A 288358-nucleotide genomic window follows, 5' to 3' on the forward strand; every position below is an offset into this window, starting at 1 on the left:
TTCTGTCTTAGGTAACATTGCAGACTCTGACTGCTCAGGAAAATGTATTACAGTAACCCACTTTTCCTTTCAGCTGTTGCCACTTGGGCACTGTAAAGCATCCACGGTGGGGAGGAGGAATCTGGTGCTTACTTTGAAAATTCTCAGACAGAAGATGCTCTGGTTTGTGTATGTCTAGAAAACCACATAATTCCCTGAAGTGTTTTCTGTCTCAAACAGAAACATTATTCTTCCTGAGGAGTGGCCTGGTTTTCAGCATGGAAAAGGAAAAAAAAAACCTCAACAGGTTGGCAAGTACTCTGAGACAAAAATAATGACACTCAAAAGCTGTTGATCAGCATTTCCCTGTTTTGGAGGATGCTCCTTCCTCCTTGAAAGGCAGGAGAACCTGCCTAAGCAGTTACATTCTGCTGGAGCCAAACTGTCCCCTCCCTCTGTGCCTTGAAGGAGTTAGGTGCAGATCTAAAATATTGAGCTCTATTGCCTGTGTGTGATGTTAATTTGGAACATCAGCCTGGTAGGTGAGGGTGGCAGTTTGCATCCAGGGATGGCCAGGGCAGCTTGTTCCACCCATGCCCTCCTGGAAGGCGAGGGGCTGGAAGCACAAGGGTCATTGCTGATGACTCCACCAGCTTCATTCCTTTTATTTTGCTCTGGGTTTCTGGACATTCTATGCCATCTACATGATAATGTAATTATTTTTGCAAAAGTGGTAGGAACCTGAAAGGATGTTGTGGCTAGGTGGGGGCTGATCTCTTCTCCAAGGAAACAAGGGACAGGACAAGAGGAAATGCCCTCACATTGTGCCAAAGGAGGTTTAGATTGGATACTAGGGAAAAATTTATTCACTGAAAGGGTGGTCAGGCATTGCTGCCCAGGGGAAAGGTGGAATCACTGTCGTTAGAAGTCTTCAACACCAATGGAGCTGCAATGCCATAGACCTGGTTTAGTGCTGGACCTGGCAGTGTTAGGTCAAAGGTTGGACTCAATGATCTTAGAGGTCTTTTCCAACCTAAATGATTCTATGATTCTAGGAAATACCTGGCTGCAAATTGTCCTTTAACCACTCAACTGAAAAAAAGCATTTCACAAAGTACTTATTTTTCTTTTTTATTTTTTTAAGAGACCTTTAGAAATATGCAAGAAAACCTGAGGTTTGGCCCTTAATATCTTACAGATGTTGTCATTATACTTACTAAACCACATGGTTATTGTTGGAGCTCATGCTAGTGCTGCAGGAGCTGCTAGACCACTTCAGTAAAGCAGGTGGAGAGAAGCTGGAATTAAACCCTCTGTTTCTGCCCACTGGCCTGCAGGCATAACTGCATACCTTCAGTGCACTTGGGGACTAACAATAACAGCCTGCCAGATACACTTTTCATTCCTGGTGACTGAGCAGATAACCTAGGGCCCTTGCACTGATGTTTTCCTGCCATTCCACTTTATATTTTAAGTGATCTGTTTTTCTGTGCAAGCTTTGTGTTTGCATTAGTACTTTTAAAGCCCTGATTACAGACCAGGGTTGAGAAGCAACTCAGTCCTCAAACTGTTTACAGATTGAATTTTTCGTTGTAAGAGGAAGAGTAGGGAGAGAGCAGAAGACAGGCGAACCTGTGGAGTTCCCTGCTTAGCACTGACTTGCAAAGATCAGGTCTGTAGTCAAAATTAAATTCAAATAGTCTCTTTTGCTTTCTTGCAGATCAATAGTCTATTATTAACACCCTATATCTGTGGCTCAATATTAGTTTAATTAGCCTAATCTTAGTAGGATGGCTCTAAGTTTTAATATACATTGTCCAGGGACCACCTGAATTAGATTGATTGGTAACTGCTTGTAAATTGCAAATATGCATTGATCTTTTCTGCTCACCCTTGCTTTTGAGTGGAGTTCATGTTCAGGAAAACTTCTTTACCATAAAGCCAATCCATACCTTAGAACTGCTGCAGTCAATACATTGACAGCACATGGTATATGCAAACAGATGAGGATAACAAACAATTCAGATTTGTTTTCAGGGAAAATACCAACTCTCTTGGTTGATGGACCACCTGTGCTACTCACTTCTCAGGGCCCAGCTCACTTCCTTACAGGTTCAGCTCCTTGTTACCATTAGAATTTATAAGAATTTTAACACTGATATAATCATAATAATATGTAAATGCATTCCTGCTTCCAAATCTACCAATGACAGTGTTTAGACTTCTTTGGACAGGAGTGCAAGGCACTAGAATAAGCCCTATCCCATAAAAATGGATCTTTAATAAACCAGTTCAACACCCACACTGAACACCCCTGTTGGAAACACTCACCACTGAGCTGAGGCTCGTTGTTGTTATGACAGAGCTTGCTAAGATGTGACAGCAGAGGAGGGCTCATTATTAGGGAGAAAACTCGTCAGGCCACCAGAGAAACAGAATGTCTTGAGTCCTGCTGGGCTCTTTGTAAGAGTCAGGCTTCAGCAAATAGCAATATCCTGGGGTCCTGGGGCTGGAGGGATGAGCTCTGGGCTAGCCCCCACAAGGAAAGGAAATTCCAGCTGGCTGGGAAATTGTTGGCATGAGCACAGGGGTGTGGAAGGGAGGCTGTGAGTTTCTTCCCTAGGACACAGTTCCCATTTTCTGTGGTAGAGCTCCATGCACTTTGAGCACTATTAACTCCTTCATGCTGCCAGAAACAATAGCAGGAGTAGTTAATCAACAGTGTGATTACATTACATATACATACACATGTATATGTAATAATAATGCAGCACCAAGACATATAAACAATATTTTCAATACTGAAATAATTCAAATATTTCCATTTCTTATTTATTTTTTCTAGGTAACTATTCCTGCTTTGCCATTCTTGTTGCATATGGAAGATTAGATATTATGTGTTCTTGAATTATCATGGTTGATTTAACCACTTGGAGACATAATGTAAGTGAAATTTCTATTCCTTTCTCAAAGTCTTTAGAAATCTGTGACCTGTTTGTGCCCTGAAAGCAAGCAGGGGACACACAGCTCTCCTTCCAAGGAAGAAGTCAGGTAGGCTTTAGAGAGCTGAATGCAACAGGAAATGTTAGTGAGATTCACTGAAGCATTAGAAGTGTTTTGGCACAATATCCAGGATATTTGTATTGACCTGTATGACACTGCTGCAAAAAACTTCCTGCAGCTCCCACCATCCTCAGAAATACCTGAAAACTCTTTTTGTTCCCCTAAATGCTTTAAGAGATGCTAATTTAGATATTTTGTATCAGGTATTCCTACCATTAAGGAGGCTGTAAATAGATTTCTGAAAACTGTAGCACTTTTTTGATGAATTTTCTCAATTCTTGGCAAAAATAAATAGATTGAAAAGGCACTCAGTAAAGCATTCTAGACTTCCATATTCAGAATTCAACAAAATGCTTCAAACAATAAGAAAATACATCAGATAATAGTAGGCTAATAAAACCAAAAATTAGGGTGGGAGTTCAGTAAAGGAGCACTTCTTTTTCTTTTTCTTTTTTTTTTTTTTTTAATAATTAATCAAAAGTTTCCATGTAAAAAAATGTTTCATAATAGACTTTTATGGCTATAGTGATTTTATCCTTGCTGGGATAACCCTGACTGCTATGCACTGAAGTAGTAATAGGCTGCAGGAATACCCATGCACCCTGCTGTTTATGTATTTATTTCTCATGCATATTCCTATTTAGAGACTGAGGAAAAAAACCATAAGAATTGAAGTATAAATCCTGTCAGAAAAGAGGCTTTGTGAGAGATGCAGAAAACTTAATAAAAATAAAAAAGTCTGCTTACTAGTTTTAAAACCAGATGTGATAGGCCCCTATGAAATCATTTCCTACTGCTATCATGCTGATTAGCTGCACAGACTGTGTTATTGGTCTCTGGAACAGATGGTCTCTACTTCTCTTGCAAACTCCAGAGTTACTGGATGACAGAAGCATTTAATTTTGAAGTCCTTTAAAAAAAAATTGTCCTGTTTTAGATTGACTTCTTGATGAAGATTCACATTTTTTTACTACAGGGTAATATTTCCCCAAAGCTTAAATCCCTACCACTTTATTTCTGGAACGATTCACAGGTTTGGCCTCCAGCTTTTGCTGTGTTATGCTGGTCTGGCTCCCAGCTCCAAAGGCTTTATTTTCTGTCCAGTGCCTGCTACACCCCACCCATCTGCCTGTGTGATGGAAGGAAGGCAGCATTAAGCAATCATTGCTTACAACAGCATCTTCCAGAAGGACTCAGAGACTTTCAAACCCTCTGCGTTTGTTTTCTTGGGTAAGAAAACAACTACTGCTCCAATGGCTGTCTTGAGGACTTCTAGGTAAGTATGAATAGTTGCATGAACCAGCTTTATGACTATGGCCAGTCTTAGTCTGACACAATGCAGCAATCAAACACAGAATACACAGCTCTTTCCCATCTGTCTTTATGTAGCACACAGCTTTGTCTGGCAGGGTCGATTGTGCATATATCTATCTATCTATATACACACACCCATAAGTATGTTTAAATGCTTCCAGTCAATATAAGACAGAACTGTGACTACTATAATGCTGCAAATTGCACTGAACACTTTATGAACTCAGAATTTATGTTACTGTTTAGTTTTGTTTTGCTTTTCTGTCATGTGTTTTCTTAGAAAGACCTCGAGCTGACAATACATCAACTGAGTTCTAAGTTAACAACTTTACTGCCTTATTTTATATTTCTAAAAATTATGTTGGAGGATTTAGTACCTGTGAAATTCTCATAGCTTTAGGGCTAAATTCAATACAAGGATCTATAGAGGCATAACTAGCACACACACCATGACAGATGGATAAAGAAGCTGCAACTCCATTTGTTTGGAAGGAGTTGCATAAGTCAAACCTGAGTACAAAAATTGAATTTCTAGTAAACATCCAGACAGGCACAGCCCCATGAGGACTGCAGGGCTCACCTGAGCACTCTTGCATCTGCTCCACGTGGGGAGGGATGCTTGGTCTCTTCCTCACAGATAAAATTCAGAGGAGCAGCTCTCTAGACACAGGGACCTCAGCTGTCACAAGAAGCTATAACTAATGTCTCTCTCCAAATGGCTGCATAACCCCTGCAGCCTCACCCCAGAGCTCCCTCACCCACCACCTTCACCTCAGCTGGCAGCATCTCTGCTTCTTCTACCCATGTTTGTGGATGACAAAAATAAGTGGCAGATTGGACAGACACATCATCTTCCTGCCTGAGATCACCCACCCTTCTCAGATCTGACATAATGAAACATTAATTTGTACACTATCAATTTTTTCTGCAGTTGACATTAGATTGATCCCAAGTGTCTGTTCACATCTGCTTGAAGGATTTGTATTTTACACTTCTTGCTGAGCACATAATGAAATGTAAATTCCCTGACTCACCATGTACAAAAATGGCTTACAAAAAGGATTTTCTCTCTCTCTGTCATATAATTCAACAAAGCCAGGTCTCTGCTTGCTCTTTCAGCTGATTTAGCACCCTCTCACTCAGGAGAGAAGACCAGGGAATATACTTTTCTTACATAATTTTTATTACCTTCTGAACCAGCCTCTTAGCATCCTCCCTGGGTTTAATTTTTGACTGAGATAAGCCATGTGAGATAGATCTGAAGACAAATTCCTATTGACCCAGAGCCCAGGGAGCCCTTAAGGAACATCTTGATCTCCATGATCTTCACTCTGCTGTCCTGCAGTACTTCCCTCAGAAAGTGATTACAGGAGTTGTAAGTTGTTTCACATATTCTTTCACAGAAAGAAATTACATGGCTCTGTCATATTTCCACTTTGTTGCCAATTTACAACTTTTTCCTATAAATCTGTGAAGTCTTTATTAGGTAAATGGGCATGCCTGTTCTGCAGCAGAGGATCTGTCTGGCTTCTAATCTGTGAGAAATTATATAAACTATTTGGAGGCTAAATTTTTTTATTATTATTATTTAGAGAAGCTCAGGGAATGGATGTTTGTGTTTGTTTTATCTGCAATGGCTCTCATGTGCTCTTTGGCATCAGTGCTGCTCTCTGTTCCTCTCCACAGGGAAAGAATCTCAGTTGTAGAGAGGTGACCTTAGGAATTGCCATTAATTAACACTTCCACATGTAAATTAGCACCTCTATCATAGGCATGCAGGGAAGCTGCTGCTCCATGAGAAATGTGAGAAAAGTTACCAAGAGCTCTGTCCAAATGTGAGCAGCTCCTTCCTACATCTTCTGCCAGGCCGAGCACATGGACATGCACATATCCACCTCTGAGAGAAAGGAAAATATTCCTGAGGATGGTAATGGCAAAGTAAGTTATATTGCCAGAACATGTCATCTTCAACAAAAATCACATTTTCTAGTCCTCTCAAAGTACAAAGAGCTTTCCAACTGTGTGAAACTTATGGTCTGAAAACTCTCCTAGAATGTCTACATACAGAGAAATTAATTTTTTTTTATAACTCTGGGGCATAGAAGTTTTTATTTTCTTTCAAGTATTTCTTTATTTTTTCAGTCAGTCTATGTGGTTATTTCTTAATATTACAAAATTTAGAAAGTGTATGGGGTTGCTCTACAATATTGTTTATGTTGTTCTGGTACATAAATCAGATGCTAGAAGGATCAGGTGTTTTTAAAATTATCTCAAGGCTGTAAGAAAATTAATAGTTATTTTTGAATATAGCTCTTCCTTCTGCTTGATCACAAGATGTGGATTTATAACCTCCTTGATTCTAAACATTTAAACATAAGCATTTTCAATATGGTCTGGAGGAGGGCCATGGATCTGCCTGCTATGAGATTGATGAAATTATCTTTCTGATAAACAGCAGGCAGTTGGACTGCCAATAGTCACAAATAGTACTCAGGGAACAAAGTAATCTGTCTGTAGAAGAAAAATCCTTTATTTTGTAATAATGAGAAAATATTGGTATGGAATATCAACAATTCTGGCAGGAAAGACTTATACAGAAAGAAAAAAAAGTTCTCTGGCATGTAAATTGCACTACCTAAGAAAAATTAAGAAACACATATTCACTGCTTCAAATACTTTTTTTTTTATTTTCCTGGTGTCACTGTGGCATGGCAAGAGGAGTGGCAGAGCTTCTGAAAATGGAGTAACCAGCTGGTACCTGGAATTAGGTTCCTTCTCTCTCTATTAGGGAACCTCTGGAGTGCCTTCACATGTTTTCTTCTGGGCAATTAACTGTCCTCTACCTTGTGTTGCTGTGGGGTCTTTTCTTTTAGGGCCTTGGCTTTGCTGTTTGGAGGGTTTGACACCAAGGCAGTGACTGAGACTCGAGTGCCTGAACCAAAGGGCCAAGAAGGGACTAGTGCTGGTGCAGCCTTTCCTCCAGTGAGTCTGCTGGACCTGCGTGGTCTCCATGTCCCCAGGGTGGCTGTGGGGACACCCTGAAGGAGATGCAGGAGCCCTGAGCTGCAAAGCATCCTTCACCCTGTGGGGGACAGACACTCCTGGCAGAGGAGGTTTTGTCTGTCCCCCTGCAGGGCCTCCCAGGGCTCTGTGTGTTCCAGGCTCAGGGGCTCAACGTTTGCTCACTTAATTCTTGTGAAATTTTAAACTCTGGCTGCAAGAAAGCTTTTTACTTAATGTATATTTACACCAGGATGTAAATTGTAATTTCTCATAGAAACAGTCTTGCTGTATGAGAGGAAATGGCACCTATAAATTTAACCTTCCTAACCTGTAAATCTTATCACAAATGGGCAAAAAAGTTTCCATCTTGCTCCTTTTCAAGTCCTTCAAAGGAGAAATAAATTTGTAGCTAACATATATACAGTCATGAGCCCTGTGAGTTTGGCATTTCCTGGTGTTGTGCCAGGGGCAGAACCACAAATGTACATGTAGCAACTCCTCTTACGGAAATCTCCTCCATCCTCTGAGAGCCAGAAATGTTTCCATTTAGGAAAAACAGACCATCAAGTGGTCTGGTGGCACTTACCACCACAAACAGAGATCTTTGATGAAATCACATGGATGGGTCTGTTCTGACTGTGCAGGATATAATTTGCCTGCTCCACAAATGGCAACAAAAGAAATCAGTGCCTCATGGTCCTTGTGGCCTGGTGTGTCTCACATTGTTTATTGAAATATATCACACTGTTTATTTAAACAGATCAATGAATCTGGGGATCTATTGCACAGCTTAAGTCATACTGGAAATTGAAAATGGAAGATAAATAATTCAGCAGTAGAATAGTAAAAATGTAAATTTTTGCTTTGTTTTGCTTGCTTGAGGGATGTGGTTGTGCATAAACATTTCCACTGGGACCTATGACTGTAGCTGGATGCAGTTTGCTCTGGCAGCACAAGGCCCCATCCAGAACTAATCTGTTTAACAGCTCAGTCTGAAGCCCCTATCAGTAAAACTCATCTAAAAAGATATTTCTCATGCACACTGCTTTTAAAGTGATTATTTAAATTACTATTACTGTTCTGTTTTCCACAGAGCCTGTCAGAAGTCCTGCTTGGCCTCCATTTACTGTCCGGGAATTCAGGATCTCATGGCACGAGAAAAATCTGCAAAATCTTGTAGAATTCCTTGCAGTGTTGTGAGCACTTCTGTGTGGTTTAATCTTACAGGGGTTTCTTGAAACTCATCCTTATAACAACTTCAGCTTCCAGGGTGTAGCTGACCCTCAGAGGTACAGCACTCCAAACAGGTAAGAGTCTTAAACTAATTTTGCCCATCTTAGAAGACACGTAAAAGTTATTAGTTAGAGACTAAATTTTAGGCAGAACAGGTTCTAATGAAATGTGATTAAACCAGAAACATAATTTAGCAACACAAGTTGCTTTTGATGAATAAACATATAAAAAAAATCAAAGAAATCACAGCACTTTTTTTTTAGGTAGCAATGAAAATGTAGCCTGTTTGAGTGAATAATTCATAAATAGTGTTGATGCTGTACAGTGGCTTAAATTCTGTAATTCAGCATGGGAAACACACCACTGGATTTCAATTTTAGTGGAAATTTACGCAGCTGAGAAGAATAAAATCATCATCCCTTTTTAAAGTACCCTTTCTACTTATTTCTTTAAGGTGTAGGTTTTTTCTGTATCAGTAACTAGGCAGAATGGACCAAAAAAAAAAAAAAAACCAAAACAAAAAAAACCCTGAATTTTTCACTAAATTTTTGATGGGTAGTTTTAGAAAGGCTTCAGATGCAATGGCTCCTTACCAGACCTTTGGGGACTGCCTCATGCTAGGAGTGCAGTTGATGGAACTTTTCTACTTTTGGTTTTATTTTGTGAAAATAACAGACACAAAGCATGGGGCACCCAGACAACAGTGTGTTATTCAAATTAGAGACAACTACCAGGCAGTTTTGTAATGCTACCTTGAAATGCTTCCTAAACCTCCATGCAGCTTTGTTAGCAAGTAGTCTCATCAAATAAATATCAAACATCCAATAAACATCAAAACCAGTGCAAGCAAGGCAGTCACAGCTTATGCCCAGTAATGAACTGAATGAGTAGGGAAAATTGGCTGAGGCTGAGCACACTGTCCCACTCCACAGGGAGAACCTGGGAAAGGTTCCTCAGGGCTCCTGCTCACCTGCAGCCTGGCTTCTGGACTGTACTGGAGGAGCTCTGTGTGCTCAGCTCTCTCCTCTGTTAATTGAGTTTGCTCCACAGAGATGCTGAATGGCGAATCTCAACACAGGAATGAACTGCTTCCCTTCCAAGTGGCAATCTGCCATGAGAGGTGTCTGCTGAAAGGGGGTGAGAGCAGCTACCAGGGGACGCATCGTGGAACCACAGCACATCAGAACCACAGGAGACTGGAGGAGAAGAGAAACCCTCTGTGTACACTAAATCAGTTACTTTATTACAAAAACCAGAGCTGCAGCAGAGCTGGGAGTTTGTCAAATAAGGCACACCACAAAGTTCCAGTTTCTCCCCTGCTTTTCAGTGCACTGTTTTGGTTACGCTGGAAGTGACAGCACAGCCTGAGCCATAAGAGCAAGCCAGCACTGAGCCCTGCTGAGCCAGCAGGAGATGAAACCCCCTGAGGGGTCAGAATAGCTGAGGGTGCTGTCTGGAACAAACACCCCACTGAGACTCTGAGCTTCAGCTGCTCTGATGGATGTCTCAGCAAGCTGGCTGCTACAGCCTTGTCAGAGATATTTCTGCACCAACACAGCAGAGCAAAAATAGCTCTCTCACTTCTTGTTAGATGCCCATGGCCAGAATATCCCTGTCCAGATTAATAAGTCATTACTGATTTAGAAAAGCACAGCTCATATAGTCCTTACACACATCCTGCTGTGCAGCGGTGCCAGGCAGCAGGACAGTTCCAAGCACCACCTGCAGGCCTGGCTCACAAGCTGGCAGAGGAACACGGGTGGTCTCCAGACACCAACTGTACTCGTGCTGACACTGCACGTCCAGCTGTACTTAGAGGGACTTGGAAATGTGTAATGCTATGTTAGTAAGGAAAGCCCCTATTTAGGCTAGCTTAAAGCAGCTTTTAATCTTTGCTAATGAAAATCTGCCGTTATGATCCTAAGTCTTTTTCCAAATACTTCTGCAGCTTTGGGTGCAATCCAACACCCACTGACTTAAAAGAAAGAAAAAAATCTGACTGTAGAAGGCCTTTTCTGCTGACACTCCTGTACCAGCTGCAGAGGCTGCCCAAGAGGAGAAGAGTCCAAAATTCAGCAGGGCCTCCCCTGACCAACCTAGTGCTCCCACTGTGCTCACAGAGGCCTCCTGCATGGACCCTGAGCAGGGCAGAGCTGGCACTGTGCACCAAGCTGTGCCAGGGGACGAGGAGTCCACAGCTTTTCTTGAAGCACTGCTGCCACAGCTCAAGTGCTCCACAGGTAGTTCTTTCTCTTCTAATGGAACTTGAGGTTTTGCACAGCCATGGCCTCAGATTCCAGTTCCTATAGTAATATTCCTCCTGTGAGCAGAGGAAAGATTGATCAAATTTGTAGTGTTTTTACTCTTCTGCTTAGAAGAGTAAACTTACTCTTCTTACTCTTACTCTTTTACTCATCTGCTCTTAGCCAGAGCAGATGAGCCTCCAAGCAAAACAATTTGCAGCCTGGAGGGACCACTGGACTTGGCACTTGAGCTTCACTTCATAAGCCTGTCTTTTGCCAGCACGTCTGAGCTAGAAAGAGCAAACCTGGACATGACAGCTGAGGAGAATGAGAGCAGGTCAGGAAGCACTAATGACTGTTGTTCACTCCCAGACTCCCCACAGCTGAGAGAGCTGAGTAATGAGTTTTGACTAGAGCAACATTCATGAATTTCCCTGTTCAGCAGCCCCAAGGGTGCCTCACCTGGAGCAGAGTGTGGCTGGCTCTGCTGCTGCTCAGGTAATTTCCCTGACATTGGGAAGATGACTGGGTGGTTTATTAAATTGAGTTCAAAAATGGCAGCTCTGCAGAGTGGGCTGAGAAGGGCCAGCAGTGCTTGGAAGCTGTCAGTGCAGGGACATGGTGACATGTGGGGGTGACTCCAGAGCAGCCCCAGGCTGGGGCTCAGCTTCTTTGACATGAACATTGACAAGTTCCTGAGGCAAACACTAAAGTGCCATTGAAACTGTATGTCACAATAAGAGAGACAGTGTCAGGGAGGGAGGAAGGAAACCTCACTTCAAACTCTTGAGGAAGAGCCCAGGTGTGCAGGGGACAAGGTCCCTGTTCATGCAGCAGCGCTGCTGCTCCAGCCTCTGCACTCAGGCCTGAGGTGAGGATCCAGCAGGCCAAAAAAAGCCATTTAATGAGCTCCAGGGGGCATTGAGCCTCTTGCCAGCTCCTCATTAGTGAGGGACTGCCCTACAAAGGCAAACCCCATCAGCCTGTGCAGGCAGAGAGTGCTGCTGGGGCTGTTGCTGATTTACCAAGCTCAGATGTTCTGGGTTAAGAAATCACATGTGGGAACTTGTTGGAAGCTTCCTTCAAGTAAGCCCTAAAGTAAGTTACATCTTTATGGGAAAATGTTTAAAAATAAAACCATATGAAGAAGCATGCAGGAGTACAGGCTGGAAGGGGAAGGTCAGCTCTGTTTTTATTTTGCTGTAGCTTACTGTCTGCATCTGGTAAACAAGAAAAAGATTAAGCAACTACTAAAAGTGAAGTTACTATTTCAGGAGTGAAGAAAAATGGAGATTATTCCAAACTTACCTTCAAACAATTTTATTGATCTTAGAGTTTTTCTACTCCTTGTTCCTTATGGGCAACGAAACTATAGTTTTTTTGCCTCTATTTCTGTTTTTTCAATTGTGAGAAATTATTATAGGGACAGACAGTGGAAACTGCATAAGATGGAGTTATCATCACTTTCCTGTGACCATGAGTGTTTCAGTGTTTCATCTCTGCTAGATCAGAGCAGATCCTTTACATGGGATGGTGATTCCAACATGATCATGGCTTTGAAGGAAATGTATCCATGCAAATGTAAATTTTTTAATTACTAGAAAAATATGGCATAGAAATGTGACTTGAGCACAGCTGCACTGCCAGTAGGAGAGAATCTGTGGTGCAGAGCGCATAGTAGAGTCCATCATATGTGAGCTGTATGTGAAGGACATAAATTCATACAGTTTACTCTTATCCTGGTTCTGAGAGAGCAGTGAGTGATTTTTGCTGAGTCTTTAGTTAGGAAATACAGTTAGAGTGTGCAAGGGAGCTGACAGAGGCTTCTCAGGAATGATGGGCTCATGGTTCATGGAAAATTGTTTCATGGTGGCAGACAAGTTGGAAAAGAAATGGCTTCTCCTGGGGAGGCCCAGACCTTCCCTTTACATGGTCTGATTTCCCATATTTCAGACCTTGAGGAAAAGGTCCGTGAATATCAGCTCACAGTGTGAAAAATTACTTATAGCTTCTTTTCCACTGTGTTTTGTCACAAGATTTGGAGTATTTTCACAATCAACAAGGGTAAAGGGAAACATTTTGAGAAGTTGGCAGAAACACGCTAACAGTTTAGCAGGAAGCTGAACACTATATTTCCTTGGAAGTGTATAAACTGAGATCTTATTATAAGTAGGAGGAAATGAAGCTTATGTTTTGTGGGTTTTAAAAATAAGTTACTGTATCTACCACATATTGCATTAAATTAAAAAGTCAAGGAAGCTGAAGTTATTCACATATGCCCAAACTGGCACACTCAATTTCATCCATAAATACCTGGAAATGATACATTCATTGATTGGTAAATGGCATAATGTCCTCTTAGGTTTGTATGGCTTAGTGGTCCCATTTTTAAATTCTAATTTTAATGAAGGTTCAGCCTTCAGAGATCTGTAAATCTGCTGGGAGGGGAAGCAGGGGCTGGGAGGATGTGAGAACAGAGGAACACAAGTGCTTCAGCTGCTTGGCTGGGCTGCTTCTGGGTTCCACAGCATTCTCAGCAGCCTGAATGAATCCTGAAGAATGCAGATTTCTCCACATCTTTGGAAAATAAGGTACAGCAACAAAAAAGTCTTTGCACTTTCATTCAAGAATCAGTTTGGTGACTTTGATGCAACTGTTCTGTTTTACACATTGGAATAAAGACAAATTTTAAACAGCAGAGCTTTCCAAATACAAATATGAAGCTCTTGAAAACAGTCCTCCCAGTCCTCTAATGAGTTAAATTTCTAATTATTCTTGCAAGTGTCTTCTAAAGGATTTTGTGAAAAGTGAAAAGAATTGCTGACACCACACTCAGAAACTGAGAGGTACAAAACAAGTTTAGATAAGCTGATGCTTTGTCAATTTTTTGGGTACTCATTAAAAAAATTATGCATTTTCCTACAAAATATAGCTAGTCTAGATGTATGCATATAAACACCAAGAGGTGATAATTTTCCCCCCTATATGATAAACACTTAGTATAAGAAATACTTATTGTTCTTAAACATAAAACATAAAAAATATTTTATGCTTGAGAAATGGACTCAGCATTTGGGTGCCAAATGACTCACACCAAAATCCTTTCAGCTGCAAAGGTTTTATTCAATTTTATACCTGCGAGAGCCTGAAGAGAGAGGCAAGGTTTGAGGTTAGTGAATTCACTGAGAAGTGAGACAGTTGTAAACAGAGACACCAAAAGTAGTCTCTTTTTACTGAAAATGTGGCTTCCTCTGTGCAGAGTTTGTGTACATCTCCCAGATGTTGTCTGAGGACACGAGTTCTGTCCCTGCATGACCTCTCAAGGGTTCTGCTGGGCCTTAGCAGTGTCCTCCAGACAAAGATGTGCATTCAAGCACTGGACCTTCCCTTTGGCACAGGGAGTTGCCACAATAACTCCATGGAAAGGCAGCTCTTTAGCACCATTCAGGCTTGGGAAGCCTTGCACTCCTCTCACTGTGCCTGGGAGGACTGCCTGCTCCTCACTGAAACACACAGCAGGCAAAGGAAGGAAGGATTTCACACAGAATTATGTGTATGCACGCACACACCTGATGCTCTCCTCAACAGGTTTGTGGTTTATAGCTCTGATGAACTGCTGGGGTAGATGTTAAAATACAAGGGAAAAATCTTTAGAAATAAAATCTCCTAAAACAGGCCCAGTAGAAAAGTCAACAACTCAGATCTAGCTCAAGGCATCTGCCCAAGGTATGGAACAAAAATGGGCAGAGAAGGAAAAATTCTTGTTGAGACAGAGATCTGTGAATTGCTTCTGTCCTTAGAAAGGCTTTTCCCTTCTCACACCATGGCCCATGTCCTCACTCCATGACATTTCTCACACTATACCTGAGGCAATGGGACACTCACCTTGTCTGGGGCCTCTCAGTATTATTCCAGTCTTAATTACTTAATTGGACTTCAGTCTCAATGTTGGCAGTCACTTTCTATGGGCCTGCATAAGGAATTTCTGTGGAGCTGAATCCAAGTTCAGCAAACTGATGGATATTATCTTCACTGGCATCACAGAGAGCTTTTTGCCTTTTTATTTTCATGAAATATTAGACATAGAAATATTGTCATATTTATGCTAGAGTTGTAAGAACTCTGCAGCTCTTTTACTTAATATCACACTGGCAAAGAGCATCCAAGACCATCCATTTCACTGACAGCTTTTTCACTTATACATGAGTCTGCTACCATTTTACTTCAGCATTTATATTCAATATTTGTTATCCAAAGTCTGGTCTGCCAAGTTATTTTCCTTCTTACTTAGATGTTTGTCTCCAATCTGCTGACCTGTACTTCTACACGTGGTTCTTCTACACCATAGAGTGTACTAGACTCAGGAGCCAGTGCATCAGCTTTTACACAAAGATCTTTGTTCACTCCCAGCCCTTTTCTGTTTTGGTATTATCACATTTTTTCTGCTCTGACAGTTATGAAAGGTTAATCGTATCAAGCAGAAATATTAACCAGCCTATTGCCTGCTCATGCATTCACTAATTATACATAACATGGGGACTTTTTACATAACAGCTATACTTCACAAGCCCTATCCAGCATTTCAGGGAGAGTGGAGAGAAAATCCTGTACAGAGCAGTGGATTTCTTAAGGTTTAGGTTTGCATGCACTCAGTCATGGCACCTCAAAGACTTCAGAGTTTGCCCATCTTTTAGAGGTACAGGGACAGAGGTGATGATAAATTTTGAAACTTTAAATATGACTTTTGTCCTTCAAAGCAGCCTGGGAAACATGTGTAGCATGCTGGTGTTATGGAGCACTGCTGGGCTGTGCTGGCAGCCAGTTTGAGTTTGTTACTCCCGTCCAGTGCAGATCCAGGCATCTGCATTGGGAAAAAAATGGCACAAGTGCTTTGTTCAGGTACAGCCAAGGCAACATGTTTATACCTGATGAGATCTAGGGTCTTAAAGATAGATTGGCTTAATCATGAGTTTAATGGCTCAGAGTACCAAGGTGATGGGTAATCCATCTTCCAAGAAGAGTGGTCTGGGAGCACGCTGTAAATCAACCAGGATAAAAATTTAGTTGTGAAACAAGAAAGTAACTATTTTCAGGTGGCACTGTGACATTGATGCCTGGGCCAAGGATGGAGTGCAGAAACAACAAAAACTGCAGCCTGATGATTTCTGTAGAGGTACGTAGGTCTGATCAGTTTTGATCTGTTATGAGAAAAGAAGATCCTTAAGAAGATAGTGTGGATCTGAGTCAGCAGATCAGTAGAAGAAGCTGCAAGCCTAAAGAAAGAGGGACCTATACAAAGAGCATACAAAACCACATGCAGTTATTAAAATAAGGACAGAAATCTGTCTAAAGGGAATTCCTGTCCCTGAGCAGCAAACACAACCATCTTTTTGGAAGGTTTCTTCAGCATAAATATTACATTTAACTGGAGCAGGAATGGCCAAGAAAAGTAAGATACAACAAAAATGTGTGAAAGAGGCATGAGCTGCCCTGTGAAGGAGTGTGGCTCAGGTAGTCTGTGAGTGATTAATGACAGAGATGCTCCTACTCAAAGGAAACCCTGGGAAGCCTGGCACTGGTACCTTCCTGAAAGCTTGTTTGTCCACGTGACAGAGTGTGTGTGTCGTGTGTGTGACACTGGGGATGCCACAGGCAGCTGCAGTGCTGATAGTCCTCCTGGGAATCCCTGCCTGGCCCGGTTCAGATGCCTGAGGGAGCAGTGCACATGTGCAGGCTTGCTGTGCTCTGGCCAAGTACAATAATGTGATGCTCTGAAAGAAAATTCTGCTTGAGAGACAACCTTATGATTAAAATAAGGAATCAGGTTTAAAGCAAAAAGTAGCTATTAAACCTCCATGGGCTATATAAAGATGTCCTGAAGGACAAAGGAAAAGAAAATTTAGTCTTCTGGCATAATATTCTCTAGGCAGGCTATCTTGCTGCAGTTTGCTGATAGTACTATAACTGTATAGTATTATAACTGTGTCTCTGTAGCCATTTTGAGTACCTGGAAGCATAAATAGTAGCAGGAATAAATAACCCACTAACTGATTGGCAAATGCTGGTTTGTTTTTTTTTCCAATAGTTGGCAAGTAGATACAATTCTATTATTATTATTTTGTGATCTTCTAATTTTGATTTAATTTTTGTGCTAAAAGAAATTCTTCCTACACAGAACATTCTAAAAATAGCAGATTATCTGTACTACTTACCCTTTATTTGGTTTATTTGGATTTACTCACTGCACTAATAACATTGCCAATCAGATATGTGTAACAGCACCTTCTAGGCTTAGCTAGCCCAGAACTGCAAACATTTCACATTGAGACAAAAGCAGCCTGCTTTAGGTTAAGATTGCTACAAAATAGATTAAAACCCCCTTCTTTTCTGCCAAAGGTCTGTAATTCTTCTTTGTCACAGCTCTTATCTCCTTTTCCACCTTGTCTTCTCTGTCTTTAAGGGTGCACTTTTCTTTCCTAGAAAACTTTATTGGTTCTTCTGTTTCTTCCAGTTAATTATTATCATGCTGGTTTTCAATAGATTATGTATCTATTAAAACACTTTAAGTCTTGGTCTTTATTAAGAGATTTGGTCTTTCCTACCATGCTTTATCAACTATTTAAACATGCAAACTGAATTTGTTTGAAATTAAATGTCACTGAAATAGCTAAGAATGTATTCTTAATATTTTGTGAGATATCTTGCCACCCTGTCCAGTTGTGAGAGAGTTTAGACCAGTGCAGAGCTATATGAATTATTATTTTTTTTCATCTTTTAGTAACTGTAAAATCTTAAGCTACTCTGAGCTGCCCCTGAAGTAGGCTGACAATAAGATTGGAATGACTGAAGAGATCAAATTCCATGCAGAGAGACCTTGAGAGGCTTGAGAGAAGGGCAAACCTCATGAAGTTCAGTAAGGGGGATTGTCTTTAAACCGAAGGAGGGTGGAGCAAAGGTTTACAATAAATTCAAGGGTACATATTTGATCCTTGCAAACAGCTACAAGTTTCTTCTGTCTGAAGCGTGTTTTGGTAGAACAGGTAATCTGGCCTGCTCTACCCCAGCTCCTCTCTATTGGCTGTTATTTAAACCTATGTTTAGTTAATCAACATATCTAAACCGAATACCAGTGGCTCCACTAAATGATATATTTAGTTCTGAAAACATATTTTCTAGATTAAAACCCCAAACTTACTCCTTGCTCCCATAGTTACTTTCATGCAGTATCTGTGTCCATTTTGAGTTATATTTGGAAGCCCACAAAGTGAACATGTGAACTGGATATCTCACCAAAACTGTGTTCACCATGACTATAATGTTACCATTAAGGCCCAAAATCCTAATATAAGGCCCCCAAATAGTAATATTAGCATTATAATATATTAGTATTACATTAAAATAGTGTATTTATGGTTCCACAGTCCCCATTTTGATATAAGCTAAAACACTCTTGGGCATGGTGGCTTTGATCTATGTCCATGCAGCTTAGCAATTGGATACAGAGTTTTGACCAGTCAAAACACAAGTGCCTTTATTTTAAGGGGAGAGAACAGACTCCAAGTGAGCTCCTTCCAGGGGCAGTTAATGCTAAAGTCATAAAACTGTGTGAGCTTTGCAGCAGAACACACATAAAGGTATGTCAGAGGGTGTTTTACACAAGAAACAAATCATATCACACACAATATATTTTTGAAAGTAGGTTAAATGCTTTATGCATTCACAAAAAAAAAGGACCAAATGTCAAAATAGCATAACTGCAGTGTGTGTGGTGATGATTTTTAACACATAAATGAGATCAGACAAGTAAGTATTTTGGCGAAAATCTGTGAAAGCTTCGAAGTTGAACCAGAAGGACGATTCTGTGCCAGTTTGAAATTGACATATATTTCTACACAGCTATTTCTTTGATGCATATAGAAAGCCATATTTGACACCTTATTTAAAAGATTCCACTCAATATGAAACAATTCTGTACTAAGTGGAAAATGGCTTAAAGTGCACGCTTGACTTTTCTATTGGAACAACGATTTCAGCAGATGGTTGAAATTTTGTCACATGTTCCTGTGATTTCCATAACCCAAAGGCAGCTGAGGAACCATTCCACAGTTCAGCATTCTTTGAAGACATTGTGAGCCCTTCCCCAGATTTGGGATAACAATCAAAATTTTATTTAAATGTGAACTATATTCATATTTCATTGATTTTAGATTCACCCCTGATTTTTTTTTTCCAATACCAATCATACAACTCAAACTATAGAGCAAATTTCCTGTCTTATATCTGACTTCTTCCAGTCAGGTATTGCCATATATTTTTACCTTGCTGTCAATAGTTTCTGAGATGCTTTCAGACACAGTTATAAAGTCCATTGACCTCCTCAGGAAAATGCTGAATTCAGGAGAGCTGTTGTACAAGCAATGTTAACAGAACAGTAACACTTAAATTTGGATGCACCCAGTCTTGGAGTAAATGTTGGGGCTTCTAAGGTCATTAATTTTCTATGTGGAAACCCATGGAATTGAAGGCACCCCTGTCTCCTGTGAAATTTTAAACTGTAAAATACTGTGTAGCAGAACAGCTCTAATAAATTGTGTCCTGTAAAACCTGGGGCCACAATTCTATTTACATAAATCCTGTGAGTTGCTGCAATGTTGATGACCAGTCTCTCTGGTGTGAGGGATCATAATGGAAATCCTCCTTTTCCCACCATGCAGATGAAGAAAAGTCTTTCTTTAAGGCTATTGTGCAGCAGGATATGGAATAGGCCAAGGCAGCATATGCTCTTTCAACTTATCTAGGAATTTTCTGCTGTAAGAATCTCCTCTATTTACAAGAACACAATTTAATTCTTTTTTTTTTTTCAAATTTTTTTTTTCAAATCAGTAAGGAGGCGTGAGTGAAAGAAATGTTTGAACCATCACTCTCCAGGAGGGAAAACATGAAAAGTACCAGAGGGGAAAAAAGTTTGAAAGAGTTGTAGAAGTTTTTTTTTTATTTACACATAATTAAGTTTTTTTAAAGTTTCTTCATTCTTATATTTGTACATGTTCCTGGATTTTGCTTTCTCTCAACAAAAGAAAAACTATGAAAAATTAAAAGTATGACACAAACCCCATTCTTATGATAGGAAGGGTTTCCATTTCTATTTTAATGTTTTTGAAAGTGAGGAAAACAAATGAGCACAGTACCTGGTCATAAAATACTGGCATTATTTGGAATGCTGTCCACTGATGGCAACACACTGCTCATGTACTTCCAGAGAGGTGTTGTCCCCTGATTTCCAATGACAGTTGAACCTTGGCTGCTGCTGAGTTTTTCTGCCTTCTTTAGCCTTGGTCACAACTTGACTTCCATACCAAATCCTTTGAGGGTACTATGGAGAACTTTCTTTCTCATAGTTGAAGAAACATCAAAGGAATGACTGGATTTATTCTGCTGAAATGGTGAAACCTGCCTGAAAATGTCTTGGCACACATAGGAATAATTTATTTTGTTCCAGTTAACATGTGGAGCTATTTGCATTGTGCTGCATATTCATTTAGCTGTCATCACTGTGGGTGGGTTTCCATTTTCCACTCTATGTCTGAGCAGTGATTTGATAGAAAACTGTTCCTACAGGAACGTAGGAAAAACTGATCTATAGCAGCCATAAAAACAGGCAAGGTGGAAAACGGTTTTACCTACAGGTATTGATATTTCATTGCACACTTCAATCCCTGTTGAGCAATTGCTCATAAAAAGAAAATGCTTTGGTTAAGCTGGCAAAGATTAGAAATGCCACATATTACATACCCTGGCCTGGAATGTGAGTGGCCCATAAATGATAAATATGACACAGTAAATAGATGTCAGAAAAATCAGAGATGTGAAGATCCTACATCCTGAAATGGAAATAAAACTGGAATTTCATAGTAAGAGATGGCAATGTGACAACAGAAGCACTGAAATAATACTTTTTTTTCTGAAGGTTCAGAGAGTTTATTACGTATTTTATTTTAGATCTTACATTTTAGAGGTCCAGAAAATTGCAGGAAAAAAGTTTCTAGTTTTCATGTGGGTTTTGTCTTTTGGAATAGGTGTTCCAAATAACATGGAGTATTATTTGCTAAAGATGTATGTGGCCAATAGGGCTCTTCAGGATATTTTCATTCATCCCACAATGACATCACTTCTCTGCAAACCTTCTATATAAACACCTTGCTGTTTGGAAAAAACATTTATTTTTGTATTCTGTATTTTTTGCTTTACGCTACTTGTGTGGCTGAAAATCCTCTCCGAACAAAGCAAATTACAAAGTGTCATTGGAATGGCCAAATTCCATGGAGAAGGGCCCCCAAATCACAGACTTAGAACAACCACAGAACGATGACTAAAAAATTGCAGACAAGTACTCCCTTTTCTATTCTATTCTAGAACAAGCACTACTGTGCTAAGGAAAGGTGGGGAGCAGAGGAATGTGGAAGTTTCATCCTGCCATCAAATAGTTCCAGCCTCAATATTAAACCCTGTTCCACAAACACATTGCTTTGTTAAAAAAGATTCTTCTTCTCTGCTTGAGATTCAGAGTAGGATAAAGTTGAGAAGTTGTCTCGGGGAAAACCAAGTAATTGGGAATAAACAGCTGGGGATGGGCAAGCTCAATTACCTGTGTTTGCTCACGTCCAGTCCTCATAAAGAAAGGCAAGAGGAGCATTTGCAAACACTGCCCTCTCTGCAGCCTAAAGACTTTCTCTCTGGGTGAGTCTGAGCTCTCAGAAAATCTTACCAGTCTAATATTAGTGAATACAGAGAGAGGTATACAAGAACAAAAATATCTCCAAAAATTATCTTATAGAAAAACATTAGGAAACCTAGAATGTATTACAGTCCATTTAAGAAATATGTTAGAACAGTAACCATGAAAGTCAATGCTATATTTGTTTTTTCAGGGAAATACAAGTTTCAAATTCAGCTGTGTAGGTGGTACTGGCCTCTCTTTAGCTCTGTAGGTTTGAAAAATGCAAGCTATGCACTGTGAAGATTTGCCATGTTGAACATTTATTTTGATATCATTTTGTCTTGCAATCCTAAACCAGAATTGCTTCATGCTAGACACCTATGAGCAGTTTCCAGGCATATCATGATTACTTTCAGGTAATTTTGGGATTATTTGTGCAAAACCAGCCCATTGACCCAAGGCAGGAGGCATTGAGAGCCTCTGGAAGCACTGGAAGGGGAGAGCCCAGCATCCTGCAGACATAGCAGCTCCACACATTCACCTCACCCAGCTAAAGGTGGGGAGCCAAAACCTCTGAGGGGGTCTCTGCTTCCTTTGGCAATGCTGAGACTAATTTAACTTACATGATGGATGTTTTTTTTCTATGAGAGAAGAGAAAGAGATCCAAAGAGTAGTCTTGAGTTTGATTCTGAGGGATCAAACAACAAATAAAACAATTTCTTTCTGTGTCTAATTGGAAAGACTATGCCATCAGATCTAGATTAGCCTGAAACAGTGAGGGAGCTTCAGGTGTGTACCCATTTCAGAAGAAACTGTGCACTCATGGACTCCTGAGGCATGGGAGCTCTGACAAGGTAAAACTGATTCATTCAAGAGCAGAGGGAAAGAGGAGAGTTAGAGAAAAGCTCTCTCTCACTGAGAGCAGCATAAGCCCAAAGAAAATAATACATATCAAAAGCCAGGGGAAGATGGAGAATAACTTGGCAAGATCCAAGATAGACCCTGATTTATTATACAGATAATGTTCTTTGGCAGCTTACAGCACAATGATGAAGAAATTTTCCAGACTGGGACATAATTTTATATCAATTTTTCAATTTGTTTAATTTTGAGCTTGGCATAGGAATATCAGGAGGACACTATTTGAAGGAGCTCCATTTTGTGTATGCTTTGCACCTAAAAAAAATGTATTATTTTTTATGAGTTGTTATATGATTGCATGTTTCCCCTGTCAAACTTTATTTTAATTATTTGTCTGTATCAGTAAGCTTTTCTTAGGATATTTGCAAAAGATGTGAGCAATGCATTGTGCTGTGCCAATTTCTTCCAAAGCAGCTGATGAGAAAAACTAAGTTAGCCTAGAAATAATGGGTGTTTCTTTTTACTGCTATTTCAATGGTCCAGTCTTCATTCCAGTCTTATTGTGAAATATATAATCAGGAAGGTGTATTTTGACAGCTCTTCTGAAGCTGAGTAGAGAATAATTAAAGCAAATAGCAATTAACCTGTGTCAGGGAAGGCATCATAATGTAAGTGCTGCTTCAGGGAAATTTCTGTTGTAAAATCAAAAGGATAGACAAGGAAAAAAATAGTATTTGAGGCAAGCTGCCAGTCAAATTATGTTCAGTATGGTTGATTTAATGTTCCTTCATCTTCGTAGTCAGAGTTGTGATCCTGAGGAACATATTAGGAACTTGCAAGGAGCTATAAATAAAGAGGATATAAAATGAAATAAAGACAACATTGAAATTTAGGATTAGAAAAATGAAACATATATATGCTATATATACACACTTACTGAAAATGAAAACAAGACTTATGTAACTAGGCTTAGTTCTGTTATTTATAAAATATGGGTTTTATGCTTTTTAGTGACTAAATTGCTGAATACACTGAGGCATGTCAGTAAAAGCTTTCAAATAGCTATACAGGGTAAAACCAAAGTCCATAGTATGCTGTCTCAAGCAATGAGTAAAAGCAGATGTCTAAGACAGACCAAACATGAAATCAGAAACCACCTCAGTCAGAGAAAGTTTTCTTTTATTTTTTCCCTGTTCTTAATAATTGCTAACATTTGTCTTTATTTTTCTATGCTTTGAGCTGATGTTCTCATGGACTGCATATTACTCTGCAAGATGCAGTCTGCTGTAATTTATAACACATCATGTTATATGTGAAATGATGATTTATCTTTTCCTCATCTATATCATTTCACATTTATTTTTGTTGAATTGTATCTGCCATTTAAATGACCAGCTGCCCATCTCAAATGGGTTTTTTCTTTCTTTAGTGAATCTTCTGCTCTACTCTCTGTTTTTAGCTCTTTTATCCTCCTCATTTGGCAAGGGAGATTTTGAGAGCCTTTTGGAAAGCCAGATATATTATATTAAGTGGATCTTCTTCATCACAGACTTTTTGTCTCCTTCAAAAAACAAAGAATAAAGATTCATTTATGTTTTAGTTTATCTGTTTCAATTTTTCTTGTACTTTCAAATGATTTTTAAAGTATCAATATCAAATTTACTGTCTCATAATTCTATGCCCTTCTCAGGACACACATTTATCATATTTTATGTTTCTCAGCCCTCAAGTATCAAGGTGCTTTTGATCTAGAGCTCATGAAACAGAGACAGGTCAATTATTGCATCACAGATAAACTTTAGAATGGCTGGAGATAGTCCTGGCAGATCTGCCTCTTGCCTAGATTTATTTTCCTGATGTTTATGTTGATATGGTCTCAACTATCTTTAGATATTCTTATCTACTCTATACTCCACAGAATGAAAACCAAACTGTGCTATGAAGTTAGATCCTCTTATACTCTTCAGGGGCTCTCTACCCTCTGCTCATTTGACTGTACATTTTGCTGTTAATGTAAATGGATTTAAGTTGCAAAATTCCAGAATTTAGTTTTCCAACTCAATAGCTAAAGAATAGAAGCAACAGGAAAATCACTTTTACAGACAGAGGAACAGCAATGTCCTGTTTCCATCTGTCTTTCTGCTTGGTATGAAAAAAAATTGCACCCACAAGCACAATATTGCAGAAAGTCTAGTATTGAAAAACCATACAACTTCTCCATATAAGAACATGGACTCTAAAGAAATTCTGGAATAGCTGGCAGGAAGAGTCTCCCTCTATCATTCATCTGCCTTACTTGAGCAGTAACAGAAGGTGCATAAGAGAGATCTGATCCAGCAGAATCTGTCACTGTACTTCCTTTAATCCAGAAAATCCTTCTGTACATCTTAAACACAAAAGTTTTCCAAGAACTCAGAAAATATTCAGAATGCTGCACTGACTGCATGAAGTATTACAAAGGGCTCTAGTTGACATAAAAAATATTATTGTTCAGCAGCAGGGACCATGAGTTACTTAGCTGTAATGTCACACTATTAGGTTTAAGGCAAAAGGAACAACTACAATGTTTGTTTAGTATAAAAAGACAAAAAATCCCTCAGGAGAATAAAACAGTAATTTGAGTTTTTGCTGCAGGATGTCAGACATTGTAGCAGCAGCCAAGCCCCTGCCATGAATGAGCCATGGGCTGGTGGCAGGCACTGCTTGGGAAGCTGGTGGAACCTGGAGGCTGGAGCCAAAGCATGCTGGAGAATTACTGTAGATTAATTTCTGTTGGTGTTGAAGGGTGCATCTGTCCTGAATCCTTTGCTTGTCATGACTCTCCTCTGCTCAAGTGGACTGGAAAGAGATAAAGCTGAAAAGACATTTTACTAGGGAGATAAATACTGCTGGGATCTCTAACACTACAAAATAATATACTTTTCCAAATGCAGACTGGAGAGCAGGAATTGTCAAAATGGTCCAGTTAATACAGCTTATTACAGGTGAAAGACTTCAGCATTTCCAAAGCAAAATGTATTTTCATTCTGCCATGAATTTTGGTGGAGGGATTAATTTGAAACTGATAGGAGCTTACACATTAATTTTGCTTAAATACTAACAAATAGTTGTTGTTTCATTTTCAAAAGGCCAAGCTTTTAGATAGCAACAGTCAATAAAAGAAAGTGGGATGGAGAGGTTAAGTTATTTTTAAAACAAAGGCAAAAATTCTCTGAAAACTGTATCCCAGCAATATGTGAAAATTAGTAGTTGAGAGATTGTTGGACAAATAACCCTCCCTTGTAGAGCTGAAAAGAGCAAGCAGGAAAAACAAGCTGAATCTTGAAGATTCAGGCAAAGCAACAGATGAGGGAGAAGACGTGAGGAAGTGAGTGTTGCCAGACTTTGCAGAGGAAATGAAGAACACACTGCAAACCCTGGATAGCAAAATGAAAGAGCAACAGAAGATGGGAGATTTAAGGCAGTGCAGGATATCCTACAGGATATGGGCACATTGTGCTCCCAGGAGGAACATGAATGTACTTTATGGGTGTGAAGATAGGAGAGCTAATGCAAGAGGGTGCCAGGAGAGCTGGCAGGCAGACACAGGGACCTCCAGACACTCCCACTGAGGGATTTTCATCACTGTTCCACCCCACAGGGATGGACAACCTGGCATGGAATGCTGCAAGGATTTTAACCATTCCTTCAGGTGTGGGTGTAAGGGGCAGAGAACACCTTTCAGCTGTATAACATGATAGTGACTGAAGCATGGCAGGAGGTGGGGAAATGAGGGCAAGACAAAATTCGGTGATGGCTGTGCCAGGCAGGGGCAGGGAAACAAAGGGGGGCAGAGACAGAAATGAAGATCCAGAAGGGAGAGCCTTGAAAAGCAGCACTGAGAATGTGAGAGCAATCCAACAATCTGCTCAGTGTGGTAACTGTGTTGGGTTTTAGGTAAGGCTGAGAAATGAGGCTGTGCTGGTGCTGGGAGCTCAGCAGGGAGGGAGCTGAAATCTCAGTGAGGCCGGGCAGTGACCCTGGAGCTGCTTTGGGACAGCTGTGCTGACACAATTCCTGCACAAGGAGCTGCACACAGCGACCACTCAGGGCAGGAAATTATTCTAGGATGGAGAGTGATCTCTCCTTTTCCACATGTTGAAGAACTGCACCCATCCTCCCACCACACACCACCTTTAAATGTGTATTCCCATGGATGAGATGGTCACAGGCACTCAGGTGGTGACAGGCAGCAGTCAACATGAGATCTAAAAGGTAATGTATAAATTATACATTAAATAGTTATATGCATTATATATAAATGTAAATATGTGTAAAGTATTATCTAAAAGGTAATGAGGAATGTCCAGTGCTGAATCTCATACAAACATTCACCCACTAAGATGGAGAGCTAATGTTTATAGTCACTAATGGTGAAAGTAGGTTTTTTGGTCTAGAGAGACACTCATCTATTACATTTGTTTATTTAATATGGATGTTGTGAGGCAAGAAAGTATGTAAGACTTACAGCAGCAAGTTTAGCAATTATTTTTACAATGATCTGTGGATTTCAATCTATTTCCCATTCTGTAGTCAGCAGAACCCAATCATTTTTATCAGCACTTTAAGTGCTACAATACACCATCAAGACTGGAGAAAAATGGGGATATAAAAGTAATCTCTGCAACAGGTAGGGGTGTTTACATATAGATAGCATGTTTAGGTTGATGAATGCTTCTTCATGTAGTCAGATAGTTTTCTAAATACCTGATATCAAGAAAACACACAGAAGGTGCCAAGTTCCATTTCTGTTTCCTAGATAGAGCAAAATGAAGTGAATTTATAAATGCCACTGGTGTGCCACTCATTTGCTGACATTAAATTCTGAAAATTGTGAAGAAGGACAGCAAAAGAGAGGCTATTTCATTTTAATAGAGAAGTGACAGTTCTGTGAACTTTCTTTGTCATTTCTCATATGAGCTTGCCAAGCAGCATGAGTGAAAATGACACTTGGGAAAAGAGGCCAACATGATGAATTTAGTGACAATTTGTTGTGTTCTGTTTTTCCCAGACACCTTTCTTGGAAAAAAGGAACCTCTGAAAGTCAAAAAAATTTTGAATGCAAAATAGAATTAAGAAAAACCTTATTACAAATTAACTGTATTGGTTCACCCTGCCAAAAAACAAAACAAAATGGGGGTGGGGAGGGGGGGTTAGATTTCTTTGTTCTTTGCTTTCTTTGCACTTTTGCAATAACCTCAATTAAATAGGAAAATATATGTAGGCTATTCTTCTAAAAGAAAACCTATAAATATGCAGATATACATTAGCATGATACCAAACCCCAGACACCTGAATTTACCATTGCATTTTTGTATTTTTTTCTGATATAGTTTAATACTGTTCCAGGTAAGGGGGAAAAAAAAAAAGACAACACCAAATATAATGTAGAACATATAAAAGAGTATTTCAAGATTGTTTTCAAAGCATAGTGTTGAGAATTGGTGGTCAGATACCCCACTGTGTTTGATTCCCTGTAAGTGCCAGCCTGAGGCCTCTCCCCTGGCAGGGATGGGGCAGCAGGAGCACAGGAGGGAGCTCCCCCTTGGCCAGCACAGCACAGGGGAGGGTTCACAGCTCCATCCCTGCATGCCCAGGGGCCAGCCCGAGGGGCACAGGGGACAAAGAGTGAGTGCAGCAGCAGCTCTGCTCTGCTGGGCACCACAGAGCCCAGTGCTGACCCTCACACTGCCCTGGAATGAGAGCTCTCCCTCCAGCTGGGACTGTTCTCCTCATCCTGCTGCCACAACGGTACTAAAACCCAGGAGAAAAACTGGCACTTAAAAAAAAAAATTATTCAATTATTTTTTATTTAATGAATCCCTATAGGTTATTTTCTCAATTTCCAATAATGAATTAATAGAAGTATCCCTTTTAACTGATCGTGGCCTGCCAGTACAGACTACAGCTGAAAAATTGTATTAACAGCCTTCTCAAGCTAAGTCTTATTTTTCATAGCTCATTAACTTAGGTGTAGTCTGCTCCAGGCTGAAATTTTACAAGATTCCAGTTCTAAAGTGTTTTCTTTAAGAACTGATAACTAAAAATGTCTGGCAAGTTCAATGGTATATAAAAATAAATAAGTTGTTAGTGTTAGACACTTCTAATTTACAGGACTTGAAAATGTCAGATAAGGAAAAGGTGGCAGACAGTTATCACTGCTAATTACCTTCCAGCTCTGTTCTGGATATGTTTAATTGCAGTAGCTGGGAATGAAGTGCTGTTCTTCAATGTGCAAGAAATAGACTAGAATTAGTTTGTACACACTTCAATAAGAATGTCTGTCAAAGGTAAAGGGTACTCAGGGAATTCTCTCAGCAGCCTGGAAAATGTCCTTTCCCTGTGCTGTGTGAGGAAAGAAGGGAGAGGAATCTCTGGCAAGGTGGGTCATTCCTTTGCCAGCTCTTTGGAGGCAGCAGGGTGCCCACAGCTCCCCTCCCTGCCCCAAGGAGTGCCAGAGCCCTGCCCTGTCCTTCTCCTCCCTGGGCAGCGTGGCCAGGAAAAGTGTTTGACACCACTTTAATTATTGCCACATACTAAGTGTGACAATCTGCAGAGCTGGGAGGGGCATAGGCATGAAACAAAAGTATGCAAAATTCAACAGGTTTGTTTCTGCCACCTTACTTTGTTTTCTGTTTCTGAGGTACTGAAGGAGCTTGGCCTTATATTTACAGCCAAACATACTAATAGTTAATTTTTTTTTTTTACTCCCTTAAAATAAGAAAAAATTGGAATTTGTCTTCTTGGAGGGGCTGGGGAACTAACTGCCTCACTTAAAGAAAAAAGGACCTTTATTATTACCCAATATGGGTCATGTTTCCATCACCAGGTGCTTTGAAAAAAAGCTTTGAAAAAAATGTTGCCAGTGAATCCAAATCCAAGTCAATGCATTGTTTTATCAACATCAACTCTGCTTTGTAAAGGAAGTATCCATTTCACAGGAATTGAATTTATTGATTAAATAATGGGAGAAAGGATGTTCCAAAAAAATTGACATATTTCAAATGTTTTAGATTTTTTTGTTCTAGGTTTGTATTTTGGAACTTGGCTTTACTTTATACCATATATCATAAGACTGAAACTGCTTCAAAGAAAGAAAAATGGTTTCAATATGTATGAAGAATTTCTTTCCATATGTCATGAAGGAAAAAAAAATGTTTTGACAACTGTTTTCTCAGGAGACAAGATCTGTATGTTCTGAGGAGCAGTAACATGTCACCAGCTAAGCTGGTGAACAGCAGCAGTTTGAAATAGCCAGTGAGGATGGCTGGTCCAAAAGACATTTTTCTAAAAAAACCAAGCTGCAATGCCATTTTTCATTTAGCTGGTGACTGGCAGACAACATTTCTTTTGGATTTGAATAAACACTGTCTATATAATGATTTCTTAGCATTTTAGTGTCCATTCCTCTTTCTTGAGCCGTTCTGGGCTTTGTTATGTCCCTGCCTGTGATGTTTGGGAGGTGGTTTTCTTCCTTTCCATTTTTAAAGATGACCTTGCAGGTAAATCTGCTTTCAAAGGTCCCTTGGCTCCATTTAAAATCCAGACCTTTAAACATGGTCTTTAATAGTTGTAAAATGTTCTCATAAATTCCAAGCTATGTATTTTCTATATTGTTTCTTTATGGTTCATTTAGTGTGACATTATATAAAAATTTTAAAGAGGCATTTCCTTCTCAATCACTTTTGAGGGAAGTGTCTGGAAAAATCACTCTTAAAACTTTCTGTTTGAGCCATTAATTAGCACACTTCTTGTTAACTGCTGCTGTAGCTTTTGATTCACTGGCACCAGCACACTCCTGGTGTGATGGATGAGCTGTAAAGGCTTAGATAGATAGGCTGTTTGCATGTCATAGTAAAATGAGATATGGCATTCACTTTCAAAATGAACTTTATGGGATAATACTTTATAGAAGTGATGATGTCGTCCTGGATACTGCAGCTTTGTAAGTAAATACAAATAATGCTCCATGTGTTTTATTGGCCTTTGTCAGTGTAACCTTTAACAGAAAATTAAGACAAATTCAGAGCAGTATTTTAAGTTGAAAGGGGTATTAACATAATGGCATAAATAACAGCCCAAGAATTTATGTAGGCAGCTATGAATAAAGAAACAAAGGTTTCTTGAACATAAGAAAGAGTCTGCTGTGAGGAAAAATCAAAAAAGTCTCATGGAAATAGAAGGAGCTACTGGAAAACAGAACCCCTTGAGATGGAGATAAATTTAGTGGCTCTGGTTTTATTTGGACTCTTCCTCTATAAAATAAAGTTTTAATGTTGCCTATCAGTTGTCTATTTTGTATAACAAACTGCAGTGTTTTCACCTAAGGGGAATTAATGACCAAGACAAAAACCAAACAGAAAAATAAGAGGGGCATATGTGGAGTTAGCACAGCACTGGTCCCCATCCTCTTTCTTGCCCTTGAAACTGCTGAGGGATTAAAGGCAGTGAGGTGCTCAGGTGTCACTGTAGTGAAAGGGCCAGAACAATTCTTCCTCTGCAGAGAGGAAAAGCACCCAAGAACAGCAGAGGAACCACAGCTGGGTACTGCCCTTGGTTCTGCTGCCACCAGGAGCTCTCACACAGCACTAAAGGGTAGGGAAGGCTTGGACAACATCTGCTGTTTGTGCAGCATGGACGGAGCTGGGAAGCAGTGCTGGAATGAAATCCATCCTGGGGGTTCCGCAGCAGGGCAGGAGGCTGAGCGAGAGCCTGGCTCCCCTGTCCCTGCCAGCAGGGACCCCACCCCTGCCTGCACCACTGGCTCCTGCACTGCCTGCTCAGAGAGCAGCAGGGAGCACAAACTGCACTGCAGGCCTCAAGTGCCTGTGTCAGGGAATTGTCAGGGACATTGATGAATCACACTGACATTTAGACTGTGCTCAATGGGAGTTAAAAAGTGAAAAAGTAATTTCATTCTGTAGTAGATTTTCAAAATACCTGAAGGCAGATATTTCCCTGGGTCATGGCCCAGTCTTGTAACTTTCCTTCTGCAAACTCCTTCCCTTTTTGTTTCTTATATCTGGTGCTATTGTATGTGGCATAATAATAATAATGACATATTTAGGGTAAAGACAGCTGCCAATGACACTAATAGCACCAAGTCTCAGTTATGTACAAATTGAGCAGTATTTTCTTTTGGTCATTACAATAGAATTAATGAAAGGCAAAAATGAAAAATGCTTTTTAAAGGTGGATGAATCAAATAATAGCCAGGAAAAAAAAATCCAAACAGAAAATGTTGTCAATTTACCTTCTACAAAACTTGTCTGGGTTTTGGCAGTAAGCATTAAATGCAACTTTATTCTACTGCTGTGCATCATCTCAGGACAAAAATATTACACAATGCTTGTATTTAATATATTCTACTTATGTCAGTCAGTAAGTGATAGTATGTCCTATCTAATTAAATCCAGATTTCTGTGCATCTCTTCATTTACTTACTGTGCAAATAATGGAATCTAGCATTAAAGTATTAGAATCAGATAAAATTGCATTTCATATTAATGCAGTGTGTGGAAATGTATAATTTAAAATGTATCTTATGAAATGTAATCTCCTTTACATATTGCATAGAGCTCTGATATTGATCAAGCTATTTCTGGGAGTGTATGATGAGAGGAGAAAATGAGTGTGTTATCCTCCCTCTAGGGATAAGCTTGCTTCTTGCTGATCTCTCACACTGCTTCTTTGAATAAAACTAGTTCTGGTTTGATGGTTTCTTTTTTTTCTTGTTTAAGCAAGGTTAGTTTCAAAAAGGAATGTTGGAATGTAGCTGGTCTCTCTCCTGTAGATACTTTGCAGAGCAGTGGGTGAGCAGTCCAGGGCCTCTTCAGCTCTGTCCCTGCTCTGGTCACACTGGGATCAGTTCTAAGACAAACTTGGCTCTGTTTTCCCAGTTTCAGGGCAGCTCAGGCCGAGGGGAGCCAGCAGGGTGTGGCTGACAGAGGCACTGGCACCCAGAGCTGCCCTTGGCAGGGGCAGGGGCAGGCTCTGAAGGGCTGCAGCACACAGCAGTGACTGCAAGGAGTGCCAGCACACCTGGATCCACAGGTCAGCGTGCCTGACTTGGCTGCCAGCTGGAAAATCAGCCTGTTTAGAGACAGAACAGGCTCCCAGTTACCCTTCTGAACACTGCATCCTCCAGGCTGCACCGTGTGTCATTCACACCAGCTGGGCACAATTCCAGTGAGAATGAGGTCCTCAAATAATGTGCAGGATCTTCTCTTTTCCATACCAATGTCACCTATTTGTGACCAAGGATTTGCTTTTGAAATCATAGTTTTGGCTTCTATCAGAAACATTCAAATATTGTCATCCTGCACTACACACACATTTGTAACTGAAAATCTTTAAAATCATCCTCTCTCGTGCCTTATGAAAATATGTTTAATAAATCCTGTAAAAATCTATCTATGCACTCTTGAGACAGGTGCTATTAAAATTAAGAAGGACTTTCAAATTTAGGAGACACTTTAGGATTAGAGCCTTATATTTTAATATCCAACATCAATGCTTCAAAGAAATTTATTCAAACTTGTACACCAGCAATATGGAAGGTGGCAGGTGTCTTCCTGCATTGTTATCTGCTGGCTGGGGACCAAAAAGCAAAAATAAGTGATGCAGAAATCTGAAATTAAAAATGAACTCATAAAAACAGGACATTAATATTTCCTATATCTCTGGAACACTAACTGTTACAGCTAATTTTTTTAGCTTTTTTATTAACGAGGCACTTAAAAATTTTCAAACTAATAAAATTATCTGAGAAAAAAACAAAATTGCAACTATTTTTACTCAGTGTTGTTTACCCTTGGAGAAGCAAAATTGTCTGCCAAATGTGGAATGATTCCTTTCTTTAAATTCTGACTGGCAGGAAAAAAAATCTGGTCTCTGCAAAAATTACCTAATTTTGTAGCTGTCTCAAGGATATGTCTCCTTTTATCAGATGATGCCCTTTCTTCCTTGAGTGGAAAACTCACTGTGCTCCATAAACAGTCACTTTGTATTACGTAGATTATTTCCCAAGAAAAGTAAAGGAGTGGGCTTTTGACAATGATGGAAACAATGAGGCATGAAGAATTCAGAGAAGATCAAAGGTGCTCATTAGTTTAGATGGTAGGAAATAGAGCCATTAACAATAACACAGTATCTTTCTTGTTACTCTTTCATACAGTATGAAATCCCATAATTGTTGCATCAGAAAATGCCTCATTTACTTTTCATGAATCAAATATTTAAAAGAAATTCTTATGCTTCATATCACATGTAGTAGACAGACCCCCTCATTCATTGTGTTACTTTGATGTATTTTTTTATTACTTGAAAGGCTAATTCAGATTGCAGAGGTTTTATGAATATTTTATAGACTCGGTGTTGTGAATGATCAGAAATATCTCTCTCTGATATGCTCTGGGCTTACAATTCAGCAGTGCTCAAATTAAACCCAGCAGAGGAATATATTGTGGAAGCAAAAACCCACTTGAATCATCTTCCGTATTCCTGCATTTCTGCTCAGAGCATTCTTATGACAGCTACAGGTGCCTCCCATATGTCTAGAGCTGAGCACATCAGTGGTGCAAAGTAATTTCTTATTCCTGTCTCTTTGCTGAGACACAACTAAGAGAATCTAATTTAGGCAATTTCATGTTTTAACCACTGACTTAGTTCAACCTAAAACTATTTTTGATCTTATTTATTTTCTTGCTTTAAATTATAAAGGTTGCAAATCTCCTAGTGCATGGTTTAGCAGTTCTAATATTACTCTTTCCCTGCTCCATTTGAGGTTGAAGTATAACAATAATACAACCGGTTTAATTAAATTTTTACTGCTTCTTTATGTCTTCTATGATTACCAGATTGGTGCTGTATTTAGATACTGAATTATTTTTATTTAGTAGCTCATAAATAGTTTTTAAATTCTCCCCACTATGAGCTTTCTGTCTGTATCCTGCAAAAGAAAAAGGGATCTGTGTATTTAAATTTTTGTGATGGAATATTCTGGGCAAAGCAGTGGATACATTAGCAAAGGTCAGATAAAAAACACCATAAACATATATCTTCAGCATCCACAGAAAGCAAGAAATCCTACTGAAAAAACCTGCCAGAACACCTATAATGGATACAGTCACTTTCTTTAATAGTGATAAAAAACTCATCAACCACTTCTGCTTGATACAAGGTCTGTGTCCCCTGCATTGCTCAGAAGGTTTGCTGTGAACCCCTTCAGGTGGAAAGTCTCAACTCTCCTGTAAGAGGCTTGAAAAACCAGCCATTCATCCTGTGCCTCAGCCAGCTGTTCCCCTGCTCACAGCAATTCTGTGTGTGACATCCAACCACTGTGTCAGGATAAATGCTTTTCATCTCTTTTTGTGCTGATTTGAACTACAAACTCACCAATGTTGCTTTTTTCCCCACAGCAGTGAATTCCCACAATTGAACATAAGCAGAGAAGTTGGTGTCCCTGCTTTCAGAAGTCATTGGGTTTTCTCCATGATGAGCAGACTGGAGGTTAGCACTACTCTGAATTAATGGGGAACATCCACAGTAGAGGGATGTGGGAGGGCTTGTGCAGCTCCTCTCCCTCCTGTTCTGCTGTTCCAGAGCCTGCAAACAGCTGCCAATGTGGTTAATCATTAAAAGCAGTGAAATAGCACTGGTGAGTGTATGCAAAATATGGGTGCACTGGGAGAGGGTGGGAGGGTGGGAGAGAAAAAAAGAGATTTTAATGACCTCTGTCTACTCCCAAAGTAAAGTCATACTCAGTGTTATTCAGCAGCATGAAGATATGTTTTAACAATAACCTTTAAAATAATGGTAAGAAGTATAAATTAAATATACTTGCCTGTACTCCAGAGTTTGAAAAGAAAATCAGCTTCTGCTTCATTTGGTAGGAAGCCTTCACTTGCTCCAGAGAACAGGGTGCAAAGCCACAGTTTTGCATTGTTAAACAGATTTGGTATTCCAGCTAGGTACTGAATTTCCTTTAAATAAATATTAATACTTGGAAAAACTCTGAACCGTGTAAAACCCACCGTTTCAAATTCCTTTCCAGCACTTTAGCTTATGCAAGAGTGACATAAAAAGTAACTTCTGAAGCCCATAGAGGCAAGAAGGTTTAACTTCTGTTTTCATTTTTCCTAAAAATATATTAAAGCCATGCTCAAGTAATCATTTTTAATGAAAAAATGTGGCTCTGTGAGGTAAACTCTGATCATAAGCCTGATCTTTTGAAAGAAGTGCATCTCAAGACTATCCTGAGTAATTGCTGTATGTTTTCAAGACATCATTAAGATGATCATTATTAAGATGAGCAGCTTTTAGTGCTGTGACACTGCTGATTTGTAAATGTATGCAACTGTTACATTTTTTGTCATGCTATTTTTCAATAGCTCCTTCTCATTTTGCCTCAGAATGTGGGGCAAGTTTCTATTTTCAGTGGGGTTTATTATCTCCCTTCCTTACAATTCCATTAGCTAATGGAAAGAAATGGTGATGGGCTTGTGTATCATGACTGAGATATGCATACCACAGGCTTTTCTGTGAAGAGTTTTCAATCATTTAACACATATAAAGATCATGCTGAAAGGTGAGATTCCAATACACAAGCCAGCTATGAAATAGCAGACATTGTGGTAGTTTTTATTCTCAAACTATTGGCTCAGATACTGAGGGGACAGGGAGGGAAGGGACATTTGCTGCACAATAAAGAATCTCCTGACAGCCTAAGGGAAGAGATATTTTTCTGGTTCTGTGATCCAGACCACTCAAGGGCAAGACCAGACCAAGGCAGATGGATCAGGCAGATGCAGAGCAAGCCCAGACACAAAAACCTCAAATAAATCTTGCAGTCTATGTCCCAAGCTCTTTAGTATGATGCTTATGGCATCATTACTATGTAAGTTTTATAAAGGAAAGCACAAGAAGCAAAGCAATTTTCCTATCTTTTTACTGAATTCTGCATTATATTTTCTTTCATAAAAAGTGGGCTAAATCTATTAACTGCAGCCTTACAATCTGCAGGCCATTTTCTGCCTGCAAGCTGTGGTCAGTTTATAAAGTACGGAGGGCAAAAGTCAGCCAGAGCAGGATATAAAATCTCCTATAAGATGCCAACCTCAGGCTGGCACCTCAGGTGCTCTCTTTGTGGGCAGCAGCACCTCCACACTCAGTGGCAGGGCTGAGAAAGTAGTTGAAATGAAGTCATCTCTTTAGAGAACAGTAATGTCATCCCTAAAACTTTTCTTCAGTCACTTTTCTCAAGTTCCACTTCACTGATTTCAGGGCACTCAAAATTTACTTACAGAACATCAGAATTTAAATAAGAGACTCAAACTGTGTCACATTTTAAATGATTTCTTGTTCTTCAAGAACCGGCAACTGGATATTCCACATCCCTTTATCTGTCTTAAGAAGAGCTGAGAGACTTGGAAGCAATTTTCCCACTCTATCAAAATTCTACAGGGGACATGAGAAAAGTCAGAAGGAAAGCTCTGGTTTCCCTGATTTTAACCAGAGAGCTCTCCAAAAAGCATATTGAATATCATTACACCCAAACAGAGAAACATCATACCATCACCTTTTAAATCTGTGATGGATGGCATTATATGGCAATAACAGAGCAATACAATGGCAGCCTTGTCTTTTTCGGGTTTCGTGTAAATCGAATCCCCCAAAGGAAGGCAAATTTAAAAATAAAAACAAAGAAAGCTGAACTTTAAATGCTACTATAGTGTAAGTGTGCCAGTTAGAGTCCTCCCGAGGAGTTCCTTTTTATTTGATAGCACATGCAAGCTCAAAATACAAATTGAGATAACCATATAATTTTCCCAGGGTGGTCTCTTTGCTTTGGTGAGTCTCAGGCTTCTAATTATCCAGATCAGGTGTCAGACCAGAGAGATAATGTTGGAGCCCACATGGTCCTGGCTTCATTTCCCCTGGAACCAGTATGCAGGGATCAGAAGGAAAGATCTTAATAGTTTGCACCAGATTTTCATTAAGGGGAGGTGTTAGAACTGAGCCATGGATATTTTATAACTATGCTGGGAAGGCCTTAATGTCTCTACATGGAAAGCACAACGTGGAGGCATGATGAGCTTTAGGAGTGCCATGGAGATGTTTCCGTCCTAAACAATGACAATTCTTTTCAGAAGAAATTATAAATTAAATCAGTTGTTATGTTCTAGGTGTCTTTGTTGTTTTGTGATCTTCAAACAGGTGGAAGCACAACTACATGATGTTTATTAATGGCTTAGCAGGAAGGTGTTACCTGTATGCAAGATGAAGTGTGCCTGGGAGAGGAGGAACTTTCCTGTGAGTCTGCAAGAAAAGATGCGGATGAGCTGTGGGTTAGAGAAAGTCTAGAGTAAGTGATGGTATTAAAAATAAATAAATGTTTAACTCATAAACCATGAGAAAAAGAATGAACAGCATTACTGAGCAGTTTAGAAGGGAAAGAAAAATGAATCCAACTCCTTGGATCAAGGCAGTTAGAAATGGTTTACAGTTTTAATAATCAAGACTGGAAATCACAATAAAATTTTTAAAAAACCCTGGGCACTGTGACCTTTATCATTCTCCCTACTTACAGTCATGGAAGATATTTGTGCCTATTGTGCATTTATCAACACTCAATTTTCTGTAAGATATAAATATTGATAACTAAAATGCTGATGTTAAACCATAAAAAAAACCACAGTTAAGTGAAAAATATTCCTCAAGTTCTCACCTCAGAAAACAAGCATTCCATAGAGATGGCTGCAGCCCTGTCATGGTACTACTGGTGTGGAATTTCTCAGTGTGGTGAAAAGGGACATGTGGATTTTGCAGTTTCCCTGAGGGTGTGTTAAACTTCACAGACACCTCTCCAGAGAATCCAGTGACTCAGATCTTTGTTCCCTGTACCAAGGAAATCGAATGCAGTACATTTAGAAATTGACCTCTTCACATGGCAGGTTCGGTACTGAACAGAAAAACAACTGTGTGCTTGTCTGAAAGTAATCTAAAGTAACCAAAACCTCACAAATCTCTGTGTTAGTACTCAAAGCTTGAAATGCTCGTGTCTAGGTGTAAAACACCCAAAGCCTTGGACTTGTACAGAGTAATCGCTGAGTCCCACGTAGTACTCATTAATTTCTTGGCCATGAACAGTAACACCTGTCAGTTGTGCATTATCACAGTGCTGGAGGCCAAAAGCTCTGTTGTTGCTTTCTTTTGAGGCAATAAATGAAGTGATGCCATTCACATTTTATAGATAAGGATGTTAGCTACAGAGAGTTGAAGTGTCTTGCCTTAGGTCACGGAGGTATTACTTAGTCTGAGTTGGTTATCACTTATTTTAGTCACATAAAAGAATTTAGATCTCAGTTAATATTTATCATTAAATATGTCATTGAGTAAAGAATAAAGAGTCAGCATCACTGTCATCATTCAACAGAAAATCATCTTGTGAGGGTGAGTCATGACAAAGTGGAATTCTGCAACAACACAATGTTTTAACAAGAGCAAGGCTAGAGGCTAAATATTAGAGTTACTGAAAGCATATAATAAATACAAGATTACTGAAAACTCATCTAGTTTGGAAAAGAAGTGGATATGGTGTGAATCACATAACAGGTTTCATATTCTCACAGCTTAGGAAAACAGTTCTGATTTTGGCTTCATGTTTTAACCTTGTGAAACTCCCACTTGCATTTTGAATGGAAAACCAGCCTTACTTTAAATTTTTTGAGGCTTTTAAATTCCCAGACTCAAATAAAATCACAGGACAGCTAAAGCAACAACACCAAAGATCACAGAAAAAATTTACAGGAGACTCCATGTGCCCAAAGACAGTTGAATTTAGCAAATTGCTATGGAATATACAAACTTGAGTTTTTAGTCATAATTTGTTCTATTACATCAAGCAGGCTTGCTCACCCAAGCTGGGCTGCAAATTGACCCAGCACAATTACTTATTGCTTTATTCAGGATTTTTTTGTCATTTGCAAATTTTACTAACAATGATTTTATATCACTTTTCAGATACTTGCTACTTATGTCTCAAGAAGATTAATTACTCTGAATCAAGAATATTTCTGTGAAAGACTTGTTATAAAATCTGCTAGTGGAGATCTCTAATTGAAGATAATTTTTAATCTAATAGTAGATCATAACCCACGTATATTGAGATTATATTAAGTTTTATAGACTTGTTTGAAAAACATTGTTTTCTGTGTCATTAATTTCAAATATTTTTAAATTTTAGATGGTTTGGTCACGCAAAATGGGTGTTTGCTTTGAACTTTATTCTTCTAACTAATGGGTAAGTTTGCAACTTGATGATCAGATGTGCAGAAATAACTCACATTTTTATTATCCCATAAAATTGTAATATGAATGGCAATAAACAACCTAACTAGAAAGACTATTGTTAATTTTAAATTGATTGGTGTCCTTTTAAGGAGTATGGTTTTAGTGTCCTCTTTAATTTTTACAGTTTATGGTGGATTTTGGTAGTAGAGGTTAATTCCTCTGATAAATAAAAAATAGTATGTGCAATAGAATGTATTTACAAAGATTAATTTTATGGCACAAATGATTAATCTCCTAAACTTTAAGATGATAAATATCCAAATAAACTGCAATGAGATACAGACTTTCAGAAACTCCATCAACCATTTAACTATTCATTTTGATTCAGTGCAAGAATTCTGATTTGAGTCAAGAAGTTCTGGTGTGACACCCTGAGTTTTTATCTTCCATCCCTTTCATTGTGCAGATGCATTCAATGCTTCTGAAAATCAGCCTCATAACTCTAAAGAGCACTGAGGGATTCTTGTGGCTTTCATTTGTTTATTTGGTTTTGGTTTTGTTTTGTTTTCCTGTCCATTCTCTCCAGGAAGAAAATTAATTTTGTTAAACCAGTTAATTTAGAAATGGGCTGGGAAGCTACTGAACTGACAGTTATAGTGTATTGTTACATTTTCTTTATTTGAATAACAAACCATTTTTAATTCTTGGTGATGAATAAATGGTCATAGAATATTATTCTAAGCCAATGTCACAACTCAGAGAAAACTACAGAGCTTCCTGAGTACTGACTGACTGAAAATCCCAGTCTATTATCTTCGTGAATTCAGGCTAGTAGTGATTTTTCACTGAATTTTTGATAGGTCAAGCACAGTTCAGGTGTGGAATGGTTTTTATTCACCACTTTATCCCACAGTGTGACATTGTTCAGCTGGTTTTAAGCTAAAAAAAAATAAAATTCTCAATATACCAGAAAAAAATATCTTAAAGTATTCAGAAAATACTTCAGATTATTAATTGTAGCATTTTTTAGATACAGTGAGAGAGCTTGGCCACGGTGAGATGTATTTAGCCTAAGGCTGAACAAGTATTAAGAAGACATGGTGGCTTTACACCAATTGTGTCTTTTATGAGTTCAGGGCTTTAGAAAAGGACAATTTGGCTTCCTCACAACAGGTGTTGTGTAAAAGCAGGTTCAGAGCTGCTCAAATCACATCTGTGGCATTTGAGAAGCTGCACAAGCCAGAGACCAGTAGTGGCACTTGGCTGCTTCCTGCATACCACGGGGTGATTTCTAAAGGAATCTTAGAGGTCATTGGTTTCCAAAAGCTGAACAAAGATGATGGCAAACAGGGGCAGGTGAAGGCAGGTTTTCAACCCATCAGTTTCAACAAAGTCTAATTTTATTACATAAATATATATCTGCTTTAACTAATGACGTGATATAGCACTATTTATTACCCAGACAAATACAAATTGGAAAGTACCACATTCATGATTTCTCTCTGCTGCTTTTTATTAGTAAAAAAGTAAATAAATGAACCCCAAAGAGTCATAGAAGGAAACTTCTGTGCAAGTGACTTGCATTGGTTCATAAAAAAAAATCTCAATGATAATAAAAGCAAGGTACTGTCAAAAATGTCTACCAGCTTTTTGTTTCATTGCCATCTCACTTTTCCAAAAGAACATCCCAAAAAAATTCATTCTAACCAGGGTGCAATGCATGGTGTCATTCACTAGAATGACACAGAGAGGATCATGCTCTTTTATAAGCCAGGCAGCTTACCAAGGACACAGGGATGCACACTGAATCCAGCAAGCTCTTTTTTTGGGGGTGTTTCTGTTGGTTTTATCAAGCAAATGAGAAGAAAGATTAAAAATTCTTTTTTATAATGCTCTAGCTGTGCAGATTCCATACAAGAAAAAGCTCACATTCTTTAATATTTAAAAACTTCTTATAATGCCTTTGCTGTAGCAGACACAAAGATCTCTGTACAGTGAAGGAATTTAGTGCATTCTCTTTTTGCCAGTGGTACATTGCCTGTGGGAGGACCAGGAGGAGGTAATCTGTGTTCAGTCACTCCTTTAACCTAAAAATAATTGAAAATGAAATTAGAAAATACTTTTTCAGCTTCTGCAATGATATGAAGGGGTAGAAAAAGTATACATGGTTTTGTAAATCCTCAACTATTTTGGCGAGCAGGAGTCACAAGTAAACTAGCACATTATTTAAAAAGGTGTTCCTGTAAAAGAGGGACAGCAAGGGAGCAAAATAAAATTGAGTGTAACAATGGGATGGAAGAAGCAGCTTACTGGAACCAATAAATAGTCCATGTAGGATAAATTTAAATGTAGTATATTAATATGAAACATTTTATAACACCATATCTGAATTTCACTTTATTTTTCCTTTAATCCTTTCTTTTAATTTTTTTTTCTTTTTTTTTTCTTTTTTGGTACAGCCTCACTGAAAGGGAATAAAACCCCAAAGTAAATAGTTGAATTATTTCTAAGAAAATAACTTCTTATTAAGACTCAGGTTTCTACCTAAATTATTTCTTCTTCCCCTCTTACTCTAAGTTAGGAGAAAATTTGCTACTTGAGCTTCAATTACAGGCCCCTGCTTAAGAAAGATCTGTATAATTTTTATACTTGCTGAGACAGAACAATATTGCCTTAGTCTCTAAAATGTCTCTGAGCTCAGTTAATTAATTAATATTTTCCAGAATGGTATTGTCAGCGGTGAATAGGGATTCCCAGTGCTGATTTGAAAAGAGACACACCAGGCACTTGGACACTCAGAGAAAGTTACCAGTGCTCAGCAAGGCCCATGGAATCAGAATATTTGCAATAACTGGTGAGATTCATCTTAGATCAGAAGAGTTCCTTCTCCTTCTCACTCACAGCTTCCTGCAAGTGAACCTCAAATTTCAGTCTACAGCAACTCCAAGCTCCTATCTGCTCCTCAGTGACCTTTTATATGATTTAACAGGATGGAATATAAAGAGGTTTTCCCTAAGGATCAGCATAAATTTCCTTCTGCTTGCTTTCATCCTGTTACTTATGCTTAGGTTATCCTAAACATTTCCAGGTTACCTATTGATGACAACACCCCCAGTGAGACTTCTGGCTGGAGTTCACTCAATTTCAGCCATGGTGCAATCAGGGAGGACAATGTGTGTTCTTCAACCCCCACAGCAAGAAGCCAATCTTTACCAAGAAAAATGTGTCAGGAACAATAAAGATTAAAAAAACCAACAAACCAACCAACCATCCAACAAATAAACAAACAAATCCACCACCACCCCCAATAAATCACTTGCAGAATACTTGAGCCTGGAAAAGAAAATTATTGGAGCAGACACGCATTCTTCCAAGTTTTTATGGGGACAATAAACCAAGAACTGGGTAATATGTTCTGATCATCTGTTTTAAGCAGACTCAAAGTACTTGCCTAGTAAAATTATTGCTTTATAGAACAGTTGGTTCTTTTTGTTTTGATTAATGACTCTGTTAGTTTCTAGGCAGCAACACTTCCTACAGCTACATTGGAGAAAGCACATTTTTTGGAACTGCTGTTACCTGCCAGTGAGAAAATGGTTGTCCTGCCAGGGTATTTTACAGAAAGCAATTAAATCTTGTTCTAAAATAGGAAATGTCTAGTGTTGTTTTTACACATGTAAGAATTTTTGAGCATCCTGTTCTTGTTTTTTTTTCTAATTCAATTGCATTACAGACCATGTGAATCTTCAGACAAAATAGATTACCTTTCTTTGAAATAAATTTCCTATATAAACACATATTCTCTCCAAATATCTTTGGAAACACTCATACTTCCTCACAACTCCTCTTGGTAGCTCAGACAGCTTTTACAGCTTGATTTTTTTTTTTTTTTGGTCTCACTGCAGTAGAAGCACATTGTGTACATGTCTTTTAGTGTTTAATCTTTTTCATTTGCAGAGTTTGGTCACAGAACAAGGACTCATGAAAACAGAGCTTCATTTCATAGGCATATAAACCAAAATGGCAGCATTCAGATAAGGAAACTGAAAAGACTTTGACTGTTGCAGAAGCCTGAATATTGTTGTGACTTTTCCTGTCTAAACCAAGCACAGAAAACTGGCACAGCTACTTTTGATTGAGAGGATGAGTTGCTTTGAAATGTGGTGGAAAAACACAACCCACAACCCACTGCTTCCACTTATTCAGCTCTCATGCAGCCTAGCAAACAAGAGTCAGACCAACATCTGCAACCAAGTACGAGCTGCTGATCCAACCTATGTTTCAGAGAAATTGGATTAGGACAAAGGAACATTAGGCTGGAGTTTCAACACCTTTTTAAAGAAATTTCTTCAAATTTTTAGATTGTCTTTGAAAAATAGGAAGGATTAGGAAAACCAAACAGCTAATTTTTAGGTCACTCTGCTTTGAATGCAAAAACTGGGAACCAAGTCTTAAAAAAATTATTTAAGGTATACAGTAGCAAAGAAAGTGCTTTGATTTCCAATTGCCAAAATGCATGGGTAAAAATCTCATTAAAAACTGCATGGGATGAAAAATGCCAAAGTGGTAGTCAGATTTCAAGAGAGCTTCTGCCAGAGATTCATGTTCAATTGTAGAACTGGACATATGGATTCAGTTATATTATGTGAGAGGAGTTTGGAGCACGGAAATAGTACTTCTGTTAAAAGCCAAAAAATGTAATGCAGAGGGAATAGGCAAAAAAAAAATATAAAAATTAAAAAATCTTTCAAACTAAGGCAGAAAGTGAAAGAAAAGATCACAGAGTTGTGGGATCTCCTGTCCTGTAATAAAATGGAAGCAAATTTCTCAGAGCATTCATGAATAAATCCAGAACTTAGTGCCGTATTTCAAAAATAAATGACAACATTCTGTGTACGGAAAAGGTTAACAGCCAGTCTGCTACTATAAATTTACTTGGTTTTGTTTCTAAATCCTGTTATTGTGGGTTTTAGTTGTTGGTTTTGTTGTTTCTTGGTTTTGCATTTTTTTCTTTTTAAGAAGACACTTCCTACTGCACAGACAACCAGGCCAGAGACAACTCTATTAGCACAAAGCACATTCCAGCAAATGCCAAGGGCTTTTCAGTGAATACAGGGTGGAGAGGACACAGCCTTCCCACCAGAAGCCAGCCAACACTTCAAGAGCTTCCACTGCCAGTTCTGTATCAGCCATGGAGTAGCTGAAGTTTATTTTTCACTTTTAACATCTTGCTTGCTGAGTTTGCATTTTGGCTTTTCTGCTTTGTGCCAACTTTTCCCTCAGTGCTGCTGCACCTCGATGGATGTCTCTTTATTCTCTCTGTTTCCCAAACTTTCTGGCTCTGGAGGAAGATGAGAGGTTCTCTCTGCCACTTTTCTCTTCCTCAGAACTTACTAAGAGAGTGATTAGTATTAGGTGATTATTGTTCAAATTGGTGCAGGCCAGAAAATACTTTTCTTGCAGACTTAAATATGCTTAGGTTGTTATACACCCATTATTATTCTAATTCCTTGCAAAAGATTCTGAGCTGTTTGTTTTCAGTCTACATGATCCACAGATGCTACCAGATGAGGTAATCAACTTTCTCCCATATGCTTGGTCTGATCAGAATGAAGAAATCTTTGCTGGTGCCTTTCTTATGTCAATAAACACTCATCCAAATTCTCCTTGCAGTTAGATCTCTGCTGTATTTCAGTATCAATGGAGCTGAAAAGCATAAAGGGCAAGGTAAACACATCTTTAAAAACACATAAAATATTCCTAATGAGAACTTTTCATACTAGCAACCAAATTAGGTCTATGATGCTCCAGTTATACCACCTGTGTCAGCAAATGCAGTTTCTCAATAATTTCATGCTTGCCTTTCTCCCCGAAATCATGGTCAAAGAACTAATTAAAAATTGTAAAAACATCAGGATCCTAAAAATGGCACTGTAAGACAAATATGAGAAAATCTGGAGGTTTTAAGCTCTCAGATTCCTTCAGCCAACCTGAGGTTCAAAAGCAATGTTGTGTTTGATAAGAAATCCTAATGTTTGTCTGTTTATTCTTTCTTCATGCAGCTGTGGGCTCAGGACTTCTAAAAAAAGATGAAGACATGAAGACAATCAAACAAACAGGACTGGCAGTGCCCAGCAAAAGGCTGAGGAGCTATGATGCAGCACAGGAAAACTACAGAGCAAGTTTGAGTGATGACTTTAACCAACTCTATCTTTGACCTTTACTCAGTCTTTCTAATTATTGTGATTTTCTTTCGTTTTATTGTGGTTTTTCAAAATGTGTCTGCACTTTACAAATGCTCTGTTTGCTTCAGTAGAAAGAGTCAAAACAAACAAGCAAAAAAACCAAGCCAAAAGTACATCCCCAAAGCTGGAAACTACACATTAGGAGTAGGAATGGCCAAACTCTTATTCCCAGCCCTGTGTTCAGAAGGGAGAAAGCAAACAAAGGCTGTGCTTCTGTGGCACTGATGTGACCCTGCCAGCACAAGCAGAGCCTGCCAGTGTCCCCACACAGCCCTGCAGCAGCCTGGGCTGCCACTGAGCCCACGTTCCCTGGAGCTGCTGGAAGTGCTGTGCACACCTGGTCTGGACAGCCAGGCTGCCTTACCCCAGGAAAGGGCTCGTGCTGAAGGGAAAGACAAACTTCTTTCAAACCAGCATTTCTGTGTCAACTATTAAAAAAAAAACCATAGAAAGTTTTCACTACTTTGTTCAGAAGAAAAAGGCAGATGGGGACTGGAAAAACTATTTTTGGTTTCTTTGGTGGAACATTGTGATGTTTCACCAAACATGGATCACGTTCCATGATGTGAAAGCAGCAACTGCCAAAGAGGCTATCACTCACAGGTACAAGTGAGCTGTACTGCAAAACTGAAAAATTAATTAAACCATTGTTTATTCAATTACATGCTCTGTCCCAGCTCTATCTAGATAAACAAGCTGAATGAACCTCTGAAAGCTCTCAGCCTGAAAAGCCTAAATCCTATTATCAGCTGTTAAATTAAACATTTAGAAAGCCACATTCTATGAAAAGATATTTCCAATGGTACTTCTAAAACAGCACATTTAAAATATTTTGGCATTTTAAACAAAATTGCCTTGAAATTTTCAAGATCTGAAATGGGCCTACAAATGAACTACTTCTATTTAATTTTTTCCATCAAGTTTTGTCTGGTAGAAAATAGGATTTTTTATATAAACCAAGCGGAAACATCTACTAAAGAGGAGATAGTGTATTTGGCTTAGTAATATTTTCTTACCTGAGATCACAGACCATACCAAAGAGTGTGAAATTCCTCTCTGCCTCTCCACAGGTCACTGTGACTAGGTGTCATTTCAGAGCAGACTACAGAAATTTCACACATTATTCAGTGGTGCCAGTGAGAAGGAGACTCAAGCCCAGGTCCAAGAGCATTTACAATTAGAAGATGTGAGAGGCAAAGCAGATGTGCTTGAGCACAGAAACCACCTGGCAAGTGTCACTTTACAGTCCTGCATGTGCAGAAATGCTTTTCAGAAGTGATGAAGTTCACAGCACCACTGGAATCCAATACTTTCCTACATGAGAAACAGGCAGCAAAAGCAGCTGCAGGACAGAATTCCACGGGCCAACTACACCTTTTTGGAGGGGGCAAAAAGAAGCTCATGTATTCAGAGGTTTAAACAGGAATATGATATGCATGTGTCATTGGGATACCCACAGGTTCAGCAGCTTCAGCCATCAGCACTGAAGCCAATGTTTCAAATTTACACTTGGCTCTTGGACAGAGACTTTATTAAAAAGCCTAGCCAAGAAGAAATAGTGAGAAAAAATGTTTACCACATAAAATTCCATCTTTCTTTAAGAGGCATCAAGCATAAAAGCCTTTGGAAGAGTTCTTACCTTAAAACAACAAAACAAGGAAAAAATATTGTCCCTACAGAGTAAAAAAAAAACCATAAAAGAAATTCAAAATTAGAGAAGACTACCGACTCTTTCTGAGTAAACAAAGAGATTTAGTATGTGAAGTTTTATTCTCATTCCACTGCACCCTTGTGTTATTTCTTTATCTGTAAACAAACTCTATTTTACACAATGCTGAAAGAAGAACAGCAATTTTCCCCATGAGTGGATAAAGGCCTCAGAATCAAAAATCTGACTCCTATGTCAGCCTGTTCCCAGTTTTTCTTCATTACTTCTGTGATTTTTGCTGTGAGAAAAAACATGGCATGCCTCTCTCCCAGAAACAGACTGGAGACTGACATGGGAAGGTTCAAGAAGGTTATTTATGCAAAATAACATTTTTCCAGTATAATGCACCCCTTGATTTAACACTGGATGCAATAATCTTTGCTCAGCAGTGGGAGTGCCAAAGCATCACACAGCTGCTAATGCAGTCTGAAAAATAAGAGCTGATTTTTGCAACAGCAATGACAGTTCAAAGCATGTCAGGACTCTGAGCCCAGAGTGAGTCACAGCGTTTTTCTTCTGTGTCCTGTAAAAAGAGGACAGATCCTGTTCATAGCAGAGGTTGGGTTGTTTAGCAGGGACTTTAGCAGCAGCTTTGGGATGAGGCAGTGCCAGGGGAGCTGTGTCTGGGCGAGCAGAGAGGTGCCCAGAGCCATCACTGTTCCCTGGTCTCATAGGTGGCAGCACCAGAATCTTGCCCTGCACCATGAGGCCCAGGGCCCAAGCTGTATTCAGCACAGGACATCTAACATCTACAGTTATTCTGTGTTTGAGAGTGAGTGTGTCTCTAGCCAGGGTACAGCCACCTGTGACTGGCTGCAGAGACATGTGTGATACCACTGTGCTTTGCAATAAGTCATTCAAAGTTCCTGATCAGTGTGGGAAAGAAAATGGGTTTTGCACTGGAGTGTCAGGAGGAAAAGGATCATGGGTTAAGCTCAAGTGCACAGAGATATTTATTCTGATGCTTGAAACTGAGCACTGTTCAGATTACAGCTCAGACTTCACAGCACCAACACCCTTGAACAGAGCAGGCAGAAATCTGACTTAGGTGATTAACTCATGTTATTAAAGTTTAGAAAAGAAAAGAAGTAAAAGTCAAATGAAAAACCTCTGGCTGTGACTGAAACCAAGAATTCAATTGCCACTGCTCTGCAAACTGAGCAACCGGGGCTGTGCCCCCCTGACCCCTGGGCAGCAGCAATGATCTGCACTGGCACTTGAAGGCACTCTAAATCATCTGCCCAGGGCAATATTGTAGACCTCAATAGGTCGGATTAGCCCTTACTGTCTTCAGAGTAGATTTACTAGAGCACTAATGGGTTTTTAGCCCTTCCATCTCACTCAGTGACACTTCCCCAGGAGGGTTATGCATATTTCTGGATAAATGGCAAAGCATCCCGAGCGGTAACTATTGTGTAGCAGACGTGAACTTGGTTTTCCTTGGTCTCTGCAGGTGCACTGCAGAGTTCAACCAACAGCCATTGACAGCTGTCCTTACCTGGCTAGTGCCTGCCCACAAATCTCAGTCTGATCAGAAGTTGGGCTGCATTTCTGAGAGGCCAAATCTCTTCAGACACGATGCCCTCTAACTTCCCAAGGGAGTACTGAAGGAAACAAAACACAAAACAGTCATGGATTTCTACCTAAGCAGGCTTGCAGCCCAAGTCTATGAATACTGAAATTTCTATAATTCACGTTAAGACAGGCACAGCACATTGTAGGCATGTTCTACAAAAAGCTACTAACTTTAAACAAGACCTGTTTTGGAAGGGGGAAAATGCAGTAAAAGAAATTTCACAGACCACCTGCCCAAAACCAGAGAACCAGCGTTTCTCTGCTCTACTACACGACCAGCCTGCCAACCTCAGCACTCTAGAGACACAGCAACTTCTTAAGAGAATGGATTTTTCCCCTGTTGTTTTATGTAATTTAGAATCTTAACTGTGAATTCCTTGCAGCTGTGCAGGCTGAGAGGGGCAAAAAGCTTTAATCCAAATTAAAAATTGCCCAAGGAAGTTTGTGTGTAAGCAGCAGAGCAGCTGCTGGCAGAGGGGTTTGCCAAGGCTGCAGGACTGGGGCTGCAGCAGGAGGCAGGGGGGAGCTGCCTGCACAGGGCTGCCCAGGCAGCTGTGCCACAGCCATCACAGGTGGCCCTGGGGCCTGCAGGGCCAGCTCTACCCTCAATTCTTTGCAGGTTGATGCTCTCCTCCTTTCCATGCTCCATTATTTTTGAAATAATCTGGTTTCCACACAATGCTGTGGAACAAATATTGATCCAGTGCTGGTGGGTTTTTTTCCAAAGGGGTAACCTTTGGGACTCTTTCTGGGTCTTGAATAACCTTTATCACTACCAGAGCAGCGTAAAGAAGGGTTTACGATTCAGGCTACTGACCTATTTTTGATATTTGTTTCTACAGAATGACCTTTTCTTTTCTTTGAAGTTTTACTCTATTTATTCCAACTATTCTCAAAGCATTGCACTAGAGATGAAAATAAAAATGGGTGATGATAATAATAAAAGAAGATATGGCATCCCTAATTTCCATAAAGTGAAAAGAGTTAATTTTTTTAGTCATTTCCAAAAGAAGAAAATCTCTCCTCTTTTATTCCAACTATGACTGCTCTAAAAGACAGCGGAGAAGGAAGAGAGCAGGCAATGGATATAACCATCTACCTACTCTCTTCAATCTACTGTTCTGGGCATTAATTTAAATGTCAGGCTTGTTCTCTGCAAGAGGTACCAAATTGCTTTTGTTGATTTTATCAGCAGATCTCACAGTGTCTATTTATGAATGTGGTTTTTTTTCCATAACCAATGTTTAAAGAAAGTCCATATGTACACGTTCAGTTTTCTGAAGGTGAAAAATATTACTTTTGTTCTTGAATAGTTTTACCTTACTCTATTTGAGGTCAGTCCAATCCTCTTCTTTATAACTCCACTATAATCTTGGAGAGCTTAAAAGAACTCTTCAACTCTTTTAACTATTCCCTTGTGATTGAACTTTCATATAACCTGTTATTTTCTTGAGTTTGCTTTTTTATTTTCACAAAGGATTCTGAAATAAACCCCTGTCCAAAGCCCCTGCATGAAAATCATTGAAAAGACAACCAAAGTTGACTCCAATAACATTTCCTTCTGTGGTTTGTATGGCCCAAAGAAACCTTACTTGGGAATTAACTTTTCTCTGTTTGATAATAATTGCAGCACATCCAGAGACTACACCTATCTAACAGCCTAAACTGAAAAAGCAATTATAAAACATCAAAATACTTAGCAAAATAATGCATTTATCCAACTTGTCCATTGTTTACAGAACAACATGAGAGAAGCTACAAAATATTTCATTACTTTCTTATCTCTGGTCCTTTAAACTTTTCCTGAGGCACATCTTTGCCCTGGAATGGGAAGCTTCCTTTGGGAGCTAGGTGTGAGCAGGCCTTTTGAATGCTGATGCCAGTCAGGGCTTTCAGGATCAGTCCCTGCTCTGCCCCTGACCACCCACCCAGCACTTTGTGCAGCACAGGAACTCAGAGAGGCTCCCATCATTCCAGCATCTCTTCTGAGAGACCTCTCCAGGGCTGAATGCAGCACACAGCTACAAAGCTACAGAATCATTCCTGGCTCAGTTTAAGGTGCCAGCACTGACTCAATTCAACGGGGAGGGTGTCTTAGTTAAATTGGCATGTCTGGGCATGAATTATGGCTACATTGCTCTGTCTTTGCTGTTCAATTAAAGTGCTTCAGTTTGATGTAAAACAGGGCAGAAGGAGGCAGTGATCCATCAGAGCATTTAAGCACTTCTTCAGTTTACAGTCCCTGCACTCTTCCATTGGAGTTAATGTTACACCTCTCCCTGTTGGAACTTGGGGATGACTTTGTCAGTTGTGCCTTACCTTGGGTTTAAAGAGTTTTGACACCTTCTTCAATGCTCATGGGAATTGACAGAGAATGTTAACACCCAGCCACAAAATCCAGCCTGCTCTGCATGGTAGTTTTGAATAAAAAGATACAGCAAAGAGTTTACAGGGGCCTTGATTTGGGCAGAGTGACTGTATCCTCTCTGAGGGAAATACAAGAGATCAGAGTCCAACAATTTTCACCTACCATATCCATCCTAACTAATTTCACATTGTTTTTGTTTTGCAGTCTAATAAATCACAGTTGGTTCTGTTGGCTGATGTAATGTCACTGTAATGCTCTGAGACAAGTGCTGGTGTGTAAGTTATGGAGATGAGAGTGTGTAGGCAAGCACTCATTAGCCTTAACTAATGATCCTCTAACAAAATCACACACAACTGAGAGGAGCACAAGTTACTGAAGCCTTGAGGCTTATTGCACTGAGTTTTCAGAGAAGGGTTTTTTTTTTTGTTTTGTTCTGATTGAGTGAAACTATTCTCTCCTTCCTTGCTTTGTAAAAGGCCACAGTCCCTGAGCATGTTCCTAAACTGAGCTGTGGTTTCTGGGAGACCTGACTTTTATGTGGAACAAAAGCCAGTTTTGCCTGGGAGTGATGTGAGGCGCAGTCTCACTGTGCTGCAGCAGTAAAGCTGCAATAAAACAAGGTAATCCTGCAGAGATATACAGGTGTTCTCTTCTGAATATATGACTGACAGCCCCCAAAAGCTAAATGAAGTAGGTCTTTGTACTCTGAAAAACAATCAGTCCCCTGAAGACCTCAGGGAAAGCACAGATGAGCTTTGATTTCTGTGGAGGCTGGGAAACACAACAGGTTACCGGGAGGGAGAGCTCTGTGGAAGGCTCGCAGGAGCCACTCTCATCTTATGGAGATTGTTTCCCCTTCATTTCATGCTTAGTTACAGAGATCTCTTCTCAGTGCTGTTTAGGGAGCAGTTTTTTCCGTAGATACAGTGATTTTCTCTACTTTGCCACAGAAGAAATGACCTCTGCAAGGGGAGGATTGTAGCTATTTAATACTTACATTTTCTGATTACATGCTTTTATAAATTTTTTTTTAATTTCTTCCAGAAATCAACGGGTCAGGAAGAAGAGAGGGAGCAGCATCTTCTCTCAAAAGCTGCTGAGCCAGCTCAGGGTAAGAAGCTCCAGGAGATTTCAGGGGCAGGGGAGCCAAGCTGGAAGCTATTTCCATTGTTTCCAGAGTTCATACAGTTTGTCTAAGCAGGTCACCTTCAAAGCTCTGCTTGACTATGTCCAGGGCTGTAAAGACCTGGCCAGGCATGGAAGGCTGCAAAGCATTTCCAGGGAACTCTGTCATGGCAGTGAAAGCACAGAAAAGTTAATGATGGCTCATAAAATCACTATTTTCAAAAGGAGCAAAAGTGAGAGGCCTCATGGAGTAGGATTTGAGTACAAGAGAGCTGGACACAATTTCCAAATGCACCAGGTGGGAATTCACTTAACCCATCTCCCAGTCTGTGCCTCCACCCATACGCTGGGGATGTAAATTCTACTTTCTTGGACTTTTTTGTTACTAGCATGATTAACAATGCTAATTTACTGATTGCTCTTCCTCAGAAACACTGAGAAAGGGATACTGATGCCATCTTTTAAACCCTTCCAGAAATCCCCTCCAGCTTCAGTTTGAAGCCATGGAGTGAGCAGGAGCCCTCTCAGGGCAGTGGTGAATTCTCTCTGCTTTTCTCATCCTCAGCACAGCAGGAGGAAAGAGCGAGTTCCCTGCTGAGCACATGAGGATGTGTGAGGAGAGCATGCATCTTCCTCTTTCTGTCTAATTAGAGTTACACACCCAAAACAATATCTTTTTCCTGCCAAAATAGACTTGCTTTTCTCTAAGTGTGGCAATAACATTCTGACCATGGGGGAGTAAGAACATGGTGGGCTCTGAGGGAACAAGCACAAACATTTCAGAGCATAAGTTTATGCACAAAATGAGCCACCTCCAGAGAGCTGGATGACTTAGCACTAACCAATGGATATATAGAATGATTAGGATAAAACACTGCCAGCACACACAGAGTAACATGTCAAGTAAACCACACACCAGCATCAATAAATGAGACTTCAACATTAATAAAGTACATAAAGAACTGCTAGCATTAGCAGGCAAATGCTGTGCTCAATCTGGATTTCATTGAGGATTCATTTGACCATTTGAGTTAGGAAACTAATCCTGACATCTCATCTTGATTGAATGACATTTTCTTGGTGTGTTCCTTTATGTGACTGGAAAGTTATATATTTTAGTTTAAAATCCTTCCTAATTAAGACAGTTTGTAGTAGAAAAGAAGGGGAATTTAAAATAAAGTTTATTCTTGGAACAGTGGTTCTCACTGAAATATCCTTCAGTGCCCTACACTTTAAACCATTGATGAAACCACAAAGTAGATCATGGGACAGCTGGGGTGACATCCTGCTCTCAAGAATTATTCCTGTAAACATTCATCAGTGGGCAATGAGTCCAGAGTGTGAAAAGTACACAAAAACTGTCCCCTGCATCCCCCATATTCCTGGTATGGCAAACTGCACCATTTTACTAAAATTACTGGAATATATTTCTTACAAAAACATAAACTAAAAATGAGATGCTAAAATTTTCCCTTCCTTTTAAGGGGTGAAAGGAATAAATACAGTATCTGGCTGTCAAATTAAACAGACATAAAATCTCCATGGAAATATAAATTGCCTGGCTTTAGCCATCATCCCCTTGTTTTACAAACCAACAGAAGTGGAATATGATCTGAAAGTTGCAAAAGGGCCAAAGCAAAACTGAATATCAGCTCTCTAGTAGCTTCAGTTTGGGAAGGAGGAAAGCTCCTGGTGAGGACACACCTCCCTAGGCTAGCAAAGAGCTCCCCTTGCTGGCAGATGCAGCCCCTGAGTTATTCCTTCCCACTTAATTAACCACAGCAGAAATAAACAGCCATAAATCAATTGCTCAGCCCATCAAGCCAGAATAAAAGAATTATATTGCTTAAGAGCACCCAGTGACAGCTCACATACTTTCAAATATACTTCTTGGTCTGCAGTGAAACTTTGAACAAGTAGATGGACAAAGTGGAAAGCAGTACTCAGGTGAGGTGGAGAAAAGGCTGAAGAATGATCCCAGACCCACTGGAGTCTTCCCATCAACAGCTCTTGGCTGAGCTCCAGAACAAAAGTGAGGAAAAGAGATTTTGACACTACCAGTTCTTTCTGTGAATCCCAGATCATTCTAGCCTGGTACACTGACATTTTGTGGTGAGAAAATTAACCCAGATTATTCAAAATCTCCCTATGCTTTGCTATATTTTAGTGCTCAATATACACAAGTTACAGGTTTTTTATCTGAAGGAAGCATAATGCTGCATAAAAAGATGGTGCTCTCTATAATTTTTTTTTGTAAATGGCCTTTATGAGTATTCTCCCACATCTTTATAATTCATTATAACATTATTCTTTTCACCTTTACAGCAAAGTTGAATATGGCTGGTAATTTTTGCCCACAGTTCTTTAAAAGCACCTCATCAGCATTCACTCATGTGGATAAAATTACATTTCATGGTGTACAAAAGCATATTTTGCACAAAATGAATTATCAAAAACTATTTTTCTGTATGCCAGAAGTGTGTGTATATATATATAAATACATATACACACACACATACAGGTCTTCATATTAATTTAATAAAAAAAATTAAATTGATTTTCAAATAGGTAGTAGAATGCCATGGAATAACACAGTGACAGGGGACTATAGCACTTTTCTAGAAAGGAGATTAGAATGGAAAATATTCAGGAGAAACACAACAGGGACCAGAGATGAACCAAAAATATTACAAGGAGAATTTTGATTGCAAAGTATTTACATACCATCAACTCAAATTACAAAAAGAAATACAAAAACCTTGGCAACAAGGTTTCTGTGATGGATTTGACAAAGATCACTAGGAAGACATTCTGATTTTTTTTTTTCAGTTAGCCATCTAAATTTTTCACAGTCTGATGTGTCACAGGAACTGCTGATACACCAGTGGAATCTCTATCCTGTAAGCCCATGCACATCTCACCATCATAATGGCCTGTCTTGTCTCAGAGGATTTAGGATTTGACTTTTCACACAAAGGGGCATTCTCACTATGCCTGAGATCAGCATCAATGCACACTGGTGGGAAAGGAGTCCTATCCCTGTTGCTTGGCCCATTTAATTGAACTCCTTGGGAATACTACCACAAATAAAAACCCAACTTTCTGGTGCCTCAACTGGCTTCTAACACAAAACACTTGCTTTCTAAAAATAGTTTTCAAGGAAACATGCCTTTAGGAGCTGATTTAAGACTGAATCAGTGCATGCAGAAACTCCTGCTGCATTGCTCAGTTCTAAGGAAGAACTAGTTTGAAAGAGAGAAAATACAATAATTATGCAGCTTTCACCACAGACAGAAGCATGCTGGCAAGATAATAAGCAACAACATGAAACAGATAAGCTTCCTTTATTTGTAGACAGTGAATTGGGAGACAAGTTCAAATTCTTTTTTCCCTACCAAATATTACACAAATGGCCTCTAGAGGGATCCAGGTTATTGCTTTTCTGTTGAAATCCCATAAGCTTGGTTGTCATTTTTATTGTTGTTTTTTTTTTTTTCCTCTCTGTTACTTTTCAATTAGTGAATCATTCATCTAGAAATAATGATGCAAACAACTTGCATTTAAACCACAGAGTTCATGACGAGGATGAAGGTTTTTGAAAATCAAGAATTAAAAAAAAAACAACTGGAGGGCAAGGTTTACATTCAGTAGAAGGCCAGACTCAAACAAATCAGCTCTCAGCTTATATCACATCCAATAAAAAAATACAATTCCAAAGAAATGCCTGGGCATTCAGCTGCCTATGTGAAATGCAGCTGAACTGGTGAATCTGCAGAGTTAGGTTAGGAACGTGGTAAGAATTGGGCTCAAGTTTCTGCAGTATTTCCCACTTGAGTTCCTAGAGTTCTCATGAAAAGTATAATGCTTCCAAGTTATTGTATCTGGCTGGGGCTTTGTTTGCCTGAATTACATCACCTAGTTAGAATTTTCACAGCTAAGTTTTTAGTAAAGCAGGAGTCCCAAGTTAAACAAAGAGCAAGAATTTAATTCTACAATGTCCATATAGAATCCATTCTATATTCTGGATTCACCAAATAATGGGTATAACAGACAGCTTGAAGCATCAAGCCAGCTTCAAAATTCAGTCTAGCAAGCTTTTTCTACTGAATGTGCACTTCACATGTAACCAAATGCAAATAAAGGAAATATACTGACCATAGGACTGTGGAAAGGACTCTGTGTACAGGTATGAAGGGAAGTCAAAGACATGCTCCCACTCTGTTTGCAGCTTTGTTTTCAAGTTCATATTCTACCAAAAAAAAAAAAAAGCATTTTCAGGGACCGTCGGGCACTCATACAAATATTTGAAGGTCCTCAGCCAGAATCCTATTCTTCTGTTTGGTGGAATTGTTGTTTGGCTTGTGCAAATCTAGGTGGAGAGTACAGGAGAGAAGAGAAAGGTTATGCCAAGGACTCATTGTTTTGGAAAAAACAGGTCATAGTACTGCCATTAAAGATGCTTTGCTGAAACTGCACCCTGAAATCAGACTCCATTACAGTTTTTATAATAGAGCACCACACAAAGGCAGTCTCCCATCTGGTTCACTGAATTTAAAGTTTCATTGTATTCCTTCTGTTGGTGCACTAATAGCACACCAACACAACCCTCTTGTGGCACAGGCATTTGGCTCAGGTACAGGAGGTGTTCATGAACACTGAGCACAGCACCAGATCCACAAAAATATTTGCTGTTTCTGATGTGCCTTGTTCCAGCCTATAAAGTGAAGATAAATCATCCTCTCCCGGACAACAATTTTGTGAAGATTATTCATTAGTAACTGCAGAAATCCAGCTGAATGACTAAACTCAGCTAGAAAACTCAACAAATTAAACCAGGCTTTAGATAAAAGAGAAAGAGATAACCTTGCTTTGGTGACACCAATGAGAGTTTTTGTCTCCAGCTCAAAAGGAATGTTGTGCAGTTAAAATCTCCTGCTGCTGATTTTTGGATTAAATTTTGGTTTGCAATGAAAAGGACAAAACAGTTCATTAAAAACGCCAGTGTGAACTAGGGCAAAGTTGCCTTATGTTTTACTGTAAACTTGTATAAAATTAGAAATGCTACAGAATTAAACATTCAAGCTTCTTCCTGAGGGTAAAACAAGAAAACAAACAACCACAAACTGAAGTCTAAACTAACATTCCTTATTCCACCAGGTCAGCTGCTAGCTAAATCACTTCATTACACCTTCTATCATTTAGTAATCCAGACGCAAAATACCTCTTGAACCAAAGAGCTTGAAAATGATTATTATAATATTCAAAAAAATAAAAAAAACCCCAATATAAAGTGTTTTTTATTAATAGATTAAAAAATCCCTTTCTAAAATGGAATTGTTTCATTCATTTTACAACTTGTTATTCCCATGAATTTTCCCCTCCCTTTAATTTTTTGATATTATCTATAAAAACAAACACAATTAGTTTTTCTCTAGCTGGAAGTCACAGAAATATGGTTAGGTTTCTGTGGCATGGTTTTTGTTGGCTTTTTTACTCTCTGTAACTTGAATCCACATTTCTAATAATTACCTAATGCTTTATTTACAGCCGTATGGTGCTCTTGAATAGTTTGATAAGCAAGTTCTACTTATTCCCATTCCACTGCATTTTCTCTTAAGACCCCAGTAGGAAAATAATGGGTTTTATGTGATTTTTTACTAAAATATTTTTTTACTAAAATATTTTTTACTAAAACTCTGCTTAACGAGGTTCTCCAGTAAGACTTGTCTCACAGGTCGGAGCTACCTAACAAAAAAAAAATTATCAAAAAAACAAACAGAAAACCAAAACAAAGCAACCCAACAAAAAAAAAACAAAAACAACAAAAACAAACAAACCCCCAAACAAAACATAACAACCCCCCCACCAAAAAACCCAAACAAAAATAAACAAAAACCCCAACCAGCTGAAAAACCAAAAATACAAAACACCCCAAATAACAACAACAAAAAAATGCCCCAAAACAAAACAAAAACCAAACCAAAAAACAACAACAACAACAAAAAAAATTTAAAAAAAAAATCAAACAAAAGGGAAGGAATCCTCAGATATTAAAAGGAGGATATCTGCATGGAAAATAACAGCATAGCATTCACGGAAGGCTACCAAGAATATTGCACAGGATTTTTGCTGCTTTAGAGCAGTTAACCTTGCAGTGGGGTTTGGAAATTCCAGTCATGCTGTGCTCAGTTCAGAGCTCCTGAATGCCACTCAAGGCAGTTCTATTTTATCAGCTCCACTGGGCTGTATCCCAGGGGCAGAGCTGCTGGACTTCTGTCATCACAGCCCAGCACAAATCCACCTGGCTGGAAGAAAGAGAGGGTATCAGATCACACCTGTTTAGAGGAAAAAAACCCAAAACCTTAAAGGTATTGTCTATTCTCCAACCTGCAAACATGGAAAGAAAAGTAAAGGAAAAATTGCTGCTGCTATTGATATAATATTTAAATAGTGATGTCATTGAACAGGGAACAGAAGAACCAGATAAGGAATTAATGGCAACAGCAAAACCATTCCTCTCCAAGCTCAGAGTACACCCACTGCAATTTTTAGTAGCACATCTGCTAATGAAACACTAAATGCTTTGAACAGCAAGAACTAGTGGTGCTTGACTTTAATTTTTGGAAAAAACTATTGGCTCATTCATTTTTGGTTCTCTATTTGATACGCACTGTTACACTTTAAAAAAAGAAACAACAACTCCACAATATTGCATGAAAAGAGAAAAACATTTCTGTTAGTGTTCCTTCACTTAGGAGTAGTACTTCTGGTAATTAAAGAGAGTATGTGTTACACTTTTAAAAACTTGAGAAGCCATTTCTACATCTTCGTTACACATGAATATTGTTAGTATCTTTGGTTTTTGGATGAAGCCTCAAGGAAACAGGTGCTCATTTTTTGCAATTTTTCAGCATATTTGATCCTTTATCTAGATTATTTTACCTTTACACTGCCCATTTTGATTCCTTACCTGTTCTTTGTTGCAGATTTTCCATCTCTAGGAAAAAACATGAGGAAAGCAAAAGTGAGTAAAGAAGCTGCAATTTTAAAATGCAATCAAGCCTGAGCACAGAACCTTTCAGCAGAAGTCTAAGGTTGGTTTGTGATAGATGTAAATAATGCACAGAAGATGACCTTTCCCATTTACAGGAACTCTGATCTTACAGGAACTCAGATCTTTAACTAGATTCTGCCATGGAGTATAAAAATATTGATCTGAGAACAAATTCTCTTCCTATTTTTAAATTTTTTCCCCATGATCTTGGACTGACCTTGTGTTGTAACTAATAAATTTCTATTGTCACTTTTTATCTCCACAACAGATGAAGTCAGAATGTGTCAGGGGGTGTAGATGATCAAATTGCTTCTTTTTAATTTGGTGTCAGGCCCTAAAAAACCCACAGCACTTTTTTGATATTTGTGCATATTTTGGATTTCCAAACAAGGAACTGGGTTCAAACTGGAAGTTTGAAGAACAGAGTTTAACTTCTGACATTTAGTTTGATCACAGTAGAAACACAGGAAATTTTTCATTAAGAAGTTGGTACATGTATAATTGCTTAGAGAAAGCTTCAAATGGAGATCTCCGCTGACTATTTTTTATTCCAGTTTCTAACATTTCTTTAAACAGCCTTGTAGCTAATCACAAGGATAATTTTTTCTCCTGCAAAGGGAGCACTAACACACATGACCAGCAACATTTATGGTCAACTTTTAATTTTGTTGTCCACCAGCTCCACCCAGCTTTGGCTTAGCTCAACACTTTCCCAAAAAATATACAAGAGCCTGGAAACAAAACACCCTGAAATCTTTTTGTACTCAAGAATTTGGGTTGAACAAGTACAATTACAATAATATAAATTAATCTCTTTCAATTGCACTAAATTTGTAAGAAGGCTTCCCTATTCATGAAATTGATTTATTCTGATATGACTTTTTCTAGAAAAGTAACTTCAGTTTTACAATGTTGGAAACATAAAATGATTTAGGCCTCCAGCCTCCTGCTAAGGCTTACGTGCCTTCTTGACACCAAAATTCTCACTTCAGTAGAACAGTGGAATTAAAGAGAGAAGAAAAATGTGCAACATAAAGTGATGTAAAACCTCCTTCTCTGTGCAATAAGTTGTTTTAGTCAAGGAGAAACAAGCAAACCCGAAACTATTTCAGGTTGAAATAGTACCTGTCATACACATTTGTGATTTACCATCATGTTGTCCTCTGTTCTCAGGACACTGGGTGATTTCTTGCATAACTCCTTAACTGTGAATGCACTGAAATCTTCATTGCACTACATTTTCCATTTCACCTGCTGACATTTTGTTTTCTTTGGCTTTTGTTTTATCAGGAGAACAAGAGACAGCATCTAGTAGACAAATTTCCACTTATTAGGTAGGAATAGAAAGGTTTTTTCCTTAAGGAGTGTTCATGGAATTTTTCTGGAATATAATGAAGCCCCAGGAAAACATTCTTCTTGATTTAAATAAGTGTTGTGATCAGAGCAGCAGCCTTGGCAATTTCCATTTCATTTTAGCCCCAAGCAGCTGTGATTCAGCTGTGATTCTGGAAAACCGGCAAGGGAAATAAATTCAGAGAATTTACCTGACCCTGTTATTTGGGTCAGATGGACATGACAATGGAACCTGTTATTTTTCCATTGCATAGAAGAAAAAATGACTTTTTCTTCCCTACAAGCACAGCATATGTTTGAGAAGGTACACTGCCGGTCCCTATATTTTCTTAAATTTGTAGAAATAACTTGCCCAAAGATCTGTTAGACTTCAGTTTAAATGAGTCAATTTCTTCAAATGCAGGAGAATATAGACAAGCACACACTGAGACAGAGTGAGGGACAAAAAAGACAGGAATCCCCTTAAAATCAACACTGCTCAACAACTGATGGGCTCAGAACTAAACCAGCCAAATTTTATTGCTTAAATTTCAAGAACCCGATTCAGATATTTTCTGTAGCTGCTAAATGATTGCAAAAGTACTTTTTTACTGGCTTGCCAGCAAGGCATTTCAATTTCTTGTAATCAAGATAGACTGTAAAAAACAATAGACTTGCATCAAGTAACAGGGATTGAGAAACAGGTTTTTCCTAATGACTAAGTCATAAAAAGTGCATGGGAGCATATTAAACCTTCAAGCTAGTCAATATACTTGCTTTCTCAATTAAAAAAAACAAACTAAAAAACCAACCAACCAAAACAACAAAAAATAAGGTGCTTAAAAATACTGTGAAGAAAGGAGAATTTTGATTACCGAATTCAAAATAAAGAGATTTCATTCTTTCCTTCACTGGGACAGCAGACAAATTTCAAGAGTGTTTTCTATGAATTGACTTCATGTTACTGACATGCATTATGATAATAAACCTAGAACAAGTAAAGGAATATTAATTTATTAGGCAAAGCTAAAGCAATATAGCTACCCAAATGCCACATGGCTTTTTGACACATTCCCTGGCATGAACAAGTGCATTGTTTTCTCTTTCTATAATGTAAAATCTACATATGCACACAATATATCTGGCAATTCAGCAAGACATGTTTTCCTAATTAAAAAAGCTCACTTGATTTTTACTCTGTTCATAGACGGTGTAAGGATTCCTACAGCCTGCTTTGTTATATTTGCCTGCCACAACAACAGTTTGACCCTTAATATTACAATGGAAAAGGCTGCTGTAAAATTTTATATGCTCAGGGCTACATCTGCAGCTATACTACTTTATTGTTAATATTATTGCTCACAAGGTAGCATAAAAAGAATTATTCTCAGCAGAAATATTTGCATGTGTTTATTTTTAGCTCCTGAACAGATGAATACATCAGCAGGGATTACTGCTGAGGTTGTTTCACTGACATCAATCAATTCTTGTCAGATGACAAAGCATCATGACCAAATGAAGCACCAGTGCAACCAATGGCTTTGATGGGTAGATGTATATTTAGTAAAAGACATGATGCTGCAGCAAGTGTAAATGCTGCACAGAAAATACTTCAGTTTTTACTCTTGAATAGTGGATAAGAACATTACATGGCTTCTATATCTTTTATTAAGGTTTTAACTGAATCTCTATGGTTTCTACTTTTTCCTAAGTCAGCACTTAATTTAAAGAGGTCATCTGAATTCCTCCCCTAGGTGATATCACTCACCCTCAGGAGTTGTTTGCATTTTTATTATCTTCTAAAATTATACTGAAAAAAAATGAGTCCAACCTGAGTTTGAACCACTGCCTCAAAACTAAACTTAGCCACTTGAACTGACTGTGGCTGGGATTTTAAAATTACCCAGTTCCTCCTGCCATAATAGTACTGCTCACTTGGCTGCACACAAAAATAAACAGAACATTCTTAATTAGCTCATCTGAAAGAAGTGCCTCCTAAGCATGTCTTTCCAAGCTCTGTTTATAATTGTGAAGTTGTCATCCTAAGGGGAAAAAGCGTAAGTCTTTTCATGTTTCTACCGTACAGTCTTAAGCTAATGAGTTTGCTCTTGGATTTATTAATTAACATGTTTTATATTCTTTGTATAAAAAACTTGCCCAAGACTCTGCTAGTCAGAATGTAATATGTGAAGGTTTAATGGTTTTAATTGTCTAAAAGACCACGATGATTATTTGGCTGAGCTACATAGGTCCATATCTTGATGAATATTGGATGCTCCTGCAATTCCCACTGAAAAAGGGTTATTTTAAGCAATCACAGTGATTACCTCTACTTATATATTGAACTTGAGAGAGAAGCCCATAATTCTAAATTTCTCTTCACATTAAGGTAACTCACCATCCAAGTTTTAATTGCATGGTTCTCAAGAACATCTATTTCCCCATTAAAGAACATTCTTTGCTTTTCAAGACAAAAAGAAGGTTTTAAAAATAAGACATTTGAGATGCAGGAAAGAAGGTCATATAGATAAGACCTTCATACCTTTTAAATAAATATAATATTTTTCAAAATGCACCTTCAAAAAATGTGCCATTTTCAAACTGCAACACAAATCATACTGGTTGAAGATCAAATAAATTTTCTGGATGTCAATACACCTTGGCTCATACTGACACAGTAGAAACAATAGCATTAAAAAGGTATGAAATATATATAATCTAATTTACTCGTAGGCTTGATGAGCTGCAAATGGTATATGGAGTTGGAAAATCCCAGAAAACAGTGCTGCACTGGAAATGGACACTGTTGCCAGCTCTGTAACACAGGGAGCTAGAATAAGACAGGTGCACGTGTCTCATTTATAAATATGAGTTTTGGCAGGGTCTAAACACTCTCTTCATTAAAGTGAGTGAGAACCATCTCCACTGGATTTAAAGAACTGAATTTCAGAGATGGATTGTAGTAAATAATTGCATTTAAGACTTCAGCTATTGCCTCTTTTCCAAATGTCTGGTTTAAGTTCTTTGGTAGCATTATAAGTGCATTTAAGAAGATTGCAAATGAAACAAAAAAAAAAGTTCATGGAATGTTTGAAATAACCACATATTTCTTAGCTGTTCTCCAATGTTAAAAATAAAACTCAATACAAATACTTTAGAAGGGAGAAAAAGAAACTAAGCATGATAAATATGCTTTTGCCAGTCTGCTTTCTTTCTCTGTGATGTGATGATTTCTCATAGAAATAATGTGCCTGAAAAGCCATATCTGTGTAGCATTACATCTGATCAGTTTGATTGTTGTAGCATTACACCTGAGGGCTGATCAATATCAAATTACCTTGAACACAGTCAAGTCTACAGCAGTCAGGCCACTGTATTGTATTCAAGGTAAAGACATAATCTGCAAGCACAAATGAATTGCCTTTCTCATCTGCCACCTCATCACTGAACTGGTACTTTATTCTAATATGTGGCTTCAAATTTTGCTCTTTTATTCCAGAAAAAGGAAATACAAATCACAGACCTGCTTCAGCATTGTCCCATAACATTAATGCCATATGTCTGAAGTAGTCTTTTTTTTCAATAAATAATGTTCATACCTGTCTGAGGCATTAGTAAGAGCATTCACCAGCTCACACCTGGGCACTGAAGGCCTCTGGAGCCTGCACGTGGCAGTTGCCTGAAGGTAAGTGGATGTACACCAAATTTTCCTATACTAATTCAGCTGAATATTCCAAACCAAATTTTAACTGAAACTGATCCAAAATTGCAGAACCCTCAGTGTGGGCTTCCCACACAATTCAGGAAGGTTGTTTTAGGCAGTCACTGCTGTCAGCCCCCACAATAACTGTATTTAAGAATATTCCAGATATTAACACAGTCTTAAAAGAAATTTTTCACTGCTTTGCTAGAGTTTGGGTGCTCTGTATTTCACAAGACTAAGGCCATCATAGATATGTTCAATTATCCTGTCTGAGATTCAACTGTGTTATTAAGACAGACCTAGCAAGCTCTTGCTGATAGAAAAATCAATATGGGTGATAGTTCCAGTCACTTGCTTTTTGCATAACTACTTCACGGGAAACAACACTGTCATACTCGAGTTCAACACAGTCATAGCCAAACAGACTTTCTGCTAGAATCCTAGATGATACAAACATGCCTTGAATATAAAAATTGAACTTCTAGTTATTCAAACAAGAGCTCTTCCAAAATGTGAGATTACATCTGGAGTGAAGACTGATTTCTAATTAATTATGATTTAATGATTCATAATCAGTCCTCATCCTATTTAAAACCCTACTAAAAATAGAAATTTACCTAATATTCAGGATTATTATGCACAAATACATTATTCGGTTTCTTATTCTCCTGCCTTCTCACTCCCCCCTTTCTGAGTATGAAAATATTGCACTGCTAGGAATGCATGATGTCAAAGCCTTGGAGCCCAGCACAACCTTGTTACAGACTTCAGCCTTCCAAAACACCTTTCATTTTTCAAGAAAAAAAGTCAGAAATATTCCACTTGTTGGCTGAAGTTTATCCCATCAAGCTGGATGTTCTGGAAGGTGAAGGTTTGGCTTTACTCTTGGTGATTTGAAGTCATTCCTCTTAAGAGAGACACGTGGCATAAGCTGACCTCTGGGAGTGCCTGTGGCTGTTGTGTAGGAGTAGGATGGCCAGCACAGAGAGCAGTACCTTCAGAAGTCATTATTCTCCTGAATGACTGAAGATTCGGATTTCTAGTAAGGTGAGATGACACCTCTCTCCTCCATAACAGCTACTTCCAAACTGGGCTTTCAGATATCAGATTTTTTCCAAAGATTTAGCTTGCCAGCAGTACTTGTTACAGATGTGAATCTCAAAAAGTCTTTGATGAAACAGACTGTCTTCTCTGGATCCACATGAGAAATATTGCACACCTCCAAAGTTACATATTGCCCATTAAAGGCTGGGCAGTGTGCACAGTCCCTGCCAGATACACGGAATATATTTCATGAAATAACACCACCTTTTCCCAATACTCAAGCTTTAAAAATGAGGGTGACCTCTTCCAAACCATCATCTCATTTCTGTGTATCTTTTCCTCTATTTTCATATCACTTTTACTGCTCTGCACTTTGTTAATATGAGGATTTAATGAGGACCCCAGGTGAGGCAGGCCAATGTAGATAGTTCTTATTGTATATTTCATTCCACGGATTAAATAAATAAATGAAACTAGGTCCTGGAGTTGTCAATGAGGTGACTGAAGCCTGCTATTGTGATTAAGGTGTCTTTCTTCCTCAAGCAACCTGGAGTTTGTTATACACAAGTCAAGCTATAAATCAGTAGGTATTGGATGACTGAAATGCTATGGAGAACATAAAATTATGTGGCTTCAGCTTAAAGAATCACAAGCAGGGAGAAATTAGTGATGGAAGGCTTATTAAACTGTCTAGTTCAATCTCTGCCAAGATGGGAATATTCCCTGGAATGTATTTTACAGCACGTTATCAAAAATTGTTTCCATATGAGATTCTGCTCTGGAAAGAGCCTATAAAAGTGGTCTGGTATAGCACCATTCTGACTGAACCCTGATTTCTTTCAGTTCCAGAGAGTTCAAAGAAATATCTTTTTCCTCTCAGCTGAAGACACCCACTCTTTCAATCACAGCCACTATCACTTACAATAGATGTTCTGTGAGGCACCCTTGCCTTTATTTGCATTGTGGAGCTGCACATTATGCCTCACTCACTCCTCTTGCCTTAGGCACACTGTGATGCAGGGCAGAGGATGGAGGTAACAGCAGAGCTAAATGCTTTATCAGAGATAAAGTGATACAGGTTCTTTGTATCCACATGTGCACTGAGACTTGCAGCATTAATACTGGATATTCCACAGCTGTTCCTCTCCTATTTCTGAGCCCACAGTTTCTGAATCCTGACCTAATGAGTTCTTCATCATTCTCATCAACTTCCTTCTGATATTACTATTGAAATCATTCAAATATTACTACCACTCTCCCCAAGACACCTGTCTTTTACAGTGTGAGATGAAGGAATGAGTCAGTTACCTGCATCCTGGAGCTGCTGGGATTATTCTTCTGCCTCATAGTAGGCTGGTTTCCTATTCTTTTAGTGCCCCTTCATCTTCTCTTTGACTTTAAGTGTGACCTTTTCATTTCTGTCTTTGATTTTATTCATAGTTCTTTTCTTTTTCCATTTCACAGTTTTAAACTCCCTTCTAGGACTGGAATGTGATTTTGATTTCCTTGACTAGAGTGACCAAACAGGCCACACTGTTTAACTGGATAAGATTTATCTTTGTCAGTTCTGTAGGACTCCTGCCAGGCTTTATGTAAGTGGTCCTCCTGGCTTTGTTATCAGTGTCCATGCTTTAAGGTCAGATTCAGGCTGGCTGGGGGTGAGTGATGCTTATGCCTGCTGACAGCAGGGAGAGAACCATGCTCCTCTGAGCACTGACTGGAACAGCTCAGTTGGGATCTTCTCAGGGTTTTCAGCCAATTAGCCATTTAAATTTAATCTTTTTACCCATTATTCATCAGATTCCTGTTCTTTGAAAGTTTTGCACATCCTAATTTTTATGCTGATTTCAAAAAAGTCCAAATTCTAATGCCATCAAACTTCTTTTTAATTATTCACGTTCTCACCACTGCCAGAGGATGTCAGCAGTTCTTTCACCATGACTTTAACAAAAATCATGCTTTTTTCCTCACTTTTCTGCTTGCCTGTCAACATCACCCTTGCTGAGCCTCTTCAAAATGTCCTTATGCTGTTTCCACACTGCAGCAGGCAGGCAAGCACAAAGCATAACACAGACATCTTCTGGAAACCTGACTTGCCCTCTCAGCTTGAAGCCTTCCTGCTGACAGCCTGTTCAGGCTCTCTGGTGCAGGGAGATGCTGGCAAATGTTTGATGTTGAGACCTGAGGGCCCTGAGAGATGCACTTCAGCTCCCCTATATTTGTGTTTGCTGGGTCTCTACCACCAGTCAGGCTGAAAGATGCAGTGTAGGTATAATGGTCATTATTTGTAGATTCCCTGTCACCAAAGCAGGGTTCACACCTCTTCAGTTCACTGCAATCATATTTTCTCACAATCACAACAGCATCTGTGGGGTTGGAGCACTTACAATCCCGCTTCACAGAAATCCCGCTTTGCAGAAATTCCACTTCACACTTTCCCACTGTTTTTTAGGCTGAAACTCATCTTGACTACTGCAGCTTCTTCTCTTCCTCTTTTATATTTTACTCTGCCTCATCTTCCATAATTTACAAGAGAAAAATTACCTTTGTCAGTCCTTACTCTCGATGCTGGCTGTAGCACAGCCTGAGGCTTCCAGATGCATTTCAGAGAGAGGGCAGTGTTGGCTGCAGCAGCCACAGCATTAAGCAAGACACCCTGGGAACCCCAGCTTTATTTTTACTTTGTCACAGTCTTGCTGAAGGACTGTGGCTGTTGCCTGGGGCCTCCTTTGGTTTCAACACCTTTCATACAAAGATAGAATCACAAAATTCTGGTTTAGGTTGGAAAAGACCTTTAAGATCATAAAGGCTGTTAACTGCACACTGCCAAATTGACCCCTAAATCATGTCCCTTAAGCACCACATCTACATGTCTTTTAAATACCTCCAGGAATGGTAACGCAACTATTTCCCTGGGCAGCCTGTTCCAGAGCTTGGCAACCCTATTTGGTGAAGAAGGCTTTCCTTATTAGTGATCTAAGCCCATGTGGTAAAACTTGGGTGCAAATTTTCTCTTATCCCACCATTTCTCACCTGTGAGAAGAGGCTGACATCCCCCTCCCCCCACTACACCCTCCTTTCAGGTAGTTGTAAAGAGCAATAATATCTCTGAATCTCCTTCTCAACCATCTCAACTCCCTTCATTGCTCCTCATCAGTCTTGCTCTCCAGACCTTTCACCAGCTTTGTTGTCCTTCTCAGGACACTCTCCAGTGAATTGATGTGATTCTTCAAATCAGGATCCCAAGACTGAGCACAATACTCAAGATGCGCCTTCAGCAGTGCCAAGTATACAGGGGGATGGTCACTCTTCCTAATCCTCCAGGAATCTCTGAGTGTTTCCTCTCTGCTGTGCTGTATTTCCAGCAGATACCAGGTAAGTTGAAGTCCTGCAGGAGCACAAAGGCTAGCAATTGTTAAACTTCTCCCAGCCGCTTAGAGAATTTTTCATCTGCTCCTTGATTCTGGTTGGGTGATCTGAGTCCCACCATGTTATCTGCCTTGCTGGCCTTCCTCCTGCTTCTCACCCATAAACACCAGCCCTGTTGCCACCCTCATCAAGCTCTAGACAATCTAGACACTCTCTAAAATAACAGAGCTACCCAACATCCTTTCCTTCCTTGCCTGTCCCCCTGAGGAGTTCAGTACTCTGGCTGTGGGAACCATTCCACCACATTTCCATAATTGCAACTCTGTCACCGTGTTACTGCTGCACAAGGGCTTCCAGCTCCTCCTGTTTGCTCCCTGAGCTGCTTGCACTGCTGGACATCCACTTCACCTGGGCTGCTGATCCCACCCCTTCCTGAGGGGACAAATCTGAATTCCTGAGTGACCATTCTCAAGTACTTCCATGGTTTCTAACATCAATAACCTCTGTGGTTTTGCTGCTGCATTGATCTCCATCCTGCAGGCTTACAGACCTTGCCACAAAAGCCACCCTTCAATACTGTTGTGCTATGCTCAGGTTTTATCTCTAGGGAGTCTGGCTTTATCTCTTTTTCCCTTCAAATTTATCTTGATCCCTTTCTGTGAGCCCTGCTAACACCTGTGCCAAAGAACCTTTTCCACTTTGAGACAGGTGTACCCTGTCTATTTTGTTGTATAAACTGACCCACAGTCAAAAAACCCCAAAATTCTTCCAGTGACACCAGGTTCATAGCCAGATATTGATCTTAAGGCATTTCATGGTTTTTTTTTCCCCTCATCATGTCCTGCAACCAGAAGGATAGAAGAGAACACTAATTGCTCTCCTCAACCCTGATGATATTGGCTTCCTTTATAAAAAGCTTTCAGGCCTATTAAAGAAAAATAACCTGGAAGAGAAATGCTATTATTGCTTGGCTGATGCAGTCCTTGCTATTTTCTCACCACAATCACCAGGACAGAAGCATTGTACTGCCACAATGCCTGAAAGATCACCAACCTGCAGAGGTGGTTCCTCCTAAGCCCAGGAGTGAAGAGCTTGGAGCCCTCCTAGGCTCTCTGGCATCTCACCAGCATGGCAGTGGGTCTGCCAATACAGAAACTTTTTTGACTTTCTGGTTTCCAAAAGCTTTTTAGTCCAAGCATTTATTTACTTTTTGTCCTGGAAGGGAAAATAATGGTTGGTTAATTTTCCTCTTGTACATACATGATCTTTGTCTCTGATCCAGTTCCAATAGCAAACTCCTCCTGTTGTGCCACCCAAAAGGACTGGAAAATGTCCATTCTAATTGTTTTCCCTAGGCTATGCTGAGTGAATGTTCAGCTCCCCAAGGCTGGAGTGTACTGGTATAAATTTACTGTGATAGAGCCTCACTGCTGCTGATTGTTGCAGAACTACCACTGAGTAGTAAATGCTTCACTGCTCTGTTACCCGGGGGGGCTGAGCATTAACTACACTATTGAACAGCAAATGCTTATCATCCCCTATAATTCAAACTATATAAATCACTGAAGAGAGACAATGTGCCTACAGGGAACTCACATGGTCTATAAAAATGTAAAAATCAGAACTATATTTAGCTGACAGAGCAATACTTAAAAATAATAAAGTATCCCAAATATAATCTCAGACATTAAACTCATCTTCATTTCAATCTGCCCAAGATTTGGTGGAGTTTAATCTCCTCTGCAAACATTTTCATCATTAACAACATTTTAAAAAATAAGATTAAGAAATAAAAGCAATTATACTTCTCTCTCCCCCATCCTCCAACCATTCATGCAGCATATAGAACAACCTTTTTTAAGTCCATCCTTAAAGTAAAGCAAAATGCCAGCATTTTTTATTCACTGAGAAAAGCATTTCTTCTTTGCTTAAAAAAATAACAGGAGGCTTAAGATACATTGCTTGTAAACCATGTAACCACTTCCCCTTTGTCTAAAGACAGTTCTTCAAATGCAGGGCCTGTGCAAGGTTCATTACACTGAGAAGAAAAGCAAGTAAAAACATTCCTGCAAGGAACTGTACTGTGACTGAGGACAAACTTTCACTCCTGTGTAAGCAAACACTTTATGTGAAGTGGACAAAAGGAGTTCCATTACTGTCAATGAATTACTCGTGGCTGTGAAGTTAAATATACATGAGCATTTGAAACACCAGAGAACTTTACAATAAGCTTTACAAATATTCCTTAATGTGTACATAAAATCTGTTTTCTGTTTTAGCCTTAACCATTCAATAACCTCTGGAAAGGGCTCACCATGCAGAGCTAAGGCCTTCAATATATTCTATATTAAAAACCAAAACCATCTATCCATAGAGAAATAAAATGTAGTAACCTTTAAATACACAAATGTAATTACAGAAAAAGACAAGGAGCAAAACCAGATGAGAAAGATCTCGGGGGAGAAGTGGTATGGGACTTTCTGAGTGCTCCATGTAGCATTCAGAGAAATTATGAAAGAGAGGTTTGAGAGCAGAGCTGGAAAATGATCACAAGCAATCAATGTTTCAAAGAGGTCAGAACAAAATCAAATAAGGCTACTAAGCTTTATTCTTAATCCATGGACAGCTTAGCAGCATCCCACTAAGATCTATCCTTCTTGAAGATGTTCTAAGGAAACAAAGAACATTTTGATTTTTTAATCTTATGAAAGGTGATGTCATCAACAACTTGTGTTTGTTCTTTTTTCCCTTTACAGAAAAAATACCTGTACTTGATCAGCATGTGTGTCCTACCACACAGTGTGAGCCTGAACTAACCAAGAGTAATGAGGGATTTTAAACAGAAATATGATTAAACCATGCAAATATATTTGAAACACTACGAGAAATAACATGGGGTATGGCTTAATTAGACATTCAGAAAAGAGTTCTCCCAGCACACCAAACCACATATATACAAGATTTGTAAGAATGAAGCAAATAATGCCAACGTACTTCAGATGTTCTATCAGGGCACTTCATTATGAAAAAGGGAGGCAAGAGCTTTCTGTATGTATTTGTAATGTGGCTTGAAAGTGTTGCTTTCAGTTGTCTTCAGATGAAAAGCTGATAAAAAACGCTCTAAACAAAATGAAAGAAGCTCAGAGAAAACCAATAATAGCTCTAAAATTAGCTCTAAATAAATATAAATATATATTAAATAAATATACATAAAAATAGCTCTAAAGGCTATCTGGTCTTCTAAGGACTATGATTTCATACAGTCCATGGCTTTATCTCCTGTGGGCTATTAAATGTCCATCTGTGGGTCAACACTGAGAAGAGAGCAGAGAAAATAAATTTCACTAAAATAAGAAATTTTAGTGAAAAAAATTCTTAATTTGTGATTAAGGGCAAAAAAAAAAAAATGAATGTGATGCAGCAGTAGTTTAATATGCTGGCAAAAGGAACACTTACAAGTAATCCTCCCAAATGTACACCAGCTGCAGAACGCCAGATGAATTTAAGATGTTCATCCCACAGGACCACTCAATGAAAATGAGCTCATGCTTCAGGATTTTCAGATCAGAGCCATATGCTGTATACTAACACATTTGCAATATTAGTACCTTGAAGTAAATTTCTTAGAGCATTATTGAATCTAATTTCCAATGCCCACGGTCAGCAAACTTCTCTCATCTCCCTATGGAGATAACCCTGTTGGATCAGCCTCGCATGATATTACTCTGGCACTAGGTTGAGAGTATATTCCATGTTTGACTAAACATTAGATATCCATAACTTCAGGTGATGAAGAATTTAATTGATTTTAAATTTTTTCTCCTGATGTTACTCATCAGTTGGTGGAAACTGCTGCAGTGCCAGGGGTGGAAATGGAGGGTGGCATTTCACACCTGTGAGGGTCAGCCTGCAGTGCCCAGCACCTGTGGGAATGATGGCACAAGTGTGGGCCAGTGCACACAGATCCTTCCTCTTCTGGCATGCCAGGAAGTCTCCTGCATTAGAAACAAGCCTTTTATTTTATTTAGTTGATTTTGCTCCTAAACATTTTTAGCTTTCTGTTGACAAAAAAAGTGGAAAAAAAAGGTCTCTTAAAACTTAATCTAATTTACCTTATGCTCAAGACCCACTATTACACTCCTCACACTCATTATGTCTGACCTAAAAAGAATATTAAAAATCTTATTATTTTGTTTCTGGCTTTTCTACTTAATTATTACCACAACAGGCAGGTAATCATTATGATAATTAATCAAGACTGAGATGTAAATAGCTCACATAGGGGTTAATAATCAGATAATAACAGTAAGCACTGTTTCTGTATAATTAAGTCAAATGACATGATTTACACTGGTGCAAACCTACCTTCAAAATGTAACATTTAGGAATTTCACTGTCTTTTCAAACAGCCCTACACTTTTAAGCCTAAAATATCTGAAGGTTGCTTAAACTCTAAACTTTTGACATGGACAAAATTTGAAGGGGATAATTTTTTTTCAAAATTGTAGTAATCTATTTGCCATTGATGTTGGCTACCATTAATTAAAATTTTCCTTTTTAATAGTGCATACATCACAGAATGGCTGAGGGTGGAAGGCATTTATGGAGATCTTGTCCAACCACCCCAGCTCAAGTGAACCCTCTCTAATGGATGCCTCCAGAAACTCCATCACTTGTGCATCATAATATTCCTGTAGGAATGTGTTAAAGTTCTAATGTGGCCAGTGACAAAACTCTCACTCATTTTCTAAAAACAATATATGATTTATAACATAGAGACTTTCTTGTGTCCACTCATAATTGGGAGGGTTAATTGCAATTCTTAATAGAGTAAGCACCAGCAGTGCTATGTGGAAAGCAAAATAAGGCATTCCCAAATCACAAAACAGGAAGGAATGTTCCATAAAAACAATACTTTTCCCAAGCTATTGCCACTCAAGAAACAGCTAAGTATTTTTATATTAGTACTAAAATAACTTCTATTGCTGTCTCCATTAACTCAAATCTCTTTTTCAACTTTGTGGAAGTAATTGGCAGGATGCAAGAAACATTTCCTAGATAGAAATGCTATTTCAAGGATTGCTTGAGAGGAATTCTGGAAGCTACTAACAGATTTGCAATTTTGCTAAGGACCAGATGTGAATCAATATTTCTAAGTTAGAGACAAATCTTACTTGAGTAGTCCTACTGATTGAAACAAATTTTGGGGGAAGGGGTGGGTTTTCATTTACATACCTTCCTAACATGGGAAGATTTTTTAAAATAATTTTTTAGGTTTATTTGTCTTTGTAATTTCTTATCCTTTGCTTATCAATAAGCTTTCCGTAAATTTGCTTTAGCACTGTGATAGGATTGCACAGGCCTGAAAGCACAGGGACAGAGCTGTATGGGTAAGGGAGGAGGGGCCACTTTCTCACAGGGAGGAGTTCTTGCTTATTTAGCCACTCTTGCAACCTCTGTGTGTTGCTATAAAACTCTACCTTAATCTGTTTAATAATCTGCAGGGTTGCAAAATGAGTCAGATGCAGAATTCAGGAAAGACATTTCATGGAAATCCAAGGAGAGGATTAGGGCTTGCTATCCTTACAGCATCAACATGCACAGTTCATTCCACCTGTGTGACTTTTACAGCTCTGGCTGCCAGTGACAGCAGCTTGGGACAATCTCCAGCAGCACAGTTCAGGTGATGAGCTGGAAAGTCTTGAGGAAAGAAAAGCAGAGATCTCCACACACTGTCTCCTCTCCACACATTTTTAGCTAGTTAAGATTGTTTAGAATTTTAAGACCATTAGAATTAATATAAAGAAAATTAAATGAAGTGTCACTTTCAGGGAGGATCTTTCTCCTCATCACAGTGTCCAGGGGAATTCAATGAGGATAATATTTTTCCTTGACACTTGTTGTACTGCCAGGGGACCAAGTATCTATAAGCTGGATGGTCAATATTCCTGGAGATATCTGGTTGAATGAAGTTGTATCCACATTTTAATGCATACTTTAGCTATTAGCGTCAGCCTTCCACCTTGCACTGAGGTAAAATATTCACTTGCATGGCACAGCACCTCAGCAACAAATGCCAGAAATTTTTCATTAGGAGCTATGCCTCATGAGCTAAGGTTTTTAGCACTTTTACAAACTTGTTTCCTTTTTCTACTCTGCATTTTTCACTGTTTCGCCATATTTTATTAATGCCAGTCTGCTTGAAAAGGGCATGGGGAAAAGCAAGCATTCTGCAGGGTAAATGGGAAAAGAAATGGACAGAAGCTTTTCTTAAAAATGTCACTGCTCACAAAGAGCTCGTGGCAGCCCAGTGTTATATAAGGCTGGGTTTTAAAGAGGTGTTGTTAAATATGCCCTGATCTCTCTCATATTTCTAGCTTGCAATTTTAATCCTCTCCACACTGAATTTTAATTTAAAAGTATTTTAATCTGCAACTTCTTACAATCCTTTGTCATGTTTTGTATGCACTTGGAGCAATGCTGTCCTGAATGAAAACAAAGTAGGAACATCATGGTTGTCAAAAAGATGTGTCTGACAGGACCACTTATTGCTTGAACAAAAACCTCAACCTCTGTTCACAGCCTGACCTCTTACAAGAACCTGTTGTGATGGTATTTGGCATGCATGTGTTGTTAGAGTGTCTTTTATTCTATTTGCACATGGAGTGCATTGTCCTTTGGGGTCAGCACTCATGTTCTGAACACAGCTGCAGTTGTCATCAGAGAAATGAAATTTAACATGGATGCAGCCCTGCTTTATTCTAGATTTTATAGAAGAAACTGAATAAACTTAGAGACAGATAAAGTACAAGAAAAAACATACATATGGTGTTTTATATAAAATATATGCTGTTTAGTCTAATAAATATTATATAAGGGATCTACATCACTATGTTTTTGAGTTTGTCTCCTCTCCACACATTTTTAGTGAGTTAAGATTGTTTATACATTTTAAGACAATTAAGAATATAAAAAAGTATATGAAGTCCTATTAATATAACTTATGCCTCACTATAAAATTTCATAAGAAAATACTTTTCAAAGCTTTCCTCCCTAAAATGGACCTAAATTGCAACTAAACCATACAGAAAAGAGTAGATACCAGTATTGGGAGTCTTCCAACTTTAAACAGTTGTCAGAGAAGAGGAGGTGAATATTTTCCAGTAAATTTTTGGTATTTTACAGCCATTTTACACCTTCCTTAACATCAGAGTGCTTTGATAGCCATTTCCAGCAGTCCTGAGGTCTGTGCCCCTCTGGAGTCAACACCTCGGCCTGCTCTGGGTCACTGTGATCTCCTTCAGGACAAATACACAGGCAAATATAAGGAGGGGGTTTCCTTAGGACAGAATCCAAAGGGTGAGAGGAAGAATGGATTCTGGAATGGGGCCATTAAGGGCTCTGTCCATGCCTGCACTGCTGCACTACTGAAGGCTTCTTCCTTCCCTTTAAAACCAGCTAATTCTTGCATTTGGCTTAGGGCTTGAGTCTGTAAGTCAGAGGAAAACATATCCACTGAGGCTTATTCTTTGAATTGTTCCCAGTTTGCAGACTGGGAAATTTAGAGATTGAGACAACTCCAGCAGTAAGGGCTGAAAATGCTCCTGGCTTTTCATTCCTGTGCTTTGTTCATCATTTACCTTCAGCAGTAAAAACCCTGTTCTAATTGTACATCTAAATCAGCTGTGCATCTGTCCCAGGAGGTCTGATTATATTTATCCAAAATAATAGAGAAGCATAGAGAGACTGTAAAGAAAACTCTAAACTTCCCACCTAACAATTTAGATCTGAGATTAATGAGCTCTTAATTAATTGGGTCAGCCATAAATAGGGCTGCTTGCAAAGACAAGAACACATTAATCTGGAAAGGTCATATTGCTCATATCACTGGGAAGTATTAGAGTATTTATAACCCAGTTTTGAGGATCAATTGCTTACAGTCAGATTTCATCTGTTCCCTTTAAATATATTCAAACTAAAGAGTCCTCTGGAGGTTTCTTCCATGTAGTCCACAACACAGAATAAATACTTTGGGTCAAGGCAGAGCAGATTTTGTTTAAGTATCTCCTATGTAGAGTTGCAAAAACCAATATTGATTTCTGCATGTTTACTTCAGGAAAAAAGAATAGGCTTTCCTGGTTTTGGAGCTCTAAGGGATTATTACAAACAAGAGAGAAACTCTCAGGATCTGCTTCTTGAGTAGCTGTCTGATAAGGGATAAAATGTTCTCCACAAACCTGGGTGCACCTTAGGGACATGTAGGGACCTCTGCATTGTATTCCTTGATGTTACACCAGACTTCCTTTTCTCAGCTCTTACAGCAACTCTGTACCATGCTGAGGAATAAATTATTTATTTGGGGACTTCTGCCTTGTCTGACTGAACCTACTATCCCAATGGTCTTTGGGAGGTATAAACTATAGTAACTTAAAATGGATGTGGTTTTACAACTTTCCTTTTCTGAGCTTGTTATGGGGATATAGGAAACATCAGCACTGAAATACTGTGAATTGAATTGTTTTACTGCCTAAAATACTCAGCACATGCTCTACATTCTGTCTTATAGCTTCTTGACCTCCATGACCAGGTTATTAGAGAATGAGAATTGAAGTGGCTTTCTAAGCCATTAAATTAGAAATAAGCTGCATAATATACTGCTGTCTTCATCAGATGTCTGAAGGGTTTAAACCACATTGTTGTAGTCCTTATTTGATTTATGCAAACAAAACTCCTTAGCATAATATGCAATTAAAATAGAATATTTTATTCTATTAATCTTAATCTAAATACAGTCCTGCTCTGTTGTAAAAAATAAAACCAAAAAAATCCCAAAAGCCCAGCTTAAAGCTCCATCTGAAAGTTTCATGTTTTGCACTGGGAGCATAGGGGAAATGGAAACATGAAAACAGTCAAGAAATCCAATTAAGAAGAGAGGTACTAAAACAGGCTAGTCTTAAAAAGTGTCAGAGAAAAGAACGGATAGCTAAATCTGAGAAAACACCACATCAAAAATAGTTTCATTATTTCTATCTAATTTTTGCTATGTATAAAATATGTATGATTTGAATGGGAAATTCTTAAATATAAACCTTATTTAAAATATATATGTGGATAAACTTCTGTCAAGTCCACAGACATTACAAACCACATGTTCACCAGATTACGCTGGGTGAGGCATTTGGACCAAGAGATGACTTTAATCTGGCAAAAAATGTATTATTAGATAATCTAAGTAGTCTTATTAAATTTAAAATACAAGTATTTTAAAATTTTCATTTCAAAATACTTACACTTTTCATGTGGTTTGGAGTACCTGAAATTGAGTTTAAACATTTCTAGTATAATTACAGAACAGAAAGTTTGTAGCAGAAATAGATGAAACAAAGGAAAACATTAAAAACATATTCAAATGCAGAAAATTCAGCCAAATTCAGCCAAAAGAGTAATTAATCACAGAATCAGAGCCTAGTTTGTGTTGGAGAAGACCTTAAAGATCATCACCAGTTCCAACCCCCCTGCCATGGGCAGAGACACCTTCCACTGTCCCAGGCTGCTCAGAACTCCATCCAACCTGGCCTTGAACACTGCCAGGGATGGGGCATCCACAACTTCGCTGGGCAATCCATGCCAGGGTCTCAGCACTCTCACAGGGAAGAATTTTTTCCTTATATCTAATCTAAACGTACTCTATTTCAGTTTGAAACCATTTCCCATTGTCCTGTCGTCACCTGCCCTTGTAAAAAGTCCCTCTCCAGCTTTCTATTGCTCCCTTAGGTATTGGAAGGGACTCCAAGGTCTCCTTGGACATTTCTCTTATCCAAGCTGAACAATTCCAGTTCTTTCAGCCGGTCTTCTCAAAGAGCAGGTGTCTTTAGTCAAATAGTCTCACTTCTGGAAAGTGCAGTTTTGGGTTGACTGAATGTTTTAAGTGTTCAATAGGCTCTGGTATGAGATATTTAAGTGATGAACCTTGATTTTACTTCTCACTTGAGAACCTTCAGTGCTGGAGCCACCCCTGGATTTTGTCACTGTCCTGAATTACTTCATTCTCATTCCAATATTGTCTTCTACAATTTTTCCAATTGTAGAAAGAGGTAGACAAGACACCAAGGATGCCTTGCCAAGAATTCACTGTTTTTGAAGCTATACCTATAATTTTCCCCATCTGTAAATGTGCACATAGTCAGGAGAGTGAGAAAAGCCCAAATTATTCATCATCATGTGATGCTGGCTGCTAGAAACAGAGAAAATGGTGCCTGTAACCTCCAGGGAGTTAGTTCATCATTAGATTAACCACCACTAAGGTAGGGCCATACATCATCAGAGACGACAGGCGCAGTGTTGGCAGTACAAGAATAATAAGCAGAACAACTTGCACTGTCACTGTGCATGGGAATAGAGGAGAAGTCTTACAGATGCTGCTGAGGAAGGGGAGGGTGAAGAGTTAGTCATTACTTCAGGAGAAAAATTGTAAGCTACATTCTTATTCAGCAGACGTGTCTTTGCTTATCAAGTTGATCTGCATTTACAGTATGCTGTGAGAACCAAATACATCAGTTACTCAATGTCTAAACATGCTTTTCCAACATGAAAAATATGTTGCCTATCCTGATAAGAGCTTCAATGCTTTTCATTTAACCTTAGCTTTCTCTGCTTCAGTTTTAATGACAAATTGCTCCTTACTTGAAATGTTTTCCAGCTGAGCTCCCTAGCACCACATTGCTAGGGAATACCACAGCAGGGATCTCCCTGTTCCCCACAGGAGTGCTGGCCTCAGGCACCTGGGGTCCAGTGTGACTAGAAAAGGCAGCCAGCTTTTGCACTCAAAGGAGTTTAGAGTGTTCAGGGATAAAATCCTTCAGAACACTGGATGAGCAGTGGGTCATTTTCTTGGTTTTTTTTAGTTAATAGAAGGGGAAAGTTTCATTTTGAGATCTCCCCAAAGAGAGCTGACATTTATTAACAAGGGATAGTGCAGACTCCCATGGCACACAGTGTTCAGCCTCCTCATTTAGTTTCAGCCTATATCTACCTTTTCAATTTGCTTCAAAGTTTCATGAATTGAAAAAATACATATAGAGAGTCAACAGAGGTCAACTCTTCCTTCTTCAAACTAGCAACCTCTTTACTGTTAACATCTTGGCATCCCTGCCCCCCTCACAAAGCTGACAGCTCTGTTTTGCACACCCAGTTCATGTTGGTCATGGAATGCACCAACAAATAAAGAAATCTTTCTCTGCTTATGCTTTTTACCTGTGTCTGAATCTGAGCTGTCCTCAAGCATCTCTTGTACTCACTGTCTGCTAAACCTGTCTCACTTGGAATGTACCAGAAGCTGTAATGCTGTAGCATGTGAGGTTCTGGGAACATTTCAAAACATTATTTCCTTGGCTCAAGTCAATGCAACCTATAAAACAAATCTAGTTTTAGCAATGCAAATTAGCAATTAAGTGCTTTTTCAGCAGAAGATCAGAACTAGAGATCAGAGTATTATTATTGACTTATGAATGTGAAAAAGTACATAACTTGTATGCACAACAGCAATCCTGTACTTAAAGGTTCATTACCAACTTAATATACCTGATAAACTATTCCACTTCTAACGCCTATAATTGTATGAACTTTTGAAAACAAAGTATGTCTTCCTTACTCTATAATGTCTCATTATTACACTACTTAATCAGTAAACTTTACAGAATGGAGATAAAAATAATCCAGAGAGCCACTAACCTGTTTTACAACCTTTCAAAATTCTGATTTTTGACAGAAAAATAACATTTAGATAGTTAAATCTGTTAGCTAATTTGTGTACTGCATCTAGAAAGTCAATTTTGGTGCACTGGCAAAAACCTTCATCACTTGTCCACTTCATGCTGTTACTGAATTCTCCAGGTTCAGGCTACATAAGAAATGTGATGCTCATGGTCTGTCCTGAATGATGCAGCTGAGCCTAGGGAAGGGTGACAGTGTCACCTGCCACGGTGGCACGCCCCAGGGCACTGAGATAAATCCACAATACTCACACTTCATCTTGCCATAAACTCTGCCCAGACAAGTCCCCCACGCACTGACAAGGCTCTGCAAGGAGTGATATCTGTTCTATTTCCATGTTCCCTCTCTCCTCCTGTGTAGTCTCCAGCACACTTTATTAGACAACTGGTCCTAAAAATGGAGCTCTGAATAAATAAAATACACTGAACTAGTTCAATCACTTATCAATCAAGAAATGATGACTTACTGCTATAAATATTAACCAGCCAAAACAGGTGGAGCATTAATGAAGATAGTGCAGACATACACAATACAAAAAAAAAAGAAAAAAAATGCAGTATGAAAAATAAACAAGAGCATTGGGTAACTGCTGAAGATTTAGTAAAATAAAAAAATTTCTTGTTTATACTTTTGTCAGTGGCCTGTGTTTTTAATTAATCTTAAAAATCAAAATAGGAAAAAAACCCACTTTAGTAAGTGTATTCTGAAGGAAAAAATACCCCTCTTTAATTAGATACATATTATTTATGTATCTAGATTTTAATTGCACTCACTTGATATACTCACAATTATTTTCATTACAATCAAGCTTTTTACTTTTTTCTAACTCCATTAAACTCTACTATTCATAGAATGGAAAAAAAGAGAAAAGGTTCTGAACAAAATTATGGCACCAGGCATCCCCTGAATCTGAATTGAACCCTATTTCTTTTCATATGAATACTAATTTTTAAATGGATATTGCACACTTGCACACATGGACAGGGCCAGCCCAGGGCCATTTCTTCTCTGTGCTCTTTCCCAGTCTGCTGCTGCCCCCCAACAGACCCTGCAGGGCCCCTCAGCTGCTCCACATGGGCTGGGATGGGAATGGCAGTGGCACCCAGGCAGCCCTGGCTCTGAGCTGCAGCAGGGCACAGAGGGATCTTCTCACCTCCTGGACCATCCCTCTGCACATGGGGGGACCTGGCAGCTCCTGCTGCCCCCGGCAGCTCCAGGGGATCTCTGCTCTCCCAGCTGCCTCTGTTTGTCAGCAGCACCCCTGTGCCCACCCCACCTGGGCTCCCACAGGCAAAATCCCACCATGAGACATGTCAGAACATACCCTGGAGCTGGTTCCTCTGCTTTGGGGGTCAGGGTCTCTCCAGGGGCTTCAGAGCCACACATGGCTGAGGATGTGCCAGTCTGGTAGAAAGACAGAAAGATACAAAAGCTTTCCATGAGCTGGTCTGGGAGCTGTAGAAATAATGATAATCAAATGGAAACAATCCACAGGTGGTGCTTTTTAACAAGCTGTTTTCCCATAGGGATGTTTACTAAAAAGGCTGGTTTCTTGATTAGCCAGTGGTGATGGTGTTTTTAGTGAAGGACCAATCCACCTGTAGTGAGCTAAGGTATAAAAGAGGAGAGGCTCAACTAAATGAGGCTTTTACCATTTGCCTTCTGAAACAGCTTTGTGTCATCTCTGACTCACAGTGACACATGTCACACAGAGTCTTTTACAGTATCATAATTCTTATTCTGTTACCTTCAATCATCAAATTAGTAAAGGTATATTTTTTCAGAAATGGTCCCTTGGCCAATGCCATCGCTGTGACTGCTGAGATCAAATGGAGCTTGACAGACCTCAGCATCAGACCTCAGCCAGGCAAGGCAGCTAAAAACCTCAACAGAAGCATGGAATTTCCCCACAACACTTCAATTTTTAGATATGAACAAATGTCAAACTCTTTAGTGTAGCTAGTCCTTTGTAGGTGTACAGTATTTAATAACTGCCTCCTTGAGTCAGTTTGTTAAGCTTCCTGCATTTTTGAAACATCCAACAATCCTCTGAAAATGTGTAAAAAATCCTGAATCACTTTTCTTTTAGAAGTTACAACACAAACTCTCAATTAATTTCATTAACTTAGTATTAGCTTAGTTTCACTTCACTGGAACAAGTCTTTCTTCTCCATTTCTGAAGAAATTTAAAAATAAATAAAGGTGGAAATATAATATGAATTCACCAAATGCAATTACAATAACCTTTGGATCACAAGTCTTTACTGAAATGATTAAAAACATTAAGTATTTTTTTCTAAAAAGTTTGGTTATTTCCAGCATTTTGGGTGTTGAATTGTAAGTAATACATTTGCAATTTGTGCTGTTTTGTCACGTTAACCCATGAGGCCCACTGAAGAAAGTTCACTTTAACTACTCCAAAAATTATTTACTGCTAAGAACTTGAATTAGTATGAAAATGTTTTAGTGCTCATAATTTAAACATCTGGTAGTATAAATAGCACTTTCTTCCTGAGGAAATTATATTCATCCCTCTTTCTTGCCCTTACAATGAAACATGCTATTTTTACATGTTTATTTCTGTTCACTTACAAAGGAAAATACAAAAGAGCAATTTAGGTAATGTCTCTTCCTTTCTCATAAACAGTTTGATTTGATTTTATTTAAACAAAATCTAACAGAGAATATATACTAATCTAAACAAAATCCACACAGAGAATATATACTGTATGAATTTAAACACAAATAACAGTTGAAAGTTTTAACACACATATACACACACAAATATATATATATATATATAGCAGAGCTATAAGATTTTTCTGACAATTAGGGAAATTCAGATCAAGATTGAGATTTTTAACCTCTGAGACTTCCAGGAATCATTCACCATTAGCTATGAGGTTTTGGCATCATAATATTCTTCAGCTATTACAGACACACCACAAATTTCATATATTCTTAATAACCAAGGATACTTCCGATCTGTGCTCACCCTGATGGTCTTTCAGTTTTCACCAAATCACAGGTGTGTTGCTTCTGGGAGATCTTGGTCATAAGAAAATCTGACCCTTGAGATTATTCCATTTCCGAGAGCTTTGCTGCTGGTTGGATAGATATGAGAGATGCATGAGAAGCATACTCACATTTTGTTCTCTATTTTTCTATCAGTTTATGTAGAACACAGCCCATAAAGACAGTCGTAAATTTTGTAAGGTAATTCTCAGCAATGGCAGTTCAGGTGACTAAATCCTTCTTAGCCAGATTTTATTTTCCCTAATTAAAACATATAAAAGTGGTGGTTTTTTTCCAGCCTGGCTTAGCTGCATGTGCTCTGTGTCAAACACACAAATAAAGCTATTGGAGTGTGGCTTGCAAGGTCAAAGCCACTTCTGGCTATGAGAAGTTCTGAGAGGAAACATGGAGGGGAAGTTCCCTGTCATCACAAACTGTGCCTTTGCTATTCTCTTGATTTCTGTGTTAGAGAGCATCAGTCAATGTGTCCTGCCTGTAAGACACAGCAATTATCACTGACTGAAACCTGACTGGCCTGGATGATCGCTGTTGTGAGTGGACACTGAGCAACTCTGTTTTGTCAGGAGGTCAAATAACTCTTTCATGTTACTGATCCAGCAGGATTTAAGGGATTTATTGTCCCTATTGTTTCAAAAAGAAACACAAGTTAATGGGAAGAAAGGGATGTTGACAATTTCCTCAACTTTCACAACCTGTAGAAAACTCTTCACATAAAACACACATAAGCAGTTTTTAACACATTTTAAAGACAGGATATTTTTGAGGCAGAATTTCAGTCAGAGTTACCTTTAATGGCAGTATCTTGAAATCCAGCAGACTTTCTCTTCAGTACAAACCTGCTGAACACAGCAGGGTTGACTTAAGCAAACCACCAAACCCCTTAATGGAGGGGATGTCCTTCACACTCAGTGGAGAAGGTTCTAAAGATGATTCACAACAGCAGCACACTGACATGGTCACTCCCAAGAGAGTTTTGTCTCTGAAATCACCCATCATCTGTGCTGATTAGTGCAGGTTTAGGATCTTTGACAATCTCTTGCATCTCTGGGTAGATGTAAATCAAAAGACCACATTAAGTATAAAAATTACCAAAAGTACAGGATACTGTGCAACATAGTAAATCCAAGAATCCATTTCACTGAATTTATCTCAATGCTACAATTTTCAAACCAAATGCAAAAATCTGTTCCTGTGTATTTATTATAAATATCTGTGAAGCCAGTATCAACATTTTCCTACTACAGATGGCACACTGTGCTTTTCTAGTTTTCTGCATCTACATCTTCCAGGGAAAGATTTGCTCAATAGTTCTCTCACTAAAAATATCTAAGAAACAATATTTTATGATATTATTCATTGTGTATAAATTTTAATTCCTCTGAAATATACTGTCTTAATAAGGGGGAATTATTGCATTTTACAGACAGAAGGGAAAGTGAGATAATTGGGGTTTTCTGTTTGAGTATCCCTGCTCCTTTGTATTAATTCAGTTTGACTGTTGGTGGAGTTAAAATTTCATTATAGAGTGAGTTATTAGTTCTAATAAGATATTACCGAAACATTATTTCTAGTTTGAAATCATGTTTAAATGATGTACTTTGCGAGTTTAACTTTCAAGGGCTAAACCATCAGGGAAAAATGTTAAAAAACGAAGTCGTTGTACTGGGAGGTTAAAACTGGTTCTTGGCACAGCCTGAGCATGGGCTGGTCTGTAGGCTGGTGAGGATGGGAGGCAGACTGACCATGGGGGGTCTGAGTGGCAGCTCCTGCCTCTTGTGAAGGGGCAGAAATGTGCCAGGTGGAAATTCTGACACTGGTCAGCAAACCCTCTCCCTCCTGTGAGCCAGGGCTGGGCACTGCCTGGGGAAAAGTGAAGCGTTTTTCATTTGTTTCACACACAAATGAAAAGATACTTAGCACACAAATATTAATACAAGTGGGTACACTCTCATTTCCTTTCAGTTCCAAGTGTGTGTCTGGTACTATCTGCAGTCTAGTCCATATAATTTAGAGGATCTGACATCTATTGCCCTGATCTCATTTATCACCAGCCCATCTTCATTTTAGAAGCACAGATACTCAGTGTACAATTTTTACTGTAAAATTGAATTTGTTTCTTGTGACAGAGTAGGCTTGCTGAATTTATGATTCAGTATTGAACATCCTTCACCTTGGAAGTAGCTCTCCTGCTGTAAAAACAAGGCATCTCTCTCCTGAGGACAGTATAACACCATGATACAGATGCCCATCCTGTTAGACAAGGTCGTGCCAGGAGAAACTAAACTTAATTTTCTGAGACTTTACAACACTTAGCCCTATATTTCACTTTACAAGGATAAATACTGGGAAATACTTTATCCCAACGTAACAACTCTCCCTTTGATCAGCAGAACAAAAACGTTTGATATTCAGTTCAAAATGGCTGAGAGAAGGAAAATACAAAAGGAATGCTGAAGACATTACTTTTCTATCTGATGGCTGCTGCCTTTGTCTTTATATCACAGAAAATAACCAAAATTATCTCACCTGGATTGTGGACCCAGACTCTTCATTATGTGTGGGTATTTTATTCCCACAAAAGACTCTTTTTTGACTTTCTGAAATGCTTTGTCACTGGGTTCATTGCTTTGCTCTCACCTTATTCTAACCACTGCAATTACTGTCAAGTTCTCAAATAAAACTACCACTAAATTGGTCTTAATTAATTCATGTTACACAGAAGCAGGGACATCTTGCTATTTCCATCTTGTCTTCAGACTTGCACAACCTATTTCAAGTCTGCAAATCATATAATTCCTCTTTTTGCAATACTTCACACACTCCTGAGATAACAAAGTTCTGCACTAACTTGACCCCTTTGTCATGCAGGGGACAGCAGCTGCAGAAGCACTGATGGGTCCATCTGGCTCCATCTCTGAAACACAACCCAAGAGGTTGAAACTCATTTTCCAAGAAGAAAACAAACCTCTGTCTTTCATATCATGCCTTGCCTTGCTCCCCAGTTTCACCTCATCATTATTTGTAGGGTCCCCAACCTGCAGCTCAGCTCCTCCATGCAAGAAAGCAGAAACCACCATCCTGATCTGCTGCACCTTTTGTAGCTCATTTTCCTTCTCTAGAGAAACTGCTGCTGCCAGCTGTTCAAGGTGCTCAGTAATTTTCCAGCCAAAGTAAACACCTACAGGCTGTAATTACAGCCTGTCAAAAACCCTCTCAGCCTTAAGGAACAGAGATGCTGCAGACTAAAGCTCCTCAGATCTGTCTGGGTCCTTGTACAACCCCAAAAAGGAAACCAGTTCACAGCTGGGGAAATATTTTCCCAATTATAATTTAAATTAGAGTCTGTGTGTTCTGCATTTGAATGAACTCTCCTGGGAGAGCAGCTGGATTCTGTTGTACTTGAGAGATTTCATAGAAGAATTAGTTAAATATTAAAAAAAAAATAAGTATATTGAAAAAAAAAAGAAACAAATAACCCCAAACCAACAAAAGAACAAAAAGCCCAAACTAAAACAAAAATATTATCAAAAAACCCCACATTCTTGTGCTTTGTAAATGACAGCTCTTTATCTATTTTGCATTGCTCTAGATCATCATTCATAGCACTTTCCTGGACCACAGCAACAATACTGAGGAAATACTGGTGTTTGATGCCCAGGTTTATTCTCACTTTTAAATTCATTAACTTCCGTGGTTGCAAGGAACATGAGAGGATCATGGACCAAATGTTCCACAGCATAAACTTCTAGAAGATCATCAAAAAACTTTCAAAGGCTTAGACCAAAGTGTAAAGCCTCTTTTCAACAAAGAAATTGACAGCCTGATGTGCTCTTGATGTGTTTCTTCTTCAGCTCTAAGAATGTGCATCCTTGGAGGGACTCTGCTTGATTATGCTATCTTTTCACAAGCAATGAACCTGCATTTATCTGGGAGAATTTAAAGATTATTGTACTAAGGGCTCAACTCTTCTCAGATATTTTGGGTTTTTTTCCAAATTTCTGGGTTTTTTTCAAATTCTGTAGGTCCTAAGCTCTGATTTTGATTCCTTTTCTTCTACTGTGTACTTCCCCTTATTAAGAACAAATCACAAGAAACAGCTATTTTGAAAATGGCCTGGATATGTTTTAGCCAAGTAATCCAGTGTAATCAGCAGGCTTGGATTCCCAAAGTTAAAGGTTTATTTTAGCACAACATGCCACGTTTAATCAGTTTTCCTAATGCTGCACAGTGCTATCTGCTTTGACAAGAATATGTTGATCATATTACAGAATGATTACTGCTAATGGAGATCTTTTAGGCAAGATTAGATTTTGCTTCTGTCCAGATGCCTCAAAGAACATTATTAGTTTTTGGTGTCATATTTTTGTAATATTAATATGATCAGCTTATGGGCTTGCTCATATGTTATAACTGCAGCAATTTATCTGACAGTTAAGCTGTCAGGACCTTGCAGCATTTAACCCAGTGCTGCAATCTGGATCAAATTAGGCACTGCCCACACAATCTTATCATAGCTGTGGGTGACCAAGGAATATATTCTGATGAGCCCCCCCTCTCTGAGGTTCAGAAATTTGCATTGTGCAGCTCAGTAGCTGTTTCCAAGAAAGCTGATTACTTCATGGAAATATCCCTAACAAAAAATCTGCATACCTTTAAAGGAATGTAGGTTGGGGTTTTTTCCACATAAATCAGCAAAATGAGATTCAGAGCTGTGCTGCTTTCACAGCTAATTAATGTGGCACTGTAGCCTATTAGTATAACAGCTGTGGTGATAGTAGGTCTTCTGTATACATACAGATTGAATAAATTACTTGAATATAAGGCACTTTTCTGTCCTTCTTTCAAAGTTACTGAAGATGTACAAGGGCTTTGCATGACCTGTATTTACTGGTTAGACAAAAAAATAATTACAGAAGCTGAAAAGTATAAAGTTTAAATTCATTTTGACTAGAGAGCCTTACAATATCAACTAAGCAATACTATTGCCCTTAAGTTCAATACATACTGATATGCACTCTGATGGCATGCTTCATCCCTTTTGGTAATACGCCTTTAAAAACCATGTCCTTTAGGGTCCAATGGACCATGAAATAGTCTCTACAAAAGTACCAGTGGTGCCAATGCTGAGACAAACATTCATTTTGGCTGTCAGCTTTAAGGACTGCAGAAGAAATGAAGCACATTTATTATATACTGATGTATTCTGACTAGATAATCCTTTTCAGTTGTAGGCACTATAAAGACAAGTGCAGATTACTGTGGGGAACATTTTAAAAAAATTGGGATGTGCTGAAACAGTTGAGCTTCCAATTTCACAGTTGGGTAATTTGCCTTATAAACTTGTATTTAAAGGAAAAGTTTTACTGGCAATGAAGTACGCTAAATAAACAATCTATAATTTGAAAATTAGCAAGCTGGAGATACTTACACAGAAATTCTATCTTCTAATGCTACATTCATTAATTAATGTTGGAACTTGCATTTCTATGCTGCTGACACTGTCAGGTTTTTTTCTTACATAACCATTGCCATTCAATTCTGTAAAGTTTTAGTCCTTTGTCACCATTTTTTGGTATTTTGATTGCATCCTTATTTCTGTACAGACAAAGCAACTCATCCTGGACACCAAGAGGACCTCAGGATTCGGAAAAGGATACTTAAATCATAATATTTTCAGGATTCAGTATTGGGACCAACAGTATTTTAAAAATATATATAATTTAGATTACTAGATTTGGGTTGGGTTTAATCAGATTTCTAGACAAGGGATTCACAAAGAGCATAGGTAGGAGTGGTTCCTTTGAAACCCAGTAGAGGCCTAAGACAATGCATTTTACCTTAAAAAAAAAATGAAGGCAGTTTCTGTAAGCAAAGTCTGGATGCTGGACTACAGGTACAGAAGTCACTATAGTCCTGTAAGGAAGGGTGTTTGTACCATGCGGGGCTTTGTTCTGGAAACTTAATAAACAAGGAAATCAATTACTCTGCCATATTATTCTCCAATGCTTATGATATATTTTGGCAATGTGCAAGAAAAAATGTCCCAAAATATTTTGATCCACATTATTTTAATCTCTATTAAAGCAGATACTATTAGAAAAAAGTCAATATTATGACAGGCAGCTTAAAACTTTTAGACTTTTAACAGAAATATAAATTTTCTGACTGTATACTTGCAGTTTCATAACACCCAGTTGGCAGCAGCAAATATACCTGAGATTGTTACTATGACTGCACTGAAACAAAAATTAACCCTTTCATACTAAAGATACTTTGCTCTAAATGTACTTATTGCATTTACCAAAACTCACTTTGTAATTAGGGGGTGGTATCAAAGAAAACAATGGGAAATTTTAGGCTGAGGTCTGGCTATTCTCTGTAGCACTGGGTAGTGCCCAGTACAAGCATTAGTAAAATGAACTTGTTTCTTACTCGTGTGGCATGAAGAGCAACACACTGAGAGAAAACAATCTGCTTGGAGTACATCTGAACAAAACTGCTACTTTTGTTTCCTACCCAAATGTACTAGCAAAAAAAAAAACCAAAAAAACCACACTGAAAATTGACAAATTATCTTGTTCTGTTAAAATACTTTTTCCAAATTCTGACTCCTTAGGCAACGAATGTAGTTAAATATTATTTTGAAATGTCACAGCAAAATGAAAACTTGAAACATATGGTTTAAGAATGTCAAAACAAAATCTATTTTTTTACTGTTGTCAAAACAAAATCTATATTATTTCCTGTTACTGAACATTATTCTTACTTTGTTAGTATCAGCCTCAAAAGGCATTGAAATTATTTTGGGTATGGAGCTTGAAATGGAGTTTTGTGAAAAACTTTAGCTTCACTAACTGTTTACATAATTCTACTTAGCCAGTCTGTTTTTCTGTATAGCATGTTCTCTCAGCCAGGAAAATCTCCATGATGTTTATTTTCTGTCCCACTCTCTGCATGTCATGAAGCATATGGTGTAGGAGACTGATTGCATCTCAGACTGACAGCTGCTCTGCTCTTCCAGCTCTCTGTCACAAAGGAAGATTGCTGCCATTTAAGCAAAGAAATTCTTCAGTAATATGTTTGGACACTTGCCTTTAGAACTTAACCATTATAAACTCTGGGGTTCCGTTTGCCTGAAATCAGCATTCTGATTTCCTAATAGGCTTCTCTGTCAAAAAATTCTAATCCATATTAATCTCAATTCTTCTGGGAAACTGTATCCTCTGCCACTCAACTTATAAATTAATTCCTTCCACTCATTTTATTTGCAACCCTTCTGGCAAAGCTGGAGCTGCAGAGAGCACACTCTGTTAGAACACACATGAACAGGATCAGATTCTTCACTTGACATCACACACCCTGTTCAGGGGAAACTCTTTATGAACCATTTCCTTCTCACCAGAATTGCAGAATGGGCTTGGAACAGAGCAGGGCATCTTACAGGTGACCTATTGACAGCCCTCTACAGGTTCATATTACTTAATATTTCATATGAACTCTGAATTGCAGGTGTTACGGTGCTGTGATTGCAGCAATTAAAACAATTAGGGTTGGAAGAGGTATCATTAAGTTATTAAAATACACCGTGTTTGTTATTTGCAGAACACATGGCTTTTTGACAAGGTGACAGAAGCAAGAGGGTAACACTGCAAAATATTAAATTGACCAATCAAATCAGAAGTCAGACAGGTGCCTCTTAGGAGAACTGTAAAATTATTACCATATAAATGAGCATAGAAATTTGTGGGGGGTTTTTTGCTTTATTTAATTTACTTTTTTATTATTTTTGTGTGTATTACATTAGAATCACACCCTTTGGTGTTTGTATAGGTCACAACAAACATATTGCTAATGAAAAAAAAAATTCTTTTTAGTAAACCAAGATCTTCATCATGACATTTCCTGGACTGGGAAGGTGACCCAAGGAATTCAAACACAAGTGGTTATCAGAAACCAACAAGTAAAACAAAGTGCTGCAATGTGACTAACTCTTTCTCTGCTATGAGATGACAACAGATATAGCTTCCAATAATCAAGGTACAAAAGAAAAAGCATTTCCTGTTTCACACAGATTGGTAGATACTGGTATCCATATGACAAATGAGGAAGAATATTGCTGCAGAACATCTCAGCAATGACCAGCACATAATTAGTCTAATTAGTGCCAAATTTGTCCAGTAACCTTAAGTTCTCTCCTCTAGAAGCTGTTCAACCTTTAGTTTATAAGACTATAATCCTGCTTTATTATTTTTTAATTATTATTCCCTTTTATTCATGTAGTTGCATTCTCTTAAATGTTTGCCACAGGTTGGAAGTAGCCATTGTCTTTCTGTCCATGCACTGAACATCTGGAAATACATTCTCCATGCTTGTGCTAGGAATGAAAAGTATTGGAAGCAGATATGACATTTCTGTCAAGATTTCTTGAGAAGAGTTATGCAAATATATATGGGTGTCAACAAAAGAAGTTCAGAAAACCTTAATTTGCTCAGCTGCCTAACTGGAAGACAGATTTAGTATTAAACTTTTAAACTTTTTTTTTTTTTAGCCCTGGCCTATTCTGAATGTTCAGTGTATTCAGCCATCTCACTGCATCAACAATGAGCTAAAAACTATGAAATTCTAGACTGTTTATAGAAGGAAATAGAGCAACTTATCAACCTTCTCATTTTGGTTAAAAAAAAAGATAAATATATAGCTGGAATAAAAGCAAAATAAGATAGGTAGTCATAAGATTGTTTAAGTTGTGCTCTATATGCCACAATTCATTGATATTTACTTTCTTCATAAACAGCTATAAAGTACACAGAGGTTTTTTCCAGGCTTCAGACTGATACATAAAACCTGCCTGTCTTTGCACAGACCTAACTCAGATTTTAGGATGCATTAGATGAACTCATGTTTCCCAAAGATTAAGTTAATATTTGTGAAAATTATTTTTAAAGAGAGTAAATTGATCTATAATTTTGTCCCCATTGATACAAGGGATTTTATTAAAATGGTAAGACAATAATAAATGAAGCTTAAAACCTGAAGAAGGAAGCCAGTGATTTGAAAACTAGGAAACAGTTTGGTTTGCAAATCATTTCTACTCCTGCTGAAATAAACAGGGTCCTGTCATTGTATTCACTGAAAATAAGATTCTAGTGCTTATTTGGGAGTAATATTTTGAGATTTCTACAAATTACAGGGCAAGAAAAACTATTTGGAAGACATTAACTTTCATTCATTAATTCAAGATGCTTCATTGTGAAGCACTTATGTCTAATACATACATGTGTGTTTATATATGGAATGAATATGGGGAGAAGATTGATTTACATGATAATATTAAGACATAAACAAATACTTGAATGGACAGAAGCAGAAAGAAACCAATTGGGCCTTGAAATTGATTCTGTTCTGGGTTGGGTTTTTGGCATAGTTACTGACACTGATTATTTCTGACTCCAAAGGTGAGACTTCCACTGTGTCCTTTTCCTGCTGGTCATACTGCATAACAATTGCTCCAATAGTGGTCTGGAAGCTTGTCAATTATATACAGCCATGTTTTCCAAAGGAGTACAGTTTTTATGTTTATAATGCAGATTTCTTTACTTGCTAGTTTCTGGATATAAGTAGTTGCCTTTTAACAGTAATGTCTATCATTTGACATCTTCAAAACCCAACTGTTCATGCAAATAAAGCAAAAAGGTTTTGATTTTGATGTCAAATGATAAAACTGCTCTTATGATTAGCACAGACTTTCAGCCCTGTTGCCTGTCAAAAAGCCAAACCCTTTCCCTTACAGTGCTACATCAAAAGCTCCTCTGTACATTACAATGCAGCCTAAACCCAAGGCAATCAAAAACGTTCACAGTTCAGTGGAAGGATCCGTGTGATCCGGAAAAGAAATTCCATTTTGGAATTTCAACCATTCTTTGACAGGGAAATCTGTAATTCAGTAGTGGTTCAAAAATAATTCCTCCTTCCACATACTTAGAAACACATGAAAATGCTGGAAGAAAATACCATATTGCTTTCTGAGAAGCATCTGATATTTACCTGAATGTCTTGGTGACATTCATGATACTAATGCTGATGTATCTGTGGTGAAAGAGGGACTCTAAATGCCTCTTATGTGTATCAAACATCACAAACTTCCATAGCAAGAGTAAAATAAGGACCTGCTATCTCATAAGCCTCTCAGTCCAGTAAAAAAATTTTGTGTCAGTCCCAAAATTCTTCCATCAGCCAAACACATGGCAAGGGAACATCTGACATCCCAGCTGATAGAATGAAACTGCTCTGAGATGACAGGGAAAAACAGTATTTTACAGCTACTGCCGATGCTCGCACATACTCAGCCAAGCGCATTTTGTGAAACTGGAATGTGGTAATAAAAAAAGTGTTTGCAAACCATAGCAATTTCTGAGGACCTCAAGAACACACTGTCAGGACGGCATGTATTAAGAAATATGACCATGATAATGAAAGATCCAAAGCAGAAAATGACATCCTTTCAATTACTGGAAACTGTTTTCTCCTTTAGAAGATGAATCAATTTTCAATTTAGGTTGTTTTGTTTGTTTTTTTTTTTTTTTCAGTACAGTGTCTGACTATGCAGTACTGAATAATGCTAGAATAAAAAATTGTGTCTGAAAAGAATTAAATGGTCTACCTTTACCTTGAGGTGTAATTTTCCACTGAATTGAGGTTCTTAAGATAAACTTTAATCTCTCACCTCTTTATTTGTCATTGACAAGGAGAAGCAAGGAAAGAACAATAAATCCATCTTTGTAGATGTGAGATAAAATGAAACTACTCGAGTATTTACCTTACATAACCAAAGAGGAACTTCAGCTCCTTAGGACCCATTTGCAGGACCTCTCCCCCTTACTTATTAAGCATTTATCTAAAATTAATTTTTAGGCTAGCTTAAAAAAATGCTTCCTACATGAAAGATTTTAAAAACCTTGTCTAGATGGTACAAGGAACACGAAGAGTCGGGGTTTTTTTCATTATCTGATAGAGTGTTAAAATGAATGAACATGTTTCAGAGATACTTGGGTGGGTATTTACCAAGACAAACCTGCACTGTAACTTGTAAATCCATGTTTGCCTCATGCAGAGGGCAGACATAAGCATCCCCTGTTTGTTAGGCTGTGCATAGGTTTGAGTGTCTGGATACTTACAGCTTCCATTATAAAAATACCTCACAGTCATTACAGTTCTTGCCTGTCAAGCAGAGCAGCACCCTCAGCTTTCAGGCAGGGAAATGGAGCCTGAGATTACATGTGATTTACTCAAGGTCAGAGAGGAAATCTGCATTAATGCTTGAACTCAAGTCTTGAGTCCTAAAATCCAACTAATTCAACCATTATACTATCCTGTAGCTCTGCAGGCTATGAAGTTGAGCACATCCCCGTGGTGTTTTCAGAATTAGAGTGAGAACCCTCAATCTCTTGCATGCACATCTGCTGCAGGAAAAAGCTGTAAAGAAAGTTGTTTGATGAGAATGAAATATTTAAGTGTGGACTCGGGCACATTCAATGTTATTCTTATAAACAAGCCAAAACCACTCCAACAAAACAAACTTAAAAAATAGAATAGATTCTCCATACTCCACAGACTCTTGGGTACAAGACTCCATCAAAATCTGCAGGTTTGGGACAGGGGCTGTCTGGATTCGGTAAGGAGAACCACAGCTCAGCTGACAATTAAAGCTAGGTAATAAGTCGCAGTGTCCTTCTGATCTATCCAATTTTACCAAGCCTATGAATTTCTTTCTTATTTTTTGAGGTGAATCAGGACCTTGAGGAAAACATAGTAGGTTTTTTTACAGTGCATTTAGCTACAACTCTGTCTTCAAGTCTTTCTTGGTTCCCTCAGTTTTCTTTGCAGTTTTAGCAAAAAGGATAATTTTCTTTTCTCAGTGCTTTGCTGGCCAGCCAACCCCTGGATAGTTTCCCTATAAATCTGCCCAAATTCTACGGAGATGTGTTGCTCCCCTTGACTTTGTGGCCAGATTCTTATTTTTACTGATATTTTCCATCACCAGGTATCATGGAAAAGATGTAGGGCCTGGAGAAGGCGTTCACTTCGCCTTTGTGGAAAACCTTAAATATGTCTATAATGCCTCTGGCTTAAACCTCAGAGCTCTGTTGTAGGAGTGGCAATGCTTTTCCCTCCCTTGAAGGAGCTTGATGCGGATTCTTTCCAGCCCAGCACTGCTGCCAGAGCGGGGAGCTGGATGTGACAGCAGACTGTCCTCCAGTGGAGAGGACCAGAACTGACAGTCCTGCATCCAGCACGGAAAAACTTTTCTGACCAATGTACAAACCCCAAGCTTTCAGGGAAGAAAATTGTGCATTTTATTCTGTATCTCATTCTATTCCTCTGCAGACTACCAAACTGAAAGGGCCTGCAGCAGATGGATCACTAACAGAGTTGCAGGGATCATTTAATTAAATGGTGCCCATTAGGGCAGCTTTCAGGAATCCAGAACTTCGCAGCTGGATTTTCATTACACAGAAACATGGAAGATGTCAATGAATTGCCATCTCTATTACCTGTTAATGTAGAATGAATAAATTTAATTAAAAATATATGCATCTTTCAAAGCATATGTTTAAGTCTTCTTTTGTTAATTCTTAAAAAATTCTGTACTAACTTTCAGGCAAGTCCATTTGATCTTAGAAACAGAGGTAATCATGGAGATTTTAACACTGTAATTGGTGTTGCCTTATAGAAACACCTGAGACCTACTCCTTCAACTTAGACATCCTTTCTGCACATTGATAATAATTTCCAATTATCTCATTCCATTAGAAAGAGGTTACTTATTATTTATACACATATTTATTTATACACATGACATAAAAACAGAGGTCTTTCCCAAATTAATTAATATTTCTTATCTTGAATCCCAACAAGTTACCATGAAAGGGCTTCAGTCTGGCTTCTAACAAACACAAAGCCATTGCTACAGGGAAGAAAAGGATACTGTGAGACAGGTGCTCTATAAAGGATGTTAAATGTCTTTATAGAGCACAAAGCCTTCTAATATGTTAAGATCAAGAACACTGCCTTCAAACAATCAGCCAACTCCAAAACTGAAAAGGTCATCAGTTAGAAACATTGCATGTGTTTTATCATCTTTCTGTTATAAAGAAGTGGGAGAGAACTACTTCAGGAACTGTGTTAAAACCATCACTCAATCTATTACAAAACTATTGATGCAGTAATGTGTCATTAGTGGCAATTAGTGAGAGGTTAAATGCTGCATGGTACAGTGATACTGTGCATTAATTGGAAACTACTCACGAGAAAGAAAATTCTTATGAAATTAGGTTAGTATTTCAGAATAACTAGTCTCTCTGTGAAAAGAAGAGGCTCTTGATAGTACTCCTTGAAAATAAGAGGTATATTTTTGGTAAAATCATTTCTTTTTTACCAATCTAATTTTATATATTCCATGTTCAAGCTTGCAGAATAGAGTGGAAGCAGACTTGAAAGAATGAGGCACTCCAGTGATCTAGGAGAGAGAAGGAAGGGCAATTCACTCTGAGACAAGTGGATGGGTGACCAGAGTAAGACTCTGAAATACTCATTGGGATCTGACACATGACAGTCTTCAAGCAGATGCCTTTTATTGCCCTCAAGCAGATGTCTTTTATGGAAGCATTGTGCACCTATAAAGGAGAGTAGGCAGTAAAAAAAATCTGAAAAAATATTATCAGATGCTGAGGACTGTGCACATACCTAAATAGATTTTGCAAGCAGAAAAAGCCTGTAAATGTACTTCAGAGGATCATTCCTTCTGGTCAGAGAACTGTGTGATGAGAGAAGTGAAGCCCTTAGACTGGGGAGAGCTGCAGAGCTTAGCAGACTAAGCCAGTGATGTCCTGCAGCCTGTGCCAGGGCACTGCAGAGCAGAGCAGAGCAGACTGGCACAGCTCAGTCAGTCCCTGCACAAGGACACAAGAACAGTCCTTCTGGGGCTCATAAAGGCTCCTCCAGTCCAGCACTTGGGTCCAAGTGCTGACCAAGGAGTGGATATTTGTGAAACAGATAGACAGCAATATTTTTCACAGAATGCCCTTCCTCAAGGGTGAACTGAAGTCTCCTAAACTGAAAGACGAATCTGAATGATGAGCAAATCACACCTGTTTCAGACCTAACAAGGATGTTGTTACTGTTCCTTACTAAAAATGGACTGCAGGGTTGTTAGTCCAAAATGAGCCTAAAATGGGCCCAACCTTAGCCCAGGATGTTGTCCCAACACCTGGGAAGTTCACCCTAACAGCACCAAGGTCTCACAGAAATAACTCAGCTCTCATGGCAATAATCTCCATCTATCACATCCTAGCTTGTAAAATAGGGACAATACTGATACAATACCCAACTGATATGAGGTACCTCAATGTCAGAAACTACAAAGAAATTAGAGAAATTGGATTTTTTTTTTTTTTACAGTATAAAAAAAGTAAATAATCCTTTAAGAAGGTTATGATATTCAAGTGATGAATCATGTCATGGACCTGCTTCACCTACATTCCATCTGCTGATATGCAGCTTGGAACAAGTTGTGCCAGAATACCTCAAAACGAGAAACAAACAAACCTCCCCCTCCAACTGTCATGAGCTGAGAGAGGATTTTCTACTTTGGACTCCTTGTTTAGAATTTCACCACCAGTGTGCCCGTGTTCCAACAACAGCTTTTTTATATTTTATGGTAATATTGAAGACTGCAAAGTTAGAAAGGTGCCCCACCCCCCAAAAATATATTATGTGTCACATGAGGAAGACACATTTTATTGGATGGCTAATAATGTCCTAAAGGTTCTGTCATTCATGAGTAATTTGGTTATCAAAATTGAAAGGTCACAAGATATTTGCTGGTTTCACATATCACCTGTGCCAACTCTATATAAATATAGATGTATGTACAAAGTGAGGAAATTCATGGGCTATGTTCTGTATGACAAGGCTGTTTTTTCAGGGTAGTCTGAATACAATGTTCTGATAGCGCTCACTTGAGTGATGTGAGTGGAATCTCAGGCTGGAATAAAGAAAATGATATCTGTATAAATTCTTTGGCTCCCCCATTGTGTGCTGGAAATTTCCTGGGTTGCTAAACCAGTCAGCCATATCTGGAGAAGCGGTTCCCAGGTGTTACTATCTAGCTCCTTTGAAAAAAGACATATATTATCCTTTAAATAAATGATATATGAATTTATGACAGCTGTTGGGTTTGTAGGTTTTCATAATTTTTGTCCACAAGCTCTGAATTTGAAGTTATTCACTTATTATTATAACATCTTTTTTAAGTCTCAAAATTTGGTGTTATTTTCCTCAGACTTGACATATATCAAGCACTACCACTTTTACACCAGTTGCTGAACCTCTCTGCCATCCATATCCTGCCAAATATAAAAGAGGTAGATAAACATGGAAGATGAAAATGAAATGGGAACAGATGGGCCCATCTGCAATTATACCTCTGAAAAGACTGAGAGCCTCACAGAGATTTATAAACCTTCTGGAGTTCAGACATTTGGTGATCTCATAAAATGATCCTGAAAGTGTTTTAAATAAGTAATTGAAAATAACAATTTTATGTGGAATAAAGGAAACTTCTCAAATCAACACTGTACCAACAAAGAGAAAACAATTAAGAACTCAAAAGCTTTTGCAAGTGTACATAACTTGAGTAAGAAAATGGAAGATTCCAGGAAAGGTGCTCTTTCCCCCTTTCAGCCAAGAAAAAAAGAATTTTTTTAATTACTGTGATAATAGGAGTTGACTAGCTAATCCAGGTCTGTCCTTAGGATGTGTCAGTTACCAGTTTTTCTCTATAAGAGGGTCCCTAACTTTTACTGGTCTGGTAAAATTTGCTTCATCAAATCTGTGATGTTCTTCCATTTTTGGAATAAATGAAACTGAGCAAAGTGTTCTGCCATTCTCCTCCTCCTCTGCTTCTCCCATTAAGTCTTGGTTTTGCTTCTGGGTGTGTTAACGGAGCAGTAAAGCATGAGGTGGTTTTGTCCCTACAAAGATAGATACACCTGCTTATCTGTTACATGCTCAGCTCCTTATGAGGATGAAGCTAGAGTTAATGGCATTAACAATTCAGGGATATCTCCAGTTTATCCTCCCCACTTCCATCAAAGTTTAGGACATTGATTTTCTACAACCTGCTCAGTTGTAATAGCTTTCTTTCTAAAATATCCCTTTTTCTAAGTAGGTTGTCAAACAGCCCAGACAAGGATAACTTCAGCTTGTAAAGTGTTGGCCATGAAATAAGAACAGAAGTATTAAATAATATAATTTGCATAAACTGAATTAAAAATAACAAGCTCTAGCTCTATGAAATTTCATACAGCAAGGACTCATATATACAAGGCAGTCATGGGTAATGGATTGATTCACAAAAATCCGAGTCACAAAAATTTTCTAGGAATCCAGTAAGAAAATTAAAGCCCATGCCTTTGAATACTATGAGCTGAAGCAGTTGAAAAAAATTCCAGGAAATTTCATCAGCTGGCTTCTAAACTGTGTGAGATGTTGGAGATGCTCAAAATGGAATTGTTCCAAGTACAGAGGTCCATTCTCTTCAAGCAATAAACTTGAAACATTTTCAAGCAATAGAAAAAAATATTTTGAGAAGGAAATTTTCTAGAAAATATGACTACAAAACACAGTAAATGTTTACAGAGAAACTGCTTGTTTATGCAGTAGTAACATTTGCAGCAACACATTTTTATGCTTTTCCCAGCATTAACCAAAGCTTTGACCTCAAAGTCATTTAAAAACCTTGAAAGACTTTGCAAGGAAAAGGAAAGGAAAAAACAGGACCTATAGCTCAGCACCACCAAGGGAAAATGAGAGAAGGAGCTACCCTGCTGTGAAACAATGACTTATATCCAATTTCTCCAAAACAGCTTTTTCATTCAGCCATGGAAAGAACTTTTAAGGCTAAAAAAACTAAATTAACTTAGACTTCAAGAAATAGCATTTAAAAGAGAGAGAAAAGATTACGGGTTTTTTACAAGCCAATGTCTAAAACTTGTTCTGAGAGACAGAATTAATACAAGTGCATTGTTTTGCTTTGCTCTTTCCCATTAAGTCATCGGTGGAAAGGACTTGGTTTCCTAGAAATAACTTGAAAGAAATTCCTGTATAAGCAGTATGCAGTGTTTTTGAAAGGCTGTGTTCAGAAGCCTTCTGGAATAAGAATTTCACAGAAATTTCTAAAACAGGATAAGCTGTAGAACTGGGAGTCAAGAAAACACCATAAATAATCATTATTTGTTTCTCCTCCTCTGTTTTAATTCTGTAAACATGATTCTAATATAATTGCCTCAGGCTCAGTGTTCAAGCTGCAAGCTGGGTTCTGTTTCAAGGTGTTCTCAGATGAACAGCAATGCTTCCAAATCAACAAAAGAAGCACAATGTAAATGCCACACAGTCCTTTTATCCTGAATACAAACCAGAGCAACTTGAATCTATTAGGACATGGTAAAAATAAACCCCACCATTTTGGTCTGAACCCAATAAATTCAACTGATTTCTGTATTTTTGCTGCAATTTAAAAATGGATTTAAGTAAAACCAGGAAAGTCTCTTTTCAGAAAACCGATTTGTTATGATAATTTTCTAATTTCCTCTGCAATTTTATGTCTATTTTGGCTTTATACTCTCTTCAGGTATTTTGGAAAAGGGACCAATAAAGTTCATCTAATTTAAGTCTAAATACTCATAAAATATATGATTATCTAGCAAGAAAGAGTAGAATAAGGAGGTGACAAAGCATAGGAAATTTAAATTCAATTATTGTAATCTATTTTCATGATAATTTGGGTAATTTCTTAGAGAGAGACATTTGGATCTGAAAAGATATAAAAGAACTAAGAGAGAAAGTCTGGAAATTGAAGCTCCATCTAGAAAATGACACATCCTTTTAATGTCAAGAGATAAAAAATACTTCTAATATTTTGTAAAAAAGGAACAGATTTTCAGAACTTAAAATTTTTAATTCTTAATTTTTAGGCAGATGTTGTAACACTGATACCATAAATATTTAATCTGTCATAAAATAAAAGACAGAGTCAATAATTACAGCAGACTCTACAGCTTGAAACTGATGAATGTGTTAGGAGAAATGGTTATGAGATTACACCAGGGAGCAAAGTTTTAGTGCAAAATAGTAAAAATGTACCTACTTCGTCTTGGGTCAGCCGTAGGTGTGAAAAACTACTCGTTTCTCTAGGCAATATTTTAAGCAAATATTTTGGTAGATGTGCAGAATTGGTAAACTCAGAATGCAGAATTTGCGACCATTATTTTTTTGTCTTGTGTCAACAGTGGCAAGGTTCCAAGTCTTGTTTCCTTTCCAGTACTTCTGCCATCCTTTCAGCTGGTACAGGTCTCCTTTCTTGCCCCCTTAACTTGTGCTTCCCAGGAACAAAACTGCCAACTAGCTCACTACTGAATCCTTGCAAACCCCGTTGTGATCCAATCATTTTTATTTCTAGAATGCTGAATCATGCAGGGAGTCTCCCATGCAGCATTTATTTGCAGCAAGGAAAAAACTATGAAGTTGGACAGCTGTTTGAACTTTGAGGTTGTTCAAAGCACAGTGGAATTAAAATTACTCTCTGCCACAAAACCCTTCAGTAGCTGAGGTATGGAAAAAGGGAGAGGAAATTGAAGAGATGGAAATGCAAGGGGCATTTAGGGCTGAAGTTATCACCTCAAGAGTAAAACAAAATCAATGTAGATAGATAAGGTCAAAATGCAGTTTGATATTTCTGTGCAGCTTAAAGGACAAAGAGAAAGGATTTATCTGAACTGTTTTCCTTCCAATTCTCCATAAAGTATTCTCTCCCAAATAACCAGATGGTATAGGTTTAGCAAGTGGAAGTGTGGGGATATCTATGAATGCACTTCAAGGTGCTACAACTTCCCTGCCACCAGCAGTGCCTCTACACAGCCTGCAGGGAACATTAATTTTCTCTTGAAAACACACACACATATATCCTGCATATTAAATTAATAAACCTCATTTTAATTGCATTTAAATGCAATTTTTCCCTACACAGAAAGTAAAACTACTTAGTAAGTCGAGGAAGACTGGTAAGGGGTCAGGAAAGCCTGGAAAGGTTCTGCTTCTCCTCCATTTGATGTGCTCTGCCTGGATAACAGAATCTTTGCACCACACCATTTCAAGGATCAGAGTTCTCTCACAGGTACCCCTGACATGCTCCCAGATAATGCCAGGAACCAGGGATGCAGTAAAATGGAGCAACAGAAGATTTCCTCCTTTCTCACATCAGTCAGTGCATTCCCACCAGCTTGCTTTTTCTTAAAGTAAATACCACCCTGATTTTCTCTTTTCCCTGTGCAGAACATGTGTCCTTTAACTCAGGAAAGGAAATGAGAAGGTTATCTCTGAGCCTGTCGTACTACAGGCCAGCCTGTCTGACTTACAAGGTCAGAAGACTCAAAAAGGGAAGTTTTTCTTCTCTTTTTTTGAAACGAAATGGAGTGATAAGTGCTTACTTGATTAAGGCAGTGGATAAGAACATCTATTGTAATTCTTTCCTCTCTTTTCACTTCTTCCTTTGGCTCCACGAGATAAGAATGGAGAACTTTTAGCCTGGCATTGATCCAAGCTTTGAAAGGGCTTGCTGATTATGGATAATGCTCTTATTCAAATGAGCAGTCCCCTTGAAGCAAATACTAATGTTGCCTGACTGTAATGAACAGGATTTCATGTGATATTTTAAATGAATTTTTATCACATGAAAATATATTTATATATTCCAGTCTTTAATCTGACTGGATTTTACCACTGACTTCTGTTAAAGAACAATCTACACCACATGAAGTTATCAAGTTAGATACAATTAAATATCCTTCCCTTAGAAGTATGCTTCCATAAAGAAAATATAAACAGTCACAGTAAAGGACAAGAAAATTAGGAATTTCAAATTTCATATTAAATGCATTTATAGAATAATTAAAAATTTATACTCTAAATACAAATATATTTAAATTCTCCCTCTATATTGTCTCCTTGGCAACAAAAAGTCCCAGCACACCTCGCAATTTCACATACACAAATAATTTCATCATCTTTATTTCCTTTCTTTAAAGCTTTTAAATTCCAAAATAAGCCTTCTGAGATGGAGAGACATCAGAAAAGTACAAGGCATTCCCAGGGGTTGATGAGCAATGTATTTATGCAGAGATACAGGATTTGTTTATTTTTTATTCTTTCCCTAATAATTCCTAAAAGGTGATTTCTTCTGGACACTCACCCAACACTGAGCTGATGCTTTTCACCAGCATGATCTGTAACTATCCCAAGGGCTTGTTCTTGACAATTAACAATCCCAGAGATCATCATTTTATATGTGGAGCTCAAGCAGTTTTATTCCTCTGTATCACTTTACATTTATCTACACTGAATTTCACCATTTTAGTGCCCAGTCACCAGTCTTAGGGAATCTTTCTGTAATTATTCTTGGTCATTCTACCTTAAATCTCCAAATAACACCACAGCACTGCCCATTCCACGGTCACTGACAAACATGCTGAAATATGGTGAAACGTGAGTTTTTTACCCAGTATAGAAATCAGAATCTAGAATTAGCAACAGGGCATAGTCTTTTATAAATGCATCTACATCTAAATGGTGAGATAGGAAACAATATAATAATCACATTGTCTCTAGCTATAGAACAGTAATGAGTTCAATGTAGGTTGATTTGATACAAAACAAAATGTAGTGTTTAAAAACATTTGAAATATTTTTAAAAATTTAAAAGAGAAAGCAACTAAAAATATTTAACAAAAAACCCTCTCCTTTTACAAGAGTACATCACAAATTTGCTGCTCAAAATGTCTTCAAAATAGTTCTGGGATAATTTAGGAATGATTTCACATTTTCATCTTCTTCATAATATGTAATTCAATTAAAGGCAATGCAAATCCACTGCCTGTGCTGCAATAGCTGGATCTGTATTTAGTTATTGGGTCAAAACTTTTTTATCAATGCAAAATGGTTGCTAGTTCTTTACAAGAATACTCACTTTTAGCCCTGTAAATGTATCTTGTAGCTGCAATGTTACTGGATGTTCATTTGGCACATTTGATTTAAGATAAATAAATGACAACTTGCTACTATAACACACAATGTGTGGTTATCCACATACAAGTACTTCTAATACTCCTCAGGAATTAAGATAAAAGCAAGTTTTGACTTGAGTAAGACTATATATATACTAGTTCACAGCTCTTTTTTTAATCTTTAACAAAAATCTCTGTTTTCAGGAAAATTCAGTGCAAAACTCTTTAAATGAGAAATGCAAATTCATTTATAGAAATCTGAGTCTTATTCAGTTTAAAAAAAGAGGGAATGATATTTCAAGGGGCAGCTAAGAAATTTTTTCCATGAATACATTATTATTCAAAGGCAAAAACCTTCAGCTTGGAAAGCTTGAATATATGAGAGGAGTAAAATGCTGGATTATTCAAAGCTTAAGAGTTCATTGCTTCAGCTTTCTCAAAATGATGGTGCTTTTGATGAGTAAGACACAACTGCTGACAATTTATTGACAAAACCATTGTTTTTCCTAACCTAAGAAAATAATTCAACTGCAAACCACAGTGAAATTATTTATTCAAAGCAGGAGCATATGAAAGTTATTCTCATTATACCTAGGTATAAGTTGAAATAATGTTTTCAATGTATTTGATAGGAGCTTGAACCTTTTTCTCAGTTCAGCTATAAATACATTTCCCACACAAGTGAGATCCCATAATAAGCAGAATTAATTATTTTGGGTAGTTTTTAAAAGTTATCTTACATAGTTCCTAAAATCAGGTAAGGATTCAGAGGTGTCAGCCTGGAAACCACTCGAGTCCCTGAGTCAATGCCTGTGACTGCGGCTCGTCCTGGTCAGAGTCTGAGGGACAGCCAGGACAGCAACAGCTCAAATGTCCATCCCTCTCTACAGCATCTCCAGAACTCACACATGGCTGGAGTCCAAAGTTCTTAATATGAGAACAAAGAGAAGCAACCCCACTGGATATAAAGATATAAAAAGCAATTTTTGCCATGACAGGTCATACACCCTAAAGCTGAGTAAGGTTATGAATATAAAATATACTTAGGGTGAACTTCAAATCCTTTGCTAGGAGGTAAAAATGAGACAAAAATGGAGCTGATGACATTTCAGTCAGATGAGATGGGAATGGGTAGCAGCTTTGAAAGCTGAGAGATAACTCAAGGAAGGCAGAAGAGCCAGTGGCCTGGTATAACACAGTATTTCAAACACATTATTTTCAGAACTGAATCAGGCTTTAAAGATACAGAAGTAACTACAAACCTTCCTTATCTTTCATAGAAAACAATCCCTTCTTAGTCCATGAGGCTATACAGATCTTTGCATTTCTTTTATTGAAATTCATTAAATTCAAGGTGTATTTATAAGGATTTGGCAGGTTGGGTACAGCAGTCTCAGCATACATTAGTCCTGGAGCACCTCAACTCAGCATGCACTTCACAAGCAGCTGAGGAGGGACTGTCCTGTCCACCCCACCCAGATGTCCTGTGCCATCATCCCTCTCTCTTGGCAGGAAGCTTATCATGGAACAAATCTTGGAAATAGCCCTGACTTTCCCAACAAATCTTCTCTGGCTGTTGTAAGCATCCCAACTAGTCATGAATTCATGACTGTGTTTTTTCAGCATTACTGCCAGGACATAGAATTTCAACTAAAACCAGTGATTACCTGGTGGATGTATCTATTTATATAAACATCAGTCAAATCAGCTCTGCAATAGTTATCAAGTAGCCCCTATTGTCCACTAAAAGCTCTCTGAAGTGGTGATCCTCAAATGAATATTTACATCTGCCCCACTAGATGTCCAGAACTGGATGTATAACAAGCAATTCCTATAAATAATGTCCACATGTCAGGTTTTGCTGCTCTCAATTTTACTGCTCTTCTTTATTCCAAGAGAACATGCACCAATTCACACAAATGCTGCAAGAAATTTATCTATAACTTAGAACATAATTGAGCACAAAGAATATTTCTGCCTGTTATTGACCTTGTAAACTCTATCCATAACTGATGACCAGCATGCCTCTCTACTTGTAAACTCTCACAAAATACATCACGTACTTTCTTTATCTTTTTGAGAAATTCCTCATAATAATTTGCCACAGGGAAAAACAAAGAAACAAAATTTGATGTTTTTATGCCCATTCAAATATGCATTTTTGAGGAGGCAGTAAAAAAGTGCGTATCTGACCTTCTGTCCTATATAGCACAGAAACCAAAGTGATTTCCACAAAGCACAAGCAGAAATCAAAGACCCCAGCACCCAAAATAAATTTAACAAACTCAATTTCCCAGCCTGGTTTCTTTCAGACATGTGTTCCATGTTTAACTGCTTTGGTTCTGACTGAGGGCTCTCCTCCAGTGGTGGCATTTTCAGAAACATTCTCTTCATTCTGATATCTGGTGAGAATTAATGTCAACATTCATCCGTTCCCCCAAGGAAGGCACTGATGGGGCCTCTCTCTGACTGATCAGCTGCTGCTGAGATTAACTCAAGACACTGAAGGAACTTCCTTCTGTTAAACCCATCTGTAATTAGGCAACAGTTTCAAGAACTGTAGACATATACATGAAAAATCCTCCAGAGAGATGAAAACATTGGTGAGCAGTCTAAACTAGTGCTGCTTCTTTTACTTATAGATTATACCATAGTCTGTGTCAGTGGTTGCAAAAACTATTTCTTGAATCTTAGAATTCCAAGCACTCTTGAAATACCTTTGGTACCTAAACAAGTCATCCAGCTCAAACAGAATTCCATTTCTCAGACAACCCAGAGCAGGTCCTTAAGCTAATACATGTGTGGCTACACACAAATGTGTGCAAAAGTGTTGTCATTTGAATGATTTATTAAGAACTTCCATTTCTAAATCCTGTTGGATTTCAGTCTCTAAACTTTCCATGACTTCTTTCCAGTAAGTTCCCAGTCTCTGCATTTACTGGTAAAGGCAGCATTCAGTCATGCTGATATTGCACAAGTACTGCAGTGTGTGTCAGACAGATGTATTACCTGTGCATGCATATGAAAATATTAATGTGAAGAGTATTATTAAAGTTCACAGAAAAGAGTTTATATCTTGTTGCAATACTGCATACTAAATACTCTTATAATGCACTGCACATATAAAATCAATTCTAGCATTTATAAAGGTCTAAGAAAAGTAGAACAAGGCAATTTGAGCTGTAGAAACAGAATATTTTTTGTTTCTTACACTCTATACAAGGTTTAAAACTTTGAAAGAGATATAAGCAATTAGGTTACATGACATTGCAAGGATATCATAAACTGGTTCTTGTTTGTTTTTGTTTTTCTAATGTGGGCAGTAAGGATTAAGAAGATGGAAAGGGTTTTTCCTCCTAATTTTCCTTGCTCTCTTGCCTTGATTGCAGCAGTAGTAACTACATGGATGTACAATGATACACTTGACATCCTCACATTAATGACTGGTGACTCTGCTCGTTTTCCCCAAGGCCTGCTGGGTAAATTCCCTGAGGTCAAGCTATTTTTATAGAGGCTCCCAGTAGGAGGGAGGACTCTCCACCCTCGTTCAAATTCACAGTGTGCTGGCACATCACAGCTGCTTTCCCAGGGATGGGACAATAATCAGCACTGCAGGATCTTCTGCAAAAATGAGAAAGATGTTTTAGCTCTCCCCAGAAGCCCAAGAAAAAGGTACCCACTGCATGGATCTGAACCTCCACCAATCTTTTCTGCAGGCAAGGGAGCTCAGAAAAATGTCCAAGTCTAACCTGAATCTGGCAACTGTTCAAAAAATAAAAGCACTGACCAAGAAACCAATATCAGCTGTGATTTCTTTAATTTGAAAATGAACCAAGTAAAAAAATTCCCTGAATACCTCACCAACAGGACAAAGGGGGAAAAGCTATAGAGCCAGGACTATCTGAAATGTTTATTTAGCTGAGTCCCAAAGACTCTTTCATATTGGTTATCTGTTGTACTTTTAGGTTTTAGCTTTTGGGGTTTTTTTTCAACTGATGTACGACTGGGCTGAGAGTTCACATCTGGATTAGAGAAGCACCAGATGTAGAAGTTACTGCCTCAAGGTGTCAGCAATGTTTCTCTATCATGTCCTGTGGGCATGGGAGCTTTAAGAGATCAGATGGTTGACTGTGAAGCATTTAAGACTACCCACCTCCCTAAGAAAAAAAAAGGGTGAAAAAATAGAACCGATGCACATGTTCCCATGTATGCAAAGAAATGAACAACCAATAAGGGAAATAAAAGCAAGAGTGATAATCCAAATTTAGAATAATTTTCATTATAACTGAAACCATTGCAGTAACACTGGCCCTGTAGAGTGGTTGGCTTTTTTTTTTTTTTTCTCTGTAAAGATTTACAACTCTTTGGTAAGTAAAAATTTTGAAAAATACTGATTTACTGAACTCCTAAGTATCAGTGGATGCTGATATTGGTTCTACAATTCTTGGTAGTTTTTAATTATTCCTAAGTTATCATTTTCAAAGGAAACTACAACTTACTTAGAGAATTTATTATTTTCACTCAGAACTTAATCTCTGGGCACAGACATTTCCTTTCCCTCTGTCCTACATCACTTTGTCCCTTCCTCCTTCAGAGGGTCTTTGTATTTTAGAGGATATCTGAAAGCTCCTTGGCTATTCTGTTTACAATGTTATTTTGCAGAGTTCTAATTACGAATGTATTTAGCATTCTGAGTCTAGAATTTGAGCCTTCTGACAAATTATTAATCATGGATATGAGGAGCTCAAAAATAAGGAAACAAAAACCTTATTGTGGCCATAGGCTTGTTAATCTTTGTTATTCAGCAGCTATGCATGTTGACAGGAATACTAACACAAATCATGTAATAGGAAAATTTCTGCATGGGAACTTTTTTCCTGAGTGACACGTAGATTAACAGAACCCTCCTGCTACTCTGAGCTGTGCATCAACTTCCCTGCAGCCCATTTTGCTGAAACAACAAATCAACGTCAACTTTCTTTACCCACTGATCTGGCCTCCTCTAATCTGTTTATTGGAACTCTTTAGGAAATAAGAAACTAAATACTTTAGATTATATTATTTAGAAGGAAAATAATAAATTTGATAAATTTAATATACATTAAAAAAAACCCCCAAACCCACAACCCTAAACTTATGTAGGGAAACCCTGGTTTTCTTATTCTCTCCCTTGATACTGAACAAAGAGAATATACAATTTCTTTATCTTTCTAGTCACTGTGCTGAGCATTTCAAACCTTAGGAAAATTTTACTTACTGGCAAAGAAAATAAATGTAAAGAAAGCTGTTCCTAAACCACAATTATTGAACCTTAATAATTCTCTGGCAGAAGAAAAAGAGAAGGAGAAAAAAGCAAAAGGATAAATATGTTAAAATGAAAAGACCTTTCCAGAAACTTGAAAGATCTATAGGCAATTGATGTTCAATTAGAGTTTCCCAAACTGACTGTTCCATTGCACCTTAAAAGCATTTTCTCCTGCCTGTATTTCCATCAATTGTCCATGAACATGTCAGTGAACAGGATTCTAAGCCTTATCCAGATTTCCAGTTCAGCACATTGACTGCTTCTCCTCAGAGCCTGAGCTTTCCATCAAAGTGGAAAATCAAATCACTTTGATGCTATTAGTTCTCTCTAAATCCATTTGGCTGTTTCTTATAGCCTTGTTAGACTCATAAGTATCTGGTCATTGTTAACCTTTCTGCAAAGACAGAAGAGGGGCTTAGAATTCCTCCTCCCTTGCATCTGTATCCTCATTGAGATCCTGCCTAATTTCACTGTTCTCTTTTTCACCCAATGTGTTTGTAGATCCTCTTCCTTTCCTTACCCCTAGTAAATATCAACACACTCAGCATTTTATCTTGGCTGATTTTTTAACCCAGGGGGTTTTGATAGCCTTTGAGAGACAACTGCTCTTTTTTCCATTTGTGTATGTCTCCTTTCATACTAAAGATCCCAACACAACACGGCCAAATTATCTTTCCTTGGTACATTCCTCTGCTTTATTGACAGTTGTCTCTTTTGCTACTATGACCTGAGGTAGTCATGACTGGATTCACTCATCCAGACACTTTTCTACCATCAGTGATTCTTGGTTTGTCAATTTTTCTAATAAAGCCCTCCTGCAGCACTGCCTGTGAACTCAGCAGCAGCAGTTTGAGCTGGGAGAACTGCAGAGCCCACCAGACATTCTGAGCAAGCCTTTAGACAGCTGTGAGTCAAATCCCTCCTGTAATGATAATTTCACCTGGGAAGCAATACAATTTCTGACATTTTCAATTCTCACTAAAAGCACAGGCGCATTATGATACTATGTGGAAATGAAAATTTAGATTTAAGTGTTATTCCTACTAAAAGCATATTACAGGCCCAGCTAATCACTTCAGTCAGGGCCCTACTGGTGCTTTGCATGGAAACTCCAGACTAATTAACTGTCTCTGCCAGCTGCAGGTTTTGAACAAGGTACAAATACTATGTATTTTCTACTAATTTGAGTAATTTGGATTGCTATTGTTCAATAACTGCAAATCATCCAGACCCTTGAAGCCAGACAAGTAGTTGGCTACAAACAGCAATGACCCCTGCTAATTCCTGTTTTTTCTTCTTCATTAATAATACAAAACCTACTGGGATGGATGGCCATTATCACCAGACACATATAGAGATGGACAATTTTGTGATGGTTGCTATTATAGTCAGGATTTCAGATGATAAGGGGTAATAAAACAAATATGTTTCAGGAACATGTGTTAGCTGCTATTTTAATGCAAACATTGTGAATATGTGAAACATATATTTGGTGTTCATACACTGACAACAGCAGACTCTCAGATGTAAAAAGATATAAAGCAATTTAGTCTATTGAAGATGCTCTGCTGCATAGGGCTGCTCAGATGGGACTCAGCAGAGATGGTTTCTGTTATGCCAGTGATTTACTCTGCAACCTGCTGCTGTATTATTTCTTTCCACTCACTGACTTTGATTAAGAGAAAAGGATTACTTCTGCCTGTGAATTTGTGCAGCACAGGATCTTTCATTCAAAATAAAGCCCTGATCCTAGAGAAAACAAAACAATAAAAAAACCATTAAAAACATCTCCCCAACCATACAAAAACATCCATTCTATACAGCCATACAGCATTATTGTTGTTAGCTGATAAACCTATGGTAGGTGCTGTATCTACAATACACAGTAAATAGGAGAAATCCAGTTATGTCCATAGCAATGCTTCAGCACTGCTGTAAATACATGCCTTAGCTAAAGCACCAGCTTCTATCTGTGCTGTGTTGAAAAGCAACAATTACAGTCATTTAATTGACCTGATCCAAGTGCAGTTCTGGAGCTAACATATACAAGATATCATCACCCAATCTATTAGGGCAGTATTGACATTTGCAGGAATTGCTTTCTGAAGATAAAGATGAAACAAATTTGGGATTGATTTAAGTATTCAAAAGGGTTTTATTCACTGGTTTTACAGTATAGCAACTGTCATTTCTGAAAGCCATATGGATTTAAATTGACTTGAAATAGAGTTCTTATTTAATTATCTGGCACAATTGCAGTTTATGAAACTTACTGATTACTGTGAGAGGCTCTCTGTGGCAAAAGCTTACAGCAAAGAGAGAAGGAAGTCAACAGATGAGGGGAGGATTGTTAATAGGTTGATGAAGAATGAAGACATACAAAGCTAAATCACCAAGGAGTGTGTTTTGAAGTTCTTGTGCATTTCCAGATTGGTTAAGGATTAAGAGCTTTATGCAAAAAAGAGATTGAATAATTTCTAGGAAAATGAAATCATTTGGACTTCAAAGTGAAGCAGCAAACTTAAAACCATAATGCTGTGGAAGAAATTATGCTCTTAAAGAGCAAAAATATCACAGCACTTTCAGAACATGCAGAAGTCTAAACTTGTATGCTCTCCTCTGCCCAGGGGGATACAAAAATGCCTTCTTCAGTCTGCACCTCTGCAGAGACACTGATGTAGTGTGCTCTGGTCCTGGCACCCTTTCTCCTGTCTTATTTTCACACGGGGGCATCAGTAGCACTGGGATAGAGGAGAAAGTCACCCATGCCAGCACATTCAAGGAAGATTTCATGTAAGGGTGTGTGGGAAGGGAGGAGGGGGGAAAGGCATCACTGAGTGTTTATGGATTTCCTCCCCAGGTTAATGGTTGGCCGCACCAACATTCTCAGTGATGATACTGTACCTAATTCTACAAATCTGCTCTGAAAGACATCCTACATTTTGAGCCTCTCAGTGTTTTAAATGACACAAAACCTGGCTGGGCTTTTTTTCTGGATAAGACAAATCAGGCTCAGTCACAAGATGTTCAGCTTTGTCACAACTGTGGTAGCTTGGGACATACAAAAAAATTAAATTCTAGGAGTCTACAGAAAGTCTTATGCCAAAAGAGAGTCAGGTGAAACTCTGGGGTAATGCAGCAAGTTGGTGCAATTTGCAGCATCACAGTTCTGTAGTTGCTGGCTAAATTTCAGTAATCTTCAGGTCATGCAGAGACACTTGGAACCAGTTGTAAATGTAGTGACTGAGAGCTGCGCTCTAGAGCATATGTGGCACCACAGTTTCTAAAATCACACCCATATCCATAGGGTCTGGATGCTTTAGTGAAAAAGATAAAGTTGCTCACAAGTGCATAAGAGAGAGCAGACATTTGTATCAGGTAAATCAAAAGTCTGATATGGTGCTGACCAGCTCCCAGATGGTCAAATCCTACAGCATTTTTGAGGTCTGAAGGAATTTCATTGAGCCAGTGCTTGCAGTATTTGGTTCTGAAGAATTAAATTCATTTCTGTCTATGGAACAAAACTCTATTAAACTTTAAAGATATACTTGGCCAACTGAAAACGTAAACTCAGAGGTCTGAGAAGTATCAAATTTGCTCTGGCAATATTTAATTCTACAAAAACTGCTCCACAAACCATGTGTCTGTGATTGTTTTTGCTTGAGGCTATGTTGCCTCCTTCCAGTTTGAGGAGATAAGAAATAATTGTCATTTTTCAGCCATCACTGGAAGCAGTCCCTAATACATAAGGCCATGGTATAGCTCCTAGTATTCAGACTGATGCTTATTCCTGGAAAAAATAATGAATCCAACTGTGTCTCCCTTCAGCTATTCCTCATTATAAATGAGGGAACAGGAAAGATGCTGCTGCTTGCTGTTTGAAGGGATAAGACATCAGGTTTAACAGCACTATATAGGACAAACTTTAATATCCTTTTATTTCTCTGTTTATTTCTGAAAGGAGGGGGAGGAATTGGGCTGAAAATGGCTTTCCAGACCAGTGAGGTAAGTTTACCTGATTCTGTGAGCTTCATAGCAAAAATTTCTACAAAATTTATTTTCTGAAATCTAAGACATGTGTCTTGGGGGAGGACAGCACCGGAGGTGTGTGGTGGTTAGGCAAACCAAAAAAATCAGACTTCCTTCTGAGGAATAACTAATAAGAAAATTAGGGATGTAATTTTACTAAACTTCAAGTTACCATGGGCAAGATAGAACACGTTCTTTTGACATTTTTGTATAAATTCAGAAAAAAAACATAAAGCAAACCAAACCTCAGGTTAAAACAATTAAAATTTTGGCAATATTGGTTTCTCCTTGATCACGCAGTATTGTTTCAAACACAGTTCAGCAGAAATGCTAAGTTTTGGTTGAATTTGTACTAAAATTCTGCCCTTCGCATGGTTTGCAGTGAGCTAAATTACAAAAGAGACAACTTCAATTTAATTAAAACTAGGCTCCACTTTGAAGAAACTCATTGCAGAAAGTGAGATAAACTCAAGTTCTCAGATTTTTAACGAAGCCAAATAAGTTTAATATTTTGCAGAGTTGTTCTGCGAGGGTCAAATAAAATTATTTTTTGACCATCTCAAGTTCATCTGTCACTGGTGAAATAAAATGGGCTTTTGCAAATCACTCTCTTGCAACCACTCATAATAAAGGGTACAGCTCCATAAATCTGCATCCCTTTTATGCCCTCTGCAGTTTTATGCCTAAATTAAAAAGTCAGAATCTATTTCATATTGTCAAATGGATCTTTAGCAAGTGGGATTTGTTTTCATATTGTTGTACCTAGTAAGCATAGTGAATACATGAGATTTTTCACTAAATTAAATGAAAAGATTATTGCTTTTGCCCTAAGCAGACATTACAGAACATGCCCAGGAAGATAAATGTAGAACACAAAACATAGCAGAAGATTGAGTACTTCTCAAAACCAAATTGAAGGCAGTAGGCAGCAAATTGGATTTTCTTTTACAATAACATGCAGTTCACATTCTACTACTGTAATGAATATTATAATGTGTGCTTTCTAATATAATGTCTAGTGATGCATTTCTAGAACTATTTCTCTAAGCCTAAGGATATTCTTGTTATATCATGGCTCAGTACATAGTAATGATAAGTTTGTTCAGTTCGCTGCATAGCCTTAAGGATATCTTCTTCTGAAGAAAGGAAAATATTAATCTCTAGATTTCTCTTTCAGTTGAAATGATTTAAAGCTATGAAACTCAGCAGATTTACAATGTCTTCACACTGTCCAGCTCCCAAATATCTATGGTTGCTTTGAGAACCAGCACAAGTGCCATAAACAAGCATCAAATCCTTCCCAAAGCTTAGAAAAAACACTGAATTCCATGGCTGCAAACCCAGCTTGAAAATTATTGAGCCCAAACCATCTTGATTCTTCTACTTTTATGAAAAATTTAGGTGATGGGTTATTAGCACACTCATGATCACGAGTCACAGACCCAGGGATTTCTGCTGCACAGATCAGTGGCTCTGTGCTGAGAATGCAGCCCCAGCTGGGCAGGTGACTCTAAGTGACATTGCCAGGGAGGTCACTCTTTGACCCAGAACTGAACCCCATCCTGTGTGAGACAATATTTTTAACATTTATGAGAGAATCTTTTTTTGTTGTGTTTGTAGATGATGGAAAGGGGCCGGTTTGTGCAGCTCATGGAGCGTAAAGAAATGGAAACAGGGAAATAAAGATTTTTTTATACTGGATATTAAACTTTACTATATATTTCAAAAGAGAGAAGAATAGGCAAAAAAAGCAATAATGTGAAATGAGACAGGATCATGTGGGTGAGAAGGGATGCCTGTCTGTCATAACAAAGCAATACCTTCCTGCACAATTCAGATCTTCAGGGAACATTTCTTGCTGAATTTAGCTTAAAAATAAGGCAATCAGAAAATACTGATATGCTGAGTCTCAAAGTGATAAAAAATGTACGCGGATACCAGCCTTGGGGATTATTGTATGTGTTCTATCAGATAACAGCTGAAAACAAGTTGTATATTGTGCTGTCTAAATGGTATTTAAAATAAAGAAGCCGAGGAGCTCTGCTATTACCATGCAGTCAGGAAGAGTGATGGGACTGCCTGTTGGTTCAAGGGCACCCATAAAGTGCTTTTTAACAGAAGGAAGCTAATGCAGTGAAACAAAAGATAATCACTTTCAGGGCTTTAGTCAGAGGAAATTTAAAACTTGATTGGAAAAGTTATAAATATTCTGTATTTTTTAAACTATTATCAGGGAAGAACGGATTTGATATTTAAGTATATAATAATTTCTAGTAATTATGAAAGAAAAAGAAGAATACCTTGCCTCTTTTTAATCTGATTTTTTTCCCAAAGAAGATCCTACATTTCTTCAACAGAAGTCTGCCTGAGAGAGGTGTAGTGGCCCAAACCCAGGTCAAAACCCAGATTTTTTTGTAAAACTTGGAATACATAGAAACGTTTGTAGTACTGTCAAAATAAGCTTAATATTTCTGTCTTGGATAAATTTCTGAAGTTATTAGTATTCTGTTTGATATCCAATGTTTGCTCAACATTCCGCATCTTTCTTGACAATAACTTTTATTGATTCCTGTGGATTATTCAAGTCTCATGTTTAGATTGTCAGAAATCTGGTGTCTAGGACTTTACAGTTTCCATGAGTTCCAAGCTTCAGACCAGTTTCTTTTCTAATTACAAGTGATTAGTTACTGCAGACATTATTCCTAGTACTAATCCTTCTTTGGAGCTAATCTGATACTGTGTCATTATTTATTTATTAGATATTGATCATAGGATTTATGAAGTACAACAACTCAACCAGAAGAATGTTTCTTTTAAAAAACATTAGCATGAAGATTACAGACAGATGAAATTCCTGGGAAACATATTTAGTTTTATTACTTTTTTCCATGTGGAATATTCCTTGATTTAATTGAGAGATCCATTATCAAATCCAAAAAAGGCAGCTATCATCAGCTGTATTTCTGAGAACACAGTGAGTAATAGCAATGTACCTTTCAAAAACTGAAGAAAGAATAGAAAAAAAACCTACTCACATCTTGAAAATGCCAAATCCATGCAAACTTGGAATGTGTCCTCATGATGAAATCACCTTCTCGTAAAAGTTAGAGTTGATTGGCCATGAAAGTGAACACTTAGTCAGGAGCCAAATGGAACCCAGAGACGACGAGAGGCAGAACAGGGCCACTGCTGCTGATTTTCAAGGCTACGCTAGAATTTCAAAGGAGGATGGCAAAAAGGGAAGAACAACTCACAAAAAAAAATATGATTAGAAGGTGGCAATTTTATATTTTCATAGTAGGCTTTCTTTAACAAGGCATGGGAAACAGTGAAAGGTTTTCGCTGCTAACAGTAGTTTGTATGCTATAAATCCCAGCTTAATCATTATTTTTACTTATACACTTAAAAATTGTATTTAGTGTAGGTGTTCTCTTACTGTTGCTACTATGTTACAGAATTCCAGACATCTTGAATGTCATTAGCATCTTAATGAATGCAAATTAGCATAGTAAAAAAATTATGATTTTAAAACTTTAAAAGATTAAACATCTTCAGAACATCAAAAATTGAATCAAAGAAATCCTTTATACAAGAGTTCCTGATTTTAGGAGAAACCTGAAGTCAAAAAAGCCTTCTAAGTTAAAATCTTAGTGTTTAAGAAATATAAATTTACATGTGTTAATACAAATATATACACTAGAAAACATCAGTATAAATCAGGAAAAATATGTTAACTCATTGGCTGTTACGACTATTTTGTGGCATGGAATTATACAAGTGAAGCACTTTTCTATTCCCATTCATAATGTGGTGATTGCCTGCCTTCAGTAGTGAGCAAAGAGCTGGATTTCCCTAATGAACTTTTGAACCCTTAAAAGTGAAATTTCTGCGACAGAACAACAGTTAACCAGCGAACAAAATGTTTGGGTATTGACCAAGCAAACAAGCTTGGTCAGCATTAAGAAATTACAAATCAAACCAGATCAGGACACTGGAAATAAATCCATTCTTTAAATCTAGAAGGAATGTAACACATTTTTTCCTTAGCATGGTCCAAGACAATATTGGTGTAAAAAATTAATCAGATCCTGAACATCATATATTCATTCAAATACATAAATGAATGCCTTATTTCATAGAAATTGTGTCAATAAGAATAAAAACAAAAATGGAAAAATAATACCAATATACAACAGAAAAAGTTAAACCCTTTAATTTATTGTTAGACATAACAGATGCCTGAAGCTCATGCTGTTGTGTTTAAGCAAAGCTGATTTGCTTGTCTGTAACTCAATATTAAGCTGCAGATTAGTTTTGCAGTTTATTGTACATAATAAGCTTCTGAATTTAACCACATCTATTTGGAAGTGATGGAGGGAATATTACTTTTTAGCACTTAGGAGTTCCAATTTCCTCCCAAGCCAATGGTGATGGATGCCAGCACTCTCCTGCCTTAGGAACACGAAACTCAGACTTTGCTGATGAACTTGTAAACTTCCCAAGATATTTGAAGGCCACCTACTGAGAATCTGTGCTTGACCTTGAGCAGATAAACCTCAGGGAGGCATCACAGTGAGCAACAGAAACTTCAGCACCTGAGAATTCTGTCCTTTACAAACTTGTGGGACCAAAATTACACACAGAGGCATGGAAAAAGGAGCATAGAAGCAGAAAATTAAATGGACATAGAAACAGCAAACATTTCAGCAAAGTTTCATGGCATTCAGGGAGTTGTGATTGTGAGCGTTTACACTAAGATGAGTGAGGGATGAATAAGTAGGGCAGTAAACAATTACAGGTTTACAGACTTATTTCCATGTGCCTCTTCTCTGATGGCATCATAGGAAAGCTCTTGAGACTAACATTGGAAACAAGGAAACACTGCAGGTACACAGAGCACAACTTTCTCTCCATTCCTGCCTCTAAGGTCAACCTCTCCATGAGCTGGGGATTCCAAGGCTGCTTTTCCCCCTCTGTCCCTGTGATCCCTGAGCCATCCCCCTTCCCCAGCCCTGTGCAAAGAGGCTGACCTCTGCTCTGCTTCAGGGAGAGCAGTGATTTAGCCAGCCTTTTCTCTAAGCTGCTGGTAGAAATCCCAGCCTAGCAGAGCTCAGAGCTTCTGTTGGAAACCAGCTCTTTGATGTGGTACAGCTCTATGGGGTGTGAGAAGAGATTTGATAAGCTTTTACATATTTTTTAAATGTGCAGTAAGAGAACTAAGAAGACACAACAAGGCACTCAGGTCTTGCACAGCCCTCCCACCACGACCACTGAGAAGCTTTGTCTCTTACAGAACCAATAATGTCAGCAGATATGCCTGAGGAGTTGCTTTCTCCCCTGCAGCCTTCATCTGCCACTGCAGTAGGCCTAATCAATAACCCTGCAAGAGGGAGAGAGGATTTAATGTGTTCAAAGGACTTTGCTCAGAACTCCTCTTTTTTTGTACCAGCATCCCAGCTGAAAGCACCAGTACATGCCTATTTTGCTCATCATAGTTTTGTAAGTTCAGTAGCCTGAGGCAGTTCTTCCCTCCTCCCTCCTGCTCAAACGGAATGAATTCAGCCACGGGGTTTTGCAGCATCTGATCAATATTTACTTAGCAAGACAATTTTAAGAAGAACAAAAATATTCTTTTTCATGCTTCGGTCTCCTTTCTTTAAACTTGCCAACATATCTGTCTTGGTCTGAAGCAAGATGTAAAGATTTTAATAAGGAAAGGGAAGCAATAGAATTGGAATTGATTCATTTTGAAATGTTCACAGTTATTCAGACTACATCTCACACCGAAGAGGATTCATATCTAAAATAAAGGTTTTCCTTACCAAGTTGTAAAACCACTCACGAAGTGTTGAAAATTTATCTCCTGGAATATATATTTAAATTCAACTGCTTTTTTACAAATTGCTTGTGGCAAAAAATGTGATGGTAAACAGTTGCAATGAGTTATTAAATTTTCTTTTTTTCATTTTTGTATTAGATCTCCCGGATGCCCGTATTTAGTCCTTCAAATACATTTCTGCTAGATAACACCAATTAAAATATTACAGCCAACCTGTGCGCCCCCAGAAAGTTTGCTGTTGATCCCAAGCTGTGTGGTCAGCGTGCTGGAGGGAAGGGATGCCATCCAGAGGGAGCTGGACAGGCTGGAGAGGTGGCCCTGGTGTGGCCCTCATGAGGCTCAAGGAGGCCAAGTGCAATGTCCTGCACCTGGGTCAGGGCAGTGCCAAGCAGAGGCTGGGCAGAGAAGGGGGTGAAGAGCAGCCCTGAGGAGAAGCACTTGGGGTGCTGGGGAGGAGAAGCTCAACATGAGCCAGCCATGAGCACTCAGAGCCCAGGGAGACAAACGTGTCCTGGGTGCAGCCAGAGCCCCTGGGCAGCAGGGCAGGGAGGGGCTCTGCCCCTCTGCTCTGCCCAGAGCCCCCTGCAGGGCTGTGCCCAGCTCTGGAATTCCCAGCATAAGAAGGACGCGGAGCAAGTCCAGAGGAGGCCACAAAGGTGATGGCGAAGCACCACTGCAGGGAGACAGGCTGAGGGAGATGGGAGAGGAGAAAACTCCAGGGAGACCTTGGAGCCCCTTGCTGGAGTACCTGAAGGGTACAACAAGAGCTGAGGGAATATTTGCAAGGGTGTGTAGTGGCTGGAAAAGGGGGAATGGCTTTAAACTGAAAGAGGGGAGCTTGAGATGAGATATTAGGGAGACAATCTTTACTGTGTGCGTGGTAAGGCATTGGAACAGGTTTTCCAGAGAAGTTTTGGATGCCCTGTCCCTGGCAGTGTAGGAGGGCAGGCTGGATGGGGAAACCAGCTCTAGTGGAAGATGTCCCCATCCATGGCAGTAGGGATGGAACTAGATCTATTTAAGGTCCCATACATTTCATGATTCTGTGAAATAATCTCTGATCACAGTGATAGTTGTTTGGAAAGACAAAATAGTCTCCTTGTCTAAAGCACTTTTTCTTGGAGTTTTAAATATTCTTCATGTCAAAAGAGAATTAATGTTGGGCAGATATTCAAATCTACGAATTTGGATTAGCAATTTCTACTAGAAAAAACTCGAGAAGATGTATGTAGGGGTGTTTAGCTACGGAGATGATTATAAATTTAAATTATGGTCTTTAGGTAAATTTCTTTAAACCTTGAAAATGTTTCTTTGCCATAATATAATTCAGCCCTGAGGCTGGAAAATACCTTTCTTTTCACAGTGTCTAATATTTTCTAAGAGGTAACTGAATCATTACTGATTCTATCCACCACTGATTTTATCAGCTACTTTTCTTGGAACAAACAAGTTTTTAAAGAATATTTCTGTAATTGAGATGCCATTTAAAAGGCTAAAGTTTCCCTTACCATGAGAAATGAAAATGCAAACCCTTATACTGCTGATAAACAAGATCTGAGGAATGCAGTCTAGAATGACAGAAATAAATGAAAAAGGAATAAGTTTGACATTGCTTCCTTCAACAACTGAGCACCTCCTGCTTTAACCTAGTTTTATTTTTATATGTGGATCCAGCCAGAAAACTGAACCAAAATACCTTGCAATTATTATTTTGTTGTGTCAATTAGCATTTTGCACCCTTTATTCTGAAACAACCACAAATCAGGGCAAACCAGAAGTCTCAACTCCAACAAGGCTTCAACATTTTTCCAGAAGAGTTTCCAGAAGGGTTCTAGAGGAGATACAAATATATCCTTCTTACATCAGTGCTGTGGATGTTCTGCATGCCCTCTGCTCACCAAGTTACACAGACAGAAAAGCAGCAATTCTGTTGCTAGCCTTAGAGTAAGAGTTTGTTTTTTAAAACAAGTTATTCCCTACTATTTAGATGTTCATAGTCTTTAGTTTTAGTTTTTAGTCTTCTTGAGCTCTATAGTTCAAACTTCTGCCCAGAAGTTAAACATAGAACAGGAAAGTGATTTGAAAATTGGCAGACTGTCCAAGAGTTAGTGATAAATCTTTCAGTGATTTGCTGAAAATTGGTTATTTTTTGATAAATTCAGTGTGGGATAGAGAATCAGCTCTGAAGCTTCACTGGAACGTCTCGTACAGCGTCAAGCATAAAACAGTTTTGTGTGATTTGGAATTTGCCTCATGATAAACACTGGGGTTGTTCTCGGTGGTAAGAGCATAAATTGTAAAGGTTCAGTCTGTAGCACTCATCCATTGGAAAAGTACAATAAAATTACTTAATACAATTGTTTAATATTCCAAAGCCTCTAGAAGATAACAACAACAACAAAGTGATAAAAGTGAGGGATAACCAGGAGTCCACTAAACCTTTCCTTAATGAATGATTGCCTCTCTTTTGCTTTACATATTTGTCCTTCTATTGCATCAGCAAATCAAAACTTAATGCCCACAGAGGCTCCCCAGTTGCTGTGTACTGTGAGGTATAAACCTCTTCAGGGTGTTCAATCTCTTCAGGGCTTATTTTCTCACAATAAAGACAAACATTAAAAGTGGAGTGGGGCACCTGAACTTCTGAAAAACTTACTTTGCGTATCTGGAATCATTCCCTGAAGACCAGCTTGTTTTAAATGCAAAAAGAGCATGTGCAGAACATCAGTGACAGTCCTCACACACACCAAGTTCATGAGGCCATGAAACACTGAGATGTTATAAGAAAAGTATTGAAAAACACAAACCCCAAAGACATGAAGCCTGCTTTTCTGTAGACACAAGGAAGAAGTGACTGTTACTGAAATCTTTTTTTATCTCCCTAGAGATATATTTCTTGAAGAAACTGGGGATGTGTTGAATCATGTCTTATGCTGTCAGAGACTTCATAGATTTTTTAGCATCTTATTTCTTTTAATAAACTGTTCTGCTACATTGCTATAACAAATCTCTTTCAGAATAAGTGGATTTTTATACAAGGTTTATTGGAACTGAAATGAAGACTTAAAGTCACAACATAACAAATAATTTTCATTTCTAGCATTATGTAATTAGAAAGGACATCTCAGTCAGTTGCCATTCATCTCTTTTCCCCTTCCTTCCCAGCCAAAACTGAGGATGCAATATAATTGGAAACATTAGTAAATAACTGCTTGAAAATAGAGTTTTTGAAAAGCTTTTAGTCAGGAATTTTGTGACACCACGACTGCAAGTAAGAGATAAAATGGGAAAGCACTACAATATAGGACATCATTATCTGATTTTCAGTCAGTGGCTAAAAAAGGTAGAAGCCTCTACACTTATTTCCTTCATATACATAAACCATGATCAGTGCTAGAAAAAATGCTAGAAAATGTATAGGCACATAAAAGTACATCTCTAAGCACTCCTGTATCTAGATACATTTACATCTGTTAAAACTGCACTGTATTCCTTTCATGCAAGAGAGAGACTGAAGTGAAGGTGTCACTTTTGGAGTATTCAGTCAGTGTAGTACATGCTCAGTCATAAATCATGTCACTACTGAAGTGGCATTTAATCGTGTTTTAAGTGTCTGTGGTTAAAATGACTCTGTTAGTATATGAAAATATAACAGTTGTCTTGCAGAAATATGACTATGACTTCTACATACCCCGTTGGTGCTGCTACTATGTATTAAGTTAGTCTATTTCTTCCCGTAGAAGAAATTTTAAAAATAATTTCTTTGCACTTGAGACTCAATTTGAAACTTCTTTTGTTCTATCCTACCTCCTTCTGCCTTCTTCATTGACCTGACACACTGAACCAGACAAAAGCACTGTTGACTCACTCTCTTTAAGAAATTATCCACTCCTCAGATTCCCAGAACAGAATGACAACAAAACAGAAGGACAAAGCAATGGAAAGCAGATTAAAGGTAAAACTGTTCCTCTCCATCTATCACTGACAAAAGCAAGGAAAGAAGGCCATACTCCCCAGCATGGGCAAAACCATGATGCTAATAAGAACATTCATGATCTGTTTTAGCAGAGCCAGATTAAATTGTAGGTTAAATTAAATGGTATTTTCCACATTATGGATTTATCAGACAACTAAAGTACAAGGTGTTAAATTTTTATAATTCACTAACTTAAAATATGGGGAATCTGATCTTTGGAGTTGAAATAGTTCTTGATGCCAAGGGTAAACTCTTGTTTAGAGTACATATTTTTACCACAAAGATGTATGTACTATATAAAACAGTCACAAGAATATTTATAACACCATCCACTATGTCCAGCAAAAACAAAATTCTTCTCTAAATTTTTATTTCTTAGAGAGCCACTATTAAACTAAGAAAGAAGAAATTAGTTTACTAACAGCAGGATTTTCTGTTAAATTCAACAACCTGGATAACACAAATTTTTCAATTATAGAAAATCCACAGACAAATCCTCCCCAATGTTAGTCACTGTTCAATAGTTAGTAATGAATGTTTTACTAACGTGAACATGCTTTGCATTATTTCCAAGCTCTAACACTAGAGTGGTATGTTGATGAGAACTTTACACAATTAATCTGAATGGTTAATACCCAAGTACGATAAAATGTGTATTGTATGATTGGGTTTAACATTGGACAGATAAATACTAAAATTTTCTTAAGTCTGCCATCTGGAAGTGGCATTCAGAGTACCTTTGCACAAGTGCTATCAGTGCAAGAGTAGTAATTCATTAGTAGGCAGGTTAAACCTCACTTTATTGCTGAATTTTATTATCAAGAGTCAGAGTAACCCTCATTCCCTAGAGATAAATTCACTCTCCTGAGATTCCCAGGAATACTTTACCTCCAAACTGCATTTTAACAAGGGAATAGAAGCCTGAGAAAGGCAAATTACCTGAGAATCAGTTCCATTATTTACACCTGAGCAGATCTCCTGATAGTTCAGTTCCCAGTCCAAAGAAAACAACTTGAAGCTAAGCCAAAGCTGCAGGTAGCTATTGCTGTTTCCCTGCACAGCACCTGCTTCCAAGCACAAGGGAATTGGTTGGCTTTGTATTTGATTACAATGAACTTGACTTTGCTTCATTATTAAAGTGTGTTTGGGGGAAAAGTAATTTCATGTGGGTTTGGTAAACACTTGTCCCCCCTTAAGGGACTGGGGAACTTTATAGTGCACAATTCTCTGTCAAACACTCTGGGAAAGATGTTTGTGTCTGCTAGACCTGCTTGGAGACTGATTGTACAAGCTGGCAGACTCAGTGGGAGACTTAGGTCTTAAATTTGCCAGGTCTTAGATTTGCCAGGCAATAAGAAAAGCTGATTTGTAAACAAGAAACAGGAAGCAGAGACAAATGTCAGAGACCTCAGAAACTCACGACATATGTACCTTCCTACAGCGACATTTTCCAGTGCATATAAATCTTTGCTAGTTTTTAGTTATATTATTGTTATTACTACTACTGAGGTTTATTTTAAAAAAGACCTAGAAAAAACACACTGTTTTCATGTTAAAGGGATGTAAAATTCTATCAGCACAAGTCTCAAATGCTTCATTTTCTAGAGCATCTCTTGATAGTTATTCTGGGTCAGCAGATGATTTTTGCCACCCTAGTGAAATGAGCCATAAACCACTGAAAGCTGTGTTTGCATAAATTCCACAGGGGCTTCTCTAAGCTGAAACTTGCCAATGGTTTGTGAGTAGAACATGCTCAACATGACAACACAGCAGCAAGTAGAATAAATCCTGTGCTTGACCTGTAAAAGATGAGGTCAAATTCCAGATATACTGATATCTTTCAGTTCTGACAGGTGAAACATTTAATCTGGACCTTAAATACAGTGTTTTATGTACATCTGATTAATAGACTATGGTCTTTTTTCTTCACAATACTCTGTTGTTAATTTTAATTTTGGTGTATTATGAGTGGGTGTACATGCTGACTTTGTATGATCTTTTAAAGTGGCCTCATATTTATATTTTCTTTCAGCAGGAAGAAATCTGATCTTTCTGGTTATTTTCTGATATTAAAAGATCTTTGATATTTTCCTGAATTAGGCATACAAGGAAAATTAGTAATGACAGAATTCTTTCTGGTTAGATGTCACATGCTGAAAATTATTCCCAGTATTAGAAACAGTTAATAGTTTAGAAGCAAGGTGACAACTCAAATTACTATTTCAGCAAACAAGTATGAACTCTTGTAGAATTATCTGACTGAAAGATAAGTAAATAATTAGATTCAGTTCTGAGAGGAAGACTTCTCCCCCACAGAACTTATCTGTACTGTTATCTCCCATCATAATAGCTTAGCAAAAGAACTGTTTGCACGAGTGATAATCTAAGTGCAGACATTGCCTCAGACCAACTTAGCTGGAGATGGAAGTGTTTCTAAACAAAATATAATAGCAATAATCTCATATTCTGGCTTTCACTGTGTTCTGGCCAATTTCTTCCCCTTCTGGATTTGCTATTGGTTGGAAAGTTATCACACTAGCATCTGGGGAAGGTGTACGGCTGCCAGGGTCATTGTTCAAGAGTTCCTTTATTAGGATATGTTTACAATCTGACAGCATTTAGTGCAAAATGAAAGTTTTACTTATGGAATCCTGGTGAAAAACAGGGTTAAAATGCCCTTCTAGAGCTGATGTAATTCATCCCTTTGTGCCAGGGCAGGATCAGCAGGGGTGTTTACACTGGGACAGAAATCTCTGCAGCCCAGCTGCTGCTGCTTGCCCTTGGAACCTGCAGGCAGTAACTCGGGGCTGCCCTACAAGGGAACACAGTCCCAGCCAGCACCTACCCCTTCCTCAGGGAAAATCCAGCCAGCAGCTCAGACTGCACTTCTCAGGATATGCTCATTCATCACCTCACTCACACACCGCGTACTTTATGAATTCCAGCTCAGACCTGCTACTAAGGACCTTCAGCAGGGAGGATTTAACAAGCTCCAAATGCAGCCTAGGCTGGTGTTCTCTCCAGACAGTTTTTTCTAACACATTTCTTGCCATAAGGCAGAATTGTTCCCCTTGGCCTGCCCATCACAGGCATAAAGAAGAGCTGTTTCTGAAGCCTTTGTATGAGCCCTTACTCAGCCCTTCCTTTCCTAAGCTGTGGTTCTCTAAACCTCTTCTGTGCTCTCCTCTGGACCTCCCTAACAATAACAGCCAGCCGAAAATGCTGCACCTCGTGTGAGCTCTTCCAGCTCATCCATCACAAGCTGATGGATTTTTGCTCTCCCCATTGCAGTTATTGTTCACTCCTGTTTATAACCCATTATTTGGCTGATTCTGCAGAGCTTTGAGCACACAGCTGGCTCCTTGCCTGAGGCCAATCTTCCCCCAGTTTAGACTTCTAATCCTATTCTCTTCATCCAAGTGCAAAATACAGTTCAGTTGTGTGGGTTTTGTGGTTTTGTTTTATTTTTTTTACTAAAGTGTCATCCCTAAGCCACCCCAGAACAATTCTGTTGTCTTAGACTTTGCTGTAAATATTTTCTTTGAGGGTTTTCCTACTCATCAGAAAGCAGCTTCAATCTTACCCAAATGCAGTCATCTTTCAATGCTGTAATATATGTACAATTGCTTAATTAGGAAGAGTCATGCTTTGCTCACATGAAGGCTAAAAGTAATAAGGAAAAAATATTAAGAAATAGGTGGTAAATACTGCTATTCAGCCTCACTCTTACAGCCTCATCAAGCTTTCCTTCACAAGCCTAAGAAATCTAGAAAGAATTATAGAGCAATTTATTTTTGACTCCCCTTCACTCTTCCTAACTTTCACTAAAGTCCTTACCTTTCAAAAATAATGGGAGTAATTAATGAGCAAGTTACAAATATATCTGTGCTGATTTTCTGAGAAGAAACTTGGTGTTTTGCAAGGAAAAATGTTATTTCACACACAGATGAAAACAAAGAAAGAAATGGGAATTCTAGACAAGGTGTTCCTTCACAACACGCGCAATATTTCTTGCTTTTGCTGATTAGGACAGCCATGCCTCCTACCATTATCTGTGACCAATTTCAAAGAGATTGTGAGCAAACCATTAAGCTCAACCCATGTTAAAAGCTGTTTAATACATTTTTTGGTGATAGATGAAGTATCCTTGTGCCCCCCAGTTACAGAAGACATCCGAACTCCTGTTCCACCACCTGGTGAAAGGGCTCAGACACAGCTGTCACAGAACTGGTTTCATTTGGGGGAAAAACACAAACCCAAAATCAAAGAAGCACACAAAAAGAAAAAAAAAAATCAGCTTGATAAGTTTGGAGCCACTGTGAAACCACAGGTAAAATCAGCATTTTGGAGAGAGCAGGGAAAACAGTGCTTATTTGAAAGCAGCTCTTGAGGTTCATGTTATTTGAACCCAGGACTCACACTCTTCATATATCAATCTTAACACAAGGACCATTGGTTTTCTAAATAACAATTTTCCTCACCGAAACAAAAGTTCCTTTATGAAGGAATGATCTGGAGAAAATTCTGGACTTCAGTAACATTGTGGAAATTCTGCCATGGACAGACAGTTCCTACCATGGACCAGCCTATACATGAGATGTTTCTGCTCCCTTTCTCTGGTTGGGGGTTTTAGTGGACTCAAGGGAATCTTAAAGAGTGATAAAGCAGTTGGGAAAAAGAGTGAATGAGGGGATCTATGGGTAGTTTAGTCTTAGTTTTATTGAACATGCTGAAAATCCAATTTTCTGTTAGCAAACTTTCTTTTAAAATCTAAAAGCAATGAAAAGAGGGACTTCTGAAAGGTTCTATCATTAGGGAAGAAAAATTGAGAGTCATGAATTAACTCTAAATGCTGCAGCTTTAACTATGGAAGAGCATTTACTGTGCACAGGACTGGCAGTTTCATACACATTCAATACTCCACTGCAGAAAAGACTCTGTAATTACAACCTAAATTGTAGCTCTCAGCATCAGGAAATGCATAAGGTTTCACAAAAGACCTTGGTCTATCTTTATACCTTCTCTGGAGCTTTCAAAAACACCAGTAGGATTTGCAACTCAAGAAGAAATTCAAAAAAGGTCTCTCCAAGGGAAAAAAAATGCAGCCAATAAGAAAACTACAACAAACTGCATATCTCTTTTTCTGAAGCTCTTTAAGCTGCTCATAAAGTCAATCCTGCATCTACCAAACAGAATGTAACAGTAATGTTAAAATCATGATATGTTTCTAATATCTCTGTGGAGGTGTTCAATAAAATATGGTAACATTATACAAAAAAAAAAGTTTGAGTGGGTGTGACACAGGGATATTTTAAATTCTTTTCTGGCCCTTATTCCAATCCTTGTGATTTCCTTGTGATTTGCCTTGTGAAAAAGTGTATATATTCAGGGTCATAGGGAAAGGAATGATTTATAGTCCAGATTCCTAATTTTCCAGTTCATTACCAAGTGCTCATTTAATTTAGTACCTTATTTTCCTCTGGCCAATGCATTAGCCTTAGTGTTTCCAATTTTATGTAAGTATACCATAATACCCACTGAACATTAGAAATAACTATGTGCAATCTTTCTGAAAATCAACTCATTCCAAATAACCCACAGTTTCCTGGTATACAAAAAGAGAATAGAGGAAAACCACACTCAGTATCCATTAATCTACTGGAAAAGCATATATCTTTCTATCCAGATAATTGAAATTGCTAATTTCAGGCTTTAAAGAATACTACATAATTTCAAAAACAATTGGAGTACATTAATATCAATTTTTCTATTTTGGATTTCTGTTTTAAATAGAAAGAATCATTTGTACACTAACTGCTGGCTTTCTGGATACATCAGCTCACTGGTAATGTCATTATATCACATTAAACCATATGAACATATATTTTAAATAGAAGGACCTGGCAAAAGAAATTTAAATTCCAGCTAGGAAAATTTGACCTTTTTTAATTACTTCGGTGGAGAGAGAGCTCTTTGATGATAAAAATATGTCTGATAATGTCAGATAAAGGATTATTATGAACCTTGTGCTTCAAGCAATTTATCTGCTTCAATATCAACTGCCAAAAAATGTCACCTCTGTCCTAAAGAGCCACATTCTGGACTTTCATGACATAGTGAGATATGTGCACAGATGAAGAATGAACTCTATATGCCAGAATCCTATTTACAGACAGATTTGCCCCCAAATCCACCATAAATTAATATTACTAGTCCTAAAATATTAATGATCTATAGGACTAGCTTCCTAAAAATTACTCAAGAAAAAGCTTTCAAAATAACACATAAAAAGAAAAATATGTGCCAGATATTTGAATTACCATATTCTCCAATCAGAAAAAGGTAATGACCTTGAATATTGTAAGAGATGGTTTAAAAAAAAAACAAAGACAACATGACACCAATATAGATGCAGCTGAGCAAAAATACAATGGAAATATTGCTATAATAACAGGAAAATAGCAGATAAACTATCTCTTAATACCCAGTGATAAGTCTGTTGAAGCTAATGGGAAATTAACTAATATTATAGTTTAAGGGGAAAAGGGCACTGTAACTTCAAGAGAAAAAAGCCCACAGAGCAAGTCAGATCTCTTGGAATCCTGTCCATAAGTTAAAATCACATCCTGATGTTAATTTTCCATCTCAGTGCATGCTGTAGTCAACAACCTTAGCAAAATTTAGAGAATTATGCCCTTTCAGTGGCCAAGGAATTGCTAAATCCAACTCCTGAATCTTGCAATTTTTTATAATGACTCATCATGGATCCAGGACTGCAATACAAGTTCCAAACCACACTTTTCCTGCAGAAATACTATACAGAAACTGGATCCTCTTTCATTTATCCTGTGGAAGTTCCTGCAAGTTGCCTTTCAAATCTGAGCTGTGGCTAATATGCAGCAGTCAGAGGGGAAATTCATGTGATGTAATAGTTCAAAAATGCACCAAATTTTATGCCACAACCACCATTTGGGTTCCATCCACAACCCAGTTAAAACTGTAGGTCAAAACCCACCCATCTAATATTTTCTCACTGCAGATATTAATGAACTAATGGAAATATCCTGCACAAGCTGCAGAAGCAGTGATGGCATTGATGGCAGTGATGCATTTTCTTTAGGAAATGCATCACCGAGATAAAATCCTGAGGGAAAACAGACCTGGATAACCCTGCAGCAATGAGGAAACTTCACACTTACCTACACACGACACGGTACACACAGCTGGGCTGCACTGGGGCCAGTGGAGCCCAGCCCAGAGCACTCTGTAGGCTGGAGCACAGGGCAGGGCTCCTGTCTCCTCTGTTCCCACAGCTGCATATCTGAGCTAAATATTACGGAGGAAATAGTGCTCCTCATCTGGAGCACTTCCTGCATCCTCTCACTCATTGCACCTCAAAGTCAAACCCAGTAAAAAGTTGGCTAGTTCATGTCAACTGCCACCAGTTTCTTTTCTATTGTTCAGTAATGAACAATATTTTTTTTTTCCTGATGTGACAGTGAATGGCTCTCTGATGTTTTCTTGTTTTCATCATAAATCTCTGGCCCTCTTTTCTCATCACTAGATATCAGCTTCTGCTTCCAACTACTCCATCAGCACATCCATGGGAATTGATGGTTCAAGCAACATTCAGCATCTTCCCTTTCAGACTCTTTCTGTATGCACTACAGACTCTCTGCAACAGGGGAGATGTACGACTTCACACAAAGTGTGTATTTCACTTTTGGGTTTTTTTAATGGTAGGAAACAATCTTTTAAAAACAGAAGCATTTTTTTGAAATGAATATGTAAATATGAACTACCAACTGGTTTACTCAGGAAACTCCTGAGCTAAAATCATATGATGGCAGAAAGGACGCGTGTTTTTAAAATCTAGTTGAATCACAGGGTAACTTAGGTTTGAAGGAATACAAAAGGTTATTTAGTCCAACTGCTGTTCAAAACAGATGAGGTTTGTCACAGCTTTGTCCTGACAGGTTTTAAATACCTCCAAGTTACAGGTCTTCTTCTTTTGACATCCATCTCCACAGTCTGCACAAGGCTCTTTTGCTCAAGAGCCCTTCACAAAGACAGACACCTTCAGTAACTCCAGTCCTGCCTGATACAGACCTCCTGATGCAGCTGAACACCACAATAGGTCTTACAACGCGCAGAATAAAAATCTTATACATATAAGAAGAAAAAAGGTTTTGAGAGGCTCCCCTAATACAATTTGCATGAATTACAAAATTAACCCCACAGACTCTCGACCTCATTCACACTATGCTACACTTCCATTTTCTCTTAATCTACACTGCTGAACAGAAAGCAGAAACAATCCTTTAATCAATAAAACCATGAACTTTGCCTTCACTGTGAGCAGCCATAGGAAGAATTGAGATCTTTTTTTCAATAAGTCAATGTGACTCCACTTGGACAGAATTCTTGTATCATCACAAGCGAATACATAATACTGGTGGCTTTAAAAAAAAGCCACCCATATTAGTCCTGTATTCATATTTCCCCCATATAATAAAAACATAAAGAAAAAAAATTGGTCTAACATGTCAGTAAGAAATACTTTCAATTCATCTTTCAGATCTGAAGATGATAACTTTTCTGACATAATACTAAAGTGTAAGCCTACAATAGCATTTTGGACACTACAGATATAGTTTCTAAGAAGAGAATCAAAACTGCTCAGCATGTCACATTTTAATACTTTTGGGGTACATTAATCTGACTGATAGCACTGTGAAATAGCTTTTTTTTTTCTTAGCAGGAATAGACCATTTGTATGTATTTATGATTGGCTCCATTCCAAAGCTGCTAAGGTTTTATGTTCCCTCAGTTACTGCCATAGTTATGGTTTATAGGTCTGTTTGGTGAAACTTAGGGAAATATTCTTTCCATATAGTGACAGTAGCTGTAATGCCAAGAAACATAGAAATTGCTGCTTCCATTCATCATCATAAAACTGATATGCCCTGAACCACTTGACATCATACAGGTTGTGACTGGTGCTTCTTCAGTGCTACCAAATCGCTTAAAAATGCACTTGCAGGTCACTGACCCAAGGTGTTTACACCCCAAATACATGAAAAAATGCAATTAGAGGATTATATGGGAGGGTAGGAACAGGTACATGCTTGGATAATAAAGATGAAACAATCAGTGGATGAAGAGAAAGAAAAATAAAGACCACTTAAAAACTGTTCAAAGAAAATGGGAAGATGATGCAAAGCACAACACTTCAGTGCAGATATAGGAAAAAAACAGAGGCATACAGATACAATCAATAAAGCACTGGAAGCAGAGACTACGTGATGAAAGAATAATGTAATCAAGGAAATATTCAAAGGAACAAGTGATCAACCTGAAAGAAGAGATACAGAAAAGCATTCTGTTTAGCAATCTGTGAAATGGGATTTGATAAAGCACATATAAGAAGATTGAAGCAGTTCATGGAAATGCAGTAATAAAATGAAAAGTTTCTTTTAGTATTGGTTTTTTGTTTAGTAGACAGAAAGAAGTGTATTTTTGAGCTGTTTTGTGGACAAAGTGAATCCACATGCTGATGATAGTGTGCAGAAGAGTGTGCAAGTTTCTTCACATTTTAGTGAATTAAAAATGGAGCTAACCTCCATTGCTAAATGTCTGAAAAGGAGAAAATGTGTAGATAAATCACAACTCTCACCAGTAGTATGAACCAGATGAGGACTCAAATTCCATTTCGCAGAGAAAAAACCAAGATAATATTTTACAGGTAATATAAAGAAAAGGATGGGAATCGAGCAAGATTGGACATGCTTTTAAAATAAAGGAATTTCAAGTTGTGGATTTCAGTGCTTATAATAGAAAATTTCCTAGTAACCTTGGTAGACATTGCTTACTGCTAGAATTAATACACTTTGTGAGAATTGTAAATGCAAACCTCAAACTAGTTCAAGTGTGCTATACAGTGGATATTTCCTCTAACTTCCATCATTGTAGATCATCATTCTGTGCTTACAGACAATAAAAAAATTAAGTGGCTTTTGTGGGAAAGTACTGAAAGAAAACATTTAGCTGAACTCATAAACATCCACTGAGGTACTCAGCTATGTGATGGTTTCAAGTTAAACAAAACTTGCAGCAGATCTTGAATTAGATTTGTTCATCATATGATGGTTATTAAAGCTGTTATAGCCAATACTGCATGTTTGCAAGCAGAGATAAAAAGATCCAAGTGTAATATTATTATCAACATAAAGGAAAACTCCAACCATTATGCACCCTCTTTTTCTTGGAAAGGATAAAATGGATCATGGATATGGAGGTCTCATACCATTAAACCACTATTCTCAAATATGTTCTATCCTACAAAATCCAATTTCTATAGTCCTTTGTATGTTCTTATTCATAGTTCATATATTCTACAATCCAGTCTGAATGATTATTTATCAAATAAATTTACACTTGCACCATTAGTATATAACATTATCATTATAATCTCAATGTTGTCAACCATTAATCTTACAGATAACATAAGTTTGTTTATTTTCAAAAAATCTGATTTTGCTAACACCGCTAAACAGGTTATATGTTCAAATGCTATTTCCTGAAATGACACATTTGTGAAGCCAAAACTAGCATGCCAAAAAATTAATTATTCTTCTTCTGATAAACTGAGAAAAAAGCAAACTAAGAAGTGAAGAAGTGTAGCACTGCATTCCTCTAGGCCTATGTAAATAAGTTCATATTTTATCAACCTTTCCCTGTGACTGAAGAGAAAATAAATGAATGCAAATTTCACAAAAAGTAAGGAGCTATTACTTTCTTAGAGGGTCTCGTCAACGTGAAGTTTTACATGCCTGTTATATTTCTTGATTAGTTCCATCTAGAGAAATTATCATTATGTTTACTCCTAATCAAAATTGACAAAATAAAATATTACTATTGAAAGTATATTGTCTTGTTCCTTGCCAAGTAACTGGACCATACTGTTTGGAATCAGTGAAATACAGATGATCCCAACTTTGACTCTTGGCTTGAAGGAAGAAAATTCTGATTTTCCTGAGGAGCTGAGGAAGGAGAGCAGGGAAGTAAAAGAAAACATTGCTTTGTTCCTTCTCCTGTCAGAATTTGGATCCCATGTGCTCCTGTACAGGCCAGGGCCAATTGCTCTCCCTCCCACCCAAGCAATGGAAGTGGAAGTGGAATTATGGCTCACTGGGGACTCAAAGGAGTAACCCAGGCTGCTGGAGATGCTGCTGGTGTGGGGAGAATGACCCAGTTCTCAGTGCTCTGCCTGCAGCCACAATGAAATCTGGAAGCACCTCCCCTCTGCTTACCAGATCCACTTTGTTGTTTATGAGGATAATTGTCACATAGAAGGGAAATTAATTTCCACTGCATTACTGCATTTATTATTGTGCTAGCATGCATTAAAAATTTGCAATAAAAACTGTAAGGAGGTAAATGAAATATTGATACAGCATGCAATATATACCATTAAGCTTGGGTTCCTTTTTTAAAATATTATTTTCTGCAAATGCAGTCAGTTATATTTCTCAGTTCATCAGAAACACTGCTCTCTGAAATGTAAATGACACTGCAGGGACTGAGGAGTATTTTGCTGACAACTCTTTTTCTATAATATATCTTGGACATAATGTTTAAAAACCACTAAAATATGGAATACTGTGTAGAACACCACTCAGTTTACATGGCATTGTACATTACACAGAGGTGCTAGATTTTAAAAGGCTAACAAAATATAAACAGGTGTAACATAGCTAGAGCTTAAATAGAATTGTTTTATGTAAGGAATAGAATTTACAATTTGCAAAGCAAGAAACAATAGCATTTGTAACATACACTGATGAACACTCCCCATTCTCTAGGTTGTCTGGATTAATTCTCTTTTTGTCAGGCAATATGAAAAAAAATATGACAAAATCTCAAATAAATAAATAACCTGTATCATAGAGGCCCTTTGGACAGGCAATACCCACTGGGAGGCTGTGCTATAGGGTTTTAATTACTACCTTTATTCTCTGCTCCTTTGAAGTGTGGTGGTGGTCTTTGAGGTGCTTGGACCAAGAGCAGAGAAAGAAATCATGACAGAAGTGTGCAGCAGAGATCATAAAAAGTGTTTGACTTGAGATTAGCTCATTTTATGTGCTAAGAAAAACAGAACTTCTTCCTGGATTTTAGAGTATCTTTAAAAACTTTGATTAATTTGGCACTGAGGGTTTTGGAAAGTGGATATTCTCTCTTTTGCTATACTTTTCTCCCATTAAAATAGTTCTTTATAGAATGATGATTATGTTCAGTTCTGTCTTTCTCCTCTATGTCTTCTTTTAGCAGAACATCTGAGGCAATTATTGTCTAAAGGCATAATAATCTAAAAGGACTTTTTCTATTTCAGACATCTCAACTGGTTTTATTTTGTTTAGTTATTATGCCTTCCATTCCTAGAGAATGGGAGCGACGATAAAATTGGCAACTCTGATACCAAATTCGTACAAAGCTTTCTTTTCTCTCTTGCTTCTGCTATAACTGAATGTGGTTTTGATGAGAAAGGTATTTCCACAAATAATGCCTATCAGAAAGCTGGCTGTGTGTAATAGAATTGCTTGAATTACTATTGCAGGACTTAAATTTTATACAGCCGAGGATCATTTTAATTTCAGCCTTTCAGCCATTTGGGTTTTTTTCCTAAGCAACAACAATAACCTCCCTATAGAGATTGTACAACAGGACAGCAAAAGCTCTATTTTTGCAGAATCTGTAAATATATAGCTTGGTCTCCTGCCAGCAAGTGAAGCAAACGACAGTGCTGGAGCTTACTCGAGTTGTTTGATAGACACTTTGGGCTGCAGTGGGTTTTCAAGCAGGATACAAATGTTTACTTTAGTTTTCTGTAATCTCCCCTCTGCCTTCTTGACTCCATTTCCTTCTTGGTTCTGTGTCATTCTGTTCTCCCCAACATCTGTCAATTACACATAAGTATTTTTTTTCCCCCCCTGTAAGGTTTCTATTGCTATTTCTGTACTGGGGAGAGTGAGAAGAAACAAAGAACCCAAAGGAACCAAGGAAAGGTTCTTCTAGAGGATTAGTTTGTACTTCATGGGATGTTGGACAAGATATGCCTTACATAGGAGAGTGCTACCCTTGATGATAGCACAAATACTCCAGGACTCTCAATATTTCCAGTAGCACTAAGAACAGCATCCCAGCTGAGATTTAGAGAGTAATTCTAAGTTTACATATTTCCAACTTTTTTAGGTAAGGATCTGTAGCTGAGGAAGTCTATTTCCCCATACAAATTTTGCAGCTTTGAATAGCCCAAGATCCCCTCTTGTAAAATTCCTCCAGCACGCACACACACTCACCCTACTTGGTGCCTATTTCTTTGCAGTTTGGTTTTCTTCTATAAGACACATCAGAAACATGTCTGACTGGAAATAACAAAGTACTTGCTCTTTCATCTGTATTCCCTCTGTCACTTTTCATTACAGAATTCCTTCATTTAAGGATAAAAGGGAACTGCTTGAAACAGCTGAGGTTAGTTTATGGCATTGCTCTGTTGCTTTTGTCTGTTGCCTGTCTCATCCTAGGGACTGAACCCATTCATCCTCTCTAACTCTACAGGCAAGTTTGAGGTTTCTGCTTTCAGAACAACCCTGGCACATCACAAATCCACAGAACTTCTGCACAGATACATGAGAAGTGAAAGTCAATAAACTGCTCAACAGCAGCTGCAATTTACTGAGAATCCTTTGCCCTGTAGGCAATCCCTTGTGGAAGGGTGCACTACATGTGATTTTCTGATAAACAAAAATCGACATCAATGTCTTGGTACTGCAACTGAAATATTTCCCTTTCACTAGAGATGACACTCTGTGATTCTGCTTATTCTCTTGTTTCTTTTGCCAATTGTAAATGGGACAGCAGTAGTAATATGGAAAAGCAAAGGTAATGTGAAAAGTTCCCATTACTTAAATCCTAATAGTTAGCAAGCTGGAAATAGGGTTTTCTTATTAAAAACAAAACAAACAACAAAAAAAAAAAAAAAAAACAAAAAAAAAAAAAAAAAAAACAAAAAAACCAAACAAAAACCCCCCAAACAAACAAACAAAAACCACCAAAAAAAACCCCAAAAAACCAAAACAAAACCAAAAAAACCAACCAACCAACAAAAAACAGCCAAAAACAAACAAACAAAAACCCACCAATAAAAAACCCCAGTTTACTGAAAACATATTCATTTTCCAAAAATGGTTTATCCTTTTTTTGTTCCAGTGAAGGTCCTGTTTTGTTCCTTTCAACAGAATATTTTTAAAATGTGTTATATGACCGTTTGCAATGCTTTCAATGTGATTCTATAAATAAAATAGAATTTAATTTTCTATTGCTTTATCTAAACTTAGTTTTAGCTGTTATTATTGATGTAGGTCATTAAAAATGCATATAATGAATATATTAATACTGACAATATTTTATATTTTTATTGCAACAGGCAGTGAAAGACACATTGGTCCTTTTCACTGAAGTTCTAATGAATAAAGAATACTACTTCAATATAGAAAGATTAAGAAATATGTAGAATGGCATCCCATATTAAATCCGTATTTTACTATTTAATCACACAGCATAAGCTAAGCTGGTTATGGTTGTTCTTGTGTTGTATTATACAGGTATTACCAGGGTAGCTAAAAAGATTCAGAAAAATCACAGTATTGCTAATTTGGACATAACCATTAACTACTATGGCTTTATTACTATGGTTAAAAATCCAGACAAGAGCTGGGATTTATCATATTTATTAGGAGGAAAGAGTAATTTCCCTGCTTTTTTGTTAACACAGTGGTGCTCAGTCAAACAGCACTTGCTTTTGAAGTAAAATACATCAAATCACTCTCTATATTGAGGGAGATAATATCTAGAAGTTAGTAAAAGACAGACAAAAAGAGTGTAACTCAGCAGAGAGAGAGGACATAGATCAGACCAAGGAGAAAATAAAAGTGGAAGGAAAACTAAAGAAAAGAAGAAAAAGAGACCAAGGGAGAAAACACCAAAATAAAAATAATATTTTGAGGCCTGTTTCCACAGAAGCAGAAATATGATTTTATGCTTAAAAGATTAGACTTATCATCAGTCTAAAAACTCTGAAATCATAACTTGAAATGTGACTGGGTAGAAACCTGGTCTGCATATTACCTCTACCTTCCACCTGCCACAGTCCAAAAAGATTTTTAAAGAGGGCAAGAAGCAGCTCAGTGTGTGTGTGACAGATAAAGCCTTTTTGTCTTGCAAAGCACAGAAAAGCAGCAGCTGCTTTTACAAACACATCATTTGTGAGAGATAGAGTTGAACTGCATAATCAGCATATGGAGATCACTGGAATGCTAATTAAACCCCAACCAGCAAACAGGCATTCCTGACTCTGCTGCAGAAATTGATCCACCTGTTGATGGGAAGCATTCTTCCTGAAATATATTTCATGTCTGATGGTGGAAATATGTCAGAAATTGTATCAGCTCTTCTCCTGAACTATAATCTTACCCTTGCCCAATGTGCTCAAACAAATCACACCCCACTGGCTTAGAGGCCCCATAATTACAGAGGTGTGGGGTAATCCATTCAGTCTGAAGATGCAGCAACTGGAACCTGTCTTGTTGAATTTTAAAAGGTAAAAGAAGGCTTCAAGCTTTATGCAAGCCATTTGAACAAGTGAAATCAACACTGGAGGCAGCTGTGGAGGCTTTCTTATATGATTTTTTTTTTTTAATATAACTGCATATTACAAATCAAAGTATTTTTGCACATACGTTCCTCCAGTCACTATGTCTGCAAAGAGGGCCATCATTTCTCATGGCTATCACTAGAAATCTTGGGCAAGGCCAAATTTATCCAGCAGCCTTTTAATGATTGTTTCAGGGACATGTCAGGTCTCCATCTTCACAGTATTATATTTAAAAATAAGGATGCATATTGGGAGAGTTATAAGAAAATAGCAGGTAGAATAAATATTTATCCATTTGGTTTTTTTGCAAAATAACTCAGATAACCTATTTATAAGAAAGGAAAAAAAAAAAGGAAAACAAACTAGGAGGAAAAGAGAGAAAAGGCTGGAGGTGATCCAATAACTGAAATATTTTCAGAACTTCCAGAATGTTTAATAAGAGCATGTTGCAATTTACATCGAGATGTGGAAAATTCAATACGGTTTGCACCTCCCAGAATTCTGGAGCTGCCAGCTCTGAAGGAATGGGGCACATAAATAATGTATTTCCTGTTATTCTTGGTCTGCAGCTGATCTCCTACTGAGCACTGAGAAAGAGTTTTAGAGCCCTAGGAGACAGCTGGTGCTGTCTAGCATGTTTGACTGATTTTGTGAGCAGAGAATGAAAGGCATAAAAAGCAAAATAAGAATCTAAGACTCAAGATGTATTTTCTCCTGAAAGAAAACTGAGAAGGTTACAAAGCTCTGCAAGAAGGCACAATTAAGAGTAATCTGTTCTATTGAATTATATTATTTGAAAATGAAAAGTCTCAAATAGATTGGATAGAAATCCAAAAGTGGATTGGAAATCCAAACATGGATTGTCTCTGCAAGCAAACTGGATCATGTAGTTAGTAACCCATAATATTTTGCATTTCAACCTAAGTGCCAGGAAGCTAATGATTGTCAAAGCTTTGCATCACTTGAGACTGTGGACCCCAAATGTGACACCATGCAGGATTCAGGTGCAGTTTTATGAGTCTGGATTTCAACTGCTCTCCAACCCAGCCTGCAGGAATAAGGGTTTCCAGTACTGGAAAGATTTTCTGGAGAGGGCACTAAACTCATGGGTGGTTCTGCTTTTTAAAAAGAGCTCTTCATACTGCAACTGGTAGGCCCCATTCCTGTTCTCCAACAAGCATTCCTCCAGCTGCTTTCTCATCCCTCTGCAATCCATTTATTCTCTTTGTAGAGTTCTCTCTTTAAGCAAATGAAACTCCCTAAGCCTGAAGTACCCAGTAGAAGGGCTTGCATCTGATGGTTCCTATTTACAAAGACAGGCCACCAACATGCAGTCATGGCGGTGTCCAAACACAAACTATTGGGCTGAAAATGTGCCTTTTCTCACAGGCTTCCTTAATTTGACCTGTAAGAAGGCTAGAGATTAATGATGAATTTTGACTCATCCAGAAAATCTAAAAATCAGAATTCCCACAGATGAACTTCCTGTACATACTTTTAGAAATGAAATTCCTTTCTCAAAACAATTCTCTTTCTGACCAACTCATGACCCTACCAAGACACCAAGAAACATGAGGGTTGAAACCAGTGCATTTTACAGGAACTCAGTAAAACAGTACAGAAATTAAATCACTGCATCCCCTCGACTAACAGGTTTCAAACATGAAGCCATTGTAATTATGCCACCAACAACAGAAGTTCCAGCAAACTCACACGACCTCTGTGTAACAGCTGATTTGGCAGAAACCCCTCAAAACGTCCCAGCTTGAAAAGTATTTTCCTGAACTAGAGAAAATGAGACAGAAACTGCTGCTTCTATTCAGCCCTGAATAGAGCTAAAATGTATAAATCATGGTTCATGAAAGAAATATGGGGAGGAGAATTTCTCTGCACCACAGATGATGAATCCTGGGCAGGTAGCCTTCAAAAGATGCACATATTGCTATCACAGTGAGAAAATTCCAGTGGAAATCAATTTCACACTCTTTATTGGCCACTGTAATCAGCCAGGAAATGAATTAGCATAGCCCAGAGGAAAAGGTACTATCAAACAGGGTCTTGATCCAGTGGAGCACTTAATCTTATGCTTAATATTAAGCACCTGAGCTGTTCCATTAAGTCAGATATGCACAAATCAGACTTGGCCTGGAACTAAAAATAACTGGAATAATTTCTACCAAGTTATCTGTTGTACCCAATGTTCTGTTCTAGTCACATTGCCAATGAAACTATTCTCATTTTTTAAACTACCTTAAATTACTTAGCATATACTTGCCTATTTCTGCCACTAGTGCTTGGGCTGAATGCCATTCACAGTTCAGTTATGAAAATGTTGATCCATCATATAATATTTACAAATAATGAGGCATACTTTCTTTTCAATAACAAGTAGAGTATAGATTTTAGAATAAAGTTTCTATTTTGTGTATGTTAACAGCTTCAAAATTCTCTAATATCTTTATGGCTTTTTCTTTTTCTGAAAAAAAATAGCCTTAGTCATTATACATATTTTGAAAAGTAGCATAAAGGCAATCAAAGCATAATAATTTTCTTTTATCTGGGCAATAATCAGATGCATTTTTTAAAAATACTATTTACAAACCCTCTACATATGTTCTTGGTTAATACATCAAAAATTGAAAGATATTTCAGAGACAAGTTTTGAAAATAAATGCTATTTAATCAGCAATACAGTCCTGAAATCAGAAAAACAAAGGAATATTGACTGAGCATGAAATCAAACTTAGAAATCTGAAAATAAAGTTCAAATTTTTAATATAGCTAGAAAAAATGCCAGTTTGAAATATGGATAGGAGGAAAAATAAGATTAGCTGGTCCTAGGACTTGTTTGAGAATCATTGAGCTTTAATCAGTAACTCGTAGCATCCACAGAAGCCAGACAAATGACTTGCAGATAAAATAGTGTTATAGTACTGAGAGGTCAGCCCTCCTCCACACAGAGTTAGGTTAAAGCCATTTTTTTCCACCTAAGGTGATTCAAGTCTTCTGAACAATTTAATCTGACTGCTGCAAGGGGCAGAGCCTCGACAAGGGAAGGTAAAATGGGAGCAGAAATGGCAGAGGGGAAAGGAAGACAAACCCAAAAAGGCAGGGCTGTGGCAGGCTGGGAAGTGAGGAGTGCTCTTGGCACTGATGCTCCTGGACAAAATAACAGCTACCACTAATACAGATGATTCAGTTTTACATTCCTACATAAAGTTCTGCCAGGACACCTATAGGGAATGAATTATAGCTGGAAAATTATGCTATCAAAATGCCACCATTTGCATTCAAATTCACCTGTTACTTCTAATAGCATAATTTCATATTTAAGATTATGCATATTTAGAGAATGTACTAAAATGTGAATAACAACAACATACATTTTTCCCATTTACTTTCTATTACTCCATAATCATCTTCCAAAACTAGCATTTAAACATCCACAGCTTAAAGAGAATGCAGATTCCTTCTAAATTGAAGTTCAGAGCTTACACATACTGTGAATTACCTAAAACATTGACCTACATTACCTTATCAGAAAAAAGAAAAAAAAAAACCCCACCAAAAATATCCTGACTATAAAGGGAAAGCCAAAGCAGTTCCAGCTGTTGTAATCAATTTCCATTTGCAGTGGGATTAGAAAGCTTTATTTAAGAGACTGCAGCACACATTCATCCCACAGATGGGAACTAAGGGGCTCTTTCAGCAGAGTACTCAGGGAAATATTTCTCTTCATGCTTGCCAAGTTTGCTATATGTAAACTCTAATGGCATTATTTCTGACTTCACAGTCTCATACTCCCACAGAAGGCAGCAAGAAGAAAAAAAAAAATTCTTTCAGATTAATAAAAATTGTATCAAGCTGAATATAGCCCTTGTCTTGCAGGTTTGCTTTGCATATACTTGATGTAACTGAAAAGAATTTTGGACATTAAAAAGCCCCTCATCTTTTAATGAATTTTGTATTAATTCCTTTCTTTAAGTTATTCAACATTAAAGCCTTTTAGAACTTTGAATAATAGAAAAGATGTGTAATTTTAAAAAATATGTGAGATAAAGAGACAATGTTATCCCAAAGATCTTTTTTTTTGTCTTGCAACTGGCAATAGGACATGGCTGGATACACACACTTGGGTTACTGCTTTAAATATTAATAAAAGACACATTTGCATGCTAAGATAAAGATAGTTTCTCCCTCCTCTAAGTTTGCAGTCCATTTCAGTTTTAAAAAGTAAATGATGAAATAATTTTTTCCTGCTACCAATATTGTCACTGCTGTTTGGAGTGCTAGATGACAGATTGAGTGACCAACAATATTCACCACCTATTTTAGCAAAAAAAACCCCATGAGTTTCATTTTAATGTTGTTTATCTCTAAGAGTTTTTCCTTAGGCTACTTCAGAACCCCCAATACTCACTCACCACAGAGACTCAGAAAAGGTAACCTGTTTCTGAGGATTTCTATATTTTTAAGCATTCATCCATAAAATGCATTGGGTTAGCCTTCACAACTCATCATTTTTGTAACTATGGTCAAATGGAGACATTAAGTTTCTTTTTTTTCAAAACCAGAACCTTTTGGCAGCCCACTCCAGACAGCCAGTGAAGAAATTAACATTAGATTGTTCGCAAATGAGATTTTATTTATTGCACTACACACTGCAGACCCATTAACCTTATCTTAAAAAATCATCTGCAAGAAGTTATAGAAGAAAAGAAAAATCTGAATATACAGCAAACCAAATCAGAATGCTCATCAACTAGTAATTTTAAACATATTTTACTGCAAACAAATGTGACAGAAGCGCACAGGAGAATTGCCCACTTTCAATTGCTGACAAAAGAGGTCCCCTTGCCCCAGCTACTGACCAGTATTTTGCTATTGGTATCTGCAATATTTTGCTAGTCAAGGAAAATGAGTCAACACTTGAAAGGAAGAGATAAAAGAGCTAAAAGATATCAGTCTGGAGGCCCATACTTAAGACGCCAAGCTGATTGCCCTCATTCTGTTTTGCTTGGCCAGACACAGAAAACTCCAATTACAAAAGCAGCTGCCTTTGTCAGAATATCTGCTGGGGGCAGGTTTTTGATGTGATACAGAAATGGCTGAGGTACAAAACACGAGCATTAACTAGTTGGAAATAAGACCAAACACAGCCAGAATGCTCTTTACTATCTGCGGACTGGTCTCACCTCTAATCCAGCTTCTGGTTCAAATATATGTAAACCTCAGATCTCTTCCTAACAGGCTGATTTTAATCATGGAGTCTGACCATGGCAGAGACTTCACTTCTTCTCATGAACTTTAACCTCCTGTGACAAAATTGAGCACATTTACTGACAGAATGACTTCTGTGAAGGACTCTTGAGATGAACAAACAGATGAGATTTCACTGGATGACCTGATTACAGAAGGATGCTGAGAAATATTTTGGCCAGGATTTTAGAATTGAGTATGCCTAATCTCCAGCTATTTTAGCTATGTATAATGGAAGCATAGTTGGGCCTGCATTAGGCTGTCTTGAAATAATTGCATTTGAAACAATTAAGTCTTTAAAAAGAAAATGGAAGTCAGCAATGAAATTCTCAGTTGAAAGGTCAGATAAGTGAAGCACTTACAAACACAGCAAGAGGTCTACAGACTGTTAGGCAATAATGGAAACATAAAAGAGAAATTTAGAGATTCAGAGAGGAGCCTGGGAGATCTCCTTTGCCACTGATTTTTGCTGCTGAGACAATGGGATCAGAGCAGCAGCTTCAGAGAAACTGTTATACCCAGTAATCACTGATATTCGGGGGAAAAAAGGGATAAGCAAGAAACCATTTGCTGAACACAACTCTGAATTTGTCTCTGAACGTGAAAAAGCAGAGGAATCTCCTCCACAGCTCTGAACAGCCAGAAAAATAAATGAACTTGAAGAAAAGGTGAAGAGGGTCTTGAAAGCATTTTGGGATTTTAATTGTCCCTACAGTGCTAACACCTAAGGGATAGAGTTGCCAAAATGCTTCCATGCTGGATTGCCTTGCAGAAAAAAAGAGAAATGGAAAGGAGTGAATAAGTAGAACTATTGTTCATCTACTTACTGACTGATATCTTTTGTCTTCCTGCCTACAGTTTCAGTTTCTTCTTAACAGCTGAACAAAATCTAGTCAGAAATTCTCAAAATCATTCACATGGCACCAAGGGCCACACTTGAGTAAATCCTTATACTGACCACATGATATGAGAGTGAGGATTAGTTTGTAAAATGTGTTCTACAAGTTCTGAAAACTAGACAAAAAATATTTGTATAAAAAAAAGTTAGGAAATTAAATTTTTTGAAAATGCTAACAAAAGAAATGGAAGCAATACAAGGAACTCAGTCCTGTGATGTAGAGTAACCAGTTTAGAAATAAGTTAATTGGAATAATCTATTTTATTATGAGACATGTTTCACCTGCAACTTTACTTTTAATATTTTGGAGCTTTGTTTTTATTGAAACTAAACAAACAAACTTTTTATACAAGTATTCACAAGCTGCCTGCACAAATTTATGACAAATCAGCTGCACAGGGAAATCAGAGCAAGGCAGAAGTACAACTGCTCAAAAAGAGTGGGAAAAGAAATAAAAAATAATATGTGCTTATTTCTTATTCAGCATACTCAGCATTAAAATTTTCTCAAAAAAATCTCTCTCCTTAAGAAAGCAAAAGGAACACAGCAAGATAAACTCTGCAGAAGCAGCCTTAGAACAACATGTAAAATCAGTCTTTATAATTTATATACTCACTGTGTCAGCATAGAAAAAGGTTATCTAAGCAAGCTGAGAATTAATTCCAGTAGATTTAACAAAGTTGTTTCTGTACAAAAGTGCAAGAAAAATTTTTAACAGATCCACATTCCTATGTAATTTTTTCCCAGGGATTCTCAGGCTGTAAAACTGTAAACTGGGATGAACTTCTCAATCCTTTTGTCAAGGAAAGATTTTTAACAGTGGAAAAAGAAAAAAGCAAATGTATTTTAACATTTTCCCTTGCAGTCAATTTCAGATAGCAGTTAAAACAGCCAGCTGATTTAGCAATCCAGACAATTAAATAGTATATTTCAAGCCATTAAAATGTATTAATTTTGGTGTTACACTTGAGTGGGGATTATTTCTTAGTTTTTCTTTCTTTCTTCCCCTTTTATGGCTCAAAAATAAAAGTATGCTAAAAAAGTAATATTTCCTTTCTAAATTATCAAAACAACTGATTCTACAAGCTGGTTCATGAGAACTAAAGATGCTAAGGCTAATAACGAGGTGACAAAATTCAGTAGTAAAATTGTTATTGAGAAATTATTACGCAAATATATCTTTGAAAGGAGTAAATACAGTTTTCTCAGATGGATAAGATTTTCAAGTTATATCAGGATTTTTATCTCTAATTTGTCCTTCTGGAAATTGTTCATAATTTCACTGAAAATCATATCCTTTTATAAAATGCTTCAGGAGCTTAGAGAAACATTTGCATGTTCTATTTAATTCTCTGATTTCCTCAAAGCTATTTTTGTTGAGGTAAATTTCATTTCTAGTGAACAGGCTTAGTCTTCACGATCTTTAGGCTTTTTCAATAATGTTACACTTGGAATGACAGACTTGAAAAAATATTGGAACAGGGTGCCATAAGAAATTTCATTCCATGAAAAGAAACAGTAAGACAATTTGGATTTTATTTGGCTCTGCTCCTGAACAGCATTTATGTCACTATTTAATATTACATTGCTAATCCAAAGTGAGATTGAAAACCCAGCTGTTAAGGAAATTTGCATTAAATTTTCCCCTTCTTCTCTGAGAAGTCTTATCAAACAAAAAGTAATGGCATATAAGGCAGATATCTTTATTTCCCCTCTTGCTTGAATATGACAATCCAAAGGTAGAAATCCACTCCCACTGTGTCCTGAATGTAAGTGCTTATCAACAACTAAAACAAACCATGTCTATGGATAGGAAAGATGTTCACAGACTCTTAAATACCACTGGACATTACTAAAAAAATGCAATTAATTTGAGTCTAAGGACTCTGATTATGAAACTGAACCTTATTTTGCTGGTTTCTGTACAAGAAACAATCAAGTTTGACAAACAGACTTCTAAAGTGAAATGTTCACATTGGGGTGGTTCCTGCACGTTGTACTTACAGCTTCATCCTGTACTTACAGGAACACTGGAGGTGTGTAACAACCTATACTTTGTGAGACAATCTACCATGAAATCTACTTGTTGGATTTATCTTTATGCTGCTCTAAGCTATATTGAAAAGCATTTTTTTCAATATCAATGTGCAGCATAAGAACTGGAAAAACAGACTTGGCTTTGAATCCCCTTCTTTCCTCACCCCTTTGTTGCACCAAGTGCAGGCAAGCTGTTTATCTGAACCCCAAGCCCTTTGGACAGTCTCAGCTCGACAAACAGAGATGATATATGGGCACTCACACTCCTCCTCATCTGTTGCCATGGCATTTTGCCTGCTCACAAGGTGATTGGACAATTTTGCAATGAAAGTCAGCACCAAAGATCAAAAGCTCTCCTGTGGAACAGTGCAGCCTCTGCCATCTGTTTTGCATGATGCTTGACAGGTACTGGGAAGAATGGATGAGAAGGCAATACCATGTCATGCTTTTACCAATTTTTCCTCACTAGCTGACATTTTGTCCCACCTTTCTTCCACCTGCTACTTGAAAAATGCAGAGAAAAAAATAAACTTCAAAACAGAAGAGAAAAAGCAATCATCCTCCTGTAACTGAAGTAACTCACAGAAGCTGCTAAACAGAGGCTGGCAGATATCATCACACATTTAACATCTGCCAGCATGCTAGGGGAAGCACAAAAAACACCCCAAAAAACTACCAAAACCCCTAAGAGTTTCCAGCAATAGATGGTGAGATGTGTGCTGATACTCTGTTGTTAACACACACTAAATAATGTTAAATAGTCATGCAGAAAAAAATAATTATTTACAACCAAAAGTAATATTTCTTAAAGAAAAGCTTTGGGGGGAAAGTAGAAAAGATCCTTTAATCAGAATTCCTGGAAGATAAAGTTGAAATTATTTCAAAAATAATTTTTGAACGGACCAAACGAATGGCAACAGATTAAACTAAATTAAATGTCAATTTACTGAGAATGTGCAACTCTACATTCAGGTACATAAGGAGTTGTCAAATGTTTGCTTCTTATCCATTACTGTAAAAAGATAGAAGGGAAGATGCTTCCCTTCATTAAAAGATGGAAAGTGGGCTGTCTAAATTGCAAGTTCTGTAACATTATCTTTTTCATTTTCTACTGGGTAGGACAAAAATCCACAGGTTTCTTTTCCTGTCTCACAGTTCTTACTGTATTCTGCTATATTAAAGACAAATAACTGTGAACATTTGTATAATATCTCATTTGTCTGTATATAAGAATATGACAAAGCAATCCAATTCAATTTGGAAGGCCTTCAACAACAATAGCCTTTCTGAGTATACTCTAAACCACAGCTGATGAAGATTTCCTATTCATCATTCCTGACCCTTTCAGGTTTCCAAATGTTCTCTCTGTAGGGACTGCCATGAAGGCAGAAATATTTTTCTCACCACAGGCAGTCCCACAGTTGCACCTCCCTAGGTGAGAGTGTTCTGATGTTATTGAAGGATTTGCCTGCAAATCAGAGAAGAGAGGCATTTCTTGGGTCCAGATGAACTCTTACTGCAATGCAGCAGCTCCCAGCAATGTTCAAAACAACAGCTATTATGATGAAGCTCATATGGATATTCCTCCAAAGAACAACCTCGTTTCTAAATTATTTACACATGTTATTTTCTATTCCCCATGCTGTTATGCATTTGAATTGCTTTGCTCTCATTTATGGCAGTACACATTATGGCTATGATTTTAAAAGCCATGAATCCCTCAGGTGGTTTTCAAGATCTAAAAGTAATCTCTTAGTTTATGCTCATTTATACAGGATTTGCAAAGGAAGGTGCTCTTTCATTCTAGCAGGCAGTTTATGTAAATTTTTTTTGTTATCAGATGCCCATCCTTCAGTATCATCATTAATGAGCAGACTGGCTATTGTGAAGACTGTGTGCAGTTGGTAATTAAAATGGCAAAAAAGAAATCAGGCTTCCTTTGCCATAGAAATAGCAGACATCATATAATCAATACATTTACTGAAAAATATTTCTGGTGGCACAATATCTTATTTTATATTAATATGATAATGAATATAGAGTGGAAATTTGATTAGTATTCTCACATGAAAAACTGTAGTACATTTCACATTAAACCAATGTCATAAAATGTTTGGCAATATATACTGAGAAATGCAAACATCAGCCACAGTGTGACCTAAACTGTGAAAAATTTCTTATGTTTTTACCAATGATTACAAGAAGAGATTCCTAAGGCTTCTTTGAAGGAAGGATCCTCTTTTCTGTTTGTTTTTTGCTTTTCAGCAGGCCCAGGGACAAAATGAATGAAAAACCAACTTGCAATAAAAGTACAGCTCCTCAATGCCACATAGAATGGCCTCTTCACTTGATTGTCACAGTCAAAAATTTGCTTTCAAAATAAAATCTGGCACGGTGTCCACTGGTTAAATAATAAAAACGCTATTAATCACATAGCTCACAAATCCCACAATTCTAAGAACAGTGCTTCAGAGAATATTTAACCAGGTAAAAAGCTTAATCTTGTAACAGTAATTGCCATATAAGAGATTTGCTGATTCCAGCAAGGAAAGGTGCATTTTTTTTTTTTGTCACTTACACTTCATTTACATAAATGGAGAGAAAAGAGAAGAAAGGACAACCCTTCTGTGGGCTGCAGCTGCTGCAGGTTGCAGGAGCCAGATGAGCACCCTCTCTGACATGCTGGGAGTTAACTGGTATCCACTGGCTGTCAGTGCTAGCTGAGATTTGGAGGAAAACCCATTCCTTACATCAGCAAGCTGCAAAGCCTGCAGAAGAGCACAACCAGTCCCATCTCCCCGCCTCTGCTTTACTGCTCCTGTGGGCTTAAGGAGACCATGGACCCTTCATCCTTTCTAAACAATTACTTATCTGCTCCAATCCATGGGGTGTCTCAGAGAATTGTTTCTGGGGTTTTCTGTTTCTATTCCTGACATGCATCATTTAAGCTTGTTCCAGTTACTGATCCACTCTATCCTGTCTCCTTTCTTTGAGCTTTAAATCTTGTTACTACAGCTCTGAAATGTTCTCACTTCATACATTTTGCAGTCATGATTTTCATTCATATTCCTGAGTATGCATATTTTAACTGTGAATTTTCACCTCAGACTCCAATCCCAAGAAAATACAACACAATTTAAAAAAATATATCAAGCATGTGGTACAGGTTTAGTCAGTTATAGCCAATGTATGTGCACCCAGCCTTGGAAAGTAGGAATCACTACCAATAACACACACAAGGTCTCAACATCTATCAAAATGGAAGGGAGCAGCTCTTTTGTTAGAGAGGTCTTAGCAGGTAAATACCAAATTTGGTGGTGATATAATAATGTAAATGAAGATTTTATTAAAACATTTAGTAAAGGCAAATCCAAGAAAAATAGGCAGTGGTTAAGGGTGGGGGAGGAAAGCAGAATAAAAGCAGTAAAATAATTAGGTCATGTAAATGTTTTAACAGTTTTACTCTGTTAAAATATCTCTGCTAAATCAGACACCATATCCTTGGCATATTGCATTATCCCTGACAGATGGACGGAATAAGACATTCAGAAACTAAGCCTTACTCTACATGACAGCACAAAACTGATAATATAATCAATACAGCTTCAGGGTACATGAAATTATCTGAGCATATTAGTTAAATGTGACTTCACACATGGAAGTGTGTCAGGGAGACAAGAAGAAAATGAGTGTGATATACATGCCTGCAGAGATATGCTGACACACATGCCTGCAAAAGCAGACAAATTGAGAATTAATCTGAATTCCACCAGCCAACCCATACATGAACAATTTGAAATAACTATGAAAAGACACACCATTACCATTTCATTTTCCTGAGGCAAGTAATGTGATTTAGAAGTGCTTAAACTTTTCCCATTAATCTTTATGCATGAAAAGAGACAACATAAACACTCTGTTTAATAGTATTTTGTACTTAAATTCAAAGAGATTAGAACACTCACTTGCTTATACTTTGTCCCTGCACTTCTGAGTCACACTCCCATTTTTGTACCACAAGTCAAGTTTTCCCTTTTCCATCCATACTGACAGTAAAGGCTTTCCACCTCTCCAGCCACACGAGCTGAGTTTCAATCATGTAGCACTTCTTTATAGACCTCACTGATGTGGCAGTGACCATATAAAACAAGCCACATGCATGAATAGGTGTGGATGTGACTGCAGCTGAACCCCCTCTGTCCCTGAGGAGGGAGTCTCCACTCTCATCATTCACAGCCACTTGGCCACTGCCCCTCTGTTTCAAACTCCAGGCAAGAGGCCAGCTGGAAGGCTCTCAGGGTTGGGATCCAGCTTCCTGGCTGGCAAAAGGACACACACATGTAGCTTATATTTTGGATGAAGGCATTCTCCAGCCCTCATGTTGGAACAGTGATGCATTAAGATATTCCAGATTTGCTGGAGAAAAGAACAGGAGCATGGCTCTCTGTATGTTAGCAATTGACCCTTCAACTGGGAGAGCAAATCCAGAGCTCTGGTCACTGAGCCAAGCCTAATTCTGTGTCTTACATTACATTGCTGCTGTCTCCTCTTATTCTGAAAAATTGCACTGAAAGTAAGTCATAGTCAAATGTCTGCATGGACTTTATAAGTGCTGCAAAAGCCTGCTAAGTGATCTTGCTCATGGCAATGTTTGTATCTCAGTCTTGGAGTGGTGACATTTACAGAAACTGATAAACTATCACAAATAAGAAGAGGCATCTCCTACCAATCACTGATTTTCCTGTGGGCAACACTGACAGTGCAGAAAGTCTTAATTCACTCTTTTTTTTTTTTTAATTTTTAGTTTGCTTTTTGTTCCCACATAGAGCACACTAATATACTACACCAGAGCTGAAAAATCTGTTTGCAGATGCTACATACACTGCAGGGATGTCAGGAGAGAGACTGGAGGTCTAAGGAGGCTGCTTTCCACAATATTCCAGGCAGCAAGTGGAGGAGGAGGAGAGAGATCAGCCCTTTACAGGTGTTTTAGTGCTAAGCAAAATGCAAAAGCAGAAACTACTTCAAAGAATAAATGCAAACTGTCAGAGATGATGGGCTGGATGAAGCAAAAGCCTTTCTTTCCATCTATAAATGTGATAATCACAATGAGGGGAAAAACACAAGCTGTAGGCAATGCTTATGTGCTATGTGACTCATTCATAAAAACGGATTTCTGTGTCAGTCACCTTAAGAAATGCTCTTTCCCTTGCTCATATTCTAGACAGATGACACAGAATAGTTTCAGGAACTAAAAGTGAAACTTAATTTTGAGGAATCAGTTACAAACTCAGAGTGGCAATGTTGCAGAAAAACTGGAAGAATGCTCCCTTTCCCAGAAAAAAATATATGTACCTAACATTATCTCATTGTTCAGCAAACTTGAAACTTTTGATTATTTATTATCTGATTAAATCCTGACCACAGGTGTGGTTGCACATGTATGGAAACAAAATTTTTAAAATTTTCATTTCTGATTTCAAGAGACTTGAGAACATTGTACTCAAATTTGCCCAACACAGAATCATTTGTAGAGGGGAAGCTCCTCACACCCAGTACAAACCTTACTGTAGGCACACTGACAAATCTTCATTTTTTTTGTTGTGTCAAGTGATAGAATATTAATAGTAAATGTTCTATTAATATTAATTCATGTTCAAGAACATGTAAAAACAGTGTGTTGTACTTAAAGCTGGTTTTGTAGAGGATACAATATGACACCTATGAATTCTTTCTATTGTCTCCAACAAGCATAGATGAAGTTATTTGGAGTCTGTGTATCCAGACTGCCACAGCTATTGTATCATGAGGAAGAACATCTGAGTACTAATGGATACCAACATTAGCATTGAAAAAGAGTGAAAAGCACACATAAGGAGCTCCATAAATTTCTTACAAAACCCATTACTAAATGTTATTCAGCGTTTGCTCCTGAGGCTTACTGCTGTACTAAATTAATAGCGTTATAGTTTCTATTCCACAGATTGCCTTGAAGTATTACATAAAAGATTAAAAATCACACTATAGTAACAATGGGAATCACTTTTAATCACATCAAGAACAACAATCTGTGTTTAATGCCTTTATTGTGTACCTTAAGACCCTAAATGATAGCCCAAAGCATAGTCTGAACATCTTGTTTCTTCTTGGATTAGCATCAACATATATGAATAGCTGCAGAGAAGTCTATATATAATAATTGGAGAATAATGAACATGTAAATATTAAGAGAAGTCTAACAGCATAAAAATTCAGAATATCATATACTCTGATCTGTTAAAGACAACTTCAATCATTAACTCCAGTCATGGGGCACTGTGCTCTTTAGGGTCACCAAGCAAACTTGTAGGGAAGGATTGTCCCATGGAAGGGGAAAAGATTTTCTGTATTGATTTGTGTCCCTTGCTGGTGGTGTTCATTGCTGTGGACATGACTAGAGAACTTGCAAACTTTCTGAAGCATTTGGAGGGATAAGGAGAGAGCACAGCAACATCCAGGAATTCTCAGTGAAAACACATCACAACCCCTTCTCAGTTCCAGTTTAGTGACACTTTCACTTCTCAAGTGCACCTGAGAGAACTCTTAGGGATTCACAAGGAAAACCTCTTCATTCAGTCCAACTCCCAATGCCTTGCTGCATGCCAGGGCTATGCCAGCAGAGTTTTCTCTCTAGAATGCCTTCTTCCAAAGCATATCCCCTGCTGCATTTCCAGCTCCAAAGCTAATTAGCTTAATAAAGAACTATTCCCTGCTCTCTTCAGCACCAGCACTGGGGTGCCGGTCTGCTCCCTCCTGACTAAAATATCCTATTTTCAAATTTCCTACTGCAAGCACCCCACTAGAAAGAGCGAAATAAACAAGGAAAAAAAACCCAAAGAAACAAACAAATGAAAAAAGTTTTGCAATAGCAATGTGCATTGTAACAAAATTAATAGTTTTAAAGAGATTTTGTACAAAAATTAAATTTAAATGTGTTTGTTTCACAAGTAATTTAAACAGCTATCTGTTAACTAGGATTTCACTGCCAAGCAAGACTTTCTACAGGAGCACTGCTGTCACTCTTGGTGGTGGCAACCTTTCCAATGTTGCTGCCCTTTTGCAGATTTCCTATGATGTTTAGACCACATTTTAATCAGTGTCTTAAATCAGGGATTATGCCACAGAGCTTGAAAAGTGCTGGTATTGCTGTGGTACAAATAAGCAAAGTCTGATCAGACCTATGGGGATCAAAGAGACACTTCAGGTACTGTTTAAAATGTAAGCAAAATATTTACCCCTTAAAAAAAATAGATCTGAAGTGCTGCCACAAGGTCAAGTATAATTTCTGTGCATAAATCTTACTTCAGTCTAAAACCCAGACTGACAGTGAAATTCACAGCTTCCTCTGAAGGACATAAATTGGTTGTGATTTCTTGAGTCACTCTCTGCTTTCCTTGAGCAGAGGCAGCAGTCGAATGGCTCCAAGCTAAACCCAGGTTTGGAACTGGCCACCTGCAGCTGCAGGTTTGCAGGATCCCATGACAGCTACTCTCCATTCTGCCTCTGTCCCTCTGCAACACCACGCATCAACAGCTGGGACCAACACATCTACACTCCATTTTGCAAGTAATTTCAGGTTTTTTCACTCTCAGCTGAGTGACATCTTGCTTTTACACCGTGCACCATGGTGCACTGCATGAGAGTCACTTCTTAATAGCAGCTAAAAAATATTTTGGTTCTTTAAATTCTAATTATAAAGATTCATATCCTCCAGGTATAAACACATTGGTGATCCTTAAGAAACACGTGTTCTTCCAGTAATGGAAGTTCTATAAATTGAGTTAAGGTGCCTTTGAGCTAAGATGTGCTACTCAGTTCCTACTGAGTGGAAATCTCATATGATCTGGCCCATTACATAATAGAAATTTAATTTCTGTCCAATTTATTCCAAACTAGTTCTCAAAGTAATGAAGTTTTCTCTGTAAAGTCCTTCAACCAATTCCACTTCTGTTCACCCCCAAGCAGACAGCCACAATCACATATGAGAAAAAGAAATTCCTTTTTCTTACAATTCTGATGCTTTCATTTTATTCATTGATGGAGTTATTCTGGATATAGTGATATGCTTTAGCTTACATTCCACTCTGGAAAATTTCAGTTGTAGTTTTCTTACTTTATATGGGAAAAAGCAGCTAAAAATGCATGTGTTCTGACCTTAATAAGAGTACAACTGTTTGACCTGAAGTTATATTTCAGTCCCCAGAAAGCTAAACAGGAGGATACATTTTGTGTGATGGAACTGAATAGCCCATGTCAGGTGATCTGAGAGCAAATAAAAGCCAAGAACCCCGAGGTTATCACTAACCTTCAGCTCTTCTTATTTAGACATATATCTGATTTTAGGGGGAGGGGAAATAATTTAGGTCTCGAGAGGCTTACATGTAATTAGTTTTTAATCCATTTCTACACCCAATGCCCTAGAGGATGATTTCAACTTTAAATACATCTAATTGGATGTATTTTAATTGAGAAAGCCTACAACATGCATAATAGAACTACCAGGAGTTAAAGTACAGTTTTATATTTTAATATGTTTATATTTAATTTAAAATTGGGTAAACAGGGTTTCACTCCCTGCTGGAATAAACAGGTGAAACCCAATTAACTTCAAAGGGACTGTTCCCAGTTTGTAGCATATGTGAAAGTCGTGGATGATTAGAGTCTAAGAACACCTGCAAAGTGTCATTATAATGCCAGTGAAATGAAAATATTTCACACTCCTCCTGCAACACCCCTGAAAAGCTCAAGTTGATTGTGGGAGGGGAGGGAAAATTGCTTTGCTGTTCTTTCATTTGACTGAATCACTAATCTTGAATTAAATTATTAATCTTCGATTAAAATATTAAACTTTAATAAAAATACATATTTATTTGAGCAGTGGAAATAAACTGCTTTGATAAATTACTCCATGCTATTAATTCTATGTGAAAGCAATTAAGAACAGTGGTAGCAGTAAATACTGGAAATGAAACTGAGCTTCTGCAATCCCACACAATTTTTTTTGACATGGAAGGACATTGCACACACTCAAGTGAAAGCAGTTTTTGGAATTTTTATGTACCATTTAACAAACTTCTCAAATGGAGAAACCTTTTTAGTTGATCAAATATGCATTGCAGAAGTTATTTTTCATTTTCACTATCAAGACTAGCATATTCTGATATAATGGAAGCAGAACAGCTGCTTTTCCATCAGACACATGTAAATATTTTAATTTAATTTCCTGATTATATTGGCTTTTTTGACAATGTGCTTTGATTTTTCATTTTTACACATAATTATATAACCAAGTTTGGAATAAAATTTAATTGAATACCAATCTTTTCTGCTGCCAATAAGCTTTGTAAAATTATTGACAAAACTAAGATGCTTTATGATTTTCTGACAAACTGAGACCATGGACTACACACACAATGCAGCACAGAAACATGGCAGAGATTCCTGATTCCTTTATGTCTGCACAGCACACCCAAATGGCAGCATGGCCACCTTAGCATGGTTTTGCTTAATTTCTATGATGTTCTTTTGCAGTGTGTATAGAAAGGCTGAGACAACTGTCCAAATGCAAGGAAAGGTACTCGAAGTGTTTCTGATTCCCTTTTATGCATAGCAAAACACTACAAGCCTTATATGAATATTACTAAAGCATGAAGATATCACATCAAAACCCAACACAGAGTAATTGTCCCATGGGGAAATTCTTGCCCCAAACTCTCAGTGTGAGGATACCCCTGCTGCTCTGCCAGCTGAGAGCACCTGCCCAGCTCAGTCCAGGCTGCCCCAGCTCTGTGCCCAGGGCACAGGAGCAGTGTAACCCCACAGCTCTGGGTGTCAGTGCTGACTGCTCCAGACCCTGGCCAGGAGGGCCAGCTCTCACCAAAGCCACACAAGCAGCTTGAGAGACCATCCCTGTGCATGACAGGAATGAGCTACTCAATCAGCACAGCATGATAATGGCTTGTTCAGTAAATAAGTCTCCTACAGAGAAAACAGATTTAAGTGGAGCTGCATAGATGTTTCTAGATTCTTATTACATCTAAAGTTTAAATATAAACCACAGTAGCACAACATAGCTTCAGATGCTCTAAAGATGCTTTTTCATCAGAAATAGGCAAGTCCAGTAATTAGAATGTGATGTGCTGGTTACAGCAGAGGCACCCCTTACTCACTTTCCTGAAGGAGAATCATTATTGTAAAAATATCTGTGTCTGGCAAGAAGTGCAGCTGTTATGCACTGGCACTGAGTTCACTTTAAACTCCAAAGAAATGGCAAAAAAGAGATAAATTCTTAAAGGACCAAAGAACCAAACACCAATTACTGGCAGCAGCTTTGTGAAGAACTTTGTTGAACAGAATCTTAACTGAACAAGAATTAAGGTGAAAATTTCCCCGATAAGGACATCTGAAACTCATCTAAGTACATCAACAAAAATGAAATGAGAAAAATCAGACGATTTTAAAAATTTGCACAAACTGCAAGAATATTAAAATTCAAATGGTGAATTCTGTTGAAATGGATGTGGTTTTTTATCTATAATTATTCAGAAACCTGTCTGGGGAACTGAAATATTTAAATAATTTACCAGTTTTGAGAAGTTAAACAGAGAACAGCTGATTATCTCCAGTTATCCTTTTGCTTCTGTCATAAAGGTGGGCTTAGATCTTATTACATATTTATGACTTAATGAAATAATGTAAAAATGGGTGTAAGTCCATAGTACTTAACACCTGGGAGTCAAATCTCTGCATATTCTCAGTGCACTCTGAAGGCACAAGATCCTTCACACAGGGATGAATATTCCAGACCTGTGTCCAGTGATGCTACACCTTCCCCTTGGAAACAGCTAATGAAAGTTTGAGCTATACAGAGTAAAGCTGCACAACTGGTATGACACAGAAGCACGTAATTGCCATATTTTTGAATTGGGGCAGTTGTGAGCATTTTTCACAACACTTTTCTTCTGCTGAGTATCCTTGAATTCTCTGAGTAGATTTGATAGGTTTCTATAAATGTCACTGAATAAATCAGAACACCAGACCACATTCTGTGAATTTTTGCCACAAAATTAACTGTCAGTAATGAGTAGCAGATACTGCTTGTAGCAAAACAGACAGATGGTCAGTTAATCTTAAGCCTTGGCAAAAACCTAAAGGGAATATTACTAAATAATAAAATAAATGAACATATCGAATTCAGCCCTACTTTGAATATGAAAATTAAGCTGTATTCATGTTATTCTTAACCAAATATCATGAGTGTATTACACCGAATAAAATTCCCCTGGGAGGAATTTTCTCAAGAATCAAATTGTTCATATTGCTCCAGTAATTGCAATGTAGTACTGATAAAAATATGGAAAAGAGATAAGTGAAAGGAAGTCACCTCTTAAATTTAAAATGTTGTCTAAAAATTTACTGACATGCTATAAACTGTAAAATTAGACACATTTCCAAGAAGGTTTGAGGAAAAACGTGATCTGACACATTAAATATAAAATATTTGTAAAAACTGAAAAGAAAGTGGTGTTTTCACGCTCTGCCAATTCATGGAAATAAAAACTGATAAAGATACTGGGAAATATAACAACGCAAAAAAATTATGCAAATCCTCTGAAAATGAAGGTTTTTTATCCCTTCTCACACTGAGAACAGGGAGAAGCCTGGATCACAGAGTTTCCAGTATTGACTTGGATAACTGTCCAGCCATATTTACCAGAAACTTTGTGTGTTGCTCTTCTTCATTTCAGGAAAAAACACTCTGTGAAAGAATGGAGGTGATGAGATTTCTGCCTGGACCTATTCACAGAAAACAAATGTATAAGCTCTATCCTTTTCTACTATAAATGAAAATAGGCACCAACAAGCTTTAAGATGATGATATTCTTAAACTACTCACAGGTTTTGTGAAATTCTGCCAGATTACGTATCAAGCAAAAGAGGTGGAGTAGTTTAATCACTTGTTCTGGCCTGCAAGATATTAATCTGACTTCCAATTATCATTTAGCTTCTTGGCTTTTCTGGTGCTGATTACTGTGCAGCACATTTGTGCAAGGAGCTTGTTTTACATTTTTTTACAGTATGTGAAACCCTGGAACCATGTCTTGTGTGTTTTGAGTCACAAGCCACATGATCTATGGGGTGCATAAAACATAAAGTTGGAATCTATTTACCACTAAAATATGCCCTTTAATATAGTCTCAGTATAGGCACTTCTCATTTAAAGTCTCTGCACAGAACAACGTGAAAGTCCAGAATTAACAAGCAGTTAATTAAAGTGCCAAAGTATATCCATCTAAGAGACAGAAGACTAAATATCCTAAATTAACTTAAGATTTATAAGCAGTTCTTTGCCATTACCCTTTCAAAGCCTGAAGACACAAGTTAGTGCCTGAATCTGCAAATTGGGTAGAGTGTACCAATCTCTCTTCCAGAGTGACTATTCTATCAGGGAATGAGAAAAAGGTAATCAGACAAAACCAGCTCTTTCAGCTTCTCCAAACCAGTGCACAAATAACGTGTGGTCTGTTTAAACAGACACAGCCACAGAATACTAATTTCAGAGTGGATTCATTTCAGCGCAGTGACATTTCTGCAATTCATTTTCCAGGGAGTCAGAAACTATAACAATTAACATGACAAAAGAAAAATGAAGACCTATCCCCAAATTTTGATCTAGTCTATTTCATCAGCAAACAACCAGGAAAAACAACTTATCTCCTCACCTGCATTTAGACTTGTAGAGAAATACATACACCCTGATGGCAAAACTGAAATAATCTACTTGCCCTTGCATCCTGAAGTGAGTCACTGTTAGAATATTATAAGAAAATAGTTGTATAGAACAAGCTACAGCTTTCAGGTTTAATGGCTTTAGGGGAAGCATATCAGATTTTGCTGTCTGTGAGGAAATCAACCAAGTAAGGATCTCACCAATTTAACCCAAATAAACACAAACATTGTGGTGTTCTGACACGGAGAAAAAATTCTAAAGGAAATCAGTATTTTGGAATGGGATAAGAAAATTAGATGCACTAGGGAAATTAGATGCATTAGGAAAAAATTCATTTTGGATTAGGAGAGAAAGTGGATAAAACTAAAAAATCAAGTTCATTCTATTCTCAGAAGCATGTGCTATACAAAGTTTCATATGTCCTAGCTGAAGGAAATAACTTCTCAGTATCATACAAGTTTATGCAATACAGAAGTAAATACCCAACCCTAGATAATGAAGGCTTAAAATCTATTTTAGGAGAACAGTTTCTAGCACTGTATTAAAAAAACCCCAGAATATGTAGTAACAAAATCCAATGAGAAAATGGTTCATGCCATAAATAAAAGACTAAAGAAGTTGGCCTTTCACACAGCTGAAATGTCAGCAGGGAAAAAAAAAAAGAGAAAAAAAGCAATATTATAAATGGGGACTATATACCAAATCTGGGGATATTGATGAGGTATGCAAATCACTTTTTGAGACACTGCAGGGTGAAGAACTGGGACCTTGTGTAATAAAGGAAAATGTTCTCTATTACAGAGTGAATAAGAAGATAGAGGAAGTATTACCAGGTATCATAATTTTAGGTTAGCACAGCGAAGATTGAAGTGACACAGCAAAATTGAAGGGGAAAATGAGATCTCTACCACTGATAGGAAAACTAACAACAAGGTTTAAATTGCAGCAAAAAAGGTACAAGACAGGCACCAGGAAAAGCCTTCTCAAAGTACAGAGAGGCAAGGAATGGAATATATGAAGTTTTTAGAAGTTCTTACAGCAAAGGCTTTTATGGGTAGATTCAGTCAGTACTGGCAGACATTTGTAGGCACATTTGATGATGGGCTCGAGTGGGATTTCTTGTCACCTTGAAACCTGACAGGCTTGTTTCTTTCTAGTTGGCCAGAAATTAACATCAGAATAAATAATTCTACTCTGCAGTTGAAGCAGATAATTTAGGTCAATAGCATCAAATTTTAAAATTCTTGCTGTTAATTTATAAATAAAACTATATATGCATTTGTGTGCCTACATACAAATACATATATTCACCTCCATGGAAATAAGATTGACCCCAAGTAGGGTTATTGTAGCTAATCCTTGTCAACCTCAGTGGTTTCCTGTAAATTCCAGATAACTCCTCTGAGCTAAAGGACATATGCTGAGGTGAAGCATTGATACATTTTGTCTTTTTAAATTAAATTACTGCGTAGGGTTGTCACAGGAAATTCTCTTCTTTTTTTTTTTTTTTCCCCACTAACCACCAGTATTGGGCAAAAACCTGATGAAGTAACACATGGAATGTCCCCCCAAAATGCCAATACATGTAGATTTTCTCATGTTTTTTTCTTCAACAATGCACACAGCAAAAAAATTGAGAATAGTCTTTAGTAATTGCAACACATTAGAATGTGTATCTGTTGAGACAGCTAAAAATGAAGCTTATGAATTATTTAGACTGTTTGGAGCCATAAAAAAAATCCATTTGATTAAATTTCTTAATCAATATAAAAGAAATAATGCAACTACTGGCAACACCTGTCTCAATCATGTTTAAAATCATCTGTAAAGGATTTGCCTGGCACATGAACTGCACTTCTGCCAGCATGAGTTATGACCACAAGGACAGCAGTGAATTGTCTAAGGCATATCTTAATTGTTTAATATAAAAGTCACTCCAAACATCTGTCTTAAATGTGGGGGTACACCAGTCTGGTGTGTCTCTTGACCATGCCAGCTTTGCAAACTCTATAATGTCACCCTTACCATGAGTTTCTCATCTTTACCCAGGGATGCCACATAGCTGTGGCAAAGTACCAGGGGGTGGCTGCACCCACCTGCCCTCACAGGGTCCATCCCTCTGCTGAGCAATCACAGCTGCCCTGGGAATGGTGGGGGAGAAGGGCAGGGGGTGGTGGTTCCCCAAGGGCAGGGGGGTGGTGGTTTCCCAAGGGCAGGTATCTCTCACTCTGGTCACTGACAGATTTAACAGCTGGCACAAAAGGCTTGGGAAGACATTCCTACCAAGAAACTTCTTCCTTTCTAGCCAATGCAAGAAAAACTCAAAAGCATTGAGGCTAGTTTTGGCCATCTTTCTCCACAGTAATTTCCCTTCCTTACAGCAGTCTTTCCCAGAGGATAATCCACAGTGATTGTGTATCTACCCCTCTCATACAGGCTGACTTCACATAACAGGCATTCCCTATCCTACAACAAAATACAGATTTGAGTTTTCCATGAGAAATACCTGATGACTGGTACTTAAACAATCAGTTTAATAAAACAATGTCTCAGACAACTCTTCTTCCTCTAAAAAGAGCAGCATAAATATTTGGGAAACTTGATGGGTGTTCTGACTGTAGAAGAAGACTGGGGGAAGAAAAAGGCAGAGAAACTGGCAAATATGATTAATAAAAGTTTATGAAATAAATAATGCCTAAGGGTTAGCTGCTGCAAAGATAAATTGCCCCTAGAGGAGACAGATTCCAGTTATGGAGAAATGAGCTATCACTTTTGGATAGCTTAATATATAAAAGAAACAAACTTCTGAGCCTAGAATTATTTATAGAGAGATATTACAAGAAATATGTCTCAGCTGTTAATAATCATGAAAGAGAACAAGGAGGTGTAATGGTCAGTTATCTATCAAGAGATAAAGTGGAGAGAAATGTATCTTTTTTTTAAAAAAAAATCACCAGATTTTCACACACTAGTTATACAAAAAGAATTTCAAAGGTTTCAAATTCTAAGAGAATCAAAGGAATATTGGTTCTCTTAGAATTGGTCACATTATCATATTCATTCCTGATGGCAGTATGTAATTTTTGAAAGAATGCTTCAGTGTGTAGTAGAACAATGCCAATGAGATGTGTGAAAATTACCTGAAATGCACATTTTCAAAGGCTGTTGATAATAATAAGATACTCTCCTAGTCAAAGTGCACCCTGAAAGCAATATGCTGTGGAACTGGCACGATGCTTTTAATCTATAAAGCATCTCAGTAAAAGCTGTCCTTTGCTCTTCAACATGAAACAGCTCTCCCAGACACAGGGAGGAGTGCAGAGCACTTAGCGAGGCAAGAACCTCTCACAGAGCAGAACGCTGCTGCCATTACTTTCTTGTACAGGAGAAACAAAGCCCAGGGTACTCAGACAGCTCTCTGGAGCACTGCACAGCCACCAAAGCCCTCGGTTCTTTCTCCTCAACATGCCCAAAGTGGAATTGCAATTTGATAGTGCGATGAGGATGTCTTTGCCTGTGCATATTTCATTTTGTGGCACAGATGCCCAACGGACAAAGTGTTTGTTAAAAGAAAACATAATAACCATAACAGGGCAGTGGTTTTTTGGGAAATCAAGGCTGTCAAGCAGCATGGTGAAGTGCTGTTTGGATGGTGAAGAGTCACCATTGCAGTGGCCCAGCTGGATCAGGAGAGATTCCCTGAACCTTGCAGAACCTCAGCCCTCCCGGCTGTGGGAGCATTCTGTCGTGGAGGGTGATCTGATCTAAGATCATAAACAGCTCCTGCTCAACTCCTCAGGCCATCACTCACCACAGCTTGCCTTCCCTGTTCCTCAGCTCCCTCCCTCTTGAGGAGATTGCACTCCCAAGTGAATTTCCAATTTCCCAATTTCCTCCAAGAGGTTTCCCTGCTCTCCCCATGCCTGGCAGAGGCTGAGCCAGGCAGGGTGGGACGCCCTGGGGCTCTGCAGGGCTGTCACAGCCTCTGCTGCTGGGCAGCTGGGGGACACCATCACCATTGGCAGCTTCTGAACACACCCCGTGAATAAATAATGGATTCAGCTCTTTAGTCTGTTGCCTTTTGGAGCATTTAATTTCTTAATACATTAAAAATAAAACAATGACTAGCTGACAAGTTATTTTAGCATAATTGCCTAAGGTTATTACCACTCTGTCTGACAAAATTAGGGGAAAGTGTAATCATTGCTGAAGGGCAAAAGCAGTCAAATTACAGAAAGCTGACGATAGCAAGTTAGTTCATGATAAAAATATTAAACCTGAATTATTTTTTAATACTCTTTCCCCAATATTCACGACCAATTTCAAAACATAATGTGCCAGTATCTGTACATATGAAAACAAAGGTGGGAACACAATACCGGAACACAGATGTCATGGTAGAGGACTTCACTGACCTTTAAGTAATAAAAGCATAGCCTTTTATTTTAATAGACCTTGGCATTATTATAATTCTGTCCTGGTTAACCACAACATGTGAGTTATTACATATTTTATTCAGGTCAGCTGTGTCAGGATCAGGATTTTAAAACAACCACAGAGAACTTCAGTAGATTACACAAATCATATAGAGGATTTGATAGGCCTGAACAGCAAAAATAATTATTGAGTCCTTTTAAAGGAAAGGTGAATGCAAAGTGTGAATGTAATGATTATATTAAAGTCAAAGAATAAAAATTATTTGAGGATTATATTTTGAGCTCCTTGAAGTAAATTTTCTTTCCACTTTGAAAGCAAGATGACTAGATTAAGAGAGACAGATAAAACCTTGCCAAGCAGGCAGCCTCCAACCAGTCATCTCTGCATTGCACACTCTTGCATGGTATTAAAAAGCAGCTGCAAATACACATGCTAAGGGAATCACAGCCACAATCTTTAGCATATTTATATGCCTTGTGTGATGCATTAGGAAGGCAAAAGTTCAACTCTCAGTCAGATCAAACTCATTCTTGTTATTTACAGTTCCTGGCGTTACCATTTGCCACACCAAACAGCCCTACTGGAAGCAGCCCTCCCAGTGATTAGAAAATTGAAGTAACTTTTAATCTTGGCTCCCACCCTACCAAGGGTTGCATTAATGGCTTGCTTAGATTAGCCTGCTGTGCAGCATCACAACACAGCACCACCTGTGTCACCTCTGCCAAACTCTGCTGCCCCAGAGTGCTGAGAAACACCCTTGTTAACTGATGCAGGAAGGATGCAGGGGATAAAACCATTCTGACACAGAAAAAATCCATCCAGCACATATCTTTTGCTTCTGGAAAGTAAACACCACCATGTTCTCATGGATGAGAGAATCCTTTTAGTGTGGGTGCAGTGAAGCTAAGCAATAAAACAGCATTTGGCACTTTGCTTTTCTCAAAACCCAGTATTTCCTACTAAATCAACACAACCAGTGAATGCACAGGTTACACAGGTGATTAGAAACATCTCAGCCTGGGTCAGTAAACGCAGTGTGCTACTAAATTAAAGATGAAGTGATGAGAAGTGTTGACATATGTGGCAGATTGGGAAGTCTGGGTAGTCTTATTGCAGACTCTGGTTGTGTTGTACCTAAGTTGTCACCATGATAATCACCACATACACAGCAAAATAACCCTCTGTCTGCAACAGCAGCTCATTCTAGATGAGGCATGGTTTGTTAACTGCTTATCACCCTTTTGGGCTGGACACCCTGTGATGCAGTACCTGAAAGCAGGAGTACTGCAATTGTTCCTCCAGGAAATTGCTGCAAAAGCTATGTTAGTTAAGCACATTAAATGATTCTGATAGAGTTTAAAGCAGGATTAGTAAAGATTTCATATCATACCTTAGAAATCAAGACTGTGCAGCTAAAATAGCTGGTGCAAGTGTCATAAATTATACATTAAACTATCTGTCTGACAAAAAAACCCAAACCAACAATAAACGATCATTTATGATAAGTGCTTCCTACTTAAATGTTATCTATTACCTCTGTGATTTTACAGCCTGAAAATGCTTCTTATCTACCTGCAGTACTTCAATATCCCTTTCAATAATCTTTTTAAAATACCAAGAAGGAAACAAAGTGCAGTAAATTTGAATTAATGAGCAGGAGTTTAGAAACGCCTATTGAGCTGTATAACACTGCCCTTTCAGAAGCAATCCCGTATCACAGCATATTTCACAGAGTCACAGATTTTCTACACGTAAGATCTTTTACTTGTATTGCTGTCCACACACATCCTGTCCTTGGAGTATGAGACTCAGTGAAATGAGAAAAAGCTCTGAAAACTTTCAGATTAGAAAGACTGTACATACAGTCCTAAAATTTATACACAGCAGGTGCCTGAAAGACCCATTCTCCTCCTCTGTTTTCACATTGGCAGGATCTGTATGGAAACCTCTCCTAATCTTCACACCCAATCTAAGTAAAGCCATGATACAGATGTCACTTTCATTCAACACCTCACATTTCCAATGTGTGCTCAGAATATATCCCATATTTTATTCCTATAATAACCTTTCTTTCTTTGCTAGATACATGCAATCATTCAACTGCCTTTTCCAGAATGCAACAGTGAATTCTGTAGAGTTAAGCCACAAGGACCAGACCTTGAACCACATCTTGTCTCATCACTTCCCTCAACATCTTCATTTTTTTTCTTCAGACTCTGTTCTCTCACACTTACCTTTCATTGAGTTCTGAAAAACCCAGCCTGAATACCAGTATACTCTTGAAACTGATCTCAGAAATAATGTCAATTATCACCAAAATCAATGAAAAGGTATTAGAAAAATTATCCCCCATTAAGAGACCATTGTAAGGGATTGAAAAATGGAGTTACAATAGTAATATTAAAAAACCATTTGAAAGCTTATTGCACCAGCGTACAAATACCAATACACAGATTTATCTCCCCATTCTTTTTTCTCTGTTGTCTCTCATCTCTTACTTCAAACTCTTAGGACCAGAACTCGCGTATGCAGTAGAGAACCTGGAAAAGGACGCCCATATTCACTAATATTAAAGAAATAAGCACAATCAGCAGATGCTCAGGGAACATTTTCCTGATACAAACATGCAAGAGGGTGGCCCAAGCAATCCCCACTTCAGCAAAGAAATTAAAAAGTAACAAAAATATTCCAGTTCATACTGACCACTGACTCACAACTGGAAAGGAAAAAATGAGGGTTTGAAACTTATTTTCCTTATCATCAGGTCACACAATATAGACAAAAAACAGTCTTGCATATAAAAAAATTAAAATTGTACTTATTATGGGACAAGGAATTTGATCACTGAAAAAATAAGAAACTGTTCAAGACAAGACTCCCCAGACTGAAAATAAATTTAAAAAATAAATGAAACAAACCATACAAGTTTAAGACTATATTTTTTTGACATTATAGAAGATGGCAGCAGCTATTGCCATAATGGAAATTTATTATTTCAATTTGTATGTAAGTCATATTTATGATTTACAGTTCCTTAAACAATTTTTCCTTGATAATAAAGCCCAACTGTTTTTGCATAAGGCTGTGGTATTTTCACTAACAAACCTGGTGTGTAACAGGCAATTATTACTGCAGTGGCAAGACTTAATACTCATTACAAGAGAATTTCATCACTGAATAACTGGTTTGGTAACTGTCTTCCAAAAAGAACATTAATGTCATCATTTCTGGAAAAAACCAAACTGCCTGAAAAATCCCTGGTTTACTTCATTTGGTAGACTGAGAAATCCATCAGCACAGCATGCCAGCATCATAGAAAATTAATGTACCTTATATTAAAATGAGAAACCACAGTGTGTTAAAATTTAATTAAATGACCATGTTTCTAGTAAATCCAAACAAAGAAACTATTTTATGTTGTGGAGTCACTGACAGGAAAACACTCAGACATGCATGTGAAAATATATAACAAAGCAAAAAACAACATATGTTGTCTTTACATGAGCTTATTATCTCCCCAGCTTTTCTTTCTCTGGCACAGAAGACTCAAATAGCTAGATGTGAACTCTCCTTTTTATTCAGTATTTTCCATGGGTTGCCCTGGAATGGTTCCCACTGGTTTAGCTGCCTATTATGTGTGACTTCCATGGCATTTAGTTCCTCTTTAGATTGTAGGAAATGTTTATTGGGGTAGAGTTCAGAGCTTTAGGGTTCAGTTCAGACAGCACATGCGCAACTAATCCCTGAATACCTTGAGTATGAAAAAAAAAAATTCATTCTGAAGAAATAATTTTGTATCCCAAAGCTTCCTGTGTATTCTCTCTCTCATTGAAATTATTGAATGTAGCAAGATTAGATTTGTGGAACAGAGAACAAAGAAGCGTGGAAAATTAGTTTCTTGGTTTATGTGTTTAACAAATCCAAATGTGTTTTCATACACTGCAGGCCCTCATCATAGATGAATATTGCACAAAAATGAACCTGAAATAGGTTAATTTTGCTACTCACATTTTGCTGTCAGTCACCTTCAGCCTGGCTTGGCCTTACTTCTCCATCTCTTCTCCTAAATGAAATATTGAGGACATTATGTTAATTTAGTAACTCTGAAGTGTTATACAACAGAACTGAGACAAAATTAGGTTTCTATACTCTCTATTATCAACCACAGACATCAAAGTCACAGGAGTTGAAGTATTTAAAAATATTGCTGCAATCATTTGTTTACATGTGGTCTTGCATATTCCAAAATTTTCTGATTGGAAAAAAAGACGACATTCTCGTATTCTTATTTGTTCATAGGGGTAAGACTAATGCACATAGAAAACAAACTATAAATAAAGAAAATAAACTCTAAATAAGTGGATAAGCTTTTCCTAATGCAGTTTATCACTATGTAACGGCCATGACCTCCAGATATAAAATACAAGTCTTTCAATAACTGCATTAATGGTGCTTTCATATGCCTAGGATGAGTTTTTAGTTGTCTCTTAGAAGAAAAGAATTAAGATACTTTCACATAAAATACTTTTCCATATTCCACATGATGAGAATCCAAAGTCTTGCCAAAAATTACCCTTCAATTCTCCCTATCTTCCAAGCAACATATTTTGAAAGATTACAGCTTTCCTTAGCATTACTTGATATAATCAGAAACCATTTGGGCTCAATGTTTGCCTCCTAACCAGAAATAGAGCATGAGAACACTGAATGCGTGACTTAAAGATATACTAGTTAAATGCATGCTTTATTAGTAAATAGTGACAACGTTAACATTTTATGCATGATAATTACAGAATTAAGTTCTCTTCAATTGCCAGTGCATGTCTCCAAATTAAATTAGAGAGAATACTCAGAAAATGTGAACTGACACAATTTTATTGATTTTGTAGGTTCAAATGTTCAAATAAAGTACCAAAGTATCAGCTCAGACTGTAAAAGGACACCTAACAGAGAACTAAAAAGTCCATATAGCAGGAAGTCCTACATTTAAAGAAAAAAGTCATAAATTAAACCAGAAACAAAATGAAATCCATTAGTAGGCATAAAGGTCTAATTTAGATATTTTAAAGCATCCCATTAGATAAAACCAGCCCAAAAACAATGCAATAAGAACAATCTGACATAAACAACCAAACAGAAAAAAATAATCCAGTCTCAAGGAACACAGCAAAAAAACCCTGAATTCTGCAAAATACAAGGAATAATTCCATTAACAAATTCTCATGGCATTAACTACAGAATTGCACATAAATTTCCTGGACATGTTTTGGGAGATTGCACAACGCCAGAAAGTTCTACTTCACGTGATTTTACTTCTCATCCACATCATCTGTTGTGGCAGCAGGTGATCAAACAATTGTAATGCACCAATTCCAGATTCCCTAATTTGACTTCCTGGAGATCACTAATGATATTACTTTTATCCTGGTGGCACAGAGGCAGCACAGAAATGGTAAAAACCTGCTCTACCTGGATAGCAATGTTCTGAACCTGATGGAAAACACCATATGGAAAATTGTTTTCTTCTGCGTCATCAAACAATTTCTAAAAAATGGTAAAAGCTTCTTATGATTCAGAGATTATTTTTATAGACATTCACAGACATGCAGGCACTCCTACATTCTTCATGCAACTGCTAATCAGCTATTTATTTTAATTATTAATCACATATTTAGTTAAATTGCTAGTACACATTGCTTTTTGGAGGCACTAGCATAAATTGTAATGTAAAAATTCTACTAAATGTTTATTGGCAGCATTTTCTGCACCTTGCACAAGACACACCTTGTATCTGTACTCCATTCACTAGGTCCATTTTTCACCCAGGTTACATTAATATTTAACATCAAAGCATGAAATTTTAATATTTGTTTAGCATTTTCTGAATGCTTCCATCAATCTCTTTTGTTAAGCAAGATGAGGTTAATCTGTATTTAACCTCTTATTTTACCATAGGAATTTAAGCTTTCTTTTGGAAAACAGAAAATAGCAGATTGGCTTTACTTTACATTTCCTGTGAAACAATCAAAGTAAGGCTTTAGGGCTTGTGTAGACACCTGAAGAAAACAAACATATTTTTAAGAGCGTTTAGGACCCAGCAGCTCCTATTTTGTTCCACTATTGCAAATGTTTTGTAAAATTTTGATCATTCAAATTCAATATCTAGAGACAATAGAAATGCAGATTACAAAGTTCAGCTAGGTTCCACTTGTCAGCTTTTTCACATAGGTAGAATACAAATACAAAGAAAATTACATAAACACTATTTTTCATGGAATAGTGGGTGTAGCTAGAAAGGATTACAATCCAAAGAGATTGTATTTTGTTCTTGAATTAGTTATGAAAATGTACATACATGAAAATGTATTGGCAAACCACAACCATACAGAAATAATGAACCTTCACAAAATGGTGCTTTGTTCAGAGAGAGATGATTTTGTGGTCATAACAACAGTAATTTATTCAAAGCCGGAACAAATTTTCTTCTTGATTGTTCCCTCCTCTCTTTTTTCTCTTAACTTTGCCATTGGAAATGGTAAATGTTTTTAAAGTTCAATGTCACTATTAGAGGATATTCAAGTTCATGTACTTCTTTTGTATTCAAGATTGGACTTATTGTCTTCTTTTTTATGCTTCTGTGAACATGTGTTCTAACTAAAAAATACCCCCCAAAAAAATAAAAAGCATTTGTAACCTAAATAATAGCATAACCAGGAAACATGTAATCGTTTATTTATCAAAAAATCTTAGAAACATTATTTTCAACTGAGTGAATTCATTATAATCTGCAATACATGTTTTATTTGATCATATTGCAGGTGGTGTCTTGGGATAATCTTACTTAATTTTTATATGAATAGGTTTTAGGATGGTTGTTACTTCAACCAAATCTTCTGTCATTAAGTGTAAAATGCTGGACAATGTCATTAGCGCAATTAATTAAGCAGCTAATGCATTGTGAGGAGGATATTCAATTATACCTCACTGGAATTGCATACCATGGGTGTCATAACCAGGTCAGTTTGAAATGCCTGTGTCTGCCATTACAGCATCACTCAGTGCAACAGAGAGTCTGAACTAAATCATCCAGTGACTATTCAGCCACTAATTTCCTATTTCAGCCTTGTCTGACATATATACAAGTATTATTTCTCAATTTCCTCCTTGAACCTTCATCCCATGTGAACACTAGAAGCAGACAAGGTACAATGTTGGCTTGCAATAAAAAATGTGGCTACATTTAAATGCAATCTTTACCAAGAGAGAGCTATTACCTAGATCTAAAGGTAGAAGACTTCATTCAATACTTTCTATCTTTAAAGGCAAGCAGGTTAGCTGAATGTGTTCATCAAAACCATTTTAAGACAGGATATTATTGCTCTATCCTATTGCATAAATCTATGAGACTTGAAATGTTTATTTCACACCTTCTCCGGAAATTATCAGAAACCACAAGAAGTCAGAAATCACAGATTTTTTTAAACAGCATGAAGATCAAAGTGGTTGAAGACCAGAAAAGATTTATATATCTGTTGGCTGGAAGAAATGTGGGTTGCAATCACCAAAGTAAATATTTCTGAATAACATTCAGGAAGCTGATTTAGCAATGACATTTAATCTTTTACAGATTATGCTGAATTACAAAATTGATTTCTGCTTTGTGTGTTATTTTCCAAGACTGCCTGAGTAGAAGTGGTGGTTACAGGTTTTCTGGTGTAAACTTCTTCCACCCCAGATATTCTGCCAGTAGAAATTGATAGCTTTTTATCACAAATACTATATCCAAGAAACTCTTGAGTGTGTTTATTTCAATAATTGACTGCTGACCATCCCTACTACACCCAAAAAACATTCCTGACCTGATTTATGGTTATATTTTAAGATCTCTTGTTTAAAATTTTCAGATTCAGCATAGGACAGATAAAAAAATTCTAAAATCTAATATAAAAATTAAAAATCTAAACCCCTAGCCCATAGACCAATGATTTTATCTATTTTTTATTTAATCCACCATTTATCTCATTTTAAACAAAGTGGGTACCTGCAGCTGAGTGGAAGAATAGTGCAATGACAACTTTGCCTTCTGCTGCTACCAAACTGTAGAGAGTAACGTGTAACGCATTAAGGCACTTGCTTTAATGACAGGAAAAAAGGAAAGAGCAGAGTTCAATCAATTCAAAACTGATTTTTATTTCCTTCTATAAATAGTTTTATATTTCAACTAGATAGTGTTCTAAACTGTACGGTGGCAACTTTGAAATAGCTGAATGTTTTGGATCTCTTCAAATGCAAAATGTCCTAACCAGATATTTACTTCTCAGGAGCACATGACATTTTCAGTTACCATGCTTCCTGGTCTCTAATTCTGTTTATACAGCTGTCACTCCCAAATTCAATAACCATGAAATTTTGCCCCTGATTGAAGAAAATGAGGTATTGTTACCATTTACCATGTACTGATTTCAATAGGTGCAAAGACATGGCAATATTTCTTACTTTCCCCAGCTTTTTCTATAATATTGCCAGACAAAGATTTGTTTTTGCTTTTTCTCTTACATTTCAATAGTATGAAAGATTGAGATAACATGATGTGCTGAATCTAAATTTACCCTCTCAAAAGTACAGTTAATTATACTGGAATTCCAATGACCTGTATATTTATCAAGCTCCTCTGCACTCAGCATGCAGATCAGCATAGAATGTACTTAAGGCTGGTACAATCAGAATTACTAGGAGATCTTTAATTAAAATGTGATCTCATGTTTCCTATGGTTGTTATGGCAACTCAGGCTAAATAAAATAATCTGAGTGATACTACATCAGCACTCTTTGTTGTTTTTAATGTAGGATTATGATTGCAATCACTATATTAACAACTGTGCTTACTTTATTAGTATGATTTACTTTTTCTTGGGAATACAGCCTTAGGGATACATTTTAGGCTGCTTATGCTCCAAGCAGGCAGAATTCATTAAATCCAGCCACTAATGTCAAATATGTTCCTGCCATGTAACTGACCTCAAGATACTGAGTCTACTGGGGTTCTGACAAGAGAAGAGCATATTTTTAATATGATTCTGATATTCTATCTCCTCCTGCATATTTGAAAATAACTGAGTATCATGGTAAGCACCTTTTATAAAAGTCGTAGTAAAAAATTCATGGCAATCTTTTAAAAATAGACCACATAAATGTTAAATTTATGGTTTTGTGTGTTGTCATGCATCCCATTGTGCCTTTGATGCTGGGTGACAATTTAACAGTTCAGTTCCACACAAGAGACTTAAAAATAGAGATGAAGTTGAATTTTACTTCATTCTTTATCCAGTGAGAAAGTAATGGCATCTTCTGTGAATCGTAAAGAGAAATGCATGACATGCAACTTAGTGATGGAGGAACAGCACAAATGAAACTCACTGCTTTATAATTAAGTTACATAATTAGCAGCTCACAGCAGGAGAGATGAACAAGAAGGATGAAGTTGCACCATAACATCCAAAATTAAAGCCTGAGCTGTTCATGGCATAGTTACTTCTGTTGGATTCAAAGAAATGCAAATTCCCTCCAAAGCTATAACTAAAACCACCAGTACAGAAATTGTTAGGAATTATATAGTTTTCACTTTCTCCCAAGGTTCAATCTATGGTTTGCTGTACTTTAACCCTGAAGAATATTATAGGCTGTTCTAATATACACCCAAGTATAAATAGTTCAGATCACTCTGTCAGCAACCGCCAAATCATAAAGAACAGTATTCATAACTGAGAAAACAAAATATTGCAGCTGAGTTCCAAAACATTGCCAGTCCTTTAAACAGCTTTTGATAAGTGACAACATATTTGTCACTAAAGTAGCACTGCACACTGTCAAAACTGTCACACAACTTTTTTATCACCATTAATGTTACTTATTGGTGATCACTTAATGATGGATATCTTAGTTTGGTTTTGCTGGTTGGTTGTCAAGGTCATTGCTCTTTTACTGGTGCAAAGTGCAGGCAGCTAATGAAGCCCATGAGAATTAGAATCTCAAGAATGTAATTGAAAGACCAAACAGAAACTTCAGAAAATTTTGCTCATAGAGTGTTCTGCCACCCTTTAAACAGGAAAATTTATGTTGCTGGCAAATTTCTTAAGACAAAGAATTACTTACTGAGACAAATGGTTACTTTTTAATTTGTCTCTAGACCCCTCAATTATGTAGACATTTTTGGATCTCATCAATATTGAAAATTCCACAACAAGGCCTCTGGGTGAAACCAATTTAAAACCTCCTTTATCTCCTGAGAACTATAGGAACTATGGTTAATTCCTCCCAGATTAACGTGCCTTCATTGCTTATTTCTTCCCACACAATGAAAGAAAATCCTGTTTATAGAATCCTATCAGGATTTATAGACTCATACATAGCAGGAGGCAATAAATATTCTGTACAGTATGAATTGGAATGGAGGTGGTAAATATGTGGTGCTGGATGAAGCCTTGGCATCAGGTCACCAAAGAAACCACCAAGTATCTAAAATTTGCTCATATTTACCATCAGAACTTCTGCTTACTCAAACACTTTGAAGACAGGTTTGTGTAGTAAATTAAGACTTCTCACCACATGCTGTTTATTCAGTATATTTGATTAAGCCATTACATCATCTGAATATCAATCAGATCTATAACTTTTTTGCTCTGAGCTTCAATTTGAACTAATTTGTGCAAGCAAATCTGCAAAAATTTCTCTGAGAAAATTGCAAGTGCCCCAAGAATGAGAAGCAAAGAATGAAACTTAATTTTTTCATCTATTTTAGAGGGAAGTAGAAACTTAACTAAGTTGCAGGGAGGACTATGATTTTACAAAACATTGTTGCCAATGTCATGATTTGACTATTTACTTAAGCTCACACAGAGTCAGAAAGCAGTTTTTACTTAAATACAGCTATATTTTTTCAAGTCAAGAACGAAGATAATTTAGTGCCCCATTTTTTCCTGATATTTTTCATCTGCATGCTGTGGCCAGGTAAGTTTAGAAATTCCAGTTGGGGTTGCTCAGTTCCTGTCAAATTTCATAGGAACTATTGTTATGCAAAGCACTTCTGATATTTTTATATTTGCAGGTCACTTGCTTGCTTATTATAGTGACAACTCAGGGTTGGTGGCAGTGTGCCCTTCACTTGAACTGATTCAGTGTTTATTAACAGCAGCCTGAAAGAGGGAGGTCAGGGGTGAGTGGGACATGGAGATTCACATCCTTTTCAGAAGGAAGCAGAATATTGTAAACAGCATATCAAATATGTAACCAATCCTAATATTAAGGCTTCAACAAGACAAAGCTACATTCAATGGAATATTTTCCAGAGAAGAATCAAAACGTAGTTCCTGGCAAACAATATTTATCAAAAGAGAACATTTTTCTAAATGTCACCATATGTATTTTTAGATGCCTGTTAGTACCAATTAAATGAAATTACAAGTTATTAAGTCAAATAAGATTTTCCTGCTATTCTATTCATTTGCAATGTTATCTCCTCTGTAGTTGAATCAACTACAGTGAATCCAAACTATACTTAAACCAGAAGCAAATGGCTGTTTTCTCAATGTGTTTCTGAATTGTTTGGAGTATGCACATACCATGTTTTGAAAAATGATTCACACAGAAATGTCACATTAACACAAATAATACATTCATTTAGATGTCATCACCTTTTCTCACTGACACAAAAGTACCATGCAGCAAATTTTTTTTTCAGTAGGAAGAACACTCACCAGCTCTAAATAGCTAATTTAGAGACTTCAGGAATTAAAACAACCTACTTTTTTAGTCTAATTGCTCAGCTAGATTTTATCTTCCACATTGTTGTTTTGGAAATACCTAAGCAGACCAAAATGTAAATATAGATGTGTCTCTGCAAACATGTTCTTTTCGTTTCCAAGAACTTTCAACAAATGTGTATTTTGAAAATGGGTGCTTTTCTTCTGTTAAAACCATTGTTTGATGACCATTGATCCAAACCATGGATAGTTGACAAAAATACAGATAAAGGAATTACATACAGATAGGATTCCCATTCCACTGTGCAATCCATCAAGATCTGACCACTACATCCAATCCTTTAACCTCTTCCAGGGCTGCAAGAAAGGACAGGGCAGCCAAGGAAGAAACAAAATGGAGCTGCAGCATGGTGTGCACAGCTACTAGGAATATCTGAAGAAACCACTACACTGTGTTTATAGAAGGAGGACAAAAAGAATTAAATAGAAAAATTCTAACCTTGAAAAACTAGGTTCTAATAGAAGGTATAGGCTTGCATCTAAGGCTGAAGGAAAATAAACTATGAAGTTTTGTGCACATAAGATTTAAAATGGAAATGTTAAGTATGAAATTAAAATGGGAAGAATTTGCTTTGGAGGGAAGAAGAGAAGCTGAGAGTTCAAAAAGACCAGTTACTGGAAATTACACCTACTTCTCCAATGCTGATTTTGGACATCCAGTGTAGATCTCCAAAGAAATGCAAACAGAAGTCAATTCATGCTCTTCTGAGATAAAAGGGAGCTTTGCCAATGAGATGAAGTCCACAGCCAGCAGAAAAGTCAAATATTTACAGAGAAAGGCTTAAACTGTTCTGCTAGAGCCAGCTTCAGTAGGAGTAACTTAATTGATGTTAATAGCGCTTTAGCTGACAACTCAGCAAACCCTGACATGAAACTGTGTCATCTGTGTGTGTATGAGGATTGCAACATTTTCATTCTATCCCATTCAGCTGCTCACATTTCTGCTCTGAATATTACTCTTAATCTCTTTAAATCTGTGACTTCTTTTTTTGCATAATAAATTAAAAGCCAGCTATAATGTGATAAGACCTTTTTTTTTCCTTTGACAAAAAGAAACTTAGGAATCTGCCAATACTAGGTAAAACCTTTTGTTTCTTAAAATTCCTGTAGACAAATTGCCTGCTGTTCACCAGGCTTCTCATTCTGAATGTATTTTAAATTCTCACTGGCAGGTGACTTCATCAATGTCACTATAAGAATGCCACTCAGTCTCATTTAAAAAAATGAAAGAGAAAAAAAATAAATATTCTGTTCATACTTTCTTTAGTCAATGATTTTAGGAAGCTAAGTCTCCACGCTTACTTTTTCACACAGAGCTGCTGAAATTTCTCAGCTGATAGGTGATTTAAAATATTCTCTTATTTCCATATAACTCTGAAATGGAAAAATACTCAAAATTAATAATTAATTTTAGAATAACATTAGCTTGATTGTAAAATACAAATTTTCTTCTGCCTAAACGCAGTGACTCCTGGGGAGTGTTATGCACTCTTGGATTAATGTCAATTCTTTACCTCTTCCTAATTCTGACTTCTTTCCCTTTGTCTTGGAGCTGTACCTGCCTGTCAAAGTACTGAGCTGCAGCTTCTAACTCCACCTGCTTGTTTGATTTATGCAATTTTATTCTCTTATACTTGGAAATAAATCTTTGCAAAGAACAGTATTCTAGCCACTGATCAAAATTGCCACCCTCTTCATAATCCCATTTATTTGGTTTCTAAGATAAAATCTGGGACACCTAACACACAACAAAGGATAAAGAGGCCTTTTAGTGAAAAACTACTAATAAAAATACCAGTATTTATGTCAGGTAGCTGAGGGCAATAAAAAGAATAAATCCTGAATTACCCAACCTGTTCACATTGTGCCTTTGTTGGGACAACTGTCAATCCTCCACCCCAAATCATAGACTATTATTTAAAAGTAACACTGCTTACCAGGTAAACCAAAAGTTGTAAAATCAGGAAATGAATTGCATTTCATCATTGGCCAAATCTTAGAAAAGACAGGAGGAATACCTAGGGGAATGCAGTCACTGCTTGAGACAGAAATTGCTGGGCATTTTCCCCTTCCCTTCCAAAATCAAAGTGGAGTTAGGAGAGGATTGTCAACAATGAAATAACTTCTGGATTACTTTTGGGTTAAATTTAATTGATATTCTGCAACATAATTATCCCATTTTCAAAGGGCACTCAGTTATTTTTGTCTCTTTTAATACCGTTCACTCCAGGGTTATTTTGCAGTGCATAAGCTGGAAATACCAGGATGTTCCCAAAATGTAGTGAGCTGCCAGGTGGACATGCTGGAACATTCTCATTGCACAGAGGCAGCAAAACACTTTATTCTGGCTAATTGCAAATGTGCAGAGGCAGGCTATAATGTCCCTAATCCTCCATAATGCAGTATTATTTCCCACAGGAAGGTCATGTTTGACCATAATGTGGTTGTATGCAGCATATGATGCCATTGTATCCCACAAACATTTACCTGGATCTGCTTTATGGATTTTCACTATTTCTCTAACTGCTGTAATACAGTTTTTTAGACCCTTGCCAAACATTTTCCTGCAATGTCTTGAGAAGTGTTTGGTGTCATACTGCAGTTTCAGAGACAACAGAGGATGAGACAAAAACCTGGGGGCAATCCAGCATGGCTTTCCATAGGTTTGGATTGCAAAGTTGAAGTTCTTGCTGTTTTTATGACAGTAATATTTCTCAATAATTAGCCAGACAGTCCATGAAATCACTGAAAAAGTGTAATTTTTGTATGAAATCCTATTATTTTAAAATTCCTGATTATCTAGGAAAGAGCTGCTGCTATTGGCTACAAAAATGTATGGCTCACTGCAGAGGCCTGCACTGTTACAGGCAGTAAACTGAAAAAATTTATACACAAACCTGCAAACAGAAAGAACAGATACAGAACAGATACTATTGTTTCAAGAAACAGTAGAAACATCTCAGTAAATAACTCTATCACTTTCATTTGACACCTGCTTATTTTGGGATCTGGTAGTGCACATATCTTCCTGTGTGTGGTGGCCAAACCTCTTTCTCCCCTTCAGGACACTATTTCAAGCAGGCAGTTTAATTACTGCCTGCATTGACCAGTTTTCTGCAGGGTAGATAGACTCTGCAGTTGGTTTAGGAATACTGAGCCTTTGGCAAAGAGCAAGCATAAAATTATCTTTGGAATCTTGCCCCTGGAAAGTGTTTCTAGATACCTGAAGCAGACAACTGACAGCTTTATCAAAACTTGGGAATTTGCCATGATGTAAGTATTGGAATTACTGAGGCTGTCCCTAAAATGCATGGCATTTCTGATGGGTAGATAAAAAATGGGAGCAGAAAAATTAAGCCAGGCACTCATTTCTTTTGAAGGTATGTTCTTCAATAAATGTCAATCTATTAAAGTTGTCAAGTGTGTTAGAGGACACCTTTCAGGAAGTTACTAAGATATGTTTTACATCCACTGATGGCTTTCTTCTCTTGTTAAGTTCTTCAACACTGAAAGGAAATATTTTTGCATTCATTGCTTGCTAGAATTGCAGAAAGAGTGATTTTCTAAAATTTAACCAAGAACTCACTCATGACAGAACCTGTACCCTCAGCTCCCCCCTGAGCAGTGTGGAAGTAACTTGGAAGGCCTGCACTGGGAAGTGTCAGCAGCTCGGTGACTTACCCAGGGCCAGCTCCACCAAGTTACCACATGGGTGGAGGTCACAGCTGTAAAATCCTACACACAGTCATGCTGACAGGGCTCATTGCCTCCCATGAGCACCAAGCACAGCAAACACTCAGCATCTGCACTGTGCATGCATGTTCACCAAAGACAACATCAGGGCTCTAAGCACATCCAGTTCCATTACTTGATTTCTACAGGGTCTTCTTCAGAACTGTCATTAACATATCAAAGCCACCTGGAGTCAATTAGTTATGTAAATTATATTTCAAAAATATACTAATAACAAAGCCACATCCGGCTTGAATAATGTTACAGGACAAAAAGTTATCTCCTACTTTGGTCCTTCATCTCCCTTCACTAAACAGTTTTATAATTAAGGAATTAATCAAGCTTCTCTGAAAGAATTCATTACCTGCTGCATTAAGATGCATGTGCATCCTGTTATTTTTTCTAGGTATAATTTTTCTTTCCCTAAACCAGCTATCATAGTAGGCACACCTGTAATGTTTTTGTGTTAAGATCACCACACCCTCATTTTAAATACTTAACCTGAAAAGGGAATTTAGACATTCAGTGTGCTGTAAAATATTCATAAAGTACTGATTTTTCTTGTTTACATGACAGCCCATTAATTATTTTTTTTAATTTGCTATCAGTTACCAAAAAAAACCAAACCAACCAGCTTTGGTAACATGACTGATGCCAACAGCATTTCAGGAAAAAGAAACCTGAGCTTTGCATTTTATTAGATATTCTCTAATGCCACAAATGTCCTGTCTAAAATTTACCTGCATTTATAGAAAGTGACAACTACACAAATGCTGGAGTGTTTCAGCAACCCAGAATCCTTGTGTTACAGATGCTCCCTCACTCCTCCTCTGCTTTGTTTCCCACGGCTGCAGGGTGCCCGTGCTGAGCCCACTCACACAAGGAGACAAGGGCAGCAGTCTTTGGCAAGGTGAGCACAGAGATGCCCTGATAGAGACAAACAAGACACTTACCAAGCTAATTTTGGTGTTACTTCTAAGCTCCAGATGTCACTGCCCTTACAAAATCACACGTTGAGTTTAAATAATGTTCAGCATCACCTTAGAAGCTAACAGGAATTAGATTCAGTTCTCAATAGAAAGGTTTAATACCATCTCAAATACTGCTTTTGCTGCTTCCTTTGCATTTTGCATCCAAAATGCACAGTGTCAAACCCTTCAGGCAAAGCTTTTTCATTAAATGACTATACATTGAAAAGAATAAATGCAATGCTGCTGTATCTTTTTTTGTAGACAGCATGCCAAATTTAATCAGTTTGCTTCCCATGCCTGCCTGATTTGATAAGGAATGATAGCTACTGAAGGTAGCTGATAGCAAGTGGCACAGATGATAGTATCCAAGCTACACTTTCTTTAAAAATCAACCAAACAAAACCTTATCAGAAATATTATCTGTCATGAAATCCTTCTATATTAAAAAAATCAAAACTATGATCAATCAACAGCTAGCAAATATATTTTATTAGAATCACTAATGTTTAATTCACCATTTGTAATGAGAAATAAAGATATTCACAGTTGACAAGAAAAGAGCCTCAGAAAAAAATACCAAAAAACATTCTTCTGCCTCAAGACTTACAGTGACACAAACCAGAAGCTGAGTAAATTTTGGAAAATCGATTATTGGTGTGAGTATAGTCCACAGTATTTTAAGTGGTTTGACTAATTGCCATTTATTTCCACTAGAATAGCCTCCAGGACCAAATACCATGCCAACAAAAGTTTAAGGAGAGGTACATATTGACTTAAATTAGTTTTACATCAAGAGTATAACTAAGATTGTTAAAAGAAGCACTTTCAGAACTTGTCTTTCTCAACTGAAATTGAGAATATCTTTGCCAAGAGAAGTTTCAGATTTGGTTCTCACAAATACACCCCACAAAATTCTATTAATTTGCAAATTTCAGATTAGAAGTTACCTTTTACTTGATCAAACAAAAAAAAAAAAATCACAAAAAACAACCCCAACACTTCTACAAACTAGTTTAAGTTTTTCTGTTCTTTAGTGATATATACCATGTATTTGAAATCTTTATTTCTGAATAGTTCTTTCTTTGCTTCCATCCTTGTCTACTCAGACAGAGGTGTAAGGACCTTCCTCAGTCCCAAAGGAAAAGCTCCTGTCCCTGCCCTTGTCTTCATTTTGATTCCAAAGAGGTGCAGCCATGTGGAGATGTGCTCCAGGAGGTTTTACAACATGAACTTCGAGGTAGGGAGTTTTTTGTAAATGTCATGTACAACTTGCACCACTAGCTTGTGTTGGCAGATGACAACAAAGTCAGTGCATTAAAAGCTTACTAGAAATTCACATTTAGCACTCAGAACTACTTAGGAAAGTCACTGATTTACAGCCTTGTAGCGATGCAGAAACACTTCTGCTGGTCCAGCCCAATGCAAATGACTGAGCTGGTCTTTATTTAGTACACGCTGGAGCCCAGCTGCCAAAAATGATATACAGTTCCAGCCAGATGATGATTTACTGCTCCTGTGCAGCTGCTGTGAGCATCAGGTACAGAAACGTAGCACGCAAAAAAAAGTAAAATCAGAAAGGTGCCATTGCTCTAGTCCTAGCAAAAAAAAAAAATCTATTACTGCTTTTTTCAGAAGACTGCTGCCATTAAAGTAATTAAACACTGACAATTTTGTTCACTCCCTATTTAAGATGACTGAAGGTAGATTATATTACAACCTCCTCTATCTCTAACTCCCTGTGCAGTATAACTCCCATTCAAAAATAAATCTTGAAAACATAATTGATTATCCAGGACAATTCTAGCTTTCATTTTCAGTTAGGAGCTGAGGTAGCGGACTGGGCAATGCTGATGAATGCTAAACAGCCTGTGACTGATTTCACACAAATACTCTGCCAACCCTATAACAACACAATGAAGCATATTGAAAGTGGAAAGTACAAAAGCTATTGTAAATTATAAGAAGACTACACACTGGAAGAATCAACAAATTAATTTCTAACACCATCAAAAGCTAATTTCCTTTAAATTTTTATTGTTTTGACAACAGCATTACTCTAACATGCAAAAAAATCCAAACCTATTTAATCAGGTTGCAGATATACTTTCCTAGTAGGTAATTCTCTTATGTACAGGTAAGCCTTCTTAAAATTTCATTATCAGCTGTGAAATATTTCCACAACATGGTGTGACTCGCACTTACATATACATATCAAATATTTAACTCTTTCAAGATAATCCTCACTATTGTAAATTTAAGCTTGCAATCCATTTAGGAGTCTGTGTGGGAAAGCTTGAAGTTGTGAGTTGCCCAGACTACCTGATCAGAAACAAGCTACTTGTAATAACTTTCGGATAATTCAATGAAGTGGGTTCTACTGATCTGGTAATGAAGTGCTGAAATACCTGGTGGGATAAATGCAGCTAACACACTATTAACAATTCACTTTTTCTGTTTAATGCTAAATTTCCTTATTTTCATTTTTTTCCTTCCCCTGAGTGGAAGAATAGGATGAGATATTCTACAAAAATAATAATTCCAAGCAACTTCATTTGAGTGAATATGCAAATGACCTTGTCAAAATATTTTGACAGGTTGAAAATCTAACCATTATTTTTTTTTCCTCCAGCTACACAAAGGAATAGCTAAGCCAACAATAAAAAATACATATCTGTTTCAGTAGTGTTTCATGAATAAAAATCAAAAACCTAGGAGTCCCCCAAAGTATTTGAGTTTCTTCCAGTTAGCATTCTCCAATGGAAAACATTTCTCTCTACTTTGAAAAGCTCTTCAAGGATTGTCAGAAATATGAAGAACCAGTAAGCTCATTGAGATGGAAGACCTATATGGAAATGTATTCCCTGATAGACAGGAGCAAAGAGCTCCCTATTTTCTTGGTGCTACCAGACTGAAAGCCAATCTGAGGCAAATTTCATAATGGGGAAAAACAAGAAGGTGGTAGAAGTTCACTAGCTACAGCCAAAGGTGGAAAAGTGAAAGTAATAATAAGAACACAAGTAAATATTGCATTTGTATTAAAGTATTATTTTAAGACAGCATTGGTGTATAGAAAAGTAGAGCTGTACAAAATTGAATATTAATATTGCAAAAAAGAACAAGTCCATTACAATGAACAGAATATGTATGCTATTTTTTTCCTTTTCCTGAAATGACCTGTGTTCAGATAAAGCTCCATGAACCCAAAACTGAGCCAACAAGATATTGAAGACTACCATGAAGGGAGATGTGAGACCACCAAGCTCTCCTCCAATGACTACTGAAACCAAAGGGAGATTGCTGACCTCTAAATGTAGATAAGGACTCAAGAACTACTTCAAACCAGCATATTAAGTATATTCTATGTCCCCTAGCTTTTGCTTTATGTTTGGCTTAAAAGCACACAAGTTTACAAGGGGGTAGTTTATTCACAGTATTGTCAGCATAATCAGCTCTCTCCATTATTGTAACATTTTTCCTGCCATTGATGATGGCTCTGTAGGAAAAAGTCCCCCATTAAAAAAAAATACAGTGATGATTGCATGGATATGACAGGCTGAGATGCAAAAATCTGTTTTCCCTCTCTGGGGCTTTGTACAGTCTGTGTTGAATGAACTGCCTATTTTCAAAAGAGCAAGAAAAAATGAACCAAGATTAAGACCACTGGATGTCTGAAGTGACTGATTAAACTCAACTGAAAATATTGTGTGCTTGTACACCCTGTGTGTATGAAATTAGCTTTAAGAGAAAAATGCCATCCTTCCCCACCTCTACCAAAATGATTCTGTACTGAGCTAAGTCTGATAGATTTTACTCTGAGACATCAAGTACTTCCTTAAAGACAGTGGAAATAAAGCTCTTATTCTGTGACAGGGAAGGTTAAATTGAAGCACTTTTTTTTTTCATATTTGACATTTACAAATAGCAGAAGTCATGCAGTAATGAAATAATAATGAAATTATAAATAGGTTACTCTTCATTTAAATTGCAAAGATGTGCTTTTCTGCCTGCCTCAGAGGTCACACGTGTTGGTGTGCAATGACCTACTGAAAACAACTCCTTAGCAAAAATGGAAAGTTCAGCAGGTAGTTTACTGTCCAGTGAAATCTTCACGTACAGACTATGTAATTTTACAGTAACAGGTATAACCTCAGCTTTACAGTGCCCTTTATGCTGCTATCCCAACCTGCTTGACTACTGTTAATTAATTCATCTTCCTGACCCCTAAGGGATGAAACAACTTGCCAAAATTAAAAGACAGATGGCACAATGAGCAATAAACTAAAAAATATTGTTTGAAATTACTGAAACCTCAAACCTAGCTCTTTAAGGAATGGGGAGAACATTCATACGCAGAAGAGAAGAAAAACCATTTCAAAAATGTATTTAATATTTAGCTCCTCTTGCTGTTTATTTCTGTATATGCTAAAAGACATTTCCTCAGAGCTGGGCCTGCTGAATTGCTTTCTGAAATTTCAGAAGTGGCAGAGAATTATCTACCACAGTGGTTGTTCTTCTCAAGTATGTGAGACACATTCTCACACATCATTTAATATTCCATACACAGAACGTGGGATGGATTTTCTATTTTTGGCTGAGTAACAGCTGAGAAGAAGAAAAAAAAAAAAAAGTACTGTCTTGGATTACAGAGAAATTGTCCTATAGCAGAGAAGCACCTCATGAGATTTTGGATATTCAATTTTGATTTAATCAGTTCTGACACAAACTCAGCAAAATTCCATACATTGCAATTCTAAATAATTGACCTGTGGGCAGATAAGGGCATTTATGTAAATGTCTAACATTGCTGTAGATGCTCAAATTAAAGACTTATTTTGAAAGCCTGTTTTTCCCTGCTTCTAGTAATATCCTAATGGAGTACTGAAAGTAAATTTGGACTTCACTGTGAAAAATAAGACCACTGAAGTATTGTGATTTTCTTAATTTAAAAACTATAAAAAACCTTCTATAATATCATAGTCATGTTTTCACTTCAAAAAGAGTTGCAAATTAGAATTAATATTAAATAAACAATAAATTTTTGTCAGAAAAATAATTTTCTTGGTTTAGGATAAGAAAAAACAGTTAATTTTTTTTTTACAGGAACAGGAAATATGATGAATGGTAAAAATTCTGGGACAACATACTTCATATAGCGCCTCAATTTTAAAATAATGGCTTTGTCTTTTGTGTGTCCATTTCTGTAACTTGTCCATGCCATCAGACACTGATACCAAGTAACTTCCAAAATTATTTCTTTATCTCCCTACTCTAACTGGGGTATGAGGGTATGTTTTCAAGCTGCCATATAGTAGAAGAAGAGAAAGTGAGCAGTGGTGAGAGTTCACAAATTTCAGAGTGCAACCAGCCCTGGGCACAGCTCCTCCTCAATCACAGCACTCTCTGCTGCACCTCCCTACATGTGGAACAGGGGTAGCAAAGGCTCCTTCTCCCAGATGGAAAGTCTATTTTATCTATTTAGACTATGTGCTGAGGAGTAGTAGAGGAGCAGTTTGCTCTTGAACTAAATAATTTATTGCATTGCAACTTTTTTTTTTACGGTATTTTGTACTTGACCTTTGACTCTCATTTCAATACACAAACTCTACCTGCAAGTACCACCCTTCTTGTGAGGAAGTTTGGCTGGCCCATCCACCTGGTGGCACTCATGCATCTTTGTAATCTTTAGTTAATTAAAACCTCTTTTTTAAACAAATAATTATAACAGCACTGCCACTAAAATCAAGAATTTTTCTAACATTGCTGGAATCCTTACTTTTACTACTAACATAATGGAAGGTACCTCTACCTTATTCCCTGGGAGCAAAAAGCATCCTCAAAGCTGAAATAAGCGTATTTTCCATAAGAAGGTATCTATGAAACACTCTTTCCATCTATAGCTCTGCTCCATAAATTCTTACTGTACTCTAGTTCCCTTAACCCTACATCGATATTGCTACTGCACTGAAAAATCAATCTCCTATTTTTATCCTGTTTGGTGTGTATGCCCAATATTTTAATCTACCATGTTGCATTTACAAGATGCTTAAACTGTGCCACTTGAGTAGACCAACAGCTTCTAAATAAATTAAGAGGTTTCAATTTAAATGTACAAGTTTTCCTCTCCAATAAACAAACAAGCATCACAGTGCTTTGCCTCTTGCCTTGGGATACATTATCACTACAGATGTGACCTTCAAAACTGCTTCACAATAAGTTGCACAATGAGAGCATACAAATGGTCAGGAAGGTTTGATTTATTGGCTAAACTTTATTGTCCTATTTTGAACATAATCAGATATTGTTTTCCTGCTACTCCATTTCAGTTCTACAAGTTCACCGAACCCAGTCACAGAATTTCTTTTCAACTTCCTCCACACATTGCTACAGTCTTCAGAACTTCCAAGATTTCTGAAGGTGACTCTGGCATAGTTTCTGTCATCATAGATGAAAGTTGACACATTTTAGTCCTTTCATATTTCAGTGTCATATTTCCTCCCTACCCAAATATTCCTGCAGACTTGCTCGTTACATGCCCATGCAGTAAATGTCAGAACTGTAGAGTGCAGCCCCGAGGACTGAATGACCCAAATATGTGGACACTCACTGTGGCAGCCAAGGTCAGTGGCTAACTCAAAATCATTATTATACATGTGCAAAACACTCAAAGCAGGATAAAACCTGACACATGGACTGGTAGAGAGCTGGGTCCTGCTCAGTGCAAACAGAGCAGAGGTACAGTGGAGCCACACAGCCATGGCAACTGCCTGTGCTCTGCTCATCAAACATCTCAAACTTCCTGAGGTAGCTGAGAGCAGAAATGTATAAAATAAACACAGTTTTCCCTTCACTAAGGCTGAGGTGAACCTCTTGTGTATTGTGTTTCAGTGAAGAACTTGTACTATTTCTGAAACCTCTCCAACCAAGTTTCCCTATTTTACACTGAACATTCTATCTTCCATTGAACATTTCAAGTTACAGACTACACAGAGATTTTAGCTCAACCTCCTTCAAATTACACATCTTGTGTAGGTTGGAGATGGGGCTGGAAAGAAGGAATTCAGCAAATACTCTGACAGAGCGTGGCCCTTGGGTAATTAGAGCATAGCCCTACCTCAGATCAGCTCCTGCCCTGGCAGGCTCACTGTCAGGAGCATTGCTGGGCTCCCTCACTCAAGAAGAAACTTTTCAGTGACTCATCATTTCCCACTGTCTATGAAAAATATGCACATTATCCGAGTATACACGAGCTTAGCTGGCTGACAGAGAGAAAGATGATAAAAAGATTTTTTTCTTCTAATGGAAAATTTTATGCTGCAGAGGGCTGCAGGTTTCTTTATCCTTTCTTTCTTGCCTTCTCTCTTTCTCCCTTTTTCCTTGAGCAACAAAATGACAATCCCTTTGGCCTCACAAATCTGCCATTGCACACACTTTATTGATTTAAATTATGGGTGGATAAAGTTGATATGTACAAAGTGAATGTGCCTAGTCCACAGCAGAGATCTCACCAGGGAAACAAGTACTTTAAGAGTTTGCATTTAGATGATCTTCTTAATAAGAAGAAAAACAAAAGGGTGGAGCCATAATTAATAAGGACAAATAGATGCCAAATAGATGCTTTTTCACACATTTTTCCTCTTGCAACATCTCCTCCTGGCTAATTCACATTCAGGCTGTAGAGATGCACTGTCATGCACTGCAGCATTTGTAAAGTACACCTTGCATTTATAAGCTTATTAAGCGTCACAATGGTATTCACTGTATTATTTTTATTGTTATTATTTATCTCCAAGTCTCCTCTTTTGTCAGCCACTTGGAATACTTGAAATCTATTCTGGACTCAGATACAATATTAGCCCAGATCTGTGACTCCTTTTTCCATTCACACCTGTGCTAAACTATCCAGTTCAGGGTTCTTAATCCTTTTCATGAAGCATAAACAAACAAAGAAGACTTATTTAGTCCTGGCATGAGAAATAGCTTGTTTTCTTTAAATAAAAATCCAACACTGCTCACTGAAATGAAATATTTCAAGCTTTGACTATACTAAACAAGAGTATTGATTTTTCTAGTTTTTTCTATTGTGAGAGCTCTTGTAAGTGATAGAGACCATTACATCATTCTGGTTTAGTAATCAGGATCTTTTGTGGAACCTTTCCAAGCTGCTGGCTGTTTTTGTAAACAGTTTGCTTTTAAAAGCACTCAGAATTCTTTCATCTATTTACACCTCCAGTGGCAATTTCATTCAATAGCTGAATACAGGTATTGCACATCTGGTATCCATAATCTGGATGTTGTTATCCATCTGGTACTTGCCCTTTTTTGTCACTGCATGGAACTCAATAAGAGGCTGAAAATCTGCAGGCAAGACTATGCTAGTAGAGTGTGGGTTACACTCCTTATTCCACAAGAAAACAAGCCTCAGGAGGGACCGTGCATTATATATTCATTACTGAAAGATTTTTTTTAACTGTGCAAAGACTTTGGAGAGGTAAAAGAGATTTCTATCTATCTGCAGGCTTAACCTTTACCTTTTAATATAAAAAATGCAGTATTTTAGTTAGAAAGGTCTCATGTAAAGATACAGGCTGTCCTAATTCAGGCCAAAAATTTATTTTTCATCAGCCTCATTTGTCAAGTCTGTTGATAAGGCAAGCAAAAATTCAGAGTATGGAAAAAATTGACTTATTCTGTAAACAGAAATATACTCACTATAATATAGTAATGGGCTGGGCAGGGTTGGGGAAGGAGCACAACATTTTTCAGAACCTGCTATAAGTGAATACAATTTGACTTTGGAAAACTGGGCTGACTGATACGGCTGCAGAGTGCTGCTTTCTTATTTCTACTTCCCAGTGAATTTATATGATACTTTTGGAAAAGGATGATTAATCCTGCACAGGTTTCTGTTTGTTCATTTGTAAAGCAAATAAAATTGTGTTCTACAGCTCACGTCTATTACTTTCAGTGCATATGGAGGAAAATGAAAGGCTGTGACTGTTCCTTTCTACTCCACACAGAGTTAAAGATATTGCAGTGATATTCAGAAAATGTCTGAGGGCTGTGTTTTATCTAAGCATTTGAATGTGATGTTGCAATCAGTATGGGAAAACTAAATGCTACTTTCCCCAAAACTTTAAACAATAGCAATTCAAGCATAACTTTGTTAGGAGCCAGGAATTATTCCATGCAAAATCAATCTTCCATCTAATCAAAATGTTATCTATAAAGCAAGAAGGATAATCTGAAACTAATTAAATTCCATGTGAAAACAATTGCATTTTAATATGTATTCCCCTTAGGATATTGTCACTTTTTACCACCCTGTTACAATCATAAACCAGAGAAATGCATTTGTACTGCTAACCTCATCCACCTCAAGCCAGGCCCAAAGGATAATTCAAGTACAATGCACATCCACACAGAACAGAGCTATCCAAACAACTTGGGCAGCTTGATCACCATCTGGCCCAATCTGGCTTTAACAGAGATTAATTCTAGGTCATCCAACTCCTTTACTGTTTTCTTTTGATACGTTTCCAGTATCAGTAGAGGTCCAGTATGAAAAACTGCACTTCAAATTATGGAATTTGAAAGAATGAGCCTTTTACAACAGAAAAAAAAATAAAATTGTTCTCCCACAGAAAATACAGCATAAAAGTTTCTGAGATCTAACAAATTCAAACGATGTGACAGACATATACCTCCCATTGTGCCTTCTGTCATGGCTGGCTGTACCCACAGGCAGAGGAAATCTGACAAACCTCAGGTCCAGAGAAGGGAATACTTTTTTGAATGCAAGACTCATCTGAAGGACAGATGAGATCTAAATAAAAACAATTCTCTGAAGGATTGTTTCTAAAAATGGGATGGTGGAAACAGACCTGCAAAGAGAGATTTCATATTTGCAAGCTGCAAAGGGAACCAGACGATCCCAATGGCAAAAATGGGGCAGCAGCACCACTGCAGAGGGACTCTGCACACTTACCAGGGATGTGCCATCCACAAGGGAGTCATCTCAGCTGCTTCTCAGAGATTTTTCACTTCCCTGTCAAGCATTGAAAGTGAGCAGGACTGACACTGTAGCAAAACTGACACCACCACTGCCAGTGTCTGGCTCTCTACTCCACTGCTCTCCTAGACATGATTCCAATTGCTGTCCAAGAAGCACAAAAGCAGAAATATCTGCCACTGAGCAATGAGTGCACACCCAGTCCAGAAATAACCTGAACAAAAAAGTGAGGTGGTCATGAGTTTTTCAAAATATCTTTTCCAGAAATCTCCTTCTTGAGTTCCCTACAATTCCCATCCCAGCAGAATTGCCCACTATCCTACAATTTTATTTTCCTGCTTCCCAGAAAGCGCTGGGTAGGAGAAAAAGGCACTACAGTTGGAAGGTACTGTGCAATTCTACAGTGCAGAGGAAAGTAGGTGCACATTCAGGGCATTCAGTGATTGAAACAGATGCCTAACTTCCAAGACACACCAACAACTGCATCAGTTGTCCTCTCACTTTCATACAAAACCCTTAAGATTCACTTGGAAAATAGATTTTGCTGCAGAAAAGGTACTTGTGTGCCTATTCAGGTAAAGAGTGATGGAGCCTAGTGATCAAATAGCACAAAAAGTGCAAAAGTTTCCATGATTTTGATATTAATAATTTTGTCATTAATCTGGAAAAAGAGAAGTAATCATTAATAATAATAAAATAAAGTGTTCTTAGAAAATTAAAACCTACCTTTCACCTAAGCAATTACTGTCTTGCCTACAAAAGTCTTCAGACTTTTGTGGGCTAAGACTGCCTGGTGCAAACCACAATGATCCTTTGAATTTAAACTTTTGTATGCTTAATGAGCTGTCAGGTATTACATCAAAGCTGGTCAGTATTTTCATTGAAGTATTTCCCTCTCATTGTGCACTTCAAGGTTTAAAATCAATATTTAGCAATACAACAAAAATATTTCAGCTATTTAACTCAGCAAGAAAAATAGAAGTATAATCTCCTAGTATAAACAAACAAGAATTAATCACATTTTTTCTACTGCAGTAGTATAGTAAAGCAGTATATCCTAAAACCAGTTCAAATAAAAATAAATTTTCCTTGTTTTCCAAGTAACTTCTATAAATTTACTTTGTTCAATTTGTTCTGAGATTCCTATTAGTATCAGATACAACATGCCTGTATGAAAACAAAATTGGTTTGTTCTTTCTGGTACTTATTTGTATAAAGCAGATCTCTTCCTCCTGCTGGTTTGCAATTCTGAAGGCAATGATTTCTTACCATGAGTTAATGAACAAAACATTGTTAGGAAAAATTGCAAGACATAATAGAAAAGTGGTTTGAACACCTTGAAGACAGAAGTCTTCCAACAAGATACATGACAGGTCTCTCTCCAGGAATGGAAATTCCTTCCCAATGCCCAACTTCCTACCAACAAATGGGGCTTTGACAGGCCCTTCAAAGACTCTAATCTCCATCTCCCTCCTGACAACAGATGGCAATATTTTCCTCTCTTTAGAAAACACTGCTAACAATACTGGTTTAAGGCAGAATTCAGATTTCACAGCCTTCTACTGTCTGACTGTGCACACAGCAAACATCAGTAAATAAGGCCTCATAGATTAAACATGAGGTACCAGTCCATGGAACAGAAGCTTTGTCCATGTCGATGATAACTTTTGCCATCCACTCCTTAGTAAAATCTTCCTGGCAATTTCTACTGGTTGTAAATGACAGTCTGAGCTCAATCTATAGTACAACTATAGATTTTTAGTTGGGTATGGAACTTGGAAGTAATTTTCAGTGATCACACAAATATTTCATCTTAACTTTTCCTTCAATGCTATTCACAGAAGTAAGCTGAAATTCCCTAAGGCTTGGAAGCAAGAAAGAGATAAATATTTGCTTCAGGATTTGCATAAACAATACCATGAAAAGGATAGCAAAATGGCAAGCAATTTGGGAAACACAAACTGGAAGGGGTTGCTGTGCTCCTGAAGGAACAACAAAGTAGTCAGTGAATAAACCTGGAGACAGTCCTAGATACTTCATAATCACAGGAGAAGCTCACAGTTACCCAGGGTCACAGCTAAAAAAACACGTTTAAGTCTAGGTTTTCTTCAAGGTATCCTATTTGGTCATTCTCACCACTGACAAATTACATCGGCCAAGAAATTGTGAAAGTTTAAGAAATGGAGTTGTGGTTCATAATATTATGCAAGCCCCAATACTCAGCCTAATTAATTCACTGTCCTGGATAGTGCAAAGAAATATTTAAATACAGTGAATAATATTTAGTGTCCCTGATTTTTCATTTGAAAAATATATCTTTCTTCATTTTTTAACAGTGGAATGAATGAAAGTAAATGTAAATGCTATAAGGTATTAAAATTGTGTCCCTATATTATTCTGTGTAATTTAGTAATCAGAGTAAAGCACCACTTGATAAAATGTAACATGAAACAGACATAACCTGTCAAAATTCATTAGACTTTAAAAAGTCTATCTTAAAGTGAAGATGAGGAAGAAAACTCAGGGCAGAAGAGAGAAGGTTATTGAATCTTCAGGATAAATTATTCCCCATTCACTGGGCTGTGTTGGAAGATGGGTTTCTTTCTGATATGGGTGCTCAAGGTGCATGAAAGTGGCTTCTGTTTTTGGATTTCAAACCATCAAATTACAGGCTGAGGTCAACATTTCCTTTCATCTACCTGATCTTCATTTAGATGAGCTTCTAGTCTTATTTTTTTTTAAAAACCAGTAAATATGTCAATGTATCATAATTAAAGGGCTTCTCTGATATTTGTGCTATTAGTTTGCTTCATCTAAAACAATTGGTAACCGTTGAAATACACGCATCCAGGACAAAATTCATTTGGCAGAACTTACTCATTTCAGAGTCTGTCTATTACTATTCTCTTTTAAATGGTAATTTTATCCAAAGCAATATCAGGTTCATCACTGGACTTCAAAGATTACTTTAAATTTGGCATTTTTTTTGTAGGCAGAACTCCAATAATAGAAGCAATGTGTCCAGACTCTGCATCAGCAGAAGGCAAGAGGCTTTGCTGAAAAGTCTGGACTGCGACTACTATTCAGATGTTTTAAAAGCTTATTATCTTTCTAAAAATTAAAATAATTTATCATTTCCTTACAATTTAACCATAGTAGCTGCAGAGGAAAGATTCCAGGGTTTTTTAATTACCTTCAGTATCTAAATAGCTAGTTTTCAGCTTCTATTAATCTTTTTGATTAAAGCAGGTCTGCTGCTGAACAAAACTGTAGGCATACCCATTGATTGCAAGATGAGTTAGTGCAAGATGGTTTTACAGCAAGCCTGTATCATCACAAATTCCTTGTAAAATGCTTTGGTTTTGCTCATGCTTACATTTCCTTCAGCAGCCTTTATGGAAAATTTACAGTCTTATGACTCCATAGATTTAACTCAGTCATGTAACAAGGTACTTCACAAGACACCCATATCTGCATATCCCTGTTCATTAATCTCTGTTATTCTAAAGCTCAGCAGTGCAATTTACACACTAGAAATAGCAGCAAAGAGAACTTGAAGTCTGTTGGTATTTTTCTGGTGACATCCATGCAGTTTTGTGTTTTATTTCATCAAGTCTCATGGGACACACAGTCAGGCTGAGGCAATATTTCAGCTCAATGTCTTCAAAAGCAATGGACTTGAGAAAAGGTTTGCTTAAAACACTGCAAAGGCAGTAAGAAAAGAGACAGGAAAGAATTGAATCAAGAACTTCACATTGTTATTAACTACATCCTCAGCAATTTCAAAGTATACAACTTCATTCTGCATGTCCTAGATGATTTCAGAAATTACCTTCAATGTAATTTTTTAGGGCCAAATTATTGGGTACAACTTCAGGGTCTAAATTGTTGTCAGAGCCCAAAACCATCTGCCTGCTTTCCTCTGCTATCGGAAAGGTTTCTGTACAATCAGATGCAGTGGAACCATCTCCATTAAACTGCTATTCATTAAAAGCTATTAAGGAACTTTTTGATGTGAATGAGAATCCACTACCAATAAAGCATTTTTGCTGTTGACAATGGAAAGTATTCTTTAGAGAGATGGTCAGATTCTCTACATGTCGTGAGAAAATAGCTGTCTTTTCTTATTTGAAAGCAGACATAAGAATCAAATTAGCTCAGGTTACCACGTTATACTTAGCAGACTTCTATATTAGGCAGCAAACAAGATAAATCTAGATTTGATTAAGACAAGGATGTAAATGGCAGACATTTATGTATGTATCAAAGATTTACAAGCTGTTGCTAGAAAAAAATTCAATTCCCTTACTCTTCTTTCAAATTCCACCAAATACCCAGTTTTATTGGTATCTGAAATATGTGTTTTTATTAAAACAGGTCTGCTGCTGAATAAAACTATAAACATGTCCATTGATTGCAAAATGAGTTAGGACTAGGCAGGTATTGCTGCTTATCCCTTTTTTTATGCTCATGTTATTAATGATGCCATTTGACAGGTTTAATTGACTCTGTAGAGAGGGCAAGATCGTAACTTGAAAATATAAATGTTTATGGCATTTTTTCAAAGCACAAAGAAAACCTAATCATGTCTAAATGAGATTTAAAGCAGCCTACTATTTCCCAAAAACTACTTTTTCTTTGATCATTTAGCACACAGTCTTGAAGCATCAACTGTAGACAGTGATGCTGCTTCACAAAATGTGTTTTCCATGCAGAAATGGATGCATCAAACCCATCAAAATTTATTTAAATATTCTTTTATCTATCCCAAAACCTGAAGGCCACAGAACATAATACAAACTTTTGTGACAGGATCCCAAACACACGCAATCCTACCAGGAACACAATAAAAAGTCAAATGGGAACCTTTTCCCACATTGAAAACCACTGTTATATATGAAAAAAATATCTCCCCTCAGCATGAGTGTGAAAATAAGGCATTTTCATATACTGCAGAGCAAAAGATCTGCTCTGGGCTTAAACCAGCAAACATTTAATTTCTAAAATGGAATCTTTGTGCTACCGTTATCACCTATCTGAAAGAAGGATGCCTTTGGTTTTCCACATATTAAAAATTCCCATTGCAGTTGTTTTGCTGTAAACAAACAAGAAAAGCATGTGGTGAATGTTGATTCAGCATGTCCTATGAGCACTGCCCATGGAGGCTGGGAGAAAATCAAATCCCCTCAATGGAAAAGCACAACTGATCCAATTCATCAACCTGAGGGATGGCAGCTTAACACAAAGACGTGCAATCAAAGACTTTGCAGCACCAGACACCACCTCCTCTACACAAGTTTAATCAAGAAAGATACCACCCTGAATTCAACCACAAATCCTCTATGGAGGTTGGACTAAAACAAAAACCTTTTGAACTATATGCTCCTGTGAAAGGCTCCTGTTTCAGCAGTGGACATTACCCTGCAAAAATATTTTTTTTAACCAGAATATTTTCAGAACAGTTGCAGTTTAGGTAGCTTGATAGCCTAGATGAGAAACAAAACAGTTTCTTGCATCAAGTGCCACTTTTCATGATACATAACTCCCTTCAATATACAGGCTAAAGGAATAGAAAGTGCAACTTTCAGGGTCTCATACCACTTGAACCATGAGAGATAGAGTTTGGCAGAGTTTTGTAGCAGCCAAGCTACCCTCAGTTTAGGGAGGAAAGAGCAATACTGAAGAGAGATCCTTCTGCTTTCAGGATCAGTAAGAGTACAAAAGATAGTCACTGCTCCTCAAAATTGCTGGTTCAGTAAGTCCCACTTCTCAATAATTTTACCACTACATTTATGAGCCATATGACAGTATTTTAAATTAATTTTAGAACAACCCATAAATGATATATGGGTGATGGGGTAGCCCTACCTTGTCTCAGATGATTAATTGCTATACTTATTTTGCTACAAGAAGCAACGTTATTACACTGAAATAATAAACAAGGTCAAGCCCATATCCATTCTATATTGAAAACCATGCACATGATCATCACAGATGGATACTCTCCCAAACTGTAAAACTAAGTAATCACTTACAATTTCATGTTTTGTTATATAGGTCCTTCTTCTCATCTCTCTTTTAAAATAAGCAGACAAGTAGATGGCAAACTGAACAACTGATTTAAAATTCATTGCCACACGAAAGGTATCAGACAAAGAAATAGTTGAAAAGTTCACACTTGCTTGAAGGAAAGATTTTTTAGGATAGTTGTTATTCAAATGTAACCATCCTTTGTCACATGCTATGTCAAACATACTCTGAAGGGAAAAAACCACCATCTCTTATATTCTTCTTTACAGCTTAGCCATCCTGACTCTGACTACAGCAAGCTCCTGCTGTTGGCTTCCCTGACAGACTGTGGCTGCTGGCTATTCCTGCTGGAACAGGACTGCAGGTATTTCCCTGCTGCCTCTGAACACAGGCTTTTCCACAGGCTTGGCTGTGGCTGCAATAGCAGGCTTCAACTCCATCAGACCCAGACTGACCTCACAGACCTCCTGCAGCAGCAACTCTCTTCCTTGTTTTGCTCTTCTTTGTGTCTCTCTGGATTGTTCCTTGCTCCTCTACCTCCTCAAAGTCCTCTCCCTCCAGGCCATCCCTGACCAGTCAACCCACCCCTTTTATCACATTTACCTTTATTTGTCACAGCTGTGACCCAGTAAGGGCAAGGCTCTTCTTCTTCTTTGTTAATTAGTAGAGCTGTGACTTATCAGGGGTGAGGTCACTTGTAATCCTTCTACACCTACACCTATCCACCATGAAAAATTCAGAAAGAACTTCTCAAAAAAATTTCAATTAGACTTTGCCTGAGTAACATCAAAGGAGTCATAATCATAATATGATTTGTAACAGAAGAACAAACAAACATGGATTTTAAATTTTATGTGTGCATCTGAATCAAGCAGCTGCTTGTATAACTTTTTAAATTAGTATAAATACAATCCCATGTGTGGGCAGATGCTGATTTAACTTGGAATCAGTAAACCAATGTGTTTAGTCAAAACTCTCAGAAACACGATTTCAATTAGTGTATCCTTCAGCCTTTTCAAAACACCTGTTTTAAAAGCATTTCAGTGCAGGGCTATGCACACAGCTATAGCTATATTCTCCTCCCAAACTACTGCATTTCATGTCCATAAAGTTGGTAACAAAAAGAACACATTCCACCTATCACTTCTAAAATAAGAATTTAAGTAGTACCTTACTAAGGAAAACAATTGAACCAGAAACTCACATTGAAAAATATGACCAAAGCCAAACCCCTAGCATACAGCACAGCTGAATCCAAATTTCACCAGTCCATCATCCTTAGAAATACTGTAAAGGAGCAGAATGAAATTTGCCAGTCAATAAACATTTTTCAGTATTTGAATAAATATGGAAACCTCATTATCAGAATCTAAATAACAAGGGTAAAATAGCATTAATATAATAAAATTACATCAGTTTCTTATATGCACCTGTGAGAGGAAGTTGATAAAGGGACTTTTCCCCTTATTTTTCACCATTAATGTTACAGCATAATACAAAAAACTTAATTTCAAAATACTTCATCTGACATCTAGGAATGAGAAAAAAGCAATCCTTTCCTCTTTTTACTGGGAAAGTTCTCTGACAACTGAAAGTTCAGTTCCTTTACATCAGAAAGATCTCTGAGAATGAGTTCAGGGATTTAAATTTAATAGTTACCCTCCAACCAGTATGTCTTTCACTGAATAAGACCACACCAGAAACCAAGATACCTGACCACTTCTTTCTTCAGAACACATCCAGCCACAAGTAAGTACAGCTACAGTTAAAAGAAAAATAACCAACCAAAGCCAACAGAGCTATGTAAGACAAAGAAACAGTTGAAAAGTTTGCCCTCATTTGAGGAAAAAGCTTTTTGAGATAGTTGTTATTCAAATAAAGGCACCTTTTGTCAATTCCAACATATTTTGAAAGAAAAAAAATGCTAGACTGTATTCATGAAGTTTCATCTATTGCAAAAACTTCATACCTGAACAGTCAAGTGTAAAAGTTTCTGGCTTGAACTGCCAGTAACCAAAGACCTGAACAATTAAAAGATTTTCACACAGACCTCAGAATTTCATCTGAGCACAAACCTTTGGAAAAGAACAAATTTCACTCTGCTGGGGTTGTGAGTAAAAGAGCAGCATCTACCTAAGGAGCAGCTGAAATTTCTCTTCATGCTACAACATGACAGCATGCTGCTTCTTACAGATCTCATTATAAAATACTAGGAAATTTATTGTTCTCTTTAAAGCCTCCACAGCTAAGCCATCATCTGGTATATGCTACCAACTGGTGCCATCAGCATGAGGCTGGGAAAGCCTGCTGGCTTGTTTGAACTCTGTTGTGGCCCTTCTGGTTTCTTTTGGGTGGCTTTCAAAAGCTCCCATCTCCTTTAGTGCTCAGCATTGCAGATACAAGTAAAATCCTTTTGCTTGTATCCAGCACAGGCAGCAGCTGAGGGAGCCCCACCAGGTGAGGAGAACTGGATGATGAACCAGTGAAACACAGGGGTTTGTACAACTATTTCATATTTGCACATGGAATGTTTTAAGTTGGCTTATAAAGAATTTTGGAATCTATTCCGAAGTTCTGCTCCCGATCCAAAGGATGCAAAGATCCACATCCTGCTCATTTCTGCTGATGCACTGTGGTACACTCAGGGGCAAGGCAGGGCAAGAGATACTCTATGTCTGTCTGCTTCCTCCTCATCCTTCTGAATCTGCCCACTGTGCCTCTCAAGAGGCACATAAACAAACAAACCAGCAGGCTGATGCCCTCAGAAGCTGTTAAATAAAATGTGTCTCCAATGTTTTGATGTATTTTTCACTCTAAGCATAGAGCTGTTTCAACAAAACCCCAAATCATCTGAATCTTTTTGTTCCCAAAAGTAGAGGTCAAAATCATGAGTAAGCAGAAATGATAACAGATGTTGACATTTTAGCATTTGGCTGTGGCAAACTCTATATAAATAGGAACTACAGAAGACTTGACTGGCTGTGGTGGCCCAGACAGCATGAGGAGCCAGAGCTCCTGAAGCCAAATCCCTTGAGAGGAAGGGTCTGTCCCTCCAACAAACTGAGAAAAGGCTGCAGATTGAGTTTCTGGAGATACAGCCCCAGGCCTGCACGTTCTGGGCCTGTATTAACAGTCTCATCATACTGTGGATGTCACTGAATTTAATTAAAAAGGGTATCAGAAGTCCAGTCTATTTTTTATATTTTAAGAGCTCAGGCAATAGTGTCAAAACCCCAGAGAAGCCAAATTAGACATAAAACCCTCTTAGGTCAATGAAATCACCCAAAAGTAAATCTTGCACTTAGACTAGATTTTAATGGATATGTTAATTCATTCAATCTGCAGCTCAGCCAACTTACATTAAACATCATTTTCACAAGTAACAGGTTTTTCCCCATTAAAGAAATCATATGCACCCCCATTTAAAATAAAACTGATATGACAGGCCTTTATAGAATTAATTAATGTCACATCTTGAGAGAAAGGTGAATGAGGGAGCATTTTAAGCCAGGAATTAAAAAAAAATTAGTTTGTTTCACATAATCAGAGATGTTCTATGGATCATATAACACATACATGCAAATAGCAATTCCTAATAAGCACAGAAAAAAAGCAAATGTCATAGCCATAATTGGACAGAAACCTACTTTTGGAAAATAAATTTAAGATCATTTGGGCAACAAACATACTTTTATTGCACTTCTATAGCCATTTATCTAGATTGTGAGATATTTCAAGAGGCCTTGTGGTTCTCAAAAATGTTAGAAAAACATTCCTACTGGAATTATTTATTGTCAACTCACTCAGATCATGGGCTGCACGAAGCCTGTCTTTTAAACTTGATATCTTTGTTAGTGCAGGCACATTCTGAGACCTACTCCCTGACAAGGCACTGCAAGGTACTGATACTCATATGGCCAAATTTTTGGGTTGGATTAGAAAACCCACTGTGCAGACAGAGCACTGAACTGGGCTCTTTGAAGGAGCATTTATTGCAGCAGTGTCTGCAAGAGTGAAAGCTCTTCAGCCACACTTGCTTTGGTCCTGGTAAAGCCACCCCTGTTGAGACACGCTCCATACACAGCAGCTTGGCAGCTCTACCAGCGCTGTTGTCATGGCCATGGTGCCCTCAGGGTCTGTGCCTCAAGGAAGGCAAAGTCTAGGGGCAGAGGCTGAATTTCCATCAGGCTGACAGACATCTTGCAGGGGAAGAAACACCTCCTGGGAACAAAAAGCTTTCTGAAACAGAATCAATCATCTTCTAAGCTGAACGTGAGCAGTAAGACATGGGGACTGAACTGACCACTTCAGACACCTGAAAGAAAAGCCAGCTGATATCTGGGGCAACATAAACAGTGTTAGGAATTCTGATGCTTTCATTGATTTTTGGCCCAAGCTCAAGGCACAAAATACAGCATCCTTCTACAGTCTGGAACTGTTTTTAAGTGAGATTCCTGTATAGATATCTTTGTTCTCCCTCTTTTACCCAACAGTGCAGAGCCATGAGAATGGAGACTTGGAGCCCAAGCTGTAGTGCAGGCTGGGATGTGTGCAGCCCTGGCTGGACCTAGTAAATTCTTTAGGGGAAGCATCCAAATTGGAGGCTTTAAGACCAATTAGTAGTTGAACATGCCTCCTGAGGGGGCAAGTTTTGGATCTATGAAATAATAGATTTTCTGTTATAATTTCACCAGGATGTTCTCTTTCTCTATTAAAACCAAAGCACAGATATTGTATATATTCTGAAACTTCTGTGGTTAAAAAAAAAAAAAAATCCTGAAACTTCATCTTGTGGGCTGTCTTTCAGTATAAGTTTATACTGGAATGAACTCCTCACAATTCCAACGTTACAAACCCTGTTTGCTGAAGACCATGCATCAGGGTTTTTTCTCCTCATAAAGAAACAAAAATTAACTTCAGATCACGAGAACAAAGTAGCCAGAGCTTCCCCATACATTTATTTCTAGAATACAGTACACAGTACTAACTTTTTTAAATGTACCAGAAATGAGACCTAAGAAACAGCAGAAAATTGGTACATTTGTCTTTACAGACATAAAAACTGTACTATGATTAATCCAAACTGCTTATAGTTTTTTTTTTTTTTAGCTGTTTTCTTTCACACAGAAATATTGTGAGGCTACACCTAATCATACCTAAACAGTATGTTACTGTTTGTTTGGGGCTGTTGGAGAGAGAATTATGCTTGTTTTTCCAAAGGCACTGGAGAACTTCCATATTCAACTCATCTCTTATATTCTGCTTTTGTAGGTCTGTGGAGGCATCACCAGAGGGAAATAATAATGGAAATTAGAAATGAAGCAGACTGCTAAAAACAAAATTAAAGACCTCCGAGAAATTACAGTCTTCAAATTTGATTTTTTTTAAAACTGACAGCCTGCTGAAACTCAGAGAAAGATAAACACATTATGTTCAACTTCTGGGTATCTGCCTTACAGTGACAAGAAAATATCTTTACTTCAAGAAAATGCACTTTAGAAAAGGGGAATAAGAAATGGAATGTAAGGATGACTGGAAATGAAACAATTTCAAAGGCTTTGACATCAAACAGTTTATTATCATCTGCTTTATAATTGCATCTGCTAGATTTCTAATCTATCAGAAATAGAGAGATTCTGAGCTTCTCATGGGGACAGTCAGGTCTTAATGAGAAATGCAGATGTGAAAGTTAAGCTCTTGCTTATCAGGAAAGAGTGAAGGAGTGGGGGAAGGAGAGGGTGATCAAGATTGAAAAGAATTCTCCTACAAAGAGTTCTCATTCCAAGTGCAAAAAAATCTCCCACAAACTTCTGTTGTGAATCAGTTCATTAAAAATGGAGATCTGGTTTAAACAGCTTTCAGTCTCATTTTAAGAAAAACTGAATGAAAAAACCACAAAGACAAAAACTGGTTAGTGACAAGAAGCCTTGGCACACTTCTGCATTTAACACTGTCAAAACTATTTTAACCAGGACAGTAAAAACATGTAGCTTTACAGCAGTATCTGAAAGGAATTAATGAGGTATTTTGCATATTAATTTTCCAAGAATATGCAGAAGCATGGCAAGAAGAAAAATATGTGTTTGTGCGTTTTAACAAGGAATAACCTGGGCTAAGAAAATGAGACTCAATAGTTCAAAAGCCGCTGAGAAGGCACATGGATACACTGTGGAAAATCACGTTGCTTGGGAGAAAATGTTTCCACAGAGGGGTTATCAGGAACTGGCTGGAACAAGACAGGAGAAAAATCTTTGTAGGGGAAAGTGGCACCAAAAGCAAATACAAGCAAAGAATTTGGCATTTACGCCCATGGACAGATGCAGTGACTTGTTTCTGCAATGGAGATGGAACACATACAGGGCCTGGATATTGCAAGTCAGAGGTGAGGGGTGATATGCACAATGTGGCCTAAAGAGCCAACACAAGGCAGGGGTTCTGCACAGCCAAAAGGGAAATAATGCGAATGAGAGTCTGGTGGTGAGCAAGAAGGGTCCTGGGTGACTGTTCTGAACAAACACTGGCTGTACGTGGGCAGGTGGAGACAGCACACGCAGCTGTGGCTCTGCCAGCAGCCCAGGCAGGGACAGCAGGTGACCTCGTGCTCTGGGACAGCTCTGCCAGACGTGGTATGTGTACGGAGAAGTGGTTACATCTGCCTGAATGAAGCTTTGTAACTAGTTCTTCTCCTTAGAGGTTTCAATGAAATCAAGACACAGGAACTGACTCCACTATCTCCAGATAAATGGCAATGGAAATGCTGGACAAGCGTAGAAACAAAAGATGAATTTTGGATATTTGCATGGGCCACAAGGTTTAATTGAGCAGCATCCTCATTACAATGATGGTGGCAATAAAAAAAATACCAGAGATTTTTCAGGAGAATGATAAGGGAGGGAAAGTCAGGGACACAGGAGAGATTTTGAGATGAATTAGATGAAGGTCACTGGGGTATTGGTGAGGATAAGATCAGACACTGTGCAGGCAAGAAACTTCTACATCCAGTGCCAAGAGATAAAAGGCAGAGTTGTGAGGGGAAGGGAAGGCAAGCCAAGGGCTGGGGTAAAGTCAGATCATTTATAGTCAGTTTTCTCAGAAAGAGCACATGAAAAGGGAGAAATGGAAAATGGATGTGATTAGAATTGAAAGGCTGTGAGAAGGAATTGTCTAATCTGCTTGAAAGAAAAGTGAGCTGTAAGACAAAGACAGAGGGCTGCATTTGTTTTCCACAATAAAGGCTAGTGGGTTTGATCTGGTAAATCAGCCTTTGTTTCAATTCTCTGGTGGTAGTGTTTAATCTCAAGTAATTATCATTGCTGTGCAGTATTCTCTGCATCTCCCCTAACGAAAACAATATAACACTGAATAGGAGGACATTTTAAGGAATTAATCAATTCAAATATTCATAATTTAGACAGGAGGTCTTAGTTTCTGGTTTTCTTTGAGACAAATCCCCACGACTTTTGTTTTTTCCTTGCTGTATTTTATTTAACCTTGAACAAGCTATTTTATCTATATTAAACATAATTTAAGTTTACTATGAATCATACCGACATGTCACAATATTATGGAGTTAATGCAGAACCAATATCTTCTATAGCTCCTGACCAGTTCAATAGAAACACATAGACAATTCTTTAAAAAAAAATGAGAGTTTTTTTAAAATATAAAAATGAAGCAAGGAAGAGATTAAAATGTAGTATAATACTCAACTCATGATGCCAAGAAATTTTTAAGCAATTAAGAATAACAACTAAGATAAACTGAAATGATTAGCTTAAGAAAGATTCATTCTCTCTAGCAAATATCCTAGGGTTTCTTCCTGCCTTTTTTAATGTACAGCTTTTCCAGATCCTAAGTTAGTACACTTGAAACTTTTTTAATTTACATTTATTTATCTACCTGCAGAGATGGAATTGTACAGAAAAAAAAAAATCACCCATGTCAGAAAGTCCTTAACCCCTAAAATAAAGCCACGTCAAGTTATTCTGGAAAACCCTTATTGCCCTAGACCTCTGGTGCCCTCTCCTCTCACACTGGCACAGAAGTGCCAGCTCAGCCAGGACAGTGGCACTCAGTATTGCAGGTGGTGCCACAGGCAGGGACTCCCTCCAGCAGCCCTCACAAGGCGGAGCTGTCCCCTGGCAGCCCCAGGAGGGCTGGGAGCCAGCCAGCCCTGAGCCCCTGGGGCTGCCCTGCCTGGGCAGGGACACAGGGAACGACAGCACGGGGCAGAGGGACAGCAAGGGACACTTCATTGTGCTGCCAAAGAAGGAAACTTGAAATATAAAGTAGCTTACATAAGGACTCCTGTAGCAAGAATATACCCACAGGTATGGAGCTCTTTCAATTATTTTTAGCTGTTCCATTTCCAAGCATACACCAAACTGTTTTTGTCTAAAGAAAATGCATCACGTTGACCAGCTGATTGAACAAGATTATTTTAGGAGTATGCTTATCCTGCTAGAGAAAAATTGTGTTCCAATGCATATAACATTTTGATTTCATGCACATTACCACAAGTTTGTTCTTCAAGCAGTTCTTCAACAATTTATTTTTTTATATTAACTTATTGTATTATTACATATATGGATCCTTTGGCATTTTCAACTCTTTATTAAGATTAATTTTCTAACTTGAGCAAAAAGTAAGTCTTTTGCATTATAGTAGATTTTATTGTTTAACTTTGGATGACTTTATACTTTCATCCATAATATGAAACTCACATGGTAAATTTAATTATTTTGCTGTTTATTTAACTTCTATTTAACTGTCTTTTAAATTCTATTTGTCAAAAATTACTCTGCTGTAATTACTTATCTTCCTCCTTACTAAAGCTAGGCAAAAAATAATACTTAAATACTAGCTTATATCAAAAGTCTAAACACCAATATATCATAATGGAAACCAAAAGAATAACTTGAAAACATATCTACAATTCTTTATTCTCTGTCCATCAATTACAGGAAATAATGGCAAAAATTCCATTAGTGTGTGTTTTCTATGAAATCTAGGAGTATAATATAACAAGAAAGTGTATAATCTAGAAAAGTATTATCAGCCTGTTTTATTGTCTATGGTTTGGTAACTACATTTATTTCACCCTTCTAAAGTGCAAACTCAGAATTCATGCTAAATGTAATATTCATTAAACCTTTTTTTTTAAAATTTTCCTCCACAGGTATGAGAATTTCAAATACATGAATGAATTTATTTATGTTTGTTTTTTATATCACAGGTTAACACAGGATGGAAGGAGTGTGGAATTTCATCTTAAATGCCTATAAGGCAAGGAAGAGAAATTCCATCAAAAATGCAGAATACGGGATTTGTCCACTTAAAACCTCTTAAAATATAATCAAGCTGTTGCAATTAGAGCTAAGAACAATATGACAAGCTGTAAAGCTCATCTTTCCTTAAGAGAGGACAAAAAGTGAGTGGAACTTGTCATTAGTGATGCTGGAAAAAAACATCTCTAGACAGAATTGGATGGAATATTTCCACGAACTCTATAAAAAATCATTTGTGTTTTCACACAGGAAGAAAAGTAGCTTGGAGTGCAGCAAATCCAGTTTTACTTCTTAAACTGTTTCACATTTGCTGCACTGATTCAGCACAAAGAAAATGCTTTTTGGTGTTTCTTTTTTTGCAAAAGTTAGGCACACTGGATTACAAATCCTATTTTCACTGTTTGTAGTTCTTTGCAGGGATACTAAACCTTGCAAATCAGCTCCAGTACATGAAGGTTACCTACACTCATGATTCACATCCTATTTTTAGCTATAAAATATAAGAATATAAATTGCAAATATCAAAAGCATCCAGTGGTGATTTAGCTCTGCGCCTTAAAAGTCAGTCTTCCTATTCCCACTGGACAAAAAAAAAAAGTTAGTTAAATCCATAGCAATTGCAAAAATCCACTCAAGTGTTATAAAGAGCATGGTTACTCACTAGATCAAAAGAGGTTTTTAAAGCAATCCTTAGGAAGAAGGGGTCAGCTTATTCTTTCATGAAAAACACTAGAAAATACACACTGGTCCCTACTGCAGTGGAGAGATACCAGGCTCATGTGAATATTTGTACATTCTGGGGAAATGGGCCTTGTTTGACTAAATTTAGCAGCATTTTCCTATGTGCTGCTCTTGTAAATGAAAATACAGTCCCTGTAGGCAGTCTCACAATTTCCCTTTGTCCTAAACTTAAAGATCTCCATGCAATTCCTATTAAAGACCAAACACCAATATTCCCTATTCATAGTCCCTGATCTCTGTTTGATGAGTGAGGTTTTTTCTCCCTCTAGGAGACCAAACTAACACAACCCTACTGTATATGTATGTAAGGGACATGATGGCCGAGTGCCAGGAAATGCATTATCATGAACAGCTTTTTTAATTATTGCCACTGGTGGTTTCAACTAGAATTGGAACTCCTTCTTCTGGAATGTACCTGTACACAGACAAGGAAAGCTGTGCTTTGTACCAGTCATCTTGGATTCTCTCTCTTCCAGTTTCTAACTTGTAGAATTAATATTTCAGACAGAGATTTTCTCCAATGGTATTCACTTGATTCACATTAGGTTAAGTATCTTTCAGGCCTGTGTAACTACCAGAAAAAGCTCAAAATCAAAATTTAAATTTTGCAGTAGTTAAAAGTTCCAGAGAAAATACATTTTTTTGCTATTCCTCTGAGGGCTAAGGAAAAGCAGAATCCACAATCGAACTGCATACACTATTCCACTCTAAATGCTCCTAAATTTTGTCTAAAGAACCCGAATCTCTGCTGACAGCAATTGGGTTCCCTCTGCAGGCAGACAGCCCTGGCCAGCCATGCTGCATGCCCCACTACACAGCCCAGGCAGGGATTAAACTGGAAATCAATCATGAAACCTGTACAAAGCACACTGCAAAATCTCCAGGGTGAGAAAGTTTCCCCGGAGCACAAAGCCGTCCCTATCCTCTGCTGGCTGCTGCAGCAGCAGAGCACAGTGTCACCTCCAGCCCCCCACACCTCCGGGCTCCTGATCCTCCACTGACAGCAACAACTTGGGAGAGAATTTTCCACCAGGAGCTGGAAGGGAATGACTGACCTCTGAGAAGTGCTGCAGGGCTTGACAAGGTGATGACATCCTGCATCTTTATTTTTATTGCATCAGCTGACTGCAAAGATCATGTCTCAAGCATTTAAACTGACCAAAGTTCAAAGACATGCAAATGTCAAAAATAAAATGTGTTAAAGTGGAGCCAGCAATGTCTCAGCAAATAACTCAATGGACTCTCCTGGATGAACTGAATTACTTTTTCATTTATATCAATTTTAGCTGTTAATAAACAATTTTGAATTTACTTATTTACATTTTTAATTATCTACATTGGACAAAGAGATTTCGCGTTCATCATGTTTTAAATAAACGAAATATTCTTGTTTTATGAATTACTTGAAAAATACTGCAGATGTTTACTGAATCCCACTTGAATATCACCATAGAAGTTGAAAATTTTCGTCTCTCCTGTTCAATACCTCACAATAACCGTTAATCTTTCTGTGCTTGTCTTTATATAGAGAATTTAAAAGAAATGTTTCACAGTAGTCACAAAAGAACTGATGAGTATCATCTTGAATATAAAGAAAATGAAAAGTAGAAAGAGGTAAAAGCAGAGTACTACAAATGAATGAATTTAATATTTACTTTATGCATTTACTGCAACACCACAAAAAAATTCCCACTTCCTTGTAGATTTTTTTTTATTCTCTACCTTTATCTTTTTGAAAAGATTTTTCTTCAGCTGTGATGCTTTGACTGTGAAAATACTAACAAAAAGCAATTCCACCCAAACAAAACCTTTGCAAGGGTACTGACAACTCCTCATCCATTAAAAAATGCAAGAAATAGAATCTTCTTTTCAAGGAAAGGTATTCAGAAGAAGAAAAGAATCCAGAAGTGCTATTTTCCTTCTTTCAGTAATAAAAATATTTCATAGTTTTGACGTTCTATACTCATATGTTTTCATTTTCCTTTTATTTTTTTGAAAACTCTCCAATATGGCTGCACTTACAGCATCATCTAGTTTCTTTATTCAACACACCTATTTCATTTTTCATTAAAAAGCAAACTGAAAACATAGTCAAACCTCTTGTTCTTGATGAAAAGGGGTTCGAGTTATCAACTAATTTTGAAAGTTTCTTGCATCTGGGTTTTTCAGTTTCTTCAATACAAACTAAGCATTCTCAGCTGTGCAAAACCAAAACATTTCCTGGATAACTGCAAACAAACCAAGGTTTCCAAGCTGGTTCTGGCATGCCAAATGTCCTCAGCAGCCATGGCTAGATCCAGATGTGCAGTGAAATGAAGCTTTCTTTCATTAATCATCTCATTTTTTGTATCTTTATCAGCTTAGAGGATATGCAAATAATTAACAACAAATATAATGGGACATCTAATTAGAATTTAAAAAAAATTAGGGGATAAACAGAATCTACTGTTAAAGGTATATGAATGACAAATAAAGTAATCTTCAGAAGATTTCTTGTCCCATTTAGTCATGTATAGCTGCTTTGGGAAAAAACTTTGAAGTGTCTATTCTGCCACTGGAAAGAAAAAAATATTTTGTTTCATCGTTTATTTATACTTTTAGATGGGGAGCTGGAATTATTTTTCAGTAAGCACTGGCAGAGGAAACAAACTTGATAACATAACTGTTCTTGCCATCTGCACATACTTCACATATTGTCATACAGAGTCACTTGGATAGGAAAACAAACAGAAAATTGCCGAGTTCTGTGTGTTATGTAAAATGCTCTGCTTGTCAGTACAATTTGGGAGTGCCCTCACCTACACTGAAGGAAAGATGTTAATCTAAATTTGACAGAAGTGTCTGCAAGAGGTTGGGAGGATTATCTGTGAAGTTTAATAGTAGCAGCAGTTTAGGACATATTTAGACCTCCTCACTTGCACGAGGCAAACTTCAGGAGTGGAACAAGCCATCTGCTTCTGCACAGAACAGCCTTTAAAAAGTAATCTTTCTGTCAGGCAGTGCTTGACTCATTCTCAGAACCTTTTCTGATGGGAAACCATCAGTTTATGCCACCTGAGGGTATTGTCTGCTGTGGCTGTCAGAGAAGTGGGCTCACTGTTTTCTCCCAGGTTCCTCTGCAAGCACATTGGCAGCAGCACCTTTGGGCAGTCTGCTACCTTTTGCTGACTTTTCCTGAAATCCTCACCTTCCCTTTCCACTACCAGCAGTCTGAGGGCAGTGTTACTTTGATTCTGATCCTGCAAAGAGACCAAAGTCAAGCTCAAGCTCACACTTGAATCTGAATGGTTACATCCATTTTACTGGATTCTGGGTGCATTCTGTGGCCAAATCCTTTCTATAACAACAAAAGATCTCCAGCACAAGATTTCTTTTTTTTTTTTTCTGTTTCCCTCCACACCCATAAGCAGGCACTGACATCACACTAGGCCCTCCTTGGAGAGAAAATTCAGGGTGGGCAGCAGCCCATGGTCATTTCTAGGAGGGTTTCCCATCTGAATGAATGGAGTACAGCACCCATCCAGCAGGACAGGAGACACACCTGCCCTGCAGTTCAGGTATTAGAACCACTGCAATTAAGGACAGCACGTCCCAGAATGTGTTAACAGTGTCACTGCTACAGTGATACAGAATTTCTACAGGGCAAAAAACCCAACAAAATGAAGAACACCCTCAAAACCCTCAAAAAACACCAGCAAAAACACTATAAAACCTAAAGTTTTATAGAAACTTTTAGCAAAAGATTATTTTTTGAGAAAAAATAAACATTTTATCCCACACAAAGGATGTGTCTTATCACTCCCTGCTGTGGTTGTAAGACTGTCAATCAAATCAGATTAAGGCTTATAACATAATAGCTACATATCATTGTTTGATAACAGGCATTTTTTGATACTAGTCATGTGGACTAGTAGTAAAATGCAAAAAAAACCAAACCCAAAACCACCTTCCAAATATAATCCTTCACAGTGCCATAAAATAGACAAATCAACACTTGAGAAGAAATCATGCAACTGAGATTATTCTTACTCAACAACACAGTTTTTGTCCTTTCTTTCTGTCTTGAGGTTAAGCAAGCTAGCATAACAGGTATTGTATACAGCACTTTAAATGAACCGCCTGCGCATGACGTATTCTGGGGGAAAAAAACAGAAAATAATACATTTGAATACTAAGGTAGAGTCACTTCCAACCCAAACCTTCTTCCCTACAGAAAGATCTGGCATCTTTAATAAAATACATTCCTAGTGGTTAATTGAACACACCTTCCTGCAGCTTGCTTAAGGAAAAAATATCTCAGTAAGTATATCAAGATGATAAAGGAGATATATTTAGAAATCCTGTGATGTGAAAAAGCAATCACAGCATCCTTACAAGCAATATAAGGGAGAACTTCTGAAAGAGACCCTTGGAAGCTTAGGTTCACACAGGAAGATTGCTGGTGTCTGTATTATCATCATTCCAAGCCAGGGGGATTTCCAGTGCTGACACTCCAAGTTTGGTTATGGCCAAGTAAGGTGGGGGGAAATGTAAAAGGCTTTGGGTTGGATACACATTGGATAATTATTTTGTTGGGATTAGACTCAGAGGGTTCAAAACAGAAGAAATAGGAAAAATATCAAGAGATAACAGCTGCCATCCTGTGCTTAACGCAGCAATTTCATAGATCTTGTTGAAGCTTCCTTGTGTTTCTACACATATTGGTCAATGTCCTCTCTGCTGGAGGGGCCAGCAAGAGATGTCAAGGGAGCTGTAGGTATGAGAACCTCCACAAAGTTGCTTACTGGAATACCACCCATGCCTGTAGGGATTCTCTCTGGGCAGAGAGGAGGAGCCCAGGGCTCTCACTGGTAGCTGGGCTCCAGCTCAACCGGGAGAGTGCTCAAGGGAGCCTCAGGCTGAGGCCAAAGCACAGGGACAGCAGCCAGCTCACACAGAGACAGGGAGGCTGCCCAGCACCTCGCCACGAGGGGGAAACTGGGTAGCTCTCAAAAATTCATCTCACCTGTAATGGGAGATTGGAAGTGTGTAAAAACTGAGTAAGGTAATGAGAAGGTGGCCCTTGCACAAAATATTTGCTAAATTGCTTCTTCCCACGTGAATGGAAGAGGAATGTGAGCCATTCCTGACCACTTGACTGGTTTTAAAATGTCAGAATATTCAGAAAAGCAGCAAGGAATAGGTGACATGCAAAATAAAGTAATCCAACTATTTGGCCTTAGAGCATGTGTTACAAATTTTTGTGCTTGAAGACAGCCACAAAGAATGTCCAGGTTTTGCAAGAGACTCGTGGCATTTCTGTGCATTGCAGCAATAGCCTTACAAGGTGAAATGGTGATGGAAATGTTGCAGACACACACAAAGAAAAGAAAGGGAAATGGACAGTCCTGGAACAAAACCCCTATGTTTTGAAGTTTATGCTAAATATTGCAAATTTGTAGCTTTTTCAGAGTGAAACTATGGAATTCACAGACAATATTCCATAATTTTAATCATCAACAATGTAAAGTGAAGTAGAAGCAGGAAAGGTTAGACATCTAAATGCAGAGGTGACACCTTCCTTTCTTTTGATTTTGTACACTGAAAGTGGCTCAGATACTAACAACTATGTCAGCCCTCTTTGCACTTAAATAAAAACCTTAGAAGTCTGAAAAAATGTGTTAAATGCAAGCTGGGGCCCCAAAAACGAAAATAATTCATTTTCTGACACTCAATTCACCTCAGTGTAGCAACAACAAGAAAACATCTCTATGTTCTTAAACTTTCTTATCAATTCAAGACTCCACAGGGGTCAGCATCCTGCACTTACAGTAGGTAACAGAAACCAAATGCTTCCCAGTGAATAGGGAGATACTTTGCAATGCAGCAAATTACTGCTGAAATATTAGTTTATTACTTGCATCTACACAAAAGATGAGGGCCTGATGTAATCAGGAGGCAAAGCCTTCTCAGGAGAAAAAACTAGCTGTGTACTTCAGTCTTTAGCCTGTGTCTTGTTTCTGGGATAACTCATGTTTGATGCACTCAGTTGGCTCATCTAATGCAAAACATCTTGAGGAACACAGAACATATGGCTTGGGAGGTTGAACATGTGTAAGGAAGGAGAAATGAATTCTTCAAAAGTTCAGCTGCAATGAAACTGTCACAAATGATGCACTTCTTATCTATTAAACATGTCACTATTAATGTCAAAACAACTCAAAGATGCGCTTAAACACAGTGAAAATGCTACATCCCTTGAACAAAAATCCATGCTTTGATGAATTTAATACATTCATCATACAGAAGCGTGTTATATACATAAATGCATTTTGCTTGGAAAGTTAACTTACTCCATTTTTAATATGAGATATGGATATGATCTTCATACGTCATAAAACTTGTTACTGAATTCCAGCTGCTCAAACAATATTCATACTTCAAATTGGACACTAGTGTTGCACTGTTTCTCAAATATAATTTAAACCTCTTACTAACAAAAATAAAGTTATCAAAATATGTTTAAATCTTAAATCCTAAATTTCAAAGAAAGAGTATAAGAAATTGTTAGCAAAGCCAGGAATGGCTACAAAGAACATCTTCAGTCATAGCTACAAATATGGCCTGGAGTGACAGAAAAAAACTGATTATGAGCAGGAATTCCACTAGCTCTCCTTGCCCGTGGTGCCTCTGTTTCTGAAGCAGAAACATATTTTTCCTGGTTTGGCAACAACTGATATGAGGAGTATGGTGTTATGATGAGGTTGGACTCGCTGTAAAAGCAGGGTTAACACAGTCATGCCTTCTGCTGTGCTGCTTGTGGTACCTGAGGAAATGCAGAGTGCCTTTTGGACTCTCCTAGAAGCACTGCTGGAGTGGAGAGCTCTGCTGGTACTGCTGTAGAGTTTGTGAGCTGGGAATTATACATAAAACTTTGAAATGGCAAAATCTTAACCTTTGTTGTAAAGACTAAAGGAAAGCTATGGGCCCACAAGACTGCCATAAAAGTTATGTATTTAATTCTTTTGTGTGGAAAGAAAAAAAAAAAAGAAAAGACAATGTGTGTTTCTGAAAGTACTAATTATTTTGCCAGGTTGAATCACAGCTGAGATGTATCACTGTCATTAACCTCATTGTTAATAGTCTCTTCAATAAATTATCACTGGGTGTTCCTTACAGCCCTTTCAACTTAACATAAAAGAAAATGATCTATCAAATTTAAAGGCTTACGAATCTGAATCTTAACACAGAGATGAGTGAAGCAGCCCTTGGGGGCTACAGCAAGTTGTGGACTAAAATGTAATGGAATCAAAGACAGCAGAAGGAAGCACAGCCTGGGATCTCCTACTGGATATGGCCATCACCAGCATCTGTACTCACCCTGGGCTGCTCAGGAGGAGCAGGATGTGCACCACAGAATTGGTAATTTTAACAGCAATAGACATATTGCACAGCTGCCAGACTCCTGGTAAATCCATGGTTCAACCACCTCGCCCTTCTGCAATCTCACTCATCTTCAGCCTGGAGCTGCTGCCACACAGCCCCTCCTGCCCCAGCCCCACCTCCTCCAGAGCTCCCCCAGGGCTTTCAGCCACCAGCCACATAGAAAAGTCCTACAAACAAGGTTTGGCATCTGCATGGAAGCAGGAGGAGGAGAATCGCTGCTCACAGAGGACCACCCTTCTCCTAACCCCGTGGGACTCAGCCTCTGAAGGGCATTGAGGCTTTTCTGGCAGGGGCAAAGGCTGTGAGAGCTGTGACAGCACCTGGCCACTGCACACAGCACGTGCACAGGCAGCTCTCAGGTTCTCATAACCATTCCAACATTCTCAATTATGCCCAATATCACTTTCTCTTTAAGTGCCTCAGCTTTAGAATCTGCTCCTCAAAGCAGATTTAGATGGTGGCAGGTGACTGTGGGGAATGGGGGGAGATTTTGTTGAAATCTTAAACTTATTGTTTTTTGGCATAAATGCAGCTATGCCACACACCTTCTTGCTAAAACTATCATTTGAAAAAAAGCCCCCTATCCGTTTCATAAGTGCACTTAATCACATAGAAGAAAAGATAAAATGACCTTACTTGGGAGGATGGGAGAGGAAATCAATGTTTTAAGAGAAGATCAAAAAGGATTCATGTTTTAATTAGTCTCTTAAGTTCTAATTATAAACTAGTTTTAGGATGATTGATTTCCTACTCCCTGTATACTAAGATCTCCTTTCAAATATATTGACTATTATTTTCTGTTTATTTTGGGGAAATACATCTGTACAGTTTGATAAGCTTTATATTTTCTAAGTTTGTTATTTCCTTAATCCAAAAAGAGTTAAAATAAAAAAAGCCAAGAATTATTTTATATGTGCAGGCCCACTGAATTCTGACATTTTGCAGAGCATAAGTACAAAATGAGAAAAAGAAAAAAAACCCCAAAACCAAAGACCCCCAACTTTTAAGGCAGACACTGAGTCTCTCTCAATCTAAAATTGTTTCCCAAATCTGAAACTCTTGCAAACTGTGCAATAAAGTGTGCATTGCTGAGCAATGTCCTGCTCACCAAAATGGGAGCAGAGTTTGTTCTGCCACAGTCAGTATGGAATGTTCACCACGTCACAGGGATGGGAACTGGGCTCTGACCTCCTGAGCATTCCCAGGCAGAGCTGCCTTGGGTCTGGCACAGAGTTTCCACCAGGGAAGTGCACCAAGGAAATGCTCTCCTTTGCAAAAGAGAGAAATGCAAGTTTCCAGCTATAATTAGACAAGTCATGGAACTTTTAATGAACTGTACTCATTAGTGATACAGCTAACCAAGGCAATTAAACCCTCTTACTATTCTGGTAGCTATAAGACTGATTATGGTGTTCTCTTCTCTTCCCTTTTATATAATTTTGCCTTTAACAATTAAAGCAGCTGCAGCAACCCAAACTAAAAGAAACAGGGTTTTGTTGTGAGCTAATAAATTCTACTTTGTATTGCATACAGACCTTAATTATACTAGATATTTTAATTTTTCACAAGGACATAGCACTGAAAAAGAAAAGATAAAAGAAATAAATTATTTCTGGAACATAAAGCAGACAGACTCTAGGTGGCAAAAACAGATAGCAATATAAATGAGGAATATTTTGAAATTGGCTTTAGAAAGATAATTTTTGAACCTGTAATAAGTAAAAACAGGAAAAGAGTGTCTAACAATGATTTAATTTCTTTCTGGCAATAGACTAAACAAAGTCTGCTTATTTTCATTTATGACGTATAAATTTGTAGTAGTGCCTGCTAAGCAGAAAAACCCCAAACCAACACTAACTTTATTAAGGTAAAATCATTACAATTATTTGCAATTTGGCAGTCCACAGAACCCTGGAATGACACTCTGCCTGTCATTCAATTCATCAAGAATTTATAATCTGAGGGCAGGAGGAAATGAGAGTATTCATTGCCATTGCTTTACAAAACAACAGTCAAAAATCCAAGATATTAAAGCAAATACTCTCCAAGCTGGTAGGCAATTAATTCCCCTTGAATAAAATAAAATTTTTAACTTAAGAACTTATGTTGCATCTCTGACATGACTGCTCAAGCCTAAAGAGGAAGGGAATTAAGAACTTCTTGTTACATATTTCCTTTTTCATCTACCAATTCTAGTGCTAGAAGAATTCAGAGATAGAAATACTCAGACATTTTACCCAAAAAAAATTTAAAACACAGTATTTTTTAAAAAGAATCCTGTATAAATGTGTGTTGATGTTATTTCACTGGACACTTTGCTATATTCAGCCACTTGGGGCAGAAAAAATGTTAAAAAACTGCACCCAGATAATGAAATTTATAGAAAATACTAATTGAAAAGCATGTGAAGCTTGCATTTTTTGAGAAATACAAGGCAGAGATACCCTACATGTGGAACATGTGGAAATAGAGAGTTTGCCAAGTATAAATTCATATTTATTATCATTATCAAACACCACATTTTGCACACTGCCTTAGTATTTAATATACTCTTAGTAAGATAGAAAAGTATTTTAAATTTAGATGAAAAATGAGGAGTATATTTCAAATTAAAAAACCCCAGAGAATATCCACAGCTAAGAATACAACAAAGCTAATTTTGAATCTCCTATTAAGATGCAGTGTAGTTTGTTCCCTTCCTGAAGCTCCTGTGTACAGAGAGGCAGAGAGCTGGATGCCTCATTGCAGATATCGTCATCACACTCAAGAAGTTGATTAAGCAATTAAGAAAGGAAGGCACCAGTTTCAGGCAGAGAACAAAGGCTCAGCAGCAGAGTCCTGCATTCACAGGATTAAGCAGCCTGGAACATTCAGAGGCTTGAGCTAAACACGGATTATTATCTGTGAGAGAAACAGGATCCTTTTGAGACTTTTTTTTCTTGCTACTGTGAAGCAAAAAGATGAGGTGAGGACTCCTCAGACCATTGGTCTTTTAACCCACTCAGATGGGCTGAGATACTAAAAGTTGAGATAAAAAAGCAATAATATGCAATAATATTTGAACAATATTGTGCTATTATTTATCCAGCTGGCAGGGGATCTCAGTTTGTTCACCTGCCAAGCCACTGAAGCACCACTGGACATCCAAGGTACATTTGAGGCAGCAAAATCTGAGCATTTTGTCAATCAGAAAGGGGAAAAACCAGGTCTCCCTTGACTGGAGATGCACTGGAGCATCGGTGTCATGCAGGGGTGCCCACTGCAGTGCTGCACAAGAGTCTGGTGTCTACAGATACAGGGGCAAGTTAAATCTACATGTCTGCTTCACTAGGGAAACACTATCATTTCTCTTGGCATTAAAAAATAAATTTTTAGGGTTTTTATTTTTTCTGCCACTCTATTAATATTCTATGTTAGTTTAGCCAAGTCAGATTCTTTGTTAGTTAAACATAAGTTTAATGCTCGCTTTACATCTCTGTAAACATAAACAGTGTTTGGGGACATTTTTAAAATAGAATTATTTTTTCTCAAAGGAAAATGATCCTTTTTTATAAAAGAAAAAAGAGACTCAGTAATTTTATCACACTTCTGCAATATTTAAGTTTTTATTCTAAAATTTAGAATTGTAATGTATTATTCAATATTTTCCTTGCTAGAACTGTACAGAACAGGCAAGTTTCTTGAAACCAACAGAGAGGTTCCATTTCAAGCATTTTGCTGAACATGTTGGTTATAGCTTTATGTAAATTAATCAACAGAACAACTATACTTTTTAGTTTTGTCCACATGTGTATTTTGACTGAATTTTTTGGAGATAACAATAGAAAGTGCATCATGTGAGAGATGAGGATTTTTTTTTAATAGCTTACATCAGAACTAAAGCATTTGCTTGTCCAGATAGAGACGGCAAAATCATTCACACAAACACATTTGTATTTTAATTTTTTTCCCCAAAGGGCCCTCACAACATGTGAATTTTTCATATGTGAAGAATATGAATACTGAGTGTTTAAAAGTGTAAGCAGGGTATTATAAAATCCCTGAATCTGAACTGAATGTACAGGGATGATTCACACAATCAGCCCTGCTATTGTGCAGTAGATTAATTCCCCTGAAACTCCTGGTACCTACCAACCACTGCATATCCCTTATGAAAAACACATAAGCCTGACACCTCTAAATTTATGCTTCATAATCTAAATAATGCTCAGACTAGGGCTCAAATAGTAATCCCCCAGAAAATACACAGCTGTGGACTTGTCTAAATAAGATAGGCCTGAAATACCTTGGGGTAATTAAAAACCAGTGGGTTACCAGGGAATACACATGACAGACAAGAAAATCCAGATCACAAACTGGACCCTTAATGAAAACTCAACAAAATGGTAATGGCACCTGAACTGCCTTTTTTCCTCCGCTTAGAGGCTTAGAGAGGGCGTAATACTGAGAGAGAGTAGGCAAAAGTATATCACCCTCTTTCTTGCTGTGAATAAATGAAACACCTGATTCTCCCCTATAAATCCATTTAAGAAGCTAAAAAGAAAACCAAATCCAACCAAAAATAAAATGTCAAGAACCATGCCATAGATTCAAATAGATGGCCTAACACCCCCCTCAGCTGGTGTCTGAGATATCAAAAGCCAGAAGGGAGCAGAGCAGGGCTCAGCAGCCCAGGGATCCACAGCTTGGGATGGTGGCAGTGCCTGGACAAGGACAGAATTCACAGCCCAGGGGAAAGGAGTGGCTGGAACTATTTTGCACTCTGCTCAGATCTCCAGGTCTCCAGCTGTTCTGTTTAAGGAAGTTTTTGAGGTGTTAGTCCCAGCTACAGGTACCATGGCAGAGTGGTGTGTATGGTACAGAGCTGTTCTTGCCTTTGTACCACTGGCCAGACTCACTCCTTGTGATTTTGTGTCCATCTGCCCCACCAAGGCTTGCCTGAATCCACACCCACATGGTGTTACCCACAGCCACCTAACTCTGATGTGATACAAGCTTCCCAATGAGGAACTTTCCTAGATATCTCTGCAATACTGCCACAAGAGAAAATCCCAGAAAATATGCCAGCCTTGCCCCCGAATTCCTTCTTCAAGTTGAATACTTCTCATGTTGTAGTGTAAAATCAGAGACAGAAATGTTCATTCATCTGTCATGCAACATAATCATAAACCTAGAATAAAGATATGCAACATACCATCTTTAATCATATCTAATTAATACAGAGTAGTCTAAAAAGGCAGAGCAATCACATGTGAAGTTTTCAGCAGTCATTTTCGCTACGCTGCTCCTTTTATTTTCTGAAAAGTAGGAAAGGAAATTGTATCACATTGTCTAAACATTTTAGATAAATCTTTCTTATTCTGAAAGGTCAGAGATCAACTCACCATTCTTTAAGAGGGGTAGAGATCTAAAGAACAGAAGAAAAGGGAGATGGAAGCATGTGCTCCAGTCCTCCCAGAGTTCTGAGTGATAAAAATTACATTAGAAAAATTTCTTCATGCAATATTAAGCTGCTGCTGTACACTGAATTGTCATCTGCAGCAGACAGAATTATCTATTGGCTATGATTTTATTACAGAAATTACTTATTACTACAGTGTTAGCGCAAACAGATCCAACAATGAACTGCAGTCTGTCATCTAATACCGTGGATTTTGAAGCCTTTGGATTGCAGCCTTTGAATGACAGCTTGGTGCCATGCTATGGTGTGCCTGGATTTGACACTGCTGTTTGGCTTTCATTGAGTGCACATGGCTATACTGAGTTTATTTTCTAATCATAAAAATCAAGATGACATCTTGAAAACCAAGTTTCATCCTTCTCTTCCTATCTGATGCTAATGATATTTAGTAATGAAAATCTGGTCTTTTGTAGCCTCTAAGTATTAGCAAGTAGTACTTATTATAAATAAGAACAGTGTAAAAGACATGGCAAAAGAATGGATCACAGTGTTCAAGTCTAGGTGGATATTAAAGAAGGTTTGCCTGGACCTTGTGGAAGACAAACTATCCTAATAATGGCAGCTTCAACTAAAATCAAACACATTCACATGCAGACCATGACACACCATGGACTCCAGAAAAGCAAATCCCTCAGCAGCAAAGGAGATCAATCATTTCCTCAAAGAACTTCCTCAACAGAAGCTTATGTCCCCCCAGAGTGCTTGACTCCCTTTGGTCCTGAGCCACTCCTGGCACCTACCACTGTCCTGCAGAAATATCCTGACACCACCGTTTGCAAAACCAACAAACAAATATAGACAGCACTCTGAACTCCCGATTTAAGAAGATGCGTTAAGTTTTGCAGGATAACACGAGGCATCTAGCTCAGAAGTGATGATACACACAACATCTCATAGCAATAAGGAGCCTTTGATTCACAGTGTTGTCAAAACAGATGTTCCTGAGCAAATGGACTGAAAAAATGGGCCCCAGTCATTGTCAGGAATATTACAGACTGATAGAAATCCCTTTTACAGCATTCATACTGCAACCAGTTTGAGTTTAAATAATGGATTCATTTGCAATCTAAAAGTATTTCAATCTGTAAGTTTATGGTAAGTTATCAATAGTTTCTTTTAATTAACATGATAAGTAACTGATGTAAATTCACTTTACTGTAGAACCATTCATAAATAAATGCTTTATTTTAGGCTTAAATCTAGATGGCTTAAAGAGATTTAGGTCAGTTAATAATTTGAGCCAGCATATTAGAGAACTTTTACTGTACAATTACCAAGTGACTTAAAGTTATTTCTTTTCTTATTATAGCCTGAAAATTTCTACCTATAATTTCTTTTCCTGTTGCCCTAAATTCTGATAATTTTAATTTCTCTTCAGTTTTAATTAAGCTACCCTAGGGCTTAAAAACTCTGAAAGTTTTTCCATTTCATTTTTTTAATAATTAAAACTGATTCAATTTGTTTCAAAGGTCTGATGTTTAAACAGGCAACATTCTCATAAACCCTCAGCTCTGATTGTAATAAAAAATATATTTGTCATCCTTAACTTTGTAATGTATTTGGAATGAACTGTTCATTGCACCACTCTTTCAATTGCTTCAGTGAAAGTAAATTAATGTGTGTTCACAGCTTGAAAAGTGCTGTACTGCAAGGCATACTCATATTAATATGTGTTAAGCTTTCTGGAAGCTGAAACAAAACTGTGGTCCTGATCTGGTGTCTTCACACTTGAGAAATGTGAAGTAAAAATAGGCAGCTCCTCTAACCATACACCATATCAACACATATTGCATAAGAGGGCTTGCAGAACTTATGAAACTGTTTTAAGAAAAAAGTTTCAGAAAGAAAATGGAAGCTTCCAGCCTTAAAAGAGGAAGTCAGAAAAAAACTGACTTGTTACCTCTTATTCTTAGAAAATAAACTTTGAAAAGTTTTACCCTACCTTTTCATATTCCTGACTAAAATGTTTTTTTTGCTGCTCACAACAAAATGGTTGTTCTGGAAATTCCATGTTTCACCAGCTGCTTCTTTTTCAACATTGACACACCCTAAACAGGCACCAAGCACTGAGAAAATGGAAGCACAAAAGGAAAAGAAGAGGCATAAAAAAATATAAACCACAGATTCTGCTGTCATTGTATTAACAAGATGTAAAATATAACATTCCATTTAAGACCTTGACACAGTTCTCAAATAGCTTGCTTTTGGAACAGAGTATAAGAGTTCTATATAACCCTAACATCTTTGCATTGCAGGTGCTGCAGCACAAAATGGTGGCCACACTCTTTCAGGCAAATCTATACATATGGGTTCATTATCAATCTTAGCACTGAATCTATATATCTTGTCATTTTGTGTGTAGCCACTCTAGAAGAATGAGAAAATAGTTTTAAAAATACCTGCAAGACAAGTTGACATTTCTTCAGTATTGCAGAAATTCTTTATAAAATATTAACTATTTCCACTGGAAATCTCACTGCTCTCAAATACATTTTTCTATTGACAAGAGCTTTCAAGCAGGAGATGTAATCTTGACAAGCTCTCCTTACCTGGTTTCTTGTGTTCATGTACATCTATAATTCCAATGTGTTGGCAGATCCAAATACCAAGTAGATTACAAGAGGTGGCAAACACAAAAGTAGGCAGAAATGACCTTGCCATCAATGAGAGGCAGGAAGAAAGAAATAGGATGGCAAGTTTTCAGTTTGGTGGCTGAAACAAAGAACTAATTATATCAGCTCTGTCCCTCTTGAAGGAAATTACCTTTTCTTGTCTGAAGTCTGTCTTTTAAGGAAATTGAAATAAATATGACTTCAGAAATGAAATATTTTGACTCAAAAAGTGCAATTAAAAGAAGATTCAGGCAGCACAATTCTGTCAAATTCAGACGAAATCCAGAACAGGTTACCTGGTGTTCTATGTCCCATTTCTTCAGCTGCCAAACAATTTAAATTTCCTTATTTCATACTTTGAGTTAAGGCCTGTGCAGTGTTTGTGACCAGCGCCTACAACACTTTGCACATCAATGGCCCCAGTATTGCTTTTGGTTTTAATTTGCAGGCAACAGCATTTCTGAAACATTTTCCCAAAGGCTGTGTGAATAAAAAATAAACAGGATTCTTAGTATTCCCCTTTTTTGACAAGTTGAGAAATACTTTAACAACTTGTCCATACGCCAAATCTAAAAATGCATAAGAAAGTAAGGAAACAAATATTAGATAAGAAATATGCAGAAAAAGAACCTTATTAATGTACTGAAGGAATTTAGAATTTCTTTCTCTCTCCCTACTCACTGAACACATGATTAATTAAACGAGGTCACTTTATGAAATAAAACACATTACCAAGTTAAGGATGGCAAAAACCAAGGGAAAGGTTTCACTGATCACACAATAGGCCAGGCTCTCGTTCACCAGTGATTAATCCTGCACCTAACCACCTCTCTGAAATACCAACCCTTGCTTCTATGCCTTTTTTCATCCTGTTTACCTAACAGGAGAAAGAAAGGAATGTGACAGCCATAAATGCTGAAGACGTAACTCTCGCCTAAGATTCACCACGAGATGGTGGAGCATAGCAACTGCACGGAGCCTACCCTGGCTTTGCTTCATTCATGGCACTCAGGCTCAGCATTCACCCTTCTGTCCTCCCCCACAGCCACAGAATCTGCCCTGGCATCTCCGTGTGGATGACCAGGACGTTTATTCAACAAGACAAAGCGAAACACTTTCCTCTTCATCCCCTCACCACACCACCAGCAGCTTTCTATAAAGAATAAAGCAAAAAGAGGAAAAGCATATATCTTAGTGACATGAGTGATTTATAGCCCCAAGGAGCGATAAAATGATCCATGACTAGAAGTCAGTGTTTTTATTAGAAATGATGATTCCCAGTCATGGTGCTTTTTCGTTATGTGCATAATTAATGTTAGCTTGTGAAAGCTGCCAATGACGCTCATCACCAGCGGATGTTCTTATAATATATGTGTGGATTTGAATGCATGATGAAGCTTTTCCGTCTTCTGGGATTCAAAACAGAAGTTTGTGAATAATGCAAGACTGAAAACCAAAAATAACAAAGAAACTGCTACTCGCCCAGTGAGCAGTAGAGAAAAGAGCATAGAATACAAAGTAAAGTAACCAAAACAGGCCCAGACTCTCCTCTAAAAAACAGAATTGTGTGAAGATCTGTTTGGTCTTAGCTTAGAAAATATCTGCAAATGAAAAATTCAAAACTATTTTACTGACAGCTATGGAAGCAGCAAATTCTCTGTTTACTAAGCCATCAAAATGGAGAGAGGCAACACTGGAAGTCTCCACCACCATGGCTGTCTGCACCCTGGCCTTGAGATTGCACCTCTACTGCTGGCAAAGGAGCCACCCGTGGGCAGCAGGGACCTCTTTTCCTGAGCCCAGCGTGCCACAGGTTTGACTCCTGGCAGTGTGGTTGGATCCAGCAGTTGCTGGTGTGCTCACACGAGGTGTGCCCAGCCCTGGAGAAGCGCATGCGATCGGAGCCGTGCACACAGCCACCGTGAGCTCTGTGCACATCTCCGGGGCTGAGCAGGGCTGGGAACCTCAGAGCACGTGTGTGCACACAGAATGGGAAGACTAGAGGTTGTATCCTCAACTACAAGTTGTAGCACCGGAATATTTTTTGCAATATTTATACTGGAAACACTTCCCAGTTTATGTTATATTACTGCAGCACCACTACCCTCTTTTAATTACTTCCTGAATCCCATTGCTATACTTTAAACCACACTTTTTTTTGCCTTAGTCTTCCTCTCAAAAATCACTTCTACGTGCAAAGTAGCCTTTTCCTGACTACTTCAGTTTATTTGGAATTTTTTCACTATGTCAAATACCACAGAAAACCAAATACTATTGACACTCCAAGAGGAGAAATACTGTCAATAGTTATGTTTCCAAGTAGCATTTCTTTTTATTCTGCATAGGGTTTTGGATTTATCAAAATATTTACTTATGGGAATGGCTTTACTCAGTGCCTAGTGGATCACCAATTACACATTAAAGAACAAGTCATAAAATATTGATTAAATCATTAACTACAGTTTTATCCATTTACCATGGCTAAAACCACAAGCTGCTACAATCTTAATTTGATTCCCAAGGAAATAAATTATTTCAAGAGCAGTATTTGATTGCTAGAACACTTCCAAAAAAAAAAAAAAAAAAAAGGAAAGAGAAAAATACCTTTTCCCAATTCCAATTTTGTGTTCATGTGTTTGCCTCACCATTATACTCTGGTGATCTGAGCTAAACGTCCCAGACCTAGAGTTTTTAGGCAAGGTGTATTGCTGATACAGCACTGTGACTAGGGTTGCAGCTCCTCAGAACTATCAGTAATCAGGCTCTTCACCAGATTAGGAAGCACCCTGTAGAATTTTTCTCTTGATGTTCTCGAATGTTGTCCCTCTACTCCTTTTATCAGACAATTGGAAGAATATTGACATGAAGCCAGATATGAAATATTCATTTGGTTCTTCAGACAGAGATTGTAACTTGTTTCCGGGAAGCTACTCTGGTACCTTTTCTTTCTGGAAAAAGTGGTTTTTTTCACTCTTCTAGTCATCAGTCTAAATCTCCAACAACTTTTATTTCTGAAGAGAAGCCAGTGGATTTGGAAGCTGAACTGGCCACTGGCTCTGCCAACATTATGAGATACTATTTTCCAACATTATGGGACACCATTTTCCACAAGACTTCCCCAAGCCCATCATTTAATTAAAGACCTAAAAAAAAAAAATAAAAATTATCCTGCAGCTCAAATATACAGCTAAGACCAATAGTGAATAGTGTTAACTAATTTGTCAAAACTTGGAGCAAAATCCAAGAAAAGCCATAGCAAATGTTTAAAGCAAAGTGTCTTTGCCCTGCCTTGGCAGGGTCAGTGCAGAAGGACCTCAGAACTCCCAGCACAGACATCCATGGAGCCACAAGCATCCACACAAATGAGCTGCCCCACACAACCTGGTGAAAGCTTTCAGGAGCTGTCAATGCAAGCATAATCTTCCTGTATAATTTATACAGTTTTCCAACCTTATTTTAAATCTGATTGGAGACTATCAGCACAACTGAGAAGCAGATACTTTGCTCCCCGTGTTGTACTCAAGTTGTTTTTTCTTAGTTGTTTTCCCGAGTTCCTACCAAGCTGTTAATGAGCTGTCAATTACTTGTGCAAATTAAGAGGCAGACACTGAAAATTAGCCACCAAAAGAGAAACATTTCCTCTACTCTTGTGAAATGCAAGGCTACTTTTAAGAATTCTCTTAAAATTGGTGGATATTCATCTGTATTAGAACAGAAGCTACTTTATATAAAACAGCTGACCATTTGAAATATGCCTGCTGCAGTAAAAAAAAAAAGACAGCAAAATACTAAATATAGAAATACAATTCAGCAACTACATTCATAGTAATATTTTGAAGGGGAAAAATGAAAATGTCACTATTGTCTTTGAGAGAGCACCATAACCTGGTTGCAGTTCACACCACTACTGATGATAACCTGTTTACAGAGTTTGTTTTTCATAAGCAATTATCAGTTTCGGTCTTTGTTCTTTGAAGGAGCTTACTGTTTTAGCCTCTTGCTCTTGACCCTACACGTACCACATGTCATTTCCCAGCTGGTGCTGAGCCACACAAAAACTTCTCAACCTTTAGGCCACGCCATAGGAAGAGATTGTTGGTGGCAAAGGTAGCAGGAATATGGCCAGGAATCTCAGGGCCTTCTCAAGCAGATGGAAGGGAAATTTGCTTCATCTGTTCTGGAAAAAGTTCTTTTTCATTGAAATCTTTTCTCTCTCTCCCTGCCACTTTATCCCCTGCTACTCATTCCCACCCTGCAGTTGTGTGTGCTACAGTCCGAGAGCCTGGAAACCACCAATGTGAAAAATGAGAACAATAATAATATTCTAACCATCTTTGTTCATCACCAGCTGCCCTTACAAGACAAAATTAGCAATTTTAATCACAGTGACACAGCTTTTAAATCATCCTCTCCAAGAAAAAATAATGATTTTTTCTAAGTTTTTCTAAGTTTTAATTATGGAAAGGATTACTCTAAAGAAGCTACAGCAGGATATTTCATATGCTTAAGTTTAATCACATGCATAAGTCATTACAGAATCAGAGACTGGTATTTTTGCTGGGAGACCTGGCATTTTCCCATTAAGGGAGGACTGCTTCCTTTTGTCAGTCCTCCTGACTCATGTTCTGAGAAAGCTGGATTCACGCTGAGCAGATATCTATGGATATCTAAAAAGCTGCATTGATCTCCAAAGAAATATCAGGGCCTTCATAGCAGGAGGGGAAGTTAGGTGACTTTCACCAGGTGCTTCCTCTACCAGAGGGTACAGACCAAACGGGAAACACAGATGCCAAGGAGAAAAGACTTAGAAATCTCTAAGAATTATAAAAATAAAAACTGCTAGATCCTTATTCTGGCTTGAGAGACCAACACTGACTGTAAAATATCTAAAACTTATCGATGAAATTTTGCTGGTCTGTTAATGATGAAAATAAGGACCATCCAGCATAAATGCAGTGAACAGGATCATGTACAAGGGCATTGAAAGCAGGGAAGTTTACATTTTAATTCAGATTGCACAGAGACTAGAAGGGCTTTCTGAGCCTGCCCCACTGAAGTTAATAGGCAGACAAGAGATATTGCCCAGCATAATTTTATCTGCTCATCTTTTCGCCCAGCTCCATGTGTGTGAGCTACAGGGTAATGTACCAGCCACACTCAACACCATCTGCTGGAGCCCAGAGCCTCACACCAGATGCCAGCCTCAGTTAGGTCAGGAGGCAGTGACTAGAGGTTGTTGCCAGGAGCTCTTTGGGCTTTACATCAGCCCTGTTGTAATGTCTGTTCTGAAAGCTCCAGCTCTCCTGCTGCTAACCTGTGTCCGTGCTGAGCAGAGGTGTCCCTGAGAGGAACTGCAGACCACCCCTGCCCTGCCTGGTGCTGCAGGTTAGTGCTGGAGGAGAAGCTGCCTATCAGTCTGAGCAGCCTCTCTCTGTTTCACAAAAGCCAAAGAATTTCAGTCTCCAGTTCCAGCTCCTTTCCACTACCTTTCACAAACAACTCCACTTAAGGAGGAGACACAAAATGAATGTCTTTTCACCTCAGGAATATTTATTTCTCTGGCATCTGCTGAAATCATCTGTTTAGGAACACAGACTCTTCAAAGGAGTGATAAAAGCTTTCAGGTTGCTGGAGTGGGGCCAACTCTGAGAGCCTATGGTCTGCTACAAAAACTCAAGTGCAAAACCTCACAGCCACACAACAAAACCCCATCACACTAAGTAGTGTAGGGAGTGGTGGATTTTCCACTCAGAAGCATAATGGTTTTAATTTCCATTAGCAGTGATGCTTAGACATGCACACAGAAGATTGTCACAGGACCAGGACTGGAAGCACAATGGATGAGGGAGCTGATGGACCAGCCTGGGTTTGTTACTGCTGTTAAATCCATACAGCAGTTATGACTGAATTATCTGTATCACATCAGACCCAGAGGTCTCAGGTGACATAACTGGAGGCAAAGTAACTTGCCTATGGCAAACAGATGACGAACAGAATTAAAATCCAGGTCTCCTGAGTCTCAGACCAGATCCTTATAATTTTTTTTTCTTCTGATACCATCTGTGATGCTTAAGAAGCCAATTACAGTAGGAAAAACATTTCAACAAACAAAGGTAAATTATTATAAGCTGATTTCAGAGATTTTATCTTCTTCCTAGGTTTGGTAAATTTTCCTGGAACTTGGATGTCTAGAGGGAAAATGACACTTTTGCTTTGTGTTATAGAAACATCATCTGGCAATGGAACATTTACCTAAAAGAAACCACAGACACTAAGCAGCATTACCTCAGAAGACTGCACATTTAAACTACTTATCATCTAAATTCCCTATTTTAGAAAAAGGAAAAAAAAAAGTAAGAGCTTCCATATTCCTAAATAATAGACCACACAAAACCCATATTTAAAACTAAAATATGACAAGAAATTTGCCTGTAAAGAGAATTCCATGCATAAGATGGAAGCATGAAAAATAAACCCACATAGCTTTTCTTGCAACCTAAATATCAGCAGTGATGGAAAAAATTGCTGCATTTTTTGCTGTGTGTTAAATGAGTTTTCTAATTCTATTTTCCATTATAAAGGACATAGAGGCTCATTTAAGCAGAATTAAAACACACAAATATTCTCTAAAAGATTTGTATCTTTTTTCTTTGAAAAATGACTAAAATCATATAACCCACCCCTTGTATTTATCCTCATGCAGCAAAATATCTGTCACAAACTTGTGCCACACAGGCCACACACTAAACAGACAATAGAAACTGAGGAGTCAGGAGTGTGTGCAGCATCCTTCAAGACACTGACTCACTTCTATGCCCCATTCCTCATATAAATAGTAGTTTACATATTCAGCTTTAGCCCTTTATTTCTCACAGCAAAGATGGTAGTTTCTTGGGATCTGCTAACACTGAAAAGTATCTTCTGATCCCAAGGTAGAAAAGGTCTGAACACTGATGTGTTCTGTTGTATAGATTTTCTCACTGTTAATGTTGACAGGGATGGACAGATTTTAAAGCAGTATAAACATGTGGCTATTCAAGGCAAAACTTTTGAAATAAAGGCAAACAAACATTATCTTTATTTGCCATCTTTCAATTAGCAGTAAATTCTCGGCCTCACTGAACCCAGGATTTCCTCCAAAGTATTAACAAATACATTTGCACATTTTCTACTGGCAAGAACAAAAATAAGGAAATCAAGAGTACAGACATAAAAACATAACTCATAGCAGTTGGCATCTTCCCTCAACTGACTGGGATGATGCCAGTGCAAGAAATTCCACTGTCAGTTATCATTGTGTAAGGGAAGGCAAAATTCTGCTGAGTATTTTTCTAAGCTTACAGCAGTGTCTAGCCAGGAAGGGAGCCTGAAATGCTATTCCCTCAAAAATGCCTCATTATGGAAAGGTTTCTACTACAGGAGGCCTTCAGTTCACTGAAGTACTTTCAGGTGAATTACACTGCACACACAGAACTGAGCTTGATGACTTCTCATGGAAAAAGATTTCAGAATGAATTTCAGTAGGAAGTTGATTAAATTCCCAGTGTGCCTTTAATGCCATTTAAGAAAAACACACACAGGCTATTCAATGGCCTCTAAAGGGAAATGCATGCCTACAACTCTAGCAAATGCAAATCAAATGAAAAGGACAAATGTCATGGAGATATATTTTGCAAATGTTAAGTATTATGAGCCTTCTTTTGTACCACAAATAAACTTTATTATGCTACTACACTGCAATCAGCTACAACTGCTTTTATGCTGTGAGTAATGGGCAGAATTAAAGAAAGCAGCTAGTGTAGTAGAATTGACCTCTGAAAACAGCTCTGCATTTTTCCTCCCACTATTTATATTATTTTATTTCTGTAGCCTGTGGAAAGAAGCAAACTTAGGACCCAGCCTGTTGTACTGTTCTCTCTGGTGTGATCAAGTGTTCCTCTGCTTTTGCTTAATGAGCCTTTGCCCCGTTCAGCCCTTCCTGTGCACCAACTTAACCTGACCACCCTCACAGCAGTCTCACCTGTGTGTGCTCCCACCTTGATACACCCACATGGCAGTAAAGCCTCAGAAGCCACACACAGGACATGAGTTTGTGGAAGTGAACTAAAAAAAGGAAAATGAGTACCAAGTAAAAAATTTCTGTCTAAAATGAAACAAGATATTCCTGTTACATTGCATTCAAGCAATATCATTAGATTAATAATAAAGATTTAATATATATTTGAATAAAAATTATACCTTGCCTGTTATATTTGTTTGATTATCTGTAAAGTAATTGCATTAAAATCTATATCTCATGGTTCTCCTGATTAAGCTTGAAGAGCTGTGTCAGAATCCAAAGAACAGGCATTCCTCTCATGGCAGTATAATATTTTCATTTTAAATTGCACTGTGCCCATCAGAGCTGGTGAGAAGCCTGTGACTTCCAGCTGTCCCAGTGCTGCAGGATGCTCAGTTATACTGGTGCCAGCCCCCCTCTGTATCCTCCACAAAGATGCAGAGCATGATCAGCACAATCAGCCCAAGGCTCCTGACCACTACAGGCTAAAGCTGGGGCCAGGATTGCTCCAGCCCAGCTGTGGGAATGGAGGGTGCCATCCCATCCTGGGATAACCGCCAGGAAGCAGCCCCAGAGCTTTGGGTTCTGTGGTGCCCAGCAAAGAGTGAGAGAGGCAGTGGCTGTGCAGAGAAAGCTGTGCAGAGAACTCCTCCTACCCTCAGGGAGCTCTCCAGCAGCACAGAGTCAGAGCTGCATCCCCAGCACAGAGCACACGCGTTGGTGCCCCAAACAGCCATTCCAGGCAGCTGCCTCCTTTGTTAGCCCTGATTGCAGAAATCCCACGAGCCCCTTGAATCACAACTGGATCCCTTATTCTTCACTGCAAAACTTGCTGGCTCTTTTGTCTGTCATAAACACAGCTGCCTAAACAGAGAATTTACCTTATTTGCCAATCAGCAGGCAAACCTCATGCCCAAGCAAAGGCAGTGTCTACATCAGAATAGTATTTTAAAATATGTGGAAACAATATTCTTATTATTATCTTTATCATTTATGACAAGAAGATCTTTAATATATGGGTGAATTTCCATTTGGAGAAATCAATAGTCTTAAATAATAACTAGGATTTCAGGTCTTTCAATCACAATACAAAATAACCTACTATTAACTTTACAAATGAGAACCAAGTTAAAAGGCTTCTAGCAAATTACCAGTGAATCACCAGAATTTGCTTCAGGCAGAGATATTATTCCTAAATTGTTGCCAGTGATCTATACCTTTAGTGTTTTTTATTGCTAATTTGCACTGGTTTCTCATACTCTTCTTCTAATGGATCATTACAGCAGCCAGATAATTTGTACTGCTGCCAATAACTGTCTCAAGGTAAGACAGTTTAGGTGGAGCAAGAATAATGCACAGCAAGAGCGAGCCTTCGGAAGGAATTTCAAATTAAAGCATTGCTATGGAAAAAATAGGAATCAACACATTAGAAAGCTACATTTTCAAGTATCTTGCTTTCAAAATCAAGGCCATCACAGCTGAAATACTACCTTAATAATACACTGTTAAGGGTTTCTTTTTATTTTTTGAAATTCTGTTCACTTTCTCGAATGCCACAAAAACATACTGGGTCAAGCTGTACTTGAAAGCATTGCAAAGTGACACAGGCATCCAGAAGAATTAAATTATAACACTATGGAAGACAAAACAGAAAGAAAGAATTACATATGCTCTGAGACTTTTCAAAAGGTTCCAAACTTTTATCATACATAAACCTTAAATCTTGATATAAAGCTGGTCAGTTTTAAAGGATAATGATAACAATAATTTATAGACCAATAAAAAATTATTTAAACCAAATCTAAAGCATCTTAAGATGCATTAGTCACAAGTAGTACTCAGTTCATCTTTGGTATGGCATGTTGTTTTGTATCTATCTACACTATGGATTTTTCCTTCCAACAAACCTTCTCAGTCTATTCCTGGAGGGCAGCTGAGCAGCACTGCAGAGTGTTGATGCAGCTGAAGCAAAGGGCACTGGAGAGGATCCTCCAGGGAGCAAGCTCAGACTCAGAATCACCTCACAAGCAGAGAGTCTGCAACACCTCCGTGCACGCACTCCTGGAGTGTTACACACATCCCACAATTGGAGCCCAACCCACCTCTCTGCTGAGCACTCACATGTGGATATACAAGTTCTGGAAGCCTACTGCCTCATCCTTGGGGTTTACTTTCCCATCCTCCTGCTGGATTCAGCTGGATCTGCACACAGGTAGTGGGATCTTTACAAAAGGCAGACAGCCTCTATTCTTATAGTTGTTATAAATTGTTGCTAATTGCTTTATCTGCCCCCTTAGTATCTTCTAATTTTTAAGTTCAAAAGCTTGGTGACATTCTTGTAACATAAACAAGTATTTTGACCTTTCCTTGTGATCAGTGAGCTGGAATAGCATCATCTACATAAAGCATAAACTTACAGTATTAATTGTGCATTTAATGCACAGTATGACTCTCACCTCACTTTCCCTAACTGGTTTTGGGCAGCAGGGAACACAGGACACTGAATCTGGGTCACAGTGAGGCTGTATGGATCTGGCCTTCTCTGTACATATTCATAAGCCAGCACACTGACATGCAGCTGTCAAGGATTCCAAACTCCCTCCTGAAAGATGACACCTCTACAGTGTATTTATGAGCTCAGTGTTGGTGTTGCAGGCAGATTTGAATTCATTCTCTTTTCAGGAGTCTGGCATGTTTTTGTGGAGCTCACTGACAATGTGCTAGCTTGTCCTGGGGTGATGTGATCAGGGAAGGGATCAGATCCAAGGAGCAGGCCTGGCCAACAGTCCAGCTGCTGTGCTGCCATCCTTAAGGGTGCAGAGAGGAGCTGGCTGCTGACACAGAGCTGAAATGGGCTGCAAACAGTTCTCTGTCAGGGATAGCTGCCTGGTGACTTGACAGCAACAATTCTTACCTCCTTTCACTGAAGGAGGCTGAAAACACCATGAATGTCATGCTCCAATTCTCCCTGCCCAGTCAGATGCCACAAAAGAAGCTGAACCTCCAAAGCAGTATATAGCAAAGTAGTGGTATGCATTTTCCATTCCTGCTCAATTTAGTTCCATTACTTTAATAACACTTCTACCAACTGTGTCTTTATTTTATGTTACTTATCTCGTTAACCTAGGGGGTATATTGTGTTGCTGAACACTAATTTCCCTTAATATGCAGAATTTTTATGAATACAGAGTTTTCTCAGTATTCCTGGTTGTGATTTCTTTCTCTAATTCTGTTTCTAGGAGAACACTCCCACTGAACTGCTGAATATTTCACCCTCTGCCCCTGTGCAGAACCAGCATTTAAAGCCATTCCCTATAACAAACTGGTACAGAATAACCAGTCCGGATCCCCAGCCCCATCAGACAGAGAGCAGAGAGTTTGCTTTCTTATTTACAACATACAGGAAATATTTTCAACATAAAGGAAAACAAGAGCGGAAAAGCATTTGAATCACAGTTTTGGCCCTTACCAACTAGTTTGTTCATGGAAATAACAACCTTCTTTTGAGAGGGAGCCCAGCACAGTCACCTGGATGCACACACAATTTACCCTTTCAACGACACAGCATCTTGTGATGTGATTGAAAAGTCTGACTTAAAATCTCACTGACATTACAAGTGTTTCCACATAAGTTAAATGAAGATATGGCAAGGAAATAAAATAAAAAAAATTAACAAAATGGCTGACACACAATAAAAATAAAGGAAGGTTACCTGGAAAACAAAAGAAGGGGTTTGGTTTGAAATTCTCTTTGAAGATATGATCAGGGTTTCCATAAGTATTTTCCAAAGGGCGACCCTTTGTCTTCATTCCTATATATTTTGTTTGATATATTGTGTTATCATGGAGCATTCTTCTGAACTTATATCAAATAAGCCCATCCACTGCTTACTTTCCCAGAGCTGCAGGTATCAGCTCTGCAGCAAGGGCCAAACTCAGATGAATGATTTGATAAATGTGCTGGCACTGCAACGCTTTCCACTTTGCATGCAAAGACAACAAAACCTTTTCCTTATTTAACTCTACTCATTTTAAAATTCCTTTTTTACTTTTAATTTTGCAGAAATTAGTTTTATTTTCCTCTCAACAAATATTCTGCACAAGGGTAGAACAAGCCCTACTTTAAGAATATAGACACATTTTCATTCTTTGAGAATAACTAACCAACTTGAAAGATATTATTTTTAACAATACTAGAATATGAATACAAGTCTTCAAATTAACAAAGCTTATTCAAGCCTAATATATATATATATAATTATTATACAGAAATTCAAAAGCATGGGTATGAATTTATTTATGAGTATAAAGTGGAAAATCATAATCACTTGGATTTTTATCTATTTTGACTCAATTTTCTGGCAAATGCATATGCAAAATATATATTTCTATTTACCTATTCGTTAAAATCTAGGAATAGTTTACCACTAACAAAAACAATTTTCTTTGCATTTAACTGCAGAAAATTGTGTTGCACCCATTTTTATGTCCTAAACAACTAGGCTATAAGAAGAAAGAGATAGAAGGATCAATACTCCACTCAAGTGATACATAAATCTGAGTAAACCAAATACTGGAAGTCTATATGTATAAATTACTTACCTCAATAGCAAGATATAAATTACAAGGTGCAAACAGCACTAATGGAGGGTTCAGAAGAACTTTGTGAGGAAAAATTAAAAAATAAGATCAGGATACAAAAATAACTAATCAATTCAGCTTATTGCCTTAGTTAACAAATCTTCTCATAGTGATGAAATATTATGATGTTCCATTTAGTAATAAAAGCATTAGAAAAATGAAACTTCAGCTCTGATAGTAAATGACCAAGACCATTCAAGTTTTAATGTGTTGTTCTGTCATAAATAAACTTTCTCAATGGTTTGCATTTGCTGTTTTTTCCTTAACTACTGGATTTTAATTATTTCAAGCTGTCTCAGGCAAAACTAATGACAACAATATGGAGGTGAAATTGTAGCCATTTTACCTGCACTAATACGTGCATCTGTTGTCATCTGGAGGTCTTCTAGATCAGTACCTGAGTAACATCTCAGATTTTAAACAGATTTTAAATTGGTTGGGATTTGCTGAATGTAAAAGAAACCATCTACAGAGGTAGTTTTCATTTGAGCTGCTGGTATGTGAAATGCAGTCTTTAGATAATGTCAGTGAAATTGCAGAGGTAAAAAAAATTAAATATACCAGCATGTAGTCTGCAGCTAGCTCACCATTTCCAGCCTAGGCTATTTTTCCCTTGTGGCTGCCTGGGATAGAGTTACTTGATGTAAAGAATTCAATATATTGATGGAGGAACTATTTATAAAAGGTTCAACACAAAGGAAGATGTGTTGCTAAAAGCAGTGAGAGAGCTGGCTGCCATCATGTCCAGCATCTTCTGATTTATGAAGCCATGCAAACGAGTCACAGTCTTGGCACAGCTTCTTTCTCTGGCAATACATGTTGTAGGAATTGCCCATCCACAGCTACAAGCAGAAAACCTGCCAAGGGGTGGTTTAATCCTCCTCTTTCTTGCACATTCCCTCTGCCCTGTTCACATGAACTCCTCAGGCACAGCAGCTACTCTGTCCTTTGGCACTGCCCCAACTGAAGGGAAACCTCCTTCCACATGTCCTTGGGATTCACAACATTTACCAAAATCAGAGAAGAGCAGGGAGTGAGGAGGATGAGAGGTGATGGCTATTCCTGTGTGATAAAGTACTGCAGATACAGCTGGATTTTGAATTTAGGCATATCCCAAAACTGTATGGCAAAAACCAAACAAACAAAAAAAGCAGAGACAGGGCCCTGAGGAGCTAACCTTGAAAGAAATATCTACATTGGTAATTAATTTATACCAACAAGCTGACTGACTTACTGCCAACTCACCACAAACCCAAGGTTAATTGCAGCCAGAGAAGGAGAATCTGGCAGTGGAAGCTGCAAAAAGCTAAAATGTGCTGACAGAAGTGTACCATCACCCAGCACTGCAACCACTCCTCAATAGATGAAGTGAAGGAGTGGCTGGGCAGCCAAGGAATGGGAACACATGTGAAGACTACTTAAAGCAAGTTAGAAAAAGAGTTGTTATTAGGGAAAATTTAGGAAGTGAACAGAAGAAATAAGACTGTGATTTTGTTGTTTGTTTGGGTTTTTTCCTGTTTAGAATCTAGGAAATGAATCAAGGACAAAGAAAGAAACTATTTTGCCACTTTAGAAAGAAATCTAAGAGGGAAAACAGCCCAAATTCAACTCACCACTGCAGATTACTTGGAAAGTACAACTTATAATTTTGATCATCCCTTACTCCATTTACATCCTGGGGCCAAGCTCACAAATATCCTGTGCAGGGGCAGGAGCACTCACAGAACAACTTTTGCAGGGAAGTCTTCTCTCCACAATGGCATTGATAGCCAATTGACCTAAGTTTATAAAGAGCTCTGGCTTGTTTAACTGGAAAATACTGTGTTCTGGGTCACTCTCTCATCTCTGGAAATAGGATACAGACACTCAATAGCAAGTTTAGCTTTTATTGAAGTGTTGCTGTGTTCTGCCCTCAAGAACTGCTCTCCAATTAGTGCCAGTTAACCCATGACTAACCACATCCACTGCTGCCCATTTCATGATCTGTGAGAACATTTTAAAAGCAGTTTTAAAATTCAAACTGTTCTCTTTTATTCTGTTTCTTGGACTTGATTCCATTTTCCACATGAAATGTCTACCAACAAATTATGTGAAGAACCTCTTGCTACATAGTCCTTTTTGAACACTGCATTCAGAAAAAATGATATTCAAGTTTCCATCTAAGTGCACTTCAACATACCAGGATGTAATCTGTACTATCCTTAAAATTTAAAGGCAATTAGTTCACAGAAAATGTCAATATGACACAGATACCTTCTTTCCACTGTGGAGTGAAGAACAGTTTGGAGAAATGTCACTAGAGTGACTCAGATCATTTTCTTGGTAGGTGTTTCACAGCACCATCATCAACACCTTTTTTCTGTACTTTTTTTTAAGATTTATGTCTTATTCTCCTCTATAATGCCAAAGGAGGGATGAATAAAAAAATATTTCATCTAGCTCTGCTGATCTCCCAGATTTAGAAAAGGCTATAATTTGCTCAAAATGTAAAAACTGGAAATTTTAAGACAAATATTCAGCTGTGCCTTGAGCATGACGGAACAAAATTATGGCTAAGTAGGATTTGAAGTCTGAAGAATCTAGATGTCTGAAGTACTATTGCAAGACTTCAATATTGCACGCTGAAGGGAGACTTTCATTTTATAAAGGCTCAGAAAAACACAGGTAAGCTTTAAACAACAAACTACAGATAATGGAAACACTTTCTCTAAATTTAAAAGTTGAATCTTATTTCTTTAACCAGAGACGATGTTCACAAGGACATAAAAATACCAGTAGGAACAGAAAGAATGATCTTCCAGCATGCAGAATGAAGATTATTTTCACCAAGTAGCACAGCAGATATTGTAGCACAGTAATGCTCCCTCACAGAGTGCCTGTGTTTGTCTTTAACTTTATTTGCCACATTCACTGGATTTTAAGATAGAGTGTTCAAAAGCCAATAAAGGGAAAAGCAACCTAAGATATCAATCCAGGAGTTAATGTGCAAATTAACAATTCCTGTGTTTCAAACATAAATTTTCACCCTCAAGTGGTCTGGACTGGCTGCATCAAGAAGGAAATGTTAATTAAACATCCCTGTCCTAATACAGCAGGGGCATAAGGCATATATAAATTAAATACCTGAAAAATTAGTTGGCATGGTTAGATTAGCAGTGGATGAACTAGATAAATATAAAAGTGATAAGTTGTAGGATGAGATCCAAGTACGCACCCTTGAACATCAGCCATCCAGTGCATTTCCTTGTCACAAACAATATATCTATTACCACTGCCTGAGTTCTGAAAAAGTAGGATCTCCATTTGCAGAAGTTGTCCTGGGTGAGGAGAGCCTGGAAGCCATAGGCATGGAAGGAAGAAGCCCAGCCTTTCTGCAATTAGGATCTTTTTTCATTCATTTCAGTAAGATAGAGTTACCTTCTGGCCAGTGAAGGAATCAAGCAAGTAACCACTCCAAATTAAGTTAAAAGCTGCCTTTTACCAGTAACATTTTAAGCCACAGTGATGCTTGAACATGTTAAACTTTCAGTATTCTATGCTTCTACTTTCTGTTTATATAAGATGGTGCCTACCAGAATTTTGCACATAAAGTTTGTTTCATTTGCAGATAGATTTTCACAGCTAAATTTACCTATATATTTTAAGAAAACTCAAAAATACTGATACTGTAATACCACTGAATATTCCTTTCTTATAAATTAATTGATAATGTAGCTATATGATTTAATAATCTTGCTTCATTTCACTCCCAACAACACAGAGATCTCTATGGAAAGCTATAATACTTCATATTATTCTCTTACCTTAAATCATCAGCAACATTTCTTTGTTTCCACTTCAGAAACACAAATGTAAAGTTACTAAAAAAGTGTTAAAATTTAGTTCTTAGATATGCCTGCTGTATTTTTTTACTACTACACGGTGTATTATTGCAAGAAGGTTCAAAGTATATGGAACCCTTCTATATAATATTGCATCAGAATTAAACATGGGGATGACTTTACATTTTTCTTTTAGGTAGTATCCAAATACCTTTCCCTGAACATTTAATTTTTTAAAGAAATATATATGTTATAACTTCGCCCAAAGAAAGGATGCTGCAGTAATGAACACATTCAGTAACAGGCACATACATGCTTTTCAGCAAACTGGAATGAGAAATCCCAAAATGTGAATATAAATCATTCAGCTTCACTACATGCATAGAATCTTTATTTTGATTTCTCTCCAGCTTTCCTTGCAATGTACTTTAATACAATTTTGCCAGAACATTTACATTTAAAAATGAAAATCCAGTTAAAATGGTTTCTCTCAATAAAGCTGTATTTTCAGGCAATACAAACCTTACCAGTGGGAATCAGAATATGCACTTCTATGAAAACCATTTTTCTTAATAATATTAAAACTCTTTAATATTGCCATGCAATGAAAAGAGCAAATTATAATTGGTATCATAACTGGGAGATCAATGTTTTTCTCTTTCCTTTAAAAACCAAGAAATCAATATTATTTTCTTGTTATTAATCCACACCTGATCTGGCTTCTGACATTATCATAACACCAAGCCCCTCTATGACTGTAGAAAAGGTGACCAAAACACTCTTTGACCACAAGAAAATATCAGCATTTCAGATGTCATCTGTACTGAGTCCCTCACCAGATCCTGATTTTTACCTTTTTATGTGTTTAACCAATGGGTACAACAGACATTTTGTTTGTACCTGTTAAAGCATCCCCTTTTGGTATTAAACAATTTCCTCTCTACACTGTCTTTGTTTTCACACCACAAATTACAAGCTCAAAATAGTGTACATCATACTGGAAAGTTGAATAAAAGTTCAGATATTCTCTCCACAAGAAGAGTGGTATTCTATAGTGATTTCTATGTTTATTTTATGACTCCAACATAAAATTTCCATTAGGAAAGGAAAATAAAATTCTCAAAAGGCACATATCTAAGATTTTGCTTCTATCCAATCCCCAAGAAGTAGAGTTTTACCAGCCAAGGAATCTTAATTACATCAGAATAACTGTGAAATTAAATCTTTCATCTTTCCAGATGCAATAGTGTGCAAACACCAAGATGTTTACTGATGTTTCCAAATCAGGGAGGAATTTTAGAGGAGGAAGGGAAGTATTTGAAAATGGTATCTCCAGAAGAGATTTTCCTGAGGGAATGGAACAGGAATGTTCAGGGATGGGCAGCTGGACCCTGTGGATTATACTGGCCATGGGCTGTAAGAACCACTTCATGCACATTTGAAACACTGCTAGTTCTGAACACCTGAAAAGTGAAAATTACCATCCATCACTCAAATTAATGCTTTTCTTCAAATAAGAGTCTGTTTTCAAAACACATGGGGGTGTTTACAGTTATTATAAAGCTGATTGCAGATAACATGTATAACCTTACATCCACAAGTTATGTTCTTGTGCAATGTAAATAAGTGCAGCTACCCCAGAAGTTCCTAGACTGAAAAACAATTCTGCTGTAACTATCATTGATATCAGCTAATTATATATTTCTTCCTACAGCTTTTAAGTCACAATAGAATCAATCAGACTTCACAGCAAAAAAGATGATGTCCCTCAGGATTGACTTTCCATTTAATTTATTTATAGCTACACTTTATATTGCAAATGACACTGGGAACCCAGATAAGCTGTTTGGAAGAATTGCACTCCCCTATTAAATTAGCTGCTACCTTTAACTGATTAAAATCTTACTGCAAAAATAAAAGGCTCAAAGAAGTTTGGCTTGTAACAAGGAATTGAAATGCATTCTGTGCTAGGAACTAGTGAGGAAATAATGACTACAGCAAAGACTTCTTTTACACTTTCTGAATGCCTTTTATGCCAAAAGAAATAAAGAAATCTTTACAATGAGTAAGAGAGCTTTCCAAGAAAGTTTTTCATGTTTTGAAAGATATAGAGCTGTTCTGGAGATGTTTTGAGCAGGCAGTGAATGCAGGCCTGAAGAAGTGCAAAATGCCTTTGTCTGCTCAGTCCTAGGTTTGCTCGGTAGAGTTTTCTTTTAGGAAAAAAACGTGGATTCAAAATTGTAAAAAATATTGTAGAGAAGTATAATTATGATTGTTTTTAAACACTGCTCCTATCTGTGATAGCAGCAATTGCAAAGCAAGATTCATTTGGGATCTTCAAAGAAAACATCTCTGCATTGTCCTGAGAACTTACAAATACCAAGAAAATGACCACTCTATCAACTGGCAACCTAAAGCCTGAATATTGGAGGTAAATGAGGTTAAAATGAAAATATGTTACAGACATTTTATACACTTCTTTTGTGACCTGTGCTTTAATGGGGAGACACTGAGTTCATTGACCTTGTCTCTATTTTTTTGCTCAGTATCCAGTGAAACGGTTTTTAGATCTTTGCGCTAGTACTCCCTGTTTCTCTAGCATGAATTTTTCATCTTCCTTTCATTGGATAATCAGTAATTGAACATTTCTTAGAGAGCTGGGACTGTCCTGCTCTATAACCTCAGAGAGTTTCCACATAAGTTGCAAATTTAACAACAGAAGGCTGTAAAAAAAAGAAATTAATTGGCTGCAAGAAACCTGGGCAAAATTTAATGTGACATCCACCTTGGCTTTCCAAGAATAACCAGTGCTGTTTGAAACTGGTTTCAACACCATTTGCCTAAGGCAGAAGCTCAGTGTTGCTCATCCAGGCTTCATGCTTTTAGGCCCCTCAAAAATTTAAGTGGAAGAACCACCATCACAGACAGTAATGTGGGTATCAAACTGTTACTTTGCCTTTCAGTCACAGCCAAACCCTTCCCCCAGTCCACACTGATGAGCAGACTTGGATGATCATCTAATTAGTCAGGTAAGGATTTTGAGTTAATCCCTGGTCTTTCAGGTGACAGGATGGGATCTGGGGCAGTCACTTGCTCTCAGCTTCAATGTTTATCTGCAACATTTACGAAGCCATGTGTCTTCTGAAGCTGTTAGCAAACTTGTATTGAAAAAAAATGCAATTGAGGGCTGGAAAGTGATTTGCAAAGGTTTTATTTATTTACTAAGCTATTAGGCTCCATATGCACTGATAAGGATAGAGGTCTGTTTGGTGCTTTAACTATAAACACTTTCCCCATGCACAACACATAAATGTCTCATCCAAAGGTTGGCATTAACAGGACTTTATTTACTTATTAGTTCAGCAGTTTATTACACTGAAATTTAAATGTACTAATCAAATATTTATTTTGTAATCATGTCACATTAATGCTAATTAGCAATGTATTTATTGCTTCATGGATTACATTTAAATTTAAATTTGAATGCTCCAGTCAAAATTTTGACATTAAATTGCACCCACCAACTTAAACAGTCTCTAATATATTGGTTACTTTTAAATACTGTAAGACAAATGCTTTTTTTTTTTTTACTGTAAGGATGAATTTTCTCAAAATATCACCTAGAAAACTGTCCTTATCCTGTGGATTAAGCATTTCCTTCATAACTACAAACACATAGTATGAACCAAACATATTTTAAATATTTTCTTCTTCTTCTTACTAGTATAACTTAGAGAAACAATTTCAGAAAAAAAACCAAAAACATTTTAGGCCAGACCATTAGAATGTACCAACTCACTATAAACTTCCAAGGAAAATCAATAGATTTAGACGTAATTCACAAGGGATTATACTGAGAATTAATTATCACCTGTTTTTGTTATAAAGCAAGGAAGGAATAGCCTGCACCTGAAGACAACAAAAAAGAGCCCCACACATAAGGAAACTCCCAGCCCCGTTCCTACTGAGCCAGACATGATTGTGGCCAGGTTTCTGCATGTCTGTAACTCTGAGGGAGATTCAAACTGTTTTAGGAAAACACAGGTGGAACAATAGAAGAAAAAACTGTAAAAGCAAGCATTCTTCAGTGGAATAATTAGTGTATGACAACTGGAGTGCACATAGGAAAAAGTCTAATATACTTCACAATTCCAACTTTTTAAACATTAACACACTTTGTTGCTATTGACTCCCATAAACTCCTATTCAGGATGAAGAACAGTCATGAACAGAGTTTACAGGCAGGACAGAGACAAATGGAGCCCAAGAAGCAAAGATTCATCATCTTCACGAGGCTGGTTATAAACGACACAGGTCAGAATCTCCTTTTCTCTGCCAGATATGAACATTCAGTTTCATTAACTTCCCAAAGGCAGAGGCGCAGTACATCTCTCCTAAGATATGAGATGTTTAGAGGGAAAATGGAAATCTTCAAACTCCAAAGAATGGATGATTTATTTCATGACCTAATGTCCTTCCCTTAGATGCCAGCATTGAGTCACAAGGTTTGCTTTTTGTTTCTTGAATAACTGGCAAAGCTTAAAATTCATATACCAAATTTCAAGGTTTTTTTGTTTTGCTGTATTAAATATTCTCAGTTTCAGTATTATCAGAAGCATATTCCAAAAGCATGCTGATGTTAGTGCTCTGTTGAAACTTTTTATTTTTTAGAAAACAGTAATAATGTGAGGCTAATGTTAAATTCCCCTTCCCTTAAGAGCTTATTCAAGTACTTTATCAAAAAGAAATAAAATCGTGTTGCTTTCATAAACTAAAATATGAAAAAAAAAAAAAACCAGCTGTCACTTGCTTTACATTTGCTGGTTTATATTTTCACTTGGTTCTTCCAGTGTCATTTAGTCTCAACTGAGCCTTCTAAAAGCTCTTAAAGTTTGCCTTGATGCTGATGAAAAATTTTGCATTTCCATAATGCCTAAAATGCTCTAGCCAAGGTCATTTATTTGCCAGTGGCAGTGTCTAGAGCAGAGATCAGACACTCAGAATCCCACCCCACTGATCTCATCTAGAAACATCTCCTGAAAGACAAAGCTCAGTTTAAAGGAACTTGATGTTGACAGGCCTGAAGATGTACTCTGTTATTGGCTATTCAAAACACAGTTTTGGATTCAAATTTAACATAAAATTCAAATTTAAATAACAAAACAATAAGAGTAGTTGGGATGGAATAGGACCTATAGCTTGCAGTTTTTCTAATAAACTAATGTTGACATTTACAGATGATGTTGGGACTAAATCTATAGTGCCTCTGCCAGTGCATTTACTGAAGGAAGAGAATGAACAGGAAGAATATTTCCTGAAAGGGAAATTATGAGAATTTGGAGATAGAACTGAGAAGGAAAAAAAATGCCAAATTGTAAAATAAAAAATAAAAAGAAATCTTAATTACAAAGAGGAAAGTCTTGGAGTCAGCCATGTAGCAGAAGACTCTGAGAACCACAGCAGTCATTCCAGGAATCAGAAGAGGGTAGTGAAATAATTTTGGAGTTGGATAGCCAGGATGTAGGAATATCAAGGTTTATAGTAATGTTCACTGTTGCACAGAAAGACATTGCAGTAGAAGGGCAAGAAATTTGCACTTTCAAATCTGCTTTAGAATTTCTCATTACTGTGCCCATTAGTTTGTTAAGAGAAGAGCTCCTTCAAGCAGCAGATTCCTTGGAGAAGTGCAGGAGAGCCAGGGTGACCCTGACCCAACACAGAGCCAGATGTGCTCACCCAGCCCTGCCACACGGCTCAGAGTGCCCGTCCCTGTGCTCACCCTGCCCTGCTTTGAGACACGTTCCCAACCCTTGACACTTAACCCCACTGAACTTCAACCCTTAATTCTAAACACTTAACCCCACTAAACCCCAACCCTTAACACTAAACCCTTAACACTTAACTCTAAACACTCCTGCACCCTCAGCATGGGTCAGGCATTGAGACAATCCATGAGATTCCCTCCCTGCAGTCTCTGGTTGAAGACCACGACCCAGGTTCTCTGTCAGGGCCAGGGGAACCGAGGCAGCAGAGGCTGGGGCTGGAAGGAGCAGCAGGACTCAGCACAGGCTGCCCAAATTTGAGGAGCTGACTACACCAAAAAGCAGAAGGGAAATAATTAAGTCCAGTGCAAGTCTGATTTTGTGAGCTACTCTTTCTTACAACTCTTCTGAAAACTGTGCCAAAGCTAATTTATGTCATTTGTGACAAGATGGCCCTTTTTAATGAACTTGCTTTTTTTTTGCCTGCAACTGAACTGTGCCCCTCACATTTGGAATGCAGTGTCACATACAGATACTATCACATTTGCCAGAAATATTGCTGCAAGTTTTCTATGTCATTGCAATGCTTATTTATTCCATCCCAAATTTATTTGAGTTACTGACTGAATAATGTAGGATTTTTCTTTGTCTGACAATTGATTAAAAAATAATTTATCACCTCCTTTCTTTAGACCTTTTTTGTATGTCACATTCTGATATTTTCTCATTCTAAACACAAGCAAAAGGCCTTTCTGTTCAAATGGGTATTTTCTTGCTTTTGCAAGTAATAACATGGATTTTAGTATTTATAAGAAATCATTAAATCTTAAATCTTCCTTAGGTAAAATTTTTCGTTTACTTTCATAACATAGGCAGTTTTAGAATCTAATGAAAATACAAATTTTTTTTTTAATAAAAAAGTAGGTCAGATTTTCATTTCACTGAGAAAGGGGTAGCAGTACACTTTTACCTGCTAATTTACTAGTCTACAGAAGTAATAATATATGAAGAGGTCAGTTCCCACTAGTACTGTATTTTAATTATATACGGTTATTCCCCAAATTAAATTTTGCCTGACAGTTGATTATCATAATTTAAGTTCTTCAAGTGATTACAATTATTTTTAACATACTGTCTTTCAGATGTCTCACATTCCATGTCAATATTCTTACAAATGACTCCAAGGACAAGAAAAATCCCACTCCTAAATAAAACACAAAGAAAAAGACCTGCTTCATGAGCCAGTAAACCATGAATAAGAAGGAGTTTAGCTCAGAGCTGAGAATACACTGTACTGAAAAAACCTCAACTCTTGCTAGAATATGGTCCAGTTGGTTTCTTTACTACATAAAAGACATTATTGATATCATTGATTCCAGAAAGCAAAGCAGATTCCCCAGCAGCTGAGTACAGCACAGTGTCCAAGCTGAAGCTCTCCTGGAGAAAGGAGGATGCACACCCAAAACCCTGGGGGGAATTGAGGGTTTCCTCTGCTCCCCAGATCCACCACTGGAGCCCCAGCTGCTCTCAGCCCCTGCCCAGCTCCCTGCACATCTCCTGTTCCAAAGGCAGCTCCACAAACTGGGTCAGGCACAGGGCACACACAGATATCATTCCCCAGGCTGCACAACCCACGTGCCACGGCAGTGATTATTCAGTCCTTTATTATATTACTGATATCTCCGGGTTTTATTTTGTTTTCTTGTGCTTCATTTGCTTTTTTTTGTTTCGCTTAATGGCCAAGGACTGCATACAAACACAAAAAATCACAGGGCACTATGTCACTTAACTAAACAGACCACATTCACTAAAAATATTTCCTTACACCTACCACTTTTTGTTTGTGTTCAATCCTCTTTAATTTCTTTCTGCATCATAAAGCTGCAACAACACTGATGGAGGTCAGTTTAATTTCAGACAGTGCAATTTCACACACAGATAATGGGATTGAAAGTGCACAGAGGAGTGTCCACTGCTCATTTCCTATGTGTACAGGGCAAACCCCTCCCAGCTCAAATAGAGGAAGATACTTAAACAGGTGAAAGAAATAGTTAAAATAAGGAGATTTTAACTATTTTATGAGATGAGATGCTTTGCTACATGTTTATATTTATAATGAGGTCCACAGGCACCATGGCAATGTAACCAGTATGAGACTGAGGCAGGTAGAAAAGAAAATTAGATCTGATTGTTGAAAATGTGACACATTGGATATTGGAAGCCTTTACTCACTTTCTAAAATAGGGAGGCTATGATCCAAATTGCATAAATGCGATGAAAAGTTAAACTCAAGGAAAACCTATAGATATTTAAGATGTTTATTATCAACTCATTAAGAAGCAAAATTTAAAGTCAGTTATCCCATGCTCTGAGTTGAGTTCATAAGCAGAACTTTTTGCCCTAACTTTAGACTGATGGCTCCTGGCTGCCCAGGGTGTTGGTCTGTTTGTATTTCATTTCTTTTTACTCAGAATCAATATGTACGAGATGTGCTATTGTGGGCTGCCTCCACATTCCAGATGGCCTCCCTGAAATATTGGTCCACCTCCTGGTTCCACCTCCCTACAAGATGTTTTAGGAGTTTTGTAGACTATATCAGGCAATGTCTCCAGATAGTTACCCGGTGCTATTTGAAAGCTCAGGAGCTGCAGCCCACCCAGCCACAGAAATGCAGTCAGAGAGCACCAGAGGATAAATGGGGCTCTGCAGGCAAAGAGGTGATTTAGGAAGTCTGCTGAAAAACTTAAGCTGAAATTTATGTGCTTTTAGAGAACACAGTCTGAAGCTCACAAGAGCTGTGGTTCCAAAAACCTCAGAGCAGAAGAAAGGAGATGTTGGCTCACTGCAAACGTTTTGCTCAGCTGGAGCTCTGGCTAGAGCTTACTTTCTTTGCAGTCTGAACATATTAGAGAAAACAAACTGAGACTGGGATAAAACTTAAGACTGGGATTTAGCTTCTGTATCCAGCACTTGATACTGCACAGTCTGCACTACTACAGGGCTCACTCATCTCCCTTCACTAGAGTCCAGTATACACTATATAAAAAAATAAAAAACCAACCTTCCAAACCCGCTTATTTCTGTCTTCAAAGGGAATCCAAAGATTCTTAACAGTTATCAATTTAAAAAAAAAAAAAACAAAAAAAAAAAAAAACAAAAAAAAAAACCCCAAAACCAAAAAAAACCAGTATTTTTTCCCACAACCTGCCAAGCTCATATGTGAACTAGAGCATATCATTCCACAGCAGCTACAGCCCACTAGCCCAAGTCAGCTCAGTCACCGTCTGACAGAGTGAATCTCAAAGATCTCTCCTGATTTGGGTTCATTTTTCAGCTGTCAAAACAGAGGCTATCACTACTGCTGTCAGAATTATCTTCTGAGTTTGAAGAAAAATTTTTCTACTTTCACTGTTCACACCAGTCTGAGCTCTTCCAACACAAGAGCTTTAGAAAAGTCAAGTAGTCTCTTTGGTAGAACAAGCAAATTACATAAAAAGAAACACAGAAACAGTTGGAAACTTTGCAAAGTTTACTTTTGAAATCTCATTCCACTTGTCACTTAGGAAACACAAGTTCTAAGTCCACTTTCCCCAAATGACAATATTTCATGCTCACTGAAGCAGCACAATTTCTGCCACAGTTTTTAAGGTTGAGAGAAATGAGATTTCAAAAGCTTATTAATTGCTAAAAATATGTATCCAAAGGGAAAAAAAAGGCAACACAATGCATCAATGTCATTCCAAGTTTTCTGACAGCCTGAAATACAAGCTTTGACTTAGCTGAAATATAATCATACAAATGTCAATTAATTGTTCCCCTAGTGATCAAATTTCCAGCCTTTGCATCTGTTGTAAATCCCTGCTAACTCCCAGACCTAACACAGGACCAGAAACCTGAGCTGTCACTTGGCCCAAAAAATGACAGGCTTTTCTTGAGGGAGTGCTTAATATTTTTCCTTTTCAAATTCTATTGCACATTGAATCTTAAAAGTAAATAAAGCTGTAAAATAATCAGCTGTAAAAATAGGTACAAAAGCAGTGTTGTTTTAATTGTATAATATTTGCATATTTGAATTGCTACTCATCTTTGAAAGTTATCTATTTCCAAGAGCTGTTTTACCTATAGGGAAGGTCCCAGGAGAATTGTAAAGACAGGGTAATTTTTTGCAAGGATTTAGTCAATATAATTGTGCAGTACAAAATAACCTGGTTTCCACCCTCAGTTTCTCTGTGCTTCTTTTTGCTTCTAATTCAGGACTTCCTGCAGGAGGTTATTTTCTCCCTTTGCTCTTTTCCCAAAACATTTCTCCTGTATTCTTAAAAATATGATGTGTCCTGGAATTCAATACTCATTCAGCAGAATTCACAATTTTACTCCAGAATAGTCATATAAAACCATATTTCTCTTATTTATTCATGTATGGCTGTGACTTTTCCCCCAAAGCCCTGGTAATTGCTAAAAATCTTAGATCCAGTTTTTATTTAATGGAAGCTGAATATAATCTGTTCTGGTGTGACCCAAAGTACAGCAACTTTAATCAGACTTAACGTCTTTATTAAAGTGATTTAATAACCACTTTATTGATTTAATTCATATCAGAAAGCATCTAAAGTTGGCAGACTTAAACCTCTCAGAACATTACCTTTTTAATTCCAGGAAGAGAACTGACTCCTGGCTAGAAAAGCTCCACTTTACATATACACATGCAGGCTCTGAACCTTTACCCACCATAGTCTGCATTTTTTCCATATGTAGTGAGCCAAATCACAGTCATCCATAACACTGGGGAAAAACTGTTGGTAACAGGAGGGCAGCTTTGTGCTTCAGAGATGCACAAATGAAACCATTAAATACAGAACTGGCCTGGGTGTAAATTCATCCTGCTGAGAAACCTAATGCCACAGTCAGCACAAACAGGCTTCCAGACACAGCCCAAGATTTATGCATTGCTGGTTCCAAATCCCACTGAAGGAGAAGATGAATAAGTTTGGGCTGTTACTCAGTGCATGAGTGAATTAAGTACAGTGCAGTGGTCCCAATTTCAATGGAGATGATGCATATTAAAGAAAAAATAGGACAGCACAGAAAAGAAACTCAGATCTTATCACCTCATTCACTTTTACAATATATCTGTAACTGCACAGATTTGAAGTGGAAGAAGCATCCTAGCTAAAAATAACTGAGTTTATATTAATTGGTGAATTTTTCCCTCAGTGAGACAGGTGTGAAAGTAGATGTCAGGTGTCTCTGCTCAACCTTCTTTCAAGTACTGATTGACAAGAATGGTTACAGCTCAGCCTGAAGGAATAATTTCAATAATACTTCTTTACCTATCCTCTTCCATATCCAAACAGCAGTGGTTTTTATGACTATCAAACCTGTAACATATTAGCACCTTATCATGTGCCTAAAGTAACTATAACCTTAAAAACCAGTGTACAGGTAGGTTCTCTGTTCCAAGTACTCTCATTTTGGGAAAATCACACAAGGAAGAAGAGAGAAACTACATTTTGCCTGAGCAAATAATTTGGCATTACCTTGTTGAGAATGCTGCATGCCTTAAAAATCTCAAGAATGTTTACCAAAAGGATGCAGAATGGGAAGCGGGAAAATAATTTCCACCTTCTATGTGAAGGAAAAGCAAAGGAGCAAAGGAGACCTTGCTCTTATCTGGATTTACTCAGTGTTTCTGACTCTGCTGTAAACTCTGAAGTGATGTGTATTGAGGGGCAGAATAAGAGTTGCAGGACAAGTCCCTCCTGCTGGAACTGCTTTTCAGAGACAAGATTTTACAGCCTAACACTGGGCAGGTTCCCACCTCAGCATCCCAGGAGGTGCAGCAGGTTGTCTCCCATCTGGAGGCTGGACATACTCACACAGGAACCTCTCACTCCCCTTCCCTATACTGGTATTCCTGAACTTTATCCTACAAGACTAACAGTTACAAACTCAGAAATTGCAGTTCTGGGAATCATTACACAAACCCAACATGGTGACTTGCATACACTATATTTCTCTGGAGGAAAATGTAACAATAAACTTAACAATCAAACAAATAAACCACCAAAAAAATCTTACTCTCTCACAGTTGGGCCAGGATTAATAAAACCCATGTGGATTCTGTGGGTCTGGGAAGAGCTTATTCTTATGAAAAATTGATCGAGATAAAATTTATGCTCTGCTGTATCTCAGTAAATCTGCAGACTTTAAGCCATGTCAGTGGAACTGCTGTGGAATATCAGCAGAATAATTAATATGGTCGTTTAACTGGGGAGTTTGCTTCAATATAGATCAATTTCCAGACTTATACATGTAGCATTTCTCACACTGTCATTCATAGATTCTGAAATCAAAATGAAAGATGACACCAGCTAACAAAGCAGCTCCAAATATATGTAGATATCTTACATCAGTATCAATGACTTTTTTTTCCCAAGAAAGATTATCCTTATCTCTCTTTAATTCTAACAACATCAATGTTTCATACAGTTTGGTATGTGTCCATCTGTTTGTCTTCAGTGCAATCATGTATTTTTCAAATAAACCTTATTTATCATGACAACTGGAAATTGACCTGGTAAAGTCATCTATGTTCACTCCATGTACTATCTTACCCTTTAATTCCTGCCCAAAACAGAGTTGGAAATTAAAAGAAAAGTATATCTTCAGAAAACTTTGATTTATAAGACATTCAGCGCACTTTTAAAAGCTAAATTTTACTACGGGAAGCAGTAAACTGCAATAGGCAGCAAAACAGAGTTATGGTACATGAAACAGAAAAAAAATGCCAGTGATTGAATACATATTCACAGAAGTTTAAGCTGGGTAACATTCAGCAACAGAAAAACATCCAGTTTTATGCATACTCTTGCTATCCTGTCACTTGATGCATGTTTGTTTGAAATAAGGCAAGGAGGTACAAAACAATCTTTATTCTGAAGGTCTCTAAAAGCATTTATTGGGGTCAGGGTGCTTCATGTAGACACATGCAGCAAATGGAGACCTACAACTTGGAAATCTCAGTAAAATGAGAAAAAGCCCTCATCAATGTTGCCTGGAACTCAAGGCAGCAGATAAATATTTCCCATGGGTTTTGGGGGCCTCAGGAGGTGCAGAGGAGGTGATGGCTGGGTTAGGGCCACCCTCGCCTCCCTGTCCTCCCCAAGCACTGCCAGCATAGCAGCAGCAGGTACTGCCCTGGGCTGGCTCCCCCTGTGCTACTCAAACAAGGCACAAATAGGACATAATTCACACTCAAGTGACACAGGCTGCAAAACAACATTGATCAGAGGGTTTTGCGAGGCACAGTGACACCTGAGCGGGCTTTATGCACTGACACACACGGATTTCATGACTGCATTTTGGGTTGGATTTTTCCCCACAAAGCAGGCATATGCTTTGCCAGGTTCTCTCTAAAGTCGATAGTCTAACACAAATGTAACAATATTTGAAATTAAATCCAGGACTGGTGGACAAGTCCTCTCAGGTTCTGATTTGCAATGGAAGAGGCTGTCAGGGCCCTGGTGCACCTTCAGACCCCAACAGTAAAACCACAGTATGGGAACTGCTGCAGCCCTGCCCAGGAAAACTATCAGCATAAGACAAACCAGGATAGAAACAGAGCTCTAGTAACCAAAAACTTGGATTTTTTTTTTTTTTTCAAGGACCAAAAGATTATAAGCAGTCCTATCAAAGGGATAGTAGCTGCCCAATTTTTTGAATCATTTTAATTCCAGGCTAGCATCTATCTTCTTATCCAGCTGTGTAAACGCCATCCCTTTGAATCCACAGCATATAATTAATCCAACCACAACAGACTCAATTTTTTCTATTTATCTTGTTTGTAGGAAGCCAGCCTTTTATTTGCACTATGTTACCTCTGATCCACAAAGTGACCCAAGGGAGTGTCTTACCACTCACCAAATCCCTGTCTCATAAGTTTTTCATAATGTCATGATTAAACCTACATGAACCAGTGACAAGAAAAATAAAACAAATAAAAACAACAGAAAAAAAAGGAAAAAAACAAACCTCACACACAGTTACAAAAAACCCACACAAAAAAATCTTCAGCACAAAACCCCAAGGCCTTGTGAATTTCCCAGAAGATGTAGCAGGATGCAACGTGCCTAATCTTAGAACCATTTTGACACATTACCTCACCATTCTGTGAGGACTCCAATGGTGGATAATAGACAGGACTCCTTATTCAGTCTGAAAATCAGCTTCAGCACCTGAGTGGGGAACCATAGTGCCCAAACCACTCATCAGGTCAACACTTTTTCTCTCTTAAGGGTGCAGAGCAAGTTTTGCTCATGGTGGAAACCATATTTAAAGTGCAATCCATGACAGTCTAGATCATTATATCCAGAAAATGAATTTCCCCTTGTTGGTGAACAGAAGTCTGCTGTGAACCTTTAATACTTTTCTATTTATTTTTGAGTGAATATGACCATAAAGGGTTTGTTTTGGGGTTTTTTTTTAATGTATTACTTTGGCATTGGTTTGTCCAAAAGATTCTTATTAATACTTCTGTAACAGGGAGGCAAATTGATACACATCCTGTTAAATTTTACTCTCACATGGCTGTTCCATGAGATTTAGCAAAATCAGGGTACAAATTGTGATGGTTTTTTGAATGGGTTTTATTAAATGCATTTTTAAACTTATTAAAGAGTATATACTGTATTCCACTGCCATTCACAATATTATTCCACCAGGCTTATGCTACCTTATGTCATACGTGTTGTAAGACTGGTAACAGAAAGCAATAGAACACATGAAAATTAACTACATCCCATCCAGCAGAAATCAAATATCTCAGAATGAGCCACGCAGAGAAGATTAGCTACAAGAGAGAAAAATCCATCTTTTAGTATTAATCCTTCCCAGGAACTCGTTTACAGAGGTAATTTATTTCAACACATATGTGAGTTTTACATACACATCAGGCAGCCCAAACAGTCCTTGACACTAGGCTAAGCAGAAAACAAGAGTGATTTTCTGTGAAAAGTTTTTAAGATTTCTTTCAACCTCAGAAGCTCCCAGCTGGAACAAAGACAGAAGTTACAAAAGGTAGAACAAGGCCCAAATGAGCATCCTGGATCTAAGGTTTGTGAGAAGGGACTGCAGCTTAAGTCCCCTGCAATGGAAGGGGGTCACTGTAATGATTAAAGTATTTGCTATGCAGATGTGCCTCGCTCTCTTGAGAAACTTTATTAATCTTTTTGATTTCCCATGAGCTGTGCCCATTTAGAACAACCAAACAAAAAGCCCTGCTAACAGATGAAGTTTTGTAAAGACAACTCTTACCATGTCTAACTTCTCTCTCTGCATGCCAGAGGCATCAATCATCCTTTCAATATTATCAGGTCTCTGCAGAGATGAGATATATTCACAGTATGACATGCACTGAACACTGACACATGCATTGGTTTCCTGGCTCTCAGTGCAGAAGCCTAACGAGCAAGAACCAGCAACAACAAATCAAACTGAGGTTTCAGGACACATCAGATATTCCAGAGATGCTTGGACAATTAATCACACACTTCCACCCATTTATGTTCTTCATGGATTGCTTCAGGTTGGCCCAGGCAATGAGGGACGATGTTTCTCTTGCCACTGAGCAGCTGGTAACCTGCAGCCTGGAAGCCAGGCAGTGCCTCTACTGCACCTTCTCCCTCTCCCCACCCTTCCCTCTGCCAGTCCATGCCTACATGTCAGACTACAAGAATTAAGGATGGAATTAATGGATTCCAATTTACCCAGAAAAATATTTTCTACTCTAACCAGCCTAGAGAAACTAGCACAAGGTCTCTCCTTAAGTATTTCCTTCCCCTTCTTTGACTTCACTCTTCCTTTCCCCTTTCCCTTTTTCCTTTCACTCAAAACCTACTCAAAACAGAACTGTATACGAGAAAAAGGATTAAAAAAATGAGTAAAAACCACCAAATTTCAAACCTTTTTCAAAATGGGTTCAAACCTTTCTCAAAGTGGAGTCAAACCATCAAGCACTCTTCATACCTTGATTGGGAAACCTGAAATATTCTGTTTATGAGGTTGCACAAAACTTCCTTGAGTGATGGATCAGATGAGTGTGTTTCCCATTTGTAAATGTGGCTGACCAAACAGGTGGGCACCAATGCTTTTCAAACTATGAGGCATTTCAAACATGAGAAGTGACTCAAGCAACAAGCACTAAGCATCATTCCCTTCATTAAACTTATCCTATTTTATAGACAAGAGGGAAAATTTTGAGACCTATTTTAAAATTAAACTCTAATAGTCATATTAGTACTTTTATAGCCCTATAACAAAACTATATCAATTTATACAAACAATTTGGTTTTCTTCTCACATATATTTTAAGCAATTTGTGTCACCTAACCTTTAAAGAAAGATTTTGCCAGGTGGGGGAAGTGGCTGTGCAGTTAAAATTTATCTCTTTACTCCATCCTTTTGATGAATTTATTTTTTTAACATTTAAACCACTTGAAATAATGCCCATCTTCAGCCTTTGTTTTTGGGTTATAGATGTGGTTTAGTATCTCTTTATGCTCCTGCTTTTAAGACATTTATATTTTAAAGAGTAATCAGGCAGCAGAGTTTGCTTGATCTAGTGTCACTAATGGAACTGAAATGACTTTTTGCAATTTAGAGTTAGTTCCTCCTTTTTTCTTTTATTTTTTTTTTTTTTAAATCCAATACATTGTGTAGCTGACAACTGTAAACAAGAAGCCATATGCAATAAGAGAGCAGACTTGAGCATGGGAAAAAAATCAAGTTATCTCTGCTTAACTATTATCTGGCAACTCCCAGCTCCACCAAACTTTTAAATACTTACAGAAAGGTATGAGAAAAAAAACAGGAAATCAAATATTCATGTCTTTCATGCCTCTATGCACTTCTTACAATTCCTAGGATGTTTTTAACTTTCCAAGAAAATGCCGTTTTCTCACTCTAGTATCATGAGGTGCTGGCGTTATACTTGATGGTACATCAGGTGAAGTTCCATATTGCAACCCATTATATTTTTGGCCCATCAGCCTTGAACTGAAACCATTTTTAGCCAGACCAGTGGGTCAAAAATAACCTTGTACTGCCAAAATAAAGTTGGTTGCCAGGAGTCAGAGAAATATTATAAAAGGTACCAGAGTCTCTTGATAAAGTAGTTGCTTTTCTACTGCTTCTAGAAGCACCCTCTCGTGAATTGCTTATCTAGGTACACAGAAGAGTGGCAAAGTTACAGGGCATGGGAACAGACCACTGCAAGGACAGCAGGAAAGGTCAGGAGGCTGCTCATCCATGGCTCAAGCAGCCCAGGACAAAGGAGGCTACATCAGAGGAGAACTGATTTTTCTTCATGGACAAATGGGGATTCTCTTCCTCAAAGCAAGGAAATACAAGCTCCTGGGAATTTTCGGGGGATATAGATGAGCAAATTAAAACCCTTCATGGAAAAGGTTTGTGTTGCCCCTGTGGGCTCAGTGAAGAGGATTTCTGATCCACGCCTTAGCTAAGCACAGCTGTTAGCCAGGGGCAGTACAACATCACAAGAGAAAGCAGACTTACAAGCAGAACTATCTGAAGTTATTAAAGGTACAGGGTTAATACTGACAATATGCTTGGGGGCTGAGACACTTCAGCAATCAGCATCATGTTTGACTCCAGTGGATGAGTCTAAGTTACAAACTGAAATTATGGGGAGAGGGAAAAAAATTCTATATTTAGTGTAATCCTGAAGGGAGCCCAGAAAGCAGTATTTCAGTCTCCAGGCTTTTGCTGTTATCACCACCTTTCACTCATCCTCACACACCCCTTTGAAAAGCACTTAAACACACAAGAATGCATTAGGATGCCTGTGTTTGCAGAAATGCTCTAACTATAAACCTCTAAAATTTTAGTAATTTAGGTCTGAACACAGGGAATAAGGATAATACTTTACATAAACCACAAGTGTAATTTGCATTCCTCAAAGGGTTTGATATCAGGGTAGCATTCAGTTATAAAAAAAGTCACAGACAATGAGGTGCAGCCAAAGAGGAAAGAAAACAGTTTGCTAATATTGCAATTGCATTTCTTTTTGTTTTAGCAATGTATGACCAAGCATGGCCCTTAGCACGACTGAAGAGAAGAAATGGTGCAGAACTGAACTTAAAGAATGTAAGAATGTAACCAGGACTTCATGTCTACCAAACCATTCAGTTCACTTATAACATGATTTAAACTCATTTTTCCAAGACATTTGCAAGGACTGGTTGCAATCACAGCAAAGGCTATCACATCTAAAACATTCCTGTACAAATCTTTGATTTTTCTTTGTTCAGATTACTGGGACTTGACACACAGCCTCAACTTGAATCTCAACAATGGGGTAGAGAAAGAAGGGCCTGAAAATTCCCCTGTTCCCTTCAGTTACAGGAACTTTTCTGTCAGAGCTATGTAAGGATGATCAAAATCAGCTTGGGAGGAAATGGAATTCATCCTACAGCTACACTCAGGGCTTTTTCTTCACATTATCTATGTTGCTCAGAAGCATGAAGAAATAGATACAGATATATGCAAAATTATACCAAACAAAATATCTAGAAGTTTAATTCTGGTTGGGTTATTCTTTTGGCAAAATTAAATGGAATGTATTCTTCTATAAAAGGGAACTACTCATGCAAGAAAAAGGCACAAACACAAAGGTTATATAAAATTCTCAATATTAGTATTCAATGGTAATTTACACAATATTTTCAGCACCATATTTTATGTTAGCCAGTTTTTAAGAAAAAACAATTCTATTACTGATGCATACCAAGATAGTAAAATATTTTCCTGATTAATTATACATCCCAATCTGGACACTGGTCATGCAGCTTTAATGGAAAATATTTAAAACCTTTCCATGAGAATGCAGCACATTCTTCTGTTCTCATTAATATTCCAAGTGATTTTCTGCTTGTTGATCAACTTTCTGGTTTAATGAATACCAGAAAATGTGGATGATTACGTGGATCTTGACAGGCACACATCTCCTGTTAAGACAGCATTTCCCACAAAGAACTCAATGATCTACAATACTGTGCAATTCATTGTAGCACTAAAAATTTCAGTAAAGCATTGAAATAAAAACATTTTTTACTGGAAAAGGTCTTATACAGTATCTTATCTTCCCTCCTAAACAAGGGAAAATAAGAAATTAAAGAAAGACTAGATAACTGTAGACCTAAACTTCCTCTCATCACAGTTGAAAATAATAGTTGGACATTTTAAGTCTCATGTTAAGTGCCAAGAGAAAATTTTCCCTACCTGAGGCAGACAATGGAGTATTTTTTTCTTCCTCTTTTAAATACCTCTACTGCAAAAAGTCTGTACTAAATGGAAGACCACTGCCACAGCAATGAAATGGTCACTGGGCACCCAGAGCAGGAAAATGAAGGTTGTATTGAAGTCTGACTGCAGCCAGTGTCCATAACCTCGGGAGGCAGAGCTGGAGGAGAGGCAGCTGGCACTGCTCCCTCGTGAGCCCCCAGAGCTCAGCTTTGTCCCCAGGTCAGTGCCAGCAGGGCCAGGCTGTGCCAGCACAGCCACGCCCAGCTGTGATACACCCTTGCAGGCAGGTCACATCTGGGGGACACCAGAGCCAAAAGCCATCAGGACACGTTCTGAGCCCTCCAGCAGCACACAGTGACACCCTGGGTTGGCACAGGCATTTTACTTCACAGGTTAAAACAGAGGTGCCAACGGGGCCCCAGACCTTTCACTGCGTCACAGAAATATCTGGTGTTGTCTTGTTTAATTATCCTTCAGAAACAGTTCTGAGACCCTTGACAAACCAATCCAAGCATGCAAAGAAGACATATGATGACCAGATGGCCCATACTCTCATCCTTCAACACCCATATGCTTCAAGTGTATTTTCAGACTGCTGCTGAAGAGTGGGGCTTTGGAGTTGTAAAGATCCTGCTTGGCAGGAAGAAGCCTTACACACGCTGGGAAAAAGTGCTTTCAACCACAGACAGATCTCAACTAAGCACACATTGCATTAAGAATTAAGCTGATTTGCTGCATATCCCCGAGCCAGCAAAAAATTGCAGTTGTCTCTGATGTTTTACTGAAAATACAAATTTTATTTTTTTAACTTGCTTTTGGGGAAGCAAGTCTAGGGTTTAAACAGTGTTGTTGTGATTGGATTCTTCTGGTTGAAAATACTGGACTCAATTGATAATATTGAAAAATAATAATAAAATAAATCCTATCAATTTTGGTGATGCCTCTATCTGCAGATTAAAAGCCAAGATAAAATCTTCAATCTCCTACCAATGCTTCCAATTTTCTACAAATCACTAAAAACTTCTGAGGCATATTAAAACAGTGTATTTTATTAAGATTACAAGAATGTAAAAATGTCAGTAAGAATAATTTAAAAATATTGTATACTTTTAATAGACTCAAATGTTCATCTTAAAAAAAGTTTAAAAACAGATTATATTTTTGTATTTCAGATAAGCTTTTTTGAATTCACAGATCACCAGACTGGTAATAGATGATAGCTGAGGCACTGGTGTTCAGAAGTCTGCAAGACTCTGAGGTCAGCTGAGATGGCTGAGCAAAAAAATTACCTTCCATACCTTTTCCTGTACTAAAGTAATTTTTCTTGGGTGAGCTGTATTTATTCCTCATCATCACATTAAGAAATTTCTCATAGACTATAGGATCATTAAATCCTTAAAGATCACTTGTTCCAAGCGCTCTGCCATGAGCAGGGGCATTTTCCACTGGACCAGGCTGCTCAAATCCCCATCCAGCCTGGCCTGACTGTGGGGAACATTTGGTATTTGTTGCATAACAGCTTCCCCAGAGTCCCTTCACATAACTCACAAACACACATGGACTCAGTTCCTGACTTCATCCCCACCAACAAGCTTTTGTTGTTAAAGCTATAAGTACAAGGCAAGATACATTCAGTTATTCCCAATGATTTTATCAATTTTTGGTAAACTAAGAAAATGAATGAATTAGTTCACTGAACCACTATGGCTGTGCTTAGCTCTGTAGTTGATGAAGAAAACCAGGCAATTTTAGAACATTATGTAGCTGATCACATGGAAACATCTCCTTGAGGGTAATGCTAATTAAATCCTAGTTTTCACTGAGTTTATAGACTTGATCTCCAGCAAGTCCAAAGGGAGCAAAACATGACTAACTCAGCAACTCATCACATCTTGTTTATTTATAAAATCATGTGGCTTAAACTGAAACATTTCCATTTTAGCAAGCTGAAAATCCAAAAGTAGAAATATATGCCCAAGGGTCTGGAAGAGTAAAAGTCTTTGAAAAATCCTATCTTCTAAAGCAGGGCACTTATAAGCCTGTAAATATTTGTCAGATAGGCCAAAAGCTTGAAATAAAATATGATATGGTAATGGTGGTGCAGTTTGCCCTGTCTACTCATGGTGGGCCTATCACGAATAAAAAAGCACCCAAAAAACATCCTGTATTTCAGCCTCTAACAGTCAGAAAAATATTGCGGCACTCAAGAAGAAAGACACCCAGGAAATATTTGGACATTGCAGCTTCTGCCCCAAATGACACGAGAGGGGCTCACTTGGGGCATAAAACCTAAGCCATGGAAAAATCCTCTTCCTTTTCCAAAGCAGAATATGCTTGGACATGTGCTAAATCTCTGGAAGACTTTCCCCTTTCCCTTTGTCGTTACCCTTCCTATGGTCATGCACCACATTCACTAATCCCAAAATGTCATGACTGGCAAGATACAAAACTCAATTATTCCAGAAAGTTATCTATGATAAGGCTTGAGGAGCCATGAGTGATGTCAACACTGGCTTCAGCCACTGTCACTGATATGAAACGATGATCTGTTCAGACTTGTCAACATTCAAGTACAAACCAAAATGTTGGTATATATCAATAAACAAGCTCAATCTGGATCCCTCCCATTAAAATGTGCAATTATTTCTATTTGCAGTCTGCAGTATTTCCATAACACTCAAATAACACAGCAGATGTTAGTGTCCATAAATCCTCTCTTGTGACTATTCCACTGCTTAATGCTCCAGTTTTAAATATCTAAAAATACATTTTGAAAACTATGTTTTTAGTGACAATTAATATATTTATACCTAAGATAACCAAAATATAAAGATATATTCTTGCATTCCTAATGAGCTCTTTTAGCCCATTTTAAAATAAAAGCAAAGCTATTATATAATGTTATGGAAATACACATAATGACAATTATCCAAAATATTAAAACTAATATTAGTAAGATATCAGTCTCAAAGACAAAGGAATAAAGTATATTTATCATCCACTAGACAGAGAATAGACAAATTGTTCTTAAGTATGAAATTTCGGAAGTGACATGATTTACAATTTTATACTTTGATTTATAGATTCTGAAGTAATTAAATGTTAAGTGATTTTCAGAAAGAAAAATAATTAAAGACTGCATCAAAGACTATTCATCCCAGTGTCAAAGCACTCCAGGTCACCTCTATTTCTCATGTAAGTATTCTAGGGATTTAACTGTATTACTGCTATAACAGCACCTAACATGACACTTAATATAAAAGAAAAACTCTGCAAATATTATGATACAAAAAGTCCAAAATCAGCATCAAATTCAGTCTTTACCTGTAATTATACCAGCTTCTTCAACAGGAATATATAAGTCCCTACAGAGTGTATATAATCCCCTACAGAGTAATAGGATTTTTCATGGGGGTCTGACACTCTGGTAATTTTACTGGGAACATTTTGAATGCTGCAATCTGCCACTGAATTTTCCTTCTTCCCCACAGCTGCATCACACTGGCAACTCACAGTCCTGCAGAATCACAGGTCAGGCTGGGAGGGACCACAGCAGATCACCTGGCCCAGTGAGGGAGCCTCCACACCCTCTCTGGGCAATCTGTGCCAGTGCATGGTCTCCTGCACAGCAAAGTTCTTCCTCGTGTTCACCTGGAACTGCCTGGGTGTCACTTTGTGCCCGTTGCCTCTTGTGCTATTGCCCAGCACCACTGAGCAGAGCCTGGTCCTTGCTCTGAGCCCTCCCTGCACAGATTTGTACATGGGTGAGGTCTCCTCTGGGTCATCTCTTCTTGAGGCTGAGCAGGCCCAGCTCCCTCAGCCTTGCTCAGCAGAGAGATGCTCCAGTCCCTTCATCATCTTTGCAGCCTCTGCGGGACCTGCTCCAGGAGCTCCATGTCTCCCTTGTGCTGAGGAGCACAGAACTGGACACAGCACTCCAGATGTGCCTCACCAGGGCACATCTGGATCAATTTATAGTCTATCCTGTTTATCCCCCTGAAGGGATGGGCACTTAGTATAATATGGAAACTTTTTGTTTTTGTTCCCTAAGTGTGCTACTTTATGATTTTTACTGTGGAATTGAATCTCTCTTTTAAGAGTGGGAGAGATATCATAAAACAAAAAGAAATAAAAAATTCCACCTTCAATGTCATTCCACACTTTCTGCCCAGCAATTCAATTTGTCCTGTCTGTTGACAATGCCACCCGACTTTGAATCTTTAGTAAATTTCAACAGAACACTACGCTTTTTGTGCCAAAGCCATTACTAAAAACATTAAACAAAATTGGTTCCAGGACTGATGTTCAGGAACTCTATTAAATAATCTTTCAATACATTCTGCTTCCTCGTTTTAACATGATTTATTCTGAGTCAGGTTTATCACTCCATTTAATGCTTATTTTCTGGAAAGTGTACAGAAATATAAAATAATTCAATTCAACACCCTGGCTCAAAAAGCACTTGCTTGTGTGTGTAGCCTACAGTTGATGTATTAAATGACAATAAAAGGGATAAAACAACCTTACTGCGCTAAAAGTTACTGCCAATATATGACATTGTTAAATTAAAAATTAATTGCCTGAAGAAACACACAGAAATGCATACATGCGTACTTCAAATTTTTTATTTAGGGTTGCTTAATAATTTATGGCTTGAGTAAGAACATGCCTCCTTCAGCAGAAAAATGCTAATTGCATTAAAGAAGAAACAATCCCTGGAGCATAGAGCGAGCATTACAACTTGTTAGTCAAAAATTAATACTCAACACTGTAAGTCATTTTTATTAACTTACTCTACAGTTGCAATGGCTTCACAATTACATACAACAGTGAACTATTCCCCAAGACTTGAGATAAATTATGAAATTAATTCTTAGTTTAGTAAAATATTTTGTTACTTCAGTCTCTCTACCAAAGACTGAAGCCCAGAATTAAAAGTCACATTTTCCCATCTTTTTTGCAGTATTTTTATGATTTCTGCTTTCTGCTTTACATGCTACCTACTGTTGTGCTTTCAGTACTGATATCAGTCACAATAACCATTACAGCACAAAACTAATGAAACTGGTTTTGGTTTTTCCCTCTCTAGCTGAAAAAGAAATGACAGCTTCAGCAAAATATTTCCTTAATTTTGAGTGCATCAGGACTCCTTTTCCAAACTCAGATACTTTCAAGTGATACTTTTCTTTAGATGTTTTGAGGAATTTTCCCATGTTCCTCTTTTCTAAATAAAGCAACCTGTCAAAAGTTTGCAGAAAAACTGCCTAAGTCACACTGCATTTCTGGCAAAAACTTTCGCCTTTGTCACAATTAAGTGATGAACCACACAAAAAACCCAACCAAACAAACAAATAAAAATGAAAACCAATAACAACTGCCACACTGCAGCAGAAAAGTCTTCTCTTTCTCTGTGCCCAAAACACACACATTTATGTCTTGCTTTACCTCTTGATTTTTGCCACCACAGCAAAACAGGAGTGTGTACCCAGTATGCAGGCTGTGCATAAAGTTCACAGAGCTCGTGCCACATCAGACATGATGTTTGGGAGTCTGACCCTCTGCTAGGACTCCAAAGCCTCCTATAAAACTGCCCTACAGTGAAACCATCTCAAGGCACAAGGGTTCTTTTCACCACAAAAATAGTTGTGGGGGACAGGACAAAGGAGGAAACTGGGAGAAAAATAGGCAAAACTTGGAAAAATACCTCAAGAGAAATAATACATAAGCCACATCTGGCTCAAAATACCCTTCAGAGAACTAAATTTCTGGAGGCTGCAGGTGTTTCCTGCAGGGAAAGTATTCTGCATTTTTTTGTTCTTGGAATCCTTTTTTATTCTGCTGCCTACGTATTTACTGCTGCAGGGAATGAGGTGCCATGAGGACACCAATCCAATGGGGATCACACCTTTTGATGATAAAGAGGTTACAAACAGCTCAGCAAAAAAAGATCTAGAAAACAAAGCTCTGGCTCTGGAGTTATATATTGGCATCTTGTAGTTTCTCACCACAGAGTGCTCTGCAGTTCCAGCACAGAGCAATGGCACTGCTCTCTGCAAAGAGCTCCCAGCCCCGTGGATGCCCTGGGTAAGAGCTGCCCAGCACATCCCTGTGGGATTTTGGCTGGGACACCTGCTGCAGCTCCCTGTGTCCACCATTAGGGCAGACTGCAGCACTGTGAACACCTTGCATGTCAAAGAGATTCTACTACAAAATGCTATACACAACTAAGTAAATAACCAGGCACCCTCTCCAGAGGAACAGTTTTCAGTTTTCAAGTAGAAAACATGGCTTGGGAAGGAGTGCATCTGATTATGGTCAAGAAGAGTTGCTCTTTACAGGTAGATTTTAAATTTTGAAAATAGGTAATGTTTTGCTCAAACCTTCCATAAAATGTCACAGTTACAAAGTTGAACTTTGCCAAAGGCTATGAACAGTGTAAAACATTGTTTTGATTACTTGGTCAGCATAGAGATTTTATTTCCCATCAGAACACATTACTGTAGAGAATGTTGTCCAAATGAACTCTCTCTTTGTTTGTGTCTCACCTAATTAAGCATTATAATTATAAACAGCTTCAGGCTGTCATGATTAGACTCCTGTTGATTTTACCACTGTTGTATCACACAGATCTCTGCTCCGTGTCCAGTCACACAGAGGCTGCACACAGTCTGTCCTTTACAACTCCTGGCAACTGGGTAGCAGTGGAAGTCTTCAAAACCAGCATCAAACTGTGCACATTTAGAACTTCTGATTCAGAGCACATTTAGAGCTTTAGAATTTTTGATCAGTCATATCTTTAAAGAAGGCCTAAATTTGGTACTCATCTGCTTTTTCTTGAGAGCAGAACTTATAGACAACCAAAACATTTCTTTAAGATTGTTTGTATTTTTTCAATTGAAAGCAACTAGAAGCAATTGCTTCCTGGTCAAATGTAATCTGTTATGAAGTTAGTAAAATATGTATCAAAATTAATATTAAATTTTTTGCGTGTGTGTCCTCTCTAATTATATTTGCATTTTCACTGCTCTAATTATCCCAGTGTCTTTAAAATGAATCAGACATTGATACTGTGCATGTTCTCAGGAGGTTTAAATTCCACAAAGTGCCATGATGGCTCTGAAATGGCCCAGTAGGTTTGGTTTGCACAGCAGGGATGTTCTTTCTCTGCAGTGACATGGTGACCAGTGCAAGAGGAGTCAATGAAAGCTGCTCGTGTCCTACCAAAAGGTAAATAGCCAGCAAGGACAGGTCACACTGTGGGGCTACAGCTGAGGCTTGTTTTAAAACAGTTGATACTGAAGGGTAATGCACTGCATTTTCCTTTGACTTTGTATCATTTGAAACCCCTTTCCATGGACTGCTCTGGGCTCTGCCAGGCATCTCGAATTTATCCCTGCAATTACGCCCTCTCTTTTCTCTTATTGTATCACTGTGCATCAATGACCATTTTTCAGTGCTTCCATTTCTTTGCTCACTTTTTGCCAGCAACCACATTAGGGAAAAAAAAAAACCACAAAGCAAAAACCCCCCAAACCAACAAACACTACAACTTAAAACATGAGGCAGTTTGAAGTTATTCCCAGTGCAGTAATCCCAAACACATACCAGCAAACGAGTCAGGAATGCACCAAACACACTTGGTTTTCCCTTCATGCAACATGAGCACATTGTGAAGGTGGTAAATGTACTTGATTTTCTAGTAAACTTTACTCAATACAATTCCATGTGTATTGGGAGGACTCCCAGCAGAGAGGATAAGAAAATATTGTAGAGGAGTGGTAAAAAACAAGAAAACAACAGCCTACCCTTCCTCTAATACAGTAGAATGCTACAGAAAGACTTTGAGGATGTCTCAGCATAAATTCCCCTGAACACAGAGAGTTCTGAATTTTTTACAGAAAGAAGTCCTTTGGGAGAAGGGTTGGTAAGCAGAGTTAGTTCAAATTCTAGATTCAAAAAACCACCAAACCTTAAAATGGTGCTGCTTTTTTCTCCCCCATCTCTCCTGACGTCTCTTTATTCTTTCCACTGTCAGTGATTCCCAGCATGATGTTCAACAGGGAATATTTCTGTTCTAAACTTTAACTCCTTTCAAGACACATGGCACGTGTGGGAAAGTCAGTGAAAATTCCTGTTATCCTAAAGATATACTATAATTCGAGAGACTTCTCTCAGCCAGTTAACTACAGAAATTGTTTTGTTTGCATTTTTATAGTGCACATAAAACTTTAATAATATCTTGACCAAATGTTGCTTTTTTTTCTTTACTCCTGAAAGCACAAAATTCCTCAATAAATGAACAAATTCAGGCCTCCCAAAATGGTACAGCTTTTCAGAGGAGAACAAGACTTCAGGAAAGTACACACCTATCAATCCACAGAGGGAATCATCTGCTAGTCCCACTTTCAGATTTTAAAGCCAAACCCTTTGCCTCATTTCCTGACATCTAACGTGACCAAAGTGGTGGCTTGCAAGGATTGCCAGTGAGCAAGGGGAAAACAGCACATCAGGAAAACCAGTGATTTTGCCATGTGGTGGGAAAGAGAGGTACCTATAAACTTTAACTGATCAGAACCACTAATAAAAATATATATATGTGCAAAGAGCACGTAAAAAATTCATGATGGCCTGACACAATATAATTCTTATAGGTATGGGCTAGAATGACAGCATTATTCCTAAGTGTCTGTATATCATTTATATAACCATGGCACTGAGACTTCTACACATGCTACATATTTTATAGAAAAATGATTTTTTGGGAGTTAATTTTTTATTATGGAGTTTTGAATTTTATTGGTACTATTTTTCATGCATCATGGCCTGCAAAATAAGTTCCTGCTGGACTATGATTCTTGTAGCACACATCTTGCAGAAATAAAAAAAATGAGAAAAAATTCATATGTAATAAAAGTTTAGAACCTTTTAAAAGTTATCTAATCTAGCTCTACCTTCCATAACCCTGTTATTGCAGTTTTTATATCTGCTCTTGTGTGACCAGATTGGGTTAGCAACAAGTAGGATTTTTTAAAAACTATTTTTTTCAAACCCTATTGGCTTTTTCTACTGGCATAAATTCAGAGTTTTGTTGTTTCTTTAGTCAGTATTTATTGAGGAAAAGAACAACTTAACTGTATCCTGTTCCTGCCATATCTACACTTCTTTGGGGTGGAAGTAAGTTATGCCTAGAAGCTGGCACCCAGACAACTCCTAAAATCTCAGTGCATTCTGATGCTGACCTTAGTGCTTGACTGATCATCACCTGGCCCAAGGTTCACACTCAAATAATAAATCCATTGAGAGAAAGGAGAGAAGAAACTCAGTCCTCAAACTTTTTTTCACTGAAAAGGAACAATCAGAGCACAGGAGAAGTTTGAGAATTCTGCATCACAAGGCTCTGTGTAGTACAGGTACACCCAGTCCCTAAACAGCTGAGCAGCTCCCAAGAGCTGTGATTCACATGCCAGAACCAAACACTTTGAGAAAGAATGAGCCCATAAAGATTACAATGCCATGAGCAAGAGCTAAGGCAGAGCTCACAGTTTTGTGGTGTACTGTCAGGATTCCAACTCCTGACACACTCAATTGGGAAGCAGGAGGCATGAGAAGCTGATAAAAATATGCATTGTCTAAAGTTGACATTCAAGGCTGAAATTGTGCTACTGAACCAAAAATTTATTAAAGATATAAACTAGAGTGTGCAGGCTGACTATCAAAGAGTTACCAGCAGAAGTTAATTACAAATACTGCAGTGACAACAAGATGAGACAAGTTACTTTTCAAATTTAGGGGAATCTCATTTACCTCGGATCATGCTAGAGAACAGAATCCTTTACAACCATATGACCCAGAATTAAAAGGGCATAAATACATACATACATATAAATAAACATTTAAACCATTTATATAAACATAAAATGTATACATATAAACATATGCCCATGTGAGCCACTCCTTGCCACAGTCTCTTCTAAAAAGAACTCTCATCATCTCAACTCTCATGAGTTCAGATAATTTATGCAATAATTTCATGCAGTGGAATTCCCAGAGCAGAGCTCCCAACATGCACATGGAGCAATCCTTCCTCAAGTGCTGCAATATCCTTTGTGAGTATCATCATGAAAAATGGCCATATTGGGCTGCTTTCCCTTTATGGCAGCTCCCTGGAAGCACAGAAAGCTGCACTGTGAAGTTGATATCATCTCCTTGAAAACTAGCATGCACATAAGGACTACTTGTGCCTGGAGCACATTATTGCTTGTGTTAATATTTTATGTTTATTGACCCTCTTTGCAAATCACACCATGGAGTGTGTTCTCAGTGTTGCTTCAGTTTGGTGGGATGAAAAAGATCCATTCTATGGGGGGTATTCTCTGTTTGTTTTACAACAAGGGATGGGAGGAATTGGATGCTGTACTTACTGCTCAGTGCTCCAGATGCTTCAGCTGTGAGTGGGTGGGAATAAGACCTCACTGTCACAGCAGGGAATCCCAGAAGCATCAGAGCTCCCCAGCAGCTGGCAGGCTCAGAGCAAATGGATCAGATCACAGTGTAATTGAACACCAAGGCAGTAAAAAGACAAAATTGTTTAGATGAGACTGTTAATTTCAGGATCACAAATCCTGCTTGTAGATACTGAATTGAAAGCGCAGTAAAATAGAATTCCCAAACTTTGATTAAGGAAAGGACAGTAAGTCAAGGGTCTTGTGATGCAAAAACATCATGTGATGTATGAACTACAGACCAGAGAGGTAGGCTGGAAGCATCTTTTTATGCTTGCAAAGTGGAGTTTTAAAATACACTGCAAAAAACAGCTCTTCACACAGCCCAGGGATAAGCTGTGGAACTCCTTGCTCCAGACAGAGATGGTAAAGGAAGAGACTGACATGTTCATGAGTGAAAAAATTGAAAAACAATACTAAACTTGGAGGTCACCTTTGGCTCAGGAAATCTCTCAGCAATAAATTGTTTACTGAGTATTACAGTAAAGTATTACTACAGATGTGTTCTGCTCCTATGCCTTCCCCTAGATACACACTTCAAGCCACTTTGTACTTAGATCTGAGCCTATAAAGATTTTATGTTCTCATGAAAAATAACACAATCAGATTATAGATTTTATAGGTGAAAAATTTCAGCCAGCAAACAGTAAATTCTAACTGAAAATATTTTTAGAGGCAAGAGTATTCCAAGGGGAGATGTGACAACAGAAAAAGAAAATATCTTTCCAAAATTGATATAAAAATTGAAATCATAATAAAAGCTGTCTCAAATATTATTTACATGTCATCTTGGGATTAGTAGAGTCATAGTGCTCTTGAAAAATGCACCCACACTATTTGTTGATATCCTAGTAGAAACTAGAAATAATTCAAAGTACCAAAACAAAGAGTGAAATGCAGTTGAATAATGTTTGCACATTTGACTGCAACTATCAATTATGGGAGTCATTAGTGCTGTGTTCTAGGCATTATTTGGGGACTTAATTCTGTCCAATATGTACATTCACAACCCATATAAGCAGGTAACAACGTACCCTGGTTTCTTCAGGTTTTTAATTTGATTGTTTTTGCTATTCAACCAAACCAAACTGAGACATCAAAACTTGGAGCTCTGGTGATGGTTTTATCAATACATACAACAACAAAAAATATATATCAAAGTAGTAGACTTACACCATGTATTTAGTGAATATTTCTAGGCTTTTTCATCACCTGCTTCTCAGTAGTTACATTGATGGGGCACTGGTGAGTTTTTTAGCACATTTTAAAATTTAGCATTTTCTTGCTTCCATGTGAACAAGCTGCATAATAGTACTCCACTAATGAAACACTGACAAGATCCAATTGTTTAAAAAGAAAGACTGCAGTAACCTCCATATTTCATATTTAAAACCGCTTTTCTCACAGAACACAGAAGGCTTAGAACAGCTCATGCCTTGGACTTGTATTCTGTTATATTTCACACACTAGAAAAATGTCTGGTAAATGCTTTGGTAGAAGAATTCTGGCTGAGGGAAATTTCTCCATTGTTTACACTGCATATGGATTTTACTAGAGTAAGGAATTTCTTGTCCTTTCTTCTTACACTGTTTATTTACTTTCATGAAAACCTGAAAATAGTTATGTACTCCAACAGAGCAAATTGAAATATTATTATGTAACATAGTAAAATAAAATGTAAACAGATGCATTTTAATATTATACAATGCAGTATTCTATGGCTCATTAAACCATATTCATTACTAAGCTGGATCCACAGAAACAATTTTGTAGCTTTAACAATGTACCAGATGTCAGATGTTTGCTGTGTCAGATGGTTTTATTCTTTAGCCACTAGGAATTTACAGTCAAGCTTGCCTCAATAAACACATAAATCTGGTAACATCTATCAAATTTGCCAGTATTAGTTGGAATTAAATTCTGAGACAGTAGTCAGGCCCCATATAATTTTATGCAGAATTTTTTCAAGATGTCATTCCAAAGTGGAAAATCCTGGGGAGTGGGAATTTATTTTGGTCCAATCAAACCAAATTTTTTCAAATCACTCTCTCTACCTACAAACAAACCCTGTCAACTTGAATGAAAAACAGTTCAGTTGAAAAGCACTCAACTGAAATGTTCTGCCACTTTTGAGGTATTTCCTTCTTCCCACCTCCCCACATTCTTCCACTCCACAAATCAGAGGGGAAATGACCCCAAACAACAAACAAGAGACATTTATCTCTGAGTTACAGCAACCAGAAAGGACAGCTGGAACCCAAGCTACCAAGTCACAGTAACTGCATCTACTGCAACTTCCACCAGGCCACTTCTGTGCTTTTTGAAAAGAACTGAAAGACACTGATCTAGAGGACCTCTTACTGAGGTAAAAGATCAGTTTGCCTTTGCTATTACTCACATCCAAGCTCCTGCTGTAGAACCCAATGATCACATGCTGCTAATGAACACAATCATCACCCCTCGAGGTGGATTCCAAGAGCTATTGAAGTTGTCTGTACAAACAATTGACCACAGACTGTTCTAGTCTGTTATTTATGGCCACCCTAATGGTTTCAGGCTTTTTCCAGTCTCCACTGAACAGAGTTGTGCAGTGCTCCCTAGTTATCAATCTTAATAAAAGCACTGGAGCTGATAACCTAGAACCTGAATGATTTAGTTTAGCTGCCAGATCTAATATTAGTCCCATTTTCCACTTGTAAAGTTTGGATCTCACAGCTAACGAATCACTTTTAATCCAGCATCCTGAAATCTCCTGGCTCCACACAATGAAAAGGCTAACAGCAGCCTACAATGATGTTAACTTGAATCCAGCTACACCTGATTTCACTTCTACTGGAATTTTCTGCTTTCCCAGTTAAAATGCCGTGTAGTTTTATGGGAGGTTTTACCAGCACAATATGTTTTTAGGACTATCCCACTCATTTATGTTGTCTTTTAACTGATTTCAAAGGCATGGATGTATGCCAAGGAATTAATGTCAAATCACAGCTGCAAAACATCCCAGGTCATCAGAAGCATCTTCAAATAACAGTCTAAAAGTCAAAGCAAAAAACTCACTTGTACATCTGGAAATCAAGCATAGATTCAAACACATGCACAATTACTACTCTGCCCTTACTCTCAGTTCAGTGTGAGCTGACTTGAGTCTAGATCATTATTTCAGGAAGACAATCAGGGGTTTGGTAATTTATTTTTATACAGACAACTTCAACGTCCGCTCTTCTTACCAGACCTATACATTTTTAAAATTAATTCTAAAGATTTCATAATTCCTAGTATATCATTCCATAATTCCATAATTCTCTAAACTAAAGATTTCATAATTCCTCTCTTGATCATCATGACAAGGCATCCTCCTGAGCTCCAGCAGCTATGATTGGCAGCTTTGTCAACACCGACCACTGGAAAATATTTTCTCCACCCATACACCTGCAAAAGAAATTCCCAGAGCAGTTTGCACAGCTCAGTGAAGGCAGCTACTGGCAGTCCCTGGAGCCAAATATAAGGACCAACAGCAAGGATGGATTTCCCATCTTTGCCAGTTACATTGAAACCAACTTGAACTCAGGCCAGACTGAAATAAACATTTTTTTACAGATATGCAAACCAGACATAGAAAAGGTGACTAGACCAGAACCATTTATAACTTCTCTCACAACTGAATCTGTTAGATCTCCCTTTATCTTTGTAAATCTAACCACAAGGCTCACAGACACTGCCGGCACTTCTGCAACCCTCTGCCCTCACGCTGCATTTACAGAAGAGGATCTGAATCTGAAAACCTTTGCTCTCCATGGGCCTCTAAACCACATGAAAAAACTGACCCTTTCCAGGGATGTACAACCTCTTTTGGTGTTGGTCTTTCATCTGGTGGCAGTTTTCAAGCTGTCTGTTGCATAAGTTAATAGCTGCCTCCTCCAGCTTCAGGGTGTCTCGTGAACACAGCCTGTTGAAATGGTCATCTGCCTCCTTAGACCCAGACTGTACTCTCAGTGTATAGAACATCAGCAACAGATCATTCATAAAAGCTTAAAATAAATGTCTGCCATAACACAAGAAAATAGTCAGACATCAGCGTTAAATACTTCAGTCACCATGCCAGATTGTGAATTGGGGGGCAGAAAACAGCTCTGAAATGGTGCCTTGTTAATGTCACTGGTAGACTCAGCACTCAAAGTTTGGAATCAGGCCAAATTTAATTTGAAAAGAGTATTAATCAGATATTCATCTGCTATGATGCTATGTGGGGATTAGGAAAAAAAAATCCTCCCAAAGCATCACAAAATTGAGAAAAGACAGTTTGTCTTGAAGTAACTTGAGCCATAAAAAAATCTCTGGACTTGCTGCAACTGCACAAACAAAAACTGAGATCCTTTCTCTGCTCAGGTGAGACCATCTCCATTCAGGGCTGTCCTTCCTGATGGTTTTATGAAACATATTGACTTGGTTTCAAGAAATCATACTGACTTTTTTCCCCTCCCCTGCTGTTTTCTTTGTGTTATTTTATAGTAGACTATTGAGTCAATTCAGGGATGTTAACAGATGTGTTGCTCTCTTTTTAGAACCTGTTCAATGTTCTTTATTGATCCAACAGTTGATGATTACAGTGGTAAAATGCTGTCAAACCATTGATATTCATTATGGAGATGAAACACCCCACACAGAAAGGATATTTTCCAGATGAGCTTTCAGAACACTAAAACTTCAGGTTAGTTTCTAGTCTATGTTATCCATAATTAAAGGATCTGATTTATTGATTCATATTACTATATTTTATTTCCACTTTTAGTCAGACCAGCCTTTCTGTTTCTATAGTTACTGATCTGATTTTCTCCTTTACAAAGGAGAAAAGAAAGAAAATTTACACTTTTTTTTTTCTTTTTTGGAGGGAAGAGAGGCTGCTCCTTCCCAGAGGCAGAGGGCAGCAGAGAAGTGGGCAGACTGTGGGTCTTGGGCAGCACAAAGCTGCCATCCCAGGGCTCTGAGACATGGCCAAGAATTGCTGTGCCTGCATGGAAATTTAGAAGTTCAGTAGGAAAAGCTCCTTAGTGCCACATCTCTTGGCCCAGGGCCACAGCCCAGTTCTTTCCAACTCATGCACATGTTTACTGCCATACACTGATATGGCCTCAGGGTAGCTTCACTTTCACAGAGACTTCTCAGAGACATACACCTTTCCAGTCTGGAGAAATACCTCCTAAAATTAACTCTTCCAAATCCTTCAAATGCTACAAAATCAAAGAAAGCATTGATTCACTCCCAGCCTCCATCCTCATGCACTCACTAACTCTGCCCTGACAGTAAAATAGGCATTAGGTGATAACAGTATTTCTTAGACTTCATCTGAAAAGACTTGCACATTTTCATCAGTGCATATTTTGCAGTGCTTGAATCACAGATTTTTGCACAGAGAATGTACCTGATCTATTGCAGTTCTCTGCACTGATTTCTGTGACCTATATCAAAAAGATTTTATGTGCTAATTCCTGTGTTAAACATAATCAAATGGGAGCTAATCTAGCAGGATGGAATCTGTAGAACAAAAATTTTCAGAAGAGACAGATAATCCATTGTAATATTTCTATCCACTCATGCTTTATGCTGAGGGGGAGAAAAAAAGAACCTATACAAACAAAAAAATAAAAAGCAAAAAACCTCCCAACAAACCAAAGCACATCAAGAAGGAAAGATCATAAGTCCTAGAAGCCTAAACACAACATTTAGAGAGGTACATGACATTTTGTCAGCATGATAGAGATTATGTAGCACAAGAGAATAATATCACCAGTTATCATATCCTTTTTGTCAGTATTCAGTGTTTTAAAAATACTTCATTGTATAAACAGAGAACCTTCAGATAAGACATGAAATAATTCTCCCACAGTTACCCACAGATTAATAAATTAATCACATTTATAAAATACTGGTTTCTTTGAGCCTGACTATGAAGACTGCATATATTTGTGTCTCAAGTTCTTCTCCAGATATATCTTGCTGAATTTTCTCAGGTTCCATTGTACTAAGTGGCTTTCCAGAGTACAAAGAAAATCAAGCAGCAGCCCCAAAACAGTGGTTTGGAATACTTCCAGGTAGTACTGATTATTTTTATTTATTTATTTTAAGGAACAAACAACAAATCTGTATTGCAATTCAGATAATGTGCACTGAAAATAGCATGTGACATGCATTATATAAAAAAACTTGATAAAATAAAAATATTTAAAATAGATGTTAAATTCTTTTCTACTTAAATAATTATGTATAAACTGTTGCACAAAACAGGTAAGGAGAATACCTTAGGGAACAACCTTGCTGTCATAAACTGTGCTGTTGCATGTGAGAGAGACAACAGAATGAGGTTCCAGCACCCTATTTCTGACACTGCCTTTTTTGCTTGCTGAATTTTGTGCTCTAAGTATTAGCTATTGGAAGGGGCATTAATGCTGTCCAGTTTGTCCCAACATCCCTCTCCCACCACACCACAGAAGGTGTTTGAAGAATGAAGAGCTTCATTTCAGTTGTGGATGCTTCAAATGCTTTCCACGTGCTCATGAGTCTCTGGGTTTCCCAAGGCCATACACCTGTGATTTCAGCAAAAAATTCTACCAGCCCTGTGTTTCACTAAAGTACTAATTACTGTGCTGAAACCTCCAGGAACCATTTCTCCTACAATTAAAGGAATGATTCTGTTTGGGACACTGAGAATCTAAAGTCCTTGATTTTACTAGACTCTTAGATCTACTTATGTAGCTCATTCAAGATCTTTTTTGTACTTTAGTAGACATTACACAAAAATAAATATTACCTAAGCAGACATCAAAGAAAGGACTTGCATTCAGAAGTCCTAATTGATTGAAATAATACATAACTCCTAAGCATGAATTCCTGATTAAAAAAATTGTTTCAGCTGCACATTGCCCTTGACATTGTGCTTGTTGCTAACAGATTAACATGCAGTTTATGTGACCCTGAGTGAAATTTAATTTTCATAATTCAGAAATGATGAAAGCCTTGTAAACCACCAGAGAGGAGAAAACTAATTTGCATCCTATTGTGACTTAATGTCATTTAACTTTCCATACATTTCTGGCAGAGATGCTTCAAACAATTTGTATATCCCACTGGTTAAGTCTGCACTGTAATGTGTCCCAGGGGGAACAGAAACGTTTGTTACAGATCAGTGATCAATAATATTAAAGATATCAAGAAGACCGTGAAAATAAAAACTGACATGAGCTGCATTTTCCAAACACTTACGGCCCAGTTCTGACCTTTGTTACTCAGCCCAGGAATCTACAACTACTCCAAAAGTATCCATGGTTCAACTTCCAAGGAAGATCTTGCACAATAAATCTAAATATTTGCTTTGTATGCAGAATCCCAACCTAAACTTCTTACAGTGTTACCATTTTGGATGGCACACAAGAAGCAGGTATCTCATAGTTCTCATTTGTGCTTCTCTCATTAGTTTTTATGATAAATCCCTTTCTTTTACATAATGGAAAAATGAGAGATCCTGAATTATAATTTTGATGCATTGAAAAGGCTAGAAACACTCAACAGTAGTTTGGAATATGCTCTCTCCAATCCAAAGGAAAAGTGGTGTTCAGTCAAGGCTCAGTGGTGGCACATGCATAGTGGAACACACACAATGGCAAAAGCAAAAGTTTTCATTTTACTTGGATGAGGACGAAAAGTACGTGTAGGAATTCACCAGTAATTATTGAGTTTGAATACCTGGTCCTGGCTAGTCTCACTACTTCAAATTTCTCTGACAACATGATGAAGATAAGAAACACAATGGAGATTTATGGATTCTTTTGGAAGGTGGTTTTTTTGTTTGTTTGTTTGTTTTTAAACCACGATGTGAACATCAGCTTAATATTCTGGGGAAAACAAAACCAATACAGAATCATACCAAAAAGTAAGTGTTCTATTTGGGAACTTAAAACTGCAATTTCAAATTCCATACCATAGTAGTAACCTCAGTGTTTTTTGTTCCATATTTGTTTGGCTATGACACGAGAGTCATGACAGAGGAGTCTCCCAGTTTTTATGGCACACTGCTACTTGCTGGCAATCCATCTTTCCCCAGTGATGGGAAGCCAGAGCGATGGGAGGGAAGGTGCAGATCCTCACACCACCACTATGCAGTGGTGAAATGCAGGGCACAGCCCCAAGGGTCTGACACACCCTCTTCTGCTACCCACAGCCCAGAGCTGGTTAGCAAGAACTCTGCCCAAAACCTCATCTCTGTGGGTTCCTGTAGTTCAGATACTCGTGGAGTGTCTGAGCTAAATCATCTACAAAGACCCTCACAACACTGGGATAAATGCAGAAAACAAACCACAGCCTCTTGTTTGGAAACACCAGCTTACACTGTTTCTGGGCATGTAAAAGAAAGTTTCAAAGTAAGATATCAAAATTTAAAACAGCTGAATATAAGCCACAAACTTTGTCCTGGTGACTCTCTATGGTTTATAAATATTCCCTACAGGCTTTCAGAGATGCTTTTCCTTCTCCATTACCCATTTATCTGACTATTCCTCATTCATTTTAATACTGTGACACTTACTGAAATAATTCTGTGCTACATTATTTCTGTTGCAAGCTATTTACTTATTAGTGCACACACATATCCCCAAAGGACAAAGTACTCAAACTGTACAACAAAATGCATAACACTCTGAAACAAATCAGATCTATGCATGCACTGCAGATAAAGCATCTGTTCAAGAAAATCACAGGTGAAAAAATGTTACATACAATTTGTTCTCATCAGAGGGGATTAGAAATAGATTGCTAAACATCCATGAGACACATGAATGGTGAATGCTGGAAAGCAGGGAAGCAGAGAAAGGTGCCAACAAATTAAGCTCTCCTTTGTTCTTTTCCATTTACAAGCTAACAGGTACACATAAAAACCAGTCATGAATGTTTGATTAGTTTTGATTTACACAAAAGTATCTGTTATATTTCTTTGAAGGGTGCTTGTTTATTTAGTGTTTTTACAATGGCAAAGCTAACAAAGCCTATGTATTAGCTCAGCCTCATGCTAAACAAGGCTCTAACTAACATTATAATTTTCAGGGATGAAAACTCACCAGGTTTCCTCACAGTAGCTTTGTGTTTTTCTGTCTTGGCTCTCTAATATAGTGGGTAACAATATTCCCTGTTTCTCTCCAGCACAGGCTACAGATATTCATTAGAATTTTCAAATATGTTTTAATTGAACTAGGTTTAAAATATAAAACACTTGCTTTGCTTAATTTTACTTCATAACTATGTTTCCCAATTAAAACACGGCAAAGTGTTTCATTCACTTCCAAGAGTACTTTGAAGTCATTTTTCTATTTCTGGAATCACTAATCTCAAATGAAAAGTCATAGAACACTAGTTGACATAAAAATGCAGGTGACGCTGCCTTTGTCAAAGGCAGAATTAGGACTTCACTAATAAGATTAAGTAAAGGAATGGTCAGAAAGGTATGAAGAAATGAATGTAATTACATTTGAGGTAAATTAATGTGTAGTATGAAAAAATCAAAGAAAAATGTAGACAGTCAACCTGAGCAGATAACTTCAACAATGAATAAAAAAGTTCAGGATTTTTGAAGGGATATAAAAATAATACCCTCATATCTTACATGTGGAATTAATGCCATATGGGGATGCTATGCATAATGATAGTAATTTTTAGACTTCTAACAGAAAGAAAGGGAAGAATATATAATGCCATATCAACTTTTTCATAGATATCATTTGAGTATTTGGAAGCAGAATTATTCCATCAAGATAAAAGGTTAGTACAGTAGGTTAAAAGCCTTTGCTTTTCTATCTAGAACTGCTGATTAAGTCCAGAATTTTAACACAGGTGAGCAAGTTTCAAGATTTCAAATCTCCAGGCAGCCAGCAAGATCAATTTTGTCTGCTACTAAAATCAGTGAATTAGAAAATATAAAGGTGTGAATATAAATAGTTGGGTGTCATTAGTTGCCATCAACACCTGCTACACCATAAATTCAGAAGGGCCTGCATGGATTTTTGGACATCTGCAGTATTGCAGCATCCCTCTACCACCTGCAGAGGATATAAACCCTGAAGAATAGACCCCAAACAGGTGGAATCACACATTGCAATAGTTGGCAAAGAAAACCTGCTTCAGAAAACATTATTCTGTCAAGAATTTGAGATTTGTAACACTAAATAATGTACAGCAGATGGAATTAGACCATGGAAAGCCTTGAATTGGTGTAATTTCCTGCTACTTTATGTGTCAGCCCATCTGGGTGAACCCCAGGCCCCTATTCAAGTGAGTGCCTGTACATTTAAATCTCCAATTCAGTTGATCATAAGGATGGTGATTCATTTTGTCACTGATACAACACACCCAGTGAGAGAGAGAAAACCTTTTCCCTTTACAAAATGTGAGCTCTTCAGAATTTCAAGTATTCCTTCTTAATACTAACTCTTGATATATGCATTGGTCACTGGAAAGTGAAGGTTTCTGTCCCCTCTTTCTAAACATCAAGAACAATCTACTTGAACTGGTCTTTGCTACACAAAAAATAAATTAATCTACTGCATACCTCTCTGAACTAAGAATCATTATTGCCATTCCTGAAGTAGCCACAGCCTTTTTTCTTTCTTTCTTTTTTTTAAATAAATAACGCTTGCTTATACTTTGACTTACTAAAGTTTAGGTTGCTACCTGGTTTATTCTATGTGTAATTTCAGGGGAAAACCTGCAAATCCTAGCCCAAAAGCTAGAGTACTCTTCATTGCTGTACATGTCACTCTAAACAACACAAGGTGAAAATACAACCAGGCATTTCATTTGCCTTGCACCTTTAAAGGGTGGATGGAAAGGTGAAATATTAGTTTAGAGAAGCATTACATAACAATTACATAACAATTCAGATTTGTAACTCCTTTCTGAGCTGGCCACAATACAGACAACAAGGCTGTTTAAAATAATGTACCAGAGGAATTGTTTTACTTACTGTTGGGTTTCTTCCCCAAAGTACTACAATAGCAGCAATAGATATTGAAAACTATATTAAATATCTACTCATTATTCATTAGGATATAACAGTAGAATTCTTTTCGCTTATGATCACTTACACAAGTCCAAACTACATCAAATGTCTGATTTTATCTGATATTAAAAAAAAAGAAAATAGAAACTCAAAATCTTGTTCTTAATAAAGCACATTGGAGTCTTTGTACATATAGATAGTCTTAGTAAGCCTTTTGTGAGTAAATTACTGACATGAAGTTTGCCATTTTTATGGGTAAACTTTAAAGAAAACTATCTTACTAGTGAATGACTTCACAGGTTACATCTGTACCGAACATCAAAGCCACACAAATCCTGTGTGGCTGATGGTACTGGAACAAATGAATTGTAGATATAATTCCATTGGAATGAGGAAAAAACTTCTTAAACCTCAATATTTCATAGGCATGTATTTTGATCTTTCCCCCTCATTTTTACTATTCAAAGTTCTTTTTCAATTATTTCCTTTTTTCAAATTCTTTATGCAGAAAAAACTGCCTTTCTAAATAGAAGAGAGGGGTCCATAGTTAGCTCACAACTATTAATATTTGAAAAGTCAGCATCATATTATGGGTTTGAGTTTCTGTATGCATGGAAATATCTAAGTGCTTTAATATCAACGTGAATGTGTGAGCAATTCTGAGCCCTTTTTGGATAAGGGCTATGTAAGGAATTAAAAATAATGACAAGGCAGCAGTAAGATGAAATTATTTTTTGGCACAAGCCTTTACCATAATGGATAATGAGGAAATTTCTATTCCAAGGGCATTTCTTACAGGAATTCACATTGTGGACTTAAGAGAGATTGAACACTTTACAAAGGAAATAATAGAGAAACCTAAGAAATTCAAGTGCAGTGAATCGCCACCATATGGTTCTTGTTCCAATGTTCTGGAAGAAATGAACTATGGAATAGCAAAGTTACTGAAGAGTAACTTAATGAAGTTGAAAGTATCAGCAATTCTTGAGTTTAGAGGCCTTCTTATTTAACCTGAGTCTTCTATTGGAGACAAGAGAGATCTCAAAATACAGAGCCAGGGGAATAACTTTACCCTGAAGAAGCTACTTGAGAGTCTAATTAAGCATAAAATAGTGTAATTATATTTTAATTGGTTCAAATTAGAGCGACTTGTGCAAGAAACAATAAAGCCTTTGCAACAAATTACTTGTGTTTGAGTAAAGTTAAGAACAGTGGAGAGACGTGACCAACCAGCTCAATAAAAAGCCTGTGGCTTGTCATTCACCCTGTGCTCCTGCACAGGTACCCGCAGAGCCACAGAGAAAAGTGCTACAGGTTTGTTAGTTGTTTTTTGTTTTGGAAAGTGACAGATAATTCATCTTGAGAACTTAGTTAAACAATAAATAAAAGTAAACCACAATTCTACATTGTTAATTTTCATATTCAAATATTTTCTGATCCATTTCAATTACACCCACATTTATCTCACTTGGTACAGCAAACATTTACCTAGGCAGAAGTGAGATGCATGGTCAGAAACCAAGCCTGTGATACACTGCAGGAACATCCCAGTTCAGTGTTTCAATGCATCAGCACCAATCCATGGGATTTCACACAGGTAATGGAATGCCTCCTCCAGGCAACTTACTGCATCCTTTCATCCCTTTTCTCTAAATCTGAAGGTGCAAAGCTTCAGCTCACCCTCACTATGCATCCCTACATCTTCTTGTGTAGATGAATTTTGCCTTTAACTCCCGAGCAGTAACCCATTTTATTCAGAGAAGCCCTCAGCTACTCACAGCTCTCACTGCAGGGCTCTGGCTGGGGCTTTTCCCTTTACAGTGTAATCAGCTTATGCTGTTGACATACTCCATAATTTCATAGACCTTGTGTACCTTGATATCAACTTATCAATAAAATACTTTAATCACAGGAGAAGTCTCAGGAATGGCTCTCTTAAATGTTTATTCTGCTACATTAAACTATGCGGAGGGAGGGAGAAAATTACTTTGCAGCCAAAAAATTCATGAGGAGTTGAGTGATTGCAGTCTTCCAGAGGCAGCATGAAACAGGCAATTCAGCCTTTGCTTTCAGTGGGAATGAATTAACTTACAAAGCTGGTCAGGTACATCTGTGATGTTGACAGGACCAACCTTCCAATTCCAGATTGTAGCTACTTGAAAACTCATCTGACAAAGTGATCTGGGTTGAGGTCTCCCTCATCAATTATCAGCAAAGTGTTTAATATCCCCTGGAGGATGGATAAATGAGTTATCATCCTTCACCTTTCCCCAAAAATTTCAAAGATGATATTTTGAGCTTGACACTGGAAAAGCACACTAAAATATTTGAAAATTGTGCATTAGAGAGAAAGGAAAAAAAGTATTCTGAACTATGAGTTAACTTCCAGGGCTGATGAAATTATAAAGGATGGAATTAATCTAAGGGAGACCAATCTGCTGCTGCTTTTTTTACTGAAGACCCAGGAAAATAAATAGCCTTATGACTACCTTGTGAAAAGTGTACTAAAATACCAGAAGCCAGGGAAAGGAGACCCTATAAAAAAAGTACATGAAAAAGTTAAAGAAGGGAGAAAGTGAAAACAAACCATTAAAAATATAAAATAGTGGAGATTTTTATGACAGCAGTAGTAAAGGACTAGGGCAGGTGTATGATTCAGGCTGCATAAAGCAAAAGTATTTAAATCAATGAAAAGGTCTTGTACACTGTCATTAAAAGTCCTGGTACCTGCTCAGGTTCAGTTACAAAAATGTTTGCAATGGAAGGTTACTTAATTGCCTGAGAGCAATTCTAAGGTGCATTTAATAAGGCTCTTTAAAAGCACTAAACCTGCAGCAGAAAAACAGCTCTGCTAATTTGGACCTACACCTTTCTAATATTCTTTTACCTATTTTGTGTGAGCATAACTCATATTAACCTGAAAGACAAAAACTTAACTTACTACACATTGTTAGAGACTGAGTAGTGATGAGAGCTGTAACTTCCAAACATCTGGTTTCTATATAACCACTAAAAGCTTATATTGATTCACTTTGGGTGTATTGGAGTATTCTTCCTGATCTTAAAGGGCTGTTTAAAATGCATGCTGGTGTGTCTGCCAGCAGCATAATAAAATGAAGTAAGAAGAGAAAGAAACTTTTTTTACACTCCAAGATAGAAGAATAAAACCACTACAACAGTCCACAAGAGGAATTTGACAATTTGTACCTTTTGTACAATTTATAGATGTACCTGAAATACCCTCTAGAAGTTCAATAACTTCACTGGCAGAATTGCCCTTAGGAGGGAAATAAGAGAACAAATATTCTTGAAGGACTAGTGACACAAGCTGGGGCAAAGTTACAATGCTAGGAGAGAAACCGTAGCCCTACTGCAAATAAATAGTCAACTCCTACTGCTTTTGTGAATTTAACATAAACACTCCATTCTAAAAGCATGAATGGCATCAGCAGCATGGCACACCCTTGCCAGAAAGAAGCAACTTCCCTGTAAAAGTAGTCATTAGGGAAAAATACTCAATATACAAAAACATTGCCTTTCATTGCAGTTTTGCATTGAAGGTTATGCAACATAGTTCAAATGTAACATTTAAATCCTTTCAAAAGAGCACAATGATCACTCAACTGTGTCAGTAGCCAACAGCAGCGAAGAGAAAGATCAGTGTGTTATAAATGTTAAAAGAAGTTTTTCTGTTGCTGAGTGTTTGACCTATTGAACTTTCTTCTGGAAATCAAATGGCTATTTAAAACAAAAAATATTTTAAGGTTTAGTAGTGATTTCCAAAAATCAATAATCAAATTTATGCCCAAGACTGTGTGTTGTCTCATTAAAACTCCTTTTCTGCCCACCATGACTTTCCTGTACTTGGTTACAAATTAGCAAACCACAAAAAACCACTACATCCAAATGAAGATCTGCAATCAAACTGTTGAAGTGAGCAGGTCCCAGGACTTGCCAGGGAATTATCCCAAGGCTGGGTCTTGCTTGGCTGTCCTTCCATCAGCCCTGACCCTTTGTCATCTGAGCTGAGTCACAGGAGCACAAACCCCTACCCCAAAACACTCAGAGCTGGGGGCCTGTCCAGTCCCCCCTCTCCATGCCAAGGGTCACAAGCCACTGGACACAGACTTCAAAATCCAGTCCAGTATTTCCCTTTCCATAAGGAGGCAGAGAGGAGGAGCACATGGCGAGCAGAAGAACATTATTTCTTCAGCCATCAATTATTGCCAGATGCTGCCCACAGTCCCTGGGATTTTTCCCTCCAAAAAAGTGCAGGGCATCAGAGAGCAGCAGTGCCTGGCCACATTCTCTTAATCATGGGGAATAGAATTAAGAGAAATATTTTATTGTGTTCATCCTCAGTTTAGCTCCACTGTATCCTTCTGTGCAGTACCACCTACCATATGACTTTGCCTGGGAACTGGCAATGTAACCAGGAGCTAAAGTATTGTAGTATGAAAACAGAAAAAACACCTTTAACAAAGATTCTGTACAGTGAATGCCATTTTTTGACATCCATCTGCAGCTTTTGTAACACCTGGTCTAGAGATTTTTCACAGGACATGAAAGACAAAATTCACAGTAGCTCCAGCAGCTGTAGGAAAGAACAGATTGCTCTGGAGGGAATATAGTGCACATTTACAAACAGCACAGCTGCTGCTGGAGCCCAGCACTGACTGTCCCAGCGCCCTGCACTGCTCCAGCCCAAACACACGTGCATTTATTACTGCTCACCTTCAGCCAACACAATGCCTGGCTTTCTTCTGGTTGGTTTTGGGCTGGTTGTTTCCACCCTCAATGATGAAACAGCATAAATCAATGTCCCATAAGCATCACTGCACCCACTAAATGGCCAACAAGGAAGCTTTACAGCTCACTCACCTTAAAATTACCCCTGTGAACCTCAGCTGAGAGCATAACAGTTTTTTTACTATTAATATTACTCATTAAAACAATCAATTTGTTGAAACAAACACTCGTGGAGTTTATAAAAATACATCTTTTTAATTTTCAGAATGTTTCATAAAAGTTGTAATATTTAAAATTGTCAATGTTTTAGTTTGACTCTATAATAAAATACAAAATATACTGCCCTGCCACCCCCTCAAAAAAAAAAAAAACTGAAAAAAAAACCAAACAGTACAAAAGACCAAATTTAAGTTCCTGTTTTGACAGAGTTCAATAATCTTTTTCAGTTTTATTACATAATGGAGGGGCTTATCTTAAACTTAAGCATCCCCATTGTCAAAAGAAGTTTTACTAAGAGTGAAAGTGCAGACATGAAAGAAAGAAAATTGACTACCAATTTAAACCTCAAACTTCAAATTACTGACTGCAATACCTAATAAAGTTTAAGAATTTGACTTCCCTTCAAAAAATAGACACTTCAAGAAAACAAAGCAAAATCAGAATCATGAGCTGCTTTCAAGTGGGAAATGAGAACTCAGAAAACTGCAGTGATATTTTAGTAAAAATTAGATAGTCTGGGGAGGGAAGGGTTTGCAAACAGAATAACTTTGTATCATTTGGGGATCATATGTCAGTTAGGAATTTTTTTCCATTTAATGTAATATACCACACAATGTGACCCATATAACATTAACTAATCATCTTCGTTATTAAAGTGAATAATTACAAACGTTAAACCAGTGGCCTATGTCACTCATAAAGAGATAATTGGGTTTTTTTCAATCCTGACTGATGCTCATAGAGCTAGATCCAACTCTCATTATACCAGAATTCTGGTCATTATTTCCTCTCCATGGAAAAGAAACTCTTGATGAAACTAGACGGAGAAGAGGTGTCTGAGCACCAAACTGGGGGCACTGACGGAGCAGATACAGGAATGTCTGTCCACAGAAAGTGACCTTGGCAAAAACTACGAACAAAGAGGAGCATCAGCAGCTGCTGCTTGTGTGAGCTGTGACAAAAAGCAGCAGCAGTAGGTGACCAGGAAGGAAGATGTCAATTAGGGTGAGAAGAGCTGCACAGATGGGTTAGCAAAGTGCAGACACATCAGAATCTGAGACACTGCCAGAACAATGTCTTTGTTTCAAGTACAAGTTCAAGGCTTAGCAGCAAACTTTTAAAGTGTGACTGTGAAGTGTTCCCTGTCCCAGACCCTCAGCAGCCTGCCTGCCCACTGGTGCAGGACTGCTTCCACTGCTAAAGGGGCTCTGGCACTGGGAAACACAAGAAGGAAACCTCTGGCACTTGAGAGCCAGAACAACGGGTGGGAGCCTCTGTTGAGAGTTCAACCCCAGTTGTGAATTTGGGAATCAGAAAAGGTAACAGCAAGGTCAGAGCAGGTACAGTGAGATTAAAAAAATCTATCATTTGAGTGAAAAAGGAAGATTGGCTGTAAATATGTTATATTCCTAGAAACTAACTTGTTGCAGTGAAGGATAATTGCCTGAGGAAGCCCCAGAAGTGAAGGTGTGTGTGGGCATGGTCTCAGCAGGAACCAGCCTGAAGTCTTTACCCTTCCTCTTTGGGTGTCATATGTTGCTCAAAGAACTGCTGAACAGAAAGTATTGCAAGAACTTTAAAAAGCAGACTAGGAAGAAAAAAGACAGGACCAAACTTTAAGGACAAAAATATTTGAGATGCTATGACAGTGCTTCATGTGATTTTTGGATTATCCTCATCTCTCAGACAGATGTCTCATAGCATGGCAGAAGGAATTAATACTTTGACTTGGGTACAACAAAAAAACCCAGAATCATATACAATTCTAGAGATCAAAATTTAGGTTGGAAGGCAGCATTAGTCTTGATATCTCTATAAAATTGTAAAGCAAGATTTGGGAATCATTCAGAGAGCTTTTTAGCAGGCTAAATACAATCCTTCTGCAAGGTAAACTTATATAACCTGTAATGCAGGGATTTATTCTATGCCATTTATAAGAAAGTTCACATTTAATTTCTAAAAGGTCTGAGATTACTTTTCCTGATCTACCTTCTACCATTAAAACTCTTTTTCTAAATACATTGTTTGAAGTATAAGTACAAAGAATTAATGACTTGTGCAATTAAACATTTGCTTCTGCATCCTGAGCATGATGTTCATTAGAGCTTGAGCCTGAATTTTTTTCTAAAAATGTGAAACAGAACATGAAAAGAGTTCTAAAACCAGGCAGCCACGTTTTCAGCATTGATACAAACAACACTCTTTTTACAGGTCTGATAACTGACCTCATGGATTGGCTTCACCCAGACCAGCACACATCTCCCCCTTGGTGAAGCAACTTTCACTGCCTGTGCTCATCTGGTGTTGATCACACGTCCACAGGCTACCAGCAGATGATCCTGCAGACTCAACACAGCCTGAACTACTGAGTTCTTGTGATTTCAAACTCCCACTGAATCTTACATAGATGGATTTATGTGGATTGGGTACACCTTAAAACCATAATTATCTTCTACACATAGTGATCATTAGAAAATTATGATTTAGATTTTTAAAGGTGTCTAAGGTGATTTGGGAAAAAAAATGCACAAAAACCATCAAGAATTACTCTAACTGTTAATGATTATAAGAATATGATTTTTAATGGAATAGGTTATCAAAGATAAGTTTAAAATTCCAATATTTCATTTAAGAGCAAAACCAAAACCATACTTTTCTGCTCAAGGGGAAAAAAATAGTGCAGCCCTTTTTATAACAAACTACTGAGA

General features: G+C 37.8%; 3 long non-coding RNA genes across 3 annotated transcripts; 1 reads left to right on the forward strand and 2 right to left on the reverse strand.

Annotated features, from left to right (window-relative positions):
* The first annotated feature begins 2967 nt into the window (after window positions 1–2967).
* On the forward strand, window positions 2968–42784 carry LOC135278907 (uncharacterized). The gene is made up of 8 exons (XR_010346291.1): window positions 2968–3030; window positions 4076–4318; window positions 7230–7338; window positions 8453–8666; window positions 34872–35110; window positions 37669–37816; window positions 39698–39754; window positions 42468–42784. It is a non-coding gene; the product is annotated as an uncharacterized LOC135278907 (long non-coding RNA).
* On the reverse strand, window positions 35267–38479 carry LOC135278910 (uncharacterized). The gene is made up of 3 exons (XR_010346294.1): window positions 38180–38479; window positions 37721–37770; window positions 35267–37388 (listed from the first exon to the last, which is right to left on the reverse strand). It is a non-coding gene; the product is annotated as an uncharacterized LOC135278910 (long non-coding RNA).
* Window positions 42785–48719: 5935 nt separating the features above from the next.
* On the reverse strand, window positions 48720–198573 carry LOC135278906 (uncharacterized). Its single transcript, XR_010346290.1, has 11 exons — window positions 198469–198573; window positions 191960–192197; window positions 169461–169515; window positions 84862–85119; window positions 84035–84143; window positions 82364–82443; window positions 81291–81443; window positions 70321–70482; window positions 56921–57014; window positions 52638–52927; window positions 48720–49301 (listed from the first exon to the last, which is right to left on the reverse strand). It is a non-coding gene; the product is annotated as an uncharacterized LOC135278906 (long non-coding RNA).
* Between the last annotated feature and the right edge of the window lie 89785 nt (window positions 198574–288358).

This window comes from Passer domesticus, chromosome 11 (assembly GCF_036417665.1).
Source record: "Passer domesticus isolate bPasDom1 chromosome 11, bPasDom1.hap1, whole genome shotgun sequence".
Taxonomy (NCBI): Eukaryota; Metazoa; Chordata; class Aves; order Passeriformes; family Passeridae; genus Passer; species Passer domesticus.